Source organism: Ammospiza caudacuta, chromosome 3 (genome assembly GCF_027887145.1).
Source record: "Ammospiza caudacuta isolate bAmmCau1 chromosome 3, bAmmCau1.pri, whole genome shotgun sequence".
In the NCBI taxonomy this organism is placed as follows: domain Eukaryota; kingdom Metazoa; phylum Chordata; class Aves; order Passeriformes; family Passerellidae; genus Ammospiza; species Ammospiza caudacuta.
In genome coordinates this window covers 97,859,181-98,147,538 of record NC_080595.1, presented here as the reverse complement: position 1 = coordinate 98,147,538, position 288,358 = coordinate 97,859,181, and the positions used below count along the sequence as shown (strand labels likewise).

Genomic DNA, 288,358 nt, shown 5'->3' with positions numbered 1-288,358 from the left:
TTTGGCAGCACTTTATAGTTTGGGTACTTAGACATTTGCTCTACATTAATTTTGGCAAATTGATTTTTTCATTTGAGATTGCTTATAACTTTCTACAGTTTGAAGATATGCCTTTCCTCTTCTGCTCTCCTCTGATGAACATTTTATTTTGGAACATCCTGTAATTCTATAATGAAACCTCTTCCTTTGGGAGAAACCAGGCCTCTGTAATAACTATTATGACCTCACTTCCATTTGTCATGCTTGTGTCCACCACTGAGCTTTTTTTCTCTGTTTGCCTTTAGTTAGAAGCACTTAATTTATTTTCCAGTTTTGTCAAAAAAATAATAATGAGTTTCTGAGTTTTTCCTTTGTCTAACTCTGAATATTTTTGTGTAGTCCTATGAAACTGAAATATTAGAAGTGTTTACTCAAAACAAATATATCCATCTCTCTCCATGTTAAAATAGAATTGTTTTCCTCTCTCTTCACCAGAAGGAATGAATTCTTCCTTGATTTGTTAAATTTTCTTTATCATTCTTGGTATCTTGTTATGCTAGAGCCAGGGAGCTGTGGGAGCCCCATGAATCTCAACAAGGCCAAAGCCAAGGTCCTGCAAGTAGGACAGGACAATCCCAAACACACACAAAATCTGGGCAGGGAATAGACCGAGGAGAAGGACTTGAGGCACTTTCTGCCTGAGAAGCTCAGCATGACCCAGCAAGGTGCACAGAAAGCTGAACACGTCCTGGGCTGTGTCCAAAGCAGCGTGGCCAGCAGGGCAAGGGAGGTGATCCTCCCCTCTGCTTCACTCTCATGAGCACCTGGGGTGCTGCCTCCTCCTGCTCTGGGACCCCACGGTAAGAAGAAGGATGTGGACCTCGTGGAGCAAGTCCAGTAGAGTCCACAAAGATGGTTAGGGGGCTGGAGTGCCTCTGCTATGAACACAGGTTGAGAGGCTTGGGGTTGTTGAGATGAGAAGGTTCCAGTGAGACCTCACTGCAGCCTTGCAGTAGGTAAGGGGGCCAAGAAGAGAGCTCTAGAGTGGCTTTTTCAAGGGCATGTAATGATATGACATGAAGTGATGACTTCAAAATAAAAGTGGGTACTTTTAGATTACAGATTAAGAAGAAATTCATTACTGAGAGGGTGGTGAGGCAATGGAACAAGTTGGCCAGAGAGGTTATGGATGCCCCATCCCTGAAAATGTTTAAGGCCAGGTCGGACAGGGATCTGAGCAACCTGGTCTAGTGGGAGGTTTCCTTGCCCATGGTAGAGGGGTTGGAATTAGACACTCTTTAAAGGTCCATTCCAATCTAAAAATTTCTGTGATTCTTTTTTCTCAACAGTTCCATGTTTAAGCAGGCACATTAGGTTGAATATCTTCTGTTTTTCTCAATGATAATATTCTTACTGTTGTTATGGGCAAAATGAAACACATGCTATATAAGAGGCTATGAATTTATTACAAGTATAACTAATTTTACAGTCAGATAATCAAAATTCTTAACTAATACGAAATTCCTTTTAATAAAGTAGTTTAAATTTCTGCGCAAAATTATTCCAGAATCTATCCCTTTCTCATGGTATTATATTCAACCTGCCAGTATGCCTCTGGGTCCTAAGCTTGACAATTTCTTGACAAATTCTTTAAAAAAAGAGAAAAAAAGCTAAAAAGATCTGGTGCTTACATAAGTTAACAGCATCTCAGTCTTTGCCAGAAGGAGCACGATCTTACTATGAGGGTTTCTTTCTCCTCAGGAGGTGCATGATGTCCAGAGCAATCCTTTTTTCCTCCTTTCTCTTGTGGTTCACTTCTGTTTATTTTCTTTATTTTAAGACAGCCTACTCATATGTTCTTTATTTTAGTGGATCCCAATTAGATAGTGCTCGTGTTCTCATTATTTCTACCATCTCTACCTCTTTTCCAACTCCAAATTTTGCACCCCTGTCGATAGATGGACAAGTTTGATTTGTGCTACTAATCTGAGAGATCTGCTACCATCTTGAGACTGTGTACTTCTGCACAGCATTTTATGCTAGTCAGATATAGGTTGTTTCATACAGAATAACTACTTGTAATTAGTATAAACTGAATCTGAACTACAACAACCTTAGACAATGGTTAATTGACTGCTAGACAGGTGCTGCCACAACTGAAACAAGATAACATCATGTCAGCCCAAGAAAAGCCTAGGTAAATTCAGAGACCTGTGTTGACAGACTAGTACAAAAACAGGAGGAAGGACACTGAATTTTGATTTCTAACAAAAAAAGAAAAAAATAATTTTTAAAAAAGAATATTTTATTCAGCAATTGTCTGAAATTCTAAGTAAAAATTAACACAGTGATAGCACATCCTAATAAAAGGCAGCCATAGACAAAAAATTAAATAAATGCTGCCTCTTTGCATCATCATTGTACAGGAACATCTGCTAAGACTGTGTTTCCCCTGAGGAATAAAGCTACATGCACAAAAGAATCTTTGTGATAGAGTGGATTAGAAGGTGGAAAAAACCCCCAGTACTTTCCCCTTATAAAACCAGAATTTAGCCCTTCTAAGATGCCAGGAAAATGGCTCATGAAACAAGAAAACCTTGCAAAGGGTATGAAGGACTTGAATAGCTCCAGTGAGTTTGGTATATTGGCACCAAAATCCTGTTTCCACCACAACTTCTGCCACAGATCACCACGCTTCTTAAGAAATATGGGGCACTTGAAGCCACATTAAAGCAGGTTTGAGTTCCAGTGGAGAACTGTAAGTGACAGAGAACAAATGAAGCAACAATAAGTTATTATCTTATGTGAAATGGCAGGAAGCATGGATGAAGGGAACCACTTTCTTCTCTGCTGTAATAACCACAAATCAATTTCCTGGTACTACTCCATGAAGAATCATAATTACACTCTTCAGTAATGATTGTTCTGGTCCACAACCAATTGCCACACTCATTCCAAGTGAGATTCTTATTCTTTACTGGCTGCTCTTTCTACATTTCACAACAATGAGGCAGGGAGTTCTGGAAGTCCTGCAATATACCAGGACCACCTCTGCAACAGATCTATATATTTCTTTAATGACACAAAGTTACCCAGAAATTGCAAGTAGCCTTAAAATAAAAATGCTGTGCTGAAGGAAATCATCTTCACATTGTCAGAAATCCATTGAGGGAATCCATCTAAGTTTAGCTGCTGAAGCAGTGAATCTCACTAAATCATTCTCACTGTTTCTTTCTCACTCCCTCCAGGGCTATTAGCAGCAAAATGAAGCTCAAATTTCACTGCCACTTTGGCTGCTCTAGCATGCTTGATCTAAAACCTATATGGAGTCTAGAGAAAAACAAAGGCAATCGGAACACTGGGATTAGATTTTATGTTTATATTATTATATAGAAGGAGGTTTGGTTTCAGCTTCAAGAAAACAGGTACCTTATTATGGATGACATTTCCAAAAGTTGGCTGAAATGGGTTTGAGTGTCTGGTATATTAAACCAGCCATTTCCAAGCAGAAAACCACAGAAGATAGGGTGGAAAAATAATTTCTGACTGATATTTCTGTAGTGATACTGCCATTGGACTGCAAAAGTAGTAAGAAAAAGGGGTCAAATACCTCCAGGTTTCATTTGCTACTGATGTCTAGGAAAAAAGGTAAAAGCTCCAAGGTGGGGAAGCGGAGGGGAAACAGGACCAGATGAAAGGAAGATGATGTTCCCTCACTTATTTTGGGTCAGTTTGTCTGGTCATTTTTAATTTGTTTCAGAGACTCTGTAAGCAGGATATATGCAATTGAAAGTGAAAAGGAATTTTTAATTGATGATCACAACAAAAAACATTTAGTAACTTTAACAAGGTGAGCCAAAACTTTAACAAGGTGACCCCTAACCAACCACAAGCAGAGACTCTTGTTTTTTCCACTAGTATTGTATCTTTTCAAGTTGGTATTTCTCCTCTAGTCTTTACCTGAGATCCTAGGCTGGCAAAAGGAAAAGGTTGCAGTAGAACTGATAGAGACACCAAGGAGAGATAAAGGTGTAGAAGCAAAATGTATGTTGGCCCTCAAAAAAGTTTTTTCAGGTCTACATGGATTAGGTGCGAATTTGAAATCATGCTCAAAAGCAAATTAAAACCAAGAAAGTGTAAATAATGAAGCTAACAATCTGATTCTGCCAAGTCACATTAAGTGCTTCATGTTATGCTGAGAGGTTAAGTAGGTTGCAACCAAACTGTACACAATAGGATTTATTTTAGTTGAAGCATTTTGCAAGTATTACAAGCTTACATATTTTGAATATCTTCTTGATTAAAGGTAAGAATTATAAGGTTCATTGCAATAACCTCAGGTAAGCATATATACACTTTAAATACTAATGTTTGGAACAGCAGGCAGGAAGTATTCTTGTTAATTTATTTAGAAAATTGTGACTGTCCTGATTGTGACTTGGGTGTTGCCTGTCAGATAGCAAGCCTGATCATCTACATGTTGAGAGTAGTTTCACCGATATGTCTCTTCTTCTCAGACTCAGGTAGATGGATGTTGAGACATTCATATTCTCTTTGTTTTCTTTTCTATTTCAAAATTATTTGCAAGAAACACCTTAACACATTTAATTTTATTTGTAAGATGTTCATCTGTACATCTATGCTTCCAGGTTGTTACAGAATGGGCATGCCTTAGATTTGGATAGCTTTAGGTAGCTGTTTGTTTCTTATGAAAAGGAAGAAGTGAGAGGATGCTTTATGTTCTGTGAAACTCTTTCTCAAGAGTCAAAATTAGTGTTAAAACTTTTTATTATCTTTCAGATGAGAAAGAAATTATCCTTTATCATGGATATGCATATTCTACACCATAAAACACCCGGACTTACTGGTTGATGGACCATGACATTCTTGAGGCTGCAGCCCTGCTAAGCAGAATTTGTATTTAATTTTATGTAGCCAAATTCCATGAATCCCATGTACCTGTAGGGAAATTCAGTTCCTTTTGCAGAGCCATAAGTAGCTGTTTCTGTGTCTTATTTAGTTGTGCAGTACCTTAAAGCCCTTTGAAACCAATAGCTTCCATTTTGGCATACAGCTGTTCTCACTAGTGTCTATCATCTCATTTACTAAAAAAGGAGAGAGTATCACTTCCCAACAGCATTTTGAAACAGAAAAGGAATAAGTAGTTCACAACAAAATTTTTCTCATTCCAGTAGGATCATACTTAATTTGCCCGAAAAGGCTGTGGTCATTGCAATGATTTTAATTAGAGAAAGATGCTCTCAAAAATACCTTTGAACAGTGCTTCATTCTTTATTTGCTGAACAAAACAAAGTTGTTTCTAACCAAGTCTCAGACCCAAATAATTAAGTCCATATTATTTCTGGTTATAAATCATTACTCATAATGATTTTCAGCCAGTAAACTTCCTGATGTTAAGGGGCAGAAACACGTACACATTAGTCTACTCCAGATACCACTGCTCTCTCTTAGCTCAACAGCTTCTGGCTACTCAATATACTATTTTATTGCAAAATTTGGGGTGCTTTGTATTGAAAAAACTAATCAAGGATCACTAATATTTAATTTTTCTGATTATGTTGAAATTTGTTGCCAGAATTAGTATCTGTTCTTTTCTCATTAGCTTTCCTCTCTTCCCACATTGCAAAATAAAACTATGCTTTTTTAATATTCTTTAAAATTACACAGATGTTGATGGCATGGTTACAAAATTTAAGCTTACACTACTTCCCAGGTAAATCCAAGATTTTTTGATCAGTGATAATTCCAAAATATCACAAATTTATAATTATGCCATAACACTTCCAGGATGTTAATGAACCCATTGTAATTTCTACACAGTTTCTAGCTCAATGTTGCACAATAGTTTGCTTTACTCCTTAAATCATTAAGTTGCTTGCTTTCAGTCTTGCTTGCTGTGAGCTTTATTAATCTCTCTAGGGCATTACTAGGAAAGTTTTGGTCCTGCTAAGTTGATCAAGTTGCTAAAATGACAACCAATTCTCACATCACCTGCTAAAATCCTACTTCCCATCTGCTTTGGTTCCTGCTGCTGCTGTTTCCTCTCTTGTTGGACAAGACAGGGATTCTCAGGGATTCTGAGCAGGCAATGCTGTTTGTTGGGAAGAGGAGATCCCTCCCTTCCAGCTTCTCACCACAGCCCTTACAACTTTTTTCAATTCCACCATTATCACCCACATTTAGTGATAATTGGTACCAGGTAAGAGTGTGTCTGGCTTTCTATTGCTGATTTGCAAAATAAATTAAAGCACATACAAAACTTGCAGGGATCCTTTTGGACTGTGAGCCGTTTGTATTACTGTACTCATTTCATATAGTAAAATTCAAATAATATTAATTAATTTTCATTCTAGAAATCTAAAAAACCACTGTTAAATCTCACTTAGGGAGGACTGTAGACGACTGTTTTGTCACATGGATGGTAGGTAATGGGACTCCTACCCAGAGGCTGTATCCAAGGCAGGGAGTACCACCAAGTGAGGGGAACAGTCTGCGGCCTTGAATGCCTTTGTTCAAATTTATGTGGCCAATATATTTCGGGATGTTTATTTTTATTGTAAGTATGATATTACTTGTCTTTTCGACATCCATTGCAGTCCTTAGATAATCAATTTAGAATCATAGGACAGCTTTGTTTGGAAGGGACCTTAAAGATCATCTCATTCCAACACCCCTGCCAGGGGCTGGGACACCTTCCACTTGGTCAGGCTGTTCCAGGTCCCATCCAACCTGGCCTTAAACACTTTCAGGAATGGGGCATCCACAACTTCTCTGGCCAACCTGTTCCAGTGTCTCACTCCTGGGTTTCTGTGGCTGAAATGAGGTGTTACAAAGTCTTTTTTCTCCCAGCCCCACGGTCGAAGACAAAGTCGGGATTCTTTGGCTCTGCATTTAAGGTTGTTTATTTTCTCTTATCTATGGCATTCTTTCTCTGACCTGTGGAGATCTGTCCAGCAGGTCAGGTTGTGGCACACACTGACTGCCCTTGGTGTGGTGTTAGCTTTTTATACCAAGAACTACATGTACTTTATTTACAATAATTTTCCAATACCTATCACCTGTGTTAGACAGTCTGTCTCTATTCTAAACCAATCCAAAAGTGTCACCGTCACAACAGAAGATGGAGGACAAGAAGAAGAATGACAGGACACACCTAGATTACTCCATCTTGCCTCTTGAACCCCCATTCCAAATCCCTAAAATTCTACTTTTTCACCCTGTGAGAAAGTAACTATTATTCTACTCAAACTCTTGTGGCTTTTAAATCTTCACACAAAGTTGGTAATTTTTTCCATGGGCTTAAATGAAAGGCACAGTTATTTTTGACTCTGTGCCAAGGTCTCTGAGCCCCTTGCCAGGGTCTCTGGTCACCCAGGGCAGCAGGAGGAATGTCCTGGGTTCCAACATCTCAGCACCCTCACAGTAAAGAACTTCTTCCTAATATATAATTTAAACCTACTCTCCTCCAGTTTGAAGCCATTTCTATCACATGTATAATAAGTGTAAAGGTGCTAAGAATAATTTAAGTAGAATTCATTATATGCTATTATATTCTGTTCTAGTACTATGTAGTCACATTTTATTGCTACAATCATTTCTTCATCTCTGATTCCAAGTATGGTAGCTGAAAATGGCATATTTCTCATATAAATCACTTCTGTTACTCATGAGGTCTCTTGAATCTGTGTATTTAAATAGTTCAAATAGGGAAAACAGTGATGTTTTGACATTTTAGTTTTTTGAATATGCTTTGATAATTACTAGTAGCAGAAAGCTTCCTGTGTTAGGCAATAAAACAAAGAAGTTTTTTCCATAAGCAGAATGTCATGTATTATCAAACTGAGTCCTCTCTGTTTCTAATAGTTTTCCCATGTGTTTATTTAAAGGGCCTTACTGAATCACAGCTTGAATATTTTGATCCCAATTTAGTTTGGGCCTTTTATTAGATTTGGATGAACTGTCAATTTGTATAATTGATATTTATTACTATGCTGATCCAATGGTAGGCATGTGGAAGAGAATATTAAATTTTCTAAATTGTTTAGATGAAATTTACTAGAATATTCATCACAATTTAGATAATAAAGACTAGAGATCTTATGATATTTTGTTAATGAAAACATGGAATAAATCTCTCAGAGGCAAAACATTGACATTTATTTTTATTCTTTGTTTATATCCTGTATTTTAACTCTAATTTAATATTCAGATGTCTTCTTCATACATTATGAAATAGTTGTATTAAAATCCACATTCAAGTTACATTTTACAAAAATACAGCTTAAGACATAACATTTAAATGCTTTACCCTTTAGGAAGGGTTTACTTGTTCTCTAAGTAAACAGTGCTATACATAAGGCTCAGGACATATGTCTCAGATCCTGATGTTTTATAATGGTGACATTTTTTTAAATGATATGGGATCTGTGTGTTTTCCAATAAATCCTTAAAAATCTTCAACTCAGGTCAGAAAAGTTTTAAGTTTTTTTTTATACAATTGAGTTCCTCTGTATTAAAGTTCCTAGTCATATTTAATCCTTGTTGACCACTGCAGTATGGTTCCAATTCAATAACGTATTTGGAAGGATTATCTCCTAGTTTGGAAACAGTGTGGACACATGTTGGAGACTGCTCCCTTGACAGCTTATGTATACATTTTGCACATAGTTTTAGTAGAGCCTTGGATAAAAGTGGAGAATACCTTCAGAAAACACATAAACAATTACACATCTGTGTCAAAGCTTGCAGGGGTTCTTGAAAAACTGTTACATCTAAATGTTTTTTCAAACTTAATAATATTAAATTGGAAATGGAAGAGGAATTAAAAGACAAGAAGTTTTACACATATTTAGACAGAACAACATAGGCACTATAATTCTCTGTCCTACTTAAAGGAATTACATGTCCCAGCCGTATCCTGTCTTGTGAATTGTCTTCAAAGGTCACCACTATTCCTCAGTTTATTTGAAATCTTTTTTACTAGGGTGTCTTTCTCCTTTATTTTAGATACAAGTATTCAGTTTGTCAAGAAAAACATGAATTAGTATCAGACAGAATATTCATGAGGCTTAATCTCTTTCCCAGCATCTTTAGGCAAAAAGAGAGTAAAGATGAGACAAAAACACAGACAGACAGATTATCCTTTGGAGAATGATTCAAAAAAGAAGTTTAATTTAGATTTGTATTTAAAAATAGCCATTGTGAATAAGCCTTCTTTATCCGCCCCTACTAGTTCTGAGATAACATTGACAAAATTTAAGGTCCCTTTAGATGAACATTAAAGACTCCTTCCAACCCAAACCATTTGGTGGTTCTATTAAAAAATTAAAACACTAAAAGAAAGGAGCCAAACACTAGCCCAATAGAGGCATATAAAACTATGCACTTAAATAATAATGTAAGCATGGATGTAAGTAGAAAACAAACATGCACAATGAAGTAATTTCTCATAAAATAAGAATTTCATTTTTCCTGTGATTCCCCCTTTAAACAAATCAGGCCTGATCATTCTTTGCAGGATTCTGAAGCTTCAGTCAGATTGATATGCTGTATTAGCCAAAGATACAAAATTGTTTTGTAAACCCCACAGACGCATGGAGCTAAATCCCTACCTCACTCTTTGTTCAGTTTACAGCAGTACTTCTGCTTATTGCTATGTGACATTGACTGTTTTAATAGAGGCAAGAATTAATCCAATATGTTTAGAAAAGAATTTAATTTCTCCATTAACATGAAAAACTAAGAAATATTTTTTCAATCGTTAAGGTTTTATAAAGGGATAAATTCATGAAAATCAATTTAAAAATCCTCAAAAGGAAGAACTCTGGATTAGCCAATAGTTTGTAGTTCAATAATCATGATGAGACCTTTTATTATAGTATCCTTAGCTCATGGGAGGATTATATGTCTTCATTTTCCTTTCTTTGAATTTTCCACCAGCATGAAACAAGGCCAATTTTCCCATTGGCAGTCATGTTACATTGTAAAATTGCTAATTGGTGATTGCGGGATAAAAAAGAGTCTTCTATTACTTAGCTTTCCTTCTCACTGAATTTCAACTACTTTCTTTTCATACAACTCAAACTTGCACTTTATGAAGTTACCTTTCCATACCAGTAATCTAATTAGTAGAAGCATAACTGCTTCTCAGATACTGGACACATACTGCTCATTAGATACTAAAGTTGACTATTCTCCATTCCTTTTGTTGAGTTTTGAGGATTTGTATTTGACCCTTCCCCATGCCTTTAGGATGAGTCCTGTTCAAGCTTGTGACGTTGCCCATTGTTGTACTGGGACAACTAAACAACTGCAAGGAAGCACTTTTGCTCAGCAATTGGAGCTGAGCAAAAGTGGATCCTCCTGAAATATGAAAAATTATTATTGGTAGTGGATTTCTCTTATTGTCTACTTCAGGTTTCCTGTTTTTTCCTTCTGATACACTCAGCACCCCTCACTCCCCTGGGCTTGGACATAACAGTGCAATGGACATTTATTTTAACCTGATCCTCCTGCAGAGAAAATGCAGTCCACATCTCTCATGGCTCAGATCCTGAAGAACTGGGATGAGGTTTCCACAAAGAGGTGTTTCAGGGAGAGAAGCTGGCTTCACAGCAGTGTTTGCTGGAAGCCACGACAGGCAGTAACCAGCTAGCAGAAGGGAACATAAAATTATAAGTAGGAACTAAGTCTTGCAACAGGGTGATGCTGTCACCGTCAATAGAGCTTTATAGAGTTCTTGTGAAACACAACAGGCACAAAGAACCAGGGCACAGACAAAAGACCAAAAAAACCCAAACCAGTGGAGTACTTAAGAGAACAGTTGGCCAAACCCAGCATAGACATATTTCATCAGGGAATAATGTATTTTAAAAATCTTGATATATTTACTTTTTCATGAAGAATTGATAGCCCATTTTGCAAAAGCTATTTTACACAATGTGTCATAGACGTTCTGCTTAGGTCAGCCTTGTTTCTCTTCCATACACTTGTTTGATAATCATCTGCTACAAATGCTTCACAGCATATGGTATTCCCAAAAATGTTATTTCAGCTCCAATAAATAAAGCCACTTGCTGTTCTTGAAATGCCTTTCCAGACAATGAAACTACAACTCAGCAGTTCATAAGGCATCAAAGACTGATTATTTGCAAAAAATCACTAGGAGCTATTTATTTCCTTGCCTATAATAGTTGTGAAAGTTGGAATAGTGTTGTACAAGTTTGCAAAAGGGCTGCACTGAGAGGATTTTTAGGGCTGTGCATCTTCCCTTGCTAGGAATGCCAATGGATCCCAGGACTACTAATGGGACTAGTCACTCTAAAGCTTTCATTCCAGTTCTGATACCTCTGGGATTCTTCAGTAATCAAATACTTTTTTGACTGCAGGGACACTGAGTATCCATTCTAATTTTGTATTTCAAATGTGAGATGTTTGTATTTTTTTCCATGTGCAGGAGATTGCACAGATTCCTGCTGGATTTAGGGAAAGGACTATAACATCTGCTAGTGCTGTGAAAAGGTCCAGCTACCAAAGTGACTACCAAATGCTGAGCTAAGCTCTACAGTTTCCACAAGTCATCTGTTTCCAGTAAGCTTCTTCATCTTTGTGGCACTTATTTTTGCAGGAAAGGCAATCTTCCCACTGGCTTTCTTCAGAAATCTGTGTTTTGACAATGTTAGAGGCAGTTTGAAAGCTTAAACATATTTTTCCTTGTTTGTCTTATATTTAAGTAAACTTGGATTTTAAAACCACAACCCAATTAGATCATTACCCTCCAGTGAGTTGTATTCCCTGGGAAGCAATATGAGTTAGAAATGCAAACTGCTGTTTTTCTTAATGTATCCTATTTTTCAAACAATGTTTCACACTAGAAAATTCCTCCTACTTCACAATCGCAGAAGGGAGGTGTGGATATTCAGAAGCCACCTAGAGCATCAGGATGTCAAGTTTCCATTAATTTTAAAGGAAATTGGCACCCTCTCCCTACAGGTGTGCTTGAACAATTTCTCTTTACAACATACACTGCAGAGAGCTTTTGGGCTACTTTTCTTAAATCACAATAATTTTAGTATTTCTCACTTTACTCATGTCACTTAGAAAGCAAAGAATATATTTGTTTACACTGCAAACATAAAATTGCATGAAGAAGCATATTTATTGGAAATTATTGTGGAAAAAATATGGATGCTTCCTAGACATTCTTTCCTTGCTTTGAAAGTGTCTTTAGTCTTAGAGAAGAAGATGACAGATGCATAAAAGCACTCCAGGCTACCACCACTGTTCTCTCATCCAGATGTCTCCACATGGCCTATGAACACTCTATTATTCACAATGCAAGACTCTGATTTAAAGCAGGATCCACTGCTATCCCAGATCCCAAATTTGTATCTCATTCTTTCTCTTCTCAATATTGGACTTTTTTCACTGATAAAAAAAATTCTTTGAGCAAGCTTAACTGATTGAAGTTAATATTATTGTACTAAAAATTTTTGGTTGTGATGAATTAAGTATTTTTAGAGATACAGAAATGTCACAGCAATTCACGTCACTTTGATGAAGTTTCTTAGAGTGCCCTGCATGGCTCATAAATACAGGAGGAAGTACATTAGAGGCAGTAAAACTTGCTCAGCCCACATAGAAACATAGAGATGCCCATGATAAACATGCATTGCAATGGGCTTGCTCCTTCTTTGGTTCTCTTGCAGAGGGGTATGAGTCCTCTGGATGGAAAATGAGTGTGGAATGGACCTTGTACCAAATAAAATGAACTCATGCCTGGATTTAAGGGCAGCTGTTCTGGTTTTCCTCTGTTTTTGGTAAGTGTACCATGTCTGTCAGATCTTACAAAGGCTGAAGCACAAGCTTGGAAGGCTGCCAATAAAATGAAATTAGCTTTTTTAAGGGTGATGCTGCTGGCCTGACCTACTCAACTCACAGCTCTTCTTTGCCTCTCGGTGTGATTCCAATCACACTGCATATTGCACCTTGATGGACACCAAATGTAGTGTTTCCTGTCACTGCATTCCCATGCTTGGATGAGTATCAGAACTCTGGATTTCATACCATAAATGTCTCTTATTCATTACCAGTGGTTACACAACACATTGCTCTGCTGGGTCAGTGTACATAGGGGAAATGTTTTAACATCTCTTTCAATATGATGCATGCAAGGTGGGAACATTTTCACCTCACAGACTGAAGAGAGGAAAAGACTCCATCGGCCAGAACCCCGTGCAGCAGAACGGCCAGCATTGCACTGCTGGCCACTTGGCTATCAGTCTTCATTCAGTTAAAATCCTTGGCCATACCTAGGACCTTAGAAACAAAGCTGTATGCATTCTTTTGATTCAGTCTTTTGATTGTCTTTTGATGTCTTTTGATTGACATCTTCTATCAAGCATTCAATTACACCATAGCCATGTTCCTTCTTGCTGCCTTAACACGTGATCTCATACAAGCTCAAGGTGATACTCACATGCTTTGGACATGTAAATGTCTAACACTCTTTCTAACCTTTTTTACCAATGTCACTGGCCAATGTGTTAATTCTGCATTGGCCTCTGCAGCTTTCATCAAATACCTTTAGGAAGAGACTGCAACAAACCAGATGATCAATGGCTGGGTGAAGCTGCCTGCACGCTGCTACCAATTTACTGGCTACAACTGAAGCTCAAGTCTAAAGGCTGTTGGGTTGGGCCCAGATTCCAGTTATGAATGGAAATTCAATGGAATGATTCCCCTTGACTTAAAAGTGAATTTTCAATCAAGCCCATTAACCACAAAATAAAATGTTCTTTGTACAGGCACAACAAGTACTTACTGTTGCTTGGCTGGTTTGTTTCCTATGTATCATATTTTTATGTTTACTCTTAAGAAGGTTTTCTAATACCTCAGGCATGAAAACATTTCTTCAAAACATTTCTACTACTGAAAATGTATCTTTCCATAGAAAGATGGCATGGTATGGGGCCGTGTTGCTTGTTTTGAGATATATAAGGCATGCAACCTAAGACTAATGAGTACCTGCGAGAGGCACTGATGTGCAGATCTTCCAGTTGCCATCTTCCTTTGTTCACAGTTATTTTTTCTAAATATAAAAGCCTGAATATTGACTATTCTTATCAAACCATGAGAACTAGACCTGCAAAAAATGGAGAGGAAAACTTGTTTTCCTATATATGCTGATCCACGTCTTTAACCTGCAATTCAGAAGGGAAATAAACTACTCAGTGTTTGTTTTCTCCTTTTTGCTTGCTCAGATGATGCACTCCTTCCACTTGCATGAAAACGATTTCAATCCTTCAAATAGTCTCACTGTCCCTGACCACTTTGTGCCAAAAATAGAGTTATTCATTAAGTGCAATTAAGGAGCACTTTAGAAAAAATATCAATGGCTTTGAGATTAAAAGAAGACCAGCTAACTGCAGAGTTAAAAAGAAATCAAAAATAAAAAAATCACAGTATCTCTAGTCCATGCTCTGGGGTCCTGCAAGGTTCACATGGCATTCTTTACAATGATGATATTGTATTTGATGCCTGTTTATCAGCAAGCCTATGAGAAATGCAGTCAGAGATCAGGATACATTTTTAGTAGAAAGTAAAATACTAAATTGAAACTGATTTCTGGTAGGCTCCAAGGGGATGAAGCAGATGGGTTAAAAGTTGTGGACACAGAAATAAACTGATGAGAAAGTACAAATTAAGATCCTTGCAAATAATCTCCTTGATCAAAATGATAACAAACTTGCTTACAATATGATCTTTCTCTCCTCTCCCCATACTGAAACTTCATTGTTCTTTTTGTTCCCAGAGCATAATTCTCCTGGAGAAATCTAAACTCAGCAAATGGGAATGTTTCCTGACTGCCAGGCGTGGGTGAGCCCTTGAGCAGTGCCCTGCATAGATGCACGTCAGGGAGAAAAGTGGGTGTAGAACATCCACCCTGTACCTGCCAGACCCTGCTAGAAACAAATAGGTTCATAGGAAGGGGCCTGTGATGCACATCTACAAATCTGCCAGGTGGAATAAGAAGGAATTGCAGACCACACTGTACTTTGCTCAGAATAAGAGAATAAGATTAAAATTAAAATAGGAATCCTTATAATGAGTTACTATATTGTCAAAGGTGAGAAATTATGTTGAGTAGTCAATTGGTTGAGTACTATCATTTTGTTGTTTGTCGATGGCTATTTTAGTCTTCTAATGAAAATGCTGAATAAAAGAGCAGCATATTGTGAGAAACCAAAATACAAAGATGCTGTGACCCAGGAACAGTCACTGAATGAGGGGCATATCTGGGTGGTCATTGTTGTCATGACCTCACTGAACTTCACAGAGGTATCAGCATTACATGAAGAGTTCCTCAAACCATTAATTGAATGCGTGACAAAAAAATCTAGTATTTATTGGTAACAAAGTAATCTTATAGAAAAGTGTAAATTCAGTACAATTGTGACTTACTAATAAAGTTAATAAAGGTGAGAATTTTAAAGTGTCTGATTTATTCACATAATGATAACAACTTTTACCCTCTAAGGAAAGTAAGACTTATGAGACAAAATATGCTGAATCAAAATGAACATCTTGAGTAGAAAGGTAATGTTGTCTATCTGCAGCATAAGAAGGCTGAAAGTGAATGTGAAATTGAAAAGGTTGCAAATGTCAGAATGACAGAAGACTGATGCAAAAGCATATGCAAAAGTTAGAAATAGGCACAGAAAAATTTTTATTTATTCCCCATTTTATATTAACACAATGAGAAAAAATATACAATTAAGTGCAGGAGAAATGCATTAAACACCTCATTCCAACTCAATATGCTTTTGCTTGCTTTTACAACTGCCCTCAATACTGTTTCTCAGCCTGTTTTCAATCAGATCTAAGTTATTTTGAATTGGAAATGAAATCTAACAAGATATAGAACTGTTTCTACAAATATTCAGTCTCAGACACAGGGAAATATTGAGTTTATTCTCCAAATTAAAAATTTTATTTTTAAACTATGAAGTACCATCAGCTGCGACACTTTATTTTTTTATTCTGTTCATTTCTCAGGGTTTGGCTTTCTGGAAGTACTTCTGACTATTTCATTTTCCTTGTTCAAGACATTTCTCAGAAGACATGTTACTTCAGTGCAATCCCTGGCTTGCACTCTGTCTTCCCTCTCAAAAGCTAACACAGCAGGCCTTTCCATGTCTGGCCAAGGACTAAAAAGAAAAACATTTTTTCTGAAATGAATGCCTTCTTGATTTACTTAAAGGATTTCCACAATTTTTAAATACATTTTTAAATAAAATGTACTACCTACATCAGTATATCCTAAACCTTTTCTTCTCTTACAAATTAGGACACGCTTCATTTAAAATTGCTGTCTTTCACTGGACAGTAAGGAACTTACAGAGGCACTGCAGTTTCCACTTCTAGTGGCATCTTCCTCTCAAAGGTTAGCATATATATCTAACAACACGACTGGTTTTTTTCTTATCTCAACATTCTGAACTGTATAAAAAAGTTGCTAGGCTTCACTTCAAAGTTAACCCAGCATGACTTACCCAGAGAAGCTGGGGATGTCCTATCCCCGGAAATGTTGAAGGTCAGGTTTGAGATGGGGCTTGGAGCAGCCTGGTCTAGAGGAAGGTCTCCTGCCATGACAGTGGGGTTGGAACTAGATGGTCTGCAAGGTCCCTTCCAACTCAAGCCATTCTGTGGCTCTACAGTAATTCTATGGCTTCAGGGCATACTCCCTTAAGCACTTTCTGGGCTATGCCTCATGTATAGAGTGTGATGCTTTTAATTTTCGAGATTATTATTAAAAGGCATATGAATATTCTTATTGTTCTGGAAATTATGTTCTGGAATAAGTAGGCATACCTTAGGATGTCCATCCTTATAAACAATTCATGTATTTACAAAGAAAGTTACACTTTAAACTTGCAGTCTCATAATTTTTGCTTCTGCAGGCCTGATCTTTGTATAGATTTAGGCACATATTTAACACCAGCAATTAGGAGCCGAAATGCACTAATCTACACCATTTAAAAAAAATAGTAGAAATATTGAAACACCTTCCCAGGCTTTTTCTGTATGCTACATGCTACTTAGAAATAAAGGTATTCAACTTTTGTTGGCTCTGAGGGAAACCACAAATAACAGCTTCAGGTGCCATTGCAGATTGGTGCCTAGAATTCATGAGTACTTGTGCCAATTTTTGGTATTGAAGTTAGGGATTAAGGGAACCTGAGAAATCCTCTTTACCTAATAGATGCAAAAAAAAATAAAATCTCTCAGCTGAGTCTCACAGCTGACAAGGGCTCCTCTGCACAGACTAGGAAACATTGATCAGCTCAGTCACAAATTCCATCTGATGAGCTGTGCAGAACTGACTACTAGAAATTTTGAAAAGTTGGATGAAGTCTATGGAGAAATAATTCCTCTTTCCAAATAAGTTTCTCATATCCATCAGTGGCTTGAATCCATTGAAAATCAATCCAAATGCCAAATCGTTGACATCACTTCTCTGCCAAAACCTCTTAAAGTATTTTTGGCTTGATATAGAGTCATATACACTAAGGAAGACTTTGACCTAGAAAATTATTGCCTTAAAGTGAACTGAAAATACAAAAGTTCTTCAAACCGTCCTCATCTTTCTACATCCTTGCCTAATAAGTGCAACAGAAATCCTAAATAAGAGCCAAGGAAAAAAGTTAGGAAACCTGAAATATAGGAGTATTTCTTCAGCAAAAAATATTACCTTGGTATATCAGTCTAAGATCCAACTTTCAATAAATAAATAGCATACAGAAACACACATGGTGAATATGAATTTGAATTCCTAGCAGAATTTTCCTTAGAATCTATTAGTTCTATCCAAACTGTTCAGCTAAACACATTTGCATTTATACAGCAAAGAGTTGCAAGAATTTCAGGAAGCTTGACACGTTACAAGAAGTTGTAGAAATTATCTTTTTCTCTGAAAAAAATATAAAAATTCACTGCCCCAGTGTGTTCTACAGCACCTTCAGCTTCCAATATGTGTACAAAAAGTTAACAATATGTTGAAGTTCCCAAAGAATTTATGGGATTTTCTGTATGAGAAGGCATAAGAGAATAAGATGAGAAGTAGCGTGCAGAGCTAACTAGTTCCTGATGAGAACTCCAAGAATGTTTTGGAAGCGTATGTGCAGATGGGCTCTAAAAAGGAAATAAATCCCTAAAGATACTCTCAACATAGTACAGTTTGACATACCACTATCTGAAGGAATTAATAACAGGAGTTTAAAATTTAGGGTCTCAATCAGAGACCCTTAATCAACAGGCAAAAGTCAAAGGGTGCCCAACCAGGCAAGGTACTGAGAAGAATCCAAGTCTAAGCTGGAAGCACATTGTAAGAAATACCAGTGGTCAGAGCATGACATTACATTAACACAGATCCTCCAAATTCTCCAGGTCTCTAAATTAAGTCCGGTGTTTCATGGCAATATCAAAATTCTCTTTGTCTCAAGACAATAAGATATTTAAAACATTGCCTTCTGATTTTAACTGGTTTAATGTGTTGATTATGTAATTTAATACATGTAAAATTTATTGTTAATTTTTTCCAGTCTTGAATATTATCATGAGAGTAGTTGCCAACTAAGCCGTAACAGTCAATGTTGTTTGTGAAACCTACTATGTATTTTTATTTTTTCTTTCCCATTTGTGTTTTATATACTGCTAAAATTTGAAACTTTAATTAAAGAGATAAACTTTAAAAGATGACAGAAATGTTCCTAGAAAATCCAGAAGAAACCAGTAAGTTCATTTTTAATAAATTCAGTAAATCCAGCATCAAATATCAAGAGAGCGGTATCTTTTATTGCAGTAGGGCCACAAAGAATTTTTGATCAGTTTAAAAGCAATTGAACAGTTGCTGTCTTCAGCCTTTTATTCTGATTGTAACATGCATTCAATTTTAATCCAGCACAACATTTCAGAGCAATGCACAAACAAATATGCATCCTTTTTCTAACTGAGGATGCCTTTTCATGTTTTTTTTTCCATTGTCATAAGGAGATTCGATGCTGTTTAAAGCATCACATGAATCAAGGTAATGAAAAAGGCTTTATGGTATCTGCCAGCTAGTTATTATTTCATTCCTGTCATAACACAGTGTATGCTTACTTTTGTTTTTCTCTCCCTATTGATGAAACTGTAGAAAAATTAAGAATGAACTGTTGAAATACATATAAAAAACTTTTTGAAACGAAAAGCATTCAGACAAATGTATCACAAGTTCAGGAAATAAACAGGGATATAATTTTTGTGAAGTCACAATGTTAGCAAAGGACATTGTCATGTAGATGCAAAATCAATTTGCAAGCCAAAAGAAAAGTTTCAGCACAAAATTATCAAATGTTCCAGTGAGCAGATTCAAGATTCCTCATGTTCTTGGAATTTAGCTTCCTGGAAATTTCCTCTATTTTTCAGGCATATTGCTGTTCATCCATCTTCACAGAAATCTAAAATTTGCTAAAAAGTAAAGGTTTCTACTAATTCATGTCAACCAGGAAACAGAAACAACTTTCCTGTACTAGACTTGCATATTTTTGGTCCATAGCACAGTGTGTAACATTGTGAATTCTTAGGACCTTTTTGAAATCTGAGATACACTAATGTTATTCAGTGTGCATAAGTGGCATAACAATGATGGACCTAATACTTCTTGCCCACTTGTATGCAAGAATTCTTCCATATTAATGGCAATAGTCCTTTAACCCAGAAGTCTTACCATGCAACAATTTGTCTGTGCCTGGGTTGCCCAGCAGATCTGAGGAACTGATTTAGAAAAGGAAGATATCTATAATTAATACTTGCATATGTAGATATAAGGGAGCCTCTTGCCACTTGTGCCTTTCTTTAGTCAGGTGACATTGACTATAAGAATAGCAAGTGATTTTATGAGCTTCTGGCTACTCCAGGCACTGGGGACACCTTATGAATCTGCAGGGCCTCACAAAATATTCTGAGAACTGTTCATTGGCCCAGAGGGGAAACGAATGAGGAAACTCCGTGACGCAAGGCTGTGAGGACATCCTTTCTCTTGGCCTTGTCTGTGCTTTCTCCCCAGGGAAGGGTGTTGATTGTGTCTCTGATTTAGGGCATAAGGGTTTGGCTCTCCGACAAGTGGCCGAATATAACCAACATTCTTAAAGATGGAACTGTACTGAAAAGACGCCAAATAGTCAGAAGTGCATGTCCAAAAAAGTCAGCTTTATTTGCCATTTGCTTTTGCATTCCAAAAAAGTTTCTTTATAGTATGCTCATCTGTGAACTCAAATCTTCCTGCTTCCCAGACTTTGGAAACATCATACTGCTAGGTCACATTTTAGTGAAGTGTCATCTAAAACGGCACATGCAAGCTGTAACCAAAAATAAGGCAAATTTGATTCAAAAGCACCAGAATAACCACGCTTTTGCTGAGCACCAGGGTGAATTCAAGTGTTAAGTACTCCCATAGCATCAGAGATACAGCTTTGTTGAGGGTGTGAATGGCCACTGATCATGCCAAACACTGCCTTAAGGCAGCAGGATATCTTTATGATTCATTTAATTACACATACCTTTAAGTTTAGTTTTAAGAAAATCTTTCTAAAACTTACCCTGGATGTAAACGTACCTAAACATACCCTAGTACTCTATCAATGACACTTTTTGAAGGGTCTTTAATTTCAGAAAAGGATCTTTAAAGGTCTCTGTACGGGTTCCAGTGCATTCTTACACAAAAAAATTTTCATATTTTCCAAGCAAAATTCTAATTCCAAGAAAAAACAAATGTTTCACAAAATATGCTGGAAATATGTCCCCTTTCTAAACTGACCTTACTTTTAGTAATGTCTTCATAAATGAAGTAAAAAATATTCTTGTGAAAATGTCTTTGTTGTCACACAAAAAGGTTTTGTCTGACATATCCCCATAAATTTTCTATTTTTTTGTTAAATTTTACAAAGGTAATTGTTACGCCTAGAATAGGATTACAGAATAAGAAATAGAATAGGTAAGAACCCTATTTTTTTTTCTCTGCTGAGCAATCTACTCCTTATGAGAAGTTTTTCTCATTGGAAAATACTTCTAATGCTGTCCAAGGTCAAGAAGAGACTGCCATTTGCTGGGTGTTTTGTAGGCTGTGTGAAAGGGATCTGCAAGCTCCGTTTAGTTCCCAGTCAACAAACGTCCAACACAGCTGACATTAATCGGCATTCCTGCTGGCAGCCTCTGCAAAGAGGGCAAAGGCTAATGTACATGGAAGCTGACCTATTTTATGACTTTATTAGTAATTCTTCAGAACAGGCTTCTCAGTGTGAGGAAGTGAACACTGCTTCTTGCTGCCGTTGCTAGGGCTGTAGGCTTCCTTTGGATAAATAAACTCGGTTTCCAAAGCTCCCAATCTGGCATCTTTCATACATGCTAAAAATTACTAATAAAGTAATATTCATGCAAGTTGCACTGCTTGAAACAAAGCATATTAGCACTCATGATGAGGAGGCTATATCTGCTAATTTTTTTTCCAGAAAGCTATTTGTTAATTAACTATTCCTGTTTCTTTTTCCAATAATATTGTCACGCAGATACAGACATCTTCTGCCAGATTTAATTCTCATTCTGTTATTTAGCAGTCTTTAATTTCTAACACTCTTAAACAAGATGATTTTCCAGGCAACAGCTTGATGAACATCAGGCAGCATCTTTGTGGGCCAGCCCATAATAAAGTACTACTTCCTACCTATAAAGCCACATATGTCCATTCATTTTCTGCATTCACATTTCTGTAACAAGTAAAGTTTTCAGTATCGGTGATGAACTTGTTTATAGAAAAAAACATGCTCCTTCAACAAGCAGTTTGCTAACTGTGCCCAAACAGCATAACATTTAGGGGAATGTACAAGAGAGAGAAGAGATGTTAACTTTTAGGGCTGTTTGCAATCATGATATTAATATTCAGAATAATAATTTTCAGTCTTATGAACTGAGCTAGCTTAACATGGAAGAAAGAGGATTATGGAAACTGGGGGAAATTAATTACAACACATGGTGATGTAATTCCTTCCATGCATAGTTGCACTTCAAACTGTGATTCAAACATTTTTCTCCTTATAATATAAATCTTAAACTGATCACAGACATGATTTCTTTACCAAGCAGATATAAATATGGCAGTTTAGAAATAAAATTAATTTAGTGAATATAAACAACAATAGTTGTTTATTGTATTTCTATCTGTTTGGTGAGCCTGAAGGATTCACATTCCTTGATCAGGAAGCATAAAAAGCAATGCAAAAGACAGACATTGTGTAAAAGAATGTTTTATGTTTTTCTAATCCAATTTTCTCACTTTACAAATACTTTTTGAACTTAAAACAATTTGTTTCCATTTCCTTTTACAAATGTTTATACCTAGATTTATAAGCTTTAATTTTATAAGAATCTTTTGCCTTAAATCAGCTTCTGAATTGGACATATCCATTTTCCTTTAGCTCACTAAGGAAAGCAGACAAGTATAAAATGCTCCAAGATTTTATTAAAAGCATTTTTTTCTGTTTATAGCATTGTTATACAGCTTTTAACATTCATGTATGCTTTGGGTCATCAAGACTATTTTTCATTGCTCTAAATGTACTTGTTTATTTACCCTTCAAATAGTTTGACATTTGACGTGTTGAATTTTCTCTACGGAAAAACATTAAAGGGAAATTACTCACGGTACATTTCTCTTGCATATTTTTTCCTCATAAAGCAGATTTTCATACATAGCAGACCTTTTGGCAAGCTGAGCTCCAGTAAGGGCAGCACACAGACCTTTTTAACCATTTTCATACCACAAGGCAATATTCAAGGACAGAGTAACTGACCACTGGTCACCTACGCCAATCTGTCATAAGTCTCCCTTTTAGGACTGCTGTATTTGAATGCCACTCAAGCACATATTTTTGACTTGCAATTAATCACCAGTCAGGACTGGCGATATCAGTCTTATATAATATCAAACATCATATCAAACTAGCTAAAATAAGCTTGATAACCTTTTCCAGATGTAATGAATGAGTGACACATATGCCAAATCACAGCTCTTGTGATGTTTTGTCCTTGGTAAAATCAGAAGTTTTAAAATTATTTTATCAGGTTGCATGAAAGTTGAGCAAACAACCAAAGAAAAAGTGAGCCATTCTTTATTGTATGAATAGTTATGAAACAACAAATTTTCACATGTGAACACTCAACACAAAAGATTTTATGTCTACTATACAATCTTACATGTCACAAATTTGTCATCTTTCCTAAAATGTGTCTATTCAGAAAGGTTCACAAATATATCATTCAGAGTAACTGAGAATTTGCATACATGATCTCGGTCTTCCTGTCTCTATGCCTCACATTTTCCTTCAAAGTTTAGAGGTTATGATGACCTCCATGACAACGTCAAGTTGCCATAATTATAGACAAATGTTTCACAGGAGACAGTGAGACAATTAGACAGGAAAGGGATGGCACCAACATTTTCAAAGAAAAAATTCCATGAACCACATCTGTCACTTACTGTTAATATTGGATTTGCTTGAGGGTTTTTTTTATATTTTTCTCAAGCTTTCTGGTTGCTTTAATTTCCCTGGTTGCAGCTTCAGCAGCATGTTTTCACCACATCCATACTTCTGTTCCAAATACGGTGTTCAAGGAAGAATAAAGGCTCTAACCTGTCCTCTCAAGGTAGTCTTTTCCAGGGATGATCAGTGCAAAATCTCTTCCCATTGCAGAGGTGTAGAGCAGGACCATCTTCCTTTCTATTGTTTATATACTACGGAAATATTCTTATTGCATTCAAAGCGTGTCATTTTTTTTTGATGGCCAGAATTTTCCAGTATTTTAAGTGAATAATCACTTCTTAAAAATTTAACCTATACTTGAAGCTACCAGAGGTCTTGTCTACGCAATAGGTTGCACAGCCTAATCTGCAGTATTATTTGAAATAGTTTCTTATATCCATGTACTTGCAAGAAAGACTCATATTCCTGCTGCCTATCTTTCCAATTTTTGCATATGCTGAATCACTCCCTGGTGATCCTGATTTCTCCCCAGTGCTTGAAGATGACAATTAATATTTATCTATTTAGATATTTCTATTAACTCAAAAAAGCAAGACAGGATGACCTCAAATGTCTTATTAGTTTTAGACCAGATTATTTTCATTGAACTTACATCAGCTTCTAAAATTAATTTTGGACTCCTTACCAAGGGGTTTGTACCTAATTTAGAAAAACATTATTAAAAAATAATGTGCATTGCTGTAGCTTTACAGACCAAAAAAGCCAACCTGAAAATATTTCTTATCACATTTAAGAGAAAAAAATAATAGGGAATAAGGACTAAGTTATTTCTGTCATTCTGTCACAACAAATTGATTGCACTCTAGAAATTTGAATACTATAGTAGAAAACCCAGTCTTTTTCTAAGGTGTTGAAAGATGTCCTCACCAAAACCACAGTACATGATTTGACGAAATGGATATCTGCCTATTTGCAACATTGTTCTCATTTAAAACCAAAGCTGCCCCAGTCTTTTTAAAGAACGTTTTTTAATGTTCAGGTTACAGAGGAAATATCCAAGTCTCTCACTGATATTATCAGAGCTGATGAAATGACTGATGGTACTACCATGTGATTTTGAGATCTAGAGTTCTTTGTGAGTCACCAGCAGTGGAGTTATTCTACCTGCATGGCTCAGTGGACCAGCTAAGCCAAGCTGCATTTTATGAATTTTATAAATTTTATGAAAAGGAATTCATAGGATTCTTCACTCCATGAGAATTCAGACAGCAATTCAACATCTTATTACAAATAAGTAATTACTTAGCATCATAACACTGAAGACTGACGGTGATCCAACCCATTCAAAATCCCAGTGGGAGGCAGAACGTGGCATCATGATCTGAATGCACTTTGGTGAGGGCAAACAAAAAAGTTCTTGTTTCAGATTTAGGAGCAAAACATCCACATGACTTACTGGAAACCCTGTGAAATATATAACATAGTGGAATAAGTGAAAATTGGACATATTAATTTCCTGACATTTATAGTAGTAGCTTGCAGATATGCCACTCAAACAGTGTTTCTGTCAGATCTTATAAATTCAGAAGGGTTGGATCTGGCTAGCAACAGAATCAGAAATCTCAAAGGAATATCATGCATACAGCTTGAAGCAATGCTGACAAGTCAGACAATTATTCCTTTCCCTTTGACTCTACAATGACACAAGCTGTCTCAGTGTGAAATGTGCCATCATGCTGAGTTGGTAACATCTGAAGGGTAGAGATTCAAATAAGTAATTTTTGTTTTCTTGGCTCAGTTTCAACTGGATATAACATTTTTCTTCACGTGCTGCTCTCCAAAGAACTGTTAAGTGCTGGACTGTAGTGGTTCTGAAGTGGTTGCAGTGCTGCATCCCAGAGGTGACCTGAACATCTGCAGGCACTCTGCATTTGGAAGATTATGTATATTTTTACAAAAATGAACCAGATAAAGCTGCAGTTTTACTGATACAATTTTACACTGAGTCTAGATCTGAAATTTTGCGATGAAATTAGTTACCGACACAGTGTTCCTTCAAAAACTGCATTGCTCAGATTAAATTTTTTCTCTACTGATAGCTTAGCAAAATTTGTTTGGTATACATACTATCTATTTCGTACTATAGCCTATCTATTGGTCACAAAATTCCTTTAAAAATATGGCTGTGCTTTGAAGGACAGGACCTCCTTTTCTGTAGGCTAATGTAAATCATAAGGTTTTTGGTGGGCAGGCCATAAACTCAAAACATGACATCATGTTTCACATTTCCATATCAACAAATGTGAACCACATCCTACAGAGCTGTAACAGGATATTTTCTAAAAAATTACCTTTTTTTTATTCAATGAGAATGAAACAGAGACATGAGAAAGGTAAGGGAAAGTACACGAAGAGCCAAAACTCATGCATAATATCTTTTCGTGCTTCACAAAAATTGCTACATTGGAATTGTTGCTTCAGGTCTCAGTGGTATTTCAGCAGAATGGCTACCTTGTGTCCACATCTGGCACAGGTATTTGTCCGGTTGGAATATTATGGAGAGTTGGATATCTACCTCTTTGTGTTTTTACTCCTATAGACAGCTAAATTGCTCACTTACTCCCTCTTCAATGGGAGTAGAGAATGGGGTGGAGAAGACAATAGAACGGTAAATAAAAACATGAAAAACTGTGGTTTGAGATAAAGACAGTTTAATAAAGCAAACGTAGCACATGAAGGCAAAGCAAAATAAGGATGTAATTCATTGCTTCCCACAGGCAGGCAGGTGTTTGTCGCAGACATTTTTTCATAGAAATCCTTTCTTTGGGATTTGTTCATCTTCTGGGAAGCTGAGGCCCCAGAAGAAGAATGTAAACAATTGTTATCGGCTGGTGTGGAATGCAACAGGTGCAGCGGTGATTGGTCTTCTGTGAGTGTTTGGATTTGCTGACCACTCACAGGAGAGCTTGCTTGCTTTCTGCTGGACACAGAACTTTGTTATTCATTCTTTTCTATTCTATTCTTAGCTTAGCAGCCTCTGCAACTTCTCTCTTTATTCTTTTTAGTATAGTAATAATGTATTATATGTCATATATCAATAAATCCAGCCTTCTGATCATCAACCAAGATTCTCGTCCACTTCTCTCACCCTGAAGACCTTATCAGGTTGCTGTAATAGGTGTTCGTCTCCTGGAGAGCAGAGCCCCACCACTTGTGACAGCTACTTGGGAAGACAAACACCAGAACTCCAAATATTCCCTTTACTGCAGGCCCTCTTCCTGAGTTTTAATTGTTGAACACGACACCTTATGGTATGGAATATCCCAGTTGTGGCCCCTCCCAACTTTGTTCACCCCGGCCCACTCACTAGTGGGGTGTGTGAGAGGCAGAAAAGTCCTCAACTCTGTGTGAGCCCTGCTCACCAATAATGAAAACATCTCTATAGTATCAAAATTTCTTTCCTCACAAATCTGCAGCCTAGCCCAGTACCAGCTACTACGTAGAAAATTATACAGCCCAAATCAGTTCACACATTTATGGAAAGATATTGATATGAATAAGTATTCAGGGAAAAGCTAGAAGACAGCCTGGATGATTGAAAACATTATTTTACAATTAAAAATTTGAAGAGACCAATATAAATATATCAAGAGAAAGCTAGCATCCCTGCTGCAGCCATAATATAATTGACATGGAATGACATTTTTTATTACAGTTATTTGTCAGAGAAATCTGTAGCACCAGAACAGTCCTTAGATGGTAAAACTGGAAAAATTCAGCTTAGGAAAGAATTGAACGCTCGTTTGATGAACATTTTTCCTTTGATGCTAATTTATCAGAGTAATATTTTTCTAACAATTATAGGAACCCTTGTGAAGAAGCTATATCTCTGAAAGCTTTGAACTTCTAGTTCAAAGTAGAGATGGCCTATGGCTTAAGTGATGTTGGAGGTCAAGTTAAATTATAAAAAGGATCCCTTCTGGCATTCTGGAAGTGGCATCTTAGATTCAATCTTTCTACAACTGATGTTTCATAGGTGTCTAATATAAAATTAAGGAGAAAATATGAAAATGTAAGCTGTATTTCTCTGTAACCTTACAGTCCAGAGCCAAAGAACACCTCTGTGACTTCTCTGTGCTTTGTTCATGAGCCAGAGGCAGATGTGAGCACCAGCACAACACATAGTTTTAGGAGTTTATTTATTTATTAGTGTGTCATAATCTAAAAACGCCTTCATGTAGACACTATTACCTACCAGGAAATCAACAGTATTTCTACTTATTTTAAAAGGAATTCAAAATAGAAACCACAAGTTACAATGCCAAACCAGATCTTTTTGAGAAAGCCTATTTCCAGCCTATTTTTGCAGACAGATTTGTCTATCATTTCCTTTATGCCGGTAACCCAAGATGGAAAAAAAACAGAAAGGAAATAACATGTTCTAAATGTAATAACAAAAGTCATGTTCCACTTTTCTGATTTGCTTAGTTTGCATGGTAAAACCAAAAGGAATATGAAGCTTCCAAAGATGTTACATTCTGAATTGGAGGTTTATATCTAAAAACATGCAGGTTTTTATAGCAGAAGTGAAACCAGTAAAAATGCATAATTATTAATATTTTAAGTGCCTTTAGATCTTCTACATGCAGGTGTCTACACATGTGTTAGAGGTGTTCCAGGACTCTAGAAATTCCCAAGATTTTGAGTTTACTGACTTTTATCTGTCTGCTCCACATCTCTCATAGATTTGCATCTGGCATTGTGGATATATCAGATATGCATAGATCACATGGGTTCTAGCTGGCAGGCTGGATGGACTGATTGTATTACGGATCCTCTGGATTATCTCACAATATCAGATGGACACAAACAGAGCAGGGCTTTGGGTTTTGTGTAGCTGAACCAGACACAAGTTTCTTTTAATCTGATCTTAATCAGCTGAAGCTTGAATCCCAACTAATACAAAATTTCTATCTTCTTACAGCACCTGAACCCCAAAAGAATGGAAGAAATTCCAGAATTCTGTGCTCCCTGCAGAATTTCCAAGTTCAGGACACAACAATTCACAAAGTTTATATTATTTCCATAAAATTCTGACTAGAATCAGATCAAACAGATTTAATTCTTCTTGATTTTCTGTCATCAGGCTCTACTTCAAGGATCCATCATGCACTCTCACAGCACAAGGTGAAGAGCCTCTCCTTTTCACAAGAGTGCTCATATCTTCTGCTTTCATGAAAAAAATAAATTGAAACCAAGCTTAAATTGATGGAACACCCTTCAGGGAAAGCAATTACCTTTCTCCATGCAGTTTTCCTCACCACCCTGTAGAAATGTGTCACAGTAACAGATAGAGTGTGTGTCAATTCTGCTATTTACTGTCCATCTTTGGTTACAGTCATAAAAGAAATTATAGACAAATCTGTCTGCAAAAGTAGGCTGGAAATAGGGTTTCTCAAGGGATTTCTAACATCTTTGGCTTCCCTTCAGGCTGGAAATACCACACAAGCAAGTTTTTCATGGTGTTTGTATTTCAGCACATCTGTTTTATGGCCCGCTGAAATCAGGAAGTTTAGAGCACATACAAATGAAAAATCACCTCAAGTAAGCTAAGCAAAGAGTCAGAGGTCCAATTCAAGTTTTAAGAAATACTAAATTCCATTGTTATTTTAGCTTATGTGCTCACCTACCCCTAACTGTTAAAACATTTGTTTTGTACCTCTGATAACCAAGTATGTAAAGGCATAGTACAGAAGTGAAGGTGTCAAAATAATTCTCATATTCTATTTTTCACTAATATTTGATAGGAAGCCATCAGCTTCTATCTATCTTCCACAGATGGAAGAAGTTATCAGAAATAATGAATGGCACTCCTAAATCAGTGACAGGAGCAACAGCACTGATGGTATTAAAACCCAGATTTTTTTTTTCTAAACAATATCCATTGCCCTACTAATCCTTAACTATATTCTTTCTGCTATCAGCCATTATTCAGCTTCTCTTCTGTCATATTCTCTTGCCCCTTTGTTTTCTACTCACATTTTTCAGAAGGAAAAAGTTTCCTGAGGGTTGTAATGTAAAAAAAAATGTACAATGGAGCAAAAGTCCTTTAAGAAAATCTTAACACTCTTATAAGATGCCTGGTGTAAGAAAAAGTTCATTTTACAAATAACTCCAAGTATTTAATAGAGCTTGTCATTGGCACAGATATGTAGAAAATTTAACCATATATATGTGTCTATTGTATTTTAATTGAGATAATTGCTTTGAAAATTCTGCATTTTTTTAATTTTCTGTTGCTTTTAGAAATCTCTAAGAAGTATAACATACAGTAATTTGTATTAGTAGATGTAGAAAAGAGACTCAGAAGAGAAAACTTGAAAGAAGAAAAGTTTCTCTGGTAAATTTGTGCCATTTGTAACCATACTTAGGTTTTCTTACTAAAGAATTTTGATGCATTTTTCAGCCACATATGGCCACCTTTGGAATAAGATTTTTCAGAGCAGAGGACCCCAAAAGCTTTTTATAACTTCTTTTTAGGTCTATTGTCTAGAAGTTTTAAGGCATGCTCAAACGTCCTTTAGGACTAAATGAGTTCTTCCACCATGGCCAGTAAGCCAAAAGATATAAGCCAGGTTGACTCTTTCCCCTGGATAACAGAGAATGCACAAAATCGCTGATACTATTTTTAAAAAAGTAAGTATTCTAAAATGCCAGCAGTGATTTCTGTCTACTTTGTTCTAGCTATGCCAGATGCTATAAGGAAATTTTTTCTTCCATTTTGAAGAACAATGTCATCTGCAGTCTTTTACATTTGATTAAGCATAATCACAAAATAATCCAACTTTGTCAGTGAAGGAATATTTAAATATAAACTTTTGTGTTAGTTTAATGGATATTTTTACTACTTATTTTCAGATTAAATTTCTGCATCACTGTCACAGGTATTTTTGCATGGAAACACATTCAAACACCTAAGCTTGGGTTTTTGCCTGTACATCGCATAAAATACGACTGACTGGCACTCATATTCTGTGAAGTAGAGTAGAGTATTCATAGAGTATTCATCTATGCTAAAACCATAAATTGTGAAATTTTCTAGCACCAGAACAAAATATGCCTCCTTGGCATGCAGACAAATTCTACCATCTTATCCTGACTTCTTCCACCCAACAGGCATCTTGCAAGGCACTGAAATATTAACTTGATGTATGTGAATCAAAACATGACTCCTCCATTGCCATGCCAATCTGCAGTTGCTGTACTGTGAGGCTGAAGCTGTACTTTTGCAGGCAGGATCTAATCCTCTTCAGGCATTGCAAGCTCTCTCTGTCACTGAAGAAATGTGACAGATATTCGAGCTTCTGTGGGACAGTTCTTGGTAGTGTTTATGCAGTACATATGCACTTTATTCTGTTTGAGGGATCAGAAAGCCCAAAAGCCTCAGAAATGTTCAAGGTCAGTGAAGGTGGACAGAGGACAGAAAAAAGCTGGCAGAGGAGAAGGGTGTGTGCTACAGTTGAGCTGGGAGTATTCTCCATTCCTCCCCCTGGAACTCAGGGACAAACTGCTCCTCATTTTAAGACAGCTGGTGGCAGTATGTGGAGTTACAGTTCAGGAAGTGGCTCATAAATACTGGCTGAGGGATAACATTGTCAAATTGCATAAGTATCTGAGAAGCCACAGACGTCTGAATTCATTAACAGTTCATTTTCAAGAGTGAAAAATTTGAGGTTTGTTTTCAATGTTGTTTTGAAAAATGATAAACTTTCTGTTAGGAGAAAGACTTTAAAATGCAAATGCTTTTATTTGCAGAGCATTAAATTTTGTACAGCACTAAATATCTAAGCCTTTATTTGTATCTTGCCTTCTTTCTCCAGCTTTGTCTTGCTCCCTTCCTTTCTTTCCATCCTTCTTCTCCCCCATAATTAGAAAGGTAAAGGGTAGAAAAACTTAAAAAAAGAATGTTCGTGGAATGATTCTTTTTCCATTGAGGACACAAGGGTACTATATTCATGCACTCAGAATTAGCAAAATTTCAGCAAGTGTTTGAAGAGATTTACATAAATGGTCACTTAATGTTGTTTCAATGAAATATTATAGATGAAAATTTAACAGAATTTCTACTGTTTCAGGAGGAAAATGAGTGATAGCTTCCCACAGAAGAAGAGTTGTAGTAGTAGGATAACATAAAAAGTAAGCACTATTTAATCTCTCACATAAAAAAAAGGAAAATATAATCTGTTTACACAGATGTCATCCTCAGCTCTGTCTCCTTCCTGCCAAAAGTCCTGAAGAGGATGGTTGTGAAGCAACCCTGAGGTTCCTCACCAGATATTGCCATTTTCTGATTTGGACTTAGATTTAAGGTCAAAATTGCCTTATTAAAAACGTTCATTGTTACCATCTTGATTAACAGTACTGTTTTATGTTTGCTGTTCAGAAACATATGCATTTAGAGGTAAACTTGCAGGTACCAAATGAGGTTAAAGTAGCTGTCTTAAAAAGTCCTGACTATCTTCCCAAATATTTTGGAGTTTAATACTTAGAAATGGTTGATCTGTGTAACCAGAGCAAGATTTTCTGCTCTCTTTGTTGTAAGTTCAGAAAGACAGGTTGGATATGCCTTCACTGGGTTGTATCCCTACCTCCTCACTGATGGTAGAAAATTTATTTTTAGATAGAGAACAAGCTTCATGAAGTTTGGTTTTACATCACTGTTTCTAAGAGAGAATGTGCTTAAATATTAAAATTTTAGGATTGAAGTCAGTGTAGGTGAGAGCACTAAGGGATTATTATACTGGTGTGGGGGAGACACAGTGAAGGAAGCTGTACTTCTTCCCAAGAACACCCCACATTGTTTTCACCCGAATGCTCAACAATAATATTTTTCTAGTTTTAATGGACATGCAGGAGCTAAGAGGTCATAATTTTAAATAATAATGCTGTTGGATGGATGTTCTTTATGAGATGTTCTCTACGAATTTTCTGAAGGAAATAGAAAAGGAGAATTGAAAAAAATCAGTTTTCATGTGAATTGCAGTGGGAAGATAAATTACCTCTAAAAGTCCCCAGCTCTGTCCCACCCTTTCTTGGAAAGATGAGGGCAGAGTAGGCCTAAGGAGCAGAAAAGTTGGCAATTTGAATAAACAGTACTAAACTGTCATAAGAAAGCCTTGCAATTTGCATGTTGTTACATGCCAAGTAGCAAGGCAAGTCTCTGCTTTTTAGTCTCTTCTCATGAGAATGAAGCAGTCATAAAGAAATTTTCTTTCACACATGAAATTCATTGCAAATTTGCAACTTTAATTTACGAGTTCTGCAGACAACTTACAAGGTCTGTTCATTCAGTCTCCATCCAAGAAGTGGAATTTGCTTTCTTTTCATATTTTGATGCTTCTATTCTTCCTCTTAAGCCAATTTTAAAAATGATACTTTAATGGAAAATGTTAAACTGAAAATGCAAAATATTTCTTTTGATTTTTTTAAAGCTAGCTGCTGCTTTTCATTTTAAATATTCTCTTCCCTGTCTGTTTCTGAACATTGGAAGGAATAGCCAAAGAGAAATTTGCAAAGGTCAAAATATTAAAGAAAACGAATTGCATTTTTGAGAGTCAGTGATTCATTCCAACTCAGTCAGCAGAACTGTAATGCAAGTCCATTAACACAAAAGAATTAGAATTTCCCTATAGCCTTTCCCAAGTACATGAAGAGGGAAAACATGGATTATTGGTGATATTAATATGCAAAATAAAATACTATTAGTAGCATAATGTAAAGGAGAACAGAATATTAAATGGACCAGTTCTCTTTGGTTCACCTCCAATATAAGTGAGATTGCTTCAAGCAGAGTCAGGAAAATGTATAAAGCTCACATTAAGGCTTGAACAGCTGAATTGTATATTGCCTGAGGGTGAAAGCAGGCAAGAATGGAAAACCTATCCCAAATCTTGAAGTAATGAGATAGAATGGACTCCAACTCTTTGTTACTTTTCCAGCTATAGGTAAGAGTAATGTCTCAGAGGTGAGCAAAAAGCTGAAAGTTGGAGATACAATTTTGTAGGTTTTTTTATATACTTAGCACAACTAGTCTTGGCATCCAGTGCCAATTCCACATAGGCATAATACTTCTGTGGAACTTGTAATGACTGTCTGCTCAATGACATTCATCTTTTATATCAGTAACAAAAAGCAGTTTTGTGCAATGACATATCCGTCACCAAGAACCATACTTCTGGGTGAAACCAGGTCATGGCAGTAGATTGGTTTTGCACAGAACTGTGTGCTTTTCTGCTGATTGAGCAATCATCTGAGCCTGGTTTAATACTTCAGGTTTTAGCAAGTATTTTGGTTCCTCCTGAGCTGTCTGTAAAGAGCTTAAGAGGAAATGCCTTGAGCAAGTTCAAACAGCCAAAAATATAACCTCACATCTGCTGGTGATTCAACACAGCAAAGCACAAACAGCCCAGGAGGTTTCTGGAAAGCATTGGTGACAATGTCCTGCACGGGTAGTGTAGGATACTCCAAGGAATTGTGCGCTGTTACTGCACTAACAGGGAAGGCCCCGTTGGAGATGTGAACGTCAAGCACAGCCTTGGCTGCAGTGGCAGTGAGATTGTGGAGCTCAGTATCAGGCCAGGAGGGAGAAGCAACAAGATGACAACCATGGACTTCAGAGAGATCACTTCAGCCTCTTCAGGGATCTCCTTGGAAGAATCCCATGCAGGAAAGAGTGGTCCAAGAGAGATGGTTGATATTCACACATCACTTCCTCCAGACTCAAGAAAGATGCATCCAGATAAGCAAGTAATTGAGCAAAGGGAGCAAGAGACCTGCAAGGATGAACAAAGATCTCCTGTCATTACTGAAGTGTAAGCAGGAAATACACAGGAGATGGAAGCAGGGTCAGGCCATTTGCAATGAATAGAGAGAGGTTGTCAGAGTAAGGAGAAATGAGGCAAGGAAGGCCAAGGCCCATCTGGAATTAAAACTGGTCAAAGATGTCAAGGACAACAAGAAGAGCTTTTTCAAATACCTCAAAACCAAAAGGAAAACTAAGAATAAACTGGGCCTGTTACTTTGTGGAGGGGGGGTCCTGGCAACAAAAGATGCAGAGATGCAGAGTTATTGAATGCCCTCTTTGCACTGGTCTGCACTGACAAGATCAGCCCTTGGGAAAATCTGACCCAGGAGACCAGAGTAAAGGAGTGTTGGAAGACTTCCTCTGGGTCAAGCAGAATTAGTTTAGAGGATATTTAGGCAAACTTGAGATCTACAACTCCATGGGCCCCTGATGAGAGGCCACTCACAGCCATCTTTGAAAGGTCATGGAGATCAGGAGGAGTGCCTGATGGTTGGAAGATGGCAAATGCCACCTGGTCTTCAAAAGGACAAGAAGGAAGACCCAGAGAACTACCAGCTGGTCGGTCTTACCTTTACTGGCTCCGTGAGTTAACTAATCTATCTGGGACAGCATGTTAAGGAATTATGTTACCCCTGGTACCCAACCAGCCTTTGATCCCCAAAGTGGTGCATCAGGACATGTGCCTCTCTGCTGGAACCTGGCTCATTACAACCTGCACTGGTGGGTGCCATCCCTGTGCATGGCACTGGGTGGGGGGCTAGAACGAGATGATCCTTAAGATCTATTCCAATCCAAGGCATCCCTCTGACTGTTCCAACTGCAGAGGTCAAAATAAATGTCAATATTTAGCCTGTTGGTTCATTTTCTCAGCAGAAGGCCTACTGCACTGCAATAAATACTTAGGGATGGGGTTCAGTGATAGACTTGGTTGAACTCGATGGTCTTAAGGGTTTTTTCCAATGTAAATGATTCTATAATTCTCTTCTATAATTCTCTACATCCCCAAGGTCATGGTGCAAAACCATTTTTTTTCCAAGATTACTAGAATGGAGCAATTTGAGATATATAACCTTCTTTCCTCGACAACAGAATAAAAATGGAAATGCATAGCGCTGATAATTAAGAAATTTATTCTGAAATATAAGTAGCAGGCATATTTTAAATGTGAAATTATAGTCCAATTTGTCAAAAACTGTGGATGCTTGATTGCTGTCAACAGAATTTCAGTGCATTGTGTAAGACAAAAATCTCAACCATCATTCACAATAAAAAGAAAAACAACTTAGGCAGTCAAAATTTTACATATTATTTCATTTATTTAATTTGTTACTATAGTTGCCTTGGATTCAGAAGATGCCAGCTCAAAAGATGGAAAGAACATCATTTGTCAAATTTTAATCAAAATATCAATATATATTTGAAACATTTTTGGTTTTATTTTAGGAATTTGTTGATACTTTGTTTTGTCAGAAAGAGATATTTTTACAAATTAGTTTTTTTCAGACACCAAAGCTTCTTGAAAATGCCTCAGCTGACTGAGTGGTTTATGAAGGTATAAAACCAGTCCTTTTACAGCCTTGAGATAAAACTTTTCCATGCTGTGAGTACAGGCAAATTCGAGCTTTCTCCTACTCTTCCTTTTATAAACAGTGACTTCAATTAGATATTCAATACTTTCTGGTTTTCTCTCTCACATAATGAGAAAAGAGAAAGCTGTTAGCTGTTTTCTATTACTGGCTTCCATATGACATGCATGGCAAAGTAGTCATGTTTTTTATTTCCTCTCCGGATTGTCCACCATTTTCCAGTTCCCTAAGTCCTATTTACATCACATACAACACAGTTGCATTTTCATTATTTGAATAAAGTAGTTGGTTTTCTTCTGTCCTGAAATGACATACATTATAAACAAATGATCTTACAAGCCCAGCTGCATAGCTCTGTCTCATTTTCTATAAATAAATGTGTTTAGGCTTTTATATGCTTTATCTGAAACATTGGTAAGTGTTTTGAATAAATCCCTACAGTTTAGTATGCTAACAGAGATTTTTTTTTCTGATGCCATGCTCATTTATTAATGATAACAAGTAGCTGCCTTTTCATGTAATATGTTCTCTTAATTACCAAAAAGTCTAGATGTTAAAAAAATAATGGCTAATCACAGACAGGCTGCTGCAGAAAAATATACAAAAATTTTAAAAAGGAAGTGAATAAACCCTTCTTTTGTACTGTTCCTTTTCTGCAGACATAACATAAAGCAGACAGATTTGCTAATTTAAAATGTAATAAAATCCAAACCTTCCTACAATTCTGTAGAGGAACTGTATTCTTCTCAGGAAAATCAATAATTACAAAAAATGTGTTTGCAGTTATGAAAGCACACAAGGATTTCTAATAGAGAAAAGCTACAGTAGTTATTTATATTGACATTTAACATTATGAATAAAATGGGCTTTGTCTGACTTCCAGATTCCAGATTCCAGCCCAGTGAATCCAACTGGTGCATTGTGGATAAATTAGTCAAAAGAAAAATAGCACTTTGTTTTATTCCTTGCTGATATATATTTACATCCTTTTCCCCCTTGCTGTGCTTTCAGTTTTTGTGCTGAAGACCCCCTTTTAACCCTATCAGAGACCTGAGCTCCCCACAAGGCCTTTCCACAGAGGTTCTGGGAGGTCCATGGACTGGGGTGAAACTCATCACGATGAATCTAGTTGAGAAGTTTTCCGATTCACCTCACTGCCTATTCTCACACACACCCAAACGTGGCACTCATGGGCTCCTCAGCACAGGAGAAACATGGAGCTCCGGGAACAGGCCCAGTGGAGGGGGAAAAATGTGATTATGGGAATGGAGCATCTCTCTTTCAAGGAGAGGCTGAAGGAGCTGAGCCTGTTCAGTCTAGAGAAGAGACGACTGAGAGGGGAACTCATCAATATCCATCAGTATCTGAAAGGAGGAAGTCAAGAGGATGTTTCTGAGCTCTTCTCAGCAGTGACAAGCAGTAGGACAAGAGGCAATGGGCAGAAACTGATGCACAGAAAGCTCCACCTGAACATGAGGAAGAACTTCTTTACTGTACATGTGACTGAGCACTGAAACAGACTGCCCAGAGAGGTTTTGTAGTCTCCCTCACTGGATATATTCAAGAGCTGTCTGGACCCATTCCTGTGCCAGGTGGCCTAGGATCACCCTGATCAGGGAGACTGGACCAGATTACCCACTGTGGATCCTTCCAGTCATACCCATTCTGTGATTCTGTGATTATTGGTGCAGAAGACAATATTAGGATTCTATGAAGCTTATTATAGCATGTTTATAGGAAGAACAAAAGATGGAGAAAGGGAAGGATCCAGGTAGTTTTTGTAGGAACAAACAGGGATGGGAAAGTAAATATGAGGCTTAAGGGGGACTGTCACATGTAAACAGCACCTGGTCAGGACACTTGTCTGACCATATGTTTGAACAGATGGGGCTGATCAGTGCAGCCTACCCTGTTTTATCAAACTCTGTTTGTTTACCTGGGCAGAAGGACTCTGTATCCTGCATGAAGGCATGAGATCTGGGAGACAGCTACTGGAGCAGCCATATGTCTGTGCTGGATACTGGAGAGACCAGAGGACCTGAGAGTTGGCTACTGCAGGGAACTAGAGATCCAAGCCAAGGACTGATAAAATGGTGTTTGATATGAAATGTTTGGCTGAGACCCATCCATTTGCTAGAGTTTGTCTGTGTGAGGCAGGTGGGCCATGAGGTGCCAAGGGCCAGAACCTGGGTAAACTGAATCTGAGGCTAGTTATGCTCAAGGCTGCTGCTATGTTTTACTACATGGATTCTGTGCAATAGCAAATTTCCTTCCATTTGCCATTGCATTTTTGCAGTGTGTGAAAGATATTCCACCCACACTGTGACCACTGCCATTAACACAAATACTGCTAAAGCTGTGACATGGGAAACTTGCTTTCTCTGTTTTGTTTTATATTCTTATATCCTAATGCCAGTTTCTACTTTTATGAAAAATTCTAAATTTATTAAAATTGTGGCCACATTTCTTTCCTTTTCCTTAATCTGTATTAGAGTTGAATTCAATTTTGCTCTCACAGCATGTATTTCTCAGTTGCAGTGTACTTTTCTCCTCTGTACTTATTCTCCCTTCTCCCAGGCACTTTACTTTTGTAATGGCTGCAAATCTGGAGTTGCTACATACCTCCATTTAAAAGCTCTGTAAGGCTGTTCTTTTGCTGCTGCATTCAATCCTCCAAACAACCCAATTCTTGATCACAGCTCTTTGTTTTATCATCTGCCCAGTGCAGCTTTCATCTGCTCTTCAGCTGTCACACACACCCTACCAAACAGTTTTCCTAAAGTCAAACTGCCCATAGTTGGTCATTTTTCCTGTAGCTATTTTGAGCTTAATCATATAGAGAGCCATATCCTCAGCTTGCCAACCCCATCAATGGATGCAGTGTTCTCTTACAAACTGCTCTTAGAGGTAAGCTGTTCCTCAGAAGTTTCATCTAAGTGTGTCTTTCTGTGGAGTTATTTTTTCCACATCCTGACATCAAAAGTGTCAAGTAACCTGTCTAGAATTTGTTTTCTATGGGTTTCTTCAAACATTTCTTCTTTGGTACTTGACTTTGCAACTGTTTCAGGATCTGCAAGGAGCAGTTTTTTAAAGTTTATTCACCAGCCTCATTCTTAGCACTGTTTCCAGTATTTAATTCCATAGACTGACCATTTCTGGTGTCAGTCTGAATGTCAGACATGCCACAATTGCCTGTCTTGTACTAGACTGATGGCAGGAATGGGGACCCACAGAGGAAAAAGTAAACTAAAGAGAATGTGATTAAGAGCCTTTTAAAGCGTGTGTTAATCTCAGAAGTTCAGCTAAGCAAGGAAATATCTCAGATTTAACTCCTTCATTGTTTTTTAAAGGCATAGATCATTACTTACCTCATCCTTCATGACACTATACAGATAGTACATAACTGACAGTTTGGACACATTTACCAGATAATTATAATCTAAATATTCATTCTCAAGTCATACTCATTTTCCAATACTGTTTAGAATGTCATTCATTTTGATCTCGTTATGTGATGCAGTTAAAGGAAATTTCCACCTCTTACATCTCAATGTATATGTTCCAATTATATTGTTTCATTTACATGAAATTTAAACTTCGTAAACTGTGCAGACTTTCATGTTCTAGAAAGATACTTGGGAAATTGAATTTTATATGGTTAGAAGTTTTGTGTGATTAACAGTCCATAACTATCTCCTTTCAAGAATATTCCAGTGAAAATTCAAAACCCAATATATCTGTACACTTCAAGACGTTAATTTTTTTTTCTTTTTGATTTCTTGGTTGTTTGAATTTTAATTGCACATGCTGCCATTTAAATCAAAACTACACTGATATCTCTGTGAGGAAAAAGTAGTTTTACATTTATTTAATAAAAAATGTAACTCAGACATTTTTATAAGCCACATAACTGCTGTCGGTTCACTACTAAATGAAGTCAAATGTTTCATCTGTTCATTTCTTACCCTGTTATTACCTCAGAATTCTCTCAAACAACATTTTTATACATGTGTCAGGTAGATTCTATTAATGGAATCCAATTCTGTACCATGAACTCTAGTCAGCTGGTGAAAATTAAAGATTAGATTTCTTTCTTTGCCCCCAGCTGAAATATAAAATTCCCTAATTCATACCAATTCTTTTTGAATAAAATTGCACATTTAATCTTGCCAAAACTCTACTGGAAAGGGGAAAATAAAAAGGGACATGAAAATTTTGGACATGATAACAAACATGAAGCTGACATTTGCAGACATGAGCAAACATAAGGAGGATTACACTTTTTTGCCAGTTTAGATAAAGATTTTCACTGGAGAAATTACACAAGAAATTTAAAGACCTTTAGCAGGTCTGAGAAGGCATGAGTACAATGACAGAATTGCAAATCACACTTATTAGTTCACTTCAGTTAATTTTATCTCAATAAGGATATTGCTTCCCACCCTTTGGCCCTGTTCAAGCAATCCTTTTTGTTCCACTCTCCAGCTTCCACCTGGCAAATTAATGAATAATTAATGAATAATTATTCCTTTTGTCATTCTGTGACTGTGCTGAATCCAGTCTTCCTTATATTTTACCTTTATTCAGTGTCTCCCCTTGCTGCCCTCACTCCCTCACCTTCCCCTTTCTGTGCTGTGTCTCCTGCTTCTGTTCTAGTCTCATCAACCTGTTATCTTCATGGGTCTTTGCTAGGGACATAAATAGAAGACAAAATTTCTTTTTATGAGTCTGACAGAATATCCAATAATTTTGTAATGGAGTTGAGGCAGAAAAGTATATACAAAAGAGATTTCAAGAAAAATTTCTAAAGAAAATCTTCTTTCAAAAAGCTGAGATCCATGTCCTCTAAATTAACATGGTTAATTTAGTGTTAATGGTGTGGTCTGGTACTTCTTAAGCAACAGTGATTCTGGTTGTAAATAGGAATAGCCAGCCTTCTTACAGATATCAGTTACTGCATTGATAACATCAAATCAGGGTGTTACTTCCCAGATGGTCTGAGAGTAATGCTGAACTGAAAAACAAGTAGGACAGAACACTGCAAAACTTTCAAACTTGTCTGGTTTTCATTCACTGATAATATGGTTTGTCTAGTAAAGGAGGAGGGGAAACACAAACTACCATTAATTTTTCCTTTTAAGAATGTTTTCCAAGTTAATTCCAAATATTTGTGGTTTGAAATCAGTAAAAACTAGGAAGTCATGTTACCGTTTCATAAATCTTTTTTTCAGTCAAGCCAGTCAAAATTGACTTGAAACTGAAAATTGAATTATTCGTTCTCACATAATTTTTAAAACATTTTGAAAGTCTGTGTTAGGTTTATTTTGAAGGAAAACTGAACACCTTTGGTTTTACTGCTTTTCCATCCCATGATGGAAAGGCTAGTCCAGGTCACAAAATGAACAAGCTTTATGATCTGATTTATTAATTTTTCCTTGTGATGATCCTAAAAACCTGCCACACTATTCGTAATATTCAATGAGAACTGCATGTCTGAATGAACTGGATATTGTTTATCAGATTACTTTGATAAATCACCCTGCACTTTACCTTATCATCAGGAGCTGACAATCACATCTACAAGGAAAAATTAAAACCATAATTTTCAAGTTATTCATCAAAAATACACTATATATTTGCCAGAACAGTTGTTTATGTTTGGCTTAATCAGCTCCATTTGTCTGTCTAGTTTACATACACCCATAAGTCAAAGACACTTTTTACTGCCTTAAAGGAAAGCTGTACATGGCCTAAAGAATACTTTTAATTATATTCAGAAAAGAAATCATCTGCACCACTGAGCAGAGCCTGTAGCAGGTATGGTATGTGGCGTTTCAAAAGAGAACTACCAACAGATCCCATTTATGCAATGACATCCAGCTTCTCATACAAGCTAGCCTGAAACAAATGCCTGGATTCTGCTTCTTGCATATGCCTCCCTGGTACACACAACACACATTCATGTCCAAGAATGTGTGAAAAGTGTCACGTCGGATCTCAGCCACAAAAGGCCCTCCACATTTGTGTTGGAACACCTCACTTAACATGGGATTTCCTTTCTAACACTCATTCTGCCCAGATAGTCCTGCTGTTATATTTCAAGCCTGGTTTATATCAATACCGTCATAATTAAAATTATTGCTTAAATCTGAGAGTTTAAAGCATTTGTTAAATATAGCTGTTGATGAATGACTGCATGAAAACTGAATTCTTCATGTTTTATTTCAGGTAGAGAATCTGAAAACCTATTTCAGTAAAAGTCCTAATGCCAATACACACATAATAAAATCTTTCTACTTACTGCTAACAGCAGTGGTTTTAGACAGCAATCTTTCTCTCACTAAATTATGGAATAAAAATATTGTTGGCTTCAGTGATCATGGTGATTCCAGATCCTAAATAAAAATGTCCTTCTCTGGACTTAAATAGGACAGAGAGAGTGAAAACAGTTTCTGAATTCCCATCCCCTAATGTGCTGCTGGGAAGGTAAATTTCTCTGAGAATAGACAAGACCCTGTGGGAACTGGTGAAGAGGAGGTCAACCCTAGAAATACAATCGCACTTAAAATCTTAACAATCAATCCTTGGCAAACAACCACAAACTCAAACTATGAGAAAAAGTTATTTTTTTTCCCAGAATCCTTCATAAAAGTAAGTGGCAAGTACCTCTTGGTGTATAAATAACCGTTTGCATGTTTAGAAACCTTTACGAGCATGTAAAAAGACTTGTAGCCAAGTCAAGGAGCTTACAGAAGAGAACAGTGTACTGAGCAGCTGATGGGTCCAAGGACTTGCCTAAATCCTTGTTTCCTGCCTAAAGTGCAGCCTTCTGTTTGCACTTCTGGTTGCCTGGTGTTGCTGTTCAGTGGATGGACACAGTCATCTTCACACGGCAGCGTGTCCTGTTGTGAGACTGAAGCCGAGACTGCACGCGCTGTGCTATCCTGGGCCAGGCTTGTCTCTGCATTCGCAGCAGGCAGAGCCTAGGCAGCCAGCTAGGAGTGCCTGCCTTAGCTTCCAGATGGCTCAAGTTTAATGAGATGTATCTCAACCCTATTCACAAGTTCGCAAGACTCCAAAAGTACAAAATCTTGCTGAGTTATTTATCTAAAGTCTAATTTGAACCCTTTACTTTCAATATCTTGTTCCATACCTGGCTTTCAAAGGGTAAAGCTTCACCATACATGTCAATCAGACAAGAATATGACTTTAAGACCACTGCAGCTGATGTTAATCAGATATTTTATGATTGTATGTTGGATATTTGACTAGTACAGGGAATAAAATATGTGGTATGGCACAAAAGAGAAACTGTAATACTCAGCTTAAAGGTTTGTTGAAAGTTTGAAATTCTTCTCAGGTTCATAAAATTTTTCAAGCAAACATGAACAAGAGATGTCTCAGGTTTAACAAACACTCAGCCAGGACTGTAAGCAGAAACAAAATGCTGCACAACATGAAAGACAATATGGTATGCACCACTCCTTTTGAATAAGAATTCTATTTAGCTTCAAGTTTGAAGAGTTTATTATTGTTAATATCAATGTCTGACAACAAAGAGAAAAAGAAAACTCCCAAACAAAAATTTCCCATCCCTATCTCCTCTAAGAAAATTCAGAGAAGCAAAAATTAAAACATAAATCTAGAATTATTTGGGCTTTATTTTCACAGAAATGTTAAGAAAAAATTCTTTTTATATTATCTCAAAGACAATTAAATTTTTTTTGTCATACCCATGAAACTAAGTTTGTTTTAAGCTGAAGTAGCAGCTTTAAAGTGACAAAAAAACCCTATAAAGGTAAGATTTACTTATATCTGTCATAAGAACACTGTAAAGAGGAAAAACTGTTACAATAATTTTGTAGTGATCACAAATAAAACTAAAGATCAAAGGAAAATATGTGAATTATTTTTCCTCTTTGCACTTAGTTTCATTTTACCCAGAACACAGCCGACAACAAGTTATCTATCTGTTCTGGCACATTAGAGTGTTTTGTGCAGCCATCCATTTGGTCTCTGAGGAAAAAGAGGTTAAGTTAATTTTCCATACTTGGATAAATCTATTTTTGATAACCTAGTTGAGAATGGAAGCTGCCTAGCACTATTTCTACTCCTCTGAGAAATTACATCCAGTTCTAGATTTCTTATTGAAGAAATAGAAAAATCATTTAGTGTTTTTCTGTATCACTCAGATCCAAACTGTACCACAGACCTGAGTCAACCTCACACCCAGAAAGCATGGAATGAATATTATTGGAGTACAAGATGGACAACTCCATGCTCTAACCTAATTCTAATCTATTTCAACATCACTCATTGTCATTTACTCAATGGTAAATAATTACACTTTTTATTAACATAGTTACACATGAAAAGTTCATTCAAAAACTTCCAGATGTTAACTGTGTGTTCTGCATAAGGGACAAGGTTTACAGAAGAACAATAAAGTTCAAAGTTACATGTACTGTTTTTCACATTATTTGTGTTTTCAAAAAGATGTCTCATAGTCTATTTTGTTATGCTTTCTTGCATACAGTCCTAATTTTTATATGTAACACAATTTAAAATCACTCACCAACCCATTTAATGGGGTAATGAGATTTAATATTTCCAAACTTTGTGTTTTATTCTTTACCCAACTTTTTCAGATAAAAACTGTTTTATACCATTTTCACTGCATGCATAATTAGCCTTTTGCCCAATTCTACATGAAGTTTGCTTATAGGAAGTCTTCTGTAAGCAAACTCTGAAGAAGGAATTGGTGGAAACTAAAGATGAGGTACAAATTTTTTGTGTTCACCAAAGAAAGGAATTAGTCATTATATTAACATCAATGTCTTCTTTATGGTGTTTAAAGAATGCAATGTTAGAGAGATTCCCTATCTCACTTCTTGTAGGCAGTTGGGCCACCTAATCCCTTTCAAAGGCTGATGAAGTTGTAGCCTAAGGCCAAGATTCTGCTCCTGCTTTCTCAGCTTTTATTCCAACTGCAGCAGGCACAGGCATACAGTGAATGCATAACAAGAGGAATAAAATAAGCACCACTTATTTCAACTGCCCTTAAATAAAGAGCATAATCTGGAGTTCCTAGGGCTTAGGAGATGCCTTTAGTTCTGTAAACTGCAGTCTCATATAAAAATTTACATTAAAATTTGACTTTGCATTAAGTTTTTGCTCTGTAAGATGGCTATTTTGCTCTGATTTGCTGCATCCCACTTGCCTTCCAGCACAAACATGGACACCACAAGTAAAAATATTTTTTCCAGTTGCTAGGATGGCAAAGACTAAAGGAACTGAAAGCTCAGGCTATTGCAGACATACTGTGACTAGCATGATGAAGAGACTCATTTTATTTCCTTTTTCCAAAATTTTTTACCTCCTGCTTAAGAGTTCAGTTGTGGTCACTGAACACCAGACCTTAAAGGTTTGAAAAGGTTGTTATGATAAAACCTGCATCAAGACATACATTAATGAAGAACATATAAAAGGACAAAGTATCAGTACAAAATAAGTACAAGTGGTCATGTAAAGAATAGGAAGAGTTGTCTCTGACAAAAACCCATTCTGTCCTTTCTAAACAAGCAGCAGCCAGCCCTCTCAAATTAGCAAGATCTCATGTAATCCTTCAGGAATGCAAGAAGCTCTCTTCTTTAGCTTACATCCTTCTACAGAGGGAGAATCTCATGGAAACACCAGTAATTTTTACATTCAGATTATTGTTTTTCATTAAAGATAGCATTTATTTAAGACTCATCCATTGATATAATAATTTATAGCTGAGGTTAAACCACAAGACACAATAAAGTTTATTCTAAGACAGAATTCCTGATCTTTTATGGGTTTTGAAAGTTTCTGGCCCAAATATCAGTCTGCATCTTCTGGTATCACCTGGATGAGAGGAAGCATTTGAGGAAACAGACTTTGTCCTGTTTACAGCCCAGTGTTGGGGGAATTCAGGCTAGTTTTTGAGGAATTCAACAATGTACCAATAAAAAAATACATGGCTATAAGCATTTAGGAGGAAAAAATAACATTATTTCTGTCACACATAATATTTACCACACTTCCTTGTCTAAGCACAATTTTGTCTCCTCAAAATCACTGTAGACTTCTGACATATCTATGTAGCTTCTTTTCAATGAATTGTTTTTAATTAATCACTACAGAAGTTATTAATATGGAACGATAGTGAAGTGGGGATAGTGCCTTCACAAGATCTGTTGTACAGATTTTGTTAATAGTGTTTTTACCCCTACACGCTCTCACCAAAAATCTGCTTGTACTGCATTAAAGATCCTGCTGAGAGTGACCAGACAGAGCTATTTCTACAGTTTTGTCTCTGATGTTTCCCATACCTTAGTCCACATGAGATTTTTCTTGTCTTTATGGCAAATATAGCCCTTCAAGTAAAAAAAAAAAATTGCTTCCATGGACTTAACCTGCACTTCTTTATGGCTTATATTAATCAAATATCTGCGAAGTTATTGTCCTCTTGAATTTCCCAGTGTTTCTCTTTGAGGCAGTTGTGTTCTGATATCAGGCTTTCCATTATCTTGCTGCTTACTCTGAGCAAATTTCTTCATTTTTCTAGCAGAGCTTGCTTGTCTGCTTGTCCTTCTCCTTTTAAATTTTTGCCAGTATTATTTACGTTTATTGGATTTGTACTCAAATGAAATTTTTAAATACCTCAGATTAGCTCAGATGAAATAGCCAAAAACATTAAAAAGGGATGGGTAAGTATATCCAGACTCAAGGAAATATGATTTTTATTACACTCTTGCCTTTTCATTGTGTGTCCTATCTCATTCTTATTACATATCCTGTCACATTAAATAATGACTCTGAGCAGTCACTCCTACTATCTCCAAAACAAATTTGTTCCTTATTTCTATTTCATTAATCCAGAGCAAAGATCCATCAGAATGTATTATGTCAGTAGGCTTAATGTACCAGCTATTATTTTCAAATTCTGTCTTTTCTCAGGATTTTGTGACACTTGGTTCCAAATGTGACCCTTTGGGAGTTTAGTAGGTTTTTTTATGCAGTAAACATTTTAAAGGAACCCATTAAAATTTCCAAATACTTATATGAGCAAGTATTAAACATTGAGTTTTGTCATTCAGGAAAAAAAAAAAAAATCAAGGTAAACATCTAATACTGTCATTTTAAAATAAAGCAGGCATTCTGTGGAAGGCTTTCATTTTCGTAATATATTATGGTGATACTTTGTGTGATTCATAATGTAAATGTTTGTGTTTCACATCAGCAACATTGGTGTGAAACATGTACTGCAAAGCAAATACTTAGTTCCTCAAAGTCCTTCACTTGACAGCTTTTTTAAGCAAAAATATAATTTTTTCTTATATGTACAACACCAGTGACTATCCCCATATGAAAATTATTTGTGTCATTCTTAACAGAATAAACTTTGAGTTTAATTTTATTTTTTGACCTTCAAAATTATATAAACCATATATATCTCTAATCTCTTTCAGAGGCTAATAAATCTCTGAAATTCCTTCTCACATTTGTTTCTTCCTCTCTTTCTTCTGGTATATTGGTGATCAGTACTTCTCAGCATGAGATTTGTAACAGGAATTGAAGAAGGAGCACCTCAATTCGCCAACAGCAAATGTTTCTTGTCCTCAGAACCATAAAATTTCAATTGGAAAAATGTGGTGACAAAAACATGTCCTATTCATTCTGACAGCAGTATTTCTAATATTTCACAAGTTGCAAAATAAAAAAAAAAAAAAATCTCAGCACTGGATAAAGCATCAGCAAATATGGCATGTGCTCCCAAGAGATGTTCTTTCTTAATTGTGTTGTATCTTAAAAGAAAATACAGAAATCATATGGGATTGAAAAGATTTTCCTGGAAACAGTCATATCAGCAGAGCAGAGCAGTTGTGGAGACATATTATCAGGAGTAGACAGTGGAGCATCACACCACTTTCAACCACACTTTTCAATAAGACCCATAGACTGATGGGGGATAACTGGTCCACTTCCTAAAATGTCTTTTTTTCTGCATTAACAGGGTCTTCCTGTTAAGGCTGGTGTTAAGAAACAACATGGTTTTCATAATCAATAAAAATGGGGCAAAAGGGAAGTTTGTATTTTTCTTCCAGATGCAGACAGTACCACCACAAAAATACCCAATGTCAGCTAGATATGTCTACCTAAATAAACACCTTCCTGCTCCATGTTAAACCAGACAAGACTGAAGACATTTTTTACTTTGCATAAAAAGCACAAGAAGGTTGCCAAGAAACCTCTTTTTTCATCTTAAATCATCAATAGATTATTGCCAATGCAGAGAATGGTATTGCTTTGAATTGAATACCATAAAAAGCCCACAGATCTATTTCATAAGATCATTTTAGAAGAGATTAGTTTTTTCTGTTCAAGCAGAATACAAAATGAAACTTGAAATTTCAATAGCACTGACCATGAAATATATCCTATTTAATAAGTACCTACTCATCTTCAGAAAGATTCAAGATTTAATCAATCTTATGTGAAGGGTAAATTCATCTATATGTTCTTTCTTAGACTCATTTAAAAAAGAAGTAAAAACTAATTCATTTTACTGAAGACAAATTGACTTCAAATAATAGAACAAACTTTTAGGAATGACCTGAGAAAATTACATGGTGATGCGAAAATATTTGTTTAACCTCCTTTGAATCTGTTTTCTCTTAACCTCTAAACCACACCAGCAGACTGTGCATGGCATTCCCATCAGAAAATCAACATGTTTTCTTTAAGATACAAAAGAATGTGACACAAATATGCAAATAACAGAAGGCAAAACATGGCTTGGTATATTATTTTAATAACAAGACATTCCAGTGATGAGAAGAAAGAAACAATGACTAATTGATAGTGCTGTTTCCATTTGCTGTGCTTAACAAAGGAGTTGAGATGTGGACAAGAAGCAATAGTCAAAGCACAGAAGAAAATAGGAAATTTCACCAAGTAAATAAGCAAGTGAGGTGGCTCTGGAATTCAGATCTTCTAGGAGAAGGGTTTAGGCACATGCAAGGAGGACATCTGTTCTTTAAAAGTACCACAGATCCATCAGTTATAATTTTTATTATGCACTGTTAATTGACATTTTTTTCCTCTGGTTTATGTCTTGGAAACCAGTACTAGTGGACAAATCAGAATATTTAAAATAGAAGTACTCCAATAACACTGATGACAAACTCAGGAAGGGGAATGCAGTTTGTAGAAAGGGAACATTAGATCTGTCTGCAACAGAATTTTAATCTTCACTAACACTGAAGACATAGTTCTGCAATTTCATTTTTTTAATAAATGAAAGTCAAAGCCAGTGCTTCTTTGATGTAGGCACTACATGCTCAGCTATGCCACAGAAAGGAATCCTGATGTCTATTTTACAGCACTTGCCTCTCAGACCAGCTAATATTTTTTATCATGGTCAGACAATTTCCTCCTGGTTAAACCACTTGTCTTGCTCATATTCAGGAAAGCTTTGTTTTATGGAATAGATGAGTGGGTGTCTCTGCAGTCTTAAGTCTAGGTATCTCTCTAAGACAGCTCTAGGAAGCCTGAAAAGTTAGTTCTGATCACAACCAACACTTACTTTCTGCTTTATTTTAAGCTAAATAAAGCACTTCAAATAAGACATATTAGCTTCTTCTAAACCTGAGAACTTCAATAATTTTCCACCAGCTAATGTAGAAACATTCTTCTCTGCTCATGTTAAGGCAGAGCAAACACACAGTCAGACTCACACTCACTGACGCACAGTCAGACACACTCAAACGCACACACGTGCCATGGTGACAAAGATCCTCGGTTTAACAGAGAGATCAGTGTGCTGCACAGCACTCTCTTTGTCTCCAAATAATGTTTAGGAGGATGTTTAGTGTTCTGAAATGAAAGTAATTGTGCAAATAGTTAAAGACTATTAGTTCAATGGGGGCTTGTTCAATGTTTTACAACTTGGGCTCCCAGCGTCTACAGTGAAGTAAGATTTCTTCATTGTATTATCTCTAAAAAATTGCATTTTAAATTATGTTCCACAGAATCTATACACCTTTCACACTGAGGTGATAACAAATCAGCACCTCCTGGTGCAGAACAACTAACATGGAAGTATGGTGTAATGGAGCTTCAGAAAAGGGAGAAGGGATTGGTGAATCAAGATGCTGGTGAAGTAACTATGAAAGGGAAGAAAATCAACAATGAGGTAAATAGGTGAGCAGGAGATGGGAAAGAAAAAAAAGACAAAAGCTCAGCAAATCTGCTGCAGCCACCATAGACAAAAAGTAACTGTCAAATGAAATAAGGTTAAGCTAGTTGAATTGTGTGCAACTTACAGCCTGATGCAATAACAAGCATGTTGTGAAGTAGTTTATCAAACACAGTTTTAGGAAATGATTTTAAAATGTCCAGGATTAATGCCAAGGAGATTATTTTCTACTAGGTGTCTAAAATCCAGACAGGAAGTCAAAATACCTTCCAGAAGACTTCCAGGCTGAAAGGCAAAGTGCCAGCATGAAAATCAGGTCAATATTGGTGCTTCACAAAGCTCCTCATCAGTCCCACTCCTACTCCTCCCTCTGATGTGCTCATCTCTTTCCAGAAAGGAATACAATTTCAAAATCCAGTGTAAAACTGCAAGTAAACAAGTACCTGTTTTTGTACTGAACACTAACTAGATCACATACCATTGGTATGGCAGGAGTTGGCTTTAGAGTCCCACAGTTAAAATACTCCATTCAGATAATCAAGATAAGCACAAACAAGCAGAGTAACTCAAGAACATGTTAAAAAAGGAGATAATGTTTGTATGCAGTTTGAAAAAATTACTATTTAGAATTCCATATGAGATTTTCCAGTTAAGTTTGGTAGAAACAGTAGAGAATTTAGTTCCAGAAAACTGCTAGAATGTCTCAGGTCTTTCCTGAGGCAACACATGCTTCCACAATGCTTTTCCCCATCCTTCTCACACCCCTACCCTAGCGAGGTCATGGACTTTCTGCCACGCAGAGCAATCAAGGACCAGTCAGCTCCAATTCAGCCCCCTGTTTGAAGGGAAAATTTGTGTGGAAGGGAAGAAAATCAACAATGAGGTGAGTAGGTGAGCAGTGGGGAAGGAAAAAAAGTGAAGTTTGTGTGAAGGGTGTACTGATGGGGGAATTAAGGTCAATTGTCCAAGATCACTGGTGCTCAGAGGGTAGCAGGCACTCACAGGAGGGGTTTTATCCTCTGACACCTGACTTTATCCTTGTGGGTTACACCTGTGGGACTGGTGACATTTACACTGGCACAAATGGAAAGACAGTAACACTGAGCAGCATCAAAATGGAATTCTGTCTTTTTGCCTGTGATGAAGTCTGGCAAGGCTGCTGGCTGCAGCAGCCACAACTGCCAGTAGGCAGACCTGGAGTGTATAAGCAGTCTTGGAATAGCAACAGCATCTGTCTCCCTTCACACTTGACTGTCTTCTACCCTTCTTCACCATCCACTAAGCTGGAGGGTCTCAGCCCAAACATGATGGCAGAATTTAAATTTTGCTTCCAGTGCTGAGGAGGTTGGAGCTGCTCTGAGCTGCTCTGCTGGCAGGACAGATTTCTGTGGGACTGCCTGGTGACTACAGGCCAAATGATGCCATTGTTTTTATTGCACTGCCAAACACAAAGTCAAAACTAAGAAAATTCTTTTTTAAGGGGATTTACTGCAATTATAACACCACAATGACTTTGGTTGAGAAATGACATTTAATACTGCAGAAGGGCTTTAAATTCTCTAAAACGATGGCAATAATGGAAACAATGAAAGCTTTGAGCAGTGTAGTCTAGTGGAAGGTGTTCCTGCCCCTGGCAGGTTGGAACTAGATGATCCTTAAAGTCCTTTCCAACCCAAACCATTCTGATTCCATGAATATTTCCATTCTCTTTGGAACTGAAACTTCCAAACAGTCTCAGAGTTCAGCCATAGTGACCTTGACTTGGATAGGTCATTCCAAGCAGAACTCTTGTAAAGTGTGTGACTTCTAGGTGTCTGTTTCAAATTTATTTTTATTTTCTGAGTAGTCCGAGACAGTGTCTTTTCATATTAAAATAGCGGCTAAAGCAGGTTTTACCTATATTTAGACTTATATTTCTAACAGCTTAATCCCCTGCAGTTCTGGAGGTATTTTGAACTGGCTTACTTTGGAGGATGGAGAAAAAGTAACCTATCTGAAATCAGGAAATGATCATCAGAAATTTCTACAAGAAGCATACTTATAAAACTATTTCCTCTTAATTGACAAAAAAAAAAAACAAAAAAGAAAAACAAAACAGTACAATCTAAATATTAATTACTTTTTCCTCTAAAAATTGATCCAAATACACAAATTTCCATTGTCTCTTCCTGTAACTTTGTGTCTCATCGTGCAATTATTCGAAGGCAGTTCTTTTTAATTTTATCTTTGCATAAAACCACACATTATTTCATACAGCATGAAAAACACTCTTCAAAAGATAGTGTTATATTAGTGAATTTGAACATTGCAATTTTTTAAATGCTGAAGCCAATTTTACTCAATCATCCTTAATTTATTCCTGTCATATATGTATGCAGTGTCTTCTGTCTAGTCCCCATGACCAACAACTTGCCTAAAGTCTCCTAAAAGCTTTGCAGCAGGAAGTTGTGAGAGGATCAAGAAGCCATTGTGAAGATGGAAGCGATGGAAGCAATGGAAGGAGTCCTTTCCCTGGTCTTCTGGAGGTCAGCACATGGACAACATTGCCCTGAAAAAAGTTGTGGTTGGGGCAAAAAGTTTTTTCTGATTCATAGTGTCCCTTTCAGATCTCATTAGACCCTGAACATTCGCGATGCCCATTATAAACTAAGAGCTGTTTCCTTAAAGAAGGGTGGAAACAACATGGACCCTTTTACAAGGCGAGCACATCTTATATTGTCAATAGCTTATCTTTGTATTTATGTGTGGCTGTGAATGCAAACTGATTAGAAACAGTCCTTTGGTCTGTTTGCTGGGACACACACTGCCCTAGACACACAGCCTTCAAGTGAGACTGGAATTTGGAATTATGATCCTTTACATAGCACATCTCCTTCCTGAATCTGCTTGCTTGCTTGAAGAAAATCTATATCAGCATTCTGAAGCGTTCTAAATAAATATTTAGACATAATTTTAATTGCCAAAACCTCAAAGTGAGAAGATCTATTAAATCCCAGGATGTTCCAGAATATGTTTCCATTTTCCTAGTGAGCAGAGCAGAAAGAGTGCTTCCAAGAATTAGGCCCCATGCTGTTCCACATATTAATGAAGTGCTCCAGAATTAAACTAATGGTTTTTTTCAGAAGACATCTTTTACCAACCCAAATTTACTTTTATCCTTAGGCTACAGCTTTTACAATCTTTGTATAACAACTGTTTCAAACTTAACCAGTTAGTGTCCAGCAATTTTCCCCAGTAACCATATGCACATTGTTTATTTTTCCAAACAATTGTCCACAATATTTAAATTGTGTTCAGACTTTCAGTCTGTTTTCAGAGCTAGGATATTGGTTTTTTCCTAGATGAACTAAGAAACACCAAGTTGTGGTGGTCTGACCCGGAAGAAGTGGGAATTCTGGGATGTTCTGGTCAAACCAATGGGTGCTTGGATTTTGATATTGGCACCTGGTGTAGCCGGTGGGTTTTTGGACACACCTCTGAGAACATACAGGGGTTAAAAACCAGAGCTTCAGCCCTGGGAGGCTCTCTTGGGACTTCGAGGGATGGAGGTCGGATCTCCCTTCCCCCGTCCAGCCGCTGCTGCTGGGCGGGTGAGGGGCAGCCAAGTGGTAGGCCTGGGCCTGGACAGACATGGGAGTGAGGATGCCTTGGAGGATGGAAGGGTGGAGGAGCCCCAAGAGACATCAGGCAGTCATCCCCCCCCCCCCCCCCCCCTTGGAGACAGACAGAGAGAGAGAGTGCAGCCTGTGTTTGTGGCCATTACCTTGAGATGGCAGTAAACATGTGCTGGCAGCAGGCAGCCCGGCTGAGGAGATGGGGGGGGTGCAGCCAGGAGTCCAGCCGCCTGGAGGAGTTTTTAACCCTTTTTGGACAATGAAAACCTTACAGAACATTAATCCTTCCTAGATGAGAGATAAGGGTGGAGGAGGACAAAGGAAATGAGCGAGTGATGGAGGTCTGGACCAAAGAGAGAGTGAGAGATGTTAGAAGAATGGAGAAGATGGAGTGGCATTTTATGCTGGACTCTTTCGTGTAGCCATGGACAGAGCCATGTTTCCGTGTGATACAGAGACTGAGTCCAGGGGGAGAAATGTCCCAGAGCCAAAGAAGATTCAGTGTGGGTACCCCTCGGCCCCAGGGTGTATATAAAATATGGGGGGGGACAGATGTTCCAAAGGTGAGATACTGTGCTTTTCTGGAACTGGACAAAGCATCCTTAAAAAGACAACCCTGGAAGCAGCCCTGATCCCTGTTGGGTGGTGAGAGCACCGGAACAAGGACGGAAAAGGCCACCACGACACACGGAAGGACTCCCTCTCCTCTTGAGGAACTGAAAGTTGAGCATTCTAAAGGGGTGGTGCTGGACCCAGAATTGGTGATTTTGGAAGACATATTGTATTGGGAATTTAGGGGGGAGGAGGAGGAGAGTGTTTTTGTGAGGTTTTCATTTTCCTTGTGTTTTCTTTTTTCTTTTGTGTGTAGTTTAGTAATTGTTTGTGTAGTTTAGTTAATAAACTTTTCTTTATGTTTAAGCTGGAGCCTGCTTTGCTTATTCCTGGTCACATCTCACAGCAGACACCAGGGAGAAGGTATACTCATGGGGGCTCTGGCTTTGCCAGGCCCAAACCATGACACAAGTACACCTTTTTTTCTTCTTCTCTCAATTTCTCTGCTCCTGGCTGGAAATGGAAGCACAGACCAGGTCTTTCTCAGAGCACTGCCTGAAGATTCAGAAGGTGACAGGCCATGCAGCTCAGCTTCTATGGCTTAACAGGTGAAGTGTCCTTTTCTTGATCATTGATGGTGAAAGCCATAAAGAAATAGTAAGAAATAAAGAGTTTCTGAACAGGTTGTTTAGTCCCTGAAAATAACTCCAGCATTAGCTGGCTTGTGAGCTGTGTTTACTAGGAACTTCTAATGTACACATTTTCTTCACTGGGCTTAGGAAGACCCTGGCATTTTAAATGTTGGCACACAGCTTGCCACAATCACCAGCATGCCAGAAAAAATTACAAGATCCCTTAACACAAGGAAAAGAAAAAACCCTGAATATTGCAGGTTTTGACCATGTCAGTAACCCCATCTATTCTTTTCTTTGTGCTAGAGCGGTTTTTTCCATTCTTTCCTTACCTGTTTCTAACACAGACCACAATCCAGATTTTTCCTAAGGACCATCCAGTCTGGCCTTTTTCTATAAAATCTGGCTGTAATTTATTTATTCCTCTCCTAAGTCCTCATTTCCTCCCTTTTCCCACTACTGCATTGTGCAAAAGATGATGTAACATGTCTATTCTTAACCTCAGCTATGTCTGTGACACAGTTCTTTTTTCATGCTAGGGGACTAAGCTATGTATGTTAGCTTTTTCCAGACATAAGTCTATTTCCTTTCCTTCTTCTGCCCCTCCGTATTTTCTCAGAAACTAGGAATGTGACCTAAATGTCTTTTTTTTTTTCTTGTCCTTACTGAACTGTTGCCACATTAAACTATTTGGTATTATAGGTCATACAGTAAGCCACAGGAGCTCACTGAGAAATTGCTTTGCTCAGTACAAATGCAGCTCTTTCTCCACGAGGCTTTAACTGCTGAATAGACAAGAGACAGGGGGCAAGAAAAAGGACAGAACATGCAGAAGCCTGACCTCAGTGATGGTGTCCAAAAGACTGTTACCTCCTTTTTTTTGATAAATCAAGATGTGTCTTCATTAGAAGGGAAATCGGTTACAAGAAAGACAAGACAAGGCAAAGATGAGGCAAGGCAAGGCATGGAAGATATCTGCAGGTGAAAGTGTATGTTGGGGATTTTATTCCAAGGAATTTGATGGGATTATACAGATACTGATTCTGGGAATGGGTACAACAGTCCCTTTCAAGGCTAAAAATAACTTCTGAGCTGTAGTTTGCAGTTTCAGACATGTATGTTGCTTATGCTGCTTCCATGCTGATGTAATAGTGGTAATCTTTTCTCAAGGAGGATTTGATCCATGAGGGGTGCAGAGTTCAGCTGAATTTTACATTAGAAACTTTGCATGCTTATAAATTGCAGTCTGCCTTCTAGCAGCAGTGCTGGTGTCCTGTACGGGGTGCTAACACAAGTGTTTTAGGAGATGATAATGGCTCAAAGGGGTTGTGAAGTAGCCATGACAGCACTGTTTGCCAGTAAATCAAGCATGCTGGTCTCACACCCTCACTGAAGTTTCTACAGGTAGTTTCTATGCACTGCTATAAATCTTCACCAAACAAAATCATCAATGGACTTTACAAAAGTGCATAACAAATTGCTGTTGAAACGTTCATGACTGACTGTGAATCAGCATTACCTGTTTCCTTTCTTCTCCAAGGTTCCCTCCAAATGCCTGACCACTCCTGGCATGTAGACATCTCAGAGCACCTAAATGAGGAGGAAAGCACAGATTCCCTCCCAAGCCAAGGACAGCCCTCCCTTCGTGGTTACAGCCTCGAGGGAAGTGCAGAAGTGCATGCTTCTTAAAATGATATAAGCAGTCCCATGAAAAACAGTGCTACTTATGGCTAGTCATAGTTTCAGGTTTTTTGTTGAACCAAGTGCTAAGCCAAGGATTTGTCAGTGTTAATATCTAAGCAGATCTCCAATGCCACAATGTCTCAGGAAATAAGAAATGACTTCTCAGCAAAGACAGTGATTGAACATGCAAAATCAAATTTTAAGTGTAGTCAAGAGAGTGCAAGAAGGCAACCCACAGAAGAAAGTGACGTGGTATTGATGAAGTTAAAACAAGCTTTGAAGTCATATATGAACAAAAACATAATTTCATTTTTTCTAAAGCTCTACTTTGATACTCTATTTGAAATATGAAATTCACTGATCTTTTATAAAAATTGCTATAACTTTTAGAGTGAAATGTTCTTTTTGCTAATTTGTAAATTTGTGTGCCAAAACCAAACTATATAATACATGAAATAGAAGTCCTCTGCAACAGCAAATAAACAAAAATAAGTAAAAATAATTAATCAAATAAATAAAAGCAACAAAGACAATTAAATGAGCAATCTGAAGCCATTCCAATTATTAATCATACTAACATTTTACCAAATACAAATGTTTAAAGAGTAGACCCATTTTATAAAGGGACCCAATGCCAAAGCTGACGACAGAAATGAAACAAAGTTGGAATGGAATAGTGTGCATTTAATCTTTCCAAGAGAAAAATCATCTAATGTACAGTTGGCATTTCCCCAGCCATGAAGTATCTATGCTGTCCTCAAGCCAGTAATTTTCCCAACAATAAATGCAGTATCTAAGTAAATGTGTTCTTACAAACAGAACCTTCAACTTCAGTATTTCATTATCAGGAAAGTTCAAGATGACTATGATTAATATGGAATGATTTAACTCAGCCAGTACAACAAGACTGGGGTCTGCTGTTGGGAATACGTGGAGAGAAGATGAGGCAAAAGTTGAATCATCCACAACAGTTCTGTGAGGTTCACCCTGTAGACAACCGTTCTGTGAGGTTTATCCTGTAGACAACCATTCTGTGATTTTATCCTGTAGACAAATACTCCAACATAACACATCTATCTGCTTGCCACAAGCCAGATAATGAAAACATAAACAGTGCATGGAACTAAAGAAGGAATAGGGAATATACTTTTAAATTTATGTATGGATCTGAAAATAAAGTTCCTCAAGGTTAAACCGTCTTTTCTGTTGGGATTTCAATGCCTCGACATAGCTTCCTGGAGGACTTTCTCCACAACTTTTTACAGGGTTAAGCTGACTGGTCTACAGTCCCTGATTTCTCCTTCTTTGAGGACGATTCACCTGTGTTGGAAGGTGGGTGCAGTGCTTTCCTTGCTGCTGTTTTGTGGAAATGGAGTCCATCTTTGTAAGCGCCTCAGCCAGTTCACCATGCTGCACTCCATGTGGTCCCACACTTGTGGACTTACACGTGTTCAGTTTATCCAAGCTGTGCCAGCACTAATCACCTTTACCATGGGTAGTGTTTCTCTCCCCCCAGTTTGCTGCCAGGCACAGAGTCTGGCAGGTCCAAGATTAGTTCCAGTGTCTATCATTTAGTCCTGTAGCTGTGTTGCCTTTATATATGCTGACAAAGCTTGCCCTCAGTGGCAGGGCAAGCTTTGTCAGCATATATAAATAACATGTCTTCCTGTCTAAAGGTCAGAAATGCTCTCTTCCTTTTGTCTCCTATATATCTTCTCTCTCTCTCCTATTGTGTCTTTAGATTATGGGAACTATTCTGCCAAAAGATCTAGTTTGTGTTAGATGTGATAGATGCGTATCACCTTCAGTGTCAGTAACTGGAAATCTACTCAGTAAATACCTCACAGTGGGGATGTCTCATGCATGGTTGCTAGACAGTCATTTATTTTAAATGTTATATTTGGACCAATTTAAATTAATATTCAGCTGTTAAAGTAGCATCTTGTATTCATTCTCTTAGTAGTACTTTGCCTATTCATTTTTAGGAAGTTAATTTTCAGTTCTTTTGAGAATAAAATTTGTAGTTCAATATAAAAAGCCAAGGGGAAAAATCTATAATTATTTCATGCAGAAATTAAATAAAATGTTTTCTTTTCAATAATCATTAATAATTTTCTGGTGCTGATAACACAGCAGAAAACTATCTGTAACTAGGGATGTCTGTGTTTATGTCAAACTGCCCATTCTGAAAAAGTGAAGACATACTCATACTCATTATGTGAGTCTCAGGATATTTTTGAAATAACTTATTTTTGAAAATTGAATTTACAAAAAAAATTAATTCCCCATTGCACTCCAAATCAAATTTTGTTTCAGTTGGAAGAAACAAAAAAAAAGGAAAGAAAATAAAAGCAAACAAAAAGAGTTTGCATTTCTACTAACTATATTATGTGTGATTACATACCTGAATGTAAATTTAGTTCATGTTCTTCAAAATCTTCATGTGTACACTCTTAAAGTGAACTCCTGGCAGTAAAGAGACAAATTTTTACCATAACTTTCTTCATATTTGTCGTGCAATGAGAAGCTATTATTGCTTACAATGAGTTTAAAGAGTCAGGAGTTAGAAAAAGCAGGTATTTTTGCCTACACATCCATTGAACCTGCTGACATGCAGCAGTCCCTCCTTCATATTGGGCATTGTCCTGGAATGAACTAACAGACTTACACAAGTTCCATAATTAAAACAGTTTTGTTGCTTTAGAGTATCTTTACTTACTTACACAGGCAAAGTGAGATTGTAGAAGCGCGACATTTTAGAAGTTACCTCTGGTAAGTTCTTAGAATCGTAAATTCAACATCTTACCAGAGTCATCATCCAAATTTGAAAATGACCTGTGTTAACACCTGGATGAGAAACTGGGCAGGAATCTGAGGAAAAAAAAGACAATACCTTCTACAAGTGAAAACATGTTTCATGTGAGTGGAGAGACAAAGTTATAACTTGGGTAGGGTGGTATCATTTGCCATAAGGGGACCCTGTATGAATGAGGTGTTTGTTTTCTTTGCAGCAAAGATTAGCCAGAAAGGTTTTACAGCTATCTAAATACAGAGGAATAGCATTGTCCTTATGGGACATGCACGCTAAGATATGTACACAAAATTTGTGACCTCATAATAGCCTAAACACAGAAGGGAGATGTGATTCTTTAATGTCCATATAACAGCACTGGGAGTCTGGGCTGTGTCCATGGTGAGTGGCACAGAGATACTCTTGTGTGAGAAGAACTACAGAGCAGGTAATGCTGCAAAGGGGCAAGGTGAATCTTACTGCATGAATATTGCAACAAATCCTGCAATTTGCCTTTAGAAAAATAGAACAATTAAGAGAGGATGAGGGAGAGGAAGAATTAATTCACATAATAAACACTGCAGCCACAAAAGGATCCAAATATTGTACTATGAAAATTTATCGTCAGAAGTTTTGGTTAACAAAACAAAGGAGAGTACCTTCCTGTTGCATTCTTAAACTTTCATGCTCAGTGAAAACTGCTTCTTAACCATAGCTGAGATACAATAGCAGGAAAGCCAGTGTTGTCAAAGGTGACATCAAGTCAAGGGATCTTTGCTGGCCATGTCCAGTAGCCAAGAGCAGATAGCACGAGATAACTCAATACCTGGGCACTGTTACTCCCGGATGAAGTGCAGCAATGACTCACTAAAAAAGATGGCAGTGTTCTTAATTTAGTTAGATTTCAGTTATGAGAACAGAACATAGCATTAACCCATTATCATCATACTTGAACCCTAAAGTGGTCACTTTTAGCAATTGTGAAGCAACTGTTGATAACTGACAAAGCACATGTGTTTAATGAGGAATAGTTTCAAAAAAGGCAGGAATGGTTCATGCATGTCCCATGGGGTAACCCATAAACCACAGTTCAAAAGACAGGAGAAAAGGTTATTCTGGGTAGGAAGCCAGTGTAGTTAAAAGGAGATTTTGAAAGCCTGTTGAAAGAGAATGAAAGATAATATTGAGAGGACTGGAGTACAGCTACATGTCCATCTAGATATCTCTGGCAAAAAGAAAATTTAAAAAGGAGAGAGAGAAAAAAGCCAAAACAGAGTGCAAAAATGTCTAACAGATATTTGACACTGTATGTGGAAAGAGGCATGAGGTTGTATGTATCCCAGATGGTGCTGCTGCTGTAACATGAAATTTGCCATACATAGCAAGAAAAGATGTAAAGGAACATCTGTTGAAATTATACATTTGCAAATCAACAGGCCTAGATAACTGATACCCAAGAGCCCCAAGAAAACCAGCTGGGAGCTTTCAGAGCCCTGTGTGGGAAACTGAAGAAATTCCAAGTGATTGGTTAACTCCAGATATAATTCCAAGATTTAAACAGAATAAAATGGATAATTCTGTGAATTGTAAATCAGTTAGCTGAACTTGTAGAAGTGCTAAAATAAAGAAAATTAAATAGATTCATAGGTACATGCAAATAAAGATAAATCCTGGAGTTTAAATAAGCCAACTTTGTCCTAAGACAAAGGTACTGTCAGAAATAAAATTGTGGTTTTTATCAACAGCAATACAAAACTGGTTTCCAAAAGAACTGACGTAGTATATTTGGAAGACAGTACATTCCAATGGTTTTCAGTCAGTACTTATTACTTTATGACAATTTCAATATTGCATTATACACTAACAGCAGGATAAAAATTAAATTACTTGAAAACTGTCTTGTTGACAGAGCTCAACATACAATTTTAAAAGTTAATATGTAAAAGAAAAAGGATTAATAGTATCAAAAGTTCTTGGACCAGTGCTAGCAAGTATTTTTAGCTTATAAAATCTTTCTGGTAAAAATAAAAACTTATAAAAAAAATTCATGACAGTAACTAATGAGAACAAGGTACTGAGATAAAGCATCCTAGATAATTTTCTGAAATTGTTAGAATGCAACCAGATGGGTTCAATAAAACTAAACAGAAAGTATTGCCTCTGGGAACATACCACGTGAGCTATGGAGCGGGGTGCATTGATTTCAGAGCAGCAAACAATGATGCAAAGTCAGATGTATGGGACCACTGCATGGGAAGTGCTCAGTTCACCTCCTACCAATAAATCAGGATGGAGCAGTTTGCTGTTTTGCTAATCATTTGTAAATAACCAGGCACCAGTGAACTACATTCACCAGTGAACTGTATTCACCAGTGACCTATATTTCAGTGTCAGTTGTGCAGCACAAGCCTCATGTGGAGGTGTCCCTGTCCCAGCTGTGCCAGATCCCTTGCTGCTGCCAGCACCCGCGGAGGCGGCTCTGTGCCCATACACACCCCAAGGAAGGGGTCCCCCATGCCACCCCCGTGTCACCTCCCCTGTGCTGGGAGTCCTTGGCTGGGTGAAGGCTGTCTCTGCCCCACAGGCCACAGGCAGGACTGAGGATGCTGTGGGACAATGCTTGGCTATGCTCCCAGATGTGGAGGAGCATCCCTGCTTCTCCTCCCACTCCAAAGCCTCTGCCAACACCCCCTTCCAGGCTTCAGTGTTCCTGTTGGGTTCATGATGCCTTCATTTCTTTTCAAAGTCACTAGAATTCATGGAATACTCCCTCATTGGCTTGCTTTCATTCTGCTCTTTAACATAATCAGTTTAGTGTGTTCCTGTCACTCTGGGTGCCCTGCTCCCTCTCAGCCTGGGTATCCCATCACAGACACTGTTACCTCCCCATACTAGTCATTGCTATCAGGGCATTTTGACACAGATTTTGTCAGAAATTCCAAGAGTAGTGCAAAATGGCGTAGAAGAACTTTCATGAAAAGATATTTGATCAGTTCTGCTTAAGGCAGCTGGATGGCAAATGTGGATAAACATTGAAAGAGTTGTCCAAAGGTCTTAGCAAATGTACATTTAGTTGGAATTTTTGAGGGAAAATAAGCACAGTGCTTCAAAATAAATACTTTGTTTTCTGTCTGCATCAGGGAGGGCAGGGTTGGGATAGCTGGCTAGGACAACCTAGCTCTATGATATAACATTCATGACTTTAGAGCCCAAAATGTATTCATAAATTAAGCTCAGAGAACTAGTAGCAATTGCATAAGATGGCATATAAATGAGGAAAATTTTGATTAAAAAATTTATCTCACTATACATCATCAGACATTAATCACAAAGCTGGGGACTGCAGAATCTTGAGAACCATTGATCATTGGATCAATGTCCAGCTGTGCATACAGAAGTCTCCCAAGTGCTTGACTGAAGCATGCTGCACAAAATTTATATTGATCACTGCTTCTCTTTTTTTTTTTTGAGAGAACATCTTTCCTTAGCAACTTTTCCCTTCTTCTGCAGCCTAATTTACCTTTCACTGATCATCTGAAATCTCATATGACTCACTGATATAATATTGTATTGTCTCATCTTTTTTGTCACTATTAATGAAATATTTGTCTCTTCTAGTTTTTGTTAATTTCTACTCAAACTTTGCCAAAGAGTGCTATTTTTGTCTCAGATTAGCTGGTCTTTTATATAGAAGTAAAATTTAAGACGCCTTGGAGATTTTCTTGATATTAATTTTTGCAAAAATTTCTACAAAAGCAGTAAAAAGCCTTAAAATCAGAAAATTTTAAAAAATCCTTATGAAAAAATAGGCTTTACTTCTGATGTCACCAAAAAAAAAAAAAAGATATTAGAGGGCCTGGAATCTAAATCAGAAAAAGAAACTGACTTCATTTAAATAATGACTGATGGTCATAGTGAGCACTGTTTTGTAAGAAAAGCTTTGCCAAAGCAATAGTGATAAATACTGTTTACACTATGATAGTGGGTGGCTTTTTATTAATTCTGTGAGACCATATCCTTGTTTGAGAAATTACCAACAGACCATTAAAAATAAGAAAACTTGCATCAGTCTCAAAATCATTTGACATAAATAGCAATATTCATTATTAACTCTGTAACATTATTCTGCATTAGAGTAACAAGGCTTGAACTGGGAAATGTCAATAAGAAACCAGAGATCTCATGAGCTGTATGAATATAGTGAACTGCAACAGGGAGGGCAATTGCAGCATGTCAGAACTCAGTACATCCCTCCAGGTATCCAGAGCTGCCGAGGACCTTGCCGGGGGCCTCAGAGACCCTGGCATGCTGCCCAGAACACCTGGGGATTTGATTTTGACCCCTGGAGCAAGTTGCCAACTTTGTATGAGGACGTGAGAGTCACACAGGTTTGAATGGTGTAAGAACAAACTGATGACAGAGTGAAAATATAGATTTTAGGATTTTTGGGATGGGGGTTATGGGGACAAGATGGAGGAACTTGGGCGTGTCCAGCCTTTCTCCTTCTTCTTGTTCCCCATTTTCTGCAGTGATGTTGGCACTTTGGGATTGGTTTAGAGTAGCAGTGCACTGTCTAACATAGGTGACAGGTATTGGGAATTAAGTGTAAATATGATATACGTAGTGTGTAGTATAAAAGGACAACACCACCTCAGGGGTGGTCAGAGTGCCTGTGGCTGCCCTGTAGGACAGATGTCCGCTGGGCAGAAAGAAAATTTTATAGATAAGAATTAATAAACAACCTCGAGACTGAAAAGAGTCCAGACTCGTTCTTCAGTTGCGCGGGCCGAAGCAGAGAGATCCTGCACATCTTGGGGCAACAATTATCAACAGCAACCCGAGAGCAGCAGATAGTAGACAGCAAAGAACGAGATAACTAAACAGCAGAGTAAACAATGTATTTGAAAGCAGAAGGAAAAAAAATCAGCTCTTACAAGTCAACAAGCAATGCTGGAGTGAATTTGTACAAATTCCTGACTTTTGGTCTTACACTTTTAGTCAAGTTTAGATAGTTTATACCTTAAAATATTTCTTTTAAAATTTTTTCTGGACAAAAAAAATGGCATGAGGAGCAATTCTGTATTAGTTAATACTTTCTGTGAAATTATATGATCAGTCTACAGGAGCCTAGTGATTTGAAAACTTTTGACCTTAGCAAACAGAGCTTCAGAGCCATCATCAGAATTATCATCTATTGAATTCCATTTACTTTATTCTAAATTTATGTTTAAGATTCACTTTACTATCTTTTGCTCAATTAATCATCTCTATGTCATCACGTTCCTCATTAATTACCCTATAAATTCACCTTTAATTAAAGTTCTTTGATATCTCTTTTCTCATTCTTCAGATGTTCCTTTTTTGCATTCCCCTGTCTTTTTTTAGAAGGATGGCTTCTCACCCAAAGTAAATTTTTACAGTTCTGGTTTTTTGATATTTTTTAGGATAAAACTGAAAATTCTTCAGGTTTCAAAGTTTTTTACTTTTCCAATTTTAAGAACTCAGGTTTTTGCGCAGTATGCTGTGCTACAATCTATAAGTATCCCATGCAGAGTTCCCTGAAAAATTTACTGTTCAGAGATGTTGACAGATTTTTAGTTCGCTTCTCTACAATGCACACAAGAGGAAAACCAAGTCCACTTCTGCTCTGCTGTGGAGTCCCAACACTGGATCGTATTAGCTGACATTAACAATCAGGAATCTGAGAGATATTGGTGGTAGGAAGGCTGCATCCATTCAATCTCTCCAGAAGACCTCAAAGCCACTTAATAATTATTCCAGATGGTTTTCCTCCTCTGCAATGCTCTTTATTTCAATTTAGGTGACAATATAACTACAATTCAAATTCAACAAATTCAGCAGCAACTCTGATCTCCCATACTATGTGATCTGAAGAGACAAGCTGTGGGTGTCTCACATGGAGAGCATGAACAGCCTTGGACTTTGTGTCTCTGTGGTGGTTTAAGAAAATGGCTGAGAATTAAATTCCAAATAAGCTGCTCCTCCTTTCCCCCTGCCCCCCTTCAGAGAGGCAGACACTATAGGTTGAGAAAATAATTTATTGAAAAAAACCAGCAATGAAATCAGAAACAGACAGCAACAGCAACAATATTAATCACAAAATTATACAAAAGAGAAGGTGCTTTACACAAAGAAGTTATTCACCACCTCAGTTTTGTCTGGCTACTAAGACAAAGACAAAATGGTCTCCCCGGTTTCTCTGCCCTTGAGCCTGAGACGAAGAAGAGTGATGAACACCCAAAAAACTGTAAATGTCTGAGTTGCATTGCCTGCTCTCCAGACCCTCTGGGCTCGGCACTGGTTGGCAGGATTTGGCTTGGCTCACCTCCACCACTCCACTCTCTGCAGTTTCTTCCCACCACAGCGCTGCAGAACACACACAGCCCACTGGGCTCAACTGTGTTTGCCACAGGAGTTGAGTTATTCCCGAGGAGACGAAGGGATGGGCAGTGGTGGGAGAGGTCCACAACATTGCTACCAGCAAGGTGCCTACGAGAGAAATGGAACAAAATGGCACCTCTTCCAGGGAGCATTCACCTTTCCTTCACCCCAAAGCCATGCCACCAGGAATGATTTCAGTGGTATAGAGTAGCAGCCTATAACCACTACCACACGGATACAGGCTCTGCCCATTACTTGGAACTCACCAGCAAAATCAGGGCACTCATCTCCCAGGTCACCTCTACCAAAGGGAAGCAGTCAATCAAGCCAGTTTTTGAAGAAAGGGGCTCAGGTTGCACAAGGGCACATTTAGATTGGATGTCAGGAAAAAAATTCTCCACTGTAAGGTCTGCCAAGCACTGAAACAGGCTGTCCAGGGAAGTGTCGGAATCACCATCACAGGAAATGTTTAAAAAGTGTGCAGATGCAGTGCTTAGGGACATGGTCCAGTCATGGACCTGGCAATGTTGGGTTAATTGTTGGACTCTATTACAGGTCTTTTCCAACCTTAATGATTCTAAGATTCTATAAATACACTAAGAAAAGACAAGGATATCTAAACAGCAACATTTCACCTTCCCACCCAGATAGTGGTTGCAATTTTGTGTCAGAGAGAGAGAAGTATTCCAGGCAGGATTACATCATCCTGTGGAAATTAGATGACCAGGAATGGGTCCAAAACATCTGTCTATCCTCAACAGTATCCCCAAGGTCATAAAAGAGTTCAGTAACTGTAGCAGGGCAATAGGCAGGATATGCGTTGTCTGGCACACAGCACATATTGCTGCTTGACTCGCAGGGACACTCAGTCATACTCAAAGTCTCTGTTAAACATCAAAAGAGTTTCTCACACAGCAATAGGCTGGGCTGGCTGAGTAGCTGATACCAGTTTCAGGAACCTAGGTGGCTTCAGTACCACCAATGCAACTTTGTTTCATTGTGAACATCTTTATATCTGCGGACATTTCATTTTAAAGTGCTTAGTTAAAATATTCCTGGCAGATACCTGTTTAAGCAATCTTTAAAAGCCTGTAACAATGTAGACAAGAATTACGCAACCTTTTTAGGCAATCTGTCTTGGTATTTCACTATTCTTAGAAAGTTTTTCCAAATGTCTAGCCTAAGTCTCTTTTGCTGTATTGTAAGGCAATTATTTCTAACACAATAATGGTGTTCCACTGCTAATATATTCCCTTTCCCCCTTCAATGTGCAATAGCTTTTTCACTATTCAAACTCTGTTATCCCCTCCCAGATCAATCTTTCCTTCTCTAAACCAATCAACAGCAATATTCACATCTTTCCTCATCCACTATATTTTCCAGTCTCCAACAATGCTCACTGATCTTCTCTTTAAGACCAGTATAAACCTATATTAAAGTACAGTCCCTAAGACCAATATACACCTGTCTGAAAATACAGTCCTTCAACTGGAGACAGTGCTGCAGCTAAAGTGGCACTAATGAGCAGAAGAATTTCTTCAGATGTCTTACAAAAGATGTGAATTATTATATAGTCTGGCAGGATTAAGTTTGTCTTTCTTCCTATATGCAGTGATGTTGCTGTGTCATGTCCAGCTATGATCCACTACAACCTTGGGATCCTTCTCCGCAGAATCACAGAAACCAGTTGTTTCATATCTTGCATTTATGTAGTGGATATTCCTGGCTAAATATAGAGCTCTTTGCTTATTCTTACTGAATCACATCTTATTTTTCTTGTATCTCCTCTCCAATATGTCAGGGTCCTGGCTAAATACTGATCTTGTCCTCTCTTGCATTTTTCCAGCGTGGTATTGCCTGCAAATGTAATAAGGATATTCTTTCTTCCATAGTTCATGTCATCAATGAAAATGCTAACTTATGCCAGAAATACTGCATAATCCTGGACACAGGACTAGAAATTCCTTCTTTATTTTAATGGCTTGACAGTCAGCTTCTTCTGCCTTCTGTCTAGGATAAATCACCAGAATAAAATATGCAAAATATTGCATATATTGACTATATTATTAGCAGTTAAACCATAAAAAATCTCCTAGGCAGAATTTTTATTTTACACTTGCCCAGCACTATATCTCAGCACTGAGGGCCCTGAATTAAAATCTTTACCTTTCTTAAACCCATTATCAAGATTTGCATACCACACTGGCTGGACATCTTTTCCATTCCTGAGATCTGAATGCCTGTGTGGCTGTTTTGGATATCTGGACCAAACACTGAGTTTTGTCTGCCTGTGTTTCAAGGAAATATTTTAATTATTTCCTTTTCTACAGAGGCATACTCTACATGTCTAAACTCTAAATAGTGGTGGATTTTTATATATCAGCTTTTTTACAGCTATGATAATTTTGCCCCTCAAGTTCACAGGTTTCTTCAAATTGTGACCCAACAGATCAAACTACCTTTCAAAATTAATCAAAGCAGACAAAGCTGCTTTGCATTTGGTCTGCTTTTCTTCTCTAAAATAAAACACCATCTATTCAGATATTACAACCCATTATATAATTACAGAAGTATTTTGTATTTTCTATTTAAAGAATCCAGGGCCAAAGGAATTCCAGAAGGACTTTCAGGAAAGAGTGAATTCCAGTTTTCTAAGAATAGATCTCAGAAAGCCCAGGTAAAAATATTTGACATAGACCATCTCACCAGATATATAATCTGCTTTCTCTACTGCATAGATTTCCAATCTTTGTATTTTTTCCTAGTAATTTGAAGTGAATATATGTGTATGTATAAATGCATAACCAAAGGCTTCTGTCTTTTGTTCAAATAATGCCCACCAAGTTTATTGCCACTGTGGGTCTTGTGTGTGCTTCTCTCTGGCATCTAGATCAATATAAGCTTTCCACCTTGAATTAGTTGAAATTTCATAACATTATTTTTCATTTACATATTTCACAACAGCCTAAAACTTTCCTCCTAATCTTAGTCCTTCCTCACCACTTCTTCTCCACTCTGTCAATGAGTCATAATTTGACCCAAGCAGTAAATATCTTTTCTCCCAATATTACCATGAATTTGTTATTTTTCATTTGCTATTCCCAGCCTGTTCAGCTGATAGTAGCAGAGACAATTCCAGTGTTGTGAGATGCTGGCATTCATGTGAGGATTTATGCAGCTCTGAAAAACACTTGCAGATGCAAAAAGTACATTTAGGGAATGACGACTGGTAAAAACTCAAAATGAGCCAGCAGTGTTAGCTCAGAGCCCAGAAAGACAACCAAATCCGGGGCTGCATCAAAAGGAACATGGCCCAGGATTTGGAGGAGGTGATTATGCCCCTTTACTCTGCTCTGGTGAGACCCCACCCAGAGTGCTGAGTCCAGTTCTGGTACTCACAACAAAAGAAGGAATGGAGCTGTTGGAGCAAGTCCAGAGGAGAGCCATGAAATTGACAAAAAGGCTGGAACTCTTCCCTACAAAGTCAGGCTGGGAAAGTTTGGGCTGCATCTGAAGGGGGCTGTCCAAGAAACCCAAGAGGGACTCTTGGTCAGGAACCAGGGTGATAGGACAGTGGTTAACAGGTAGACATTGAAAGAGGGGAAGTTTAGGCTAGATATTAGAAAGAAATTCTTAACTGTGAGGGTGGTGAGACACTGGAACAGATTTCCCAGGGAAGTTCTGAATGCCCCAGCCCTGAAAGTGTTCAAGGTCAGGGAATAAGGCCTTGAGAAACCTGGTGTGGTGGGAGGCGTCCCTGCACATAGAAGGGAAGGTTGGGGCTGGATGATCTTTAAGGTCACTTCCAATCCTTAACATTTTATGATTCTGTGATTCTCTATCAAACTACCAGAGGATCATCCCAAACCATAATCAGCAGCTCAGACTACAGCAAGAGCCTGCTTCATGATGAAACAGAATATTAAAATTTCCACCTGAAATTTTATGGGCCAGGAGACCAAATGTCCAAGATGTTCATTCTATTTAAAAAAGGTCTTCACCAACATCTGATAAGCAAATAATATAAATGACTAGACATTCACAACCTTGCTGAGGACCAAATAATGATAAGAATATTGAAGAGACATATAATATTCAGCATACCATAAAAGTGTAACCACTGTTTTTCCCAGCACATGGGTCAGGTGCTGAAAGATTCAGAAAATAAAGGAAATTTTAAAACAACTAATGACTCCTTCCACTGCTCACAACTTAACATGATAAGGAATTCATAATGAGATGAGCCACACAGGAGTGCAAAGAAACCTGGAACTGGCTGAAGATTTATTTTATTGGCCTCGAGCAGCATGAGCAAAAGCGAGGAAATGTCAGACAAGTGAGAATTGTTTCAGAAGAAAGTCTAAAAGTGAGATGGCTGCCAAGCAATTTCCACAAGAGAGAGCAAAAGTGGAATTACTGGAGAGGGTTCATACAGGTGGGATAATCCCACAGGTGATAGCTAGCACACAAAAAGGAAAAACCTTCCCTTGATTCAACTTTACAGACCAGACGGAGAATTCTGAAACTCAGCCTGCTTTACTTTTACAAGGAAAAAAGGATAGCACCTTCTGAAATGATACTTCCGTTACTTTCTGTGCAAATTCTCCAGTTCCTAGCACAAGGTCCAAGTTAGCTGTGACAGGCACACAGGCTGGATACCAGAAAAGACAGGCTGATTTATATAAAGTACTTGGGGAGCTCTGCACCTTAAATGAAATGGAGTGCACAGTTTGAATTTAAATTCAAGTGAGCGTTAGCTGCCAGAGCCTACATTTCAGACTGAGAAATTCTCCAGTGGCTGAAACACAAGAACCAGGAATTGTGAGTCTTAAGCACCCCTCATAGAATCACAGAATCATTAAGGTTGGAAAAGACCTCCAAGATCATTGAGTCCAGCCTTTGCATTTATTTCTAAGAAAAGGCACAGTTCATCAGAAAATTCTGTAGAACGGCTAGAGGAGACTCTCCATCTCCCTTGCAGAAACTGTGTAGCTCTGCAGAAATAAATAAGAAGCAGGGGTGCAAAGTGGAAATAAAGGAGTACTCTATGATGAGAGTACTCTCTAGGAATTCTAAATTTTTTATGGCATGATCTTTGCATCAGAGTCAGTAAATAAAAAAAAACAGAAGAGTATCACTTTGCAAAGTTTTACTGTACTTAAGACATATACTAAACTCTTTTGCTTTAGTATACAGCAGAGCAGAAGCATTAATTGACACAGCTGCTCCTCTTTCTTATATCTTTGACTTGTCAACATCCAGAAAATTCAAAGGGAAACTCTAGGTTGGTTTCTTACAAATTTTTTGCTTTGGGATAAATTACATTTTGCTGCTAGCAGAAAATATCTGTGCCAAGTGGAACAGGGTTGTGAAATAGCAGGAAGTCAACAGAAAGACAATTAAGCTATTGTGATTATATGGAAGTGTTCTATATAAATAAAATATGGCCTACATATAGGCAGGTTTTTGTGAAATACATGTTGCATTTTACAGTACTATGACTGATTTCAAATAATGTTGACAATATGAAGACAATTTATTCAGGCTTATATAGAGTGCCAACTTTTGTGCTGGCTGCCAACTTCTCTTCTTTTTCTTCTTAAAAAAGAATTTACGTTGAAGTACACTCCCTAGTACTTTCCTTTGGAGACCTACAAAAACAAAAAGACATACTGATTTTTTTTAAGACTATTGCAACAGATACCTTTAAACAGGTATTTTTCCTAGTGAGTTCCTGCCATACTGGTGGTTTTTTGACTTTGGCTAGTATCTTTTCCAGGCTTAAATACATTTTGACTAACTGCAGTAAGAGATTGCTAAGTAAAAAATTCAGGGTTGACTTTGCAAAGCTCACAGGTTGGAGTTGCTATCTATACAAATTTGATCTATTCCAGGTCAAATGCACTCCATAGATATTAGTTTAAATGGAAAAATCTAAAACCAGCAACAAAAGAAACTAACAAAAGACCAAAACAACAAAAAAAAAACAAACCCAAATCTGGAGGGTTTATGTTATACTAGTGTATTTCCATCCACTACTTTTACATGAATTCAGGTTTACCCAGGTGCACTAAATTTCACCAAAAAAGTTTGATTTTCATCATATTGGTAACGATACCCAGAACATCATCACTAATGAGAATATCAGCAGAAATCAATCCCTGATCTAACTGCTTAAGAACTCCACTGAGATTTCTGTCCTGCCTAACTTTTCCCCAGACAACATACCTCCCTGAGGATTCTCCTGAAGATACTAATTTTCAAACTCTGGCTCAGTGCCCATATTCATCTTTGTGGGACTGTATTATGTGTGTTAATGAAGTACAGAGAGTTTATATTAATAGCTGGAAGGGAGTGTCTGGAATGTTTGTTATCATGTCAAAGATGCTTTTGGATTAGCTCCACATAAATCCATGGGGCTTTGAAGCCTTCATCCTTTCTCTCAAAATATATTCTATTACTCAAAATGCAGTTTCTTCTTAACTATTGATATTTTAATTAATTTCTTTCCTAAACCATTTACTAAAGTATGTATTAAGCCCAGATGCATATATTTCTCATATTTGACACAATCTTAAGAAACTGGTGATAGCATTGATACTTCTCATGAGTAAATTCTTACTGTAAAGACAAAGATTGTAGGGAATTATTCTACCGTAGAAAAGTGGTTTCATTTAACTCCTGCAAAAAGTAATAGGAACCACGAGAGTTGCAGAAGATTTCATTAGGTTTGAAACAATATATTTGAGATCATGCGAGCTAAAGAAAAGCTCTCAACAGAACTTCATAAGACATGTAATAAAATCACAAGAGTTGGCAACAATCTTGGTCTATCTCATAAACTCTAAATAAATATGAACAGATTTCAATAGTGTAATTCATTTTCTGTAAGTTAATTTCTCAGTGAATAATTCTGAGAATTAGAATTAGACATGTGCCCCTTGAAATCTAAATAATTTTTGAAACAACTCAAAAATACTTTAAAGGATTTTCCCCTCTGAAGTTTTTCAATTATGCTTTCATGTTCAGTAATACTTTGTTTTTTTAATATTGACACCTTATGAAAATATGAAATATTCACTTTATCAATAATAAAGGAGAGCAGCTCTTCTAAAGAGCAAACTGTGAAGCTGAGTGTAAACAGACTCCTATTTAATATACAGTGGAAAATTTCCTAAAAATAAGGGAAATAAAATTCTGCCTTAAACAGAGCAATTTTAAGTGTAACACAGAGATGTGGTTAAAAATACAGAACGTTTTAAAAAAGAGAATGTAAAGATATAATAAAGAATTAAAATAGAAGAGAATCAGAAGAAATCAGGAACACATTACAGAAGCCACTGGAGAAATTTTCTGAAGCTTGTTGTGTTATTGAGATTTTCCTCACTGGGATCTAGAGGGCATTCATTTTTAGGAACAGGCAATAATCCAAAGACAAGCTATTGTAGCATTATGTAATGTCAAAAGTTGGGAATATTCGTTGATTTAGTTTTAGATTGAACAGCAGTTCAATCGTCCTAAGTACAACGTTATAAAATTAAAAAATGTTTTCACTGTTTTCCATATGCTCACCTGTTTCGTATGTCTTTAATAGATTTTTTCCCATCATGTTACTTCTACAAAAGCAAGGAGCTACACAACTAGAAATAATCATAATTTCAAATTTCATGAAAATATGAATTTAAAATATGTAGCTGAAGGTCAGTTTCTTATGGGGATAAAAGGCTTATCTTGGGTCAGTAAAGAAAATCAAAGAGTGGAAAAACCAAGTAAGATTTAATTTCTTCCAATATTTCTCTGATAGATCAGACTAACATGGGATCTGTCCTCAGTTAGGCTGAATTTTATCAGACAAATGACTAACAAATAAAAAAAAAGAACACGCCCATCCACTGGGGCACCTCTGAAACTTAATAAAACCATTCACAGCAACTACATAAAATAACTCTTTACTGCAAAGTTTCAATCAGCATCAAATGAAACTAATGAAATTTAGGGAAGGCTGTCTATTCAGTAGACCATTTATGTACCTGAGGTGTCCTTAATACCTATAGTTTCTAGCCTTATCCAGCTTTCATGTATTATCACCTTCTGCAATGATTTAAACTCCCTGTCCAACATGAATTTGCAGAACAGAAAATCATTAATGCAATTGTGTCTCTTGTGCTGTCCCATATGTGAGGTGTGTTCACAGCACATTTCTCTGAGATCCGCCGAAAAACCCATGAAACATTTCCATCTTTCAGGCAGCATGGAGAGCCGATCTTCTTACAAGACTTATATTTTGGATCTGTGATCTATTTTGTGTGAACTGCTGGAAAACACTCCTTTCCATACCTCTTGTTGGTGCTGGAGCCATGGACAGGAACCACAGTGGCGATGGATGCTTGACTCAATGTTGTAATGACTCAGGAGCTTTGCTGGAAAGGTGCAGAATTGCAGTTCCAGTCATTGTTCTCTTCAGTGCTTCTGGGTTTTATCCGGAGATGATCTGAAGGAAAGTGCACAAACGGTCCTGGGCACGCGGCCCAGGAATTGAGCTTTTCCAAAAACAGAATTCTCTAAGCTCTATGACACAGAGCCAGTCTGTTTTCCTTAATACTCCTGTCTGAAGCATAGCCCAGCATCACCCTGAGTGAGGATAGCTTGCAACACAAAACGTTGGGTGATCAATGCATTTCCGGGCCTGGATGACAGCTCTCCTGCTTTCTGGACATGTACTTTGCCAGACCAGTATCTAAGAAATCTTAATTAGGTACTGCAATCTGATCACCTAAATTCTGTAAGTAGTCTCACACTGTGAAGTACAGTTTTCTAGGCTGTCAAAGTTCATACAAAAGGTGAGTTTTGGGTACACCTATTTAGAGATTTGGGGGGGTTGCTGACATTACATACTAAAACACAAGAGGCTAATTTCTTCATGTGTAGGAATTATGCCCCTCATTCATGGCAGGCAGTAGAAGAAAAAATACCACACCTACGAGCCCTACTTGCTTCAGGAATTTCTGCATATCACTGTAACGACCCAGTTATAAGTTTCATGCCATAACAACATCACCTTGCAAAACCACATGTTCCATTTTAACCAGCTTTCCATCAAAAAAAGATTTGTTCAGAGATAGAACAATAAAAACATACTCAAGAAAGTAGAATAACCACTGGAAAAAATGAAAACTAAAGTTTTTGGGAATCAATTTCAGCTATAGAAGGTGTTATATAGGTAGGTTTTACCATATTTCAAATGCAAATTCATGTGTCATGGTGAACAAAGTAACTGCACAGGTTTATCTCTCCCATGAACTGTCACCATTCATTACTGTACATCTCTCATGACAAAAAAATTTTTAATAGTTATGTTACTTGATAGTGTCAGCCAGACTTTTCCTTTTCAACCATCTCTCTCATACTCCATTTTCCACTTGCACAGAGCAAATCTCTGACCCGAGGGGAATCCTTTGTGTCTCTGGTTATGTGGATGCCACACCTAAGTGAAAGAAACATACAAAAAAAATTCCTGGATCCACAACAACAATTCTCTTATGAGAATGCCTGGAAATGGTAATTAGGAATAGGCCAGAAAAGAATCTTTCATCGTAACAAGTTTGAATTTCACCATTTCAAATAAAAAAGCCTGCTGGAGATTACAATCACAGCCTTCCAGTAACACTAAAAAAAAAAGAATGATTAAATGCTCCTTGTTGAGATAATAAAGAAGGATATAATGAAAGCATAGCCCAAACTAAACTGAAGGAAAACATGGGGTCCAGGAGTTAATTAGTGAAGCTATTTGTATTCATTTGTCAGAAGGGGTTGACAAGCAGCCAGTGGACAAGAAGAAACTGAGGAAGCTTTGAAACAATCAATGATTATGTGAACTTGAATGAAAATAAGAGCAGGACAAGGAGTTTCCTTGGTAAAGCACTGGATAGAAAGTTAAGCTGAGAAAACAAACCAAAGGAATTCTCCTAGGTATCTTAGTCTTACTGTGTTCTAGACAACAGAATTTTGTGTATGGATTTGGCAAGGTATCAGATGAAAGAAACAATTCTAATGTAAATTTATGCCACATATTGCCCGGTTTCTTGAGCCAAGTAAATGACATGGTAATGTAGTTCTTCTGAGGATTTATATTGCATTCCCTCTCCTGATCCCTTACCCCAGTGTGACTGTCCAGTCTCCGAATAATTTTCTGACAAGAGTGCAGCTCATGCATGGGTCCTTCTGTTGCTGTTCCACAGCTGAAGAAAAAAGTGGAGCCACAACATCCTTCTCATCTCCTCTGCTTCAGCTGGGTAGTCCTTTAAAGATTGTTGTGTCTTTAATTACCTAATTATATCTATAAAATAGCTTGTCCAAAATGATAATTGATGAAACAGAAACACTGTAAATTATGTAACAAATGTTACAGAGGAGGATTTGGAAAAGAGGATGAGAGTTATTGTGGCAAGAATAGAACTCTCTGCATTCCAGTCGTTACCACCATTAAAAGACTTATTACTTGACTCTTTGATACTGTACTTGTTTCCATACTTGATTGTATGACTTTTTTCTATAATAAAACTAAAAAATAGATGCTGCAAAAGCATAAGCCCTTGCATGCAAAAAGCAGAATAAATTTTTAAAAATATAAGTTAATTTCAGGATAGGTGTAAAATTCAACTCTAGTGTTGGCTCTAGTGAGTTGTAGCTCATCATGCCATTTCTATTTCTTAATGTTATTACTGTCAAAATGATTAAATTGAGGAATTTAGTCTGTGGGCCTGTACAAGTAGGGATACTGTAGTGCACTACAGTGATGGAAAATAGGAAGAAAACAAACACTTCCGCTGGTATTTTGACTGGTAGTGATGTGCCCATGGTATGACAATCACATTTATTGTTTCACTGGCAATTAGAAATTCCTGATCAAAGATAAGTCCACACCACAAAAAATAGGATTGTTTACATCTCATCTTATATGATAGACAGTTGGTTTTATTAAACTGTTTGCGCTTTTCATCCAACAACAAATTAAACAGAATTTTGTTTTAATAATTATAGGTTCCTGCAGATCACTCATCTTGGTATGCTGCAAGAATTATTCTTTGAAGGTAAGATAATTAAATTCACTGCTCAGCAAGCATTCTGGCAATATTTTCTTCCAACTTGTTTTTACTTGTGGTCAGGAGGAAACTCATCAAAATTCAATTTGAAGATTTATGTGCTGATTACACTTTCAGCCAAAATTGTGGATTTATAAATCCTCTTTCTCCATACAAAACTTTGATCCATTCAAACTAAAGTACTTGTGATCAAATCTCAATTGATACAAATTCTTTTTACCATGAACTTTTTACCATACCATGAACTTCCCCTAAGTTTTGGGCACAAGTAAGAGTTTTTGTTGTTCAGATGAATTTGCTGCTGAAGTCAGTTTATTCTATTATTTAATTAGATACAGCTCAACAAATATTTTATGGTGGTTTTTTGTTTGGTTGGTTGGTGGGTTTTTTTAATCTCTGCCTATCTGATGAAATTCTAAATCATGGTACCAGCCAAAACTGAAAACCACCTTCCCTGGGGTACCACTGCTTTTCTTCAGACACCCCCACACATAACTAAGTCATTACCTCTAAGATAAATATGAGCAGTGAATTTGTTCTTTTCCTTATTGTTTATGGTCTAATTCCCCATCAGGTGGACATGTATGTCATTGAAAAATTGAGTATCTCTAGCTGGAACTTTAATCCTCCATGACAGACTATTCAAGCAGGATCCAGCTGTGCCATATGAGCACTGAAGGCCATTTTAGACCTCCAGAATTGTCATATCTGGCAACCAGCTCCACAAGCCTCTCCTCTACCCCTCTGTTGTCAATTCCAGCTCCATCTCCCTTACAGCAGCAAGGTGGCAAGAAAGTTGACTACAATATACAGAGGTATAACAGGGCATCCAGCCTGCCTTACCTGAGAATCTAATTTATGTTTCAATCTAGACTGTAAATACCTATATTTCCTGTTTAAGCAGTGGAGGTAGATAGATAGGTCTCTTGAGGGAGGGTGCTACTGCTGTATATCCCACCATAAGCACCTAAGTTACAGGGTTTGCGCTCTAAACTTAGTTAATAAAATAAGACTATTGTTTCACTTCAGGAAACTGAGAAGTAGAGGGAGGCAGCAATATGTTTTGGTTAAAAATGTCAGAAATTCAAAACATTTATGTGAAAACCAGAAGTTGTTGGCTTTATCCCACTTGGGGAAATATGTCCTCCAGTAGTGACCTCAGACTGTTAAAGGTGTTAAAGGTGTTATAAAGGACAAAATGAATCAAAGGTGAGCTGCTGCTACAGGCGTTTGAGGGATAAATTGCCCCCAAAAAATTCACAAAGCATGAGGGAGAAGAGCATATCCAATATTTATTTAATTCTCATTCTAGCCACATGAGTGCCAAATGAAGTATTTAAACAACACAGAGAAGTAAAATGTGTTTACGTGTATACATATAATACAGAATTTTACTTCAATATTGTGGTTGCATGTGACCTATAATTTTTTCCACTTATTCAGCAATTCAACGATGGCACTGAGTGACATGAAAGCATATCACAAAATTCCTACACCCTAATTTTATAATTCAATAACAATACTTTTTAATCTGTGCTATTTCCACAAACTGAGAGAGTAAGCACCCAACAAAAAATAGCCTCATCCGATTAAGGTGTATTATTTCTACTAGCAAGTACTCAAAAATCAGTCTTAAATTGAAATAACAGTCACAAAAATTTTTAAATAACCTTCCAAAAAATCCATGCTGCATGAAATTTGAATATACTAGAACCTAAATACATGGCTCTGAACCCAGACATCCAGATTTAGAAAAGTACTTGTTTCTCTTTTCTGGCCAAAACTCTAATGCCTCTTTAGTGCAAACAATTTTTAAAATGTATTCTACATTTTTAAGTGGAAAAGCATAATGCTTCTTCCCCCTGTTGCCAAGCTATCCCATATCCAAAGAACAGTTCATTTTTCTTAAAACATTGCTTAAAATTCAAAAAAGTATAAATCCTAATTTTATGGTGAAAAAACCCAAGCCTTTTATGTCAAAATAATCTTCCTGTAAACAGCTCTAACATCATTGCTACTGACTAAATGGTCATGATTTTTTTGCAGTTTGATACATTTTTCCTAGAAAAGATCAGTGACCAAAAAGTATTAGATTTTCCCATACATACTGACATTCTGAGACTCACTGTCAAAAGCTTGGTATTTGTTCCAAGCTTATGACACATAATATAGAAAACATCTTTATTCAGAGATACTTATGCATTGTACAGAGCCTATTTGGCATTATATCACACTGTGCCTCAGATTTTTATCTGATAAAACCCAAAGGTGCCATCATTATCATTTAAGCAGTGGGTAACTGAGACAAACAAAATTTCAGTGTGGTTTACCCAGGGTGCCAAAAACAGCCCTTGGGCACAGCACAGCTCTGAATCGTACTCCAACAATGATATCTCAGGGACATTGCTGCTCTGTCCTCTGCCTGAAGAAAAGGAAATGATCTTGTCATTTTCAACTGGTAGAAATTTACACATAAAGACATATTTTTGGACTTATTTTGTGAGGATGTGCTTTGCTGCTTGGATTATTTCTCAGTGATCAGGGAGTCCCTTTACAGAGAGCAGATTCTGTATTTCACTTGCTGCTCCCAGCACTAAGTTTTGAAGAAGTTTGATGAACCCATGCATTAAATTTCAAATATAAAATGCTACTATAAGAAACAAATAGGTTACAAAAAAAAGGAAAAATTTTAAAAAATCCAAAAATGCTGAGCTTATGCAGAGCTGGGTTATACTCAAAAATCCTCTGTTCCCAGGGGTTGAGATTTTATTCCATCAATGATTGCAATTGCATCTTTAATTTCTTATATCCTTGAAAGGGTAATGGAAAGAAAGCTCTTAAATATAGTAGCTTTTCTGATAAAAAATATCTAAAAATATGTTCTAACTATAGAGCTGTCAGGGAAAATATTTAGGAAACAGTAGAACTCCCTTTAAACCAATTAACTGCTGCCACACAACCAGTTTTGTGGTCTCACCCTCAAATTAAGTCTAATGAATAAGAATTTTTTTATAGCTTTTTATTGAAGATGTGTCCATTTCTTTCTCTTTTTTTTAATTACTGAAAATAGGTTTCTTTTGCATTTGGAAAAAGAGCTCTTATGTGTTCAAAATTCACTTTTGACAACATACTTTATGACAATCAGAAAAAAATACGGTGCTATCTTGTTCTCTCTTCAAAAGATACTTTATTTTTGTGGTTGCAATTATTCTACTCCTTATTTAGCTTAGTTTCTCCAATGATGGATTCTTGGCAATACTATTTTCATTGTAGTACTCAATTTTTTGTGGTGGCTGTAATTGGTACAGACACTTGACATCTTTTCAGATCAGTGTAGTTAGAGAAGCAGCCCTAAGAATGATGCATCCAGAAAAGTTAAAAATAATAATTAATTTTCCAGGTAATAAAAAACCTATGTGTGAAAAGGGAAAAAATCCCCAAAACCACCAAGTCCAAGTTACAGAACAGAAGAGGATGCCTTGTTGGATAAGTTCTCTTCATCTCCTAGACCCACAGAGCTCTCAGTGCCTGTATCAGACTGCTCTGGGTGCTCCAAAACTGCTGTCATCATCCAATTAATCCATTTCCTGTGCTCCATCTGAGCTGCAGAGATCCCTCCAGGGCAGGTGGGACCCTGCATGCCCAGGTGTGTGAAGCCAGGCAGGCTTTTTGAGGTGTGCACTAGATACCTGCAAGGCAGTCATGAGTCAGAAGACAGAGATTGATTGATATGAGAAATCCCAAGGTGTCTTACTCTGGCACAGACATTGACAAAGGTTCTAAGAACACTTCCATATCTAAATGCTGTCTACACATTTCCTGGGATTTTAAAAAGCATTTTGGTATGACTCTCAACTGGCCAACTCTGAGTTCTTCAATTTGAAGACAGACCAGTATAGAAGGTATCAAAAGAGTGAACTCTATAAATTATTCCCTGCCCAATTCCTGGTGGAGTGTAAGAAATGAGAGCTGAAATACAGAGTCAAGACAGGAAACTGTCAATCTAGGAAATTACCAAATTGGTAGCCCAAGAGAAAGATACAGGAAATTCCTAACAGAGCAATAATTCAATTTTATTTTTCATATATGTGAGAATCTTCAAAAGTGGGGATAACAACTGCTCTGAATAGACTAGCTTCTGCAGGGAACCAAAATACACTAGTCATTAGAAAGAATGAAACCATGACATTTTTGTTTTCTGGTGAAGAAGCAAAGATGGGTCAGTACTGATGTAATTGATGTTGATATTTGAGTGCAGTAAATGAATTGCAGCTGGAAGTCTCATTGTTAATATTTACTAGTCTGTGCCAGGAAAATAAAATAGCATTTATTTCTAAATATCCCTGTACATTTTCAGTGCAAATGGTACAGGGCTTCCACCTTGGAGTCCCCTCAGCCACTCTCTGCACATCATGCCACCACCATTGAAAGGTGAGGCAGGATCCTGGTTGGAAGTGGGATGGAGTGTGGTCCCTTAGGTGCCCCAGCCTGGCAGATTTGGGAATTGCTTTGAGTGTAGCTTCCCATGCCAGCAATCCTCAGCTGTGGGCAGGCACAATCATGGATTTTAGGGTGCCAGCCCCTTCCAGGGCATCTCAGTCACTCTGTTTCATTGACATTCCCTGTTTGGTTTGGCACAGCTCATCCACAGAATATCTGGCCAAGGCTTCTGAATGGCTCACTATGACCTGGTGCTGCTATTCATAATCTCCTAATCCTCTAAATGCCTGTGCCCAGAAATAAAAACAATGATGACTACTATGTAGTTCTTTGGGGGTTTTTCCAGCTTCTCCTTTCTTGAAGAAATGCATCACAAGATCTTTTCTGCAGTCTTGTGTAACTTCAGCCTCTTTTCACAATTTATCAAAGAAAATAATTAATACCTCCACAGCCATGGGTCTCACCTGGTGAAGGAATGCAAATATGGAAACTCCTAAGATGATAAGAAACATTCAGCATGTATTTATCATTAAAAATGTCATTATAAATAATTTCTCAGAGCAAGCACACCATCTGTTTTTCTGTGCCCCGCCAACTTTCATAGCTCTGATGGGAGAGGCTGCCAAGACAAATCTTGGCAGGTCTCACTGATACCTGGTAGCGTGCTAGCCAACAGAGTTTGTCAGCTCAATCACATTTCTTCCTTTGACAGCAGAAGTGGCTTATAGGCAGGATGGGGTACATATGATGTGTCTGGCTTTAATAAGCTTGTGATAGTGCTGCACATGACACCCTCATACACAAACAATGGAAATTCAGTCTGGAGTGTTTGTTCATGAGCACACTGAGGGTCATGACTGTCACTAGACTACAAGCTCAAGCTAAAAATGCAGTTGTTTATGCAAGCATTTGGGTTGCACAAAATTATTGTTCTGTAATTAGTCTCTCACAAACAGAATGACTTTGCATATCACTAGACAAAACAATGCCAGTATAGAATAGGTAAATAAGTTATTGAAATCTACATTGAAAGAGTAGTTACCAAGGGCTCAATATCAAACCAAGAACAATAAGCAAGAGTGGTTCAAAACAGGTTTTACTTATCTAAGTAAAATCTTGTCATTATACAAAATATTATCATTTGTTATATGAATACTATTAAAATTTTATGTGTATTATTACTCATTATATTATGTATCATATTGTGTATTGTTATAAATAATATGCAGTATATACCTTATTGACTTAAATGACAAGATAATTCATTTATGATCAATATAGTTGCAAATTAAGTACATAAGGATCATTACCAAGTGCCATACATAAGATAGATGAGGCAATTATACATCTCTAGGCTTTGAATCTTTGCAGTCAAAATTTTCATCCAATTATTTATTGCATGCATTATAGTAATCTTCCAAAAAGTGGCAAACACTACACTGGCTGGAATAAGCAGCCCCTTAGCCAAATTTATTTATACCTTAAAATCCAAATAAAGTTATAATAAGATAAGGAAAGGCAATTTTTTTTTAAAAAAGGGGGGGAAATAGAGGAGAGTGTGAATTTGCTTAACATTTTCTCTCATTGTTTTCTTTTGAGGAGAAGAAAATGGCATGTTGACAAACAGCCACTGTGTAGAATATCTCTAAATTGTAGTGTGCATATTTATTCCTTTTTGATGTGTATATTCAACTAAATGACCTTCATGCTTTTGACTTTCTCAATACAGGAATTAGGTACTCAAGCAACGAGACAGATGGAGATTAGCTTTAATTATTAAAAAAAAACAGCTTTATTTTCCTAGAGATTACCAGTCTTTTCCATGGAATTCATAACTCAACTGAGGCATTGTTCACCTGGCGGATGTTTCTTACTTCCTCAGGTCCCTTCTTTCAGTAGTCTTTGGATACTTGCCACAAATGCTCTTTCATGGGAGCATGATCTGCCACGGCTTTCTCATCTTCGTATCCATTCTCTTCAAGCAGAGGCGCTTGCCCAAGTCCCATTAATGCCATCATTCCACCTGTGAGCCATCAGCAAACAATGAGACAATTCAGAAAAAGAGCAGGATCTGGACCCCTGACTGTGTTAAACATTACCTAGCAAGCAAGTCACAACAATTCATTGATGAACACACAGCTTGGGTTTCATTCAGTGATAAATGATGGTAAAATTATATTCTTGCATTTCTTATATCACAATTTCTTATACCACAAGTAACATAAGATGAACGAGACACCAAAAAAATGAACAAGATAGTGGCAGAATTTAGGCCCAGGTTTTGAGTGATCTGTAGAACAAATACTCCATTTTCCTAATCTGTGATGTCCTTTTAATTGTTCCAGAAAAATTTTTGCTCAAAAACACAGCTTGTCAGGAAAAACTTACCACAAAAGGATTTTTTCATCAAATACCTACCAGAAAAATCAATTTACTGGAAAATATTAAAAAATAGATAGTGTGCTACATTGTACTTTCTGCTTTCAATCAGACATTTTTTCACTATACTGTTTGACAGTCTGTTTGTATTACAAGACAAGGCCACAAATTATCCCAAATATCTCATAAAGACCTGTTATTTTCTTAAAATAAAACACCCTCCACACATCAAGTCCAATTTAAGTAAATTTGTTAATGATAAGGAACAAATATGAGTATGCCTTGTATGAGTGCAGGCATCCCTCTTTGAAAAGTATATCCAGGAAAGCAAATTTTAAAGCTCCTCTATTTATGGATGTAGCTTTATAAACCATTGAAATGGTTGGCATGCCAGGAAAAGGTCAAAAGCTGCATGGCTAAGCACAAAAACTAACAAGAGAGCTACAGAGTTCATTAAAAGTCAATCCTGCCCTTGTACATGGGATCAAATATTTGCTTTCTTTCTGTTTTATTGAATGAGAAAATGCATTTCATATAAACATAACAATTATTTTTAACATGATTTAAAGTACCAAGCACTTCCACATATGAGTTGATGCTAAATAAAGATGAGGCACAAAATAAAGCTGTTTCTGTTTTTCCTCCATATGTTTCCTGTCTCCCCAGGCCTGCCCCTCCTGCTTTAGCAGTGCTGATGTTGCCAACCCCCAGGCAGAGGGAAGCAATCCTGGGCAGCAATCCAAACAGTATCTAGATGAAATTCTTCCCTTGATTTCATATTCTGGGGCTGACAACTAAAGAGTCTGGACTAGCTTTTTGTGGACAAACAAGGTCTCTCAGGACCCTCTTTAGCCTATGTTCTAGTGCTAACGAGGCAACCATCTCTCAGGAAACAATGCAGGCAGGTCACAGCATTCATTCTGCCCTTTTTGTTTGGCTGTGGTACAAGTGACAAAAGGGCATGAAAAAGTCAATTGAAGCAAAACTGCTGCTATACACTGAGTGTGAGCTCTGACAAATAATATAGCCAACACGCTGTTAAAGACAGCTTCTGGGGGAAGAAAACAAAAAGGTAGCAAAATCACCAAAGTCAACAAATCTAAGTTCTGAAAATAGAGAGCATAAAGCAAACATATTTAAATACTTAGCATAGTAGGAACACACCCTTGATGAAGAAGGACCCAGATGCAGAAGATAAAAGAATAGGTAGAATATTTCTCTGATAGCTTTGTTGTTTCTGTTTGTTTGGTTGGTTTTTTATAGATAAATTATCAGGAACCTTATCTATGGAAAAGAACACATCTTTACACTATTCTAAATATTTTCCCAGGAATATTTCCACCATTTGGACTGATGATCATTCAACACATGTACACAGATAACTTGGCATATACCATCCACATGCCTGGGAATTGATGTCTGGTTTAGGCAGAGCTACCTGAGTTTGAATGAATTGCAGAGTAAGCTTAAGGGTATGTTAACAATTATGCTTCTCCTGTTTCTTCTTGTCTATACAAAATTTTAGACTGCTCTGAAAGCTCTGGAACACCTCCTACATGTTGCCCAACACAGCTGTTATTTACTGGGTGTCTGTATCCAGACAGGCTTTCTAAAAATCCCACAGCTAGTGACTGAAAGTGTCTCTACTAATTGTGGTGAGGTAGATGAAATGAATTTTACAGGTCCATTCCAACCCAAACTATTCTATGATTCTATGTCTCGCCAAGTTTACACCCAAGAGAAGCAGCATTTTCACAAGAGAAGATGACCAGAAGGGAAAATTCCAGTCCACAGAGTGACAGCTTCCAGAGCAACCAAGCATCTTTTAAGAAAAAACATTTTGAACATTGATTATCTTGCTCTTCCTGCCTTCTCAACATCAAAGTATTATTTACCTGAATAAGAGAGAGAGGAGAGAGAGAGAGAGCAAGACCTTAAGCATATTTTTTTATATTTGTGGACATGCACATACCTTTCCTTTTAGTGAGAGAATTCCTTGTACTATCATGTAGTCATAGAATGGCCTGGGCTGGAAGGGACCTTAAAGATCATCAAGTTCCAACCCCTTTACCATGGGCAGGGACACATTTCATTAAACCAGGTTGCTCAGGGCCCCATCCAACCTGGCCCTGAGCGCTTCCAGAACTGGGCCATATACAGCTTCCCTGGGAAATCTTCCCTGTCCCAGTGCCTCAACAACTCATAATAAAGGGCTTTTTCCTAACATCTCATCTAAACCTGCTCTCTTTCATTTTGAAGGCATTCCCTCTTTGTCCCACCACTTTTTTTTCTTCAGGTACTATAAGACCACAATTAGGTTATCCTGAAGTGGTTTTTTTTCCAGGCTGAACAAATCCACTCCTTCCTGGTTCTCCTCATAGGATGTGCTCCATCCCTCTAATTTACTCAGTAGCTCTCCTTCAGACCTGCTCCAACAGGTCCTTCCTGTGCTGGGGACCCCAGAGCTGGAGGCAGCAGTGCAGGTGGGGTCTCAGCAGAGGAGAGGAGAGGGGCAGGATCCCCTCCTTGGCCCTGCTGGCCTCGCTGCTTTGGATGCAGCCCAGGACACAACTGGCTTTCTGGGTCAGGTCTAGCCTCTCCTCCAGCAGCACTCTCAAGTCCTTCTCAGCAGATCTGCCCTAGGTCTGTTCCTTCCCCAGACTGGATTGGTACCAGGGATTGCCCTGGCCCAGGTGCAGCACCTTGCACTTGGTCTTGTTGAACCCCATGAGATTCCTGCAGGACCAATTCTCGAGCTTGTCCAGGTCCCTCTGGATGCCATCCTGTCCTTCAGGTGTGTCAGCCACACCATTCAGCTTGGTGTCATCTGCAGATGTGCTGAGGGTGCACTCTATCCCTTTGTTTCTGTCATTAATGAAGACATTAGGTAACACTGGTCCCAGTACAGACACCTGATGGACAGGACTTGTCACCAATGTCCATTGGGATTCAGAGCCATTGACCACAAGCCTCTGGATGTGACCATCCAACCAGTTCCTCATCCACCTAACATCTCCCCATTGAATCCTGTCCCCAATTTAGAGAGGAGGATGTGGTGGGGACCCACATCAAAGGCTTTACAGAAGCCCAGATAAACGACATCGGCAGCCCTTCCCTTGTCCACCGATGCAGTCCCTCCATCATGGAAGGCCACTGGGTTGGTCAGGCAGGACTTGTCCTTGGTGAAGCTCTGGTGGCTGTCCCAAATCCCCTCCCTGTCCTTCCTGTGCCTTAGCACAGCTTCTAGGAGAAACTGCTCCGCAGCCTTTCCAGGCACAGAGGGGAGGCTGACAGCTCAGCAGGTAAGAGTCTTTCTTTTTACACCTTTTAAAGATGGGTAAAAGGATGGGTTTAAAGATGGGTGCAATGTTTCCCTTTTTCTGGTTGCCTGATTGCCAAGACTTTTCAAAGATCATAAACAGGAGCTTGGCAACTACGCCAGACAATTCTATCAGGATCCTGGGATGCTTCTAATCAGGTGCTATAGACATTCAGCTTCCTCAGGTGGTCACAAATCTGAATTTTACTTACAGTGGGAAGAACTTCACTCTCCCACTCTGCTGTCCATCCACTCAAGAGGCGTGAGGACAGAAATCAGCCATTAAATGGTCCTTGTTTGGTTGGGATTGCTTTGCTGACAAGAAGGAAAAAGGAACTGGACACCTGTTTAAAAAAGAGATAAGCTCAGCATGTAACATGGAGATCAGGGAACAGAAAAAAAAGGTTAATGATTGAAAGTAATTATTTGTTATTTGCTGCTTGCAATAAGATAAAATATTATCTTCCAAATGCATTTCCAGAAAAGTAAGAATGAGTTGTACAGATGACTCATATACAAAGGAATTGGATACAATTTCCTGCTTTTTGCTCTAAATGTATCCCCCTCCAAGTTTTCAAAGAGCAGTGTGAGGGGATCTACAAATTCCATAAGCTGGTACTGCCAGTCCCAGCCCCCTCAGTGGCCATGCTCATGAAACTAACCTGCTTAGAGAGTGGGTACAAAATGTTCTTTCAGAAAAAGCTGTGCACAGCCAAATGCAAAAAAAAGAAAATTACATGGAAAAAAGTCAAATGAAAACAAGACGTTAAATAAAGATATAAATGTATAAATAAAAGTATAGCTCTTAAGCAGAAGAGTGTGCTTGAGACTGGAAACAATGAAATACAAAAGGCCTGTGTTGTACAAAAAGGATTGGAAAGTTTTCAGACATGTATATTCACCAAATATTTCCTGCACACAGTACAAATATTAACATTCTTCTCTTTTTTTTTTTTCTTTCTGGTGGGTATTTAGCAGGTTTTTGACCTATCAAGCTACAGAAGCAAAGATCGTGAATGACTCATTCAAGACATTTCTATCCTATTAGTCAGATATTTGTTACTGGAATAAGTATTGATTCTGTGCCTACCTAAATAAAAGATGTGTCTGATGGCTCATGAGGGAAGGTATGTGACATTCAGGGATCATGGTTTTCTCCAGTAAATATATGGGTCTTTCCAGACAGTGGTTCCCAGACTTTGCTGTATGTACTTCTAGTGGTGTTGGAATGGTTTCCGAACAGTTCTGCACATAATGATTGCCAAGGTAGGAATCTTGCTTTAGATGGAATCACTACAGTTTGCTGGTGGTAGCCAGGGGAGCAGGTCTATCTCTGTCTGAACTGAGACTTTCTGCCTATGGGAACATGTTAACACAAGAATTTAACCATTAATTTTATTGGGTTTGCATGGTCAAGCTTTGGTAGCAGGTGGCTACAGAGGTGGCTTCTGTGAGAAGCTGCTGGAAGTTTCCTGCATGTCCAGCAGAGCCAATCCCTGGCAGTTCCAAAGGTGGATGTGCCACTGGTCAAGGCTGGGCCAATTAGAAATTGTGGTAACACCTCTGTGATAACAGATTTAAGAAGAAAGGAAAAAAAATTATTTCACATTTGTAATTGCAGACAAAGAGAGGAGTGGGAACGTGTGAGAGGAGCAACTCTGCAGACCCCAAGGTCAGTGGAGAAGGAGGGGCAGAAGGTGCACCAGGTGCCAGAGCTGGGATTCCCCTGCAGGCCCTGGTGCAGCCCAGGGTGAGGCAGAGGCAGCTGGGCCCCTGCAGCCCAGGGAGGGCCATGGGGATGCAGAGATCCCCCTGCAGCCCAGGGAGGGCCATGGGGATGCAGAGATCCCCCTGCAGCCCAGGGAGGGCCATGGGGATGCAGAGATCCCCCTGCAGCCCAGGGAGGAGCCCCACACCAGAGCAGGTGGATGCCTGAGAGGAGGCTGTGACCCCATGGGATGCACATGGAGAGAGAAGCACCCATGGGAGCAGCCTGTCCTGGAAGGACCACAGCCTGTGGAAGAGTGACCCACATTGCAGCAGTTTGGGGAGGACTGCTGCTCATGGGATGGACTCATGCTGAAGATGTTAATGCAGAGCTGTCTCCCATGGGAGGAACCCCAAGGTGGAGCAGGGGAAAGACTCCTCTCTCTGAACAATGAGAAAAACAATCTGTGATGAACAGGCCATAACCTCCAGTCTTTGTCTCCCTGTATTCCTGGGGGAGGAGGTAGAGCTGGAAAGGAAGGAGGGGAGGAAGGTGTTTTTTAAGGTCTTATTTTACTTCTCATCATTGTGCTTCAATCTTGTTAGCAATAAATTTGATTAATATCTCTAATTTTAGCCTGCTTTGCCAATTAAGGTATTTGGTGAGTGATCTTTCCCAGTCCTTATCTCAATTCATTAACCTGTTGTTCCCCTGTCCAGCTGTGGATGGGAGTGAGAGAGGGGCTTTGGCACCCAGCAAGCATAAACCCAGCATAGGCTTCCTGGTGGAAATTCTGGGGAAACATGAGGATTTTAAGATGAGAATAGTAATTGGAGAGGTAATGGGCAAAACAAGTACTAAGCAATATCAGAGAGTAGAATGATAACAGGGAACTTTTGTTGTAGTTGTGGTGAAGGGACAAGGGGTGGATTTTGAGTAAATTGTCCATTTCTGTGCTGTGTTGTGATAATATTATTTTGGTTTTCCTGTGGGGAAATTTTGTTTTGTTTGGTTTGGCTGGTTTAGCGGTTCCAAGTGAAGGTCGTGTGATGAATGTGGATTTTAACAATAATTATGATAATGATATGATTCACACAGGTAAGGGGTGGAAACTCCAGAGGGTTGGCCTTGGTTGGATGCCAGGCACCTGCCAAGCCACTCTATCTCTCCCCTTCCCAGTGTGACAGGGGAGAGAAAAATAAGATGGGAAACAAATAGTAGGTTGAGATAAGACAGTTTACTAAAGAAAAAAAAATTCAAAAGTTTGAGGCCACATAAGCAAAGGGAAAAAAAATAATCTCTACTTCCCATCAGTGAGCAACGTTCCATCAGGAACTTCCAGGATGCAGGATTCAGCACACAAAGAGGTTGCTCTGGAAGGCAAACATTGTAGCTTTTATATCTGAGCTGATGTCATACGGTATGGAATATCTCTTTGGTTCATTTGGGTCAACTGTCCTAGCTGTGTCTCCTCCCAGGATCTTGCCCAATCCCAGCCCCTTGGGAAGGGTGGAATGGTGAGGGGAGGAGTGCCAAAGTGCTGATGCTGTGCCAAGCACTGCTCAGCAGCAGGCAAAACCCTGGTGGGTTATCAACACGTTTCCAGCTACCAGTGCCCAGCAAAGCACTTTGTGGGCTGCTGTGGGAAAATGGGCTTCAACCAGCCACAACACACTGATCATCAGAAATTTCCTGTGTGGAGACAGGTGTAAGGCTCACTGAGCAATTGGCTCTCCAGGCCACTGGATGGGTGGCATTTGCTTGTGTGGTGATGCTCATATGATAATTCAGGGAAGAGGTGAGAGGAGATGGGGACAGTCCTGGTTTAGAAAAGGGGAATGTGAGACAGAGCAGCAAAGATAGGCATGCTAAGGGACAGGAGGGGAAGATCCCAAAAGAATGAAAGGGGCTGAAATCGCCCCACTGGTGAGTGCACATCACCTGGCAGAGAGCCATGAGCTGTCTCTGTGTAGAAGGCAATAAATGAATAAATGGACAATCCCTATTTTGAGTCTCTGTCCCCAGTTAGCTCTTCCATTTGCTTCAAAGGGACCAGGCACATGTTCAGAATTATGCTGAATTTTTTTCCTGCATCAGAACACAAAGTGCTAATTGGTTAATTGGTGTTCATATTTTACCGCAATGCGTTATTTAATTATTGGCTTACATACTGACTCTGACTGCAGAGTTATGTATATTTTGTCCTATGTCCTATTAACCTCCCTTTGCAACTTAGATTTGTTCTTTCCACAGCTGTCACTGGACTTCAGATTTGTTATAAGGTTGCAATGTCTCCTTAACTATTTGCAATTGAAGATCTTGCTGGAGTGATCTAGTCATCTTTTAGGAGTTACAGAGAAGTTCCCTACTGGTAGGTAGAGAATATTTTCAATGCAAAGGTTCCCTACTGGTATTACAGCGCCCTGCATGGGGTCGCTGCTGGTGAGAGAGAGACGGTGAATCTTGTTTCTAGATCAGAAGGCTGGATTTATTGATCTATGATATATAATACATTATGACTATACTAAATAGAATAAAAAGAGAAGTTGCAGAGCTGCTGCTGAGCTAAGAATAGAAAGAAAGAATCTATAACAAAGTTGTGTCCAGGGACTCTGTCCCTAGCTTGCACCCGTGATTGGCCTCCAATTATAAACATGGGAACATGAGCCAATCAAGGTGCCCCTGTTGCATTCCACAGCAGCTGATAATAATTGTTTACATTCTCTTCTGAGGCCTCTGCCCTCCAGAAGACGCAGAAATCTGAAAGAAAGGATTTCTGTGAAGAAATGTCTGCGACACTACTGGTATGTAGGGAATGTTTGCCATGAGAAGACAAAGTGTTTGAGCTGTTATTCTTTTTCATTCTCCTATATTTTTGTCCTTGTTTCAATGTTCTTTATAAAATTAATTCAAATTAATTGCATTCACAATGTCACTTTAACAAAATTGGAATCTAATACCAGAAGAATGTGAATCAGGTCAACTAGATACCCGAGTTTGGTAAATCTGTATTCTTTCTTTGGACAAAATAAATTCCTCTACTTGCAGCTATATTAAGAACAAAATCTATGCTTGCTAAGGAAGAAAATCAGCAGAAATATCTATGCACGTTTACACAATGACCATCTGTGTCTGGTTCCTTTAAATACTTGAGAAAAATGCCTGATGCAGGTAATAATACTGGAAAGGTAAAGATGAGGCCATATTAAAGCTTTAAAAGAAAGTATTTCCTTCACTAAGTTGAAGTTTTTCTTGTTTCTTTCATCATTTGTCTCCCTCAAGTACCTTTAATGTGCCAATGTTTCTTGCTCCATCTGCTTATAGGATCCTCTGCACATATACTAAGAAAATCATGATCTAATGTGTCAGGCAACTTTTGTTGCAGGGAACATGAACATTTGAATCCCATTAGTCTCAAGAGGCAGAACACTATTTAGCACAAACAAGACATTCATGATGGTTTGAAAGCCATCTCTGAGCACATTTTGCACAGCAAGCAAGGCCAGGTTTTGCATCCCCCAGCGAGTTCACATGCTTAAATTATCTCATGGACAGCAGTTGTTCATGCTGCTAAACAAAGTGAGAAAGCAGTCTGCAGCTGACCCAGGGGATGAAATCTTGCACTCTTCTTTCCTTGGAAGAGAAAGAAGAGCAGACACACTCCCAGGGAGGAAAAAAGGCCTAGAAGACATTACATGAATCATCGAGTCCATTCCCTGTCCACAACCAGGTAACATATTGCTGGATCAAAGAACTCTACTCTTTCCCACACTGCAAAGCCCTCAGAGTATTTTGCAACATCTTATAATAATTCCCAGACCTTTACTACAAAAAGAGCTGTGGAAAATATTCTTGGCATCTTCCCAAAACACAAATTTTGTATTTGCAATAAAAATGCAAAGATCCTTCCTAGCTAGAGCTGTGGAAGAATTCTTTCCTGAACCCATCATGATGATCAGTCCAACCCTGGTTACAAGAAAAAGAGAGAGAAGACAGGCATGAGAGAAATGTCTTCAGCCCCAGTTGCCCCAGATCAGTGTCAGGGAACAAAAGGCAAGGGAGAGGAAAAAAAAAATTGTCAGTGCTTTACAGCACCAATGAGAAAATCAATGTACCAGATATTTCATCTACAGAGCCATCAGTGCCAGGTCTGGTTTGCTGACTTCAGAGCTGCTTCAGGAGCCCAAAAATTGGTTAAAAGCCGTCCCAGACCCACTAGATGGCACTGTGGGTGGCGATCCCAGCTCTTGCGAACCCAGGCAGAGTTCAGCTGAGCCTGGCAGCTTCAGTCTCGGCTGTGTCGCTTTGATTTCCAGCACAAGTCCCTCTGCCTGGAACTTCACTCGGCAGTTCTGCCCATTCAGCAGCTTTTCGACACCCTCAGTCGCTCCAAATTTAGGCTCTTTCAAATAACTATCAGTATTTTTTTTCCTCAAGAAGCTCCACGATTATATTTTTCCATTTCCTGGATCTTCCACAAAACATTCCAGAGGTTCAAGAAATATTTAGAAAGTTGGTAAGTCTGAGTGTCCTGTCTGGCTGGTTTTCATGTGTATGTCAATGGAAGGGTACAAATTTTACCCAAGCTTTCCAAAAAAAGCTGCAGATTACAGGAATTTTGATGTAACCCTAACTTTCCATCTTGGTTGCACCAGTTTTGCTCTACGGGGTCAGTCCGGATCCCAATAAAATCAGTTGGGAAGGAGAATTTCCACTGGGATGGTGGAAAGTTGGATAGGGGCCTCTGTCAGCTTTCCAAACACTTGAAATGAGTGTGCTGACATTTGGTAAATCTTTCCCCCTTTTCTGATCAAGGTTTCTACCCTTGCTGTGAGCAGTGTTTGATGGTTTATGCTCACAATGAAAACTGGAAAAAAAAAATTTCCCATTGGAAAAAAACAGTGGGACTGCCATTTCCAGTTTTGGGGGCAACACCTTTGTCAAGTACATTTTTCTAACTGAAATGGGAGTTAAAATCCCCTTCTTACATTTTTCTAACTGAAATGGGAGTTAAAATCCCCTTCATTCTGTCTCTGCTTCTGAATATTATTTCACTAGAACCTCCTGTCCCTGGCCTTTAAAAGTTTTGCTTTTGTTGCAACTTTATCATCATCCTGAGTAGGGCTCTGAGCGTTTCTTTTCAGTCTTTGCAACCATCTATTGTGTTCCCCTAAGTAAAAGCACTATTTGAAGCCACTCCTCTCCATACTCTCACATTGCTATTTACTCTAATAAAGTGCATTAGGCATTTTCTAGTTGTATCATTTGGGATTCAACCACAAACTAATCTATAAACCACACACCAATCATGCAAGTTGAATGAACACCAACAATTCCTTGGTCTTGTGCATTTATCATGAATCACTGAATAGTTTGGGTTGGAGGGGACCCTGAATGGCCACCCAGTCCAAACCCTCTGCAATAATCAGGGACAGGTTCAAATAGATCAGATTGATTTTTTCCAGGGATGGAGCATCTGTCACCTCTATGGGCAATCTGTCCCAGTGTTTCTCCATCCTCATAATAAAAACCTTCTTCCTTACACAAAATCTAAATGTTCCTCCTTTCATTTTAAAACCTGTAGCAGGGCAACAGACCCTGCTAAAAAATCTGTCCCCGTATTTCTTATAAGTCCTCTTTAGGTCCCGAAAAGCCACCATAAGTTGTCCCTGGAATCTCCTCCAGGCCAAACCCCAACTCTCTCAGCATTTGAAGCAGTATCTTAGAGAAAGCCTCCTTGACTAGGCAGTGCAGGTCAGCAAAACCCTGTAAGGAAGGACAAATATGCTCATCGAGCCCTAAGCTATTATTTAATGACCCTCATCTGAAGGCTACATCTTCCAGACATGGCAGGCTCAGTAAATGACTGTGTGAGGATTCTTAGATCTCTCTCATAAGAATGCCAGGGCTTGCAGGAGCAGGAGATAAGCCAGATATCCCTCCTCCCTATTTATCAAGTACTTGTCTGGAAATATCCCTACTGATAAACCATGGATATAGGGTGCAAGTTGCAGAGCAAGAAGTGAGAAACAACTATGTGAGACTGGGAACAGAGTTCTGTGCCCATTTCAAAGGGTGACTATGGGTAAAACCCCTAAAAAGGAAAAAAAAAGCCTCAAAAGATTCTGAAGCACCTCTTCTATTATTTTTTCTGTTCTTTCTTTGTTCTATGCCAACAACACCCAGTCTTGCCTGGAGACTGCACAAATTTCAAATGACATGAGAAACTCCAGGATCTCAGGGGTGTAGTTGGACATAAACGTTAGTGTTATGACAAATTCAATACAATATTATGCCACAGATTATTAAAACTGGCATTTATATTTACTGGATAAAATAAATAAATTTTTTTAAAACTTAAAAATCATGATTAAAAAAAAAAATTAAAAACCCCAAAACCAAACAACCAAACAAGCACCAAAGCCTGGTATCTAGTCAAGTTTCCAAATGAAAATAGTTTATTGTAGATGGTTTTCTCAAGTAGACCTCAGACTTGGGCATGATGAGGTTTTGTACTGTACTCACTCACCACCCTCAATGAGGTTTTGAGCAGTGTTCACTGTAGGAATCTGAGAAACAATCCTCAAGACAGTTTGATATCCAAATATACTTTAAAGTAGTTTTAACTTGCACAAACTTGTAATTAAGTTGAGAGAACATTAGACAGTAGCACGTTCTGGGTTTACCTATCTCCTAGGACAGGATTTACTGTAGTGGTGCAGAAGGCAAAACTTGATCTCCATATCTACCACTGCATCCATGTAATTTTTTCTCAATTTTAAACCTATTCACTTCAAAGATGATGGGCACATCTTATGTCTGTATTTTTCTCTACACCAGAAGTAAATAATTTTCATGGCAACTTGTTTATTGGCCTTTGCAGCTGACAGATAATTCCTGGTATCTCTTACCATAATTTTTGAAAACTGGTCAGAAAAATGGCTCAAGGGCTTGCCTCAGCATTCCTTTAGATCATGAACTTATTTCTTCCTGCAGCATTGTATACTGTGGTTCATAAACTTGTTTTGTAAGTTTGTTTGCTTCTTATAAGAAAAAGGGGAAAATAGGAACCAAAAATAAAAAAAATTCTCATAATAGTCACTAGATCTTTAAAGGAAACAGCTCCACAGCTGTTGACAGGTGTGTGCAAATAGTCTGTCCTGAAAGACAGAAAAGTGAAACAAATATTATGAAAATAGAAGCTGTGAAACATCAGAGATGTTTTCTGTAAGACAGCTAATTGCATGCCTGAGCATTTACATTTTGTTCTGTGTCTTTTGCCACTATCAATGACTCATATTTAAACAGCATGAGAATAATATGTATTCACTTCTCTTGTACGTTCATGTTTGGTCCTCTAATTAGGTAATTAAAATGAGCATGTGATATTATCAGGCACGTTGGCAAATACAAGTCAAACAGATTTTTGATGGTGAGCCTGCAGGAGTCCTCCCTGAGCTCTTGACGTGTGCATGGAGGTTTTATAAGCAATTAAACTCTATCCCTGAAAATCCTACCTTCAAAGCTTTTGGATCACTTTGAGAGTTTTATTGTTGGCTTCAGATAAAGAGAGCATAGAAGCTTGTAGGAAAAGCTCAAACAAGGAAGAGAAGCATGAAACAAGTTCAAATACATTTAACCTCTTCCCTTCAAGAGTGTTAGTTCTCATCCTGCATTGATGGTGCTTTAAACAGATGCGGCACTGGAAACTTCCTGGTAGGATTATGATACAGCACGGAAGGTGCTTTGTCAGCTCCCATACTGCAGCAGAAGAGCAAAACTTTTAGAAATATGGTAAGAAGCATAAACAAAAATATTTCCATGAGATGGAACGTCTGGAATTTTTTTTTAACACTGCAATATTTAGGCAGTGCCTTTAAGTAGTGCAAGATAGCAGTCATGCCTCTGTGTGTACTTCAACCTAACCATCACTGTCCTCATCCAGCTTTGGCTCACAGCAGTACAGACATCCCCAAACTCTCTGCTCTTTCCTGTGTGACTCTTCAGCAGAAGACTTTTGCCCTCCATGCTCTTTCCCCTAGAAAGGGTCAGTGACTTTACTTGCTGGCAGTAAGAGAACAAATGACTCCTGTTACCATTTCCTGATAGAGTCCATGTTTTGTGAAGTAGGACAGGGAGTGTCTGTTCCACACTAACATCATGGCTGTCTCCAGTCCTGATGGTCTGAACTGAGAGAGGCAGAACACTGGTAAGCTGCCCTTTTTTCATTGTCTGCCTGGACACGAGGTCAGAGACAGTGCACATGGAAGGGCCAGTGTGCAGGGAAGGAGTGTTTTGCATCCTCCTTTGCCCCTGTGCAGGCACAGAGCCCCAGGCATGGGCTGACCTGTTGCCTTTAAATACAGGCTGCCCTCAGTTAAACCTGTCAAGACACTACAGGTCTTTCCTTTACAGCAGCATAATACTGCTAATTCAACAGATCAAGTGAGAAAAATCAGATCCAGGCTGTCTACACTATTAGTCCGTGGCTATAAACCACATGTGGCTGCAGGTTGCATCTGTCAGCATGTGACATTTATGCCTTCAGCTGGTGTTCAGGGCAGTGTGGCTTGCTTAAAGAGTTACATGTATCATAATTACCATTGAACATTCACCACCACGAAGATGCTGATGGTGACACAGACTCAACAGCTACAATTATGTTCCTCGCCTCTGGAGAAACCAGGCTTCTTATTCTCTTCTGACCTGCTGGCTGCAGTTTTTCTTCAGATGGACCAGGAGAAGGTGCTGCAGAGGAAATTTTTTGAGCCATGCTTTGTACTTCCTTTGCTGACCACAAGCAAAGCAAGCACATGTTTTTCATAGCACCGCTATCCTGTTACACCCTTCATTCCTGTGGAGCACAGCGCTCTGAGAGCACTGAAAGTGACTACTGCTTAACCAGTAGGAGACTACATCACTGCTGAGCCAGCTGCCTGGAAATGTTAATGCTGCTCTGTGGTTTCTTCAGGACTCTGGGCCAGCATTTTCCTCATCAGATGTCTTTCCTTTGCTGCCCTCTCCCAGCCTGTGCTTCATTCTCAGTGCAATCTATTTTCCATGAGTGACAAGCCTGGGGGTTCCCAAAGGTACTTGAAGGAAATCAGGATGTAAAATGAAATATGAAGAGCATAGGGGAAGAAAGGAGTAGAAAAACCAAAAAATACACCCACTGCTGACATGAGAAATTCTGGCCAGGCAGAGGGTCTGGGAGAGAAGCACAGCAGAGCTTAGGAGGAGGCATGAGGAGGGGGGTCGAAGAGGTGCAGATTGCAATTCCAGATGAAGCTGATGAGACTGCAGAGGAACGGAAGCTGAATAAATTTACAGAATTTACAGAGGCAAAAATTGAGTCCTGTAGCCTTTTTTTTTTTTCCACACAGACACACTATCATCATCACAGTTTCACAAGTGAAAAAACAAAAAATTTAAGTTATTTACTTTTGGCAGGTTCAGAGCCCAGGTTCCTCACCCTCAGGCATGGATGTAACTAAGGGATTTATGTTATGTGTATTACTTACAGGTGACTTGGAGAAAACTGATTAAAGTGGCTTTAACTGGGCAAGATTTAACATTCAGATACCAGACTGGGGTGTGGGGGAGATCAAACTTTGGCTCTGACTTCAACCTTTCTTTTTTACTTAAAAAACCAAACAAGCAGTGTTAAAAATGTGTAAAAGGAAGCAGAAGAGTCCTAGCTGTTTCCCTTTGCATATGTAGCTTTCAGTGTTATTAGGCCCATCCTGTGAATCAGTTGAAGGGTCAATAAATCTGGACCTCACTGCGATTACACACATATTACCTCCACTCTGTGGTTTCTGGTTGATGCATCCACTAGTTACCAGTTAAGTCTGTCAGCGTGCACTTTGCCTTCAGCAAGGAAAAACACTCGGGCTGCCTCTCAGCCTGTCAGACTGATTCTCCTGTTTGGTCAGATGGCCTGCAATGCTTGCCCATGACAGCTTGCCCCTGTGTGGGGCACAGCCCACTTCCTGTTAACTTGTGACAAAACACATGTTGATAATAAACTTCCCATTTATAATCCAACACAACCAGTTGATGTGGGTAATCAGCTGACTTAAACTTTTCAATTTCTGATTTTCCAGAGCCTGTGGTAGGCATTGCACAGGCTCCTGTCTCCCTTTCTCCCTTTCTCTCACAAACAGCAGAGAACAATCTGATGTAAACAGACAGGTGGTGTCAGGAATGGGACAAAGAAGAAAAGAGACACGTTGCAGACAGTCTGAAGCCAGCACCATCTCTCTGCCTTCCAGTACACCCTCATGCTTTTGTGCCACTGTAATGGCGCCTTGAAAATGAACCTTAATTTCATAATGATACATGGCAGTAGTCCTTTCCTGACAAGCAACCATGGCTGTGGTTGGTAAGCATATATTTGAAAATGGAAAAGATAGATAGTCCTTACAGAAATTAAGTCTCACAGGGTACTTCAACTCCAAAAGAGAACCACGTTCAAAACACGTCTTAAATATTTCAACTGTGTCTTTCTCAGAAAGGGCTGCGGACTCAGAATTTGGGGATATCAATTACATCCTTTTTTAGCTTTCAGCAGAAGGTTTCCAAGGAGGTAGCTAACTAGAATGGAATAGACAACCACATTTATGCTGAATAGCTAGAAAGCAAAGGAAACACATTATATGGTTTTTAAAAAGTTTTGTGAATTGTGGAAAAGATATGTAATGTTTCCGCTGAAAAATGCCATTATAATTATCTATATATTTTCTATTTCGCTCCAAGGATTTTCAACAATGAATTATTTTCTTGGTGCCTTCATAAGTAACTGAATAACTGGCGGCCTCACTGCCATGAAATGCATTATAAATGACCTTACTGCTACACAGTTGTCTGAACACTGCACATATTACATATAAATAGTTAATTTTCCACCTCTGACAGGTTGGTTCATAAAAAAAGATTAAAATAAGAAATGTTGATTTGAGGGGTTTTTGGGTTTTGTTTTTTTTCTATGGAGACAATCATACTAAACTGTTCCGTAAGCACATTTGGGCTTGCACAACATACAGCACCATATGTGTGCACACTTCAGAATCACTTCCAGACACAGAAAGGAACAGATCTGGAGTGAACACTGCCTTGGGAGCTTGATCTGCAGCAGAGGCACTTCACTTTCCACTGATCATTCATCAGTTCCCTTCACATCTTCTCTTTCTTACACTTGCCTACTCATGTCAGAACTGATTCTCATTGTCAATTACACTCTTCTTCAGATTCCCTTCAAGATCACAAAAACATTTGCTTTACTTTCACCTTTCAGTTCACTGCCTGCTTTGGATAAAGCTGAGTACAGAAGTATTAACATACCAGGAGAAAGCCTGCTGTCACAATAGGTTTGATCCAAAGCCCTTTGAAGCCATTAATGAACACTGGTTCCCAGTTACTGCCTTTGGTCTTTGGATCTGCCCATGCCTTTCTACTTCAACAAGAAGTAAAAGTATTAAAAAGTTTTCAAAAGGTTTATCTGATGGGATTACCAGTTTGATTTTCTGAATAATGTTCTCTGAAGATTCAGATAAACATGTCAGCACTTCAAAGCTCTCTGTAACACCTCAGGCTGAGATTTAAGGTCCTCTTCAGTCATGGCGCTCAAAGTTTCACAATCAGGGGATAATTACAACTGGATACTCTTTGGTCTCACAGCTGAGAAATGATACAATTTCTTGCTTCTAGCACCAGAATCACCTGCTGCTGTTGAAAACTTAGTCTTCACTCTTGGAATGGTTTGAATTCCGATCCAATAATACTGGAACAGTCTTGGCATTGTTTTGTCTTGCAAAGAGGGTTCTTGTACAATTGCTTGCTTGTTATTGCTGTGACTCTTTCTAAATCACTGTGTTTCTTCCCAGTAGCCAGATAGGTTATATTTGGAAGGTATCATATTAAGGGATGTCTAAATTTTGTATCCACAGTCATGGATAGCACTGACAGTTCATGTCATAGAAAGATCACCTTTAGCAAGCAGACACACACCATATATAGCATGCAATTTTTTACACAGTCACTTTCTTCTCCCATAAAGTTTAGGCTCCCTAAGATATTTGGCTCTAAAAAACTGGCTCTTGGACTGCTGTTTAGAGGACTAGAGGTTTACATAGATAAGCCTATAATATTTGATTTTGGTTCTGAATCTGAAATGCTACCACCATCTGAAGAATGTTTTGTGATTTTTGGTAAAAATTTTCACGTTTTTACTAATGCCTCAGTCTGCTGAATTCAGGTACAGTGCCTCACAGGGATGCATTCCTTATAAGATTCCCTTTTAAAACTACACCCTAGGAAATACTGCACTGAGTTTGCAGGACATACAGGAGTACATTACAATGAACAGAGTATAATTAATTATTAATGGCATGGAAATTTCAAACTTTAACCCAAGTGCTTTGCTGAGCTGAGGCAATCAAGGTGCAAGTATTGATCTCTTCACTCTCATGCCCAGTGACAGGACTCAAGGAAATGGCCTCAGATTGAGTCAGGTGAGGTTTAGGTTGGATATTAGAAAAATGGTTTTCATCCAGAGGGTGTTTGGACACTGGAACAGGCTCCCCAGGGAAGTGGTCACAGCACCAGCCTGACAGAGTTCAAGAAGCATTTGGACAATGCTGTCATGTGTATCGTGAGATTCTGGGGCTGTCCTGTGCAGGGGCAGGAGCTGAAGTCCATGATCCTCATAAGTACATTCCAACTCAGGATATTCTATGATAAGGAGCTTCTTTTCCAGCTCTAGCTGAACGCTTTGTGGGTTTATCTTTGTTCTTTGCAAAGTAATTTTCTCTGAGAGTAAACAGAGTAACCAGAGCCATTGATGGGGCAGAGCCAGACAGAAGGAACCCAGGGTAGTCTTTTGATATACCAATGTATATGTACTGTAGATTCCCCAAGCAGATTCCCAAGCCATCACCTGAGACTTTGAATGTCAGAATGCAAAATAAAACTAGATTGATTGAAAAGACTACTTAGATCTTCTGTATTTCCTAATTTGATCTGGAGAGAAATGGGACAAATATCCTAAAGAAATGTGACAGCCTGAGAAAGAATTCTAGTTCTGCTTTTGCACTTGGAACATTGACCTTAAGGCATGATAATATACATGGAGTGGAGCACTGGTCTCTGCACATGTGTAAACAGCCACAGGCACACCAGGGCTATTCAGTTCTCCAAGATCTTCTCTTCAAACAGCTGCTCCTGTTCACTCCAAAAGAAAGGTGGAAAATAGACAGGAGCACCCAATAGATTAGAACTAACCAAGGGCTACCAGGTGGAATAGTGTCTAGTGGTCATCATCTCATCTTTAAAATTTTGCTTTACTATCAGTGCTTAAAAATTATACCCATGAACATCATATGATACGCTGAAACAGGTAGCTGTTTGATGTTATTAAGACATCATAGATTCACACAAAAAAAAAGTAATTTTTTTATGCTACCAGGAGATTCATTGACTTATAAAAATGAGCATGAAAGAGTTTTCAAAATATTATAAATAGTAGGAGCTTTGATTAGTCTACTGTTTTGATTAACAGTTGAAAATTTCCATAAAAGAAGTAATCATCTCTAAACCAGTTGCACTGCAGTCTTGCCCTTTAATAAGGCAAGAAAAAATTAACACTACAAAATTAACACTACTTCACACAATTAGCAACTTTATCTTAGAAATTAATAGCTATAAATGAACAATAAGTTGAATTTTGCTGGAGGTACTTTTGCCACCTTCCTGTAAACATTCATTATCCCCATCAGTGAACTCAATGAGAAAAGGATGTATTTTTATGTCTCCAAGCAATCAAGGCTCCCTTGGTAAGGCACAGGTTAAGTTTAGCATCACAGACACTGCATTAATTTTTCCTATGATAGAAACTTTGTTTTTTGGTGAAATACTATTCCTAGCATTTATTTCTTTCTTTGGGCACAGTAAAAGACACTGCAGCAGCACTAATCAAGACACTGTATAAGCAAGTAGGACTTCTTCCCTTCAGTAGCACTGCAAATTTTCTTGAGTTATTCCTTTCCTTAAAACTACTGTATAAAATCTTTATTTGTCCTTCTTACCAATAGCACAGAAAATATATGTCATCCAACGCCATCAGTTGCCTCAATGGAATAGAGCAAACAAATTGTTGTTAGCTAATAACACTGGAGAGTGATACATCAAAGGAACAGAATTTACACCCATGCCTTGTCTTGATTAGAGTGTTCAAATTTAATTCAGCATGTCACTATTTCCTGCTGTCTGTTCCTCTTCATCACCACTTAGAAGTTGTTGATACTGAACACACGGACCCAATTAAATCTGTCATGACATTTACTTATTTGAAGTTTCAGCACTGATGTGGTCTCCAATTCATTCACCAAATAGCTTCCATTTACAGAAGGATTTTTTTACTTGCAGTGGAACTCTGAAGTGCAGAACTGAGTGATCATAAAGTGGACAAATTAGGAACTGAACTTGCCTTTGATAGAGCGCCCCATTTAGCATTTCAGGCACTTAAACAAGCTATGATCATACTAGCTTTTGAAACTGGGGCCTATTCTGGTCAGTCTTGGATATTTGTTAAATACTATTATATCTATAATATTTTATATTAAATATGCACCTACAGAGAGTATGTGTAACACATATTATATTGACTGAAGGTACACCAACAAAAGCACCTCAGAAGATGAAGTAACAAAATAGAAAGTAACTAAAAAATCTGGTCACATTATTCTTCTGCGGTTCAAGGTCATGATAAAGAAACAAATGTGATCTGTTCACACTTCATGTTGTGCCAGAAAATGTTTAATACTACCACCACCACATTTCATTTTGGTTATCCTTTTACCTTTGAGGCAGATTGTAGTTCCAGCATAGTTGGCTGAGATACAGTTAATTTTTTTCATAGTGGATTTTGTGGAGCTGATTTGGCTTTGTGATGAAGACAGGGCTGATAACACAGGGATGCTTTAGTTATTGCTGAGCAAGGGCTTGCAGAGTCAAGGCCTTTCTGCCCATCACACCAGTGAGTAATCTGGTGGTGCATGAGAAGTTGGGAGTTTACACAGCCAGGACAACTGACCCCAGCTGATCAAAGGGATATTCCTTATCATGTGGCATCATGCTCAGCAATAAAAGCTGGAGGGAAAGTTTGCCAGGGCTGGAATTATGAGGTTTTGCATCACTTGTTCCATTTTGGGTTTTTTAGGGGCAGGAGGTTTTTTTCCCTTGTTTTTACTTATTAAACTACCTTTTTCTCAACCCTTCACTTTTCTTACGTTTGTTCTTCCAATTCTGCCCTCCATTCCATGGTGTGGTGCTGAGCTATCAGATGGGGTTACACCACAGCCAGCGCTTACACTGAAAATAACTAGGTTTTGTTACTGCGGTTGTCGTAGCATCTTGTCATGAACCAAACTTTATAAAAACATTCATAAACACCAAAACACACAAGAATCCAGCATTCAGGTTGCTCTTTCAGGAGAGGAGCAATAGTGGAAATAGATGGATGAAGGATCACGTGGAGATAAAACCAGCTGATGTTAATTTTATTGAAAGTGGTGCTGGCAAATACACCACTTTCAATAAAAGTGCTTGTGCAGGGAGGCACTGCCCTGAGGCAGCAGAAGCTCTGCAGTTAGAAAGTGCACAGCTGGTGCAGATGGCAGTAGTCTTCCTGACACATCTTGGACTCAGCAGCCCACAGAGTGCTCACATGAGGGTGTATTCTCCAAGCCCACTTACAGATTGCTAACACCCTATTCCCTCTCAGGAATCATCAGGGAAAAAAAAAAACCAAGAAAAAAAATCAAGATCAAAGCACACAAAGAACAGTTAGGAAAACAAAAAAAGAATTGTTGAGGGACTGATTAAATTTCGTATCCAAATAATGACAGGAGATAGGTGGCACATACATATTTTTCAACAGTTTAACTTCAGATTTCAGGAGAAAAGATATCTAGATGCTAGCATTTATCCTCAAGGATAAAGAGGAAAGGACATAATGGATTATGGGAAAAGCCATGAATATTACTTTTTAAGGAAGTCTTTACCAAAATGAAATCTGAAAGGGAGGAAGTCACATTACAGGGACAATTAATGATAACAATGTCTATCAGGCTACAGAGACCCTTCTTTCCTCTTGAAAGGGTTGTGAAAGGTCTCCTGCTCTATCAGCTTCTGGTAGCTGTGACACCTACACAAAAAGGGCAGCAAAATGAGCTGCATCAGAACACAGCTTGTGAGGAGGGGTCACAAATCCAAGTTCCAGTAGCAAGCTCCAGCAGGACACTTCATTTCTAGTAATGCCTTGCCATTAATTGCAAAAAGTTGATCCCACTGCTGTTTTGGGATGCAGCTGAAATAAAACTGGCCTGAATGTGCACATCATTGAAAAGGGAAAGCTCTACTGCAGTTTATGATTATTTTCATGCAAGAGGGTACACTCTAGATGGTGATAATTACTCATAACCTTGAGGATATACAAGAGCTTTAAAAGGTTTGATTTAGAAAGCAGCTGCTTAATGAATGAGCAGCTGAGGGCTGAAAGATAATTTGATTATTTCTTACCCTTTAGAAGTTTGATGCTGCTATTAGAGTACAAGAGCTTTTACAGCTCAATCTGCCTGGAGACCAAGTTACTATCTTTAACTTGCAGCCAAAACCAAGAGAGTCTACCAACTAAAAAATTAATTGAGCAATAGTAAATACCCCACAATATTATACTAAGAAAAATTTTACTAGAACATCTAATGAAATGACCCTTACATTTGGATTTTTTATTCTATTCCTTCACATATCTGTGTATTTTTGTCTCTCAGCTCCTGAGAACAAACTCTTTCCTTCCTGGGCTTCGGTGTTTTGATCCAGCTGATGGTAAGTAAATACAGATAAGAAAAGTGCCTTCCAATTCAGGTTGGAAGCTGCTATGACAACTGCTGTATTTAATTAATTTTAAACTGTTTATGTAGCCTCTCAGCCTCTGAAGAGCATCCTTTACCAAGGATGCCTTTACAAAGCCTTTACAAAGTGTAAATTAGTTGCAAGTTGTTTTTCCTACTCCTTTGTTTTCCCGAATAGGGTGTTGCATTCTGCGTCCAGAGAGGCTTTTTTCCAGCTATTTTTACTCTGGGTGGAAAAAATATCTCTTTGTTTTCTAGCTTTTATGACTGCTATTTTATATGTCTGTACTGAATGCTTCTGCTGGTGATTCTGGGTTGCAGTCCTTAGGGCATCTGTGATGGAGAGTCCTCACTGCCCTGTGCCCTTCCGTCAAGTGCATCACACAAGAGAAAGAGAAAACTGGAAATCCTGGGGGTCTCCAGCAAAGGAATTACTGTCTTTGCTGTGGGAAGCCTGTCAACCCATGTTTGTTTGTATTTTTATACTTCCTCTCTTCTTTTTTTTCCCCCTTTTTTTCCATATTCCCCTAAAAAAGGAAGCTGCAACAGCCATCCAACCCAAACATTCTCCCTGGTCAAGGCTCTCAGTTTTCATATCTCCTACCCCTGGCACCAAAGACAGGATTTCAGCAGCTCCTACTGGCCTCACAGATGCCTTAGAGAGTCCTTGCTATGTGACATACCCCAGAACCACAGCAGGAAGCATCTGTCTTCACCTCCTGTGTTGTATGTGCCAGCCCATGCAGATGTGCCTGAGACACTGAAGAGTAATTAAAATGATTCTGCTTAAGAACCTAAATCTCTTTCCAAAAATAAAACTTTCTAATATGACAGTAGAGCGGTGGGGAAAGAGGGGTGGGGGGGAAGGGGGGGATGAGTGGTGGGAAAGTGGAAAAGAGAGAACGAAAGAAGAGCATGGAAAGAAGGCTGTGTGAGTGTTGAAACCCAAAGTAAATTGAGCTGGTTCATCTGCCTTGGAATTACAGGGCATCCTTAAGGTTTTGAACCAAACTTACTTCATGTACTTTCTATGAAATCCTGCTATGAGGTCCTAGAGAATTCTTTCCAATGCAAAAATAGGTGTCCTGCCTTCACAGGCACTATTTGGGGATCTCTGAGAAGTAGAAGGCATTTAATGAAGTTTATTTTGCAAAGAGGCATCCCCATGCAATTTTTTTCAGCCAAGGAAAGAGAGAGAGCCAAGGGGCTGGAGTGTGCAGCACCTCAAAGTGATGGCACCCTGCCAGCTTCTCTTTGCAGGCATATCCATGCCAGAAGTGCTTAAGTGCAAATGGCATGTAAACCAGAAACACCTGTCATTATTGTGCTGGGGGTGTATGCGGATAATTATGTGAAACTCTGTGAAGAAACAGTGCTTTCCTGCCTAGAGAATGTAATGAAAAGTTTTAGTGTGTTGAGCAGCGTGGCTGGAGCAGTTTTGCTCATTTTATCAACAGCTGGCCTTAGAGCATGCAGCAGGGCTCTGCTCAGCCCTCCCTGGAAGCACCAGCACACCTGGACCTCCCTGCCTCCTCCAGATGCCTTTTCACACCCACCTCACCCTGCTCACCCCATGCATCAGTCACAGTAGATGGCTATGCTGTGGTAGGCTCACCTGAGACTTTTTCATTTGATTTCAGCAGTAGTAAATCTGTCATTTAGATTGTAAATACGGATTTTTCACAGCATTACCTTGCCACCTTATCTTCTGTCAGAGCAGTAAAGCTCTGACAAGACCCCGAGAGCAGTTTTACAAAGGGCACTCAGGGTCTGATTTTGTGCCAGCACAGCATGAAACCAACCCACAAGCAAGCTCCACATGCAAGCAACAACTCAGGTTCTACAGCTCTTTGATCCATGTTTTATTACAGGACCTCAGTGCATATGTCAAGGAACTGCACTTATAATTTGGGGGTACATACCTCTGGATGAAGCAGTCTTTGAGTTCAGTATAGCAAGAGAACATTTTCTTATGGATCCTCTCATGGCTGTAAGTACGGAGTGAACCACCATGGCACAGGAGAAACCCTCATTTCCCCTGCCCTCCCCTCCAGTCAGGTGTAATGGCACAGTGCTGTTTTCTTGCTAGTTGGTACAGGAACAGTGTCTGGGATCAGCTGCTGAGATAACTAGGATAAACTTCTATTCCATAATCCCGAATGTAGCTGGTACTCAGGACTGAAAGACCCCATCTACAGAATTTTGAAGTAAAAGTTCTACTGGTAGTACTTAAAACACAGAGAACAGAGTATGTCAGAAGGCAAATGAAAGCAATGTAGAAGAAGGGGAAGAAACACTTCTATACTAGAGAAAAGCTGTTTAGCTGTAGGATCTCTCAAGTCAGACCTAGTTGCTCATAGCAAAGGAGGATCATGATTCGTAAGTGCATGAACTGAACAGGAAAGGTATTTTATAGCACAAATAGTGCTAGTTTGGTACCTAAGAATACCTTACAGTGATGGATAAGACTGAGAGAAGTTTATGTTTCATCTAGATCAGTTACTGAAGGACAGCCAGACTTCCCTTGCTCTCCTGCAAATTTGACCTATGGAAGTTGTATAGTCTACTTGTTATGTCTCTGCAGAAGAAACCAGTGAGGTGAGGCTTCCATCTGGCTGGGATTCAGGATGTGTGTGCACCAGAGCTACAAAAAATATGTCAGGATTTTAGGTGTTTCATCATCCATCAGAGGAGCCTAGAAAAGTTCTGCATACCACAGGTGTCCCTTGGAGAGCTTAGCTCATGGCAAAGCCTCCTGGACGGGATTGAGAGATTCTCTTTGTGCCAGACTGCCAAGCAGTGAGTGGAGCTGCACTAGCTGGGGCTACCCTCCCTGTTTGCCTCATTCCATACAGGGAGCAAAGCACAGACACGTGCCTGGGCTGAAACCCCCCACACCCCATTGGGTCCACGTTGGCCAGGCTGTACTTGGGTCCTGAAAAGTGATTGCAGGGCTGTGCTTACCCAAACAAACAGATCTCTCTAAACTACTTCAGATTCCCCAAGTCTAGTGCCTACTACTCAGTTGTGGGGTACAGTTTGGGTTGTAGCTCGGGCTCTTGGCAACCTGGAACCAATCTGTTGAACTTTCCATATTTGAAAAGTCACCTAGGAGTTCAGATGAAAAAGCAGTGACCAGGGACTACCACTTGGAGTCAACTGTTGGGAAATAACAGAATTATTGCCAGGGATTGGTCTCTGGTAAATTTTGAAATTTAAATAGTTTCACATGCTGAGCTAAATTTTCATTAATAAGGATGTTTACTGCAATCTTCCCATATTTTTTTAGAGTGAACCAAAATATACTGCAGCAGGGGTTAATTTGTTGCACTGATTTATTTTAAAGTTGGTTCAAGTAAAACACCCACATTTTAGAGCCAACTTTTCATGTCCCTGCAGTAAAAGTTGTTCTTGCCTGCAATAAATTTAAGAAAAATAGTAGGATTTTTTTTTAAAGTCTTGAAAACATTTTCTTAATCTTAAAATTCTGCCTGGCTTTCTAGTTCCCAGATTAAATAAATGTGGCCTGATGTACTTCATGCCAGCCCATAAAGTGTTCTTGAGTCCCAGCCCACAACAAATGGCAATAAAAGGAGCTGCTAACCCTCTACAAAGGCCCCATGCACACATCTCATTCACAGACTTGTTCTTAGCTCCCTGAATTAAGATAGCTGTACAGGAGTATATGCACTTTTATATACATTTTATATTTATATATATTTTATATTACAATCTCTGGGTTTTTTCCCCAGAATTTCAAAGTTATCCAGAGAGTGAACTAATTTGAGATGCTAACATTTCTGCTTTCATTCCTGTTGCTGCAGAATGCTGTTACAAGTGATAAGAAATTGAATCACACTTTAGAAATACCTTAAAACTTATTTAATCATACATAATAGCTTCTTAGTTTTGATCAGAGTCCCAGGCAGAAGTATCTCATCCTGAAACATCTTAAGGCTGCATCTCAGTCTTCACTCGGAGACCAGGGGCCATGTACTGATCTAGCTGCTCATACACAGGTGAGTTCTGCAGGTTTTACTTAAAGTCAATTTTCTCCAAGTTAAACAAACCAAACCCCTCAGCCTCTCCTCATTCCTTGTGTGTACCAGCCCCCCAGATATCTTGGTAGCTCAGCACTGGGAATCATCCCTTGCTAATCTTTCTCTGAGGATGGAATACTGCGGAGATGAAAGCTGGACACTGCAGATATGGACTCACAAGGGCTGAGTGGGTTGGACAAATTATGGTTCTGGACCAGCTAGCTACTACATTCCAGGATGTGATGAGCCCTTTTCTCTGCAAGAGAATCCTCTGGACTCCTGTTCAGCTCCACCTGTACCAGGACCACCAGACATTTTACAGATTTTTCTCCCTGCCAGCCAGTTCCCAGCCTGAGTTCATTCCCTCCAAGATGCAGACCTTTGCATTTCTCTTTGCTAAATTTCTTGAGATACTTGTCAGCCTGCATATCAAGGTCACTGAAGGCAATCCTACCCTTTTGTCAGTCAATAACTTCAGATAAGAATTCACTGATATTACTCTATGAAATTCACCTTAACAATTACCACTCATTCCTAAAAATAACTCACAGAATTAATTATTTTTATTCTGTAAAATAAGTCAGTATTTTGTGATGTGTATGTCTCCAGGATTAAAGATATTCCCAATTTCTTCTTGTTACCATATCAATAACTTTCTTCTGCTCCAGCCTGTTAGCTGAGAATGACAATAGGGTCAAGTGAAGCCATCCCACTAACTAGGTTTCCATTGTCAGATATTTGCCAATGGTTCAGCCACAGTTTCTTGGCTTGTGTTTATAGCACTGAAAACTGCTAGGTGGTCTCTCTATGCAGCTACCCACCAGGCTGGTATTAGCTGCTGTGATGAGTTGGAGGCATCACACTTTAGTCTGGCAGAGCCAAAGGCAAAATGTGCTAATATAAAGCATTCTATTTCAACAGTTTGCTAAGCAATTTGTGTTTCCCAACTTCCTTTTTTGGACTGCCAAATAATTTTTAGAATAGGAAATGTATTAAAACTTGGGTTTGGTTTGGTGAAAATCCTCAAAGTTTTATCTCCACCAGACACTGAATTGGTGGTCTTCATAGGAACATTCTACTTATACTTAAAAAAAAAAAAAAGCCCACAAAACAACAGAACAAGAATAAAAAGTGGTTGAAATTTCTACCATATCGATACTTTCATGGTTAGTAGCATTCTGTATCTTCTTTTTCTTTCTGTACCCCTTACAGGAGACTGTTCTAAATTTCTTTCAAAATGTAGCATGAGGAGAGAGACAAGAGGCAGAAAATTCAACCAGGTGAGTTTGTGGAGGAGAAGATATGGGAGAGAAGGATTAGGAAAAGATTCACGGTATAAATCTCTCCTCATGTGCGTATGAGCCACAAGAGAGACAAGAAATGTCATCATCCCTGCTAATATTTACCATCTGCACAATGGCAGGATCCAAATTAGAAAATTTGGAAGCTCTGACCTAGACAAAACACCAGACAGCATGTTTAAGCCACAGTGTGGTCATAATAACTGACATAAAGGTTGATCAGAGAGCAGGACCTGGAGTGTAAATAAAGTACGCAACATTACCATTACATGAGAAACATTCCTCAGACCAGAACCTCTTACTTCTCAGGCAACTGTAGCAAATTGAAAAGTATACCCTAAACCAGGGATATTTTATACTAAGCAAATTCAAAGAAATATTGTTCTTTCACAAAGGACTGTGACAAACCGCTTGCATTGTGTAGAGTCTTACCAGTCTTCTAAGAAATTAGCAGCATTGAAATTCTTAATTTTAATTAATTTTGCCAGTAGAATTTCAGGAACCTGTAGGGGTCTGTAGTAAGGAGACTCCACCCTGAAATCCTGCTGATGCACTTACAGCTGCCAGCAGTTAAATATGTTAGGATGGACTTTTCCAAAGTTGCTGCTGGCTCTTAAGAACAAATCACTGCATGTCCAAGATTCTTCTGTGTGCTGGTGTTACAAACCCTGTGGGCAAGGGACTGGGACTGCTTTCCATTACCTATTTTACTTAAGAAAAATTCAACAAGGGATTATTACTTCTATTTATCACTCACATAGAGGAAGATCAGCTTAATCTTATTTCCTTGATTTGGCTGCTAGAAGACACAAAAAAGTCACAGTTTTTATTCACATTTGAATTGAGATTTTTTTTAAAAAGCATGAAGTCTTAGCAAAAAACTAGGAGACCAGGCTTTATAACACAGCAGGAACCTGGTATATTTAACCATGTGACAATAAGAAGAATAAAGTAAATTCTGTTGCAGAAATAAATTTGTTTCTTTTTCTCACTGGCTTCAAAACATTCTTCAAATACATGGAAAACACTTCTCAAAATCTCTAGTGACCATACTCTGTCTGCCTAAAAAGAAACTTCTCATTGGCTGAGAAAACATTATCAACTTGCAAAATAGAACAAAAGAGAACTTTCATAACTGCACTGGTTCTGCTTATCCCATAAAGTAACCAAGAGCTTACTTTCTGGGCACCACCAATTGGAGACTGTGCAGATCTTGGGCTAAAAATTGCAACCAGAGCCTCAGTGTATTTATCACACTTCCTTAATTGTGACAGAGGTCAGACTATGCTCTGCACCATTTGTCTTTGTTAGAAGTTCTGCAGAAGTCAGGTCAAAAGGCAGTTCTGGATTGTTTTCTGCATACCTTGGATGTTGTAGACAGCCAATTATATTTATGCAGGTACTTATGCTATAAAAGAACCATTATGGCTCTGTTCCCAGTCTGAACTCTCTCAGCAGCTTCTGCCTTTCTTAGCCTTTAGGTATGAGAAATTTTTTCCAAGAGACTTACAAGTGCCTGTATTTGACTTCACCCCAATCCTTGAAACAGGGCTACTTTCTGAACTAGATTTCCTTGAGAAACATCTCAGGGTTTTCCCATGGCAGGACTCTAACATAAGAAAGATGAAAGAAAGCAAATATACTGCTCAGGCCTTGATCTCCCACTTAAATGAATAATTAATTTCACATGCAAAAATATTTCCATTGATTTAGGACTCTTCATTAGTGGAGTATGCAGTTCATATGTATTTGTAGGACTGGGGCTCATACACTGTACACAACTGAACCTTTGGTATTATTATTGGGGAAATATTGAAGTAAAAGCCTGGAGATTTAAATATTAAAAGAAAAATAATTTTTTATGATTATAGTGTGGAAGCCTTTTCTAGGCTCAAGAAGAATCACAATGTAATGGTTTTCTGGCTATTGGCACACAGGCTTTATGCTTTGCCAGGTCACCTCTTCAACAATATTGGCTAATCCAAAACATTTTGAAATTTCCCATTCTCTAAATGACTCCAATCTAAACAGATCCGTGATTAACTTTATATCTGCATTCCAAATGGCATAGTCCTCCAGCTCTTTAGCTAAGCTTTGTCTTTGCAAAGAAATTCTTATTTGCTTTTATTGCAGTGTTACATTGTTTTTGGTCTAGATGTGAAGGCTGTTTAAGCATTTTAAAACTAACCTGCTGTTTGGAACAACAGAAGTAAAAGTTTTGGAAACCCTCAATTCCTTTGTCTGACTCCAATAAACATCATAGACCAGAATATTTTAAAAAAAATTCCAAGTACTTGATCAGCTTGGAGCAGCTTATTGCTATGCTGGCAAAAACTTCACTTAAATATATGCACTTTATAAAACCTTCATAATGAGAACAATTAAAATTCTATTATATCAGAGTTCTGAGCAGGCAGTCATGCCTTATTTCTACCTCTGTAGGAATAAAACAATTCATAACTGCAATGCCCACTTCTCACTGCAGGGAATAAGCTCTTTAATGCTGTCAACAACACCAGGCTCCCCTCCAGCATCTGCATTATTGGCCAACCAATATAAACAAAGTAGCTCAGGTCATGCTTCCTGCTCATTCAAAACAAGGAACACCAGGCATGAACTCTTTTACCCTACTTGTACTGAGCTCCATAACTTAAAACAAAAAGAATCCTTTATCCCAATATTTCTTGCAATTCTTACGCCAAGAGAACACATTCATATATAATTGTGACACATAAAGCAGTACTCTCTTATCAAGTAATACTGGAGGTGAAAAAGGATGAAGCTACTGAACACAGGCTAACACTATAAGAATACTAAAAACATTACTAAGCTAGTGCAAATTAAGATATGGTCTTCTTTCTCTAGTGATACTTCCATCTGTACTAGCAGCATTTTGAGGAATAAATTAACAATTTTTTTTTGCATTCTTTTCAAAATGTCTGGATTCTTCACAGAGTTTTGTCTAAATCGCTAGTCAGGTTCATTGGGAAATTCAGGCACCACACTGATAGCCCTTACTACCAGCTTCTTAATATTCACCAGAATTTCCAAACAAATTCACCCTCCTAACCATATTTCATTTTAGAACACTAATCTCTGTGAAAGAAGTAAAGAAAAAGTAACAAAAGGTTTTTCAACTTTCTTTAACAAGAATAGTCACTAATCCTCTATTATTTTTAGCTACTGTAAGGTAAATGCCTTCGTTTCTAGCTAAAGAGAACTACAGAGATTAAACAGGAAGGTCAAAATCCACATGTGAATCACTACAGAAAAGTTCAAATTAAAATAAAATAATTCCATTCTTCTCATCACTTGACAGTGGAAAGCTGGTAAGCTGTGCCACCTTGAATGTTATAAAGTATCTGTGATTTCTGGTGAGCAGCACAGTCTATTCATATGAGGTTTTTCTGCCTAACAGCATCAGAACACAGAAACAGAAACAAACCTCTGCAAGTCTCAAAATCCCACTCAGAGACAAACAATTGCAAGTATTAGATCAGGCCTGGCATAGCTTTGGCTACCCAAGGCTTGAAAACCTCCAGGAATGGAAATTCTATCAGCTCTCTGGCTGACCTAGGCCTGTTTCTCCAACCCCTCAAACTGAATTCTGTGCTGTTGTCTTGTATCATCTGCCACTACTGTAAAGACATTAGATCCACACATTCACAACTGACATTCAAGTATTTGCAGGCTGCTGCCAGACCATCCCTTCACTCCCCTTTTCCAAAATGAATATGCCAGCTCTCCCAAGCCCTCTGCAAAGGCCCTCTGCTCAAAATCCCTGTCCAGAAGGAAGGCCTCCTTCAAACTCTTGCCATTTCTCAACACCCACTTGAAAGCGGTACCTACAACAGGTTGCTGCATTCCAGATGCAGTCTTACCAGGGCCATGCAGAGGGTTACAATAAATTCCTCCAATTGTTTGACCACATCTTCCTAATGTGTGCCACAGTTCATTATCCACTTCTCCTTGTTCATAAAGGCAATGCACTTTTGTCTCTTATTCCAGTAGTTCTTCAGAAAATTCTCGGTGTCCCTGTGGAAAAGTCAGTAGTGTGCGCACGCAGAGAAGAAAGACATCCAGTTTTGGGCAGTATTTAAAGAGTTTAGCCAACAGTCAAGGGAAGTGACTATTCCCTCTTTCCAGCTCTGTGAGGCCACATGTTTTGTATCCTGTTTTGGGTTCACTCCAGCTTTGTAATCACTCCAGCAGGAGAGTGACCAAGGTAGTCAGTAGGCTGAAGCACAGGATGTTCAAAGAGGAGCTGAGGGAGTTGGGTTTGGTCAATATGGAGAAAGAGGCTGTGGGAGACACTATTGCTGCCTACAGTGTACTGGGAGAGTGTAGAGAGAATAGGGCCACTCTTCTCTGAGGTGCAGGAAGCACAGCACAGAAAATTCCAGCTCAATATAAGTGACAATTCCTAACATGAGAGTAGATAAACACTACATCAAGTTGAGGTGTGGAGATATTCAAAATACACTAAGACAAGTCCCTAAGCAACCTGATCTTAAAATTCCAGAGACTTTTTCAACCTATGTAACTATTTGTCCTTCACTGTATTCCCAAGGTCTCCTGCAGCAAGGCTGCTACTCAGCCAGCCTGTTCCTAGTCTTCCACATGCCGGTATTTGTTCTTGTTGTTGAAATTCATGCTGGCCCAATCCTCAAGTTTCTCTAGGTCAGTCTGAATATAAACTCTGTCCTTTGCTGTACCAGCAGCTCCTTCTTATCTTAATGATGACTGTAAATTTGCTGAACCGTGCTTTCTGTTTTATTATACAGGTTGTGGACAAAAATACTGAGGAACATCAGTGCTATTATCAGCCTTGGAATACATTGCTTTTTACTGACCACTACCTGAGCACAGAGCCATTTCAACTCATCCAATGGTCTGATCACACATCCCATTCTTTCTTGGCTTCCAGATGAGAGGTCTGGGGTCAGAAACCCTACAAAGGCATATCCACGCCTTTCCCTTCATTCTGATAACCAGTCATTTCACTACAGAAAGTAACCAGGATGTCTTTTTCTGATTACCTCCTTGTCCTGTCTGAGTTTAGAAGTGGGTTCCAAGAGACGATCGTGCACCACAATCTTTGCAGGGACTGAGGTAAGCCAGCAGCTGATAGCATTCCAGATCCTATTCTTTGCCATTCTTGAACATGACTGTATTGTTTGCTTTTTCCATTAATCATGATTTTTCACAGACAATACACAGCAGCCTTGGAATCACAGCAGCCAGGAAGGCAACTACAGCAGCCAACTTTTCCAGCACCTTTAGGTCAGTCCCAGGAATATGAATATGTCCAGATGAAGCACTTTCTAGCTTGTTCACACAGCACTGGCTCCTTCCTGAACTGTTCTGATACTTGCAGAGATCAGGGAGAAGGTTCTATCAGTGATAAGAAAGGTGAAAAAGACCCTGTGTACTTCAGCTTTTTCCACAAAACCCACATTGTGTTGTCCCTTATACAGCAGAATCCCCAAATCTCCTTTACAATTTGTCCTTCTTGCTCAATATAATATGAAGCTCTTTTTAGCTTTAGGGTTTTGACTTTCCTGATTTTGTCCCTAAGCACCTTAGTGATCCTTTCATATTCTTCCTCTGTTGCCTCTTTTTGTTTCCATTTCAAACACCTCCACTGTTAGTATCTCAGTTCATCAAGAAGCACCCTTTCAGGCAAGCTGGTCTTGTTTGAAACTTGTTGTTTTCCCACATAAAAGGTTTCCCACATAAAAGGATGTCTTGTTCACAATCCATCATGAAGGACTTGAAGGAGTCATACAGCTCTGTTGGATACCCTGCTGCTGCATGGCCGCTTCACAGAGGACTTTGCTTAGCAATTCCTTGAATAAACAGGTCTTTTCTCTGCAAGTCTAGAGCCCTAGCTCTGCAATTTTATTTCCAGACTTCCTCCAAATCCCAAGCTTCATTACCTTAGGCTCCCTGCAGCTTAACATGCCACCAGTGACACTAAGTGCTACAGAGCAACACCCCCAGACAGCCTCTCTAACATTTGCTTTGGAAATGTGTCACCCACGCACTGCAGCCTTGGGCTGTCTGCATGAGGCCACAGTGGCCTCATAGCAGTTGTCTGGACAGCTGAGACCACCCATAAGTACAGGTGCCTGCAGGTGGGAGGCTTCCACTGCTTGTTTGGAGAAGGCTTCTTCCCCTGTTTCCTATCAATCAGGTCTGTGGCAGACTTCCAAGATGTCCTCAGTTTTACTTTCCTCTCCGAAGATGATGCAGAAGCTTTCAGTTGAGCATGCCTCTAGTTTTCCCCTATAGAGCCCTGTGAATATAAAAGATAATTTGCTCTTGATTTTCCTTGGCTATCACTCCTCAGTGGCCTGTTTGCTCCATGGATTATCTTCCTTATATTCCCTGTCTGATGCCAACAGACCCTGATTGAGACTGGCCCCGGCTTTTGTCCCCACAAACCTTGATCTCCCGCTTCAGCAAGAGGCGTCACTAAAGGCACCAAGGGCAGTGAAAACATTCTAGATATTTAAATGAAGGCATATAAAAGTAGGAATAAGAGACTTGCTTATGCACAATTACTCTCACGAGCAAATGGGATTTTAAAATTTTACTAAAACACTTAATATTTGCATATAATTGCATATTGACATAAATTGCAGAAGTAAATAAAAAGCATTCAGTTTGGAATCTTAAGCTCAACTTTGTGCTCTTCATCATTGGATCCATAATCTGACTCCAGGGCTTGTGTTCTTTTTGCTAAGTTTTTAGATTCATGTAAGAAAGAGCTGAAGTTTCATACCAAAATCTTAAACCTTTTTTTCCACTGAATTCTACTGCTTCAGGCTGGAGAAAGACCAACTTTATTTACCTTAATTTACCTGTTGTAGCTCTTTTAACTGCCAGATTCTCTGCATTTGCATTGAACATTATTCACAATAATACTAAGCATTTGTATGAGCATCCATGTATGAATTCTTAAAGTTGGTGAGTAGCTTTATTTGCAGCAATTAGCATAATTTGACTTTCAGTTTGTTTTGAAATATTTCTCTTTTCCTCTAGCATTTATATTGTGCACTACAACAAACTCTACAGTAAAAAATTGGAAGTCATATTAAAATGCTCTGGCTTCCTAAATGTAATGTAAAATATTTGGGCTTTATTTTCTTCCAGACATATTAAGTTTTTATGGCTTCTCTTTGAAAGATTGTGCTGTGCTCCATTATTCATATTTGTTTCTGCTCTGGCACATTATCCATTTACCAATAAATTTATTGTAAGATGGATTTTGGAATTCTTGTATTTTGGTTTTTTTTAAAAAATTCTTTTCTGGGTTCATCTAGAAATTCAAATTAATACCTCAGACAAAACTCAGCAGTTATCTGGAAGTCAATCAAAACATAAATGCTCAAGTATAAGCAGAGTGCAGTATTTCACTCTTCTATGGTGTTCAAAAAGAGTATATAACAGTCAAGTTGTATTGATATGTCCGTTTTTCTATTATTTCATTCCATGTTTGAAAAATTAAATTATTACTTCCATAAAAAAATTAATATTTTCTTCAGGCATTTTTTTAGTAACAAAAATTAGGCACCATCCAATCCTATAGAAAATATTTTTAGATTTACGTTGTCACTATTTTAGGGAAAAAAAATACTTGTGGAAAACTAAATTAGAGTTTCCATCACATGAAAAAACCCCACCTTTCAGTTTCTCATAAAGCCTACGATTTTTAAGAGGTGGCTGAAGGCAGCTTCTATTAGGAGCATTGGCACTTGCCATCACTATGAACCTCATCACACATGTGTAACACTGAGTTTGCTTTGAAACCCTTGACCACATGTGGTTTACAGTCAGCCTCCAGCCTCTGGAGTTAAGGTTGTTGTTAGAAATAATAGTGTTGGAAAGCTTTGTTCTTCAAGGCCAAAAATGGTTTCTGGTGATCTGCTTCTATACAGAATTCTGCACCTGCCTCTGCCACCAGCACTCCCTGTGACTGTATTTTCTGGAAAATGAGCCTCTTTTTTCTGCCTGTTTGCAGTGCATCCTCTTTATGATAGCAATCATAAATTCTATGGTGTAAGAATGCACCTGGTGCATGAAACCGAGCTCACTGGTCCCACTCAGGCAGGAGTCTGACAGGATAAATACAACTCTCCTTTCTTTCAGACCCATGTTGAATACAAGGCCCAAATTGTAAAACTTCAGAAAACCGTATCAATGGATAAATTTAAGCCATATCAAATTAGATATTTTCCAGCTCCTGACCCTGAACCTTTTGTTAAAACTTGAACTCTGCAAACCAAATTATTTTTAGCTTCAAAACTCTTGGCTAATTTATTTTCATTTTACATGTCTTTGTGCTTCCAGTTTCTGGCAACTTCTACAAGTAAGAATGCCAAAGTCCTCCATTCAAATTGTATCCTCAGCCAAGTGAAAAGGGGAAAACACTCAAAATCATGCAAGACAGCCTTTTCTCATGAGTTTTCTGTTCTCATGAACTTTTTAGGTCAATTTTGGATGTACAAAATTTCATAACGTAAGAGACATCAGATAAGGAACCAAACTTCTGAAATCCATCCATTTGCCACTAATTCAAAAAAGCAAGCAAGACTTCTAAAGGGAAGGAAAAACATAATGAAGGGAGGACAGTCCAGAAATTAAAACTTAAGAGAAGATCTGTGAACAGACTGGAAAGAAAGTCTTGAAGAAATAAAAATGACAATAGGATGGGCAGAGCTGCTTTCAGGAGGTAAAGTCTGGAAAGATGGGATAAGATGGACACCTAATTGGATAGAGATATGTCCTTTGTCTTAGAAGCTGAAACAACTACCATAACCTGAACACCTCAGTTCAGACAGCCAAAGCTGAGGTGAATTATACATAATTATTTGCTTTCTTACCACTTTCTTTATTCTTTTTTGTACATCAGTAACTCTTTAGTTCTACAATATTGGTAGTATTTTAGGATCCTTATTTTTATACACAGGTGTTCTGGTTTTGATACTTTTCTTCACAGTGGCTGGCATGGGGTCTGCATTGGATTTGTGCTGAACACAGAGTTGATAACAGAGAGATGTTTTTGTTATTGCTGAGCAGGGCTCGCACAGAGCCAAGGCTTTCCTGCTTTTGGTACAGTCACATTGGTGAGGAGGCTGGGGGTGTTTGGGAGGCTGGGAGGGGCTGGCACAGGTGATCCCAACCGACCAAAGGGATATTCCAGACCACGTGACATCATCCTCAGTACATAAAATGGGGCAAAGAAGGAAAAAAAGGGAACATTTGTACTGATGGCATTTGTCTTCCTAAGTCACTATTACACACAATGGGGCTCTCCTGGTGATGGCTGAACTCCTGCCTGCCCATGTGAAGCACTGAATTAATTCCTTGTGCTGCATTGCTTGTGTGCAGTTTTTGCTTTTCCTATTAAACTGTGCCTTTACCTTAAGCCATGAGTTTTCTCACTTTCACCGTTCCAATTTCCTCCCTGATCCCACTGCTAGGATAGAGCTGCTATGCAAGGATTGGCTGCTGGCTGGGGTGAAACCAGGGCAGCAGGTCACTGATGGACTATTTATAATAGGTCTTTATAATTGTAATAGATGCATCAAAATTCTTGATCATAATAGAAGCCTCTATCTCAACTTTGTGGATAAAACCTGCATATTTGAGTACTGTACTACAATGTATGGGAACATAATGCAGGGGCAAAAAAAGAAATGTGTGTGGAAATGGACAAAAACGCATTCATGTTGTCTTACTTCACTTACATTCACATTCCTGTAGATCCATCTACCCAAGCAGTGCAGTGTTCTCTGAACTCACACCATGCCCACTGCAGTCCTCTAGCTATTTACAGTCTCTTGACATAAAGAGCCTTAAAAAATGCCATTATCTTGGAACTTGGAATTATAGACACTTGAATTATGTGGTTCTTATATCATCTGACCAAATGTTCCTAATCTGAATTTTTGCAGCATTGCATGACTGTTAACCCCATGATTTTCACCATTTGTCAGGAGGCTAAAGGCTCACATAACTTTGAAAATGTACATGTTTAAAAGGTTCTTGCTGTTATTATGCATGCATGTTTGCTGGGATCCCCTGCAGTGCTTTCATGGTCTAGAGGCTGGTTTTGACTGTTGTGAATTATGTTCTACTTTACCAGACACTAACCTTTCTTTGCTGAGGTCACAGGTCTGCAAAATCTATGGTTTTTTCATTAAAAAAACCCTATTTTTTGTGACTAAACTGATAGTATATTGGTTAATGTTTAGCAGAAATCAATTTCATTTTCATTTTTCAGTTTTAAAAACAACAGAGCAATCATGACTAATGGAAAAAACCTCTTAACGGCAATCCAATATATACACTAAATATGCAAGTGTCATTGAGAAATTTATAGAGATTGACTATGTGGAGACATACTTGCAAATGCTGTATATGGAATAAGTAGGTTAGCAGAGGTTAGAGTCTTTCTCTTTTTAAGAAATAGGTTGGTTTTTTTTCTTAAAAACCCTCTCTTCCAAAAGATAAGACAAGCTGCAGTCTGCTATTGCACAGTGGCCACCCTGTAGCTCTTAACGTTGGCTAGCAAATTCTCCTATTAGTCAAAGCAAGCATTTTTCCAAGAGACACAGTTATGGGTTTCTCTGATACCAGTCTATTTTCTTTCCTTTAGGCAGTATATAGGAAACTTAGCTTCCCAAAAGGGCTGGGAGGAACCCCGACACTTAGAGCTCCATACTTCATATCTTTACTCATTTTCCTCAACAAGAACTTTCAAACAAAGGAAGAGGAGACACTACAATCAGTAAGAATCTGAAATGTTTCTCCTTGATTGTAAAAAGCTTTGCATCTGCTGTAAAAGAGAACACTGCATTGTTTGCTGGCATTAATAGAAATGTCCTTTATTAGAGATTCCTGATCTATATTGCAGAAATACAGAATGCCGGATGAGAGCCAGTGTCCTGGATCCAGCATTCCTAACAGTGCGTTTATCTAGTTGCACCAATGTAATTGCAAATGAGAATAAAAAAACCTCATCACCAAGCACCTTCTTTTACAGCCTGACACAACCTTGTACAGTTTCAGGAAGGCATTAGACAGTGTGCCTGCTAATGCATTCCCAGGGACGAAGTTTCCACTGAAACATACATTTCTTCAGTGAAATGCAGTTAGAAGTTACTCCTTCCCTTAATCATTTCAGCTTTGTGCTCAATGCTTAGTGGGACACATCCAGGCCTTGCTGACTCTGAAAGGCTTGCAACCCAGCCACTACTTTGAGGTGCATCTGTCTGCACTTACAGGAAGGGTGCCAAAAATAGCAAAGGTTTAGATCTCTGCAGCCAAGATTTCTGAAAACACAGCCCAAAGAGCAGTAATGTTGACATCAAAAGGAGTCAAATCCAACAGATGAAAGATTACAAGACAAGGTTAGAAATCAGAGCTGCCCTTTGGCACGCAGATAATTTTCACCAGCCTTTCCTCAGGCCAGCAGCTTTCTCCTGATGCTCTACGTTGCAACAAACACTGGGCAGTCTGCAGGGGATCCACTGGGAAAGTCTTCTTGCCACCACCTGTAAGGCAACTGTTTGTTCCCTAAATCTCTCAGAGAACTTTCAACATCTAAACACTACAGAGTCCCTCCAGCTGCCTCCCTCATGCTCCATACTGACCATTCCATCTTCTGCTCCAGATGCTTACATAGTCCAAGAGAAATCTCCCGGGAGCTACAGCCGTCCCAGAGAGCAGCATCCAGGACAAGTCAACCAGGGGCCTTCTGCTGCCCAGCCAGTAGTAAGGTAGGCACATCAAATCAATGTTCCTGTGTATCGTCCATCAGTCTATCTTCAGAGATTACAACTCTGTTGACTGGAAAAAAAAAAAAAAAAAAAGACAAAGCCAAACAAAAAACCCAACCAAACAAAAATCCAAAAGAAACCTCAAAGAAAAAAACCAAAACCTCCCAAAACTCTCCTCTCTCCCCTGACTTTAACTGGTGAAGGCTTTCTCTTTACTTGCCCTTGTGATGTATGTTCACAAATACTCCTCTGATTTTTCTAAACTCAGTTGAGAAGCTCAAAGTCCTTCTTAACAGTCATACATTTCTTCTATGACTTGTCACTTATATGTAAGACCTTTGTTTCATCATATATTGACATACATACATCCTAACATTGATCAAAATTTTAGTCTTTGCTCTTTCTGATGACCAACCCTTTTCCTTACGGTTATCTTTTTCAATTTACTCTACATTTCTAATGCTGTCTCTAGTCGTAAATCTAAAGTCAGCGTGGGCTTATAAAATGGACTTGTTCATGTCTGGGGATTCAGAAGGTTGTTTCTTTAAAATTTCATGACAAATTCAAAATGCTGCTTATAAACATGCATACAGAACTGGCCAACCTTCCCTTGCAATGGTGCTCCTTTTCTGCCTATTTGCCACTAACTGCTTAAAAAGCTAATCTGGCAGGTAACATATAATCAGGTAAACTTCCAGTGTCTCTGACTTGTCTGTCTCAGGTAGCATCCTTCCTCTTCTGTGGCTCAGCTCTATGGACAGGAGCTGTGTAGGCCATGGTACTATGCAGTAACAAGCTCTTGAGAGGTTTTTTTATAATTCACTATAAGGTCTGGGCTGAAGAACAGCTTATTACCACAACAAAACTGTATTTGGACTTGACTGATTGCACAGTCTGCTCTGAACCCCTTTAAGTCCCCAGGAATGATGATCTTCCTTGCCATTAAAAGTTTTATAAGTAATATATCAGTGGAAGTTAAGGACACTTCAATTCATACTGTGATAGTCTCATTCATCCTTAATGTCCCAGGGGGCATTTATCTTTTGCATAGAAGCTCAATGTTACATCTCCATGAGACCTTGAGCATGTCTCTTGCTTTTTTGGCAAAGGATTTGTAAACTTAGGACACAATTCATGTAAAATGTGTCTATAATTAAATTAATGGTCCATGTTGCCCAGTCTGGCAACTCCTAAATCTAGAAATGTCTAAAGTACTTTTGGTGCCCTTCTGGTTATCCTGAATGTTCTGTAAGCAGATGGAGTACATACTTGAGAAAGGCTGGATTCAGCAGCAGCTCTTCTGGAAGGAGCTGGAATTATGGGTGGTTCCTAAACTGAAATGATCATCTATGCTCCATTGTTGAAGAAAACAGGGAATTCCCATTGTGACAAAGAAATGGGGTTCTGCAAAGTACATGAAGAAAAAAAATCCTTTTCATATGGTCCAGATGAGAGGAATTTAGCTGCAGTATTTTGTCCAGTTAAAGGGGCTGCAGTTTGATAAAACTGTGCATCAATTAGGGAGAGTCCAAATGAGAGCAAAGAGAAAGTCTAGAAAATGATACCTGGGGGGGACAAAAGATATCAGAAAAATTATTAAAATGCAAAACAGAAATAAGGCTCTTTTGAAGATGAGCAGATGATTTCTGTTCATCTGCTCTGTCTTACCACTAAAATGGTCACAGTGTGCAGACAACATCTTTTAAAGCATTTCCACCATTGACTGAGCTGCTAAATATTTTAGAACAAATGATAGGATTTAGGAATTTAGCTTCCTTCCTTACTTTGTGCTATCCTTAGTAATGGATATAGTAATAGCTAGTAATATCACTAACAGCTGACTTCAAAAAGGACACTACTCTTCAGATTCTGCTCTGGATTCAAGGATGACCTCAACAATTAATCTTCCACTGCTGTTCTCCTCTTGTAAATAAAATTCCACCAGCTGCTGCATTTATGCTCCTTGAAAAGTGAATATGTCACTCTTCAAATATTTTAGTGGTAATTGCTTTTTTTTTTATGGCTAACTAGCCTGCAATTATGTGAGGTTTTTCCAGATATGGTGTTTGTATCAACCCAGTAAGAAATAGCTGTGGTGCCAGGATGTTGAGCTTACATAAACAGAAATAATGTAATTTTAACCCATGGACTCTTATTTATGGAGTGTTCTGGACACTTCTCCAAGGTCAGTAGATCTGGGTCAATGAACATCACTGATATCCAGAGGGCAGAAAGAGTCATTTTTAAACATGCTGTTTTCCAAAAATGCTTTTGAGCTAGTAGGTCATCCACAACTTCCAGACTCTTACAAACAGGGAAGTTTGTAGTTTAGACTTTAAATACATTCTATTACCTTGACCCCACACAATATAGGGGCAATAAACAGAGAGATTTCAAATCAGGGGAATTAATGAAGTACCTTAACCACTTCTCATATATTCTGCTCCAACACTGTGCCCATGTTGACCCATCACACATTCATTCTCCCATTCCCTAAGTTTCAATCCTACCTGCGTAAGAGCATGAGCTATGGATATGATCTGTGTAAAGGGTTTCTGTTATGGCCATAATAATTATGAAAAAAAATCCTTCCCTGAGATCAGTGACTACTCAGAACATACAGCAAATTTGAGTTTAGGCCTAAAAATCTGTTAAGGTCAATTTTTCAACTGAAATGTCAATGACATTTTAGGGCCTATGAAATGAAGGGAAAGTTCAATGCTGCACAATATCACAAGCTGACCACAATTAAATATAAAAAACACTATATCTTCCTTCTAGGATATTTCACTTCTAATGTAAGCCAATGACAGTGTCTAAAGACAATGTCTTTTAACAACTTAATTCCTAGGAAAAGTACAGTATCTTATATGTCCATAAGTCAAAAACTTCAGAGTAGGGTTTACTCTAAGCAGTGCTAATGTAACTCTGTCTTTGTGTAAATTTTGTTTATCTGTAGGAAGTAATACTGTAGTGGATAGTAGTAATGTTGGCAGTGTAAACAGCCATTAGGGAAATGATAAAAATTATTGCAAAAGCTAAGCATTTTTAGAAATGCTTCAGTTGCCCTGATATTTCACTATTTTTTCCCTCCTGATGTTTTTATTCAGCTCTTTCAGTCTTTTCCAATCACACAGCAGTCTTCCTTGTTTTACACTCCCCAAGGACACCCCAAAAATCTCATGCTAAGGCCATGAAAAATGTTTTTTTTTAAATGCTTATCCTCTGCCTTTGTGTTCAGGCACAGATGTGCATGTAATGGGGCTGTGTCAAGAAAAACCAGATGTATATTATAACCTTGACCAGCACTGAGCATTGCTGCTAATGTCAGGAGCTTGATTCATCATTCCACACATAAACATCTGATGCCATTTCAGGAGTACTCTACACATCCTCCAGCTGCAGGTCTCGGCTCATATCAGTACCATATCTCCTGGCCCACTGACAGTGTCTCACATTCATAAACATAAATATCTAGGATAATTTTAGGCAGTCAAAAGTAATTGAAACACTGCCAACAGAATGTTTACATTAGGGTGAAGCTGTTCTCTGGGCTCAGAGCAATGAAAAGAGCTTCAAGTAGCTTGGCACATCTGAGACATCCAAAAACTTCAAGAGAAAAATAAACAGCATAAGCAGTAATGAAAAGATCTAGGCTATTATATAGTGAACAAAAGGTGAAAAGCAAGGCCTGAAAGTATTTCTACTCCAGTGATGGCTACCCAGAAATTTGGACAGAAGAAGCACTGGGCAGACAATGAATAGTCACCCCAACAGAGCAGCACATCAGAGGCCTCCTGAAAGGAGCAATGCACTGTTTGCAGGTTACCAGCTTTAGAGGGGCAGGATGGATAGGTGAGGGAGTAGTGCTGCACCTGAAATGCCACAGTTCCAGCATCAAAAAAAAAAAAAAAAAAAAAAAAAATCAACACCCTAAAGTTTCTAAGGGGAGAAATCCCTTGTTCTAAAAAGAAAAGCATAATATTAGAGCTGTTCTACTAAGCTCATTTTGGAATTAAAGTAATGATCAGGAAAAGCCGAACAGGAATAGAGAAGCTGCAAATATTGAAGATTTCATTATGATGAGAGATTTCAGCTTTACAGTAAAAAACTACTTCCTCAACCATCCAGCTGAGAGACTTATCAGTTATGACACTATTCCAAATTTGGCCATGAGTGTTCCCAGGGCTTAGTTCAAAACATATTAATGGGAAGACTCTTCTGCAGTAATTTTCACAATACAATTGGTTACAAAGCTGTAATAACAACCAGTAAAATAATTCAATGCATCACAAGGAATTTCATGGAAGAGGACTCTCTTAAGTCAGAAAATTAGTGGAGGGATGGAAAAACAAACACCAACAAAATAAAAAAAAAAAACACAAAGCACCAACATAAAGAAATCACACACCAAATTCACAAAAAAAATGCAATCACAAATGCAAATCCCTTCAAGCAGACTAAAGACGCTTCAAAAAACACCAGCATACTCCAATAACTTAAGAGTACTGAAAAGTAGTCAGGGTGCCACTCACTCAACTCTGAAGTAACTCTGACATGAAACTGCAGAACTGCTGGCTGAGGCATACAACCTGTCATGCAAGTAGCCATGATGCCAGACAACTAAAGATACAACTCCTTCCACAGAAGAGACTCTGCAGGAAAACCTGGGCACCATAGACTAAAGAGACAGATTTTCAGCCCTGGTGAGATGGCAGGGTCTATAATTACAATATAGACCAAAGAACACCTAGATAAATCAAGTGGGTCAAAAAAGAATCTGTGTGACTCCTACAAAGGGAAAATCCTGCCTCACTAACCTGGTGCCCGCACATGTAACATATTCAGATTTTTAAAAAGCTTTTATAAAGCTCCAAACTAAATTTATTATTGTCAGAAAGCAGCAGGAGAAGGGCTGCTCCCTGAGGGGATAAGCACTTACAAGTGTAAGTACAGCCCAAGCAGAGCCCTCACCCTTGGGCTCTGAAGCAGAGCACTCCAAGGCCAGGTGGGTGACCATGAGGGGTGACACCCATCACTCTGTGAGGACCAGGCAGGGTGGTCAGCTGCTGAATCGGGCCCAGGGCTGGTTCAGGATGTCCTGCCAGGAGGAACAGGAGAGAAGGAAGGAGACCACAGCATAGACCCAACCATGAGACAGGTCTAGGGACAAGGTTAAGCCAGCAGTACAGTAAAAGCTCACCCAGAAAGCTAGGGCAGGAGGACAAAAGGCCAACAAAGATTTACCTGCTGCATGACTCAGGGCTAGAGCTGAGCTGAAACCCCTGGGTGCTCAGTATAGGTATGGATGTGGCCCCAGGTGAAGAGGGTCAGGGCAATTAAGGCTTATTGCTGCCCTCAGACCCCAAAAATAGGATAAATTCAGTTACCACAGAACTGTATTAAATGTCCTAAAAGTGCAGAGGAAGGCTCTTAAAATGACAAGGAAGATGAAGTAGCTGCCATACAGTAGGAAACCCTGGGACATTTAAATTTGGAAAGTAGGAGGTTGAAGGATATATTCATGAGGTTTACAGAGTGGTTAGAAAGAACACAAAACTTTTTTGAGCATAATCCACAAGACCATACCAGCAGGTACTGGCTGAATTAGCAGGAGGTTATTATGAAACAGCTCTAAAATGAAGCACATTTTTAATACATAGTAGTGAACTTCTGGAACTTTTTGTCACAGGAGTTTGTGGAGACAGGAAATATCAGCAGGCTTAAAAGGGTATTAAACAAATTTAAGGGCAGCAGATCTACAAACAGATACTTTGGGACTACAAATTGTTCTCAGTAGGAAGTGGGTCATTCCTTACTGCTCAGTATGACATTCTGATTGTTTATCCTTGAGGCATTGTTGTTGGACAGGCTTTTATGACTGGCAGTATAACAGTTATCTGCAGTTTATCTACATTTACTCAAACTACTCTCTTTGTTAAAGCCAGCATGAGCAGGGAGCAGAAATCCCAACCAGCTTTACAAAGCAGTGGAGGGTTGAGGGTTTGGAGCCAAGCAGGCAATCTAGAAGAGCACAAAGACCACCAAGCAGATTATTTAGGCTTCCACCTCCAACAATCTCTGAACAGCTGGATACACATAGTATGTACCTGGCTCTGTTGCCCAACTTACTTCATGACAGGCTCTTCAAATTAGTATGGTTCAGTATGATATTGGTCTCAGGAAATTCCTTGGGCTGAAATAGTTGGAGGTGAGAAGAGTATTCGGGAGAAATACCTCCCATGGTTGCACTCTAGGATTCTCCTTGCTCTTGTAAAAGGATATTGGTCTGGGTCAGCATGGCTGTTTCCTACTCTGACCTGTGCTCCTGCCATATATTGACTACATTAATAGAACGTGCTAATATTAAATTTGAAATTAAATCTACTTATCCATTGAAAACTATATAATTAATATACACTCTCTATAAATACATTAGTTCACTTTAGTCTTACATAAAGCTCCACTATTTCAGAAACCATGTCTTGACAAAGTTTAAGAAAGAAGTGCTAACTCAACATGCTGATGGAAAGCCAAAGCCTGGAGATACTACGTGACTTCCTTGCAGTTACCCAGGGAGCAGCAGAGGGGCTAAATTAGTGCTGGATCTCTTGGGTCCTGAATCACAACCACAACACTGCACTCCCTCTTCTCACTTCTGCTACTCAAACCACAGCTTCGTATACTGACCTTCGTCAACTACATTCCTAGGGAAGCCCAAGGGAATCTATCTTTTTGGACCTTCCTTCTGTGGGTAAGTGCGCAGGCAGAGGAGGGGCCAGTCACAGATGCCAAACATCTGACTGGGTGAGGCTAAGCAGTAGCCAGCGAGCAAGGCTGCCAAGCTGGTCCCTGCAGACAAGGATCAGAGCCTGCCTGTAGCCAGCAAATGCCCAAATGAGGATATTAACAGAGACACAGCTCTAGCAAGAGTCAGTTTTGGCTCCTCCTCCACCTTATGCCACCACAATGACCCATCATGGTAAACCAAACTTGGAACAAGACAAAAACTCTGGACACATATAAAAATGCAGTTTATCCAAAACGGTATTTTCCAGGCTTCCTCTGGGGTCAATGCAATATTTGCTTGCTCTAAGCAATACTGCTCCCAGCAATACAGATCCAAACTGAACAATTGCTCTTAATAGTGCAAGCCCTTAAACTCATCAGCCAGAGAAGTTAGCAGAAATAATGAAACTGGAAAACTCTGCCATCTTGGAGTATTTGCTCAGAAGTGAAAGGAAGTACCAAAATAAGCAATGTCGCAGACATTTCTCCACAGAAATCCTTTTCTTTCATATTTCTGTGTCTTCGGGAGCCAGAGGCCCCCAAAGAGAAGGTAAACAATTATTATCAGCTGCTGTGGAATGCAATAGGATTCACCTAGATTGGCTCATTTTCTATGTTTATAATTAAGGGCCAATCATCAGTGCAAGCCAGGGGACTGAGTCCCTGGACACAACTTTGTTGTGGATTTCTTTTCTATCTATTCTTAGCTTAGCTAGCAGCTCTGCAAACCTCTCTCTATATTCTTTTTAGTATAATTATAATGTATTATATCATATATTAATAAATTCAGCCTTCTGATCAAGATACAAGATTCACCGTCTCTCTCTCACCAGCAGCGACCCACTCAGGCCGCTGTAATAAAGCATTCCCAAGAGCTAAATTTCATCCAGCACCCCAGAACTGTCCTGTTCAGGAGAGAAGGGCCTGAAAGCAGTAAGCTGAAACACAACTTATAGGTTGCTGGAGAAGAACATTTCCCTTCTTTACTTGTAAAGATGGCCATTTGGGGAAAGCAGCTTCCCATATGTAACTCAGTCCTTTGGACAGGATCACAAGGCTTCTGGCCTTTGTGAAGGATTTACCCAAGCTTCAGAGGGACTCCGGAGACCTTGTGAGCCATCTCTCTCTGACACAGGGACTTGAACTTTTTTCCCACTCACCTGGTTTTCTCAAATCCATTATCCTTCCATGTCAGGGCACATCCTGCGAGATACATTAGATATTAACAAACTAATATTAACATATTCTTCTTTGTATTCAATCTTTAGATCATAGGTGACTTCAAGTCCAGATAATGTGTCATTAGGAACAAAGCCAATACTCATAGCAGCTGTTTTGCCAAGAAGCCTGGAAAATCTGAGCCAGGATTGAGAAAACCATTTCACTTTTCTTCTCTCGTGACTGTCTCTGTTCTGCTTATGGATTTTCACTGATTTATTCCCACAACCAGATCATATGTTTCCAAAGTGTGCACCGCTTTTAAGTAAAGATTTAAATTGAGAGAAATTACATTTCCTTAGTTACAACATTTTAATAGTTACCTTCACAGTCAATAGTGTCACCTGGTTTACTTGGGTTTGATTTCCAGCTGCTGGACCTTTTGTTTTCTATTTTAAGCTGCTTTATTTTTTCAGCAAATTAAATTGATAGTCCATGGAGAAGTGAGAGGAAACTATTTTAATAAATGATGGAACACAAACATTATGTTAGTTACTGGGTAATGTGCTTTAGCTTGTAGCTTTTACATACATAATTATTCAAAACAGTAGTACTACATAGTAATGACATGGCACTTTGTGCAGTTTTGCATTGCTTTTGAGGTGAAAGATCAGAAAATCAGGGAGACAAGATTTCTTTTTAAAAGCAGAATGCAAAGTACCATGAATATGGTGAACCATAACTCAGTATAATCAAAGCTTATCCCTCACTGCTTTTTGAAAACCACTTCCTCTGATAATTTTGTGTTTGAACAATAATAGTGTTTTTATAAACATTCCTTAGCTCAGGAAATCCAATTTTTTGTTAATTGTCTGTTGTCAGTCATAAAATAGAAGGACATTTTAGTGAGCATGCATATGCTCATACAGATTTGCATGAAAAATACAGTGTGTGTCTGTGTAATTTCTATCTCACCTTTTCCAAAGAACTTGTGCCCTATCTGACACAGCTTGATTAAATGTATGTTAATTACAGATGTTAAATTCCTCTCCCTTTCCTGCACATAAGATAATTTTCCATTTCTCCCCTGAATGGAGCCTCATCCCCTGACAAATGGAGGAGTGTCTTGTGACTATTATTACTGCTACTTTTCACTGATTATTTGCTTTAGTAATCCCTCTGTGTGCCAGTCACATTCAGAACCCTGTGCACTACACAGAAAATTTGTATAAGGACAAGACAATAGTTAGATCTACATAGATGGATAGTTGTGATGGTGTTCACAGGGGTCCCAGGATGAGAGAAGAGACAAGGATCTCACTCCATGTTTCAGAAGGCTTGATTTATTATTTTATGATATATATATTATGTTAAACTACACTAAAAGAATAGAAGATTTTATCAGAAGGCTAGCTAAGAAAAGAAAAAGAATTATAACAAAGGCTTGTGGCTGACCAAGACAGTCTGACATAGCTGGACTGTCATTGGCTATTAATTAGAAACAACTACATGAGACCAATCACAGATCCACCTGTTGCATTCCACAGCAGCAGACAATTATTATTTATATTTTGTTTCTGAGGCCTTTCAGCTTCTCAAGAGAAGAAATCCTAAGGAAAGGTTTTTTCATAAAACATGTCTGTGACAGATAGTACTCAGCCTGATAGGCAACTCTCTCAGCAATTCACCAATTAATTCAGAGCCTCTCAGGTACTATAGAAAATGCAGATGCTAAAACATCTCTGGAGTTACTGAATTGATTAATATACATGAAGAGGTTTCTATCTCATCAGAAGAGCAACTTGGGAAAATGCATGAAGATGCTTCTCAAATATGTGACAGGAGGATGGTACTGTATTGCTTAGAGCTGGCACTGGCAATAAATAGATGATAAAGCAGCTTCTCAGTGCAGCTGGAAAGGACAAGGAAAATAACACTTGCAGAACCATTCCTAATTAGGAGCCATATTTGACATGCCATTTTTGGGTCTGGTGCTAAAATACTATGCTAGTATGAGGCCAAACTAAAATCACAAAGGAGGAAATCTAACCTTTTTATTTATGCCATTAGATAGGCTGAATAATGGTTCTATATGGCCTCAATTTGTGTTAAGAAAAAGGTTTAGTCAACAGATCCTCTATTCCAACTTAGATGGTTTCCCAGCTACATCCACCCCTCTAGGAGCTGACAGGCTCTTCTGGTGGGCAGACATCTGCAGTTAACCATTACTTGGAAAAAAATAAAAAAAACAAGCACAGAGCAGAGGAGAATTTCAAATATGCCAAACTGATTCAGGGCCCTTGCCTATTTGTTGTGGTTTATATCAAAAATGAGGAGTAAAAAGCCCAGAACTGCTGTCATTACATTGCAAGGGTTCCATACTGCTAGAGTTTTGTACCTCCTTGATGTTTCTCATAGGCAGCTCCTCCAGGCACTGACCTGTCCCTGTCCCCACAGCAGCCAGCTAACTCCAGTTCCCCTCAACAACCAATCCCCTCTTTTATAACACTCTTCTCATTGGCAACAGCTGCGGCCTGTTAAAGTCAGGCCTGCTCCTAAGCCTTAATAATTGGCTCAGCTGCAACTCTTTAGGGGGTAAGATTACTTTCTATACTACCTTTATTTTCTTATATTGTATCCCCCTACATGGAACCTTTTACAATTCTTTGTCTTGAGTCTTACAAACTAGAAGTAACTGTAGGGTTGTGTTGGACATGATCCAGATTTGCCAAGAATAGAAAACCTATTAAATTCTTTGGCTTTAGATAGCTAGAAAATAAGGGGCAAGGAGCTATCAAATAGTAAACACCTGCTCTGTATTTATTAGTGTTCACATGTTCAAAACAACTCCAAAACCTTGATGCGAAAACGGAGATGTCCTAACCCTAGACTGGCTGGGTTTGGTACACACATCCTAAGGCTCTTTATGACTGTGTGGTCCTGCTCATTCTTCCAGCTCCTGGTGGGAGAAAAGGGCAGTGGAAATCCTTAAATTTCCTACAGGACAGATCAGACAGCCTGGTCTCACAGTCTCGCTAAGGAACTTGCTTGCAGACAAGGCTGAGCAGGAAAGCAGGACTTTGCTTGCAGGAAAGCAGGACTTTGCATCATATCATCATTAATATTTACAGTGGTATAGACAAAAGCCAGACATCCAAAGATTGCCTACATTTCCTTCAGGCAATCCACTCCAGATGCTGTCAAGTGACTTCTAGCAGTGACCTGCTTGAAAAGAGGGATTAGCTGAATGATCCATACAAGGACACTAACTCATTCCAACATAAAAAATGTCAGAAGGACAATATATCATAATTATTTATATTTCTAAGACTTCTTACACTACACAGTTTCAGAAATTGAAAAATATAGTTGGGAAAACCCCAGCAGTGATGACGTAATTTGTTCAGAACACTAATATGTTATAAATCAGGAAGGAATTACTGAAAATGCTACCATGCAAGCATAACTTTGGTCCTACTGACTAACAGCCTCTTTCTTCTTTCTCTGTTGGTATATCTCCAGAGAACTTTCAAAAATAAATTCAACTGGTTTTTAAACTATACATTTCAGATAATACTACTGTAACTAAGAGATCGTGGAAGTGATATGTCTCGAACAGGAAATGAAAAATCTGACCATTAAAAGGAGGGATTTTGCAAGGAACTTGTAAGGAACAATAGTCCCAATTGACTTAAATGTAAATTTAGAAGCTGAGTAAAAAAATTTTAAGTGTCATTGGGATTTTTGGCAATTCCAGCTACAAAAAGATGTAAAATTGCATGCCTGGTCACAGTAAGAGAAAAACCTTCCCAAGGTTAGGGATTTGCCAAAGATAATGCTCTTTGCCTTCCTCCTGTATTGATTTTCCACAGTTAGTTCCTCAGGGTCATGAATGGGTATCATGAAGGGTATTAAACTTAGGATAATGCTGCATATAATAGGATTCTTTACCCCCTGAAATGGACATCTATTTGTCTGCTGCTTGTGTTCATGAAGTGGAAGTGCAGGTAATATGGCAAGAGGAGGTGCTGGTACTCACAGGGAACCCAAAGAGAAGGACATAACTTCTGGAAGAATTTAATCAGTGTATGTCTTTTCTCTGTCCTGTAGCCAGTGTTCCATGCTCTATCTGTACTGTTCTGTTCCATTGCATCACCACATTCAACTCTTCCTTCACAACAGCCAGACAACAGGATGGATCAGATAAATTAGAAATTTCCTCAGGTCCCTAAAGCTGCAGACAAATTCAGATTGGATCAACATAGAAAAAAAGAAATTTGCAGGGGGTTGGCCAGGCAGAAGAGAGGAGAAATAGCCCCAAGAATATCTGTGGTGGGAATAGAATCAAGTCTGTGAGCATAACCTGACCATGAGTGACAGCCTTTCTGATTAAGGGAAGACGGCAGTTGTCCTGCTTCTAGTCTTCCAGGATTTATGTTGTCTTTTCCTAAACAGACTCTGAAAAGGACACAAGCTCCTGTTTCCTGCTCTTTTTGCAAATTAAGAAGAATCTAGAGTGCAGTGCAGGTGGGCTTGGTTTGGACTATGGCTTTATGGCTCTTTAAGATGGATGTGGTTAGGGTTTGTATGTGGGAAAAAAGCTGTTCCTCACCCCCATATTCACTCTCTGCTCACATGTACTCAAAATCATCCATAAAAGGTCTGAAACATAATCACTAAACTGGTCAAATATGAAAGGCAGCCTTTGAAAATTTTACTTACTCATACTGCCTGTGTGAGTCACCTTTCATTTCCAGCACTAAGTAAAGCATTTTTTGGCTCTTGTTGTCACCACTGATGAAAATAGGGATGAATAGATTTTCTGTAACTGTAAGGCAAATTCTTCTTCTGTGCTACTTTTCTCATGGCATTTTTGCAAGTTTGAATGCAAAGCTATACATTTGTATCCGAATACAAATTTTGATCTATTTTTATTGCTCTTTCTCAAAATCTATATGCTTCCTAGACATGAAGAGCACCCAGCATATGCAGAACCTCATATTTTGATTTATCTGCAATTTTACTTTTCAGGATTTAATCAAATGACAATGATAGCCAGCTAACTTATGGAGAATTTTCCATGACTTCCTAGAGCAGTGAATAATTGTCTAACTAGATGTTGCCCTCTGTTGTGTGTTCAGCTGTTGATGTCTAGCACTCCTGCCAATGGACACACTGGTAATGACCCTGTCTTAAACATATTCTGCCATATTTGTGAAGGTGCCACAAAGTTGAAGATTTTTTCTTTATTCCTGATTGATAAACCAAGCCAGATTATAGGACTTCTTCTGAAGAAAGCAATTGTTAATCAGTTATGGGGCACTTGTAAGCAAGGAGGAGCAGCTTTCCAATTTTCTCACTCCTGTTTTTTATACACACTAGACCTCTTGGGAGTATCTGAAGCATTGCCAGAGGTAATTTTTATTTTCTTAGCTAACATGAGTAAAAGGTTGCATATGCTGAATGCAGTTTACATTCTACTTAACTGTGCCACTGATTATGCTCACCTGGAGATGCAAACATGGCCTTCTCAGGCATACTTATGGGAAACTAGCTGCAAGTACAGCAAACAGCTGTCTTTTAGACCACCATTCCTCAAGAAAAGATCAAGAAATTCTTAATTATTTTGGTTGTTGTTTATGCAATTATTCATGCAGTGTTTTCCATCTGTGCACGTAAGTTCCCTGAAAATGACTTACCAATAGTCTAATTTGTTCCAGTGAATAGGATTCTTCAGGTCATTGGTTTCTGGTATTTTTTTGATGTGATGATGGGAAGTTCAAGTTCAAACACTCACCATCTCTTAAATGTTGTAGTTAAAATCAGAATGAGAAATAACTTTTAAATTGAGGCCCATGACTGTTCTCCAGTACAGTATGATGTTATGTTATACCCAAAGACATTATTTGAGTACCTTGATAGAGCATATACAGAAATTTCCCCTGTGTGTTTTTGCAGCTCCCTTGGTAGCTGTATGCCTTGCAGTCTTCAGTGTATTTACCATAGCATATATTCACTGGGCCTCGTCCCCACAATGGCAGACACTGTACCAGGTAATCCCTTCCTAAGACACTCTCTGGGTACCAACTTTGCCAGAATCAGATTGCTCCCATAACATCTCACTCCTTAGACTTACCAGTCCTCATCTCAAAACTCAGTGCATTTGTATGTTGAGCTTTTATCAGAGGTCTGTTTTCAAAAGTCACTGTGTTCCTACTTTCCAGGCCATTTTCAGACTTACACTCCACCTTTCCTGAGATTTACTAGTTCCTGCCCAATATGCATCTAGCTAGGAAAGTTTTTGTTATTTTTTTAATAGCTGAAGACTTGAGTCACAAGAAAATTCAGCGCCCTGGAGGACTGGAACAGGCTGGATAAAAGCATCTTTCTTTTTGTAAGTGTGACTTGGATTTGAAAAAGCTGAATCTTTGAACTCTGGCCTACTGCCTGCATTTCCTGGTAACTATAACAGACATGGACCATTTGTGAACAGCTCAGATATTTGGACACCACTTAGATACACAAGACTTGATCCAAAACCCACTACAGTCAATGGAAAGACTTTTGGTTGACTTCCATTTTCTCTGGACCAGGAATATTTCATAGGGCTAGAACATACATGCTGTCTTTTGCTGCTTTTTCTCCACGTAGTAGCACATCCATATTGCCTTTTCAAATATTTTCCAAATAATGGTCCAAAACAAAGACCCAAGTGCCTCAGCACAAAGTTCCCTTCTTCACAGAAAAATTCCAAAGGGCATAAACAGCAACTGTGAGTCACCAAAACAACAAATCAGTGAGTAGCAAATGCTCAGTAAAGATAATACATCATCTATAATGTGCAGAAAACAGACAGAAAAGCTTTGAAACAAGATTACCACTATGAAGGCATGAGTCTGTACAAAAGCTGATCCATTTATGAAACACTGCAGCAATCAGAATTGCCAGGGAAATTAACAAAAGAATAATGTGGGATTGTACCCTAGAAGCCACAGGCACATTATTTTTTGTATATCAAAAATAAAATATTTCTGCCAATTTCTAGTGGAAGTCGTTGATTGTTTTCACTGACAAAAAATATTGTTAGATTGCCAAAATTGTAAAATAATCATAAGATGTTTCATCAAGCGTGACATTTGCTGAGCTCCTGGAAGAACAGGAAAACTTGGCACACTGAAAACTTTGGGCTCTTTGCACAGCCTGTGAGCAAAAGGAGATTTTCCCCGCAAACTGTTATGAAAGGATCTTATTGTGTCTGAGAGAGGGAGCACAGGAACTCCTCTGCTTGGGGCTGCTGGACTTGGATTTTTCGGAGAGGGGAAATCCTAGAGCTTCTGGGACACTGATGGGCTAATTGCACAAGTGCAGCTGGTGCTGTGAAAAGCAGCAGTGGCCGTGCTGGGTCTGCAGCCCATGGAATCACAGCAGTCTCTCTGAGGTGGCACAAGTGTCAGCGTGTACATCCAGAGTCACCACAGCGGCACAAGCCAAAATTAGGGGTTAATAGTAATAGAAGAGCTAGCCCAGATTCAGTCTCCAAGGAGCACCCCAGGGCACCAGGTTCAGAGCAGGTGGACCTGCTGCCCTGCCTAGACATGTGGGCACTTGGAGGCCCTGGGGTCCAGGCCCTGCACACGCAGCCCCTTGAACTACCTGCCCTGTTGCTGCTCCCCACTGAGGAACACCCAGCTCTCACAGCCATGAGACCCTCAGAATGGTCTAAGTCCTTCTTGAGCCCAAGGCACTGCCATGAAAACAGTCTGTTTATTGTGTCCTCGCTCATGTGAGGCTGCTCATGGGTTTGAAGGTGGGGTAAAGTGCTTCAATTCATGAATTTCCAAATGTTCTGGAGTAGCGTTGTGGTTTTAAATCACCCAAATTTGATTATAAGGTTGAAGTAATTGAAATTATCATCATAAATCTGAATATACCAAACCAAAGTTTCTCTTTGGGGATGCAAAAATAAGAACAGGAAAATATAGAAATCCACCTGGTTTCCCAGTTGCAGGTAAACACTGAACAATCAAGGCCATTGACCAACCCAATCAATACTGGATTAGTGCCAAGGAGGACTAGAAAAACAATCAGAAAAATTAAAATTACAAATAAAAGATCAAAAGAGAAGATGTCTATAGATATAAAACATAATATTTGTTTTTCTTTCCAAACCATGTGTGACAACACAACATTCTTCAAGAACAGACTGTACTGGCACAGGCAGACAAAAAGCAATGGGAAAGACCAGTAAATCCCCCTTCAACCACATAAACAGACTTGTCTCTAGGCATGACATCACAACCCATAAAAGCCTCCTGTGCTAGGGTTTCATTCTGCTTCAAGTGTCATAAGCATTAATTTTAGACTTGAGTTGTTGAATAACCCCAGAGGGGAAAGGAAAACAAGCCATCAAGACTTTCCTTTATTCATCAAGTTCTGAAGGCAGTTTCCCACCAGCTGACACTATGTATTTCAGCCTTTTTCTTGAAGAGCAGCATAGCTAGAAAGAGCTATGGGGCATGGATTTTCCTCCCCAGCAGGGATGTGAACTGCTGGTTTATATACTAAAGAGTCAGATGCTTTTGTTTGTTCACAGTATCTTGACAGTAATAGAACCAAGAGGGTCTATGTTGACATACATAAACATATAATTCATCCCTTCCTGAAAATATTTGTGTTTGTGATAATACTGGTCAATAAAACAAGCTTTCACTGAAAAGCCTGAATCTGCATCTCCAGAAAGAATAATTTAGTGATAATATCAAAATAATATGTTATATCCAAAAAATAATGGGCCACAAAGTGACAAACCACTGAGAGACAGATGTCAGTGATCTGAAAAATCAACCAACTCCTTCAATGAACAAGAAGTTTCCCCCTTGGGCAAGTCACTGGTGTTCCAGTAAGTGCTGGAGTCCATGCTCCAGATTTTTCTCTGAGTAGCAGCTAATGGTTAATTTGAAAGCAGAGCATCTGAGGGAAGGGAAAGACTCTTTCTCTTCCATTGCTTTCAGAGCCTTATGAGGAAAGAGAACCAAATCGGACAAAAAAGAGCTGAATTTATTGTTGCTTAACCTTTTAAGTCTAAAAATAAAAATTGTTCTTGTAAAAATCTCATTTCCCATGCTGTCTACAATTATTTATTTTGCAAGGTGCTAGGGGAAGGTTAAGAGCAGGAATTGGGTGAGTACAGTCAGAAAATCAGCTATTTTATGACCTACCAACTCCATTTCCCTTCATTTGTCCTAAGATGGCTCTTTCCCTAAAAGCTTTTCCATGGAATAAATCACCTCAATTTTGAATTCTACACAAAGCAGCTCAGAACTGCAGTTTTTCAAACCATGGTAGAAACTGGTGTTTGAGACAGAGCACACAGTTCCTTGTGTGTGGGATCAGAGCTTTGACATGCTGGATAAACTGGGTGGGAAATTGTGCAGTCCCTGGAACGGGGTCCGTGGAGGACCCAGCAGAAATGCTTATAAGCCACCTCTGCACACATCCTCCACCAAAACTGCAGCCACTATTTAGTATTTTGTCATCTGTTTACATAAAAAATTTGTCCTCTCTAAGGGTTCATTTCTGAAAAGAAGCCTCTGTTTTAAATGCCTTGACAGTGACTGCATAAATTTACATGGTGCATTTCACAATCCTTGGAAAATTGCTTTGCTTATGATGGATACTCAACATTTCTTTGAGATAAGTTTGCAGTGGGCGTTGCGGGGGAAGGCTACACTGGCAAGACATCAAAATCTGAGGAAATCATAGAACACTGCTAATAACATCTTTGTGCTTTACCTCAACAATTATTTTTACAGCATAAGGAATTGTGCCAGAAATTCAAATTACATTCATTTTATTGCATTTGCCCAAGTGTTTTGTATGCAGGTATAATCCACTTTGCATCACAAGAATTAAGTAGGGGTGAATTGTAATAAAACATATTACTGAATCATAGAATTAGAGAACTGTTGAGCTTGGAAGGAGCCTCTGCAGGTCCAGTCCAACTAGAGCCAGTGGCCCAAGACTGTGTCCAGAGAGTTTTTGGATGGAGGGATCCACATTTGCATGGAGACTCCACATAGTCTGAGGACAACCTGTGACACTGCTCACCCACTCAGTGAGTGAAAAAGCTTTGCCCGATTCTCAGATGGAGCCTCCTGTGTTTCAGATTGTGCCCATTGCCTCTGGTCCTGTCACTGGATACCACTGGAAAGAGCCTGGCTCTGTCTTCTTTTCTCCCCCCTTCAGGTGTTTATACACATTGATGAGATCCACCCTGAGCCTTCTCTTGCCCAGAATGAACAGTCCAGCCAGGTTCTTCCCCCACTGCCATGAGTGTAAATGTCCAGCTGGCAAATCTGACCTGTTGCTTCTTTACCCTCTGCCCAGTGCCCTTTGGAATGTGTTTAGAATATTACAACATGGGCATTTACTACATCAACTTTTTCCCCAGTTAAGAATAGAAGCACTAAAATTGACCTAATTTTTTAATACACATGAAGTCCCAATTGGATAAGAAACAATCTCTGAAAATATTGTAAATGTTAAGGCAGAGAGATAAGTTGTTGTTGGTTTTGGGGTTTTTTAAAATGTTCTTGTTCAACTACCTACATTTTATTTAAATCTATATGATGACAGAGAGACTCGTAAGAATTATAAAACTGATTCCAGTTTTATTTATCTTTTGCTAAAATAATGAGGCTTTTGTATAAAGCTAGCTCATATGCTTCTGTTCAGTGGGAGATATTCTGAGCAGATGTGCAGCTTGTGTCTTGCTTCTAAGGAAAGATGGATGGATTTTTTTAATATGAAAGACACAATTATTTTATCTATTGTATTTCTCCTTGGGGTATTTTCTTGTTTCTACACTAATGATTGCCCATGGAAAAATTATTCTGCATTATGCTTTTGTACAATGTATGTAACACATTTAGCTAAGAGATCCAAATTCACCCACTAAAAAAAAAGATATTTTTCCAGTCTTGGGCTTGAGAAAGTTCAACAGGAACTGAGATTTTGTATCCCAAAGCATCAACTAGGCATGAGATCCCCACCAAAGAGCACTTGCTATGCAGTTTCTGTATAAATGTCCTGGTTGGCTAATCAGGGAGGAAAAGATTTTAGCAAAAGGCTTCATATTTTACTCTTGGCTCTCCACCTTTCTGCAAGAAGGCATCTCCTCCTTCCTCATGGAAAGCACTGGGTGACTGCAAAGCTCAATTTTATGATGTAAAGGAAGTGAGTTTACTGTAGCTATGGATGGCAAGTAAACTAGCCAGTGCTCTATATGCACATTCATGGAAGCCTCACAATGAGTTCTTACATGGAAGGAATTCTTGAAAACATGACCACTTCACTTAAATTAAGGCTGCAGAGAGGCACATGCTAACCCAACCTGCATCTGAAGATGGGGAGTTACAAGTCACCTCCTGCTCCGAGGTTACTGAGATGTACTAATGTGGTGCTCGATCTCAGCAAATGCTGATATCCTACTCTGCCATCATCAGATCCCACTAGCTGGGGCTCAGCACCATGGCAGCACAGCTGAACAGGCCTCTTTAGAAAGCCAGCTCATGTCTGAAAACAGAGTATAACCAGTTCCAGTGCCAAACAGAAGCTGAATTTTCCGGGATTAAAAAAAAAATAACTTAGGGTACTGAGACCTAATGAAAATCTGGCCAGAATTCATGAAATTCCATGCTGATTCATTTCCAATGAGTTTATTAAAGGCAAAACTCAATTGGTTTGGAAGGAACTTGTTCTTTCTCCAGTGGCATTTCCACCACACTGAGATGTGGCTTTTCCCACAGTACAATGCACAATGCAATTAATGTTACAGGATAACCATAGTCCAAGGTAATGTGCCAAAAAACTGCATTCTAAGCGAGAAATATTGGTTGTAAAATTTGGCTGCTAGAGCTGAATTGATTCATTCAGCTGTAGAAATTTGTATCCTTTTGCAGCAATGTGTGTAGGTATGCAACGTGGGGAAAGACTATCAAGAATAAGATCCAGTACAGCTTATAAAGGAAGGTGAATTTTAAACTGGGACAAAATGCCATCCAATATTGGTACAAAAGGAAGATCTTCCCAGCTGCTGTAGCTGGAGACATTCTTAAAACTATCAAAGCAAAATAAGTTGTATATGAGAAATATGTATATAAGACATATATATGTATATATACTACTTATTAATCACTAATTTTCATAATTTGTCATAATGACCATAATTTATCATTCCATTCACTCTGTTTACAAAGAATGCAAAACAAGGCGAAAGCAAAGCCATTCACATGTGAAATATAAACTATTTGGATCTTGGGGTTGTAAAAGCACAGTTGACTACACTTTCTTAATTTGCCATGTAGTGGAATGTCTAGGTGTCATAGTAGTACTCTTCCAAAATGAAAAATATTTTAATGAAAGTTATGGTGTTGTAAGTTACCACAAAACCAATGTGTTATATTCTGACCTCCATACATCTTTGAAGCCTTGCAATACATGCACGAAGTCTGACAAAGACAGTTGACAGGTAAGAAAAATAAGGGAGATCTGCCTTTTCTATCACTTCTAGGTAAGACCTATACCTTGATCTCAAATGCAACTGTTCTTGCATATGTACTTACAGAGCATTTTTTACCTCTTCAGCATTTCTAAGTTCAGTTTGAACACCACCATCTTGTGAGACTATCTTAGAAGTACTTTTAAGAAGTAATGAATAATATATTTTGGTTTTGAGATCTCAAGAACTCTTCATCTACTCCATCGTGCGAGATGGATCTATTGAAGTTCATTATATTACTATGCATAAAATAGTAAAAACTCTTCTTGTGATACCTAATCATATGTGTATATATACACACAAACACACAGACACACACACACACACACACACATATAGCTGTAATATTACCCATTCACCTCTGAATTAGAGACATAGAATGATTCAGAACTAAGAAATTTTTTTTTTTCATGTTAAAGAGAAATTTAAAATTATAAGTTGCAGGTCTGAGTAATGCATTTAGACTGAGTTGGAGACATCAAAAATGGACTGAGTCAGTCACAGAGCTAAATGAGTAAGGTTGTTAAAGAAAATCTTTATTTCAGGAAATCGGTAACATTGCTCCTGACACAGTCAGTGCTTGGCTGAAAGATTATAGTTTATGTCTCCTTTTAATGTCTTTCCATTTAGAGCTAATTTCAATGAGAATTGTCTACAATATCTATTTATAAAAACTGCTTGTGACTCTCATCCATTCTATATTTCTAGGACTATATATACTGGTACAAAAGGCAGTATATAGCTATCATTCACATTTCTAACCTATTCCCTTTTGAAAAAATATCAATCACATTCTGGTCCCAATAACTGTGTTTTTAGAATATGCAGAAATTGTGCCTGTGTATCATCTGCCAAAAAGGGATGCTGAGTGCATTTATTTTAAAGTGTAGACCTCTTACTTCTATTTTTATATTTCTGTAGATCATCAGCTACAATCTTCACCATGTTTCCCAGTAAATCTCAATTAATCACAGCACAAAGCAATTTCTTAATTATTAACAAGAGGATTTGTGAGCAATACTGTGGGTTTTCTTAAATTTTACTTCTACTTCAGCGTCTGTAATTCAAGTATTTTATGTGCAATATCTCAGTTCTTAATTTATTCCACTTCTCTGTCTCCAGCAGAGGCCTTATTTTTTTCTTTATGTAGTGACCAAACTCACTCTCTTCCATCCCTCCAGCAAGACTCTGCTGTGTCAACAGCCCTCCTAGGACACCTTCATTCAGCCTTGGTAGGAGCAGCCCATACAGACCTGTCCCAAGGGAGAGGTTTTGTACAATTTCACCATCCAACACAGTGAAGGAATACTCCCGAAGACAACCATTTAAGGATTTCCCAAACTAAATGTTGTTAAAACACGGCATGAGCAGAAAATAGTATTTTCAGAGATAAATGCTGAGCCTGACTCTACTTTCCAAACAAACAAGGGGACCTCCCCACCCTCCTGTGCCCCAGGATGCCATTTCAGCCCCGCCTGGGGCAATCAGCCCCTGTCCCAGCACAGTTATGAATCATGACAACACTTTAATTTCATATCCCTGTCTAAGGAAAGTTTTGGATCTTTACTGTACATTTAAACATCTTTCTCTTCAATTTTCTGGAAGCTTTCTATTTCACTAGGCAATTTCTTGCCTCATTTGTAGGGAAGCAAGTGCCATGAAAGGAAGACACATCTTTCAGACTGGACAGAAACTAGACAGATATAGGAAATGTTTGGTGCTGTTTTGACTTTTTTTGCTACTGAAAAGAGATCAGTTCAGGAGGCAGAAATATAACTGCAGGATACTACCTTAGAGGACAGTCTGCAGGCATTTTCTGTCAAATATACTGTATACAAAGGCACTGCCAAATAACAACAGAGAGTATTCATGGTATTCTGAGGAGCTGCCAAAGAAAACAAGCCTGCAGATTATCCTTTATTTGATGTTATGCTGACATTTTTCACATGAACAGGGTTTCTGGAACTGAAAATTAAAGGATGAACATCTAAGAATGGATTCTGGGCCAGGATTCCTGCTTTCTATTCAAACCTTGGTTATGGTTTTATATCTTTGCTTATTTACCCATAATGCAAAATAATGTTGAGATTAACGGCCATTGCAATTAAAAGACTCTTCCACTGTTTTCCAGTGCACCAAAAAAGTATTTATGTTCCTTGGAATTGCAAACAAGTAATAGATTTGGGTTAAAATCATGATTTGAACCATCTCACTTCACAGTTGACAACTGTGTAAAGCTACTTATATGAAGAAAATAATACAATCTACCCAGAAGACTTCTCACTTGCTAATCTATCACAACAGTAGTATAAAAGCTGGAAGAGGTTTAACAGTTCAAAAAGATACAGGGGGACTTGGAAAGGCCAATACTTATAAAAGTGTCAGCTATAAGAAACCCTAAAACTCTGTGTCCAAGCCCCTGCTTTGGAGTTCTGGATGCAAGATGGAAAATAGCAAAATGCAAGTCACACAGAGTACATAATTCAGGAACCCTCGAGACTTTCTTAATCTTTTGTCCGTATACTGCCAGAAAAATAACAAGTGCTTGGAATAGCAGGAAGGCAACGGGAGGGGAAGAGAGCAGAAAGATTCCTTCTTGTCAGACTTTGCTTTGCCAGGCTAAACAAGCCCAGCTCATGAGCAGGTTCTCCAGGCCCTGGACCCCTTGGTGCTGCTCAGATGAACTAGCTGTAACGTGCCCTTATCCTTCATGTTTCCCAAGCTAAACAGGCAGGAGGCCTTAGAGTGGGGAAGGGCACATGAGCCTCAGGAAGGAAAGAGGGCATGGAAGAAGGGAAGGAACACCGTGCCAGGCATGACATGTTGGCATAACATGAGGCACAAAAATGCTCCCATACTATGTACAGTAATTTTAATTGCTTTGCTCTGTTCATTGTCATGAACGGAACCCAAAGCTGCAAACATTGAATAAAGTGTTGCAATTTTCCAGTAGAGGTTGCTATGAGGCATAAACATCTGGGCACTAAAACTGATAAACTTTTTTTTTCAGTTTGGCAGCTGCAAAACCGGTATGACTCAAGGTATTTATCAGTTTTAAATACTTCTGCTTTTCCAGACAAGAATACTTTTTTTGCTGGAGCTCTGTTTCTTTCTCAGAGACCAATAGTTCTGGTGAAGTTCATGACAGTAGGCCCTGGATATGTTCCCTCTCTAATGGAAAAAGAGACAGCTTTTGTTTTCTTCTTTCTGGTATTTCCTGTGCATCTGAAGACTTTCTACTTTCATTACAGATGAAGGAAGAAAATACATCTCCTTCATATTTTTAGCTTCAGAACTTTACAGGGACAACACACTCTGAAAATGAGAAATAGAAAGTATTTTATTTCTTCTATGTCCCATTTTCATTGATTTGTTCAATATTTAATATTATAGAAATCATCTTTGTTGTGACTTGGAAGGTAACTCAAGGCTGGTTAAAGAGGCCAAGTTACGAGGGCCATATTGCTTTCTGAAACTCAGAGATCAATGGATGTCTCAAAGTAAGCGCCCAGAAATGTCATGTTCTTAAAACTTTAGGAACTCTTGAAAATCCAGTGAGTAGCTTGCATCAGCCCAGGAAGTAATAAATATGAGCTTCACAAAGAAAATGTGCAGTGGTAATGAATGAAAACCTCAAGACGTCCTGGACTGCCTATAGAGGAATGACAGACGGGGGAGTCAAACTGTGCGCAAAACTATTCTTTGTAAACAGTTCAGGAAGAAACAGGAGTGTTCAAGGATGAAGAAATTCATAACCACAAAGCTGACACATAAATGAAACTGAGACCAGTGCTTGTGTGGCAGCTCAATACAGTCTTGCTCCATTTCCTCGTCAAAAAGCAAATCTCTGATTACTAAGGGCTTTCTAAGTCTCCAAGCTTAGGGAACAGACTTGTTCACTCAAAGCAGGAGTAAAAATGCAACCTCACTAAATTTGGTGGAAAAAACATAGTTGATCATACAAGAGAATTTCACAATCACTCTCAGAGGTGTAGCAATCACAATTAGCTCAATGATTGCACAAAATAACAAAAACAAAAAGGTGGAAACATATTAAGCATAAATCAATGAAAACGCAAGTGTAGGAGTGTATCAGCACTAAAACCACTGTTGTATTCTATTTAGCAGAGTGTCATCTAAGAAATATTCAGATCTGGAGAAGTATTCAAGAGAATTTATTTTAATCCTCAAGTCCTTTTCCAGAATGTGAAAGTGATCAGTAAGCATTCTTTAACTAGTTGGTCAAGGCAAAACTGTGAGGAATTCTGCAGGATATTGAAGGTAATAAACCCTTTATTAGAAGCTGTGTTTTCTTGAGGGCTATAAGTTATATAAGGTATGATCTTTCCTACTTTGAAGACCAGAAATACAACTACCTTCATATCAGTAGGTTCAATGGTACATCAAAAATAAAATTATAGACAAGGTGTTCATTCTTATCTAAAAACTGACATGAAAACAATTTCTATTCTCACAATGCAATATCTTCCCATAATTTTTTCCCATCCATAGCTGTGATCTGGGCTGCAGTAAAAAAATGCCAACACATTATTTCCTTTCTTAACATCAAGGGACAACCTCTGGGATTATGTGCCTTCTTTAATGCGTTTTCCAGAAAGGATATATTTTTGAAACTTGCTAATAAGAATTATTAAGATCTTTAAGATCTGCACAGGTTGATCAATGTATCACTAATATATGTATTTTATTTTTTTTTAGTACAAAGAGGGGTCTTCATGGGAACAAAGATCAGCTGCTTGTGTTGTTTTTTAAACCCTTTTTGTCTGGCCAAATCATTTTTTTTCCCTGTATCTTCTTCTTTTAGAAGTCTCTCTGTGCAGTCAGCACTAGGGAATTGTACAGATTACTGCAAAACCACAGCAAAAGTAAAAATGAAGGGCAGCACTATTACATCCTTTCCTTTGCTCTATTTTTGCCCACTATTGCACAAAGAATTCAGCAGAGATGCATTACTGCAATATTTAGCCTCCACAAATCAGGAATATTGTGTATTTTTTTCAGTTTGGCTATCCATGCTATCAGAAATGCAAAGCAGTTGCTCTCTGAGCAGGGGGATTGTGGAACAAAGACCGTCTTCATTATGCTCCTCTCTGCAAACACGGAATCACAAAAATCAGAGGCACAGAATGGGCAAGTTTCAAAGGGATCACAGTGGGTCATGTGGTCCAACCTCCCTGCTCAAACAGGCTCTTCCTAGAGTGTATGGCACACGATTGTGTCCAGATGTTTCTTGAATGTGTCCAGTGAGGGAGACTCCACACCCTCTCTGGGAAATCTGTTCCAGTGCTCAGTCATTCACAAGAAGTTCTTCCTCATATTCAGGTGGAACTTCCTGTACAGCAGTTTGTGCACACTGCCTCTTGTCCTGTTGCTTGGCACCACTGAGCAGAGCCTGGAAACCTTGTCTTGGCACCTTCCCTTCAGGTACTGACAGAGTTTGATGAGGTCCCCTCCCAGTCCTCTCTCCCCGAGGCTGAACAGGCTCAGCTCCCTCAGCCTGTCAGGGCTCCACGCTGATCCCAGGCAAGCAGCAGCCCCTTCCCACCTGCTTGTTTGTATCCTCAGCTTTTGCCAAAATGAAAGGAAATGTGTATGCAATTTAATTCTGCTTTCAAACAATTTCTTTCTTTCGAACTGCCAGACTATGTAAACTGCTCAGTTGTATATGAAATATTCAGGAACTGAAATTTGTTTGTATTTACATTGAATCTGTATTTTTCCAGAATTTCTTTGGCTTGCCTTTGCAACAGCTTTCCTAGAAGTGTCACCAGTAGCCCCTACCACCTCCTTGGAGCCATTTCCCTGAGAATTCCTGGAAATAAGTTTTCTTCTTTGTTGGCCTCCAAGAGTAAACACTGGTAATAAGCTGCCCAAACATCTAAAGTATTTTCTTCATATTCTGCATGGGCCATTAGAAGTTCTTTTTGCTTCAAAATGTAGTCAAAAATCTGACACATGTCAAACAGGTGAAAGAAGTGTTGACCAGCTTTGGGGATTATGGGGATTTTTAAATGAAACATAAATGCTTATCAGCACTAATCTGAAGTACACAGATGGTCACAACTCATACTTTGCAATTCTGCAGGGAGCACACAATCTAGAGCTTACCCTACAGATCTGTGAGCAGAATTTTGTCATTAAAAATGCATTGACTACAAATAAGCTCAGGTTTCATTGAATGTTTAAATATTTTAGGCCACCAGATAATCAAATAGTGGCATGTCTATAAGGATTGATATAAAATAAAGAACGCCAAAAAATCAAGGCATCCTTGGCAGACATTTGGTGTATTTTGTGAAGAAATAAAAAATTATTTAAAATATATGTTTTAAAAAAAGGTAATTTTTTTGCTTAAAGGACAGAAAAGAATCTTATAAATGAAGACATGTGCATCTAGTCAAATTTGTCATAGAGACAAATTTGTCATAGAAACAGACAGATGCGAGATCAATGCAAGATGTCATTATTTTTAAATACAATTCAGATAAACCTTTTAATCACTTCTCCAAATTTCTACTTCTGCCTGACACATGCCTTTCTTTATTGAACATGAAACTGCAAAACATGTTTTGATACTCAACTCTGAACACTTAGAAAAAAAGCATAAAGAATTAATAGCTTTGATTCTCCTTCCTCAGTTCAACCCAGAATTATTCTCTTGCAGACTAAAAGACATGTGGATGCAATCAGAACCGCTCTTTGAAATGCCATTTGTTTGTATTTCATTTCACTGATAACGAGCCAGGCAGTCTAAGGAGCTGTGTAATTTCCATTTGTGGGCGCTACAATTTGCCATGCAGCTTCCAATGCAGATTCAGTGATCAGGAAGCCAGCCTACACTTCTAGCTTCACTTCTGTGACAGATGTCTTGCATGATGAGAAACACAGTTCCAGCTTTCCCCATTATGTCAAAAGGCTTTGCTCCAGGTCCTATGGCAAAAGCCATTTCTGCTTATCAGGACAGTTGAGATACCGTGGAAAAGAAGGATCACCACAGTCCACTCTTTCCTCCTCAGTTAGTAAGTAACTCTCCAGGCCCACTGCTGTTCTCTCCCAAATCACTCTTATGACCCTCTGCAGGTAAAGCTCCACCGCTGTGGTCAGAGCTCTGTGAACACAGATGAGCTCCCCAGGAGGGAGGAGCCCTCTCCTGCAGTCCCAGAAGGATGGAACTCGGCAGATGCCACACCCGCTTCCTCAGGCGAGCTGTGTGCTCATGTCAGCGGTGCCACAGCGCTCACAGCACACCAGCACTCAGAGCCTGGGCAGCTCTAGGCACTCTCTGCAGTTTGAGCAGCTCCTCAGGTGGAAAGTCTCTCTCCCTGCAGCAGCCATCCACCAGAAATCCCCCAAAAGACAGCAATCAATCCTCACATTTGATCTCATTTTCCTCACCAAAAGCCTTGCGGACTGAATTTCCTAAAAGTTATTCATAACTCAGACAGAGGAGGCATCTCCTGCTTTCATCCCCCCACTTCTAGCCACCACAGCCCAAATACCTATTAAACTATTCTCATTCTAACTGATTTTTGATATCTGGCATTTCCAGATTATTGAGTAAAGGACACTAATACAATACAAATATGTTAGTCCCAAAATGCCTTTCAAAAATGAATAGACACATACATTTTCAGTAGTTTTATTGAAAAATGCCTCTTTCATTTCAGAAATAAATAATATAAGGCAGTGAAATTCACAATTTGCAGTTAAAATATAAAAGCAGCAATTCTATATCCATAGTCTTGCAAACAATTTCCAACTGCTTTTGGTAACTAAGAAACATTGTATTCTGAAAAAAAAATCCATACTAAATATACAACAAAAACATGCAATTCCATCTCTGCAGGATTGACTGCAATTTGGCATAAATGTAACTGTGTCTACAAACAAGGAGATTTCAGGCATTATTAAACTGTATCCAGTTGATAGAATGATTTCAGCTACTTAATGTTTGTGATGTTTAGAGATGTATAAGAGCAGTATATGCTCCACAGATTGTAATTCAGAATAGAAGAAAATTACAATGATACGGGAAGGAGAGGGAAATTTTTGGTTCTTTTTAACTAGATTGCAGACCTGTGATCTGACTGAACTGAAAACATGCATTGGAAAAAGAAGAAAAATGTAGAGCTAAAGCAGACAGTCCTTAGAAAATTTGCAACAGCTCTGTGGTTATTTTTGTTTTGGTTTTTTGGTTTTCTTTTTTTTTAATGTGTTTATTTTTACATTATTTTAATGAAAAGGCAGCACTGGGATAACTGAATGCACACCTTAATCTGTATGCAACCACTATAAGCAACAGTATTTTACAAGCATTTCCAGGGCAACATGAAGTGTTTGGGTACACACATTGCTATCCCCACATAAGCGAGATACAAAACAGGGGTGCGTCTGATATGAAAAGGCCAGAAAGTCATATTGCAAAAGGAATGATGCACTCTCCCTGTGTGTATCTGCAAATGCAAGCACAGCAAAAGAACAAACAAAAAAAACCCACCAACCAAAAAAACCCAAATCAAGACACACAGATCTTTTACGGTTTTGTTTTAGCATTTCTCGACAGTGATCTTTTCCAGCGCATGTGCTCAGGGTACTCTGGTGAATGCATTTCAACTCCATAGTCCTCATACTCGTCCTCTCTCCTTTCTGACTCCATAGGTACTATAAAGGGTTCACCTTCAGGCTGATAGGGTCCACTTTCAGGCACGTATGGTTCTGGTTGAAAATAGTTGTCCGATTGAACATAATAGTTACCGCATGTCTTTGAATCCACATATGCAATGAACGTTAGTCTGGCTACATAATGTTAGTTCAACCTTATTTTCATATAATAAATATATAAATAATTAGTTCACTGGGGGTATTTCTCAGTTTTGCTTATGAATGCTTTTTTGGCAGTAAAATAATAAAATGCTTTAAATTCATCTTGAAAGGCTTTGTATTTATAATACACAAAACAGTGCAGAAAGAGTCATAAATTAGGCAAGGGACAAATCATGGTAAAGTTATTTTAAAAAACCAAACAAAACCAAGAAAATCAAATAAAATTACTATTTTACAGCTACTTCAGTAAATCTAAGCATTGGGCTTTATTTTAAACTGCATAATTAATAGAAGACATGGAGCAGGTAAAGTGAAGAGATGGGTTTGGTGTATGCTAATTTTCTGTGAGAATGGGAAAGTAAGTGTAGACATAACTATCACCAGCGGCAATATACAGTACATGTCATTTTGTCGTGCTGTTCCTCGTAACAAACCGAGTTACAGCTGGTGCTTCAGGAACACCAAAAACTACAGCAAAACAGAAAAAAAATTATTATAAAACTTTGGTATTTATAACTGCAGTTACAGATCCAACAAGATTACACATAAAAAAAGGTATATGCCCCAATTCAGACATGTTGGTAACAAGCAACAGACAGGTAGGTTTCATAAGTTGTCAAAGATGTTATTCTGGCATACAGCAAGCAGCAGCAGGCTTTTATGCAAAAGTATCACATAGAGTTGTTAACAGATTTTAGTGGATACAGTCCCATACAAATCATCTACAAGCCACAATTAGTTTACTATTTACATAAGTTATTTCTCATTTTCCAGGTTAAATCTGTCTCTCTTCTAATGGCATTACCTTCGCTGGTTAGTAGTTTTACAAGCCTCCTTCACCACTGAGGTTTTTGGTGGTCGAGGTCTTTTTTAAAAAAGAAAGACTGTCTATTTTATTATTGAAATGCAATGGGCTTAATGAATTGATGTAACTGTCCTTTATCTCATTCATGAGTTGTGTTAGTAAAAGTATCTCCCCGTTCTATGAGGTCAGCATGGTTCAAGAACCATATCCGTGGTGAAATATCCATACGGACTCATTTTCTAATAAGCACGTGCGCAAACATCTCAGAAACAGGATTTTCATGTATTCAAACTGTAAGCAGCACTGGCGACTTAGAAAATGTGTTAGCCGAAACCTGAAACAGGTCAAAGATGATGTTAGTCTTTTAAAAAGTCCATCTGATGTGCAAAAACATACTTTCATCCAACTAAATACATAACAGTTAAGTCTTAGGCATATATTTATATATGTATACAAAGCTGCTTGCTAGAAAGAACACTGCTAAATCACACGCACAATTTTCTTTATTTTTCACTTAAATAAGAATTTTTTTGTGGGATCTGCACAACAACCTGGCTCTATAACCAGTATCACTGAGTCTGCAAGTGTGTACATATATATATATATTTTCTTTTCTTCTTCTTTTCATGGATACATGCACAATTACACTAACAGCAAACCACATCCAATAGTAGTATCACATACACTAATTTTGAGATCTGGCAAGGCATACATATTAATTTGTTAACAATACTGTGGTCCTGCAGGATCCCCATGTTAAAATATATTAGAATCTTTCCAGTCAAAACTTGGTGGTCACTGTGACCCCTCATTTTGGTTCCAGAAGCAGCCTACTGCTTTGAGCAAAGTCACAAAGTGGAAAGCTTATATGACTCAGGGCTAATCAGAGACTCCATGGCATTTAACTTGGTAGGTATTATAGGACAGTGGTGCTTTTCAGTTGTCTGCACTGTTATTAGCAAATGGATTTCCTTTGTGGAAATTTTTTATTTCAGGTATCAGTTTTCTATAAATCCTGACATGGCTCAAAAAGAGACACATGGAAACTGCCAACCACAGCATTCCTTTTATTTTTCAAGAGAAACATGGAGAATTCAACCTTGTTCTGAAGACGATTGAAAGGGGTGGTGATAGAGGGGGAAAAAAGAAGAGAAGAAATTGGTCACTTAAATCCTATGAGCAACACCACCAGCTAGTAACCATCTAAATTAAATAAAATAAAAAAACAAGACTACAATATTTACTCAGTACTTCCTATTTAGAACAAATCATGCATAACATCAAGCAATCCTAGAGCAAAGTGTAAATGGCTGCTCATATACTGGAACATTACAATGAGGCAGGCCTGCTCACTGACCCATCTCCTCCTGACTCACTATGTTCAGATTAGCAGGACTGTCTCATGTAAAGCAGCTCAATATGAACAGCCACACCTGTGAAGGCTATTTAGGGCAAGGTTAAGGTTAAGTTGTTCATAACCTACCTGGGAATCCTTGGCCATTGTAAGGGATGCTAGCACACTGGGATGAATCACAATATCCTGGTGGCCCTGGGGGACCCCGAATGCCCGCATTTCCAGGACGGCCTGGGGGCCCTGGTGGTCCTCGTGATCCTGTGGAGCCTGGTGGACCAGTTCTAGATTCTCCTTGTGGACCTAATTTTAGAATTGAGAGGTTGGGAGGTTGTTTTTTTTTACGAGACATCTTGATAAAATAGCTAACAATACCTCTGTTTAGACTACACAGCCCAGGCTGTCTTTGGTGAGAAAGCACTCGCACTCTGTTGCAGTATGGGGGTCAACAGAAAGAAATACAAAAGAAATCTAGAAATGTGACTCATCATACGTTGCCTCCCTGTGTGTGGCTTATTTAAGTATTTATTCTTAGAAGCTAATTTAGTAAGGTTTGAGCCAAGTAAGAAATGTCAACATATTCTCTGGTTAATTTCCCCTTCGTGTAAGATATGATCATCTCAAGGGAAACTACTAGATTAGACAAGCACACTGGATTTCTATTAAAATATAGGAGTACATCAATTATACTGCCCAGTAGCCCCAGGATAGATGAGGTAATGTTGTTTTTGGAAGAAATCTTATTATGGTTAGCAGAAAAGTAAAGCTTCAAATAACTGGGGCTACAATTTGCTGCAAGCCTATTATGATTCCTGTAATGAAAAGCCATTTTAGCCTAGTAAACTACAAGCAGAAACAAATGATGCAGCTGATTTATGCTAAGTCATAAACCAAATTCCATAACATGAAAACCAAAACTAATAATCAAATAATACGTCTCTATTGTCCAGTAACTCTGCATTTGGGAGTATTTTGTAGTCCAGCAAGTGAAAGAAAAAAACCTACATACTACAAAAAAATCGTCTGATAAGACTTATGAAAAATATCTGTCAAATATTTGGACAATGCATTTTCATGAAACACATTTTCGCATTAACAAGCATGCCAGATGACTAAATTAAAAGATGAAGATAAACACCTATTAGCCATGTCCAAAAATCTTTCTAAATTGCTATTTTTGTGGTGATTTCCTACAAATTTATTAGAGTAAACGCTAATATACGTCAAAAACTCGAAGTGGGCAAAGGGTGTTCATTCACTATATCAAGTCTAGGTCTCTATGAAGAAATATTTGCTTTTCTCCTACTTTTCTGTAATCTGATAAAACAAAAAAAATTTACCAGGTGGTCCTGGCAAACCTCGTGGTCCTTGGGATCCAGTCCCTCTTTCACCTTTCTCTCCAGGGATTCCTACAGAATAACACAAATGCAATGAAAATCAAAGAAAGGAAGCCACATCAACAGATATTTCTTCACACACTCTCACTGACATTAATATTTACTTTCCATGATTTAATAAAACAAGAGTGGTTAAAATGGATGTTCTGCAGATGTTCAAATGTGAATTTGGAAAAATAATTTGGATATAAATATAGTAACCCAAGAATAAAATAGGATGTAGATGTAACATGGCATGAATAAACTCTCTCAAACATAGAAAAGTTTTGAGATACTGAAGCACCACAGAATCTTCTTATTTTAAACTAGAATCAGAAAGACCTTTTCAGTCTTGCATACTTCTGCTATAAAGGATGGTTTACACTCTCTTAGAAACAGTTATAATCAAAAACATTTAAGAAATTCTTCTGAATTCCTTGATTTATTCCTAGCCTTTTTAAAAGAGTGTATAAAATATATCCTAGAAAACATAGCACGGAGTCTATGCTATAGTAGAGTAGTGGAAATAAGCAAAGGCCACAAAAGAGTAGACTACAGACACCCCATGTGATTGCAGTGATCCAAGATAGATGTAAAGTAGGTTTACCCATATGTTTACTTTCAGTTCAATTGCTTCCCTCCCTCAGAATATTGTAAAGAGCTAAGGGTGTTGATCTAATTCTTTCAAGTCCTGCATTTATATTTGTTAATAACTCATTTTCTCTCTTAATCAGTGTTCTACTTTGCAAAGAGTTGTCTTACTCCAAACAGCCTTTCAAGATGTAGCTTTATAGTGCCAAAACAGATCTGAGAACACTTGCTCTCCTGAAATTTTATGTGGAAGTCTCAGACAGCAGCCAAAATGTTATACCAATTTGTATTTCATGAAACCTGAGCAAGAGAGAGACAGGAAAGCATTGATCTAGTTAACCTTGTCCTTCAGTACCCCAGTGTTCCTCAGGCAATCCAACTGGCCTAGCAGAGCTTCCTAGTCTGACATGGTAAAAGGAGCAGACTGCTCCTCTGGCAACCTCTGCACAATGTCCACAGCACAGCTGCCTTGGAATTTATTCACCTCTTTCACCAGGTGGTCCTTGAACCCCAGGAGGTCCTGGGAATCCTGGTCTTCCTCCAGGTCCAGGTTCTCCTCTTGTCCCAGCAGCTCCTGGGGGACCAGGTGGGCCTGGTGGCCCTGGCTGGTTTCGGTTTGAATAATAATCATTGGGGATTTGATTCAGCATTTGATTGAACCGGCTCATTTGACCTTCAAAAGAAAATATAAATGTGAAATGAGTGAAAATCTTTTATCAGAGTAGGAAGGAATAAAATATTATCTCTCTTAATTAAATCCTATTCTTGTTTCTATTCAATAAATTAGTACAGATTAATTAGAAAGCCTTAAGATGAATGTCCGATAAGAAAGCTGAACATAAATGGAGGAGGGAGGGGGTCAGGGAGGAAAGGTAAGGGAGCTTATGGAAGCCAATGGCATTAAAACAATTATCACAGAACTATTAAAATCAAGAAAGAGGCAATTTTTTACAATACTCTTGCCCTTGGAGTTCTATTTAGAGGTTGTTTTTATTCTGAAGAACAGAAAGGATTTGTTCCACTTCTAAAGCTGTAGTATCACATTTCTCTGTACTTTCAGACCTCTGCAGCTACCACAAGCAATATAAATTATTCATGTGTAGAGTTAGCAGCACAATCCATGAAGTAAGTTTCTTAAGCCTGCAGGATGCACAGGCTTGCACTTATACACCTTCTGCATATGGTCAAATTTCATTTCCAAAAAAGGGGTTTGTGAACAAAAGCAACACCATTTTGAAGCCATGCAGGAAGGAAGCATAATGGAAAGATACATCTGATTAGTATAATGTGTCAGTCCTAGCATAACACTGAAGAAAGAGATCAGCTGAACACAAGAAAAATAAGGCAGGGATGCACTAAGAAATGTTAAAAGATCTTGGACATGACATCCTTATTCATAAACCTAACACATTCACACATGTACTTTACTTCTTCTGTGATGGCTAACTATTAGAAATGTTTTTATAAGCAGCCATCACAGACATTTCAAAGGACATACTGTCCTCCTTCCTGTACACAAGCACTCTTAATGATCCAAAAGGGATATCTGTTTTCCTCAGTCAGCACTTAACATTGTAATAGATACAATATTAAAAACCAGTTTGCCTTTGTCTTTCTTGGCAGGTCTACTGATAGCAAAAGCACTGATTCAAGATCAGAGAGAAAGCCTCTGTAGAGAGCAACTTCATGGGCTGCAGAGCTGCACTATGTGGCAGTAGAGGACTGAAATTAAATTTGAAGTCATTTTCCAAATAAATACTGTTTCTATTTGCATAGCACCACTGATTCTGTGCACAGTGTTTAACCAGCACTCATCTGTCTTTCCCAGCTGGCAAAGTACCTGCAGTAAACATCCTTTTTCCCACTGAAGATCCTTTTTCTTCTCTTGAAGATAAGGCATGTTTAATGAGAAAATATATGCTGATTTTATTGCAAAGATGAAGTAATTTTGGAACAAAATTACAAAGGAAACCTCAGAATGTTTAAATTGCTTGTGTATTTCCAAAGGTAACAGATTAGTCCCAACTCAGTTTATTCTGTTATTCTGTGATTATCAAGCTAGCCTATGGATCTGGCAAAAAATTGCTGCTACATTTTTTCCACCAAATCATTTGCATTGGACGGCTATCAGATTGTCAAGCTCCTGCTGTGCTCTGTGGCCAATATTTGTCACTTCAAATTTAAACCATTGTCTTATTTTTTAAGAAAGTAGTTAATTACTTGTATGGATACAAAGCAAGCAACATTGTTTACCATTTATTAGTTGTTCACAAACTTGTCTTGCAACTGCTCGCATCATGTTCTGGGAAGCAATATCACCCTAAATAATCAAATCCAAAACAAGTGTTTCATTAACACTTTGTACTTTTAAATACATAGCGTTTAATTTTAAAATTATGAGAAGAATTGACTTTTTAGCAGACTTACTCTGTCACCTTTTTCTCCCTTCATTCCAGGTGCACCCTAAAATAAATAAGTAAAAATTAAACAACTGATTATGTTATTTTGCCCCAACTATAAGTTTGAGATGTTTAATTCTAGAAAAAGTTTTGACTCCTTCAAGAAGAAATATCTGGTTCTCATTGAACTTCTCATTTCAGAGATGCTAAAACAGGTGCCAGAAAAGAGTGGAGAAATGATGATATTTTGTCTGTCATCAAGCACACTAATAGATGCAGAAGAAATTTATCTGAAGGAAAAATTCAAACTAGGACCAAAAATGGATGTATTCTGACACTTGGATCACACTGTCAATTTCAAAGTTGAATTTCTAGCATCATATTTGTGTAAATGATCAATGGTCTTATATGAGTCATATATGACTGTTTAATTTTAAGACAATTTATTACAGAAATGCCTTCTGGTTAGGAAGAATAACATATGTCATGAAAAGGTAGCTGTCTTCTTGAATCCATATAAAAAGTATTCTATATTAAGTAAAATATAGTTATGACAAGATGACACATAACATGGAGAGAGTGCTTATTCTATTTATACTGACAGCTTCCCTCTTCATTCTCAACCATTTCTAGTCTTTAAAATGTCTCATAGGAGTCTTAGTTTGAACTCCTTTATAATTAATTACATTTGTCAGTCTAGCAGCACTTCCCATTTGCCTTTGAATAGTTTAGTGGTTGTGGTGTTTTCAGTTTTCAAGAGTGCTATGAAAGAAGCAAACCAGGAGGACTGATTCTAATTTTTATGTATGTGTGTGTGTGTGAAAAACACTGGGAATAATGATAGGGCTTGCATGAGTTCACATGGATTTTGATTTCTCGCCTAAATTGCTACTTGAACTTAAGGCATATTTGAAAGGTAAAAGATCAGTTTGGTCATCTGCTGCTCTGCATAGTAACACACATCCTGAGTATTACTGCTTTTTGTAGTGTAGTATTTCTTTAAGGAATCTATTTCTCACCATTAACAAAGCAAAGGCCAAGTGTGGGCTGCAGCTGTTTCTCATAACATTCCTACAGTACCCACAATTAATTTCAACAACACAGAGCACCAAATCATTCCACTGAGGTCACAGCAGACACCTCTCGAATGTGGTGACACTGTTTCACACACTTCTGTCGAGGCCCTTGGGGTATGTCAGGGTGTGAGCTTAGTGTGGTCTCTGAGCTTCTCTGCTGCAGAGTTGCACACACGTACCCCATGACACGCCACAGAAAATATGAGACAGCTCATCCATCACTGAGTTAAGTAGTTGTCGTACAGTACATTTGCATCATGAATAACAGATCGTTCTTGCAAAATTAATTGTACAGACTCAAATGAAAGATTTAGAATGGTGACACCATAAATGTGCCATTGGAATAAGTTATGACACCAATGAGGCAGCTGCTAATATGGATAAAATATACCCATGAAGCTGATGAATATCCTTTCCCTTCTGTCCTTTGCTTTTCTGCTATATTTTGCTTACTCTGTGAAGTCCATGGGGAAATGTTTGTCTTTTAGTTTTAGCTTATTACAGCCATATGCTGAAACAGACTACGGACTTGTAAATGCCATACCATAAATAAATGGTAACAAGTAAAGCCATCAGGAAAGTATGACATTTCTGTCTGTCATTCTCCAATAATTAACATTGTGGTAAATTATGATGTACCGAAATTCTAAAAAAACCTTAATTTGTTTCCCAAATAAATAAACATTAATATCTCACTCATAAACTATTGCATGTACCTGAAATATTCATTGAACAGAACTGTAGGTTTTTAATTGTACTAGTCTATTACAGAAAAATAAGGGGGGGGGGGGTAGATGTAAAGAAACTATTAATGCTTCTCTTTCTATTTGAAACTTTCCAATTTTTCTATTTCCTACAAGTATACTCACTTGAAATTATCTGCTGTGTATGTATTTATAATACATTCTTGTTTTATTCTCATTCTTTCTATGGCTTTCATAGTAAGGCCTTCTACCAAAGCAAATCATACAGTGCATCTTTTGTGTATTCACTAGGTAAGGGGAGAGGGATGAGGAGAGGCAAGAAAGGCAACAAGGTCCCCCAACAAGGAAAATGCTAATGCCATGTATGGTCAATTTTAAAATTCATTGAAATAAAATGAGCCTCATTCCTCAATTTGTGACGTTGCAAGCACACACTGATTCAGCCTTGTGGCTGGAAGTCTAGAGCGTATTTGGAACTACCTTTAAAATTGGAAGATTAGAGGCTGACTGGCCATGTTAACAATAAAGTACATTTTCCACCTGGATATTTTAGAATCAAATTTTCAAAAAAATAATTACAACTTCAGTTACTGTGTTACTATTTGCATCTTCCTCCCTCTTGGTTATATGCCTCTTAAATTTCTTTTAATAGACAAAAAAGTGCAGTTTAGCCTGCTGCTTGACAGCATTTTGAGAAACAGCAGCTGCTGCTGGCATTCTGTTTTTTTGCTGTCCTGCAGTGAGGGAGTCACTTGGGGTCAGTGCAAGGAGAAGCTGGTTTATGCTGCATGTGGGATTTTTTCTGAGCTGTGGGATGAAGGCTGGGGCCGCAGCATAGTTCTACTGCTGAAGAGGACAAAACAAAGGAAGTTTTGCTATTTTTATTTTTAAAGATAATGTGCTCAATTGTTTTTCCCAAAAGAATATTCACTTCCCTCAAGAGCCACCAGCTCATTGCTCCCAAAGCAGTGCCTTTTTGAGACTTCATCTAGGACATCTGCATAGATGGATGCAAGAGCAGGGAACACATGGCAGCAGAGAATGCAAAATTCTCAAAACCTGCATCTAACTCACAACAGACTTGGGCTACTCTCTAAAGCTTTTCACAGTTTATCTGGTCCTGGAGGCATCAGTTCAATAGCACCTTACTTATTAAATTTAAATGTCTTGCATTTTTTCTCAGGAACTGTCTAAATCAACAAAATCAGACCCTGTTGTCAGAAGGTCTGTTTTATAAACAGGACAGCTCTACCTTAACACAAATTAGTCTGTCTACCCATTGTTACTGTTTCCATTCTCGCACCTATAAAACAAGAACTGGAACTTTTCCTCTCTAATACTCCAGCATCTTTTATTTCCCATTATATTTATTCACAGAAAACATATCCATTATTTCTTGAACCAATATCATCTTCTAGTTTAGTGAGTCTTTCTTACTGTTGATGGTTGTTACCTTATGATATGTGTATGAACCACTATGGAATTCTCACTTTCTGACCAGACAGACAGCAGATATTTTAGTCTCCTCTAGGATAGTCTGCATACAGTTTTCAATAAATTACCAACTTGTTTGTGTTCTTATGGTTCCTTTTTCTGTCATTTTGTTGCTACACTGGAAAAAACAACTAAGTTTCTCTTGGAGGCACTTGTAAGCAGACAGAAAGCCAAACTTCATACTTCCATGAAAATTCAGTTAACACTTCTAGGATTTACTTATTCTAGTATAAGTACACAGTGAGGTAGAGAAATGTTTACAGTGTGGTCTGCCTCAGCTTAGCACATTAGTGGTATTGAATACATCAGGAAGGAGCTCCAGCTGACCACATTCACAGGGAGTAACTTCAGAACACCAAGGCTGCTCATAATTTGCAGGTAACTGTATACCTTTTACCTGGAATGCAATATAACCCTTGGCTTGCAGGGGTCTTTCTCCTCACTTTCATTTAATAGTACTAGCAATACAGATTGATCAGGGAGAAGAAAATCTGGCAGGATCTGGTGAAAAATTATTTATTCCTTGTATTTACTAGAGGCAAAGTGAAGCCTCATTATCTTTCTCTTCAGGCAGAATTATGATTCATGACAGTGCAAGTTGCATTTGGCTGTCAGGCTGCACCTTTGGCAGCTGTAATACTGCAAACAAAGGAAGGCCTTGAAATTCTGTCCACCAGGAATCTGATAAAACATCTGTACAAGGTACAAGCCAGAATTCCTGCTGGGATCTGTTCTAGAAACATTAGAAATTGTAAATATGATGCACAGTGTCCCATTACAAGAAAGTGCAATAACTGCAGGGGAAAACATTTATTTTTAATTGAAAGTAACTCTTAAGAATTAGAGTGCAGGAGAATTTAGACATGGTGCCTGGACAGGAACTGGCTGCCTTGCTTTGCAAAAGTCTTTAAACTGGGCTTGTATCCAGATTTCCTTCTAAACACATTATTTACCTTCAGAAGATCTTTACTTCTGTACTGGGTACTTACCAGCTATCCATTGTCCCAGGTGAAGGAAAATCAGATACACCTGACAATTTAAAGCTCCCTTGTGAGCAAAGCACAGCACTTTGTGCTCCAGCCATGTCTATTCAACATGTGACTGAGCACAAATATCCCACTAAAATGTATATCTAAAGGCAGGAAAGCTTCAAGACTTTCATAAGACACTCTGTGTCCTCTACTCCAAGGAGAAATAGAATTTATAGTCTGGCAAACACAGACTGAATTCAACATGTGTATGAGAAAATGACCCAGCTTCCAGGTATTCCTGGAGTTTCTGCTTCATGGCCATCAAGTTTCCCAGCCTACTACACATTCTTTCAAATTATCCAGCTTTTTTATGTACAACTACACTGAGGCAGGATAGAAATTCTAGATTCTGCTATATGTTATCCACAAGTAATGAATGACTTCTCATTTCACTTGATGTCCTACTCAAGTATTTCTCTGAGATACCATGAATGACTCAAATTTCCCCTGAAACTGTTGGTAGGAGGCAGCACCTCCTGATCTTTCTCCCTGTTCAGGAAACACTTTAAAAGTTTGAATAGAACCCACAGAAACCACTCCTAAATAACTGTGAAATAACATTGTAAAAATAAAGAAACATTTGCAAAACAGAAGTGATTATGTAATATTATCAAAGATTATGCACCTTCAGCAGTTTATCACTTTTTTACTACACACACATGCACTAGTGTAAAGACTTTACAATCATTTTGCTGACCTAGTTTTCCATGCTTATGCAGTGCAGAAATTAATATATGTCTTGGCACATAATAGCCTACAATCTTTTTAGTGGAAACCAGAGACCACAATTTCCAGCTCCAACTATTAAACTCAGCAAAATGGCATACTGTAAAAATAAAATTATTTTTAAAAAAAGACTTGTGGGTTTAGGTCAGCTCCACTGTATTAACCACCATCATAAGTGCAAGACAACAATTTCAAGCAGCAGAAGTCTCATGTTCACCAACAGACTGTAATTTTAAATTTGATACTCTAAGTGTATCATTATCTTACTGGTGTCCCACGATCTCCTGGTTTCCCTGGCTTTCCACTTGGGCCAGCAACTCCTGGAACTCCGGGAGCACCCTGCAACAGAAGAGAAGTACAATGAATTGTGGAAATACACAATTCCCTAAGCCCTAATAAGAAACATGTTATTGTATTGAGTACAAAGCAATATTGAAAGTAGTTCCTATCAGGTTTTTTTCTGTTAGGTACATATAAGGCTTGAAAAATTTTTTATGGAATAAACAGTTTGTTTGTCTTGGAAATCTGTTCTTTTATGTAACACCACAGTTTAACAGGCATTGTGGCACTGAAAGATGCAGAGGGTGAGTATATGTTTCTTGGTATGATTCTTAATGACCGATTCCTAAAACAGTACAAAATAGTTGGGCCTTCTAAGTTCACCTAGCAGATCTGTGGTCCATGTTAAAATCCACAACAAGCAGACCAAAAGCCATTCTAGTGATACTGGATAAATACAAAAAAATTAAAATAACAGTATCAGATTATGTGACAAAAGCTCATCTGCACATTCACAAAGGAACATGAGGAAGACAGTTGTGGGGACGTAGGGCCAGCCCAAATAATACCCTGCCTTAGAGACTGTTCTCTATATATGTAATGCAAATATGTGTTCTGTGTGCATCTGCCTTTTGGAAATGCAGCTTCCAACTTGCTATAGGTTAGACCTGGTACATGGGGCAGCAGCAAATTGCCTATACTGGGCTGTATGATCCACCATAGGCTTTTCTCTAACAGCCAGCCTCGTTTCTAGCATGGTCCCACAAAACACAGTGAAGCAGCTCTGTAAGAAAAAGCTAATCTTCAAATGCTCTTGTCAAGAAAAACTTGTATTAACAGTGTTTGTTTTCCCCAGTGTACAAGTAATAAGCCAACTGGTTTCAGGAGACCTAGCTATGCATTTAAAGATCATGGCTAAAGAACCAGATAAACTGGTTCCCTTATTTACCCTGGCAGAAATCAGTTTCAAAACCACTGTTATGAACGTTTGTGAATATATGCTTTGCCCAGCTCTCTGCTCACCTTCTACCAAGAGCTTTTCAGACCCATTTAGGAGATTGAGCAAAGGATCCATTACATATTTGACAGAAATTGAAAATGTCAATGTGGCTCTCTCTTGGCTCAGGTCTCTTAATTCAGAGTATATCAAAGACAAAATTATATTTACCGCTGGTCCTGGTGGGCCTCTGGGACCTGTGGGACCATCTTTTCCTGTGAAACCCTATTCAAAAACAAAAGTAAGATTAGAGAAAAGTGGTCTTTACAATTATATAATTGTATATGTATGATTACTACTGTAATTTCTTTTAAAACCTATCCACAGTACAAGTTAGAAAACAGCTATCACAAATCATGCTGGAGAAGGCAATGGAACACTGAGCTTCAGACACTTTAGATGTTCAGCTGCTGTTGATTAACTAAAAATGAAATCAATGTTTCTTAACATTTTTAAGAAAATTAATCATTATTCTATCTCAAGGAGCAAAATCTCTCTTTTTACTGTTCTCTCATTCAGAGTTTAGCTGGATCATCAGAGGTTTATACTTAACTGGAGAGCCCCCTCCCTCTCAGATATTTCCCCTGCAAGAATGAAGGCTGAGCAGAAATTTACTGAAGGTTCCCATTTCAGTAATCCAATATTCAGTAATGCAGAAGTCAGTGTTGATGGTCCATGACCCACCAATCCAACAGTATCCTCTTTGGCAATCACACAGCCATCTATTTTCATTTCCAGCTTGAATTCCCACTAAAGGACAGCTATAAATGCGTACATCAGCTATGAATTTTGCCTGTAAGGTCAAATAATTGCTTCAGTCATCTTAAAGGTGATATTCCACTGTGACAACAAAAGAGATTTACCTGACTGCAATTAGAAGAAAGGAATTGCAGCTACTCCACAATGAAATACCTGCATACATGCCCTTCATTAGGAAGATATTTCAGAGTTCTCCATCCAAAGAAGCTCCTGACAGCCAAAGGTTTAGGGGCAAGCCTGAGCTTCATAATAAGTTTGGCACAGACAGACTCCTAACCAATATGGCATCTCCCAGATGTTGAGATAAGCAGAGTTTCAAAGGGATCCCCTGTAGCAGCAACAATGCGGGGAAGGCAGCAGGGCTGAGTCCCTCAGCAGAGCCCTGCCTGGGGGACATACTGCCTGCCCTAAGGGTGAAGGCAGCTGAGAACCTCGTCAGGGGAGGGAGCAGGGCAATTTTTACAGAACCTGTCTGGCTACCAATAGCTGTCTGGGGAGGTTTTCACCCCTGATGTGTTTCCAACCCTGCTACTTTCATCTCTCCAGAAGGGGTGCTGATAAAAGGACTCCTCTTGAAAAAACATTTGAAAATTGAAAGACATATAAAGAACGGGAAAAATCCGACAAAACACAAAAATTAAATTATTTGATCTTTTCAGAACATAAACTGAGGAAGCCTTACCCTTTCTCCTGGAGGTCCCACTGGTCCAGGTGGACCAGGTAAACCTGGCGTTCCCTGGAGGGAGAAAGAGTGAGAAATTGTATCCATGACAGAACAAACATCACTGTTATGTCATTCCATATATCTCAAGTATATATGTTCTTCCCTCCTTTCTGTCTAATCTCATTGTACACTAACATGTGGCATTGCTTCCTACAGGACATTACTACTCCCTAAAAGTATACTACTCAGAGTTATAAGGACTAATGAAACAGATAAAGAATACAAGGCCCTTGGCCCATGACTGACCTTATCTGATATATGAAACTAAGTCCACAACAACACTTAAGCACTCCTCATGTAGTCTTTTTATCATCACTAAATTAAGGACAATATAGTAACCCAGGAATATTCATCATGCCAGGACATGTGCAGATCACTGACCTTAGATTATTTATAAATTTGGTCAATTAAAAAAGATCCTAATTTTTTCTCCTCCTTGTATCATTTACAATACAGAAACCTGTAAGTAACTGAACTTAAATATTTGTCTTCTTCTTTCAGGAAGCATACATATAATGTCCCAAGGCCATTTGAATTTCAAAAGTAAGAAGAAAGTAATTAGTAATTGCTAAAGAGGAGCTCAGCAAAGTTCTGCAATCTTTATTTTAGGAGGACATTCAACTGCAAGTGGTCAGAAGATGAGAGACCTTCCTGGGGAATTGAGTACTCTTCCTAATAGAATGGTCTGTTACTGTGCATTCACAACAGGGATGGGGATTCACAGTCAGGATGGGCATTTGGCTTGACCAAGCACAGTTGTTTTTTTCACATTTGCTGTTTTGAATGGTTTATTATTACCTATATTTCAAATTTCTAAGAGTAAGATAACTGTGTTTCCAAAACTGTGGCCCAGGGAGGTATGAGAAGAGCCCATGACTCCTAGTGATGTCAAAGACAGCTGTCCAGCAGCCAGGTTTCTTCAGGAACAGTGCAAAATGACATCACCTTGTCTAAGTGTGAACTCACCGATCGCCCTGGGAGTCCAGGCTGGCCAGCATCCCCTTTCATTCCTTGACGACCCTATAATTTTCACAAATGATTACAGAGTGCATCATACTTCCAGGACACAAGGTGTAGGAGGATATAAAGAAGCAATCTGCTGCCTTTCACAGCTAGCTTGCCTTCCATATATGCTACAACACTGTAGTATAAATGCACAGTCCAAACCCACATGAGCTAAACTAGACAAAACAATATTCATTTTTTACAGTGGCTTGCATGAAAATTCAGCATTAACGAATGGTACTAATCAAAAAATTTGTAAACATAGACTGAGAACATGATTCTTAATTGATAGGAAAAACAAAAGTACATGACTCAAAAGTGTTCTAAATTTGTGTTAGCTAATGAGAAGTTCCACAAATGTTGGTGTTTTCATTCTTCAGACTTTTTCAAGTGGATGTGACAAATAAATGGCTTATTTGCATTATGCATGTAAGAGCAATGTTTTTCCTTTCTTGCTATTTGATACCTCTATGTCTTCTTTAATAAATTTTTTAATTTATTAAATTTAAATTAGTGTGTAACGAAAAAAAATCATGAAAAGAATCTACATAGGGTAACAAAATCATTCTACTTTGTCCTTACAAAACAGGTGTTCCTAATGTCTACCTTAAAGCACATTTTGTTTTCCATTTTCCAAATTCCATTACAGATGGAGCAGGTACCCAATTTTCAAATGAAAAATGACACAGCATGCAATTAGACATCACTTCTTCTTTCCATAGACTTTATATTTTGATCAAAGACTTCATAAAAAAATCTCCTGAATATATTAAAATTCAAGTTAATCCTAAATAGGGAACATCAGAATTATATTGTTGCTTTCAGGGTGATTATTTATTGAAATAAGGCAAAAGCAGCCTTAATACATCCACGAAGAGTTATGCATGCAATCTTCTATAAAAACCAGAACATAGTGAAACTTCAGTGTTGATAAGACTTGCTTTGGCTTTGAAGGCATGCACATGAAATCAGAAATAGCATCTTGCTAAAATATGGATGCTGTTGCCAAGAAAACCCCTAGCTACTGATTTTAGCCAGACAACAGAAGTTGAACACGTAAGTCTGTGAAAAAGTCTTCAAAGTATTACTGCATCCTTAATTTTCCTGTAACACAATTTGATATTTTTAAGTCCTTAAACTGGAATGCCTAGCAACTCTACAGAATGCCATTAAGACTGATAAGAGAGTAGCACAATTTACATTACTGCATTCAGACCTTGTCCCTTCATTAGAATCCTATAAGCACATGTAACATTCAGGACAGAAAATGCTATTTTATTAAGAGCCTTGTTTCAGAAAGAGATGTATTTCACAATGCTACTGCATTGCAGGGACAAATGAATGCTCTGGCAAAGCTGCCACCCTCTTCCCAAGACCACCATCCCATGGGCAGCCCTGGCTTCACACACACTGCCTGCTGATGGCACTCAAAAGGGACACTCAGAAGGAGCACTCACCGGTTCACCTGGGATTGACAGCCCGTTGGGACCCTGTGGACCTGGGGGACCTTGAGGGCCTGGAGGACCTGTCTCACCACGAGGACCAGGAGGCCCCTTAAAACAGAAAATTAAAACAAAATTGTAAATGACAATCCTGTCTGAAATCCATAACTAAAATCCTTTGGATTAGACACTTAAGGTAAGTCAGAAGCCTAGGGACACATTTAATACTTCGGAAGAACAGTGGAAATAGCTGTTCAAGAGGCATACTCTTTCATAAGCTATTCTCTGATTCATGTTGGCACTCTCAGGCCAATACATGCCCTCTGGCAATGCCAATTAGAAGTATTGCCATGTCCTGTGTACAGATGAGAGAACAATAATGCTGCAGAGTGTGTATTAACACTCTGATGCACATAATCCCAGTATCCTGATGTGTGATCAATGTAGCTACATAGACTGTGATATACAGTCTCAAATAGATAGGCTGCACATAAGTAACATAAAGGCATATTTTCAACTAAATTTTAATCAACATTCTTAGACTAAAACTAAGCATAAAAATTTTCATACAGGTAATTCTGTAGTAACATCATTATAGATGCATTTTGGGAAACATACTTACAGATGATCCAGTCAAACCCCTTTCACCTCTGGGACCTTTAGCGCCAGGGCCACCCTAAATTGAGTATTTGGAAAGAAAATGTATTTCATACACAGAAAGCAAAGGTGCGTAATACTTATGTGCATTATGAATTCTCTTTAACAAACTCTTAAATGAAGCCCCCAAGTTTTGAAGTGTACAGATCATACTGCTAAAAAGAGTAGTAGAATGAAATATGCATCAGGAACTCAGGGAAACCACATCAGCTTCAGCCTCGCCAATTCAGCCCATGAAAAATTATTATTTTGGTTTTTGTCTCTGCAGACTGAACTTCAATTTATATTCATCAAAAACTCTGAAGACCTCTCTAGTAGGCTACCAGGCAACTTAACTGGGCTTTAGATTCTTCATGCAGCACTTTTGATAGTTTCGAAATATGACTACTGGGCTGGCTATAACTCCCTAATATTCAAAGCAATTGATAGGACTATGTCCATTCCATAAATTAATTAATTAATTAATTAATATCTCTCCTCATAAAAAAATAATTTATTTCCCTGACAGAGTAAAGAATCTTTCCTTGGAGTGAAATCTTGACTCTGTATTTAGGAAAAATATTTTTTCAGTTAATTAAAAATGTCTTGTACATGATGTGCAAGATACACCTGACAATTTAAAGCTCCCTTGTGAACAAAGCACAGCACTTTGTGCTGGGCCAGAGTCTTTCAGCCTTTCAAGCAATGAGGAGCTAATCTCAATGATCACACTGGAAACAGAGGAAAAGATCATACAAACAAGTAGATATGGTAGGATCTCATAAAAAGGGATGGATTACCATGTTGTTAGGGAGCTATTGACAGGAACTATGTCTCTGACTGACATTTGTTTCACAAAACCACAGACCAACACAAAACTACTTCCATAAATTTTAAAATCAGAACATTTTCTACTGTGCATAGTTACAGCTGGTAACTTACAGCTGGTCCAGGAGGTCCTGGAGGTCCCACACTGTCTTGAGTACAGGTACAAGCATTTGGAAGAGCTGGGCACTTTGCTTCATCTCTCTGAAAATTCAATCACAACTTATTACTGTCCTTTTAAAGAAATGTACTCAGTGGAAGCACGCTTTTCTGAAACAATAGCAGGAAGATTCACTAATACCCTGTTTCCAAGTAAAACTCATAGCTAAACTGTGGTTTTCAAATATTTCTACAGGATCTTTTATATATTTAGCAAATTTTCTCTGTGAGCTATGCAAGGCATTTACAATAGAGGCATGACTAAAATGTTGTCCTAGTATTTATATACATTTGACAATCAGCTTGTGCTGACAAAGAATAGTTACTTTTTGAATGCAACTCCAAGAACAGATTAAATAAATAAATAAATAAATAAATTCCCCATTTAGAATACCTAGAATTCAAAAGACCACTGGAATACAAATACACCAGACATTTTTTGCAAAATTTCTAAAGGGCTCAATTCTAGCATTACAGCTTTACTGTCTCAGACACAAAACTTTGAAATATGGTGCAGTTGACTGGCTGCTCTGACAGCTGTGATTTAGATGTGTTGTCAGTACAAGGTCTAATGACATCCTAACAGTAATATTGTTAAATTTACTGTCAATAACATTTTTCTGGATAGCCTCTGGTTCATTCATACTTACCATAGAAGGGAGATCACAGCATCTGTCTCTGCTAGTCCAAACAGGACTGCATACAATGTCAAAATTCTGGATTTCTAACTGTAAAAGAAAGAAATACTCTTGAAAGATACATTAAGTTTGGTGTGTTGTTATGTATGAAATCTATCAACATTATCATTAAAAAATCACTCCTCCATTTATTTCTAATGATAGAGTATCCACAGAATATGCACTCAATCACTATCAGCTCTCCCTATTAAAAGAAAAAAATTCCTGCCCTTGTTTGAATTTACCTGATTGCGCCTTCCAGCTACTACATTTTTGTTCTTGCAGTTCTGCTAGAACAAGAAGCTGTAAAGATGAGACTCTCAAGTCTACTGACTTGACAGTACACATGCTTGGAAGCTTTGGATGATCCAACAGTGGTTTCCCAACAATCCCTGATCTCTACCCTCAGAAAATGTCAAGGTCTTGCAAAAATTCATATTTCTTGCTTACTGTTGCTGATCTTCGGTCGCCTTTTAGAAGTTTCCCAAGTATTTCATAGCCATCAGTTGTGATATTGCTGGCTTCCTTAATTGGTTTTTCCATTATTTCACTGCAGTCAATGTAAATCTTAACATTTGATGAAGTAACAACAATATGGACCTGAAAAAAGTTTAATGAAATATTTAGACATGGCACATGGGCACAGTTACATTAACACCTTAATAATATTTCACTGATTGAATAGTACTGTTTTAAATTTCACTCCTAGTAATCCTGATTTACTTCCAACTGGTGGAAAAATTCAAACTCAGGGAAAGTCTATGACATTTATAATCTCTTCAGAATGTGTTGAAGGTCAACAAGATGAACACACAAGCACAGTTAAGAAATACTATTTAATATAATAGTTGAACTATTATTAACTATTTTAAAAGCTTGCCTTATTTTTTTTTTTTTTAAGATGGCAGAAAAGTAAAAAAAATAAAAACTTTTCAGAGGGAGTGAATATAAGCATTTCTTGTTCTCTTCTGATGGCTGGGACCACACAAGATGTTTATAGGGCTGGGACTGCCCACTGGCTAACAGACTCTGTAGTTCAGAGAGAAGATTGTTTCAGACCCAAAGATGCAGAGTTCAGTTTCCACAGATGACTCAATCAGAGGCATTAACTACATTGAGATCCAGGAAGTGATCAGAGAAGTCTGCCCAGAGCAAGACAAAATAATGGAAGATGCAAGAGAAAATTTCCTCAAAAGAAATATGGTTACACAAATATATGCCAAAACAAGGGGAAACAGGGAAGATGAAGAGATTAATTAATTTCCAGTAATTAATTAATTACTGGAAATAGAAGACACTTAGGAGGGAGAAAGGAAAGATTGTAATAAAGAGAGAGTATGTTTACCAGGAGACAAGAATTAAGAGCTTGGGGGAAACATAGTAAAGCTTAAACACAGGAACATATAAAACCTAAGCAAAGATTATCTTTCCAAACATTTATAGTATGTATGGCAAATGTTACAAAAGTTAAGTTTCAACATTTCTCTGAAAGAACAAAAAATATTTAGGGGTCTCTGAGAAATAAACAAGGGCCACTTTAGCATGTGTAATATGCAGTTCCTGATCTTCAGGCAAAAGAAAGTTTTCAGGGGCTTTATATACCTTACCGACAGCACATATTTCATATATGTCATTATAACATCTATGTACTTGTTAAAATCTCAACACAATAAGATCAGGAGTAAAGAATCCCTGAAATATATATATTTGTTTTAATTTTCTCTTATCACAGTACATAACATACAGAAACATATTGCTATTTGATGACTGCTTAAAAATTGGCACAAAGTTGAGAGATTCCCCTAAATGTCCTGGGTCACTAAGTGCCTCAACAATCTCCTGGGAATTTTTTCCTTTTTTTCCCTTTTGAATATTTTCCCATGCAGACTTGTCTCCAAGGCATCGGCACAGCTTATCTAAAACTCTTTTAAAATTATGTTCTTACACTTTATATCTCAGTGCTGTGTACACAAATGGAGATTTTAATTAAAATTCCCAACCGTATTCGTTGAACAAATAATAATAATAATAATAATAAATTATTACTGCATCATCCAGTTTAAACACATCACAGATGTAATTTACTAGCTCTGAAAGGTACCTAATATGCAAGTCCTTCTACTGGAATGTTAAGTATTTGTCATAATTTAAATAAAACACATTGCAGAGCAAATATCAATTATTATATTTTCATTAGTACAAAAAAAATTAGTAAAGATAAATCTACATCAGAATGTTGAATGAGATCAGCTTGAAAAGGTTCAAACAGAAATTACTGCTGAGCATCACCTATCCTTCCAAAGAAGAAGCAATCCCAACAATCAAAAATAAGGAGAGCTCTCCCAAGTCATTGACTCAGTCACTTAAACACTTAAATCACTGCCAGAACTGCATTCCAGCCTGAATCTCATGGCCTAGGCAATAAATCTAATTAAAGGAGGCATCTGGTGTTTACAGTAAATAACACATCTCTGCATTCAACTCCAACACATTCTGTTTTCAACAGTTTCTAAGACACCAACATAAAGAATCTGTTCTGATTAGTTCTACTTATTTAATTTATGATATTTTAGGAAAGAAAACATACTTTAATTTTTCTCTGCAGATGCCTTATAAGATAAAGTTTGATGGTGTTCTGATCCTGTGCTAAGTGAATTACATCAATAAGCCTAGCAAACTATTTCCCATTTGTCTATCAGCAGAAAGATACGCACTCATTATCAAATTTCCTCTTGCTAACTACTGCAAAATGGCAAGCTAAAAGGAAGTCTAGTGTGGTAAGAATAAGAAAGTAGAAGCTGTCTGTCTCTCCAAAACATCAGTTAGAAATTTAATGACTGTCTCAGGCAGTCAGAATTTTTCCTATGGAACTTGCCAGATTCAACAGCTTTCACCACGGCTCTGCTACACAGAGTGTTCAAGTACGCCAAAGTAAATTTCCCCACAGTTAGGTGTAGTTAACTGCATTTCAGTGAATAAGCCAGTAAGTCACCAAATGAAAGCCACAAAAATGTTTAATATTTTGGAAAACCTCTTCTTGAATTGTAAGGATTTGTCATTTCTTTGAAACTGGACAGTAGGAGAAATTGCAAACATACCTTTAGAAATGTGTTAATCTTACTTTCCTTCCTTCATCCATCTGAAACTACTGCTATCCATTATTAGGAGCTAATCAGCACAGCTGATGCATAGGGCTTTCCTAGCAGGTGGGCTGCGAAGCCCATTATGCCATCATTAACAACCTGACTGAGATAGCAATTTTAGTAATCATCTGGAGAGAAGCCAGAAAAGTCATCTTAGTTTCATGGTGAAAAATCCCAAATATCGCTCTAAACCAAGACTCTTCCAGCTACTTTAAATATCAAAATCTGAACTTTTGATTCCTTTCTGGGAAAAAAAGACAGGGAATTACATTGCATTAAGTAACTGAGAATTTTTTTCTTAAGAAATAGTCTCTGCAGCAAGAATTCGTAATTGTAAAGCTTTAAGGTAATTTACAAATCACTGCTACTCCTCTTCATTTTTTGGCTTCTTAGGATCACTTTCTCTCCATATGTATTCATGTATTTCACTATTAAAATGATACAAAATTTTTGATTTTTATTTGCCCTGTAATTTTTTTTTGTACTATCAAGTGTAATAGACCATTTTACATAACTTCTAATTTTTGGCAGCTAGCAAGGGCCACAGATTTTTCCCCATTTGCTCTGATAAATGAGCAGAGCATCACTGTAAGGCCTGTCAGATAAGTTTGCTCAGTTTTATCACATTTAGAGAAACTATAACAGAAAACATTATTCTAAACATCAACTAAATTAGCAACAGACATTTAAAACAGACTGCTGGCAGTAGAGCATGTGGAGAGCTCCACACCACTGACCCAAAGAAGTGTCAGCTCTCACAGTGAGATCTAAAATGAGGCACACTACATACTGCTTTGCACCTATACAGTACTTGGGAATAACTCACCCTTCATACCAAAACAAGATACATCCTAGCCTTTACTGAGAGTTTTTCTCACTCCAGTAGATTCTTATATTTCCTTAAAATTGTGTTGTCCTACCAAGCTATTAAAAAAAAGGCAAATGTCAAAGATAAAATAAAGGCTGCTTAATGTAGGTAGGATCCAAAGCTACTCATAACTATCAGTTACAAAATCAATGACATAAACATTTCTTCATATAGTCAAAAATAATCAGGCCTAAATTCTAAACTAACCAGGCATAAATTCTAAAACAAGAATAACTGGATATACTATAAGACTAGTTTGGGAAGTTAGTCCAAATTCTGAGGAAACCAATAGCTTTTATAGTGTTACTGTGTTATTTTTTCATAATCACCTGTATAACATAACTTTTACTGTGTTATTTTCACAATCACCTGTTTTTTAAACAGATGAAGTCACAAAACATTATAATGCTGGCACCAGTTATCTTTCCCGGCTTTCAGTCTAGCCAAGCTCGGTTGACAATTTGGCCTCCAGTATCAAGAAGTTGACAGAGACAACCCCTTATCAGTATCCTCAAAGGAATGCTGATAGTGACAAGTCATGCAGAAGATGGTATCATAAAGAAAACAAATGCTATACTCAAGCCATATTTAGTCATCAGATGAAAACTTAACTAAACAGAAGGGAGATAAATGAAAACATGAAAATATGCATTTCAGCTAACCAAAAATGTTGCAATTTCAGCTCACTTTCTTGCCCTAAACATATATACTTAACACAGCAAGAAAATGTTTTTAAAATGTTTTTAGGTGTACATGTAGCCTGAGTCAAGCAATTCCTGATGACTAGAGGTAAGGGAGCTTGGGAACACCAAATTTTCATAACTTGGTGCACAAAATTAGAAAAGCAAGCACAGATCTATGACAAGTGAAGACCCATGCAGCAACATGTAAAGATTTCACTAGCCATTTTGTCAATTCATAAACTGCAAGCTTCATTCTAAATGATAAAGTGACCCTTTATGGGCTCTCTCTTTGTTGCTTCCTCAGTTAACATGACATTGGAATATTTTAAGCCCAGTGTTTTTAAGCAAAAAAAAAAAATCACACTTATGAAATATACACACATGTATTATGTTTGTTAAACATACAAATCTTATCCAATGTGTTATTTACCTCCCAAAATTGGTTCCCTGCCTACTTACTTTCTCTGGCTGTATCTTCCTCTGCTCTGAATGATTTCAAATCATTACACTCCCATGCAATCTTTTCTCACCACAACTTCCTTTCCTTTCTTTCTTCCACTTTAACTTTTATTCTTCCTCTTTCATGTGGCAGGAACCAGGCTACAATTTCTTTTTCAGATATATCCCTCTACTTTCACAATCTTAACAAATTAACAAATTCTTGACAAATCTTTTACATTGATTCAAAGAAGACCTATAACTTCAGAGATCATGTTTTGCATAATCTGCAGGTCCCTATGTACTTAAAATACTATCCAAAAACCAGGTACAGTCACCTGATAGTGACTTGTGCTTGGCTTTCTTTTATTTAAAGGAATGGTACTTCAGAAAGCAACATCATAATTTCAATCCTTTACCTTATGGAAGCTTCCATAAAAGATTTTCTTTACGACATCATTATCAAAAGTTACGGTTTGAACCTCTCCTCTTACATCCTTGTTAAAGAATGACAGCACTTTGCTGGCAGCTGCAATAAGTAAAAATAACACATTTCATTTCATACATACTACTGAAATCACCGTACTTAAAAAGATAAAATCTAGTTTACCCCTTATTTGGGTAAACACAAATCATAGATGATCTTAATGACCTGTAAGTATATAGATGTATTTTCCTTTGATTTTAGAGTTTATACTAAAATTGAAATGCTTTTTAGATTAATTATTCTTAATTGAACTATAGATCTACAAAGTTTAAAAAAATTTCTTAATGTATAATCCTTTTATCATGTAGAAATGCTTTGGGTTTGGAAATATTTGGTAAGAACATATGCAAAGTAACATATAACTTCTCTATGCAATAAGTATAAACATCCTTACGATCAAGCACAACTCCAACTTGTGGTTTGTAATCTCTGTCTGTAATCTGCCAGATTGCAAAAGGCTCATTGGGGGATTCAGGCAGAAGGCGGAACAAGAGAATGATCGTGTACGCCTGCGGCAGCCCCTCCGGGTGAATCTCCCTGGCAAGACAACATAAAGGCATTTTTTCACAGAAACACATGACGAAAATTAGATCATCATCATTTGCTCTTTTTCAAAGAAAAGATACAAGACTAACAGGGAGACCACAGTGTTTAGTGGAACAGAGCATTTTAACTGCTCTCTCAAACAGAAAAAAACATTGTGATATAAAAACACTGTGATTTGTTAAGATGAACTCACAACTGTCTTCAGCTGGTCCCAGAACCACAATTAGAAAGGTTGCTTGAGTATGACCAAGAACTCTTGGGTATGTATTCTTGAGGCAAAATTCTGTATAAATTACACATGTTTTAAATTCCTTGTTGGTAAGTACAGAGAAAAAAGACCACAGCTTTATTTATTTTTTCATCTGGCCTGCTTCAGTCAGGCAACAGCATTTAACTATTGCTGCCCTTCAGGCACAGATGCAGAGATGGAATACTTAATGTCTTCTTTGCAATTGGGCTCCAGCTCATTCTTTAGTGGCTCAGGTTTAAATTTGTGATATTTGGACTGTTACACATTAAATAAGCAGAGAACCAAAAGTACATAAAAAAACCATGCATGAAACAGCCTCCAGAATTTTTCTGTAGGGGAAAGGAGGGAATGCAGGAAGAGAACAGCAAGAAAAGAGGTGATCACTGCTTCTCCTTAACCATTTTTATGGAGCTCAGAAGGAGATTCAGTCACATGAACATAAACATAAAAATCTTAAATTAAAAGAAAGAGGAGCTGCTTTGTATGTTTGACAAAGCTTACGAACACATACAATTAGGAACACTGCAATAAAAACCACATCACTAAGTCAACAACATCACACAGCACAGTGCAAGAATTCAAATATTAAAGTAGATATAGCAACACAATTTGTAATTTGGATAACAAATTATTTCAGATATGGAAACAACTATGCCACTAGGATCAGTATGAGTTTATTGCTTTGCTGACTCAGTCTAGAGTTGTATTTTCTGGGTTCTCATGAAAAATAAGTGCCCAGAATACTCTGGCAAGTCTACTCCACCTCTTTAGCAGACATTAGACTACATACCACAACATTTCTAAAAAATCAAATAAATATGAAGCCTATATTTTTATTGTATTTTCATCAACTTATCCTAAATGCAATATCTATCAATGCAAGAGAGTTGCAAAACTGGAATTATCTGTATTTCCCTAGACTTCAAAAATCCATGCTGTCAGAGACTATCATCCCTGCAGGTATTAATGTCATGCCAATGAACTTAAAAATCCTCAAGTCCTCACTTTTGAAGCTGTGATCTCAGAAGGCTAGCAAAAATAAATTATTTTTTCATAAACCTCAGCTTCTGTGCTTGTGATCTTTACCCAATCTGGCAGGATTGCAGACGATTTCAAAGGCTTCCATGAGAAGAAAACTAAATTTTCCTAAATTTAATGGAAACAATAGGCTATTTTTAGGCATCTCCTCTGAACCAGAATAACCTTTTTTGAAAGGAGAAAGGTATTTCCAGTAAAACTAACTGAGAACTAAGTCCTTTTTCTCTTTGAGAAAAAATGTTGGCAATATCCATAATATTACCATAACCAAGTTCTAAGACCACAGGCCCTTGAAAATTCTGCTCCATTTGCCAAATAAGGCAAGTCAAGTAGAGGAGAAACTATCCTAAGTCAATGGCATCAATATGCTGCCTATTGCAGTAAGACCAATGCTTCTGGAAAAAGTGATGCTAATCCCTCCATATTGAAACCATTTCTGTCCAGCAACATGGAATTCATTGTACTAAGGAAGTTGTTGTTCAACTGTCTAGGTATAAACTGTGGATTATATGCAACTTGAATGGTTAAGAAACATAATCTCAAAGAAAACTAAGCAACTAGATAAATAGTGATAAATAGGATTTCAGAGGGAGAAATAGATTAACATTTAATGAAAACAATGATAGATGCTCTTCAGAGCGTATTTCTTGAAGCTTAGTAAAAAGAACATTACATTAATGCATCTTCCATAACACACATATGCTATCTATAAACTGTGTTAATCCTTCATCACCTGGTCACCCTAAATATAAGTCTTGAGATTTACTTACCGTATTGGCTGGCTAACAAAGGCATTTTTGTGGAGTTTATATGCTACATAGCTTGGGAAAGACCCTGATTCCAGTGAAACTCCTTGTACAGAAGCAAAATGCTTCTCTGTTAGATTGTATGATTCCAGCATCTTGAAACCTTTAAGTCCAGAAAGAAAATAAAAAATAAGAAACACCATAGAGTTGTAAGAGACACAAAAGAACCTATGCCAAAATATTAGACAATTACTTACCAGGTGAAGTGTATCCGTCCAAGTAAATAAGGGGACAAGCTGAAAGATATGAAACAATATATAATTCAAAACTACTAAGCCTAACAGGATATGAATATATGTGTACTTCAAGAAGTTTTATTACCAAGAAGTCTATGCTATTATTAATTCTGAGACAATCTTTGTTACATTTGTCATACTGTGTCCTGTGGTAGTTCTAATGTCAAAATCTCTACCCATCACTTTTAGTAGGGTATTTCTACTCTGAAAAAAATTGGAATGACAATATGGAATGACAAATGAACCCCAAATATTTTAAAATTATAATTTATAAGAAGAAAGGAGGACAATGACACAGTCTTTCCATTAATATTTAAGGCATGAGTCAAGCTGCATAATAGCTGTCAGATTCTCAAGAAACAACTGCAAATTTATGTGGCTCCTCAGGAGCCAGCAGATGAGGCAGTTAGGGAACATGCAGTTGCACATGACAGGCCTGAGAATTTCTTATTTTTGCCATAGAAGGATTTAACTTGAATAAACAACTGAGCTTTACTTAGATAAGTTTAAACAGTGTCACACAGTATAGCTATACATCTTTAACACTTATTCCAGGGGTAAATAAGAGAATTTTGTGCCCTGCAGTTAGGGCACATTAGGCATCATTATACTTTTAAAAGTTTTCAGTGACTGTTACTCTTGCCTTCTTCTAGTAGTACTTTTGAAATGCAAAATTAGATTACATAAAACACAATACTCATTTCAATATTTTAAAAAGTAACTTACTCCCTTGAGCTATATCCAGCTATTCTGAAATCTAACTTTGTAATATGAACATATCTTCTGATGTACCTTAAATAAGATGGCAAATTGTATTTGGTTTGCATGGCAAGGCTTTGGTAATGGGGGAGCTACAAGGGTGATTTCTGTGGGAAGTTGCCAGACACTTCCCCTGTGTCCAACAGAGTCAGATCCATCTGGCTCCAAGACAGACCTGCCACTGGCCAAGGCTGGGCCCATCAGCAGAGGTGGCAGTGACTGGGGGATTACACATTGAACAAGGGGCAGTGGCTGGGGTTGGGGGTTGTGTGTGTTGGAATGGCACAACAGCCTGCAGCTGCAGAGAGGAACGAGAATGTGTGAGAGACAAAACTCTGTCAGGCACCAGAGCAGAGATTCCAGTGCATTCCTGGTCTTCCCTGTGGTGAGGCAGGATGTCCCTCTGCAGACTGTGGAAGTCCACAGAGGAGCAGATATCTGCCTGCAACCCCTGGAGGACCCTAGGGCAGAGCAGGTCTGAAGGAGACTGACACTGTGGGAAGCCCATACTGGAGCAGGTTCCTGGCAAGACCTGTGGCACCCCAGAGGGAGAAGCCCATGCCAGAATGGGTTTGCTGGCAGGACTTGCTGACCTCATAAGAGGCCCACAATGGAGCAGGCTGTGCCTGAAAGACTGCACCATGTTGAAGGGACCTAATGAGGTTCAACGAGGGCAAGTGTAGCATCCTGCACATGGAGGGGAATTACTCCAAATTCACATTGGGGGCTGACCTACTAGACAGCAGTTCTGCTGAAAAGGACATGGGAGCTTTGGTGGATAACAGACTGACCATGAGCTGGCAGTGCCCTTGCAGCCAGAGAGGCCAGTAGTATCTATTCCATCAGTATTCCATCAGGAAGAGTGGCCAGCAGGTCAAGGGGAGTGATCCTGCCCGTCTGCTCAGCCCTAGTGAGGCCACATCTGGAGTGCCATGTCCTCAGTACAAGAAAGACTGGGAGCTACTGGAAAGGTTCCAGCAGCAGAGCATGAAGATGAGAGGTCTGGAGCAGCTCTCTTGTGAGGAGAGACTGAGACAAGTGAGCCTGCTTAGTCTAGAGAGCACTGAGACTAAAATATGTATCTCATTAATACATATAAATATCTCAGAGGTTGGTGTCAAGGGGATGGTGTCAGACTTTACAGGAGTGTTCAGCAACAGAAAAAGGAGCAAAGGCCACAAACTAAAACACAAGAAGCTTCACCTCAATATGAGGAAGAACTTTCTTATGTTGAGAGTGGCAGAGCACTGGAACAGGCTGCCCAGGAAGGCTGTAGAGTCTCTCTCTCTGGAGAAATTCAATATCCACCTGGATGTGTTTCTGTGTAACCTGCTCTGGGTGATCAGAGGTGTTGGACTGGATGATCTTCAGAGCTCTGTTCCAATCCTAACAAGGTGATTCTGATTCTATGACCCACACTGGGACAGTTCATGAAGAACTGCCACCCATGGGAAAAATCATATTGAGAAGTTCGTGGAGGACTGTCTCCCATGGTAGGGACCCTCACTGGAGCAGGGGAAGAGTTTGAAAACAACTTCCCCTGGGGAGGAAGGAGCAGCAGAGACAATATGTGATGAACTGATCACTGCCCTCATTCTCTGTACTCCTGTGGTGCCCAGGGTGAGGAGATAAAGAAAATTGTGAGTAAAGCTAACTCCAGGAAGAAGGGTGGGGTGGTGAGAAGGTTTTTAATACCTGGTTTTATTTCTCTTTATCCTACTCTGATTTAATTGATAATAAATTAATTTTTCCCCACATTGAGTACAGCCCATGACAGTAACCGCTCAGTTATTTCTCCCTGCCCTTGTCTCAATCCAGGAGCCTTTCACTGTATTTTCTCTTCCCTGTCCAGCTGAGAAGGGGAGCAATAGAGCAGCTTTGGTGGGCACCCAGCATCCAGCCAACGTCAGCCCACCACTCACTTTAAGCAGTATATAAGCAAACATATTAATTTGGGAAAAGGGAAACCAATGTCTTCTACTTACTTGAGGTAGCTGTCTCACACACAAAGGTGACAAGGTTATCTTGAATCTTCTCAAAGGCATCAAAGTCATCAACAATAAATACATGGCGTTCACTGGGCTTGCTGGCAATCTTGGCCAGTTCATTGTAATCCACATCAGCCACACCAACCACAAAGACACTGAAGCCTGTAAAAATAACACTTGTTACTTGAAATGCAGCAAACATACATCAACATTTTTAATGTTAATATTGCACAAACCATTGACTTGTGGTGAGGTACCTATGAGCACACATTCCAGACCTCTTTTCACCTTGTCAAAGCTCTGAAAGATGTTTTGCATCTTTCTTTCAAAACTTTCTCCTCTCTCATTGTTTTTTGGGGCATTATCCAATCTCATGTGGCCTTGGCTGCATAGTCTCCTCACTCTTCAATACAAAACATACAATTCTCTCAACTCTACAGTATCTCAAATCTGTTCTGTGGCCAAAACCTTACAGACCATTAGTTACCCAGGTGTCTATCTGTTTCCATCTCTTGCATTTCATGCTTCTCGGTTTCTCTTTCTTAGAGTGGTATTCACATCACCAACTTCTACTTTCCAAGTTAAGTTGTCTAGTTTTTCTCTATAATCACCAGATCAACATGGTCAGATTCAGAAAGCAATTCATCCTAGCACCCTTACATGCTGAATTCAGGATAGGAAAAGTCATTGTTTGTAGATGCCTTCTGTTGCTCTCTTCATCAGTCATAAAAGGACCCTACACAATGACCTTAGACTAGACATTTAGTTGTCAGATATCTTAAGTTAAATGAGAAGAACCAGACCACAGAAGTCAATCATATCGCCAGGTGTAAATTTCATTGAAGAGAAACTGCACAGACATTGGAAAAGCCAGTTGTATTGGAAAAGCCAGTTGGAGGCTGAAATTGGGATTCACATTTATTTCAAATTATAAAAGTAGCTTTCTTTTTTTTTTTTTAAGAAGCTAATTATTCCCCTGTAGCCAATTCTGGTGAAACTTTGGCTGAAATACTCTGTCCAGCTTTGAGCATGCTTTGATATGCAAAGCAAGAAGAGAGGAAATTAAAAATGATAAGGGGTCTCAAAAACATGATCAACATGACATTGAAGGAAAAATAGGTTTGTTTGGTCTACAAAAGAGAAGACAGAAAGAGGAGATGACAGCAAGTTTCAAATACCAAGGCCCATTACAGTGGACAACAATCAGTTTCTTTCCTGATTAACTAGGCAAATGAAGACAGCAATCTCACTAGCATGGAGAAAGACTTAGGTGAAATAGAAGACAAAGTTCTCCTACCAGTAGGGTAGTTAAGCACTGAAGCATATTTTCCAGGGAGACTGAGAAACCATCTAGACAGAGTTAATTCTTCCACATTAAAGAGACAGAGATGATAGTTTGTGCTTTATATGCATGTGATTCCCATAAGAATGTACAACATCTCCCTGCTCAGAGATCAGGACTGGGAGGTTCAAGCACTGAAACGCAAAATGCCAAGTGCTGGGACAAGAACAGATTACTACACTCACATAAGCCACAATCAAATCTGATGAGAAAGTGCTTCTTAGCTCAAAAGGCAACAGAGGAGTCCATTCAGACCCAGCTACTTCAAAAACAGTTACTTAAACTGGAGATCCATGGGTTTATACCAGATAAAACATAAACCTCAGAAAACCCATTAAAACACAAGCACTAGTATGGAGTACACTTCCCAGTGATTTCTGGGATCAAAACATCAAAAAGAGGAAGCAGTAACCAGAAGCTACATCTTTGAAATTATATGCATATAAAATCTTTGGGAGGCCACATCCTTCCCCAGAGGGCTTAAGAAAGAAAATGTAAGTCTAGGTCCAGAGAGCACAAATTCTTTGAATAGTTCTGAGGTTTTCCCAAATACTCAGAATACATTTCTGAGTCCATAAAGGATGATTAAATGATTCCCAGATAATTGAAGCAATACAGAAAGAAAGAGCCAGGTAGGTGCTGTGGACTGCTTACCAGAGTGCTGTATGACTGTCGCTGCTTTCCTCACCTCATCCTGAGACCGACCATCAGTGACAACAACAAGTACCTTGGGAACACCTCGCCTCATGCCACTCTCCCAAGTCAAAACCTTTTCTTTGATAAATGTTAGGGCTTTGCCTGTAAAGTGTGCAATAAACAAGGAATCATCCATATTATCCACAAGATAAGAATTCTTTTACTTCTTAAGGGCAACAGCACAGAACTAAAACACCACAGAAAAACCCACTTCTTCAGCCATTCAATATTTGGATAATTAAACATTTTCTGAAAACATTTTATCTTAAATAAATATAATTACAGGCCAGAATTACCTGTCCTAGTGTTTCCTCCTCTGTACTGAATGTTTTGAAGAGCACCCAGGGCCTGGGCTTTGTCATCAAATGTATTCAGTTTAAATTCAGATTTTGCCTCGTCACTATACTGCACAAATGAAACCTGAAATGGAATATAACAGTGTTCAGTCTTATATCTCCAGATTCAGGCCAACTCTCTCAATTGAAATATGTAAGTTTTTTAATTAATAATTTTTAAATAATCAAAAATTATTTTTAAAATATGTCTGATTATGCACACACATACGTATTTATATATATAGACATCACACCAATGTGCACACAATTATCTTTTCTTTCCCTTCCTTCCTTCCTTCCTTCCTTCCTTCCTTCCTTCCTTCCTTCCTTCCTTCCTTCCTTCCGACACTTCCTTCCTTCCGACACTTCCTTCCTTCCTTCCTTCCTTCCTTCCTTCCTTCCTTCCTTCCTTCCTTCCGACACTTCCTTCCGACACTTCCTTCCGACACTTCCTTCCGACACTTCCTTCCGACACTTCCTTCCTTCCGACACTTCCTTCCGACACTTCCTTCCTTCCGACACTTCCTTCCGACACTTCCTTCCGACACTTCCTTCCTTCCGACACTTCCTTCCTTCCGACACTTCCTTCCTTCCTTCCTTCCTTCCTTCCTTCCTTCCTTCCTTCCTTCCTTCCTTCCTTCCTTCCTTCCTTCCTTCCTTCCTTCCTTCCTTCCTTCCTTCCTTCCTTTTTTTTCTTTCTTTCTTTCTTTCTTTCTTTCTTTCTTTCTTTCTTTCTTTCTTTCTTTCTTTCTTTCTTTCTTTCTTTCTTTCTTTCTTTCTTTCTTTCTTTCTTTCTTTCTCTCTTTCTCTCTTTCTCTTTCTCTCTTTCTCTCTTTCTTTCTTTCTTTCTTTCTTTCTTTCTTTCTTTCTTTCTTTCTTTCTCTCTTTCTTTCTCTCTTTCTTTCTCTCTTTCTTTCTCTCTTTCTCTCTTCTGTGTATAAAATGTAATATGACCTTAAATGCATATGATCAAATTCTACCTTTATTTATGGTGAGGTATATATGCCCATTTTCTAATTCTGAGCAGAGGTACAGTATCTACTAAACTTTCAGCTTTTTTTTTTTAGGAATAAAAATGAATTTGTCAATAGAATGTCAATAAAGTTGAATACACACACGAGTACATACTCACTTGCCTTAAGCACTGAAATACAATCACTAAAAATTTATTGCTACATAATCTTTACTTTTTTTTTATTTTGTTCCTTTTAATATTCTGTAAAATTGCAATATCATAGCGTTCTATTTTAATGCTGAATAGAAATATTTCTGTTATGTATATATTCATATTTGTAGTAGTAAATTCCCCTTTTAAAAGTATTAATTTCCAATTAAAAACCTCAGGTTGTTGCATCTCAAGTGGTATGTGAATTCAATACTTTATTAAACATTAGTGTTTATATGTGTCTGTCACCTTTATTGTCTTCCCTACTTCTTTATATATTAGCAAGAAAAATATATGAAGCAAAAACCAAATGAACAGGAAAACTGCCCAGTATAGACTAGAGCTAAGAATGATAAAGATTGTCTCACACGTAATGACTTTAAGTAGTATCTTTTCCTTTAAAAGTCTAGAGAGTTAAAGATAGGGAATCAAATTACTAAAAATATGCCTAGAAGAGGGAATCAAATTACTAAAAATATGCCTAGAAGATGAAAAGCAGAGCTTTAACAATGTAAATATCCTGTCAGCCTTCTAACCAAAGAAAATGCATTGCACCTGCAGCTCTTTGCAACCAGAAATACCATGTAAGAAACTCCTTTGGACCTCATGTCATTCATTCCATCTAGTGAAAGAGAAGTGGTTATGGGAACCTAGACATTGATTTCATCCAGCCTCCTACAAGTAGAAGAAAACTGATAATGGTGCAATGCTTATGATAAGAAGCCAGACAGGAAGTTAGTTTGACATAACTATGAGCAGCTCAGAACTCCTGAAAGTCTATCCCTCATTAGCTATTTCTGTTTACTCTCTCAAAATTAATTGAGAAGACTTTTTCATACTTTTACCACGCCCACTGTAGAGCTGATTCATGTTAGCACATCATGAAAAGGCTTTTGCAAGTGCCTTTTTCAAAGGCATTCTGCTATTTAGTGCAGTGGGACTCTAAGGAGCTCAGCAATGGCAAGCCAGCTGGACCCTGCAGGCACAGGACTCATCTTTTACACTGAGAATTTAAAATGTGGCTCTCAATCAGAAGTCAGAATCTCACTAAAACAGACTTCTGATATGACAGACACAAAACCCAGGATACAAAAACTAAGCAGTGTGCCAGTTGTTGATGCCGTATACAAAGAAACAAAAAATATAAAATTGACCGTACATCGTCCCAGTTTCTCTACCTGGAGGATTCCCACAAACTGTAACTTGTATTTCAGAATATTAACATCTCAAAATAGAATGGATTTTCCTTGTATTTATAAAATGCCAAATATATTTCATAAATAATAGGCATGCACACCCAGATACGTGTCTTTTTTAGCAATATAATACAAAAAATGACAGCATTCTGAAAGGAAGTAACAATTCAGGTAATCTTCAATTTCCCTCCAAAATGTACCCAATGGGAATAACAAACCTACCTGGATTCCAGCAGGATTGATTAAATCAAAGGCTCCTACTGTACTAAAAACAAATTTCACTACTTTGTTGAAATTATCATCACCAATACTCCAGGAAGCATCAGTCAAGAATACTATGTCTGCTTTGGCACCTCTGCATACTGAAAGTCCAAGAAAAGGAACCCTTAAAATACATCAACCATACCACCATGAAATAAATATTGCTTCAAAATTTGAAAATTCAAGCATAACAAATATTCAGCAAATGTCTACTACCACACATTCAACCTGGCACATGAGTAATGCTCTACACAAAAACATTTTTTAAAATATATCAAAGAAAGCTTCAAGAAATGTCAAAGAATTCAAGATTAAAACGTAAAAATTGTAAATTACTTTTTTTCCTTGATCAGCTACCATAAAACATGAATTGTCTGTTGAGAGCAGACAAAATCATAGACTTTCTGCAGAGCTATAGAATATCAATAATCTTTTCCCCAATAATCTTTTCCCCAAAGGTGTGCATCTTGCTGTTCTAAACCAGGAAATGCTGAAGTCTAGCAAAGCTCTAGAGCAAAGGGATGGCATTAGGAAAGGTCCCAATATTCATTTCCCTAAAAGGGTGTGCTAGTTTTAAATCCACTTAAATTTATGAAAAATTGAGGTAAACTATGAAGTAGTACAGCAACTACACACAAATATTGAATAATTCTAGAAACAAACATACCATCCCGAGCTGGAGGGATTGTGGGAGGTGGAGGAGGTGTAGGTGGTGGAGTCGGTGCCTCTGTAGGTTTGAGGACTGAAAAGAAATAATAATTTTATTCTACAGCTGAAACAAGACAAATTCTATACCTAAAACTTAAAGTTCACAATATCTGTTACCTACCTGTATGCTCCCTCATAGAGACTGGAGGTCCCTCAAGGTTAGGGGTCTGAACAAAGACAGTAGCATTGTATTCTGTGTCTGGTGAGAGGCCAGTAAAACAGTGGCTTGTTTCTGACCCACGAATTGTGATTTCCTGTCCTCTGGAACCTGTCAAAAAAAGCCCAATGGAAAAAAGTTAGAACCTATTACTTCCCTTCTAATGTATATATACATAAGTGTGGTAATGAAGAAACTTCTTGAGGGGAGGTTTGGACAGCACTCTTATTCTTGTCCCATAACAAACTTTCTAGACCAAAATTGTGTGGTGATTGTGAACCCTGGAGCACACTAGAAAGTACAATTGCAACTGGTAGGTCCACTTGACAATTAACAGTACTCCCTCTTTGCAGCCTTTTCACCACTCAAGAAAAACAGGTTATACTCAGAGCTTTAAAACTCAATCAGATGTATCATTATGGCTGGTGCTTGCCACCAATCCAAATAAGTGGTGCTCTCACTGACATAAGACAATTATGTTTCTAGAAAATGCAAAAAAATAGAACACACTTACCATCAGTTGGGTTTAGCTTCAGTCTGTAGGAAGTTGCCGACCGATGAGGTGACCACCGGATACAGAGAGTATCCCAACCCACTTTGTAAGTTGTTAGGTCAGTGACATTCAAATATACTGTGAAAACCAGCACACCAAAATGAAAACCATATTAGCAGTGCTGGTTTGGAACTTGATTTTTAAAAACACTTGCAGAAAGAAAGAGCTTTTCTAGTCAAATCTCCCTATTTTACACCCTACAGATCCCCACCTAGCTATTTGCAAAGGCCCCAGATCTCCTAATGGGTTACAGCCCATTTTATGAGTTTTCACACAATTTCTTCACAAAATAAGAAATCTCCAAAAATAAATATCTGACTTATATATGTAGCAGCATGAAAAGAATGTACTTGATTCATCATAATTGAAGAAATTTTTTGAAGTGCCTTAGCTGAGGCCATCATCAAAATCACTGGACATTGCTATGAGGTAAAAGCAGAGTATCAAAAAGCCTAGACCTGCTTAGTAACATGGTTAGATTCTGCAGTACCCTGGAGATGGGTAAAGATTGACTCCAAGTATAGCTTAACAAAATTTTAGGAAATAGACTAGAAAATTTTATTTCATCAAGTCATTACTTTAAAATATATTTTCATACTCCTTCCATGATCAGTGTTTATAAGATCCACCTCATGGACAGATGACAAGTATTCTCCATGAGAGGATGCTCATGCTTCCTAGCAACCAGCCATCAAAATCTTCTCTTAATCAACATTATCTCTTACCAGCATATGTATCTAGCATGACTACAACAAAATTGTTCTGACTTACATGTAGTGCCTTGATCTGTCAAAGGTATACTCATTCCAGAATCATACTGGGCATAAACATTCACATCATAAGTAGTACTGGGAGACAGGTTATGCAAAGTGTAGGAAGTCACTTCTCCCACAAAAAACTCCCTGGGCTCATTTGAACCTTGAATCAAGGAAGCATTAAGAACAGAGAAAGAAAGAATCATGATTACATGAACTACAAAACTATTCCGTCTCTTACACATCAGTAAATGTTAACCTCATTTTTCCTAAAACAAAGCATATTGATTTCTTAAATTTTAGCATATTACAATGTTGCAAACAGAACATACACATAATTTTACAAACTATTGTGCAATTTTTGTTTTCAGCTTCTAGAAATATATGTATATTGTTTGAAGACCACATAAAACAAAAGTTCTGCAGGACATTAATACCCAAATACCTGTCCAATATCCTCTCATATACACCAGTTCATAGCCTTAGAAGGACAAGAGGCATTAAAGAGGCTAAAAACAAATCAGGTCACTGTATAAAGTTTTAACTATGCAATTCAATCCCTGTAATTAAATGTCTGATACTACAATTGACAGTTTGTGTTTATTATAGAATACTGATCATAAGACTAAAGTTTCCATGAAAATTGGTAAACAGAGGAAATAAATAGATCCTTTAACACAAAATGATACTTATGATTTCTGCTCTGGTCTGCCATTAGCTACTCACTGTTCTAAGAGTGGTATACTCAGAATGAACAAGTTTTCTTACCCACAGGCTTGTATACAATTTTATAGCCAAGAACAGGGGATGGTGAAGGATCCCAGGAAACTCTGAAGCGTGTATACCATTCGTCAGTTATATACATATTTTGAGGAGGAAGCAGGCCAACTAAAAAGAAAGAAAAAAAACCATTCTAATTAAGCTACTAATTGTTTTTCAATTTTTAGAAATGCAGATTGTTACTCTGCAAGTAACAATCACATCAAGGACATAATTAACTTAATAAAATCTTTACAATGTTGAAGTGTTCAAGGAATATGTCTTAAATTTTAAAAAGTATAATCAATATGAAAACTATAATTACCAGTTTTGCCATTTCCAGTCAGTTGACCACCATCTCCATCTTCATACACAGCAACAACAGTAATTTTATATGGCGTATCTGATTGTAGTGGTTGTAGTATCACATTATTCCTTATGCCAGGAACTGTTGTCTAGAACACAAAAGAAACAGAGGTAAACACATTCACAGTCTTGCAACTAATCAGTAGTGACAGTAGCTAGAAACAAAAATTTGTTCTGACATTTAGCACACTATGTTTTATGTCCATCATAGAAAAAGTCATTCAGGATACCTTAAGGGTTATAGCCTATAAACAATTATCAGTATTTTTTATTTTGAATGACAAAACAATGTGGCCAACACAAAAACATAAATCAAATTGATTCTTCAGTCCCAACACACATCAGACTGAGATGCTGCAGTTCTCCACCAAAATTTCAGTACTCTTCTTTCACAGAAATATAGAAGTCATAATGATGTGGGTTTTTTCTTGGCAGATACAAGTTATTCTGAGAAGGAATCTCTAAATACATTGACATATAAAAGTACTCCCATTTATGCATCCCTCAATCTCAACGTCCTTATGCATCCATGCACTATTGCTCCCTTCTAATTGAAAATGTAGGTATAAATCCAAAAGTGATCCTGCTCCTTAAGGAAGACATAAAGCACTGAAACTAAGGGAAGTAATTTGAGGTATCTCTCTCAAAAGTGCATGCCAGTCAGTACTCGCTATGAATACTTGATTAAAATTTTCAGTTGTTTGAGACTTGCTGTTTTTATGGATTGTCCAATCTTTTCTGCAAAGATATGTGTGTTGACAATATGTGTGTCCTGAATAATGAGTCCAGTAGGGAATTTTCAAACAGTGAATTTTCAGCATGTGCTATACAGTAATATAAAAGCAATCAAAATGTCATTTTGGCTGGTGGCAGTTGGCAGGAATTCTGCCATTGTCCTCTACAGAATCTGAGCTTTGCTTTGCTATAAATACTCTGTGAATTTTATAAGCTTCAGAATAACTTGTGCTATCATTAAGGTGCAGGAAATGAAACACACTTACAATTCATACTGAAACTTAGAACAGCAAGTTAGATGCTGAATCAAAGTTAACATTGCTGTTTTATTAGACTCTGTCAATTCTCTTCAATTTAGGAAATACAGATTTATGTTTATTCTGTATCCTAGAACACTGACTTTGTAATGAATACAGTATGAAGTAATAGATGGTTATTCAATCCATCACACTTCAATGAAATGCCAGGAAGCAGATTCTGTTCAGAATTTTCTGATTAGTGTGTGACTCATATATTTAACATTATTTCACATACATATTTGTTCAAGAAACCATATATTTTCTGTAGCTTCATGGAAAAAAAATCCCTGTTTTATACAAACCATGGCTTCCTAACATTTACAGCAATGATCAGAAAGCCCACAGAGCCTGCACAGTGTACTGCATGTAGAACACGTCTTGATTTTTGTGTAGCCTAAAGAATTGACTGAAAACATCTCAGTGCTTACCAAGGAATTACAGAACTTACGTATTCATCAATAGGGTCTCCCACAGTGGGTGAATAAATGATTCTGTACTGCTGGACTGGCCCATCAGCATGGTCCCATTGTACAGAAAGGCTGTTTGTGGTCTCATCAAATACTCTCACATTCCTTGGACCACTGCGAGGCACTGAAGAATGAAAATACAGAAGGTTTTACAGGGCATGATACCTCTAGATCAGTGTCACCCTCATCAATTCAAATGTTACCCTGAAGCCAAAGCCAAGGGCCTTTCCTGAAACCCTGAATAAATATATATACTTGGGGAGATTAAGTCAATGATCATGCCTGAAGGTCTTAAATAGAGACAGACAAACTGAAACAGCACGGAAGGAAGAGAACATACAGATGTGCAAAGTGAGCATCCACACACATTCTGCTTCTCAAACTCCTGCAGACAAGTATAACTATAGCCTGCCACATCTTCAAGGTTTAGATTAATTTAGGGATTTTACAGGGAAAACATAGAAGAGGCAAAATTATTGTTGTGGACAGGTTCTGTTCATGTTACTTCTAGTGTGAATTTTAAAGAATCTAAGCATAACACAACCGAGATCCTGTGAGACAAGGAGATTTTGGTGTTTAAGTGTCTGCCGCAAAAAACAAACAGCTGGGGAGGCCAACACATACAATTACTATGTCAGACAGCAACCATGAAGCCCTTTTTTTCTATTGGCCACTAATTCTACCCATCTTAACAGGCTATTTTTTTTATAAAAGTTATATTGTTATTCATTGGTAATTTGATTTTGAAAAGAGCATTTTAACTCTTACACATGCAAATTAAGCTTATTTCCCAATTGAAAATTACATTGCTAATAATTCAAGTACTCCAACTGACAGACCACATAGCAAAAATTCCCTGCCACAGAGGCCTATAATTGCTGCAGGCATAATTCAGATGCATAAATTCAGAATTGCACTAAATAGCTTATAATATTATTTGTAATTGTAACTAATTTTATACGTTCTTCACACACCAGTTTTGAATTATATTTCACAACACAAGTACTGACTGTCTCTTACATGTTCTTCCCTGTGCTTGGCTTGGATTTCCCTCTCCATCTGCATACAGAGCTATAACATTTATTGAGTAAGCAGTGTCAGGAGTCAAGCGCTCCAGAATCACATCACGAGTGTTGCCTGGCACCACAATCTAAAACAGAAACAACAAGCACCTATATAAATAAAGTTTCCGCTTATACCATCTTTTTTTAGAAAATAATTTGAATTAAATATAGAAAAATTGGAAACAGGACCATGCTGCACACTGTCCAAGAAAAATAACATAAATTTAAAATAAAAATGTAATATTGAAAAAAATTCAATACCAGTGAAAAAAAGAACAAACAGTATCAGGAGCTCTCATTCTGCCAACACAGTTGTTACTTTTTACATTTTACATTAAAATCATTCAGAAAAAATGGGAGAAACATTCATAAACAGAAACTAAAAAAGTAATTTCTGTCACAATTTACTATGTATAAAGGACAAAAAAAGTCCTTACAATTCCTCACATAAAAACATGTACATCTAAATGTACAATATGGGTGTTCATTTTATGTTAGTACATTCATAGTCAAAACTTTAAAACTGCACTTATTTCTATAGAAATACAGGAGTTCTTACTTCACACCTGGAGGGTACTTTTTTACCCATATCCAGATTTCACTGCTCACCAACCCCCACATAAGAGTAATGATTTAGGGTAAGCAGATGGCATTTGGTTTCCTAATTACATAATTTCTAATAAATATTTGTTGTCTCTGACTCTCTTGAAAAAAAAAATTATTTAACTCATATTTATCTGCAATATGATAAAGGATACTCAATCATCAATACAGAGTTTTAAATGGGAGAGTATTATTTCTTATTTCTTTAATTTTACCAAATTAAGCCTCTATTAACAATGGACTAGACTCCTATAAACACTGTGCTTTCTGCAGAGACTCTCCTGGGCAGACAGCTGGCCTGAGTTTACTGTTATTTTTTACACTCATCAAAGGAAGCAATAGTCTCTACACACATTTGACTAATAGTATAAAAGCTAAATTACTTACAGATTCTGATGGCCTTGGGCCAGAGAGTGGAGCATAGTTAATTCTATATTGCTGAACTGGACCTGGAGCAGGTTCCCAACGGACATTCATGCTGTTTGGTGTGGGATTGTAAACGTGAATGTTTCTTGGTGTTCCTCTCTCCACTAGATCAAGGATAATTTAAATGAAGTTTTACAAAGTTGCTTGTGTAAGTTCTATTTCTAAATGAATTTACAACAGTGCTCAAAAGAAGCTGAAAAGCACCTCAGCCCAAGATAAACACATTACTTTTGTTAGCCTAAATTTAAAAAGCTAAGAATCTCCATGTTCAGTCTTCCCAAACTTCTGTACCAAGCAGCAAAGTACGTTTGTACTGCAAATTGAAAATATGATCATAACACTCTGTTTTCCTACTGTTGATCAGATATGCATGGAAAATAACCACAAAGTACACATTTTAGGTCTAGCTGACATTAGTAGCCCAAATTTCCTAGAAAATTTTAAGTACACGCATGGACATTAGCATGGATTAACAACAATATTCACTCTTTGTTCACAAATATTTCTACTAGCACTACAATTAAAATGTTTTGTGAAGTAAACACTAAGTGTGCTGCACAACTTTTGGAGCTAAGCTTGCCTCAATTAAGTGGACTGAAAGCCTCCACACAAATAAGCAAAGGAAACACAATAAGTTACAAAGCTGCAAAAATAACTTTTAATGTAAAATCAATTTCTAATGATCTGAGGCCATTCATAAAAAAATCCTAACATTTTCTTGAAAAGGGCCATTTTACTTACAGGTGCGTCCAGTGTCAGAGGTACGTCCACCATCCCCCTCTGGGAAAACTGGAACCACAGTTACAGTGTAAGGTGTGTTGGGCTCAAGAGTCCTCAGGATGACATAGTTTGTATTTCCTGGTACTGTGGTCTATAAATTTAAAAAGAAAGGGTCAAGAAACTGACAAAAACATGCCAAAAAATAGTTTAAGCTTTTTTATTTATCACATACTCCCCTACCATATCTAATTTCCAGACTGGATGTGATAAAAACTTTACAAAAGGTGAAGCTTAAAATAACATGGTTTTTGGTATCTTCTAGAACTGCTTTTCAAGAAGATTCTCTCGCAGACCTAATACAAATGAGTTCTATGCACTCCTATTTAGCTCTCTTACAGCTCTCTCCACTTTTGGGTCCAGATCCTGCTGTACTAATGAAAGTAGTAGAATCTGATGTGAACTCTTTAATGTCTACTCATTAGCAGCTCAGAGGCACTAAAATATCACTTTCTAAGTTTAAAAAAAAAACATTACATAGCACTACAACATGCTGATGACACGAAGTATAATGAGCAGCTCATGTTAGGAAATAAAACTCCACAGCACCTAAGAATATTTGTCAACAGTAGCACCTTAGTTGCTATTGAAACAATGGCATTCATATACAATTCATTTCATGTGCACATTGAATTGCACTGATGTAGAAAAAGAAACACAACTAGGAAACAATTTTTCCCAGTCTGCAGCAAGGGTTTTGTATTTTCAGGATTCTTTTAGCTCTTTAGCAATTAAATAATTTCGGGAGATTAGAATATGGATTTTTCTGATTCCACCAATACCATTGAAGCCTACAGTCACATGACTTCTCAGCAGTAAAGATGGAAGAAATTAAGTTTGCCAACTTTTTAAGCTTTTGTACACCCTGAAGTCAGCTTTTCATTCACACACAGTGCCCTAGGGATAAAGAAACAAAAACTTGTCTGTGGTACTAAATCCCATGCTAAGAACTAATCACTGATGGCCTATTATTTGAAATCAAACATCTGTAATACATATGGGAGGAACTTTCATGAAGCTGCTGCGAATTTTTTCCAGGGGGGCTATGAACAGAAAAAAAACCAGTGCATAGGCAAACAAGACCTACTTCACCCAGCAGCATTTCTCTCACCACCCCCATGAGGTGTAATTTATCTGAGATGGTTAGTGAGATCCACATGAAGAATTTACCATTTCCTCTGCACCTCCAGCTGTAGGTCCATAAAACACTTTGTACTGGCGAGGACTTCCTTCTGCATGATCCCATCGAACATTCAGAGTACTGGTGGTTGGGTCATAAACTAGCAAGTTCTTCACAGTGGTGAGAGGTTCTGAAACAGATCAATAAGATGTCAGAAATGTGGAACCCTGTTGTCTCCTTTTTGCTGTCAGATCACCTCTGTAATGTATCCTTAGAAAATTTTTAAGATAGGTTTAATAGCTCATGTTAAATCTTATTTATCTTCATCACTCAGAATACATCAGCTCTATCCAACACCACAATGCTAAATTAGAAAAAATTATTTCTGGACACTATTTTAGAATTATGCAATGAGTTAATTAGAATTTTTTCTTCATTCCTCACCAAACCCATTGCTGTGTCTGACTTCCCATTACAAGCTCATAATTAAAATAAATGCAACTGAATGAATAATTTTGTAGTTATATAATTATTTAAGTAAATACATTGAAATGGGTTTTATAACTGAAGTGTCTCTGGTAGCAAATCTGTGATTTCTATAGCAGGATCAAAAGAATGCATCAATATAAAATGGGAGAGTCCTAAAGTGCACACTATGAAGATCAGCATCTCAACTGAAGATCCTTAAAAGCACTTGTATATGAGAGTAACATGCCCTCAGACGCCTTAAGGTGTTTACTAAATTTTGGCATAAAACAATTAAACAAATTAAAATGAGGAAGAAGTTCCATAGTTAGATTAGGGTTTCTCTCAGCTGTAAAAACTGGGCATCCAGTCAAAGGCAGTGGTCCAGGGCTTCTCTAGAGCCAGTAGACTGACAGGGGCTGTTACTTCAGAAAATTGAAAGCCACCAAAGGAAAAATGACAAATACAGATGGGATGAATTTCACCACAAGAAACTTTTCTCAGCTCTTCTGAAAGCAATATATTGATGATGCCTAAGAAGACCTGAAGTTACTTACTGGTTCTGCCTCGTCCTGTCATTCTCCCCCCCTCACTGTCTGCATACATTGATGACACAGTAATAGCATATGGTGTGTCAGGCTGCAGCTTCTGTATCACCACACTGTTCTGTCGTCCCCCAACAGAAGTCTGCAGCAAAATAAAAGGAAAATGTTAAAATCCCTTTTATACTCTATTTTGTGCTTATTGCTATAGTAAAGAACACAAGCATTTGATGCAGAGTGGAAAACACTGTGATGTGTTTTCCACACACAATGCTGCAATTTTCTTCTGACTAACACTGGCAGTAGACATTGAACAGTAGTAATATTTAGTACATATTGGTTTTAGCAAGTTTAGACACAAAGCCACTATTGTTTAAAATCTCCAAACTTGAATACCACTACAATTATATATAAACTCCCAGTTCTGTACCAGCACAAATTATATTGTAACTGCTATCATTCTTTGTACTTTTAAGACTATCTGCACATTTTCAAAGCCTGTTCAGCTAAGATGTTTGGCATAACACTTCCAGTCATCTGCTGATGAACTGACAATGAGCAAGCATTTACACATCTTTACATTTCATAGCAGTAGATTATTTTAATTTACAAGCAGACTATTTTAACTTACAATCAAAGGGGTTTTTTGTACTCAAGTGTACACAGCTCCTTTCAAAGCACAAATGCTTTTATCATCCCATCATGGCTGCCTCTACATTTTAGTATCTGATTGCCTTTCAAAACCTGACCGTAAATGATCATGATGGTCTCAGCAGTTCTGCGTGCAGTTTTTGCAGACCTCTTTTTTTCTGTCTTCAGATCACCTGTGATTCCTCTTGGTGCTGAGGCCATTAAAAGTCAGACAGGACAATAAAAACTCCCCAGAAATTATATTTTAAATATTTTGGTGTGGACTATTCTACTGCCTACCCAGCACCTAGAGTTTAATAAAATATCAGAGTGGCAAAAGAAGACAAGGAATTATGATCATATGACTGCAAGTCATTTGCAAAGAGACATTAAATGCTGTGATCAGAGTAGGAGACTTCTGTGTGCTCTCCTCAAATAGAGGTGTTTTCTCCAACTGCCACTGCTTGACTCTATTCTAGCTGTAAGCAATTAAGTCTATTAACCATATTCTTTGCACAAATTTCCAGAGAATGATCATACTTCCCTCTTTACTCCACTGCCAGCAATTAATTACAGATGTTAATTAAACGTATTGCTGTTCCTTATTTCTCTAGTGATTTCTCACTAAAATAGTGTTTGACTGCTCAATATAAATTTCAATTACCTCAACCCAAATGCATGTTGTTCAGAAGAGAGTTAAAATGGGTATGTAAATATCCAACTGATTCTAAAGTAAATATTCCTAGATATACTTCTGAACATGAGTGATCTCCAATTACAGAGGCGAGCTGAATTAATGTGGTTCTCATCTGAGACTGTTTCTCTGACTCATTTGACAGTAACCACAACAGCCTCTCACTAAAGAATAGGGCATTTTTAAGTAGCACACATTTCTGATAAACAGCCTGACTGAATTACCACTCCCAGGCTGTGTTGCATAGACTGCCAGTAGCCAAAACCATTTGTGCTGACAACACAGGGAAAGCTGGCTGATCTTAAAGTACTATCTCTCCATAGCATTACAGCTTCTCATCATAGTAAAAGAATCTAAAATGCCTTAAATACTTCATTAGCACATGTTTTCCATGTATTTCTCTTTACAACTGCTACCTCTGTGTGTTTATTCTGACCCTAGAGTGGTGAGAGAGAGTCTCAACTGTTCACGGCATGTTCCATGGCAAAGTCTTCTGGTAACATGGGAACTACACTATGAAAATGATGGAAAACTCTGGACTATGAAAGTAGTCATGGTAGTTCATATTATTGATTGTCCTGACACCTCTATCTGTGACTTGTAGCCTTAGATGCTGATTGACTTATTCCTCAACGCACTTTATTTTAGTTTTATCCATAGATAAACTGTTGGAGTTTATGAACTCAAAGATCTTTTCCAACCTGAATGAGTCTATGATTATATGATTTTTTGAGATAACAGGATGCATCCAAAATTATTGCTGCTCAATTAAGAGTGTACTAACTTGGATTTGAAAGGGGAGAAAAAAAACAGTGGGAATATATACTTATTCACTACAAATATAAATTTTCAAGTAAAAGATAATTAATATGTACAGTGTTGTGTTTTGAAAAGAAATTATTCCAATGGATAACTTTACAGAAGGTTGCATTTAAGGCTGAATAACTTAAGCACTTCAAAATTAGTTACCGACTGTTCAGGGCCATCCCCACTGATAGGCTGGTAAATGATCCTGTATCTCTGCACTCGACCACTGGCAGGATCCCATTTGACAGTCAAGCTGTGTGAAGTTGCATTGTACACCTGAAGGTTTCGTGGGCCACTCTTTGGGGCTGAGAAGCATAATAAAGAAAGGAATAAATATGTAGCTCACCCAAGAGCAGAGACAAACAATTCATTCTTATTTTTAAGGCTGCATGAATGCCTGATCAAGAGCTGAATGTATTAAGGGGAACATAAACTGTAATGTTTGTAAAATAATAAACATGTGGTAATCTAGTGTTTAGTATTCTTCCAAATACAAAATAATATTTATCAAATGATCTCAGCTTTTTAATGTCAACATTCATCACAGTTTAGAAAAAGGGAGCTATGAGTTTCCTTCAATAAAATGGTACCTGGAAATTCAGATTCTTACCTTGTGTAGTGATAGGTACCAAGGGTACTAGGAAAAAAGTAGAAAGAATTTTCAGAATTCTTGTATGTGTACACTTTCTGTTTCAATAACTATGAATAACAACATGCAGAATCCCTTTATTTACTTACATGTTCTTTCACTGCCAATGAGCTCATCACTTTCTGATTCATCAGGATAGATGGCAGTAACTGAGACATCATATAATGTGTCTGCATTCAAATTTTCAAAGACCAAACTATTCTCTTCCCCATTTAAGATAGTCTTGTGAAGAAATTAAAAAAAAAAAAGGAAAATATAAATAAACAAAACCAAAACATGCACATGAAACAGGCAAACAGAGTGGGATACAACTGAGTTTTTACTCAGTAACATCACTGAACATGCAGTAAGTATGTGTTCTACACCTTCTCACTGAATTTCCAAGTTACAGACCATTTATCAATTGCATTTCTAGTTTAAAAATACACCCTCTGAGAAACTGCCCACAAATACATAAGGTGGCTGTCTATTCTTACCTCCTGTTTTTCTCCTCTTCCATAGGGCCCCCATGTTATTCTATATAGAGAGACATCTGGAGCTCCATGATCCCAAGTACCTCTGAAACTATTTGTGGTTATATCTGTGATTCTGAGATTGACTGGTGCTGGCACAGGCTCTATTATGAGAAAAGGAAAAATGTTCCACAAAATGTAACTACAAAATAAATACAGTTAAACAAAATAATTACTCAGACAAATAATTTAGAAGATTAAGTAGAAGATTCATCTCTCAGCTGCGATGCTTCTAATGACAACAGTCAAACACTGTAGTATTACCCAGTACATTTACACTAAGCAAATTATCCCTCATAAGGTCACATCATTAGGTCATTGTCTGATAAAACAGACCTCAGCAGAGGCCACAACTCATATGCCTACTCAAAACAACTGAAGCCCTGGCTGTTAAATTTTGGAGTTATATGGAGTGAATGTGAGCTCCCATAGAGACAGGTCAAGTTCCCTGCAGGATTTTCTCACCAATCTTAAAATTCTTTATATAAGCCAAATAAGTCGCCTCTTATTTAGAAAGAATTCACAGAGGTTAACTGAAGGTTAAAGAGGGAAAATATTATAGCCACTGGGAAGAAATATGTAAATAGGTAGAACCAGAGAATTAAACCTGAAATAATTTCTTTGGCAGACCTTTCCTCTTCTTTCCTTACAAACACATTCACACAAAACCACAGGTACAGAGCAAAGACTAGCACAACAGCAAGCAGGAAATCTCACAAGCACTTTTATATGCATCAAACTACCAAAAGAAAAATTCAGAAATAAAAATGAGAATATTAATGGGTTTTTTCTTCTTTTTCATACCAGATGGAGGGGCAGTGAAAAGGTAAAATTACTCTTTTCTATTGTAGAAAAGAGTAATTAAATTCTTAAATCGTAAGCTTTGATCAGGATGAGAACTTCCTTGATAGCTGCTTTCTCCTTTCAGTCTGGCACATCTCTTGTACAGAGATCAGCTCTTACAGCTTGTGCAGCCCCATTTCCTTGCCTTTATTTGCTGAGGTTATTCAAATCCCACCTTTATGATTCTCTAAAAGTAAAGGCTGCTTTAGCATCCCATGATGCAAAAACTCTCTTGGATCAGAGGCAGGATCATGTCTCTCTAATCTTCCAGTATATGGCTCAGCTTCTTACTGACTTGCCTAGATTTCTGCAAAGACCTGCTAAACCTTTCCTCTGTTCTCATATTTTCTTATGGATTCTACAACTAGACTTCTCCTTCAGTCTTTAAATAGAAATAGTTTTGCTTCAGTGGCTCTTCACCTCTCTGCAGACTGCCATGCCAGTGTTCACTGCAGCAAGACACAAGTCATCTAAGATTTCTGTGGTTTATGATATTGCAAATAATGCTACAAGTGCAAATAAAGTATTTCTCAGATTAAATTAGAGCTTCACCTAAACCCAATAACATATTGCAACACACACCATTTAAATCAAACATAAGACAAAAACAACCACAAGAATGATTATTAGGAAAACTTACGAGTGACAGCTTCTGCAGTTGTTGGTATGGATTCCCCTTCATCATATACAGCAACAACTTTTACATTGTACAGTGATTGGGAGGAAAGGTCAGAGAGAGTAATGCTCGTTTTGAGTCTGTCAAGTTCCACCTAAGAATAAAAACAGTGACTTAAAGGATTGTAAATTGCTCTATTTCTTACTCTGCATTTGCTCTAATGGCAGAAATTCCTGCACTGAAAAACAAAGTATTCTGCACTACATTTTACCATTTGCCCTTAAATTTACACTTAAACATTGAGAGTTCTCTACAAATTCCTTTGCAAAACATATTATATCAGATACACATAGTCCTTGTGGATCATTCACTGCTTTATTCCTCTGGAAATAAGGATGCAGGCTGAAACTTTGGAAATTTCTGGTTCCTTTAAAAAATAAATTTAATTCTCCAAGAGCTGGTTTATGCCTAGCAGCACAATTAAGGTAAACTTGTACATAACTAGAAGACATCTCTAACAATGCTCACTCATGTTCTGTCAGGCAAAGAGGCTAACATACTTTTATTCCACTATCCTGTCCTCTTAATTGTAAGCTATTCTTAGACCTTGGTAGTATGACATTTAAGGAGAGCATAGAAATGGCTCTTTACCAAAACATATGAAAATTCTCCAGTCAGTTTAAGGATTTTTTCCTCCCTGGAGGAAGAGGAGGAGGAAGAAGGGAGTACCCAAGAAATCTATCTTGTGCTCATTCAGTTTCGAAGAAATCCATACGCTTTCTTGACTGCAATCACTATGAACCGATGTACTTTACTCTCACTGGTGAGTTATAATACTACCTTTACTGTTATTTTAGTAATCTAGTTTCTCAAAATAAAACTTTCCTAGTTCTTTAAAAAATTTACCTCCTTTACATCAGCATCATCAGCTATTTTATATCTTAGGATGTATTTTCGAACTTTTCCTGGGGCAGGATCCCAAACGACATTCATGGTGCTGTGAGTAACATCCTGAATTTTTAAACCTCTGGGTCCAGGCAAAGGTACTGTAAAAAAAATGGCAATAGTCAGTGAATGCTATTCATAGCAGAGGTACAGATCTCTCTTTTAGATGGAAGTGAATTCTCTTTATGTCTTTCAGTTAAAGTCTTTTCAGTGAATGGAAGCAACCACTTTCTGACAAGTTGATTGTCCTGGGCACTAGATAAGAGAGTTCAAAATCTTATTTTCCCCGCAATGAGCAAAATAGCTATAAACTATGGTAGTTTCACCTTTGTAACTTATGAGTGCAATACTTCCAGAGGTATCAGGGATTAAGACCATAACATTTGGTGACAATAGCCAATTTTCATCTACAGTCAATGGTTTAAAAATTTTGAGAACATAAAAGTAGCCATGCTGCATGCATCTGGACCAGAAGCATGCCTTTGTCTACAGGAAATGTTTAAGGAAATGTATAAAGAAGGAAACCATTTTTAGATCTATTTTTTTCTTGATGTAGCATGCTTCTTTAGTATTCTCTATGCTTAAGAGGATGTCTGAATTCGGGAACAAGGTTTCTAAATTAATACAAGCAAAATTGAAACCTTTTAAAAACACTGTGATCTCAAGGTTTCCTTCATTATTCAAGTTAAAAATTATATTGTTCCCCTTTTAGTAGCTGGACCCTTCTCAATGAAATTGCCTTTGATGCCTTCAGGAAATATGCAAGTGTTAGAAAATACATAAAACATGGTTAACATGGTCTTCTAAATTAAACAGATTATATAAAAACTGTTGCATGAAATTAAAATTAGGTGTTGCTGAAGCAATAAAAAAACAAAAATAAGGATGTCCATACATGTCACTTCCTGTGTGGTGAGTGGGTCACTCTGCATATCACCAAACAATACGTAAGCTGTTAAAGTGTACTCGGTGTTGGGGATGAGATCTACCAGCTGCACCTCGTTCACTGACGGTCCCACACGCATCTGCGCATGAAAAATAACACACCATGTTTAAAAACTGAAGAAAGCAATGGCAGAAAAGCAAACAATGATTTAACTTCAAGGGAATTTTGTTTGTGAGATTCACAGTATATTTACAGTTTCCTGACTGATGTCATTGTATATAATATCCCAGTAAGTTCACTGCACTTCAAGATGTACATGCCAGTCTTTTGACCATTATGATACTCTAACATTTTTTCTTAATTTATTTTTGGTAGAGAACAGGTAGCAAAGACAAATTCTCTTACCTCTTTCTCTGTGGCTGGGACTGTAGCATTCACAGGTTCATATGTTAACAAATAGCCAGTAGCCCCATTGAGAGGTTCCCATCTCACTCGCATGTAAGTTGATCCAATGTCATAAACATTCAAGTTTCTAACTGAAGAGATTGGCACTGTCAAATAAAAAATACATATTAGTTTATTTCATTCTGCTTCTTAATATTTTATATCACAATTCATACCACTGAGAATATTGCACATGGGTATTAGGGCATGTTATGGGTAGTAGAGAGGCGATCTGCAAACGGAGGTATTTAAATCCTTAGTTTAAGAATGAGGTAATGGTAATACTGTTTTGAATGTGGCCACAGATTTTTTACTTACACAGCTAAAACTCTTACAAGTCAGCACTGGAACATTTTAATCTTGTAAAAAGCACATTAACTCCTTTTATTCAACATTTAACATTGAAAATTCTAATATGAAACAACATTACTGGCTTGGGATCTGTATAAAGAGGATTTTTGTCCTCTCTTTTTGTTTTCTATATTTCTCAAATTACTAAATAAATGAAAAGTTTCCATGAAACCAGACTTCATAAAAATTATATACATTTTAAGGATTTTTTTGACAAGCCTAATACAAAATTAAGAAGTGAAATGAACAGCAGACATTCAATATTATTAAAGAGGCAGAAGAGTCATTCTATGGTGCGTACAGCATAAATGTACCTGAAATCCATGCAGACAGCTCATAGGAAAAACATAGCTGAGTTATAACTCATAGAAGTGGCATAATTGTGTTGAATTAGCTTTTGTTAATTAGAAATAATTCTGTCTGGCAGTAGCAGGAATTAATTATGTAGCATAAACAATTTGTTTTTTATCAGATTTCAGGAATTCATAAACTCAGTCTTGTAATTCATGTCTGTTGTTCTAGTTTTGTACAGCCATGCTTTATGAGCCTAGAAAGAAGCTGGGACTAATATTTTCTACCACATTGTAGCTTCACTTTGCTGAAGTCTTCGAGACAACAAGGTCTGGACAACCAGAGTAACACAATACAGTTTGGTAATTCAAATTAAATATTTTACTTCTGCTAAGAAGAAAATCCGTAGTGCTGAAAGTTCTACTGGACAGCTCCCCAGGTGCCAAACTGGTTGTTAACATGTTTTTCAAGACCCATTTCTAACTTACAAGTTGTTTCCCTGCCGATTAGAGGTTCACTGCTTTCGTCTTCTACCACAGAAAACACGTTAACCACATATTCTGTTTCAGGTTGCAGATCTTTCAGAACTGTTGTTCTTTCCATCCTACTTACATAAAACTGTAAGAGAAGCAATGTTAATCACTGTAAGAAAAATATTTTTGTAATTTTATCTCTAAGAAAAGCAATCATTCCTTGTGAAACTGCAGGAATCAATGACAAGGAGATAAGTCTGGTCCTAATTTTGTATACATTTTGTCTGACAATATAGCATCATTTTTGCAAAGCAAGCTGTAGGGAATCTCAGACAGACACTTGATTCAAATTGCATTGGATCTGCTTAGCATCACTTCGAGTGCATTCTGATTTCACACATGGTTTACACTTCCACATCACTAAAGAACATAAAGAGAGGACCAGGAAAAAGGGGCCAGTTTGGGAAAAAATTCAAAATCTGGAACAATCTAGGATAATCTAGATGGTTACAGCACAAGGCACTGGAAACACCTTGTAGAATGGAAATACCTGACAGAAATCAAATTGTAAAGTCAGTTTGCAGTGGAACAACAGCTCAAACTTTAATCAAAGGTCAAATCTTGAACTCTCCATGAGCCATATATAAGATTTAAAGCCACAATCAGAGATGGGACATTCAGAGCTAGGTACACAGCGGCACCTAACTACATTCTTCTAAACACTTCATATTCCTAGATACTATTCTGTTTGGTCAAAGACAGTAATGAGCATTTCAGATTTCCCAGGACCAAGAGTTGCCAACCACTGGCTTTCTGTGTAGAGAAGCAGTAACAACAAGATAAGTTTCATCCTGTGCAGTAAACAGTTTAGAATCATATAGTGTTAATCTGAGCACTTCTTACAACCTGTACCCCTCACTATCTTGTTCTCTACAAAGAAGGAAATGCATTAAAAGAACAGGGGGCCTACCCACGAGTATGGTCAGAAAATTTCTGGTGCAGACATATTTGAACTAATATATGACAGTGGAATATGAAAATAAAGGAGTGACTAGAAATAGAAGACAACTCTTTATAAGAAATATATTTTATGACTGGATTCATGACATTAAAACAATCACAATAATATATATGCTCCAGTTTTTTGTAATTTTGCGTAACATTTACCAAGGCATGATATTCTTGACCTTAGGAGCATTTTTAAGTTGCTTTTGCACCCTACTCAGCACAAATTCAGAATGATATTACCGTGATGTGGAAGTCCAAAGTTATACTGGACATTGTAAAAGATGAACATACAATACTAACCTGTTTAGGGCTACCTCCAGAGGTAGGATAATATTCAACTCTGTATCTATCAACACTCTCAGGAGGTGGGCTCCATCTCAGTCTGAAAGAACGAGGTGTCACTTCTGAAATAACTAAATTTGAAGGAGGTGGCAAATCACCTGCAAGAGGGAAGCAAATTAAAAAGATATTCATTTATCTTGTCAGAAAGGGAAAAAACCACTTTGCGTACTTGCTTATATTTATTTTTCCTCAGGAATTCTTAAAACAACTGCATGAAGAGATAGCTCATATTAACCCACTCAAGATTAAACAAGTTCCCTGTAATTCCTGTTTACCACTTCAACACCAGTGTTTCACTGAAGAACCATCAGCTAACATGCTTGTTTTTTCATGCTCAGCTTTGGTTTTGGGCTGTCAGACATTAATATTTGAAAAGAGCAGGGCTGCTAAAATTTTCCTTATTGAATGAGTATCATCAAAAAACTTGCCACAATGAATAAAAAGCTGACACACTAAGATACTTCATGATTCTGGGGAGAAAAAGAAGGCACATCCAGCAATGTCATGCTGTGTTAGTTACAACACAGTCACTGTTGGAAGGAAAGGAAGGAGCCCTGCAGGGTAGTCCAGGTGGTCTGCACAACTTCCGCACACCAGCAGCTGAAAAAACAGCCCACGGCTAGCACAGTGTTCCCAATAAGTGGTAAAAAGGAACTAGCAGTGCAAGCACATAAATGGATAAAGAATGAAATAGACTGAAAATGTGATGTACCTGGACCTTTCACACTGTTACACAGATTCGTGGTTACATTATCAACAATGGTAGCCAGGAAGGAGAAGTCTGCAACATTGTAGGCATGGATGTCATCTGGATCTGTTGCAATTTGCTTCAATTCATTTTCATCTGCATTTTTAATACCTTACAAGAGAAGAAGAAAGCAAAACCTGTTAGAAATTACGGCCAGGAAGCACAATAACATGCAATTAAGTCCCTAAACACATTCTTCAAATAACCTTTCATGTACTCATGTATATAGCCACTTCTCTGCGGGTTTAGCAGATGAGCATGGGGGGTTGCTGCAGGCCTTGCCTTCATGGAGTACTTACCAATTGCATACAGTTCCACTCCCTCATCTCTGAGTTTTCTTGAAGGGGCAACTACATCATCTTGTGATTTGCCATCAGTGATGAGAACACCAATTTTGCGAGCTCTGGGCCTTAAGCCAGCAACTGGCTTGAAGTTGTTTTTTAGGATGAAATCCAAGGCCATTCCTAGCATGACACAAAGAAAGTACCCATCACTGTAAACTGTTTGCATATAATAGTCATAGTAAAAGAAATTAGTGCATCCTAGTGACTTCATTCTGACAACATAGTTCCACTGTTTATTTCCTTATAGAAGCACTTTGAATCTAATTGCAGCCCATCATCTAGATCTGAGCAACTGATACTATTCAGGTGCTCTCTTACCTGGTGTTGATCACCCTCCTGACTTCCACTACCCCTCTTTCTGGTTCCTGGTTGTCTTCATCCCAACCCTGAAATGGAACTGACCTTTCTTCTTTTCATAGGCTCCACAGCAACACAAGCTCTTCATCACCCAAAACCTCTTCTAACACATTTCCCCTGAGTTTATAAGCCTATGCTGTACCTCTTCTTTTCCAACCATACTGAGCTGAACTGTTAAGTCCTTTTCATCACAGACACATTTGAGTTCACGGAACAAAATCAGGGTCAGCTACTAGAATAATTTTCATTGGAGCTAAAGTAAAATCCTGGCACTGTGACATACCTGTTAGAGTATTGCCTCCTTTATATGGCAAGTTGGCTACAGCCTCTAACAAAGACTGTTTGGTTCGGTAAGCATTGAGATTCCATTCTGTCCTGGGATCACCACTATACTGTGCAAGACCTGGGAAAAAAGCCACCATTTACTCAGTCATTATGTGTCTCTGTAGCAGTTATGCTCCATTTTCCATCCAACATATGAGAACTTACCAATCTGCACTTTGTCAGGACCAATATCAAAAACTTCAACAATACGGGCAATGAAGTTCCTGATGGTTTTAAAATTTGGCCTCCCGATACTCCATGAGCCATCCACCAGCAGCACAATATCAGCTTCTGCTCTGGTTCTACATTCTAAACCTGCCGTGTCAACCAGAAAAATATAGCCTTAGCATGATGGCTTTCTTTCCCCATCCTTTTAGATGACATATGTCATGACTTAGCTTCCAAAATAGCTCCAGTTTTATTCACTGGCACTCCGTCAAGTATGACCTATTTGAGAGCATTATTCACACTAGTCAGTGGTTCCATGGCAAAAGCTGTCTAAACTCCTTCATGTATGTTTCCTTTTAAAAATAAGCCTTTGCAAATGTCAAGGCCAGTGTTCTCTATTGTCATGTCATTGTCTGTTTTGGCCCTTAAATATGGCTGATGACTTGATTTCAGAAGTTTTGTACAAGACTACTAAACGAACCACTGATATGGCAGTTAGCACTATTAGATTATACAATTTTATGGTATCTTAGTCTGTCACATATAGCTAAATTACTGATTAATTTTCAACCATGTAATAGTGGGATTAACGGTATGTATTACAATCACTTTCACATAAATAGCATTCCTCAATTTTCAGGGGAAAAAGACATAATAATACGTGTAGTAGAGAAGTTTGCATGTACAGAAAAGAAAGAGCACAATCCAGAGAAGACACACAAACATAAACACAGGTCAAGAGATACAGAGGGAACAAGAACAAACATTCATATAAAGCTGCAATAATCTCTAAAGGTAGGAAGTTATTTCAGATATCTTCAGTTTACAAATTACAAAATAAAATATGCATCATATTGTTTTCATCACAAGGAAAATCACAAAATATTTATACAAAACAGAAAGAGACATAATAATTTTATCCACAGCCATTTGCAGGAAAAAAAAAAAAGGCCAAAATCCCTTCTCTCTTTTTTCCTGTAGATTCTGTTACCAGCTGCAATTTTTCTGGCTTCCTGCCATCAGAGCTTCTGGTCTTTATATGGAAGAAATCCCATTGAGAAAAATCATCCACACTCATCACAGTTGAAAGATATTGTGATTTCATATATGTTCCACAGAATTGATCCAACACTGTAGACTCATGAATATAACTATTCCATGTACCTGGGGGTTAAAAGCATGATCCTCTTCTGCACAGAAAATATAGATCTAGTCTTTAGTCAGGACAATAAAATCAGTTGGGAGTAGGGTTTAAGTCAAACCATGTTAGTTCAAAAAATTGCATGCATAACTTTTATATGAAAGTTAAAGTTAACTTTATGTACAATTAAAAAGTTAATCTATTTTGACTTTTATGTTTCTTTCAACATATTATAGTCCCCCACATGGAAAATTCTAGTAAATGTGCAAGATCTAGGGTGATTTTCCCCCCATTAATATATAATTTACTGTTACATTTGCTGTCCAAGATATAAATTCATTTTTCACATTAACCATTTCTCAAATCCATGCATTAATAAAACTAATTAGCTTAAAGAGTACAACACTGAAAACAGAAATGAGAGCTACTATAATGAAAAATAACAAACCACTCTTTGTGCAATTTTTTGTTGCCAGCCTTATGAAAGTTTTAGTCTAATGCCACTCCTGGCCTGTTTTAGGGTTTTTTTTCAGTTTACCCTCTATTATTAGACAGAGTAGGACAATTATTTAGGAATTTTCTAAAAATGTTTCAATAAAGTCACATAAAATATGAGTATTTTTTACACAGCCCAATGTGAGCTAAGCAAAAACAGTATAGTCAGCTGTCAGAAACCTCTTTTTCTTTATTTAAGTCTGAAAGGGCTTTGCAGTTAGGTTCTTTCTCCTCACCAAATTCTCTCTGATGTTTATCCAAGCATTGAAATGGCAGAGGAGAAAAGGCTTTACTTATTCATGTATACTTGTCTATTGAGAAGCAGACCTGCTTTTTTATGCTTTCCATGAAGGACTGAGCCCTGAAACCTTCTTCAGCTGGTAGAATTGAGAGCATGGTGAACACAAATATTAACAGAGGCCTATTAAGCACACCAAAGGGAGGTAAATATCATAAAAGTCAAAGAAGTTTTGAAAGAAAGGTTTTTTAGCTACAGGTTTACTAGTGAGAAGCTCCCAGAGATACTGGTGAGCACTCTGCAATTGCCTCTGTGAAAAAGTCTCCTCCTGTTATAGAAAAAGAACCAAAAGACTAAACAATGACTATGTTGAATATAAACTTAAATAATATACATTAACACTAGGACTATCAGATGTTTGTTCATTATATCATCTTAGTCTTAAAAGTGACCATATAAGGACAAGAAAAAGGCCAACAATCTGCTTAAAATTCCTTGTTCTACTCCTGTGAAGACCCCTGTAGATGAGCCATGATCTCTGTTCAAAAATTTGACCTTATGTGATCTAACACAGATGTGGACAGCTTGAAAATGCAATGCAGATGGCTTTGAATAATCAGCAAAACACAGGTTGCCTGCGTTATCATCTTTGTAAGATCATCTGGAGGGTGCAGAGGACTAGAACTGTGAACTGAGTCATGCTTTGTGGTCATTTCAGAACAGGGTTTATGTCATCAGGGAGGGGAATATAATGAATCCTGTAAACAAGTATGTGCATTAGAAAAACAAAAAGGAAATGTAGTAAACTTCTTATCTTTTTTTTTTTTTTATCCAAAATACAAGACTGCCATTTCTTCAATTCAGTCATGTTTACCTCTAGATAAAAATGGCTCCGTAGTAGTATCTGAAAGGGTGGTCATCTCTTGTCCAACCAGAGGGTTGCTCTCTCCTCCTTCAAACATTCCAAAAACATTTACCTTATAGGTAGTTCCTGCCCTGAAATAGTCAAAGAGGTGTACTTTAACTAAAGTCATTTGGCTAGTAAAATGCTAAACAATTCATCTATTAAATTCTTACAAAAAAAAAGAAAATACCTAATGGAAAAGAAGGTGCTAAAACATGAAGCCCAAATACTGGCTCTTCCACAAGACGTTGATGTTTCAATAATTTAAAAGCTGATTTTGCACTCTATACTTAAATTTATAGCCTTCTTCATTCAAGTTATTTAATTCTGTGAAGACAAATTTTCCAGGCAGCCAGAGATCAGGTTAAGAAAGCTAAAGCCCTGATAGAATTAAATAAGGCCAGGGACACCAAGGGCAACAAGAAAAGTTTCTATGGTACATTGAAGATAAAAGGAAGAGCAGGGAGAAAATGGGCCTCCTCCAGAAGAAAACAGGAGACCTGGTTACCCGGGATATAGAGAAGGCTGAGGTGCTGAATTATATTTTTGCCTCAGTTTTCACTGAAAAGTGCTCCAGCCACACTGCTGGAAGGTCACAAAGGGCAAATTAAGAGACTGGGAGTGATGCCTGGGCTGCATCCCAAGAAGCAACCAGCAGGTCAACAGAGTTGATTCTCACCCTCTATTTGGCTCATGTGAAACCCCTGAAGTACAGTGTCCAGCTCTGTAGCCACCAATATAAGAAGAGCTTGGACCTCTCGAATGAGTCCAGAAAAAGATTGAAAAATGATCAGAGGATGGAGTACTTATCCTGTGAAGACAGGTTGAGAGTTGGGGTTGTTCAGCATAGACAAGAGAAGGGTCTGGGGAGATCTTATGGTAGGATTCCAGCACCTAAAGGGAGCCTAAGGAAAGCTGGAGAGGTACTTCTGACAGGGGCATGTAGGGACAGAGAGTAATGGCTTTAAACTGAGACTAGATTTAGATTAGATATTAGGAAGATGCTCTTTACTGTGAGGGTGGTGTGACACTTGAACAGGTGGCCCCGAGAAGTTGTGGGTGTCCCATCCCAGGGCATGAAGGCCAGGTTGGATGGCAACCAGATCTACTGGAAGGTGCCCACAGCAATGAGGTTGGAACTAGATGATCTCTAAGGTTACTTTCAACCCAAATCCTTCTATGACTGTATGATTCTTTGACTTAATGATCCCATTTTAATTATATTTAGTATACTTGCCTAACAGATTTTGACTTGGTGGGAAGACTGCTTTAAAAATCTAAGCCTCTGAGAAAATGAATCAAGAGCTAAACTAAGCATCTTTTGAGAAACATGAGACAAGAAACTTTTTAAAGTAAACTTTAGAAATCTCAATTATCCTTCATTATTCCATTATCTTTCTCATATGTGAAATACAGCTCCAGCCTATATATCTTTGCCTCCTTCAGTTCCTGTGAGAACACCACAAGTGATGTAAATGGATAATCTTGGAAAGAAACAGGCCAAGTACCTTTCAGAGATGGCATAACAGGATTTTCATAGCTAATTGACAAAATTACTTGCTTAACTTACAGCAGATTTTACAAGACATTTCAATACCAGATCGCAATTAAACGAAATCCTAGGCTAAAGTTATTTAAAGGAAACTGAACAAAACAAAACAAAAACCAATATGAGGGAGTATGCATACCTAAGCTCCTCCAATACCACTGTGCTGTCATAGGGCCCCACTATTAATTCTCCAAGGCTCCCATCATCTTCAGTGGGGTGGAAAGTTACTTTGTACCCCTTCACTCTCCCTGGGGCTGGCTCCCAGGTTACTCTGAAACTTGACATAGTTGAATCTGAAGTTCTCAGATTTCGAGGTGGCTTAAAGGGAGAGGCTGAAAGGGTGGGAAACAAAAGAGTTTAGATCAGGTCTACACATGGCAAAAAATCAACAAGTATGCTTTTAAGTATATATATATATATATATATATATATATATATATATATATGCAAATCTAGTATTAGTGAGAGTCCTAAACTCCTTGTTCCTTTCTTTAGCAAAGACAAGTATTAAGAGATGAAAGATGAGATTCCTAACTTTTACTTTTACCTATTTAACCAATAAGTACATGGGCTAAGTCTATTTTTGAGGCTCCCTCTGCAGTCAATGGACTGAGGGATAAATTGTCTGGCAGCTAAAGCAACTTCACCAACCACAGGCGTGGCAGTGTGTCAAAAACCAATTCTTCTGAGGAGTGCCAGCCAAACAGCTGGTCAAAGCTTTTAGGTCAAGAGCAACTTCCTCAGAAGATTAACAGCTGCCCACTGCAGGGCAGCACTCACAGACAATGGCTACAAGCTGTTGCTAGCTTCTGCATTTTGTGCAACTTTTGCTTGTGTGCAACTCTAAAGTGTAGTCATGGAAAATAATGCATCAGTGTAAGCTCAAATGGGAATTAGAGTAAACAAAAAACTACCACTATTGCTTTGGCCTGAAAGACAGAGAAAAAAACATTTGCCTTGTCCCTGTGCCTATGCAATTGTCTAGCTATAGCCAAAAGATCATAAATGTCCTCAAAATGTGAGTTCTGCTGAGAAACAGTAGATATACCCCTAACTCACAAGTACAGATTCTCTGTCTCATCTCTCATCATACTCCCTGAATTATCATGATAGCTTCCACTAAAAAGATGACTCAGGCCTCACTTGCTTCCAAAGAGTGTTTACCACCACAGTTATTTAGACTGAAAGCAGAGACATATCTGTATCAAGATGAAAAGTTCAAAAATCAAAAGCAGCTGGATTATCTAAAATTTATCTCAGTATAATTTTCAGCATTAAACAACTACCTATTGGTTAAGACCTGCTCAAGTTTTTGTGACTCCTTTATATCAAGCACATTTTAGGTTAAGAAGAAACCTTTCTTCAGTAACTGAGGTGCTGATATCTCCACTGTTAGGATACCTTTATCTTACTTCCTGTCATTCAATATAAGGTATATTCAGAAAACAGAATGGCATGAACTATCTACAGAGAACCTCTGCAAATGGCACTAGTGTCAGACAGGCAGAAACATCTTGAAAAAATTCTCTTTAGTTAATAGCTTTCCATCTATGGAAGCAGAAAACTGACAATAAATCTGATTGATCTGAACATCTAGAGAACATTTCCTTACAAAATATAAGACCAGCATCACATTCCTACTAAAGATAGAGTAGAAAATGAGTTTTGCTTTTTCCACAAAAATAACTTCACTGAGACTTAATAAACGTCTTAAAGTTTCAGTTTCTGAGGGAGAAGACAGCCTGTCCAAAAGACCATGAAGTCAGACTTCCACAGATGAATCTTCAAAATCATCTACTCCCCCTTTTTAGTAGCTTGGGTTTTCCACAGAAAATATGGTGACCAGAGAAGACAAACCTAAATAACAGGATGATGGGTAGCTATTTAATCAATACCCAAAAGCAAAAGGCAAAATATGCAACAGCAGACAACATTTGATTAAGTAGCCTGTCTTCCTCACAAAACACCTTGTTTGAACTTCTGATGACAGCATTTCAAAACAATTATAGTATTTTCAAACAAATTTTACACTGTACTTACACCTCTTAATATCAACAGCAAAAAGCTGTGCTCAGGCTATGCCACAGTGAAATTTCAAATCAAATTCTCTTCTCAACTTATAACATTTTCTTCAATTTTCCTGTCAATTCATGATCTTGGCAGACTCTGCCATGCTTTTCTATGTTTCCTGCTTATTAATTTTAAGCACAAAACTTGCATTATGAAATCCTGTACAACCTTGTGGTACATACCTGTTGTTCCTTCTCCTTTTCTTGATTTCCCGTGTCCAAAATCATAAATTGGAACAACAGTTATGTCGTACGTGGTGCGGGGCTTAAGTCGTTTGAGCACGATGCTGGTGGCAGGGGCATTTACTCTCCCAGACATTTGCCTGCCTCCGCTGCGTGCTCTGTAGTTCACACGGTAAGACAAGACTTTCCCAGGCGCAGGCTGCCACTTAACTCTCATTGTATTTTCTGTCTCATTGTCTACTGTCAGAGTCCTGGCATTTGGTGACACTTTTCAATGTAAAAATATGGATAAATTTTTACTTTTTCATGTACAGATATATTCAAATGCATGACTACAAAATTAGTGCTGCTGTACTAAAAAATAAAATTGGCCTTTTTAAAATTCCAGTATTTGATTGTGGGGAGGACACAGGGGAATCTCACACGCCATTGTTAATTATTTTTTAATTGTGATGGACTAAACAACCAGATGTTTGGTTTTCACTACTGAGACAAAAAAGGGGGAAGTATAAATCACATGATGACGCTGCATAATTGGGAGTTTTACTTAGTCATGTTTTCCTTAATCCATTAAATAATGGATTCAGCACTCTCAAATTGATAAATTATAAAGTAATTGATTTTCATGAACTCAATGTCCTATAGATTTTCTAAGTTTTGACTTCACAGGTCTGATAAGGTACCGGTGAATACCTAAACAGCTGGTTGTTGAACCCCATGCAAACTGTCCTTCAAATAGATGTGAGTGACTTTCCAAATGCTTGGAAAATCACTCATCACAACATAGCATATGTGCTGAAATAGACCTTTGAACTAATAAAGCATTTTTTCGACAAATTGCAGCATTCAGCTTCTAAGAGATATTTTCCAGACTGTACAAATGGTATAAATAATCCCAAGTGAACTGACAGGTATGCAATGCTGGCTGTCAGCCAAAATAAGCCATCTAGGTTTTGGCAAAGCTGAACCCTCTTGGCATGGTGGAATCGGTCAGTATTTCAACACACAGTAAGGTAGGCGTTGTAGCTCCTAGGAACTGACAATTTCTAATTGTGTGTATGCCAGAAAGATACAATAGTTTCAGGCTATTAGCCCCAGGTGTGGGGCTATTGGTAGGCCTAACAGCAAGTTCCCTCAGTCAGCACACAGAGAGTCAGTATAAATGATGAGGCTAGCTACCCACCTAACCTGGAAAAGCTAGAACAGCTGGTGTTGCTGTGCTTGAACCAAGAAGGAAGCCGTGGCACAGCAGTCTGCTAGTCTGCTTTGACTCTGGGGAGTCAGCTCTTACTAACAGCAACAACCACTACTCTTGCAAAACCTTGAGAACAACTGCTCTGGGTCAAGGACAAAGGTTAACGTAATTCAGCAGCCTGTCTCCAGCAGTAGTCAAAACAGATACTTAGGACAGAGCACAAGAACATGTAAACACACATGATGCTTCCTCCCTCAGGCTCTGTCTTTGCATGGTCCCTTTAGGCAAACAACAGGAATGTCAAGCCTTATCCAGGACATCCCTTCATTCATTCTGACTCCTTCACTTGCAGTTCCTGCTACAAAGAAACAAGCCATCCCTGGGCTCTGTGTTTTTTCACTTTGCCTACACTGCAGGAGAGGCTTGAGCATCCTTTGACCAAATACAATATAATGCTTTAAAATAAGAAAAAGAAGAGCCCCAGAAAGGTAACTAACAAACACCAAAATCACCCAGTGAGCCTCAGTTTGAGGACTGTGAAGATTGGAAGGGCAATAACTTGGAAACTCATTGATTCTGTGGGAATGCACCCCATCTTTCCTCCTTGCTCTATCCATATTTCCTTCACCTGATTTTTAGCAATCACACCAAACCTATAAAAGGTTGAATTCAGAGTAATATGCAGACCAAATCATATCTTAATTTGGAAGCAATTCTTGCTGAATCCAAACCTATATGAAATAGAAAAGATTTTTTTTTTTTGGTTTTTTAATAGTCCAACAAAATGTCAAAATTGGCTGAGCTGAGGTGGCATTTTGGTTTGGGGAAACTTTCCATAAAAAAATAAAAAAGAAAGGGGAAAAATAAGGTCCATTTTATTTTAAAATTATAATTTCATCAAAAACAGAATGTTAAAAATGGTGGTAATGTATTACACTTACCATCAGTAAAAGCCTCTCCTTCTACCGGGTCTCCTTCTCCACTGCTGTAGGCTGCATATACCGAAATCCTGTATTTAGTCTCTGGCTCCAAGCCTTCTATCACAGCATCCACTGTATTTCCTGGGACTCTCTTCTCACCCACAGTATCATCATAATGTGATTTCCATACTATCCTGTAATGGTTAACTGTTCCTGGGGCTGGTGTCCATGATAACCCAACTGTAGTGTCAGTTATGTCTGTGGTAACTAAATTACGTGGTGAACCACGTTCTGCAAGAAAGAAAACAGCAAATTCTCTCTTAAACACAAATAGCACAAGTTAGCAAAGTACAAATGTAAAAGCCAAATGATCTTAAAAGCTAAACCAAACCTTTCCCATTAATATTATTTTCAATAACATACGAGGGTAGTCCCAAGAGAAAATAGATGAAGGTTTCAAAAAAATGCTTAAAGCTAACTTTAGACTATGAATTATCTTATCCCAACCATGTAAGATACTCAGCAGTCATGCTTTAGAATATGCAAAATAACAATGGCAGTATTCAAAGACCTGGAATGAAGCCAGTGCTTAAATGTGGTACAGCTCACTTAGGTAAATTTTAACTCTCAAAAAAATGATTTTATTTCATTCATTCATCGTCATTGTTATGTGTGTACCTTTTTTCCAAGGGTTAAATAATGGAGACTTTTCACAGAATCACAGAATCAAAGAATCTGTTGAGTTGGAAGGGACCCAGAAGGATCACCAACTACGAGGCCTGCACAGCACCATCCCCAGGAGTCACATCATGTTCCTGAGAGAATTGTCCACACACTTCTCAAACTCTGTCAGGCTGGTGCTGTGACCACTGCCCTGGGAAGCCTGTTCCAGGGCCCAACCACCCTCTAGATGAAGAACCTTTTACTAATATCCAACCTAAAAGTCCCCTAACACAGCTTCAGGCCATTCTTTTGGTCCTGTCACTGGTCACCACAGAAAAGAGATCAGTGTCTGCTCCTGTCTTCCCTCTCATATTCAACTTTCCATCAAAAAGGACTCCCAGGTCCCTTTCCCTGGCACTGCTTTCCAGCATCTCATTCCCTGCTCTGTCTGTACATCCAGGGTTGCCCATCCCAGGTGCAGAATCCAGCACTTGCCCTTATTGAACTCCATACGCTTGATGATTGCCCAGGCCTCTAATAAGAGTACTTTCTCTGACAACTTTATTTGGTGATTTATTAGTACTAGTATATTCCAGAGTCCCACTTACCAGATCAGCTATTTCATTTTATGTTCACAACTAATTTGCATGTGTTTACATAATCCCACACTTACTGTAGAAAACATTCTCCATCTTTCCATTCATAAGACCTTTACCTCTTTCCTCCCTGTAGTTTGTTTCAGCCAAAGGGAACAAAGGAAGCAGCTTATTAGTCTGTGAAATCCAGTGTCAGATGGATATGTGAGTCTCACCTAACACACCAGAGTAGTTCCTCTGCTTAAAAATTCAGCTCATTGGTCTAAAGTGGTGCAGTGAAAGGAGTGCCTCTGCTTAATCTTCAAAGTACATTTATAACATATGTTCAATTTTTCTTGTTGCAATGACTTGCTTTTGATAGCTAGAAAGGAGCATTGACTGGTGGATTTAGTGCAACAGCCTCATCATAGAAAAATCTGCAAAAGGGCTCTATGAAACCAGATCCACATAGACAGAGAAGTACTCAGTTCTTTGGTGTGTATTCTCTGTGGGATTTCTCACTGTACAGGACATTCCTGAGTGGCTCCTGCTTAGCAAGAGGACTTAAACACTTGGGGTGGCCTCATGGCATCACAGTTAAGTTTTACCCTCACTGATAAAAGTATGTCCTTATACTAATCCATAGCAGCCACAGGAGCAGAATCAAAATTCTTTGAACACAGAGGAATTCAATACTTATCCACTTTCCACTACTTAGACTCATTGCAAGAAAAGACCTCACTACATTCAGAAGTCTGAAGCAGTTTCAGGCTGAGCAGCAAATTGCTCAAAGTCATAGTCTGAGTTTTCACTTTTCATATTCATTTGTCTTTTACTTCCACCACAATCTGCAACATTTCCAAACACAATCCCAGTGGAGCAGAAAATATTATCTGTAGAAAGTTTGGTTTTGGAAACATCTCCTTGCTGGTGCAGCTTCATTAAAAGTGAGATAACTAATCCCACTTGACTTAATGATGAATAGAAATTAATGTCAACCTATCAGAGATTCACCAGCTACACAGAATGCAGAATCAGAGAGTACCACAGCAATCACAAAGATGACTCTCAAGTACACCTAACAGAACACGCGTTGTCGGGGGGTTTCTGATTTTAATTCAGTCTTAGGGACATTCCATCATGTTTTTCTGGAGACAGTTCTTTTTCTGTCCTAACTCTGCATCAGTTCTTAAAATTGTACCCTTCAAACTGATTTTTCTAGCCGTGTAATATAAATTACCACAATTTATGGCATCTTCTCTTCAAAGAAAGGTTAAGATACAGAGGGTTTGGTAAAGTTCAGTTAACATTTCCCAACAGCGATTGCATATACTGAAAAAGTTATAGTGAAAAGGGCCAATTCAGCTCATGCTTCATGAAGTCTCACCAAATTCAGTGACTGCATTAAATGAAAGCCAGGGCAGAATCTTAGCTCCAAATAACAATTTTCCTGGAAGCCTGAAAAAAAGATTTGCCTTCAAAAGTAAATTACAGCAATTTTTCTGTCTGCTCTTAAGCTCCTACTCTCAAATCTTGGCTTTTTCATACAATAAAAAAAAATATTAAGGCAATCCAAATAGAAAAAATATGGAAAACTTAACTTGATAGAATGCACAGATGTCTCACAATAAAAACCTTTCTTTCCATATTTTAATGTAATATAAATATACAAGTCACTTTATTTTGGCTACTTTAAAACATGGCTCTGCCACAACATGATTTCAGTATTCAAGTATCTGCTACCACAGCACAATTTTTTGCAAGTCTACTCTTGGATACTACAGCTAATGATATATGTTGGAAATACTGCAAAAATAACTTCTTATTTAAAACCCTTATTGATTAAGTCATTATTGAGGTCATTAAATAACAGAGGAAAATAATTTGTTTGGAATGGATTATAATGAACAGCAGTTACTGTAATATGTTGGTTCTGAAATAAATATTCTTTGGAACTAAATGTCTTTTTTATAAGTCAAGGTAAAAGAGGGAAAAGGAACTGGGATTTCTACCAAACCACTAGAACTAAATGGAAAATTTTTACTTCAAATAGTTGGAAACTGCTGACAAGACAACTTACCTACTAAGGGAAATTGGACATTTTATATGTTACACTGCAACTGAGAACATTTCTTCAACATAACACGCTAACTTGATTTGCACCTCACGTGTGAGGTGGAAGTTCACTCACAGCTTTTTTTCTGCTTCACTTGATCTCCCACGGTGGTTTATTTTTAATTTATTATTAGGAGAACACCTATGTTTAAGATGAACTCAAACTGTAAGTCTTAAACTGTTTGGATTCCATGAAATATTATCAAAGCTGCTACACTCAGAGTCAAGAAACACGTTTATCCTCCACAGTAACAATGGTATCATGTGGCCACTAACAAACATACAATAAGACCTATGAAATATTCTTCTCTTGTATTAAAACTAAATACCTGGGTAGCTTGCTTATATGTCAGGTACATGACACACACAGAAGCTACAACTGTAACACCTGAATACTTATTTTTATTCTTTGATCAATGTGTTTAGAAATGTTTGTTGAATATCCACTTGAATATCTTGCCTGCTTGTTTAAACAGGATGATTAAGGAGCATGGAGAGACAATGCACATCATAAGAAAGAAAAGTGCTGGCTGGCTAGCAAAGGATTCCTACTTTTTCTTGATTGGAAATGGAGGCTAATGTATGTTCATCACTTCATACAGCCCCCAAGACATCAGCAAACAAGGATTTTTTTATCTCAGAGCACTTTACCTACAGTCCCCTGTACAACTTTACCATCACTTAGAGCAGACACACTTTGAAAAATTCACTTGGTAACCTTCAGTCAGGTGCTTTTATACTCTGTTCTGTACTTCTGAAATGTCCACTTTCCATATTAAGTTTTTCCACTGTAGTGTGCCAGAGACACAATAAAGCAGTTTCCCTCTGTCCACTTGGCTCACTTCCCATGGCTCTCCAGCAATCACTGTTGTTATTGAACACAAGACTGAATCAGCTAAAATTAAAATGTTGACATTCATAAAAATCAAATGTCCTTATTCAAATGGCCTTTCCCCTCAGAGACATTTACACAACTCCAGCTGATCTCAGTGGGATTTTTACATGCAATTTGGGCCCAAATTTTAAACAGCTTTCTGTGTGTGTTTTTTTAAAACCGGGTTTCAAAATCAATCTGCAGTGGTGAATTTTGTGCAGAGCTATGTTTCATTTCAGTTAAACATAGGATTTCTGTAAGCTAGCATCCTAAAATGTCAGAATCAACTAAATAAGCCTTCGCTTGTAGAGGCATAGACCAAAATGTTCTGGCCTGAGTCCTGCCTTGTTTACAATGGGCAAAAGTCAGGAGTATCCCATTGTGTCAGCAGGCTAGATTGCCACAGCCAAGGATCCAAGTGCATGCATCAGATAAGATGACAGCAGATAATCCTCTAGATAGTAGATAGCAGATGATACTCCAATGGTCAAACTCTCCTCAGCACTGGGGGAGGCTACCACTTGGGTGGGCTGATATCCCTCTCTCCAAGACATAAAGTGGTTAGCAACCAGCCTTCAGGCAAGTAGAGGGGATGTGGCCATGGTGCAGGGGAAAGCCAAAGACTTACTACACACTCACATAACCCCATTAAAGCAGATTTCTTCTCTTCTGCAGAAAGGCAAAAAGGCCAACCAGGAGAGTTCTAACCGAAAACAATGGTTAGAGGACCTTCAGCCAGGGCACTCCCAAGTCCCTGATGTAGGATAATGCCAACAGGTGTTCACATTCAGTCTCTTTAATATTCTATCTGTCTTTTCCAAAAGTTATTCAGTTAACACTGTGAAGAAATATCTTCTTATTATTCACTCAATCTTCCCCCACTGGGTTTTTTTTCTGATACATACTTTGTTTCCTAGAAAAAACTAAGATAATTTTCCTCAGATTGTCAAGTCTGTTTCAAAGGTCACTCAAAAATCTTGGAATGTATAATTTTAAAAATGCATGATACAGCATTAAACCTCCTGAAGACACTGGGTCCTTGTTTCTGTCAGGGCGGAAGCAGCACTACGCTGTCTGACCATTACGTAAAGTGCCTGTGATAGGCTAAAAATCTCATTGTAAGAAAATGTCACTTGAATTTGTACTATGCTGTCTGTAGGAGGCCATTCATTTCTAAAGCATTCTTATGTTACTACAGAAACAGCAAAATAGAATCATTTATGTAGCAAAGAACTGCTACTCATTTTCTGACCAAAAATGAGCCTTCCTCCAAAATCCCAAAACCTAAACTATAAGAAATATATACAACAGAAAATCACTTCAAACTGAAAATGATCTAGTTATGACAACTTTTTTTCATATCTTGTTTTGGTACGGCCTAATTCTCACAACACAAATAGCTACTCCTCAAACAGTATGGAAGATTTGGGCCCTGCATCACTGAAACAAAGATTCTCTTTCCAAAGCAGAAGACACAATGACATAATTATCTCTCAAATTTATTTATACTGTCCTGAATATAATACAATATGCCTGGTTTTGCTTATTCCAAAAAGGACAAAGATAAGAAAGAAAACAGGCTGACACCTCTGCTAATGCAGACCAGCAACCTCACATATGCCAAAGAACTTTCTTCTTTTTTACCAACAGCATGTCTAGCCTAGGATCTGCACTGATATAAGTGGAAATACTTGGAAATTTCTCAGTGCAAGAAAGCTGGAAACCTGATTACCGAGTATTTTTCTGGAGGAAAAAAATGAACCAGCCTTTTTTCTAAATTTCTCTGAAATTTGTATTTAAAAGTGTAATGACTTCCCTGATTACAGTCAGTGGCTCAAATATTATTAAAACTTTTTTGCAAACCATATAGCTGCCAGCAAAAGGACATATAAAACAGATCTTCAGCTTTCAAGCTTTTCAGACATTTATTAGGATTAAGCATTTCTGTATTGATTGCTTAATCTAGCAATGAATTTTTTAGTCTTTAAAACAACGGCAATTTATGAAAGTTAATCTGCTTAGCAGCTAATGTACAGTATGTTCTTTTCATCTGACAGCATGCATTTGGGCAGAAAATCAAATTCTTGCCAGACCTAAAACCACTTCTCTTATTAAAAAACAGATTAGAAAAACAGTAGCTCTCACAAACTGCCTGCTGTCTGCTGCATTTAGACTCACTGCCTTCACCATGTTTCTCATTGTGTTTTATTTCTGGCGTATGAGGACTTGGGTAAAGATCATACGATCCCAAGCAATATTGAAAGCCAAATGGTTTATTTGGAGTGTTTGGAGATAAGAGAATGACTTTTCCCTAAGACGTTCCATGACTGTTTCTTGCTTGTACTTCAATCTATATTACATAACATCAATATAACCATCAGTTGCAAATTTGTTTAGTTCCCCCAGCTGTCACAAGCCCTGTTCCATCCCAAGGCCAATGTCAGCCTTCACTGATTTAACTTACTTTAGCAGTTTCAACAACTTTGTGTGAGCTGAGGGGAATCATATCCAAAAAAGTACATCTGAGGAAAATTTTTCCATGGCACCTTTATAGAACTGCTCCAACCAAAGCTGCCCAGTGATGGATTGCCATGCACTTTTGGAAGTGAGAGAATAAAAGTGGAGAGTTTTCTACAGCACATATTTTGCACATGCAGTTATGTTTAAAGCAGTATGAAATATAAAGCTCCAGAATTTTCACCTCTGAATGGTACTTCATAACTGTAGACAAAATCAGCCAATGACTGAAAGAAGTCATACAAAAGATGAGAACACTATAAGTTTCCTAAAATCTGGATTTCTGAAGAAGGAAAGTATACTCCTTCAACAAAGGAGCAAATACATTGTTTCCCTTTTCCTGCTCCAAAAACACACACACACAAAAAAAGAAATAAATCCATTCTCTCTGAATAACAATTACCTAGTAATGGAACAGCACTCAGAAATGAGTAATTTTCTGATTACTCATTTGCTAAGCTCTCCACACAGTGTTGTCTGTGAACAGTTCATAAAATGCTGATCCTCTGGCATGTATTTATCTTTGGGCTGGACCGGAGAGCTATGCAAACCGTTTATAAAAGAGATTATCTACAGTAACTTGGGGGAATATTTGCCCTCTCTGTTTTATGCAGAGAAGCAATAAGGGCAAGCATATGCTTAGCAAAAGGAAAAACACAAGGAGAAACTGAGATTACCCACATGGTAAATTATATCAAGCACACAGAATGGTTTCTAGGTTTCTGTGGATTGATTTTCCCATGAATCCTGAAACAAACAAGCGACTTCAAAACACTGCAAAACTACTATGCAGAGCAAAGCAGAGGAATAGGGGGCAAATTGTAACTGCTCCAAAATATTTTGGAGATAACAAACATAACTGAAGGGCCTTCAATGAATTCCTGGGCAGACATGTCCATGCAGATCAGGTTAGAGCAGCCTAAAAATTTCTGGTTTTTTCCTCTCTGCTGAAGGATACTCTTGTCTGAGAGTAACTGCCCATGTGGGTTCTACTACTAGATGCAGAACAAAATAAATCATTACTGAAAGCAGGAAGAATGCTTGCCTACATCCTTAATCACAGGAGACCATTTAGTGATTCAGTAAAATTCCATAAACATCTGAGAGTTTGGATTTTTCATTTCCTGCCTCTTGATTATAAGAGAGTTGGAGAAGGTACTGTATCCAACTCTTCTCACTTTTCTATTAGTGCTGAAATGTTCTCTACACTCAAACTCACTCCTCTTAGGCTACATATCAATTCCATGAGCTAGCAACCATCCCAGTTTGAAAAGCAATCTCAAGCCTAGCTCCTGATACGATGAGCAACTATGGCACCACTGACTGAATAGGTTTGGTGAGAATTCATATGGTGAAGACATCAAGTAAGCCCCATAGGGATTCCTGATACAGAAAAATACTTAAGTGCTCAGTCTTTCTGGGTTGTTGGCAATGAAAAACACACACCACACTATTTTGTTTCTCAGACACCATGGCTCATGGAAAAACTAACTAAAATACTAAACACTTTTTTATGCTTCCTTTCACAGCTTTTTTGTCATTACTGTTGATAAGTTTATTTCTCCAGAAGTTAAGACCTGTCCTATTTCCAGCCTCAGTCAGACAAGTTATTTCAGCTACTCATTAGTGAAGTATTCACTTCACTGACCTATGTAACTTTTCATCCTGGTCCAACCATATTTACTTTAGCTTCCCAGCCAGCATAACATCTCTTTTCATGTAAACTTCTATAATATTTGAAATTTCAATGTTGCCTTTCAGTTCCAAAATTGCAATTCTTTATTCATAATTGTCTGGGTTTCTTTAAAGGTTTTGTTATTTTATCCTTCACTGTGGTAAGACAGGGCCATATAGTGAAATACTGTCTTATATGCTGCAAAAAATATTCTGAAAACCTTTCATACTGTTAGTCACAGTCTTTTAAAATATCTACAACTGTGTTCAAAGAGTTCTGGCCTAATTCAAGTACTTTTATTGCCCCATGAAACTGCAGATATGCTGATTACTGAAATACATGGTAGATATTTCATGAGGAAATATAATGAATTAGGTCTTTGCTTCATGCAAAAAGAAATTTGTATTCTGTTGTTTCCCTTTGATCACCCAGTAAGGATTGGCATCTACACAGTGCTTTTACTGATGTTTTATCTAACCAAGAAAATTTAAGAGACGGTTTTCATATGAAGAGTAATGTTTTCTGAAGAGCACCCTGATAGGATTTTCAAATCCTTCTGAATCTTCAAAGAATTTATACTTGAGTTATAGAGCTATACATGTCAAAGTGGTAAATAATTTTTAATTTGGTGTCCTCCCAGTTGAAGAACTGGATAAGAAGTCATTCAGTTGAGTGATAGGATGTTCTTTGCTCGTATTTATCCCAAAAAAAAAATTGTCACTGAATTTTTAATGTAATGTTTCAATTCAGTTGCTTAGAGCAAAATTTCGTACAGAAATGCTTCTGTGACCTTTCAAGTCCAACACCCATTTTAAACTTCATCTGGTTTCATACAAGCCTATTCCTAAGATAGAGGCAAATATTCTTTTAAATTATTTGTCTCTTTAACCAATGTTGAGAATGTTTTTCTTCTTATTAACAATTTAGCAAAGCAGAAAGTCCAAATAAGAATCAGAGCCCTCGAGGAAGACACAAAGCAGGGAGCACTGAAAGGACAAGAAAGTCTCTGTACCTGAGACTGAATTCTGTTTTTCTGATGATTTTGGCTTTTGGATTCTACTGTATTTCATTCACTGCTCTCTCTAGGATGTGTTTTAACTGAAGCTCTAGGCAGTGCCCTAAAAGATTTTTCTTTTGCTCAAGTTTTATGACAGGATAAAATGCTAAGCTTACTTTATGAATTTGAAACACACTTGATGTCTCCACAACTCCATGTTAATAAAAGAGCTCTCCTAAGTTTACTGCAAACATACTCAATGAAAATGTTTCCACCAAATGTAAACAGCTAACTTGGTCAAACCTTTACTAAAATTTGAGGTATGTTCCTAAGAAGTGAACCACTCAGTCTGTTTAACAGTGAGACAGAGGCTTCTCCTGATTTGCAAAGGAAGACTGAGGCTACACACTGATAGCACAGAGGAGAAAGCAGGGCTATCAGCTTCCTCTGTCTACTTGGGACTCTGTTTTTGTTCTGAGGGTAAAATTTGTATTCCTGGGTGGCTCATGTTCAGTAGAAAGAATAAAGGAGACTCTTACCTAATAAATTCTGCAGTATTGTGAACCTGCTGGGGTGTGGAGGTAAATTCAAACTCTCCCACACAGCACAAAAGCTACATTTTCACCCTCCCTCTTCCCTTCTAAAAATGTTAGACGAGGAAGTGGCAGCACCACTACCAACAGGGAAGTTCATTATGTCCTGATCATCTGTAGCTTTTCTGGAGGCTATGGGCAGAATATTGATACCTGATCTCATTTACTTGGATCTCAGCAATGTTCTGGGCAGGAGACAGGCTCTTTTCTCCTACAAAAGGACTTTTTTGGACCCTGCATTTGTAGTGAAAGCAAGGGAGTTAGGAAACTTTCAGCATGAACAGCAAGGTGCTTGATTCTCTGACAGCTGCATCCACCAGAGTAAGTGGGTCTCAGGCAGTGGGACAGGCAGGCAGTTGGTGTCTAGATCTGCCACTTACTCCTTGTATAGTCAGTGGACAGAGAAATGCTCTTTGAAGGAAAAATGAGATCTCAGATGGACTATCTGCCTACTGGAAGTATTTGCCTTTCTTCATCAATCACAGAAGAATCCTAGGGAGCCCATTCTGTAAACAGCAGTGCTCAAGTGCCTACATTTTATTAGGAAGAATTCAGCACATTGGTGAATCATTGAAACTGATTTTTAAAATTGTTTTATTTTACATTTTCCTATTTAAAGTACATTTCCTGCATTTTTTTGTAATCTATGTCATGAATAAAAAGTTGAACTGGTAGAGAAACTGAGAATCGAGTATATTCCTACTGTAACTTGACTAGCATCAAGAGACAAGCCTTAATTCCACATAATTCGTCCATAAGATGTTTTCAAGTGTAGTGCCTACACAGCTCCAGTGCCAGATTTCAGCAGAGCATCCCTGGCCAGCACAGAGCAGAGTCACACTTCCTTTCAAGGCCTACAAGGAAGCTTTCCCTATCCTCTGACAATCTACAGATCACATTGAGAATGCTCACACAGAATTAGTCTGGGAAATTATCTGCTCAATGTCAGAGAAAGAACAGCCTTTCCTCCTTATAAGAAAGCCTTTGGGTCTGACTTATGACTTTGCCAGCATTCTGTTTATGGTTAGCTTCAGGTTCTTTGTTAAAAGCAGGATTTGACTCTGTATGCCTAAAACTATGTGTTGTTTCTCTGATGCAAAAATGGTCCCTGAACATGTTTCAAACTCAGTACTGTAGAAATGTTGCAAATTTTCATATGGATGAGATATTTTAACCCCATTAATTAATCCCGTTACATTAAGAAGAATATGCCACTAAAACAGCTCGGAAGATAGGTTATAAGACAAAATATTTAATGAAGACTGGTGTGGAAGCACAGTCAGTTGTGGTTGGTGCTTCTTGCAATAGCTTTTTCAAGAGACACAGAGTCTCCTCCACAACTAGTGATTTAACCCACTTTTTTCTTCTAGAGACAGAAGATTTGAAAGTCCATGTAAAGTAAGAGAATGTCTATGTCTATTTTTCATTTAGATATTTACTTCTACAAAAAACTTGGGAAGACACTTTAAGACACCATAAACATTGGTCTGATCATGAATAAATAATAACAGAAACAATAAATAATTACCTTCAAGTGTTTCTCCCTCTCCAGAAAGGGCATCTCCGGCTCCAGAGGCATACAAGGCAGACACAGTCAGTGCATACCTAGTGGCTTGGTCCAAGCCTTTCAGCACCTTAGAGGTGGTGTCACCTTTCACAGTCACTTCCTTAGTTTCACCTCCTGCCACTGGAGTGTATGTTATAAAGTACTGCTGCACTTTGCCAGGAGCAGCACCCCAAGACAGCTTCATTGTTGATGTTGTAGCATCAGAAACTCTCAAATTCCTTGGATTTCCTCGGACTGCACATGTTAAAAGATGTTGACAAAAAGTTGAAGCAAGCTTAATTTCTTGGTTTATCTTTAGTTTAACACTACATAGGATTTTATGCTAAAAAAATATTCTCTAATAGGCTGGACCAACCCTGCTACGGTGTACCTTTACTGTAATCAGGACTGTACATTCCCATCCCCACCCTCCTGAGGCAAAAATGCACAACAAGGTCCATTTTTTTTTTTCCTGTTAAAGCAGGCTCAATCCTGGAGCACTTATACATACTAGCACCTCTAGATACGCTCAGATTCAACAAAGATCCATGTTGAAGTCACTGTATTCAGAATCAAGTCGAAGATGACAAATGAAATATGAAATTAACACATTTTGCTTTCCTAAAGAGGTCTTTTTGATGATGACTTTCATGGATCAGTGAAACTTCAACAATGATCAGGACAGTCATACTTTTGGTATTCTCTAGATTTTGTTTAATAAGGCATGATACGTGTTAAAGGATCATGCATTTACACATTCATTAAATCTACAGTGATAACTTGAGAAAATTAAATGTTCCATTAATTTCTTGCTAAACACTCAGCACAAAGTGCAAACAGAGTCTGAATTTATATCAGGTATATAATTTATATCATTGACAATATAAAGAATCATGGGGACAACTAATTAAACATACAAGTAGATTCTTCACCCAAGTTACCTTGCCATATCAGGTTCAAGATACTATATTTTAAAGTGAAATACTACAATTTTGATAAATTCTATTGTCTTACGTTACCTCTCAGCTAGGCTTGAGCAATGTTATAACTCTCTGTTTATCTAGGATAATATATATGGACTATATGGTTTATTCTCCTTTCAGTATGAATATGTCAACATGCAGCGAGTTTTTCTCATGCTTACTATCTTCACACCATTGATCATGTACCTTCATCAGTTTTTGCATATCCATTCAATGAATTCCCAGGCCCAGACTGATACTCAGGAACAACAGACACTTCATATCTTGTATCTTGGATCAAATTCTGCAGAGTAGTTGACCTATCATTTGCTGATACAGTCACTTGCCTCCTTTCTCCTCCAGTAAGTGGTCTATAAACAAGCCTGTACCTCAGAACATTTCCTGGAGCTGGAGTCCAGCCAACTACAAAGCTATCAGTAGTTTCATCTGTAATCCTTAAGTTTCGAGGAGCACCTTTAACTGCAAAAAATATACACATGTAAGTTGTAAATATTTGCCTTTAATGAAGAAGTATCTGAAGCAAAAACCACGTCAATCATTCTGTTAGCTCATCCAGGTTACCAAAACTGCTTCTATTGCCTACCCATTGCTTTAGGTACACACACCTTTTGTGATTTCTGAAAATTTAGGATCATAGTTACATTCAGCAGTGGAACAAAGTTGTCTCCAAAAGTACATTCATCCCAGTTTATACAACTGCTTCTGAAGCTTAAGATAGTCTGACTGTGTTTAGTGGTAAGAGTAGAACTGAACTGTGTCAGGGACATTTGGTCATAGTGAGGAAACTTCTTAACACAACAAATTATAAAAGTTTCCTTGCTGCATCCATTTGCTTCTGCACCCATTTCATTGGCAGTTGTCAGATACACCTGACTACACACCCAGCTATCCTGTTTGCAAGAACAAACAAGGAACAAAGAGCAAAAAAACCCCACCAAACCAATTCTATTTCTCTGAATTTCAAACAAAAAAATATATTCATTGAAGTACAAGTTGCATCTAATGTTTAAAAAAGGTTTCTTCATTTAGTCTCTAATTCAAAGAAATGGCTTGTTATCTTAGAAAGTAACGGAAAAAAAAAACTGTGGTGAATCCTTTAACCTAGCCTGCTCCTTGACAAAAGACACAGCAGTTCATATGAGCTCAGTGGGCACAGCAAAAAAGACTTGACTCTTCCAACAGAAATTAAGATCCACTGTACTGCACGCTGCCTAGCAGAACATAACATTGTCACTTAGGGAAAAAAAGTCCTGGATTTTTGTTGTTTGCTATCTATACTCCATAAGTATTGTTCTTCAAAGGTAAGAGCAGAGTAATTAATAATCCAAGTTTTAAAAAAGAAACTTGTTTTCTATTAATCCGAAACACAATACTCAACCTCAAATCCTTTAAAAGCCTGAAACCAAAGTTAATTGCCAAGAAAGCCATCTGGCTCAACCTGTTAGCTAGATCTGCATGGAGAGCTGCTGATGTTTACGTGGCTGTAGAAGAACTCTGTCTTCTGAGATGTGCTGGGACATCACCAGATCCCAATGTTAATAATATTTAAGGTAGTATCAGTTACAAATGGGAAGGCAGATTATTTTTATTAAATCTTTTCCTTCTCCTGTTCCTTATGCACACAAGATACACGTTCTATCAGCCAAGAGTTGTCTGTTTTCCTAAGGGAAAATTATGTGTGGCCAAAATACTCTGACTGGTACAGTCATGGAAATGTGCACGCTGACAGTGAAACCTGTATCTTCCAAACTTAACATCCAAACTAAGCAATTTTATATGTGTTTATTTCTATCAGTCTGAAGAGGAAAGAGCAATTCACAAATCTTCAAGCTGTTTCTTTTGCTCCCTTGGAACCATTTATGTCACCAAAGGTCACAAACGACAGCATGGAATAATGAAAAAGAGCAGATCAATATTTTTAAAAGCATGATTTAGAGTAGACTGCGTGTTCAACTACTGGAATAGCAAATCACATCTACTGTTATGCTGCTCTTTTCAATCAGGAGAAATGCATCATGGCAACTCTAACAAGGAAAAGTAAAGCTACCATGCTTAAATTTACAGCCACAGATCACATTAAACACATACTGACATCAATGGAAGTTTTGAATCAGTTATTGGATCAGACCAATGAATTTCTGATAAAAAAAGTTAACCAAAACTTAAGGCTAGTGTATATAAAAAAAGATTTCTATTAGCGTTATATTAGATGTAGACATAGCAAATTGCGTAGACACACGTTTGTCTTTAAATGTATTGAAGTCAACATGAATTCCTGCATCAGTCTCTTAATTATTGAATAGGGTAGAATAGAACTGAATAGTTCCATTGGAAAGGATCTACAATGTTCATCTAGTCCAACTTGAGTCTATATTGACAATTATTCGTGCCATGGAATTTATTATTGAGAGCATACTACTTCATTTGAAAGCAGGCCACTGCAGAGGAACACATCCAACCTCAGAAAAATTAAATTGTAATCTTAGCAACTTAATGCTTCCTTATTATTAGAATTTTAAATCTTTACTAAATGCACTGAGATACAATAATGTTTATTCTCATCCTGCATGGCAGTACAGCTTCTCAGCCTTACCTGGCTCTTCCTCATTTCCTTGTTCTCCAGCTAAGCAAATTATTATTTGAACATGTGAATCCCTTGTGTCTGAGAATAATGGGAATCTTACCTTCTAAGGTGGTCTCCTCTCCATCCAAGGGAGGGCCATCACCATCTTCATATTCAGAAATCACACTGACTGCATAGGTAGTTTCAGGTAGTAAGTTGGTGAGAACTGAGCTGGTACTTGAAGCTGGTACAGAAACAATGAATTCATCTCCACCGACTGCTACTTTATATTTAATGAGATAGGACAAAACCTCAGGTCCAGCTGGAGACCAGCTCACTTTGAAACTCTCTGATGTTATGTCAGAAAAGACCATGTTCTTTGCAGGTACGTAAGCTGTATGGAGATAAGAACGTGCATATGAGGCACACTTGCCAGAATATGTTAAACACAAAATTTATAAAATAAATCATTAAAAGTTCTTCAATAATTTTATTTATTCTAATTTAACAGATTTTTTTTTGCATGTGCACAAGATTTGTTTTCTAGACTTGCTTATATCTATCAAATTTCAAGAAGATCATACCTAGGCTGCCTAAAATCATTCACAGTAAGTAGAAGCACCAACTCAGTGATTTCTAGATAAATGAAAACAGCCCATCTAAAAAAATACATATATTTATGAAAACTTAATTTAGAATCTGATTATCAAGTTGGGTTCCCTACTTCATATGTCCAATGAACAGCAACAACATTATGTCCTCAATGGAAACTAAAAATTATAGGGTTTTTTTTCAGGTCTAGATTAAAAATAAGACAAAATAAAAACCAGTATTTTTTCGGGAATGAAGTCAAAGGGAGAACAAGGAATTTGACACAAGGAACAAACACAAATCTGACATCCTGGGCTTGTTTTGCTTGGCCTAGTCAGCCTGTCAGTGGGGATCTTAAAACTGTTCAAGCCCTCTAAAACAAAGGCTGCTTTGCTGGTTTGTTCCTTAAAGCTATCCTGAAACAAAAGGTTTAATTTTAAAGAGAATTGGGCTTTCAACAGTGGGGACTTTTCAATGTTAGTGTCCTACTAAGCATAGATAGGGGCACTGTGGGTGCAACTAATCACAAGTACCTTTATCTGACCGAAGATGGCAATTTAGAAAACTTTTGAATGTTAAACATTATCCATGCTGGCCTAATTTGGATGCATGTGAAGACTTTCATGTGCTCTTCACTTCAGTCTTTACAGTTAGATTGCAATCACTATCACCTAGCATCTGCTGTCTCAAGTTGTCTTGTCTAAGCCCATTTCAGAGGGCCATTAATTTTACCAAAAAACTTAATCAAATTGCCCTCTAGAGTCGTTGGCCTTACTTCATTGCCTTTGAACATCTAAAAGCCCAGCTTGGACTTGCCACCTCATTTTGTAGAGCTAAAAAAAGAATGCTCTGGTAAGTGTTTTACTCAAGACATTGAGTGCAAAAGCAGAGCATATCCACTAAGGTCATTCCAATAGACACACATTTTATTAGCTTTTCAGATATCTAACAGGGGTGGGGGAAAAATTTTCTCAAAAATTTTTTTTTTCATTTCCATTTATCCAATTATTTCATCTGTTGCTTTTAATATATTTGAAAATGAGAAGCAAATCTCCAGTTATTAAAATTATCATTTGTATATGGACAATTTCATCAAAATAAATTCTTTAGGTGACTATAAGCACAAAACATTGGTTCAGATCCTCTTTTCATTGCATTTTCTACATTCCTGTAAGTAAGTAATAGTAGTTACTTACATTTTCTCCTTATAGCAGCCAGCTCCTGCTCAATTCGTAGGCAGACAGACTGTGTAAGCTCAAATGATATTCTTTGAAAAGCATCAAAATCTTCCACTGTGTAAACATGGGTGTCCGCAGGAGGCGATGCGATAGCTTCCAACTCCGTACGCACTGCATCCTTCACACCAACTGCAAATATTTCTACATCTGCATCCCTCAGCTTAATTGCAGGTTCTTTAAAAGCATCTGATGATTTCCCATCAGTGATAAGAATCATTACTCTCGGCACATTTGGTCTTGATCCTTTGCTGGTAACAAATACTTTCTCCCTCACGTATGTCATTGCTTTGCCTGTGTTGGTAGATCCACCTCTGTAGGGGAAGGTGTTAATAGCCTGAATTATGTCTTCCACTCTGTTGTATCTGTTCAAAGAAAACTCCATATGGGGATCTCTGCTGTACTGGACAAGACTTATCTGTACTTTTCGAGGTGATATCTCAAAGCTTTTAACCAACACTTCCAAAAAGGCTCTTACTTTGACAAAATTGGCGATACCAATGCTGTAGGAACCATCCACTAAAAACACAACATCAGCTTTTACGTCCACACCACGTGAGCATTCTGCAAAGGAAAAGAATAATCACTGTAAATGGATTTTCAACAGCCACACAGCATTACAATCGCATCTGTAGTTCGTTTATCACACACAACTGCTTATAAACAAAGTAAACCATGCAAAGCAAAGCTGTGTCTCAAAAATAATAAAGGTATAATATTAGAACAAGCATCAGAGATTTCATCAATGAAGAGATACAATTTGAAAATTAGGTGGTTCCAAACTTACCCACTTGAACTTTTATTTGCTGTGTTTTTTCCATTATCGTTATTGGCTCACTGGGGGTCAGTCCTTTCATTGCATAAACATTAATTTGATACTCTGTGTCTGGAGAGAGATCTTTAACATTCAGAGCAGTTGTCTGAGGACCCACACTTAGTACTTGCTGTTTTCCCCCAGCTATCATTGGAATGAACTGCAGACGATAGCCAGTTATTTGGCTTGTGGATGGATCCCAAGTGATTCTAACAGACTTTGAGGAGACCTGAGTTGCCACCAGATTTGAAGGAGGCTCCACCACTGAAAGAAATCAAAAACAAATCCAAATATTAGGTACAATTTATAAATGTATTTGCTTAACAGTTTTTATTTCTGGAATAAGCGTAGTTGTCTTTGCTTGATCTTTACTAATAATCACTTTTGGGGTTTTTTAGCATAAATAGACAGAAATTAATTACAGGAAAGTCCAAATGAGACATCAGTGAGAGGGCAAAAATATGAGCAATGCATTTGTGGTCCCCCAAGTATAGCATAAGTTCCAGGAGAAGTGCTGCCCAGCTCTAAAACTGCTTCAATCAAAAGTGAAGGAACCACTTACAGGAACATGGTAGAAAATGTGAACAAATGCAGACTTGAGCAGAATACTACAACAGCAGAGTCATCTCTACTGCCATTTTTGTCAAAGAATAACTAGTTATTAAAACCTTACAGAGAGAGGAAGCTGCAATGATACAGCTTCATCTCTTTGTTTTCTCAGTTTTCTCCAGCTTTCATGCTTTGGTTCTCAATGGTTCTCAATCCATTACATATTTTGACCCTTCACCAAGCAATTTTTTTCCCTTTAATACATTTTTCCACAGAAGTGATGCCTGTGTCCAAACTGCACATCACTGTGTTGCTTTTGAAACTATGGAATAATGGAGCTATTCCAAATCTGCTACATCACATGTTCTGTTATCCTGCATTTAAAGACACAAAACTGAAACCAGTTTTCCACACTTGCTAAGTGAGGCAACAGATGAAACTCTATAAATAAAGCAAAGGGAGTAAGAATAGTCTCTTCAATAGACATTGGGATAAACTGAAGATACAAATACATTTTTATAAAGTGTCTCACCTTCTTCCCCACTAACCAGTTCACCTAGTTGTTCATCAACACCGGAGCACACTTGCAAGATAATTTCATTCTGTATATCCACAATTCCATCAAAATTGGCCACATTGAACACATGCTTCAGTGACGGCTGAGATGCAATTAGTTTGAGTTCCTTTGCATCTGCTGCTTTGATACCTAGAAGTTGTAATAGACAGGGCTATGGTTAAGTAGCCATAAAATACAGACACCTTCAACGTACTTGTGAATTATTAAAACATCTTGGGGTAAGGCTGAGTTTAAATTAGTTCTGCCTTCTGTCATGATCAATAATCAAACTACAAAATAATGATTAATGAAATGAGGTGGCAGACTCAATTTTCAACCAGGGAAAATAATGTGGTGTAAGTGAGAATAAGGCCAAGGTTCAAACTATGCTAGTCAGTCATATTAATCTCCATATAAAATAATGTGGTGTAAGTGAGAATAAGGCCAAGGTTCAAACTATGCTAGTCAGTCATATTAATCTCCATGTAGGAGCTACATAATTACCATCAAATTAACACAAGCGGTGTGTTCCACTTGAAGGCCACAAATGACCCCATTCAAGGCATACACATGAAAAGAGGGGCATAATGAAATTTTTCAACCCCACTGCCTGCAAAACTTATAAATTAACTCTTTTATCTCTCAATCATTAGAAAAACTCAACATACCTAAGGAAAAAACTTCAACTCCTATGTTGCGAAGCTCTCTTGCAGGAATTTCCACATCATCTTGCGCTTTTCCATCAGTAATGACAATGGCTACTTTGGGAAAGCCTTTTCTTGCTCCAGCAGACTCAGTGAAGGTGTTTTGAACAAGGTAATCAATAGCCTCACCTAAAACCAACATCACAAGTTGTGTCTTTTTAGACTTGTATAACTAGGATATGAAGCAAATTTGAACTATGAAATGAAATGCTTGAATAAGCATGTATGTGGGAAATCTGTACCTGTCATTGTGTTGCCACCTTTGTAAGGTATCCTTTTAATTGCATCAATAAGATCACTTCTTCTGAAATACTGATTTAAATTGAACTCTGTTCTTGTATCTGAACTATACTGAACAACTCCAACTCTCGTCTTTTCTTCCCCAATGTCAAAAGCTGATACAAGGGCAACCATGAAGTCCAGAATATATCCGAAGTTATTTCTTCCTACACTCCATGAACCATCTACCAGGAAAACTAAATCTGTCATTGCACTTATGGAGCATCCTGGAACACAACAGGGAAAAAAGGAAAACCAACTCTATTAGCAAATTAGCAATTGCATTCTTACAAATCGTGAGAAATGTCTAATGGAAACTTAGTAGGTAAATGCCAAAGCAAACACATATTTAAAAGATTGATCTTATCTGGGATACTTTGCTTGGGGAAACATTACTCACATAAGTGAACACCCATATGAGTTTTCTTACAGCCATTATCAAAAGAGAACTGCTTTGAGACACCTTTCACACTAATCCACAAGATCTGTTATGCCACAACAGATGAAAACACCCATACAAAACCTTTTGCAATGATTTGATGTTACAGAAAAATTTTATTTTGTTATCATTTGTGCCTCACATCTTTGTTTCCCCATTGTAGCTGCACAGGTTCTTCTGCAAAGCCTTTTATCCGCAGCACAACATCTTTTGTTGATAGGACCATGACACTCATGGACTTGCTCAGGTTAGTTGCATTAAATCCCTAGTTTCAGTACCAGCTTTGCACCTTAATCTTTCAATGTAGCTTATCTTTCTATCACAAGTCCCCACAAGTTTTCTTAATTCTACACAACTTTACAAGTTAACTTCTTGGTAGGTAGCACAGAAGCACAGTTTAACTTTGTGAGCTAGACTTCAGATAAGATAAATGTCAGATAAGTTGAAAAGCAAAGCACCTTACTTTGTAATTGAGCCTCAGCCTTCTTTTCCTCCGGTATCCCTGGGCCGCCTGTCTGAACTACACAAAGCACAACATAGACAAAATGAATGGGGGAAACAGGGTTAAATTTTTAAACATCAAAGAAAAGCACACAAGGAATTACAGACATGCATCTAACAAGCCTCAGAACACAAAAACATAAATGCAGGTTCTGAAAATATGACCTGTATTTACAGATTTGACAAGATAGTATTCAGCAGGACACAAAATACAGAAAATGTAAATATCTAAGAATCTTCTGTATTTGTACATCTTGAAGAGTCTTTTCCTAACAATTAACAGCAACATGCCTGGAAGAAATACCAGTATTACCCTTCTCTATCACATAAAGGAATTGATAATTTTCCCATGGTTCTTTGTGAAGCTGAGACATGATACAAAATGTGTCATAGAAAAGAGTCTGCTGTGCATTTTTATTTAATGAAATTTATTTTATGCTTTTTAAATTATTAATATAAATTATTAAAGCTTAAATTCCATATTTTAGTATGCATTTAGGTCTATTGTGTCACATTTTATTATTATTTGATGAATATAGTTTGCTTTCTCACACAGGATGCCAGTTCAATTCATTTGTTACAGAGGTCAATTATTGTCTTCCCCTTGAATTCAGCAAATGCAATTTATTGGAAGGAGGTACAGCTCAAAAAACGTAATGGCCTCCTGCCAAGAATTCTATAGAGGTTGGCAAACACTCTATCCCTGTTAGTATCCTTTGATCTCTTGCAAATTTTCTCTGCTTCCACTAGGACTAATAGAAAAAGGCTGCTCAGACAGCTCCATCGAAGGAGGGTTTAGGTATGTGGCAATTTTGTTGGAGAACTGGATCAAAGCCAAGTTTTGTGAATGACCACTCAGTTATCTTGATTGGCTTTCTGATTGTACTGCAGCTACTTACTTGTCAGCTGGCCAAAAACAGGCAGACTCTCCTCTCTGTCATCATATGAAGCTATTGATACAATATACTCTACATCAGGTGTAAGATCTGATATGACAGTTTGGGTAGTGCTAGGTGAAAGAGTAAATTCTTTAGTAGGTCCATCTGCAATAAATATATAAAACACTCAATGCAGCCTTAAAATACAATATTGGTAAGCTGATTGTAAAACAAAATGCAACAGGCAATAACCTATCTCAAACCAAATAATTTTAGAATTATACACTTTCTGTTTTCATGAAGTATATTGAAACATGAAATTTTAGGCTAATGTGATTTTTTTAATAGTGAAAAAAATCCTAAAGTGTTTGATAAATTCCAGGAAATTTGAAACTTGATATGCACATACAAAATATGCTATCATCTGATAAATCATGTCCTGTTCTCATTCATTCTTTTACACTGATTATTTCTTAAAGTGAAATAGAATAATGGCTGTCTTACACAGCACAATACAATTCTTGAACTTTAGGGTGAAAGCACAGAAGAGGAGCAGAATGATGGTTCTACATCCTTTTTGCTCCCTACAAAGCAAAGGCATCCAAAACTTGCAGTCCCAAAATGGTAAACACTAAGGCAAGAATAGCTCTAACTTGGAAGAAAAACTGTTTTTTCTCTATGCCCTTTGCTGCTACCCAGGCTTGATCACGAGCTTACAAAAGATGTTAATGGCTACTCTCATACCTAAGTTAGATACAGGCAAAAATTAACTCAACATTTCAAAACATGTAATCACATTTAAAAAGTTGTCAGAACTCACCATTTGTTGGAACCACAGTTATTCTGTAACCCACTATTGCATCTGGTGGCCTTTTCCATGACATTTGAACATTATGTTCATCTATAATTGTAAAATTCAAGTCTGATGGTGGATTAACTGCAAAAGATTTATACCAGGTAGATGTTTAAAATCTTGACCAAGTTTTGGCAAATGAATAAATAAAACAAGGTTGAGCAAAGCTTACTAAAATTGTCTTTGCATAAATTTGTTTCCAACAAATATAAAGATATATTGTTGGAAAAAGAGTAAAATAAAAGCTGACAAAATATGACAAAACATCAAAGAGTATATGCATTACAGAGGACAGCACAGAACATATGTTTCTTGAGTTGCCAAGACATTCAAGAATGGCCAGCAAAATCAAGCACAATAGAAAACACATTTGGATACATGTACAATGAGTTCACAGATAATCACCACATATGCAAACATTTCACATAACAATTAAAGGAAATTTTTTTTACATGCTGGGTGCAATCCATACAAGCATGCCAAATCACAACCTGCTTACAATATCATGAGATCATTTAGAATGTGGAGAACACAGTACTCTTCTTAATTAGACATCAAAGAATTGATCAGCTTTTAAAATATAGTCTCTGCATATGATATTTCTTATCAATTCCACTGAATCTAGAAACTTGGCAGAGAAAATTAACTATTTAAAGAATACAGGAAAAGACTGGGCATTTAATGTTCAGTAAAACAATTTCTGTCAGGGTCTAGATAGGAATATACATGCAAAATGTATATGAGCAATAATGATACACTGATGTATCATTATATTCCAAAATGTGGAGAACTCCACCCCTTTGTTCCTAGAAGCCACTAAAGTGACATACTTTGCATATAGCAACAAAGGATTTAGGAACTAAGGGAGTAATAAATGGCATTAGTAGTGGTTGCAATTTGCCAAAATATTCAAGCTGATGCAAAGTTCTCAAAAATAAAATTCTACCTGTTTACACCAGATTTCTGTACAATTTCAAAGGTGTAAACTATTGTTTTCATGTTCCCTTTGCAGCAGGTGTACCCATACTAATAGTGGCATTTTAACATAAAATGCCAGTATGGTTCCAAACAACACAATGGTTAATTATGAAAAGACAACATCAAAATATATTTAAGGACATTTATTTTACAGAATTTATAGAAAATGGCAAAGAAGGCACCAGTGAACCGAACAAATGACTGCAAATAAAATTTGTAGGAGCTGATGACAGAAGTAACTGAACAGTACAGAAAGAAATAGTTTATATATGCTAATTTGCAGCATCATGCATACATAAATGAAATGTTGATTATTGGTTTTTTAGCTTCCCACAATGGACAAAGCCTCCATGTACAAGGTTCATTACACAAAGACATTTAATAAATATTTTATAATGATATTCTCTTTTTAAAATTGTCATGCTTATTCATGCAGTATTTTACTGACTCACTGTCAGTGCATGGTAGGTGTATTATATATTATTGTTTAAATAGGTATACAAAGTATGATTAGATCCAGCCATACTTTCCTTAACTACTAGTGAGAGAGTTTTGCAGGCATTTTTAAAAGATAGATCTTCTGTTTCATAGAAGACCTCCATCATGTGTCAGATTTCATATCAGATTTGAATATAATTTTAAAAGCAGATAAAGTAGTAAATGCTAGAATGTTTAATTATGAAAAGGCACTGTCCAATTACAAAAAGTAAAACTGAGCTAAAAATATATGACATTTTTTTCCTTTTAATTTTCTGTAATTTCCGACCAGAGGATAATATGGCTTTATAATACTGATACAATAGATAACACTAGTACTGAAGTAAATGTTATTTTTCCTGTTGTCCATACACAGGCAGTGAGATTAGACCATTAACCTGCATGCACAGTTTATTCATCATTCAGTTTATGAGCATCACAATGCTAGAGATGGCAGGGTAGTTACTTAGTATCAAAATCATGCAACATGTGTTAATAGTAAAATACATTTAGATGATAAGAATATCATTATAAAATATTGTTTCAGTAGCAATGGCTCAGGACAAATTTAATGCAAAGGCAGAGACAACTGACCTGAGCATGCTTTTAAAAAAATTCAGTACATGGAAAAAGTAGCACCACCAACCTTGCAAGTAAATTGGCATGTTGCAGCAGAGACTTTAGGCTTTAACTGCTGAAGGACAGCAGCAGCCCAGCTTGTTGATATCCAAATGACCGGATTCCAGATAAACTGAAAAAGCTGACTGTGAGGAAAAGTCTTGAGCATTTTAAAGAATGTTTTTCCTTTTTATGAAAATTCAGATGTGGGTCTTGGCAGGTAACAAGAATAGTACATTGACACATGAGTGATGCATCCATTTATCCAGGTGATCATAAACAATGGTATTGCAGGGGAACTTGAAGGTCCCCTTGTCCATCCCACGGTCAAGACAAGATTGGCCACCCTGTGTCATTCCTGACATGTTTTCCTCAGATCATTCTTAAAGACCTCCACTATTGTCAAGACTGACAGCTTCCCACAGAAATTGCTCCAAAACCTCACTGCCTTTATCATCATAGTTATTTCTGACACCTAATCCCCGCCTTCATTGCTGTACTTAAACCCATTCATTCTCGGCCTATGGCTGGCTTATCAAACTCAAGCACGGAATACTTCTCCCACAGAAATCCAAAAAGGAATCTTTCTTGAGTGAAAAAAAAAAAACGCTCCTTGGATCCAATGTCATCAAAATGTCTTCCAGATGGCCTGTGAGCTTTTGATACTCAGAACAGAATCTCCAAAACATCCATGGACCTTCACAGGGGTCAGATTTCACCCAAATGAAACCAGCTGTGGGGTGAAGACCAAACCATGGTCATATGACTGAGAGTAGTAAGCTGATCTGAAGTACAGAAAAATGTTTAGATGATAAAAACCGTATTGTGATAATAAAACAGGGCAACTGTTACTCCATCTCATTAAAATTCTTCTTCTAGAAGGGAATTCACCAGTGGAAAAATAATACATTTGCAATACTGAATCAAACCAGAGTCTAGGAAAGAAATGCCCCTTGTTGTAGTAGGAGTTTGCCCCTTTACAGGGACAAACCTTAAAATTTCACTCAACAAAATCTTATGTGTGAGTGCAGCTTAACTCCAGCAAGCAGTCTTGATGTCAGGCTACTTGCAGCAGTGAAGTTGCACCTATTCTTAGTGTAGTGACACTGCTGATCCTGTGTCCATCAAAATGCATGCCAAACCTCCCAATGACTTGTCAAGGTACAGGATCATGATCATAATGTGTGATGGTGTTTTAGTATTGCCTTCATACTGTGATCCAACCATGAATGCACAGAAATGCCCCTATAGGTTTCCAGAGTAGCAAAAACATATCCTGCTGTACAACAATCATGCTTCCACAGCATTAATTTTGACCACTCTTGGAACTGTGTTATGATCACTTCCTTGACTGGATCTTCTATATTATGCACCACAAAAGAAAAACAAAAGAAAAAAAATCAGACAGAATGTACTTAAAACATTGCCAGTTTTTGTGTTATATACACATGTAATAAGGTTATAATTTCAGAAACAAAAAAAAAAAGAGGGCAAAGCATCTTTCTCATGCTATGCAGGTCTTGCATGTCTTATATTAGCTTGTATTACTTCACAGGAAATATAAAAAATTTACAGCTTTTTTCAGATAACACAATGTGACTGCTAGAGGATCCCAGTGAACACCTTAACATGATAGAAATAAAATGTAACTGCAATATCAGGTAATTTATATCTAGAACCAGATTTAGAAGTGATATAAGTTGGAAGTAGCTGCCATCCACAATCCCTATATGAAAAATATTTTGTGATTCCATCACTAGAAAAGACACACTATAATTAGCATGTAAAGTAATGTGCCAGCCCATGTTAAAATATCATACAATCTACAGAAGCTGAAGAGTAAGCTCAGCCTTACCATCCCAGTGATAAGGCCTCCTCAGGCTGGAAGGTGCCAGAACTCTTCATTTATTATTTTTTTCAGAAGTGGCATGAATTTGGTACAACTAACTAGATCATGACTCCAGTTAAGCTCCTCTGAAGCCTGCTTTGTCAATGTGACTGGAATGACCTACAGCCTAGAAATGTAGTAAAGGGCAACTTCTAAAAAGAGCAGTTCTCAGACTTGTTAGGTATTCATTGCCAATCACAACACAGAAATTTTGCCATCTGTGTCTTTGCATTTTTTAATTTTATATATGTTTATGAAACTTCTTCAAATTTGAAGATGCAAAGCTCATAAATGTACTTTAAAAATTTCCTTTAAAACTATATACCTATACAAATAAAGACATACATATCTCAACCTAACCTATATATATATACACACATTGTATATATGAATATTTACCAAATTTTACACCTGTGTGTATATATATATATATGCATGTGTATATACACTTACACATGCATGCATATTTTGCTTCTAATTAGCAGCAGGAAAAAGTAGAGTCACCCTCACCTATATAGAAATTTCAATTTCACATGTCAATCTACATGGCTCTCTATTTAGGAACTTGGAAATCAGCAGCTTCTTTCTCAAAAGATATTGCCATCAAAAGATAATAAAATAATGGTTCTACCAATGAGTTTCAAAACTTCAAAAGTTTCAGCTATCTCAGATCACCTCTGAATTATTCAGTCAATGAAAATTAATGTACTCAATGCAGATTCATTACAAGCCAAAAATTCTAATCCTTTGTAACTGCTATGCTGCAATTATTTGTCACTTACTACACTGGTGTCCTGGTAACAGATTTTTCACCAGACAAACCTTTTTACGCACAACACAAAGGTTCCACACCTAGATTAGTGATGCCCTCCTTCCCTACCTCCAGCCTAGAAAACAGACTTTTCTAGGTCTGAACCAATTCCTGAAAAACTGAAAAGTCAGCCCCTTCAGAAGCTCAGTTCGGCTACACAAAACCAATGATTTCCTCATTTCTTTCCTGTGCCTTTGAAAATCCCTCTGTATTAAGAAACATGATATGCTACAGAAGCCATGAAAACATCACAGCAGTAACTGGAGGTTATAATTAATAGATTCTTCACATGCCAATGTACTTAACTATGACTAGAATAAGAGCCTTTGGCTCTTGGTGATCACAGATGAAAAAAATACTGTAACAGAAAAAAAAATCTGACATGTGGACAGACATGGAATGCACTGGAGTATTGCTGTGCTGGACTAAAAAGGCACAAAACAACTTTAAGCATAAACAACTTTATGTTTAAATATAAAATATAGAATCACACACAGGAGTTTAAGCTGGGAGAGAGATATCAGAAGGATTGCAAAATAAAACAAGAAGAATTTTACTGTAAAAGAAAAGCAAAAATGCTGAGCATGAAAACAGATTTGCTTCCTTGACCACCGCAAACAAACAACTTCCCCAGTGAAAGGGCATGAGTGCATTTAGACTATATGTGGGCTTTCCCCCCTCTACTCCTACAGTGACTGCCCAACTAGAAACTCCTGTTCTGCTGTACCTCTGTAGAAAAGCTCTAAAGCCATTATTGCAGCTCACTGCTCATTGCCAAGAGCAGCAGAGCACAGCTCTCACAAAGGACTTCAGAGCAGCTGTGATACTGATGAAGAACTAGTTTCATGCTGGAAAGTTCAGGAATCTATGGACAGCAGCATCAGATAAACACCAGATCTCCTCCCAGGGGAGACTGAAAAATGAAAGCTGAAGGAGGGCAGAAAATAAAACTAAGCTTTTTCTTCCCTCTGCTCTCACCCCATCTTTCCACATCATATCAAGAATCTTCATCACATTAAATGGCTCTCTCTCTTATTCTCCTCTCACCTTTTCATCCTATGAAGTGTCTACCCACACCTTTGGGAAAGAAATTTTAAAATGCATGTCCTGTGAATGGTACATGGAGAGTCAAAAAGAACCAAGAAAAGAGACATAGGACTGACTGGTGGGGGAGGATAGCTTTGCCACAAAGTGATCTGAAATTTGGAAAAATAAGACCAAGGGACAAATGTTCACAGGAGAAAGTCAGTTCAGCAAACAGGATCTAAGATGCAATTACACCAAAGTAACGTAAATACATAAGTAAGGAAATAACTTGCTAAAGTAAATAAGATGCAATTTACAAAATTATGCAAACTTGCAGCACAAAATTAAAACAGTGCAGAAGAATGATGAGTATAGTGCAAACAAAACTCCACTGTAAAAATCTCTACAAAAGCAATTCCCACCACAGCAAGTTCTAAGGCAGTCCTAGTTTTGAACTTTCATTTTCAGCACCACTATTTCTCACTCCGTTTTCAGCACCACAATTTTTCACCCCACACTTCCCTGCTCTTACTTCAAAACTCTGGAGCTAGGAGAATTTTCTCATAGAAAGAAGATCACTGTAAATTAGGTATTTTATTTATCAAACATTTTTGAGTGCAAAGTAATGTAAGTTCTATCCAAGAGCCCTCTACAACTCTCAAGATCAGGTTTTATCCACTCTTTTCCTTGGCAATAGTGCATCCTCCAACATCTAATCAAGGTCATCCAGCTATGTGTCACGATTTGCTGTTATAACTCTGCTGCTCCAAATACATTTTTGTAGCTTGCTTTAACAGTGCTGAAGCTATGGCTGGTTTAGTCTACACTATAGCTAAATAAAACACCTTCGCTTACGTTCCAAAATAACATACTCCACACATGTAAATCGTAGTGCAGGACAACAGTAATATTAGTCCAGCTCTAAGTGAGATCCCTTCTAAGATGGGGAAGAAGGCACAAACACATCCACTCCCTTCCTCCATCAAAAATGTACACTTTCTCTGCTTTCTTTGGCACAGCAGTCCTGCGTTTCAAATGCAGCTCTGAAATGACTTCAAATGACCTTTTTCGGTTCCTTTGCCAACAGCAACACAGCACGAGAGGAAGGCAGTGGACTGATTCTCTCCTAGGGTGACCAGATGTTGCACTACTGGCAAAAATGCCATCTTTTTGCAGAAAGCCAGTGTACTTTACATCTGCAAGCCCCAGGCAAGCACTATTACTACTGCCTAGGGGCCAAACACCGCAGAGGCATCTCGGACACCCCATGCTTTTAGAAGAGATCAGCCAAGGTGACCAGGTCCAGACAAGGGAGCTTGTGGCAGGCCATGATCAGGGAATTTGTTTCAGTTCGAGGCAGAAAGAGAAGGAATGCAAAAAAAAAAAAAAAAAAGAATTATCAGTTGCTGGCTTCTGTTTTTTTCCAGTAAATCCAGGAGAGTTCACACCTATGATGGAATCAGGTCCCAGAGATCAGATCAAGTCATTTCAGTGCAGGACATTCAGCCTTTATATTTCCCCTGGAAGCCACAGCTGGCAGAAATGCCATGACTATGACCAAAAAGCCAAGCAGCTCACACTGAGGGCACAGGACACTGTTGCTGTTAATCCACTGGGGAGCCAAGGCCAGGCCAGGCCATGTTGAGCCACGCTGTGCCAAGTGTGACAGTGAAGATGGGTCTCCCCAGGTCTTCAGCTGGAGGCAGGATGCTGCCAGGGCTCCCAGGGGCCTCAGCCTCCAGAGAGACTGCGCTGAGGGCTGAGGAGGAGAAGGAAAAGGAAAGCCTTTTTGGAGGTGACGATACCACCTGCATGCCGGAGCCTTGGAACCCCGGCTGCCACAGCAAGGCCTGGCCCAGCCTTCCCTTCAGCGGTGCCCATGACGCATGTCACAGTGCTGGCAGCACCTCCCAGGCGTGTTCCCCGGGTCAGATCCAGCACAGAAGCTGAGGTGTCAGGTGTCCCTGAGGGAGGGTCCGGCCTCCCCGAGGCTCAGCCGGGGGTCGCCCCGCCGAGCAGGGGAGGCCGATGCACCGGCAGAGAGGCCGGTGGGGCGGGGGAGAGGCGGCCGGCCGGACACAACACACAGGCGCAGAGAGCCAGACTCTGTTGGAGCATTTTATTTCAAAGTTGCAGGTTGTTGAGTAGTAGGTTTTCTGTTTCCTCGCTCAACATTACTAAAAGAAGCCAGAGACCAGCCCTTCTTGGTCCATCCTGGGGGCAGAGCCGTGTCCCCGGCCACGCCGGGCTGCCCACCAGCGGCAAAGGGCTCCTCGGGCCCTGTGCCCGGGTGGCCACAGCGGCTGGCCCAGGTCCTGCCTGTGGGGTGGTGCGGACAGCACACCAGAGGGACAGAGAGAGGGAGCTACGCTCCGGCCCACTAGCCGGGAGAAACAGAACACAGAAGGAGCTGGGCAAGGAAGGAGAGGCATTTCTCTGAAGGAGAGAAAGAAATAAGGTGAAGTATTCACACTCAAAAACAGAGAGGGAGAGAGCCAGTAGCTCAAGGCTGATTGTGAGGTTTGCTGGTCAGTGGGGCACCAGGGCAAGAGGGCAGGGAGGAGAAGGTTACCTTCAGCCTCGATGGAGGAGAGGAGGGTGGCTGCACACAGAGCAGCGACTGCCGAGCACAGCGCTGTCTTCATTTCTGCCCTTTCAGATCACAACAACATGAATGAATCTGCAATGATGGGGAAGGGAGGAAGGGGGAGAAACGAGAAGGAAATGATACATGTGGATTAAAGGATTGCGTGGGTGTATTCATGAAACATAAAAAAGACAAACCGTGGATTTCGCTTTGTTCCCTTATCCCCAGCCCCCACCCACGGGACCAGGTTGAAACCTCCAGACTTGAAAGCTGTCCAAGACGACGAACGATCTGTGTGACTAACTGGGGAGTCTCGTCTCGCTGTAATGTGCCTTTTGTTGCTGAACCCTTTCCAATCACAGTAAGCACACAAAGCTTTAACCCAGTTAGGGTTAATTTGATCAGGGAAGCGCAGTGAAGATCTGTGCCTCCACACAGGCAGCAGCCAGAAGGGAGCTCCATGACTTCATCGCTGAATGTGATGATAGCTAATTCAGAGGTCATTCCTGCTTTGGATCAACTAAATGTCTCTTTCAGCTGGGGATTTTAATCGGCTCCTTTTTCATAACTGTTGAACCACTTAGTTAGCTTTGTTTTACTGGTCTCAAGGCAGTTTGGAAACTGTAATAAAACTTTTTTGAGGGGTTCTGCCTACAATTGCGCTATTCTTCATTTCTTGAAAGTCTGAAATAGGTTATACAGAAGTGTGTGTAACACACATCTGAAATTTGACACGTCTGTCTAGCCATGATGTTTCAACATCTGATAATTCATTTACATGTCCTGAGAGAAAATATATTTAAAATACACTATATAAAGCTGATAGGCATAAGAGTCTCACACCAACTGCCAGTTGTCTAGCACAAGAAGTGGGATTAGGCCAAGTTAGTGGCTCCTAATTGCAAACAGCCATCCCTTCATAACTATATGCTCTAATTCCTGTAAAATTACTGCCAATTACTCTAGCAAAACTTTCCAAATTATTTCCTTGTCTAAGTAAAGTCTAATATGAACCTATGCATGTAAGTGTTTCTATAGTTTCAGATTTTCTATCTCAAGAAGTAGGAGAGTGGCAATTTGTATGAATAAAGTCATACATGCATCATATATCATAATTAGGCTGGGGGAAAAAGAATTCCAAAAGCAATTAGGCAACAAATTTAATCAGGAATGTTCCAAGAGCAAAACAAAAGAAGAAAACATAAATCATTAGTCCGCAGAAACAACTGAAAGGGAAAACAATATTCTTCTACCATCTAAAGAACTACCCAGCAAGGCACATTTGGTGGGAAGATGCTATGGAGATCCAGGAACTTCCCAGTTACTGATCTGAGCTTAATAGGCTTCATTTGAGCAGCTGTATATACTTGCCTTAGCCAAACGCCTTGACTGCACACGAAAATACCAAAATCTCAACAAAAATCTAAGTAAAGGTTTCAGTCTAATGGCAGTTCCAGTGGCTAAACAGAAGAGCAAGAGCAATATTGACCATAATGACACTAACACAAGAAAGGCCAAGGTTAGTATTAAAATGCTCTGAAAGCTCAAAAATCGTATCACTGCTCTGCGTGGGAAACGGCTGCCCCTGGGCAGATCTACAACATCCTGCAGTGAGTTGAAAGATCGCCTAAATTCAACGCTAAAGGACATTTTGTCCTGATAAGCTCGTGCGAGCTTTGACTGCCATCTTTTGATCGTTCTGAAAAGCAACAGAAATTAATCATCCCACAAAGGCATCTAGGAATTCTCCACTGCTACAGGTCTTCCATTCCTGATACACGTTTTTATTTCATGAAATACACCACCTCAGCCAAAGCATTAATTTGCTAACCTAAAAACACTGTTTCCTTCTCACAAATTTAAGTGTGTGAAAGAAACCCTGGAGGTGACAGAGGACACCTCCTGGCTCAGCAGGGATACAGCAGACTTTGTGTCAGAACTAAAGGTTTTCTCATTGATCTTTAGAGACCACTTAGAAAAAGTCAAACCCGGGCTTTCACATTGCCAATCCTATCTCAGGCTAATTCAACCTACAAAAGCTTAGCCAAAGCATTTCTAAACCACACAATGCATGACATTTAACACTTTCAAGAAGAAAAAAACTAACGTAAACAGAAAAAGAAAAAAAAAAGCACAGGAAAAGCCTATCAAAGATATAAAAAACTGGAAGCAGGACACAGCATCACCGGCAGCTGCACACACAAGGGAGGGAAGCAAGAGCTGCTGCCAAAGCCGCAGCGGTAGCATGCCTGCAGGCGCCCTGGGCGCTGACAGCAGGCTCCGCCTGGAGCCTCCGGCCACCCTGAGCCTCGGTCTCCGGGTCACCACCGCCCCTGCCCGCCTTTCTGCCCAGGCACCCGTCCGCGGCCAGCGCTGGGAGCCGCCATCCCGCCGGGCTTCCCCGCGCCTTTCCCGGGCTGGCAGCCAGCAGCCCCGGGGCGCCCTGCCCTGAGCCTCTCGGCCCGCCCGGCCGCAGCTGCAGCCGGCTCCGGCATGCCCAACGCGCACACGCTCCGTCCTCATCCCGCGGCAGCTCCAGGGGCTGCGTGCGCGGTGCGTGCGGACAGAGCGGGACGCGGGGCTCGGCGGGCAGGGACCCCGCTCCTGCGCGGGCACACACACACAGACCTTCCGAGGTGGCCGCAGGGCGCCGGGGTCCGTGACGGGACAGCTCCTCCGGCGATGGCTGCGGTGGTGCCCGCAGCGGCGGGAGCCGCAGCCGTCGGACCTGGATAAAGGGAGGAGGATAAAGGATGAAGCTCCGGGGGCACCTTGTGGAGGGAGCAGCAAGTAGCAGCAGCGGCGAATAAGGAGCAGCAGCAGCGGCAACAGTGAGCGCAGAGGAGGCGTCTCGATTACTGTAGCTCCCGATGTGAGGGGTCTGTCTGGGAAGACTTGCCTTCTCCAAGTGGGTAGAGCCTCTTCTCAATCTGCTACTTAATAGAGGGCTGTTCCCAACTCTCAATTTACCCTCGTAAGCGGTTACGAAACTTCAGGGAAGGTGGACTGCTGCCACCGGGTGATATATGCGCTGCTGTGCTCCAGCAAGGAAGGGGATCCACTTCTGGAAACTGGCGCATACCTCCGCGCATTCCTGCGGCATGAGACGGGAGCCGCGGCGGCAGCGCGCCCGGAGGCAGGGGCCCGGCCCGCCGCCCCCTCCCTCTCTCCCCTAGGCTTCCCAAACGGGGAGGACGCGGGAGGGCAGTGGAAAAATTGAGTCTCCGGGCAGGCTTCGACGGACGGCGGCGCGGAGGGTGTCCCCGGGCGGGGGGTTCCACGACGCCCCCGCGGAGGACCCGAGGCTGGGCTGATCCCTGGCACAATCTTCTTGCAAGGGAGTGCGGGCACTCCCAGGAGCCTTGAGGGCAAAGGTGATAATAATCATGGTGTCACGGTTCAGGTGTGTCTAGCCTCAACCGTATGCAGCCATACATACATTAACCCTGCATTAAATGCACACTCCCCCTGACAGCCCTCGTCTGCGGCGGGGCGGCTGCGGTTCCCCGGGCTGAGGGACGGGTCGCACGCCCGCACCGACCGTCCCTCGGACCCCGTAGCCCACGTCTGAAATTCGGTGCCTTCAGGAACTTCACCTTCCAAAAGCGGATAATCCTCTGCGGAACAGGCTCCGCGAGGGTCTCCCATCACTCGCTCTCGGGAACCTCCCCGGGCCCCCCGACGTGTTCCAGCCTCTGCAGCACGCCGTGCCAGAGAGTGACACGGCAAACTAGCCGGGCCCTTCTCTGCCCGAGGGCCCAGACAGAGCATCCCGGGGGGCTCCGCGCCAGCAGCGGGGCTGCTCCCACACCCGTGGGGAACGGCATCCCCGGTAACGCTCGCGGTCCTCCGGGACCTCTTCGGGCCAAAATACGAGATGTCACCGTCCCCTCGGAGCGGGTGCGCAAACTCGGGACGCGGAACAGAGATGAGCGAGGAGCAGGGGTGATCAGGGACGGGGGAAAGCTGGGGGTTTCTCCCGGCCGCAGCCCCGCTCGTCCCGCAGCCCTAGCGCCGGGCCCCGCCGCACCGCCGCCATCCGTGGTGCCGGAGCGCCCCCCGGTGGCGGCGCCGGGCAGCAGCGGCGACCGACGGACCGACCGTCCGTCTGTCCGCCTGCCGAGGCTGCCGCTGGGCCCCGGGGCCACCGCTGTGGGGACCGGATGGAAAACAGGGCCGGGAAGGGCGGAGAGAGGGAGAGATGGGGCCATGCCTCAGCGCAGAGCTTGGGAGCCCCGCTCGGAGCGGCCGGGGGCGTTCCGGGGCCGCACTGGGTCCCTTTCGGCTCCGAGCACGACGTGACTGCGGAGTCATCGCGGGGGCTCCCGCCGGCGTGGAAGGGACCGATAGCGGAGGTTTATATTTTATCAGAGGTCCGCTCCTGGGCACTTTTCCGCACGACTGGGACATCGAGGACCTGTCGGCAGGAGGACCTGTGTCTCCTGAGCTTCATTTCTGCAACAGACCTACACCAGAAGCGAAATGATGAAAAGAAAGCGATAACCAGAAGACATGCGCTGACATTTCCAGACACTTTGGAAGCGAGTCAGCTGTCTTTGGGACAAGGCACAGCTTCAGTTGTCTGGTATTGATAGAATGCACTTTCCAAAAGCAACATCTCCTGCGCCGATAAAACTCTTGACCTATTAAACCCCCTTGCCCAGCTGTTGAGTTGGATTTTCTCGTTTGGCATCATTTTGGCATGGGGAACTGGATTTCTTCCTATCCAGGTCTGATATGGAAAAGCAATATTTCTACATAATAACACATTTTAAAATTTTTAGTTCCCTGAATGAACACACCAAGAACATGAGTACAAATGGGGTGTGGAAAATAGTTTCTTAAGAATGGACATCAGGGATTACAAAGAAATATCCTTCCACAGGAAGTGAATTAATGCAAATGAGGTATTTTTATCACTTGTGCACTACAACGATATTTTTTTACAATATACGGTGGATTTTTTCATCATAGGATAACCAAGATATTATGTTAATAGTGAAGAGCAATTAATGCAAAAAATGAAGCTGGAAGAAAATATGCATTGTTCTATGTAAAAGTTAAATCACCCAGAAATATTGTTTAAATAGTTTGGTGTATTGCTACAATTGGATTTACACTAGTGGAGGCTTTGAAAGCAAGGGGTCTCTCAGGTCTGCAAGGATCTCATACACTCCCCCTCACAGACCTAGATGCTGCTGAGGGGAGTATCTCCCCTTCCTCTCAGCTGACCAGAGTTGCTTAATTTCTTCATAGAAAATAAGATTCAGAGCTGTCAAGAGCAAACAATTAATTGACTCCAAGAGCAGCAGGATTTTGTTCTTATCCTTAACTCCTTATTCTAACTCTTCTAACCATGATTCTCCTAAGATCATTTATGTGCAAAATACACCATCAAATTGCATTTAGAGCGTGTCCTTCCATATATCACAGTAATTAAATGGGTTGTTTTCAATCAGCATGTTGCTATGTACATTCATAGTCTGAGTACATAGTATGTGATGCAGAAGGCATTTCTGAAATGCATAAACATTTACTAACATTCTCCTGTCTGCTTGTTTCTTAGACAAGTGTTAAACACATTAAGACCATTGCACTCCAACTCCACAATTTTCTTTGCTATCTAATCTGAACACACTGAAACAGTGGCAGATTTAAATACAAAAATCAACATTTAAATTTATATTTATACTTTTAATAAAATTTTCCATTTCTGGTGTGGGTGCGTAATAGTAATGTTGCAGGTAACCAGGAATTTCTTAGAAATTTTGAAATGGTTTTGGATCTAGAGTAATTCAGGAAACTTTGTCTTTCTGACACCTCTTTTTTTTTTTTTTTTCTCTCAAACTGCATTGCCAGGGCAAAATAAAACAGTATATTCTGCATTTCAGCACTGTAAGCCTTAAATATCATTTCCATGTGGCTATCACACTAGATTTCGCCTCTGTATTGTCTTGACAGTTAGTTGCATCTGCTTTACATATGAATGTGGTAAATGTGTTCTTCATATGTATATATGCATTTGAGTGTATGTCTTGCACAGAGGAAGAATAAAAAAAAAGTGTCAGCACTTTGAACATCAAACAATATATACATTAAGCATTAAGTATAGTTGTACAAGCAGAATTGTGCTGCTGCCAGTGACTTGCAGCTAGTACAGTACATCTGCCCAGGAAGAACTTTGCTGGTCAGGCTGTCACTGCATCTATCACTACAGTGCATCTAAATTAAACACTTTCTTAGTACAGTCATTTAAGAGGCCCATTTATTCCTGACTGCACAATGGACAGCCTTTCCAGTATATTTTCTATTCTCTATTAAATCAGTCATAAGACTAATATTGCACAGGATTATATTTGCACTCATAAAATGCAGAAGGACAAAACATATTTAATAGTTTCCACAAGGCTTTTCCTTATATGAGAGATTTCCAGTCAATGGCAGGAGAAAAACTCAGTCTGGTGTTTGTTTATTTGGATAAGTTCATTTCAGAGCTGGAATTCAGAGAGCAGAACTAGTCTGACCTCTCATAATGAGGACTGGCTTCTTACATTAGCAGTGTTCAGAGAGGATTTGTTCTATCTGAAATCTGCTCATTCAGTGGAACAACTACAGAAGCAGCATCCCTGGAAAGTGTGACAGCCATGTAATAATTATCTGCCTTACCAGGTATGTTTTCCTTAGCAACTATTTATTTCTCTAATTTGTGTAACTGTTTTTTCCCATCATGTAATGTTGTGAAAGTTAATTATTGTGGCTCCAGATAAGTAGAACTGGAAAAGCAAATAAATCTTTCAAAAGCAGAGTTATAAATAGAAAGAAGCTGGTATTTTGTGGAGTTTGTGAGTCTGAGAAAGTCCAGTTAATTTGTAGGCAGTCATTTAAAAAAAAAAAAAAGTGCTTTAATACTAAAATTGGAAAAAATAGATGCAACGATCTTATAGTCCCTTGTATATTCATAAACACACTTTATATTGTAACACTTCTAAATAAAGTTGCTTTCTTTCAAAGAAGCTGGTTCATTATTTCATGACAGAGTCCTAATCTATTCAGAAAGCATTCCTCTATGAAACCAGTACAAATCTTGCTTGATTAAAGAGGACAGGAAAATAAATTGAGGACGGCGACTCTATATATTTTTCAGGTATCACTGTATGTTTTAATGTAATTGTTCCTGTCACAGCTATGGACTGGCCACAAAGAATTGTAAATGTAGATTTAAGCATTCATCTTCTTGTAGCTGAGGGTTTCTTGGTGAAACAATGATGATTGATGATCACTGAGAAAACCCATAATTTTGAAAAATTAAAATATTTTTAGAAATCACTAGCCACTAGCTGCTGCTTGCAGAACATTGTAGTACAGTGCTCACTGAGTACCTAATTGAATTCAACATCTGCTGAAGGGTTAATAGCCATGGGTTTCCCTATATTTGGTAGGATTTCAACTATTGCAAAGTAATTTCTTCCTATGAAGAAGCTCTTGATATTAATTGGCAACAAATGCTGAAATGGCACAGTGCCAAGCTCTGAATCTATTGGGACAGCAGGGTCTGTGGCAGGTAGTCTTACAGAGAAGATAAGCTTGTGTCTGAATGTAAAGTATTCAAAGCTGCTGAAAGTTCAGGCTGCATTAGCTAATGAGTGACCTGATCCTTTTGTTGCAGACAGTGGAATAATGATGGGAGGGAATTTTAAGACTCAATACCTTGTCATCAGGCTGACTGCTGATGCTGGCCTTCTCTCCCCCACAGACACAAATGGCAATGAGGATGTGGTGATTCCTCTGACTGAAGAGCAGGTGGGAGGAAAGCTGTCAAGGGGGAATAATCAGCTGCTGCTGCACTCTATTCCAATACATATCTTTCCAAAAAGGTTTAGAGGATGTAAAGGTCAACCCCAAATCCTCAGTTCAGCAGGACTAACATTCAAAACTTTAAGCATTCTGACAAGTGAATCTGATGTGAATGCACAGAACCATAGTAAATGAGGCTGGAAAAGATCCCTAGAAGCCATTTAGTTTATGATCTGTTATTTCAAGTACCCCAGGACTTCAAAGAGAAATTCTCCATACCGTGCTTAGTACTAACAGCATACTTTGGGGAGCTGTTTTGTACCAGCTGACAATAGATAAAAACTTGTTTTAGGTGAGTTGCAAGTTGTCCAGAATCATGACTATGAGCACAGCCATCAGAAATAAAAATACAACTTCACCAGAGAAGCCAGTATCTTTGGATCAGAGAATCATAAAATGGTATGGGTTGGAAAGGACCATAAGTACCATCAAGTTCCAATCCACAAAAATAGCCTTGGTTTATTGTGAAAAATTGCTTGCTTGCAATTGCTTGCTGGCTGGTCTGCAAACTCTCAGGGAGCAAGGAAGCCAGACTGGGAAAATCCTTCTTGTATGTGACTGTCAGAGGTACAGATCCCACCAGTCTTGCTAAAACCCCTTTTACTGTTACAGTATGTCTGCATATGATAGTCACGTAATTTTTTTGACCATTTCTAAACTTTGTGGGAGGTGGACTCCATGGTCACCATCATCTCTGCTCCCCACTCCCCCCAGCTTCTCAGTCTGAGTGCCTTCATATTCAAACTGGCAGACTGTGGCATCAATCGCAGTTTTTTCCTCTGCAAAAGAAAGAGCACCAGAAGCAAAACTTGGGCTAGGACACATCTAGGGAATGCACCAGGCCCAAGGAGCTGGATAGCCTAAATTATCCATACTTTCCTGGGACATACCATCTGGGGATCTCATCTGAATGTCACCTATCACAGATACTGATGGACATTTGGACACTTTGAGAGTTTGTGGAAAAAAGAGTCAGGCAAGAGTTTAGCTCAAATGCATTGAAAACACAGCCTAGGTATCACCTGTCACAACATTTATGAACTCCACATGAGCCAGCTTTGAAAAAGAAACCTGTTTCTTTTGCAAAAGTCTTAATTGGCAAGTGACTAAGGAGGAAAATACATGGACCAAAACAATGCAGAACTAAATCAGTATTTCTTAATGCAGCCTTGGGGCTGCTCCTTCCCAATATGTTGAATATGGACAGTTCCAAATACCAGAACACAAGATTTATTTGGATTATAAATAGATATTGCCATGTGCTTCAGTATCAGAAGCACTCTATTGTGTAAACAGAAAACTACTGGCTTTTGTTTCTACTTTTAAAGGTTACTTGAAAGCTTCCATGTACTCTTTGCTGACAGCCTTTTTCACCTGTTGGAGTTGAGTCTCTCACTTGGGTATCAACACCTCTACAGCCTGCTGAGAAGCTTCACTTGAAGCTGTTAAAATGTCTTCTCTCATATGCCCTTTCCTCTGATCTCTTGGACGCTCTCCAGCTGGCCTCACTACTCTGTTAGCTTTTAGTCAGCCTAGTTTAGTGCACATGTCTTGGGTTTGGCATTGTTTTGATTTCTGCATGTATTTTTCTATCCAGAGAAATGTGTTTGCTACTAGCTCCAATATCTCTTATTTGTTTAACAAAACTAATAAATAAATAAATAAATAAATAAATAAATAAATTTTATCTGCTTAGGATTTTTAAACAAATAGGCTTTTGGCAAATCTGACTTGTTGCTCCTTTACCCTCTGCCCAGTGCCCTTTAAAATGTATTTAGGGGATTTCCTGTTTAAGGCACATCATAATATGGGGCTTTACCACATCATTATCTTCTAAGAACAGCTGCTGCAAGATGATATCCCTTTATGCCAGGAGTAGCTGTTGGGACTTTATTTTCTAATAAAAACTCTGGAGTCTGCTTCTCTAACTTCCACAGTGGCTGAGGAGGCAGGCAGAGAACGTGTACTCCTTGACATTGGCCCCACCATCGCAGCTTTGCCCTTTAGGAACATTGGCTGTGCCCACTGCTCTGTCCTGCATGGCCACCTCAGGTGGCATTTGGCTCTGGCTTAGGGTACTTTATGTGCCTGCACATGAGCCCAGCATCCAAACTTCTGCAGTGGCTGATGAAGCCCTGAGTTACTGAACTCAGCAGTGCCTGAGCAGTTTGGCCAGCCACCATCCATGGGCTTGGATCAGCTGTTGTCACAGTGGGCTCTGGAGCCATCTGAGGGTTCTGCAGCGTCAGAGATCTCTTGTGGAGCTGCCAGCTACAGACAAGGACCCACATATGCTGACACATCTCAGACTGTTCTGGACCACCAGGAGGCAGAGACAAGCTCCCAGTGATGTTTTGAGTGTTAGAGGCCTCCTGATAGAGGCCCCCCTTTGCTGTAATGCAAGAGTATGATATGAGCCTCCTGCAGATCCTCTGTTGTATTTGCCAGCCCCAAGCATACAGCCCACACTTGCCTCAGGTATAACTTGAAATGGTGTTGGGCACTCCATTTGAGGCATTGAATCAAAAACCTTTTTCATGTCTGGTACTTTAGCCAGTGAAGTCTTCTGCCGATACAAAGCTTTGTAGTCTACTCATGTAAATATCTATTTACCAGGAACCAGAATAAGATCAGTAAATGGGCCTGGAACTGATCAAAATATGTGATTTTCAGGTCCTATTCATCCGTTTTTCTGCTTTTGGATCTCAGGCCAGAGAGGTACCGATTGAGACAGCCCAACTCTGTAAATGCCTAACTCTGTAAAATGCCATAGTGTTGAGGTCTATCCTGCACCACAACTGTTTTGTGACTTTCTTCCAGAAACTGCATTTACACCCCATAGTTAATTAGGATGGGAAACCAAAAGTTATAGTTCTCCTCTTCTTTCCCCAGAAATCTGCTCATACATGTGAACACTATTTCCAGAAATAATAACATCTTTCCTTGTTGTTATAAGACATTTTTCTATTTCATTATTTTAATAGAAGAAAATTTCTTGGTATTGCTTTTCTGAAAAATCAGGCTATTTATGTAAATGTCAGAGTATGGCTTTAGCAGTCTAAGTTTAACTTCTTTCTGAAAATCTCAGCCAAAGGGAGGTGGGCTAACACCCCATGCACTGCACTACAGCTCTGTGGCACAGTGATCCCAGTGCAATGCTCCACATGGAGCACTTATTAGCACACCACACTATATTTAGCAAAATGTGCCCACTGCTCCTAAGAGATGACTGAATAAACCTTGATAACACAGTTGGCCTGACTCCTGTGGGACTTGTAACTGCCCACGGAGCAATAGAGATCATTATAATGTTTTAATTATATAATTCCCTTTTGCATAGTGCTATGATAGATACGACTGAGTGTGTGTCAGCCTTTCCATTATAAACTTCGGACCCAGAGCATTAGTCATCCAGAGTAAGTGCTGATGTTGAGATGAAACAATGTAGAACCATTTTTATATTACATATACATATATTACTCAATTATTATTAAGAACGCGTTAGTTACTTAAAGGTCCTAACAGAATCGCAAGCTTCTCCTTGGAACCCTGTAGGAACAGAAGCTTCTCACAGTTTTTCAGAGCAAACTGTCTCAATACCTGCAATAAAGTGTAACAGCACTGAATCTCCCTCTCTCTCTCTTTTATTCCCAAAAGCATTTCCAAATATCTACTAAGCATGTTACAGTTGCATTGATGAGGATGGTACCATAAGATTTACAGAGAAACTCTTAGAAGAATCTTAATCTACAAAAATGATCATTTTGGACAGATCATGTACTTTGAGTCCTGCACAGCCCAGATTTCTTGGCTAAAAGGGAAATCTTCCATAGAAAAATAAGACAGCTATCTAAAAGTATTTAGGTTTTTTTCTTCTGTTTCAGATATTGTTGAAACTGGACTATGTCTCTTTGCGCTTGAGAAGTCCTCTACAAGATGTTTAACTCAATTACTACATTTTAAGTATCTCCATTGAACATCCTATTGTTCCTTTCAAGGAAAACATTCTTCAGCTGCTCTTGGTGAAATCACAAGGAACTGTATCTCTAGGTGAACTTTACAGGCAGCCTCAAGAGAGCTATTCCACAACATATCTCTAAGGTGAAGGATAAAATTTTATTAGATTGACATATCACAAGACACTCTACTTCTCTCTTATTTTACAACTCTGTTCGCAGTCAAAAGTAGTTCACAGAGGAGAGTGCTTATGCTGAAATATGCTTTTAAAGCAATACTGTGACCTTGTTCATTTCATACTTAGCTTGCAACAATTCTTTTTAGGAAACTTAACTTAGGTAACTTTAAAACTCCAAGCCTCCTGTGGTCTTTTTTATTGCAACTCCTTCCATGTTCTTGCCTACATAAAGCTTAAATATTAGTAAATCTTACCTCATCATCACTTTCCAACTTAGTTCCATGCCCATCAGACAGCATCTTGCCTTTTCTTGCAGAGAGCAGAGACCCAACAAGGCAAAGGACAGACATTTTCATGAATGAAAACACTAAAGCAAGTTAATATAATAATAAAAGACTGAAATACTGTGGAGGCAGAAAGAAGATTGCACATGATAAACCAGACTGAAGAGGCAAAAGATCCTTATATTTCAGAAAGTTCACTCTTATGGATTGGGAACTCAAAGAAACCCCGAAGCAAAGGACAAATTCATCTCTCTGGCAGTTTTCTCTGGGGGTCAGCAGCCTATAAGCAATGGGAGTGAATATTTTGAGACCTTAGTGAGCTGCATACAGACACTGGTTTTCTTTGAGGATCTAAACTCAGAACTGCCTGATTGGGGACTCAGTGGGATAACCCCTTCCCACAAGTACCTCCCCAGCTCCCTGAGAATGAATTTGGCTCGTCACAACATTTCTAAACAGGAATCCCAGCCAATGACCACTTTTGACAAGGATGCATATTTTTGAGGAAATAGGTACAAGTGTGCTTTTAGCTCTAGATGTGTTTTGGGGGAGGCTGTGATCAGTTAGTCTAATGGAAAAACTGTGAATAATAACAACTCTTCAAAAATACTGGGGCAAGACCAAAACATGTATCAGACTGTATGTGTTACTCTCTGAGTTTGAAGACTTGGATATAGGCTGGACTTGATGATCTCAAAAGTCTTTTCCAGCCTAGTTAATTCTGTGATTCTGTGAATACTTACATTCAGAAAAACTACAGTCCGGCCAAGAGATTCTCCTCAGATGGTGTTTCTGGACAAGCCATTATTTTTACAGCAGAATTGACTGAGTACTGAAAAAATAAGTGGAAAGACTCAGGCAAGTTAGATTAGAGAAGGTGATGTTATTGCTAAAAGGAACTTCTTTAAAAAAATAATCGCACAAGCATGCACATGAAAAGATACATTAGTTCTGACTTACTCATCCCCTAAATACCTTATTTAGGGTCAAGTCAGGTTGATCAGATTGATTTTGACTCTGAAAGTCTGATTCACCCTAGCAACTGTGAAGGTTAATCTCCAGCTCTGATAGTGAAAAGAATTGAAAAAGAATGGGAGAGTAAGGAGTGACAGCATAGTATGAACACAGAAAAAAAATTCATCATGGTTTCTCATAGTTCAGAGCAGTGATGGCTAAGGTGAGCAACTCTATAGAAGTGATATTTTTACTCTGGGACCTGGAAAAAGAAAAAAAAAGAAGTACAATGAAGATCATACACTGAAAGATCTCCCTGGGGTTTTCTTTTTACTTCAGAGAGTTTCTAAACTTTTTCACGGTGTCTTTCAGGAAGTCAGTGCTGTATTATTGTGGTATTGTTAGTACTCAGACTTTTACTGGGGAAATTTTTGTATGTGTCAGGCTAATTGGATGTATACATGTATTCAGCAGCCAAGAAAACGTAGCCCAGGGCACCATTCTAAGAGTTGATATTCTGAGCTACCTTCCAAATGGAGAAAGTAAAACATGGTCTGTACATTTGGAATCTCAGAAAGGATTGTGGAACTTGCAACTGCAGTACTGAGGATTTCATTTTCTGTTTCATCCGATTATTACTTGAATATTAATTTCTATTAACAGTGGCATGAATAATTTTTTCTTTTATTTTGACAAAGTTGGCACACTTCTAAGCTGAGTATATTAATGTCTAGAAGCCCATGCCTTCATATCAGTGACCATTTGATTCCTTTATAGTTGCAACTTTTTCACATTAGCAAGGAGTGATGGATGTTGCCTATTTTATTTTCTGCTACTCATATAATACCCATAGGGAGATTGAAGTTAAGATCTTCAGATATTTTAGCAATAGGGAAGATACGTGGCTCTATTTTTGTATTCTCCTAGAGAGAGACAATATATAGTCAATACAGGCACCCAGTTTACCTCTCACAATTGGTGATGTGGTTGCGCCTGCAATGAGATACATGTATAGACTGCACAGCAGATGGGAATTTCCCGGCTAGTGTTGCAATGCAGTCCCATAAAATGGTGCTGAGCAGCTGACCGTGGGTTTGGTTTGGTTTGCTCCTCCCGCTGCCCCCGCAGCAGCAGAGCTCTCTCTCGGAGCGCGGATCGCGGACGCCTCCCTGCGAGCGCCCGGCACAGCGCGCCGGGACAGCGCCGCCCGCTCCCGCTCCTGCTCCAGGGACAGATCCCGGGGATGCTGCACCCAGCTCTGCCAGAACAAGCCTTTGCCATTTGATACTCATTTAAATAACATTTCAAGGCTCTGACTTGTAATAATAGTGATTGCTCTGTAGGATGAAACTTTTTCCTAGCTTGCCTTTTACTCCCCCATGCTCCGCCACCAGGGCTGCTGCCGGCCCACCTCACAGCCTGCTCTGGATCCCGGGGACATGGACTGAGACACAGCTCAGTGCAAAAACAAGAAAGCTGCATGTTCTGCTTTGGTTGCACACTCAAACATGTACACACAAATTTACTGCCTAGCTCATCACAGGATTTTATAGTTGGGACTATTTGAACAATTACTCCTTTCAAAATTCTGCATAATCCCTGTAGGCAGGATAAAATGTGAGCATTTTAAACACAGTGATCTTTCCTTACATTGCCTTCCAGGTGCCCACCACTTGGTCCACACTTGAGGGTAACACTGGCATGTGATGGCAGCAGAAGCCTTACCAGCACTGCACAGAGCAGACTGTTTTGTGTTTCACATTCTTCACATTCTGTGTAGTATAGTTTACTGTGCCATGGGGTTTCGCTTCTTTGTAGGAATCAATGTTAATCTCCACTTCCCAAACCTTTTTCCCACAAATCCATCCAGGTATTTATTCTTTTAGTCATGCAGTTGGCCAAAGCCATCTGTGCAGAGAAGCTACCATTGAGGGGTATTCCCCCATTCACCTTTTTTTAAGATTTTTGGTTCTACTAGAAAGAATCCTGAGTACACTCTTCTCTTCCAGTTTGCCTCAAGTTTAACAAGTATACTGTGGTTCTCCAGGACAGCAACAAAAAATTGGAAACAAATCTTAATCCACAAGAGGCTTAAAATAGCACTGTAGTGGGAGGCTAGATGTTTGAGCTTGTTTTCACATTTTGAAAATTCCACTGTTTCCTTGAGAAGAGAAACAAAACGATTACTTTGATGAAATTGTTTGGGGTTTTTTTAGAAGCCCCAGAGTTACAGAGTCAATACCAGACTTTGGGCACAATAACCCACAAGTAGCAACTTAACAGGAAAGTTAAAAAGGCACAAATTCTGTTAGGAACATAAAACTGAACTAGGGATGCAGAACAATGTGTTTCCATTATGACTTTCCCCAATAATTGCAATAATCAAGCTAGTGAGAGCCATCACAGTACCTTACAAGTGATGCTTATGCCCTGCTCTGCTGTCCCTCCAAGACAGACTGAAGTCTCCCATGAGACCCAGGGCTGGTGACTATGAGGCTGCTGCTGTCTGTCTATAGCTTCATCTACTCAGTCCTCCTGGTTGGGTAGCCAGCAACAGACCCCCACCACAATGTCACCTGTCCCTGTGCTCCCTTTAATCCTCACCCACAAGCTCCCCATCAACTCCTCACCCATCCCCAGTGGAGTTGATGCAGCCTGGCTGGTCACTGACACTGAGGGTAGCACCTGCTATTCCCTGCCAGTCCTTCCATCCCATTGCTCCTCTCTGATGCCGCTGAGAGCACAGCCTTGCACATCTGAGCACGTCTCTAACTCCTCCTGTTCATTCCCTATGATGCCTGCATTCCCACAGAGGCACTCTTGTGTCCCTGATGAGACAGACTTCCTGGCTGGAATGTCTGTGAGTCCTTTGTGCTGCTCTGCAAGTGCTCCTGCTGTCCCGTAATCCCTTTCCTGGCTCTGGGCATCTATGGCTGGCACTGGCATCAAACTGAGATGAGGAGTGGGAAGGGCTGAGGCTCTCCTCTGCCAGCAAGCTTAGTTTAGAGCCCTCTTCACCAGCCTGGCGACCCTAGGACCACAAATGCTCACACACATAAACAGAAGATACAGTCCGGACACCCACTCCACCACGTAAAAACTGCTTTATTGATTGCAGTTTATATGTTACAATTAACGTATGATTCCAATCATTAAGTCAGCTGCTTATAATAAGCTGCCACCACAGTCACATGGGAACTGGACAAAGAGATGTTGGTTGCTGAGGCATCCTCAAATGGAATCAGTTCGGCTTCTTGGGCATTGAAGAGACAAGAAGGTAATAAACAGCATACATTGTTCCTGAGTTAAGAGACAGAAAAGATATTTTCAGATTAGCACACAGAATTCCTCTGAAGTCAGCTTTCCAGTTTGTTCCAGAAGAAATACTGACAAAAAGCAGCTGCAATTCAGACAAAATACATTTCCACAGCCACGTCTCAATTTTTTTTGGTAATTCATATTTTAGAGAAAAAAAATTTAAATAAATACATTTCCACAGGCTGCAAAAAAAAAGAGATGGGGAAAAAAAGTGGGGAGAGGCATATCTGTGGAACCTCCACAATCATGAAGTTACTAATTACTAAAGTAGCTGAACTGAAAATCCATTTGATCAACACGTTTAAGAGACTATTGCAAAATTAGGTAACAAGCAACATAAAGATTACATATATATGTAGTATTATGAATCTTGGTTATAATTCTGCTAGTTTTCACAGCACATGAAAACTCAGTACACTGAGTATCACCTATCACTAAGAAAAGTCAGGCTAGTGTGAAAACTGGTTCATGTACATGCTATAATTACATTTTACTCCTTTGCAGAATACATGAAGTAGTTCTGTTTTTCCCTAACACCATATGTAAAACCTGAAGGAGTATTCAGACCATGGTGCTTAGTCTGGGAAAAAGTCATATGAAAATCTAAACCTGGAAAAAGCACAAATGAATACACAGTATGTCCAAATGTTGTTTTTGTTTCTCTATATAAACTTTGCACGTTATAAAGAAGAGACTGAAGGCATTGCATAATTATTTTACAGAGAAAACACCATTCATGTTGGAGATTGTACCAAAGCAAAAATATTTTAATATTAGTGCACTGGAAATTGTACCAAAGCATAAATATTTCAGTATTAGCCTTACCAAACAGCGTCAGACCCGCAGTGGTTCTATACAACATAGAATCTTTTGCCCCACCTTTAAGATGCACTGGGAGGCCATTATCCTCCTAATGGAAACAAGTGACAAAAATTAACTATTTATACGCAGCATTTACAATATTGTGTTAATATAACTACAGTTACCCAGCAGAAGAATTACTACCCCACAATATCTTTCTGACTCCCAAAAGACACTGAACCTTATTTAGATCCTGCTCTGTCTTGAAAGCTTTCATTCTGTTATCAGGTGATGACTCACTAGGGGAATATAAAAAACCATGAGCACAGCTTGTATCCAAAGCAGTGACTGGCAGAGGCATGAACACTTCTGACACCAGCCAGAGCCCTCAGGTGCACGGGATGTGATTACCACCCCTAGAAACCTCCCGTCCATCTCCAGCACAGTCAGTCCCTTATACAGGGAGCAACAGGGGGAGGAGTCTCAATTGTCACTTGGTGGCACACAGGAAATTGTTTTGCTCCACCCAAAGCAGAACTCCTAAGCACCAGACCCACGTGATCTTTACTCCTGTCAGCAAGATGACGCTGCTCTGGATCTCAGGCCAGCCTGCAGTGCTGGTGACCTGCACCTTACCCCAGCCTAACTTGCTGTCCCACAAGAAAGGAATGGAAGGAGGAAGAGATATGCCTATAGATCTCTGCCAGCAGAAACTGAACCTCTGACCCTGTCCCATCACCAACATCACCCTCCCATTTCCTTCCCCTTGGCTCACAATGAACACCGTGCTCCTTAGTCCAGTGCCTCAACAAGACTGGCTTTCTCTTTCAGAGGAAAGGAAACCAATAAGAAACTAAAACAATTGAAGTGGGGCTTCTAATATATTTGGTCCCTTTCACGGAGCTGAAGACCAGTTTATCCTCAATCTGAAGCTACAGCTCCAGGTTGTGGCTCATAGCTGGGATTACTCTCTGAAATGTTCTCTGCTTTTACTACTTCACCTAGTGGCCCTATCAATCAGGAACAGAGTAATTCAGAAATTATTCTTAAAGATGCAATATTTTTCAAGGAATTAATCCAATCATTTAAGACCTTTACAGTTTTCATGACTGAGAAATAGAGTAATACCACATCCTTATTAAAAATTACGGGGCTTATCTATGAGCTATAGAAAGAGATGTAGGATTTCAGATTTACCTTTTCACTGTTATTTCTGTCTTTTCACTCTTTTTCTCTATTTGTTCACTGGACATACTCCCCCATATCAACTAATTTCAGAGTACTTTATCTTTGTACCATGCCTAATACTTACAAGAAACTCCAGTAAAAATCATTTCATGGGGTAAAAAAAAAAAACTAAAGAGTCAGCAAGTCAAGAATGCATGTAAAAATACTCAACCTCTGCAGAAAACAACTGCTAATTGCAAATGCTCTAGTCATACAACAGATTTTGAGAGCTCTCTTCAGATGTAAAGGGGAGCCTGACCAGTTCTTTTGAAAAAACCATGCAGTTATGATCTACTAAAACCTTGTTAATCTACTAACATTATTCAACTCATTCATTACCTGAAATATCTTCTGATTCTCAGAAACTCTATTTACAAGCCTGCGTGAAGCAGTGCTTATGGTTCTCTGGGAAATCTGGCGAAAAGCCTGAAATAAAGGATAAACAGTGTTTTAGGAACAGTGACATTTCACAGCTCTGTCCACACTGGGTAAAAATTCTTTGAAAAGCAAGACAGAAGTGGGACAGCAAAAATGAAAGGCTTTTAAAAACAAACAAACATACAAAACTTCACCAAAACATGCTAGTTTTGAATTCAGTAAATTTTTCAGCAAACTATGTAAAGGACTGCTTGACTAGCTACCTGGAAAGGAAAACCTCGGAAAAATTACTTTCAGTAAGACACAACGGATTTATGGATCTGCAGCATAACCTTCAGGTTCCCTTTCAGGAGAAATCTCAGCCTCTTCCCCCTTAGACCTCAGTTTTAGGCACCATTTTCTGTATCTAAATAGCGAAAGGGACAATAATATTTTTGACAAAAATATTTGTGTTTCTGAAGACAAGAAACTCCTGTCACTGCTGCAGTTCACCTAGGAGCCACCAGCACAGGGGCAACCTTCAGAGTGCTAAGGAGACACCTTCATCCCACCACACAGCTTAAATCACCTTGCTGTGTCCTGAGCTGGAATCTGTTTCCACACACTGATGATATAGGGTAGCCTACCAAAATCAGTGACCTATATACAATTCTTTAATCTGCCTTTGCTAAAATGTCAAGGCTCAAAGCGCGGCAGCGCTAAGCTGCAGGCGGCCTCGGCCTCCTTCAGGCAACATTGACAACACATCGTTTCCACACAATTACCCTCGCTGGAAACGCAGCCACGGGGCGAGCAAACATACAGTGATGCTGGTTGCAAGGAACGGGACCAGGCATCTCCTCTCCTTACCCACCCCAAACAAACACGCTATAAAATAGATCTCCTTCGAGACGAGCGCAGCGTACCGAGCCCCGCGACTCAGCCTTATCCTCTCAAGTCCCTGAAGCTCAGCACTACGTGGACCTTGCCCCGACCCCCGCAGGTCGCTCCGCAGCGCCGTGCAGGGAGAGCGGCCACCGCAGCCGAGCCCCGCAGCCGGGCGGGCACCCTGAGCGAGCCCCACACGCCGGCGGCGGCAGCGGGCCGCTCTCCCCGGGCCTCACCTGCACGTTCCGCCACATCGCGGCTCTTGGTCCTGTCACCTCCCGCCGGCAACAAGGGCAGCGGAAGGGGAAGCGGCTCCCCCGCCCACGGCGGACGCACCACAGAGGCAGCGGCCCGGAGCGCCGCCGCAGAGCCCACAGCGCCCCCAGCCAGTCCGCCCAGCCCGGCTTGGGTAGCGAGGCGGGGCCGGGAGCCCGGGCTGAGACCCCAGCGCCGGGAAGGACGAGCGGTGACCTCTCAGAACACGCAGGGCCGCCTGCGGCTGAAGCACACCGGGAGCGTTTGATTGCCCACACAGCCTCGGCGGGGAACCTGCTGCCACCGGACTCTGTGGTTGCGGCCGCCTCGGGAAATCCTTGAAATGTCCCCCCGAGGTCCTCCATACAGAATTTTAAATCTCCTTTCGTTGAGGAGTTTAATACCTGCAGAGGGCGGGATGCGTGTCCCGGGAGAGCAGCACGCTGGGCTGCGCCTGTTCGCCTGGACGCGCTGGAATGCCCAGGGGCCGCCACTGCAGGCAAGGACGCCGAGCGAGGCAGAGCCTGGGTCCGACTCAGGAGCGGTTCTGGCCCCCCTGCGTGGATGTGGCGTCCATCCTTTATTGAGCCGCTACACTCAGAAAACCCCAAAGCACCCCAGGCAGTACCTAGCCTCTGCCTCAAGCTCTGTTAGTGGCTGGGACACAGAGTATTCTGCGTGTGGGTTAAACAAAAAACACAACCAAAAACCAACCAACTTCAGCTTCATGTTTCATGACCTATAATTACATAGAGTGAAGAAATGCTGGAATTGTATGAAATACAAACCTACTCGAGTCTCAGGAAAGAATGAATTGCCCTTCAAGAAACTACTCTATGTAGTTGAAGCCTATGCATGTTTTTTCTGCATTGCAGATCTAGCCCCATAATTGCATTTTCCCATGCTTCAAGCTTATGCTGAAATACAATGCTGTCAGGAATGGCTTTGCTGCAGTTGAAGTGCACTTAGTTTTTGGCATTACAATACTTTTACACTGGTGCCAAACCTCATGATGAATAACGTGTGTCAAACACGACAAATTAGTGCTCAATTCAGTATGAAAATAACAAGGATCATATCTCAATCTTACGAACTGTCCCAAAAAGAAACTAAAAATGCAATGATGAAGCATTTATAGATATAGCCTGAGCTGTGCAAAATATTTAAAATAGCATTTAGAAAGCACAGTCATGGACAAATAGGTGCTTTAACAAAGGAGGAAACTGGATGCATTATTTAACAACTGGATTTCAAACATTTGAGCAGTGCTATCACAGAGCAACACTTAAAAATACATTACTACCACTATAAGATAGATTTCCATTCATTCCTCTTGCAATCTTATGAGTGCATACAATATTTTATTCTGATTTTTATAAACTCAGTTGAATACCAGATACTGGTAAAAGAATCATAATTCACAGATAAATTATTAATCCTGATTTCTGCTGTGTGAGCTACGATCTGGTATGTCTGAATCTAAAGTTCAGGGACATTTTCGGTATAAATACCCTTTACAACAGAAAGGCCATACTTAAGGATTGACATGTGGGTTACCTACCTGCTCAAAGCTACATAATAAATGCTCAGAGCAAGCACAGCTGGTCTCTTCAGTGTTGACTAATTCATGAAGAAATGAAAACTTGAGGGAATGAGAAATGGCAACTTGCTGCTTTAGGATGAAGATGTTTCATTAGAAACAAACACACTGCTTCTTCCTAACTGAACAGGGAAATTATTGCATGTATTGCATTGTGTAACAAAATTGTTTATCAAAACTCATTGTTGAACTAAGTTCTGTTTAAGCCAGAAAGAAAGCAGGCTTGTTAACCTAGCTGTTTAGAAGCATTTGTCGTAAAAAAAGTGTTCTACCTCTTCAACCAGTAATACAAGGGTGCATAAATCCTGCTAAAAAGATGACATAAAATTAGGCCTCAGTAGGTGATCCCAAAGACAGTATTTTCCTTTCTTCCAAGAGTATCACAGTCCAATCCTTCCCGTTTTCATAATAGAACTAATGAGGTTATTAATTACATTCTTGCACCTCTAACACTAAGCATCTCACCATTTTATTTTGTAAAATTTGGGCAGAGTCCTCAGGTAAAAATTCTATTCAATTTGCACATAACTCTGGCATTCCATTTGCTCAAATTGTTTATTTTACATAATCTTTATCAAGGGTCTAGTGAGAAAGATCTCAAAATACTTCATTTTAATTTATATTTTTTAAAAAACTTCTTGAACTTCCTTAGTGATTGACTTACACTTTTATTCCTCTTTATTTCATCCCTATGACAAAATGAGAGATAATCTTCCAACTTCAGACCTTGCAGCAGCAGTTGATGTAACTCAGGTGGACAGTATCACGTCACTTGCAAGCACAGGCTAAAGATGTTCACACTGGGAGGCTTATGGGGAGGTAGTTTCTTACTTGAGACTCAGGTCATGTAAGGACCTGCTAATTCTTAGCATGCCGTTTCGTAATGGTCTTCAGTCTTAACTGATACTGTCAAATAAGATTAGATTGGGATCGAACATTCTGTGAGCTAGAAGGGAGAGAATTTTTACATGAAAATACTCCTGGTGCTCTGAGGAAAATATAATACTACTACTAATATTAAATAAAATTTAATACTTCTACTAATCAAACAAAATCCCAAAACTTTTCACAATTGGGCTTTCTGAAAATAAACTTCAGAGTCTATTTTGACACTGCCAGAAGCAGTCTCTTCCATAAACTGGCCACATTGCTAAGAAGCCAGCAAGAATAAAATTGACTTAGATTTTCATCGTTTTGTCTTCTCCTTTGAAAGAGAGCATTTTGGGCAGGTTGTTCAATACAGACAAGCCTTTTATAAGGGGAACATTTTGGGGGTATTGGAGAGGTTTTATGTTGAATTACTGAATTAAAATAAAAAAAAAAAACAACTTATGTAATACCAAGGGTAGATCACATTTTCAGGAAAGATCAGAAACCCTTTGTCTTGTCACAGGAACTTTGAAGATCAGATTACTCTGTGATTATGCAATGTTCTTCGTCTTCTTCAGCAGCTGCATTAAAGTAAGTAACTTAATTTACTGTAGGTACCTGATTTAGACTTAAGTCACCTTTTTCCACTAAGCACTCTCTTCAACTCAGTCTGTTCTTTTCCCACTGCAAGTAGGGCATGTGAGAGAAGGGTGCAGTCAATAACATTTCCTGTGAATCCAATCCAACCAGCCATGCTCACTGCTCTGTTTGCAGATGTTACTTGACTTACACTCTCATGGCCTTTCCTCCCTCAGAGACTTCTATTAAAAAAAGACAAGACTTGCATCCTTCCTCAATATTCATAATTAATCCTTGAAAGAGTCCAAGGATCCTCCAAGGATCTCCATTGTTGTCAACATGACATCCAGACAAATGAACATAAGTGAAGGAAGAGTTTACAAATTTGACCAATATTTGAACTCTTACAAGCATTTTAAGCCCCACAGGCACGCTGTCCCATGCATTTACCGCTAAAGGCTCTCAGAGAACCCACTTAATTGCAATAAAAACCAGACAGCAATTTTCACCCTGGTGCACTTCATTGAGATTGAAGATACATTGGCAGCCATAGTTAGTAAAAAAAAAAAATAAGTAAGGCATTGAAAAATATTACAAGGTGAAGAGAGAAAAATATTTCTTTTTTAATTTTAAGCACAGCCCAAAAAGCAGCCTTTCCCACTTGGAAAAAATAGGAATTATGAATGAAGCAGAATATATTTGCATTTCAAGTGACAAACACAAACTTTAAAAATCAAAATATTTTAATAACCAGTAATTGTGAGACATCCCCTTGCTCATTTACTCTATCTTAGACTAGCAGCTACTCCACAGCCAGTTTAACACATTCTCCAATTTTTTGAGGGTACATACCCTTATTCTGTAACCCTAGCAACATGAATATAACACTGTTAATAAAATCTTACAAGGTACTATTTGAAAGCCCTGTTCTGCCAGGCTGTACTATGCAAATAAATTATTATATGTAGTTACAGAAAGCTAGCACACTGGAAATGCTGCCTCATTCCACAGTTTATCCAGACTTATACATTTAAAATCTTAGGCTACACAAGTAATTAAGTAAAACCAGTCATGTGATTATGTGATAAATAAATAGTTTTGTTTAAAGTTGCCTGTAGATTAAGCTATTGGACCATGCATTTTTGTAATAAATATGCAATCCCAGAAATACAGAAATACAACTCATTTAAAACTGCATTTACACTTAATGATGTCTTTTCATCCAGATAAAAATAAATATATGTTCAAGAACAAAACCAAATCTCTTATTAAATGGTTTGCAGAATTTATTAGGTCTCTTTTAATATATTCCATACTTTACCAAGCTAGTTGCATATAAAGTGATCTCCACCATATACATTAGAGTTTCTGTGCATCATCTAAAAAAAGTCACCAAAAAGTAATATTTTACAGGTTGCAGTTAACTTTTAATTAACCTAAGGTGAATCCTTCTGTAATTTAAGACACTAACCTGCACATTGCGTCTAACTGCAATATTTAAATTATGTTTCACAGCAAGCTAAACCTGCATTTCAGGGAAAAATGTCACTGCCATCTCAACTTCTGAACTTCTATCGTTTACTTCCTAAACACCACAAAAAATTCATGTGGTGTTCACTCCAAATAAGGAAAAAGTATACAATTCCCTTAAAACAAAGCCTGCTCAGAACACATATGCTTTAAAAAAATCAGGAAACTCCTCGAGTAAAAGGAATTCACCCCAGTAAAAGGAATTCACCCCAATGTATGAGTGGAAAAAAACCTTTTAAGTTCTTCTTGATTAATGCTAGGTGCTGCTCATAAAAAGCAAAACCAGCAAAAAGTGAACTAGGATTGGATATGACTTAAAGCAAAGAAAATTAGAATAAGATTATATTTGCAACAAGCATGTCTCAATTCAGAACAATCTTTTAAAGGGTCTCACGCAGATAATTAACAAATAGGTTTTCTGGTATTTTCATAGGATGCTCATTTACTGGCCAGGCACATATATTGTAAATATACAAAGAATCCAGAGTGCTGAAGTTTACAGAGCACTTAAAGGATTTAATATAATAGAGGTGGGTAGGACACAGGAAAAATATTTAACAACTTGTATAAATATATTAAAATCTCAGCAAGAAAGGTAGGAGCCCATGCACACAAGACAGTAAATCGAAGAAAACATTTAAGACTTGACTTCTTCCAACAGCACTGACACCTGAATTCTGGAAAGTCAACAATTTACAGTATCTAAAACCATCTTTCTCCACACAATCTAAATGTACTGAATCATACCGACATTACATAGCACGTGAACAAGCAGCAGATGCATCAAGGGAACAGGAGCTATATGCATCATATGGCCTGCCCAGTTAAAGGCAAACATCAGAAAAACTGTTTCTGACACAGGCAGAGATACAATCAATAGAGCTAATTGTATACCCGTCATTTTCAAGAGTTAATCCACAGTATGGGAAAGGGGAGCTTTAGGTAAAAGTTATGCACCCAGTCTCAGAAATGACAGAAGCAGAGATTTGTCTTTCAAAAACTGGGTCCATTCTGGACTGGCCCTGATGCACATGCAGTACACTTATTTTCAGAATGCAAGATTAATTGGGAATGTCTGCACTGGTGTTTCGATTGCCATATTTGTGATGAATGAATAGCAATACCACTCCTAAGAAGAAGCATATGGACCCAACAGTGATGTAAGCAATTCCCAGGAAGGGATTTTTGCCTCCCATCCATGATATGGTGCTTAGGATCATCCTTTTTCGTCCATCAAAACTGTGTACAGGATAATCTGAAAAAACATTTAGGAAAACAAGAAGCAAGTTTCTAAACCCAGCTTGAAGTGGGCACATGAAAATTTTCGTCATTTCAATCAGGTTCCAAATACTAACTGTTGCCTCTGGAACTGGAATTGCAAATATGGAACATTCAGCTGTTCTTTTTGGATAAAACTAATCTGGGTATTGTCAGCTACTTCAAAACAAAAGCCATGTTAGGAGACACTAACCCTGAAGAAGAGTAAAATGCATGATTTTGTGTGTTTATGAAAGCAGCTTCAATAAAGTGAGGGAAATATAAATTTCAGTCCCTGTGTTTATTTTACTACAAAATTTTTCTTTACATTCTGTTTTACATGCACTCCCCACATTTTTACAGCAGAGGAGAACACTGCAGTAGCTACATAAAAAGTATCATTAAGTGCTTTTGAATTTTAAGAATTCGGTAACTATGACAACCCTCCTTCTCTAGTCTCCTGCGTTTCTACCTAATATTTAGTCTCCTCAACAAAGAATGATGGTCCTTCACCTGATCCACAGCTCTGTCATTTTTGTGACCTTCAGTCAGTCTGCCTTTCATCACATAATGTCATTTCACCTTGAAGTTACAGTTCTTAAATTCCTTTGCTACCAGCTACATCTGTTCTTTCCTCTTTTCCTATGCTTTTCTCAGTTCCTTCCCAGCATCCAACCAATCTGATTTCCCTGTCTCTATGAGGCTATTAATGTCACAAAACTAGCAATTAGAAAAAGTAAAAGATGGTAACAGTCTATCTGGGTCTCAGTGCCAGTTTTCAACCACAGCTCAATACCATCGCTTTTTAGAGATGGTAAGAAGAAAGGCTAGTTCCATCTGATAACTTGCAGATATCTATTTGTATAATCCAGCTAAGGCCTGCTTTCAAAGGATACTGTATGCAATATCCAAAGAGTATTTTCCAGCCTGTAAGGTAGGCTGAAAGTTGTTCTTCCTTTCAATGAGACGATAGAGCTTGCGAAACGTTGGCAGAGCAGCTGTGCGCATCCACACGATGAAGTCCTCGTTGATAAAGCCGTTGTTGTCAGGCTCTGAGTCCAGCATATACACTGGCTTGGGCCAGTTCACAGGTTTTGTTGTGCCTAGGATTATGCGAAAATAATAAAGTATTTAAAATACAAAACTGAGTAACACATTGGCTCATCAAAATCCATTCTAGTGTCAAAAAAAACCACATTAACTTCCAAACAGTATGAACAGACAGGCTGACTCACTACTGTTGCAACACACTGGGCTGTTTAAGAACTTTTCATTTTGCAGGTTTAACAGTTTGAATTCTATAAATAAATAAATAACAGCACTGTCCATTGTTTAAACAATTCATGCAGGTGGGAAGTCATGTCTCAAAGCACTGCTTGGTGGGTAATTCTCCATTATGATGATAGGCCCTCTGCTCACTTGGTAAAATTTGAGAACCAGGAGCATGCCACATTTTAAACATCATTTCAGATTATGTCCAAATGCTTTTGCTACTGTTACTGGAAATACAATTCCACATTGTATTAAGGTAAAGTATCTGCTTTTCCAAGGGTAGCCATCATACTGACAACATGTAATTTGGCTATGACTAAGCAAGAAACCCACATCAGGTTAAGCCTGAAGTTATTATATACCTTGCATAAACACACAGGCTCTTAGAGCCCTAAGAAGGGGCTTTTTCAGACATAGTAGCCAAAGAAAACTTTTATCTGCCAAATTGCGTATAATCTAAAAAATTAGACACATCAGTCACTTCTAATAACAAAAAAAAAAAAATCAGTTTTTTTAGACAACAGCACAACCTAGACACAGAAACATTTAAACAAAAACTCCGTATGAAGAGTTTCATTTAACAACTGTAGGATTTCTTTGTAAGTTAAATCCAAACACGATAGAACTTTTACCGGTCTTGACTGGAATAAAATTAAATTTCTTTTCAGTAGCTGGTATGGGACAATGTTTTGGATTTGTGCTTGACACATTGATGATAAAGTGATGTTTCTGTTATTGCTAAGCAGTATTTGCCAGCATCAAGGCATCTTCAGCTCCTCAGCTGTGAGGAGATAGGAGAGGTGTCCAGGAGAGACTGGGCAGGGACACAGATGGGATAGCTGATCCCAGCTGACCAGAGATATCCCGTACCATAGAAAAGGGCAAGTAGAGGTAGGCAGGGCCCACTTTAGCTCAGGGACTCAGATGACGGTGAGCAATTATTTTCTTTTGCATTACTTGTTTTTCTTGGGTCTTATTTTCCTCTCTCCTTGCTGTGTTTTTGGTTTGGTTGCTTGTTTTTAATTACTGAACAACTTTATCTCAACCTATGTGCCTTCTCACTTTCAGCCTTCCAATTCTTCCTTCCACTGAGCAAGGGCATGGTTAGTGAGACACTGTGTGATGCTTAGTTGCCAAGTGGGGTTAAACCCCAACAGTGTACATTACACATTTTTTAGTATTCAGGGTACAAGAAAAAAAATCAGAAATTAAAGACTACCAAATTAATGATTACAGTAAAAGTAAAAACCAAACATGTTTATGAGAAACTTGCAGGTTTTCACAAGTTATCCACAACTGTGAGACGTGTGCTGCCATCAAGCAAGCCAAGCGAGTGAAGCCCCTATAGTACAACAAGCAGTAGTCCAAGACTGATAACAGAGTGACCACCCCCAAAAGAGACTTTCTGAATTTGTCATCTTTTTCAAAGTAGTGTCATCCAGTATTGTTCATTTTGTGTGCTGAAGAGTGCTATGCCTGTTAAACAAGTACTTTCCACTTCTCTCAGAAGAGTTCTTTCCGAACCGGTTAAGAAGAAAAGCCGTGTAAGTTTGCTTTCTAGAGGAGCCCCTTTAGAGATTCTCTACCAAATTTGCCCTAAACCAAAACAAATATTTAAAGACAACCTTTCAAATAGCAGAGTAGTCCTTAGCTTGGATTTCTTCAGAGAACATTTATTTAGCACATTCAGTAAAATGTCTGAGGTAAAACTCTGAAATCAAAATGTGCTTGAAATCAAAATGTGTTTGAAGCATTTTGCTGTTCTTAAAATTTCACTTTTTTTCTTTTTTTACCTTGGAAAAGTGCAGTTAAGTTGTTTCCATCTCCTGTAGGATTCCTGAACTTTACATTTTTATCTGTCCACCATGCAATGCCTTTTTTGATCAAAGTAATCGGAGTCCTTGTGTCATTATCGATGCGGTATAACTCCAGTGTATCTAAAGACAAAATCAAATTAGAAGATCAGCTGCAGAAACATTCCTTAGATAGATGATCATGATAAGCACTGAAACAATTACCTCCAGGAGAAAACAAAATAAAGATAAGCAGGCAAGGCATTTACTGTCTGCCTGACATAATAACAACCTCTTCTGTAAGAATCAGTGTATATGAGATAGCAGTTTATTACCCATATATGGTATCTATGTTTCTAAATCACAGCAGTAGCAGATTCTCACAACAGGTATTTCCATCCTTTGTGTGCTATAAGATTAAATTAATTCTCCTAGCAATTTTTAAACAAGTACAAGCAGTACAAGATATTTATTTTATTCTGAACAACGAAAATGTGTTAATTCAAAACAAAAAAAGCCCACATTATCTTTATCCAGAATAATGTGCACACAATAGATAACATACACTACATCACAGACCCATACAAATGATAAGTTAAAATTGTGACCATACCATTAAACATACTGTTGGCAATAGCTCCACAAGGAGCAATGGGTTTGTCCTCGTTTGTGCGGTAAGGCTCACATTCCTTACTTGGATTCTGATAGTTAGAAAGAAAAAAGGCAAATGAGTCTGTCCTAGTTCACACAACTAACTTGCTTTTTACTACACGATCAATACAAATTATAATACTTTACAGTTATTTTCAGTAAACAAAATATCAATTCCTTATGGTTGTCTACTGTTATGCAAAAATTCTAGTACCTCATTATCATGAAACCAAATAATTTATGTGGTGATTTATGCAATAGACAGAAATTAGTTGCTCATTCACATCCAAGCATGAATACCTACAAGTAGTGAACTGTTGTCTCCATTTAGCTGGCTGTCATCCCGAGATTTCACGTAACGACGGTGGTTTTGATAAAAGTTGGAAAGTCCATAATACATGAATACATTGCTCTACAAAAAGCAAGATAGGGAAAGAAGGATATCATTAATACAAACCTGCAATTTTAAGTTCTTAAACTCTTAGGTTTATAGCAATATTCATAAAGAAAGAACCTCAATCCTCAAACTTCATATGAGTACATAGAAGTACTGTCCTAAGAAGGCTGAAGTCAAACAATATAAATGTGCCACCAACTATCAGAATGATATTCACCAGCACCAACCCCAATACCTGTCTTGTCCAAGGTAGAACCCATAAGCCTCATTTGCCTCCAATCTGCCAGAAAGCACTTATTTGGTATTTCCAATTCCTGTTAAACTGAGATTTTTTATATCATGCAGGAATAGCTCATCTACTCTCTAGCTGTGTGACACATAGGGTAACTTTGAATGTGTAAAACACAAGCATTCCACTTAATGTTTTACGTTTCCAGACAAATGGAGGCATTAGGAAATATCTCATCCCTCCTGATGAAAAAGGGAACATAAAAATCAGATCCATGTTCAAAGGAAAACCAAAACTAATCCTCTAAAACAGGAAAAAAATTTCAGTGACAAAACTTTCATTTTCAATATGAAATAAATCATATAAACTGTTCTGACTTCATCCTGCATACAGGGCGGCATACCTCAAATGCATGTTCCAGTGTGAAATTGATGGTGCATGTACAAGGGGGCGTGCTGTCCCAGGACACATTTAAGCATTTGTTGCAGGGACTAGAAGGTTCTGTTCCTGTATAGTCAATCTGTAACAGAAAGTGCAGTCATTAGTTTACAATGGGAGAATAAAGAAAAATTATTAAGCAAGAGAGTTGCTGTGGCATTTATTTTGCAATCATATCTCAACACCAAGAGCACATTCAGGCCTATCTGATAATCTCAAGAAGTCTTTTCCAACCTTAACCATTCTGTAAATGAGTTTTTGATTCTGACTATATGCTTGATTTCAAATGCAAACAAATTAAACACTGAGGTTAAATTACTCCTGGAGCAAAACCAAACAAAACCAACAAGCCCCGCACACAGCCCCAACCCTACCAAAAAACAACACCAAAATGAAACCAGCAGACACTCCACACAATGTGATGTTTCCAAACTCTATGAAAAGCAGATCACAGTTTTTACATGCTTTCCAGAGAGATTAAGCTTTTAAAAGTCTAGCTATTTAATGAAAAAAGATTTGCGTTAGAAAAACTAGATTTGTTGGCCATTTTTAGCCACCTAATTGGAAGAAAAAAATTAAAATCACTTAATGCCCAAAAATTGTCCTAAAACAGGAAAGATTAATGCACCAATATTGTTTTGTCAGGAATAGAAAAATAATCAGTATATGGACAAGAAAGATGATCAGTATTAATCTGGCTTATACAGTATGTTCTGTCTTGAATATTGTAGATCATAAAAAGCCTTTTTTAAAAATCTGTACATTCAGCCTTATCAGCCACAAGCTCACCCTACAGTCCAAGCCAACTCAAGTAACTTGACCACATCAGCTCTCTCTCACATGTAGCTCCAGCAAGAGTGGCAAGAGAAAGCTTATATCTGTCTATAAAAGATGTATTTCTACACTTAACATGAATTACCTATTTCAGAATTTAGAGTCAGACTGGTGAAATATATACTTCACTGCAAAAAAACTGTGCAGCAGCAGCATTTAAACTAGAACATCTATACAGTTATACAAAAGGCTGCTGCAAGTTGTTTGTCCTGATTTATGTTTGTAGTGAAAGGCATAACCAAGAACTAGTGATTTATGACTGGTCCTAATGCCCATATTTAGGTTAGCTAAAATAAACACACACAGTGTACTCAGAAAAAAACTGAAGCCTATTTTCCTCGGCATCTTCTTCAGGGTCTCTCTTCCTGTGATTTCTTCAGTATCTATTAAGCTGCAACCAGCTCCATCAGCAAACACCTTTACTGACTGACATTTTCTCTGCTGCCAGATTTCTGACAGACAAAACCCATGCACTAATGAGCCTAGCTGAAACTAGACAGCTTCAGAAGCTACTACCTGGCAGAGAGAGAGACTGAGAGAGGATCATGATCTTTACAGCTCAGCTGAACACAATATTAAGTTTATGCTGATCTAGAAATAGCACTGCTGCAGCAGCCATGACCAGCTTTGCTCAGCTGCAGCAGACAGACCCCACTGCTGCTCCCAATGAACAATGCATCTCATTTGTTGAAGGCTAACTCAGGGGTGGGTGTGTTCTGCCAAAGTAAGCTGAAGCAACCATTTCCTTTAGAAAGAACTTGCCAGTGTGAGAAGTTGTTTCAGGTCAAGAGCACACGCTAAAGACTAAGATTGCAATAGACCTAAAGATGTCACTTTTAAAAACATAATGCACTAAATTCTGTGGAGCATGAAATTGATGTATATTGAAGCAGTACTATGCTTTGATGCGCTGTTATCAGCTTGCAAGCTATCAAAGAGCTCTCCTGTACAGTAACTGCCAACACAAGTGTATTTTTCTGCATCCACAATTACAGATTACCTTCAAGAGAGCTTATTTAAAAGGATGAAGGCATCCATCTTCACCTCTTGACAAAGTAACACTTTTGACTGTGAGAGCTAAGGACTGACGATGGAGTCCATGGCAAGAAGCTGCCTGACCCCTCTGTTCTGTCCCGTGGGATCACTCAACAGCTGACAACCAGACACAGTGAGCCCTTCCAAAAATCTCCAGATTTAAGGACATTGGGTCACTGGGTATATCCAAGTTATTCTGCACCAAAGGCCTTTCAGGCTGTTGATGTCTGTCAGCTGACATACACCTATAGAAGTAACATAATTACTGCATACACATTTTCTCCAAACTATTTGTGATTTTGCAGACTTCATACTTTGTCCTACTCTGCTTAACCATTTCTTGTGTAAAAGGCAATCCATAAATCTGGTCCTCTTTGTAGGTTTTATTAATTTTTTATCATTCCTGACATGAGGCTACAGGAACTGCACACAAGGCTGAAGATGCAGGCAACAGTAATGTACTTACTTTCAGTTATCCTTTCCTAGCCTTAAGTCAATCTGGCTTTTTATCTACCATTATGCATTTCACAGCAACAGTCACAGCATAAAGATCTCTTTCCCACTTTTAATACTTTGCATATTCCTCACATTTTATCATATATTAATATGCTTTGTCAGTGCTTCTTATTCACTCTGTATATATTTTAAAAAAAACCAACACTCCAAAGAAAAAAAAAAACACCTCCAAGAAATGAACTATTTTAACAACAGACTCAAGATAAATGGCTGATTATGCCTTTTAGAAGCCATGAAAAAATGCTAGAGAAAACACAACAAAAACCTGATAGGTCTAGTACACTTAAACTGTTGGAAATCTTCCACATTTGAATTCAAGACATCTTATAAAGGAAATCAATGGAAGAGGTACATTTTGCTGCTCAGTCCTTGCACCTGTAGAACAGCACAGTCCACAGAGATACTAATGGCTACCATACCTTGTTTCAGGAAAGAGTGACTTGAACCTAAATATGTATTCAGGGTCACAAATTATACATCCTACTCAATTCCAGTACACTAAGTTTACAGGCACATACACACAGATTTGAGAGCTATGCTGTTGCCTAGGAGGCAGGTGTAAATCACCACCTGTGCTTCCTGCCCCGATTACATTTCTAAAAAAGCTTAGTCACTGCATGGAGCTTCTGGACGTCTTGTCTCCTGCAGCCAAACCTTATTCACAGCTGTTTGTGAATAACTTTTGGAGGTTGTAACAAAAGCCAGCATTCTAAGCAGGGATGTATGTAATCTAAGCATGTATGTGACAGCAGTGTCTTAAACTGCACCCCTCAGTGGTGTTTAGAGCTCAGATGTTGGTCCTAATTGGTAAAATGCTTTATCTGTGTTTTGCAGCTGCAACTATAAAGCCTTTTTTGATTTAAAAAATTGTTTTGTTTTCTTAAATTCAGCTGCCTTTAGGATGATAATCTCACTTGCAGAGTGTCACTTCATAAAACAAGTATGAGGATCAGGCAACTGAACACAAACTTGCCCCTTCTGACTCAGCACAGGCTCCAAAGTCCCTCCTGTCCTCACAAAATCCTAACAATCAGATTTTTGAGAATTTCAAAAGGTGAAAGGGTAAATCCATACAGTAAAACAAACAAATGAAACTCTTTTCAGTCTTGACTATCCTGAAATTGGAGAGGATTGAAGGCTTGTGCCAACAGGTCTCCACTACAAATGGTTACTGCTGCTCTCTATACACAACCTGACTGCGTAGGGGAGCATTGGTTGGGCTCCCAGCTCACCTACGACTTTTGTGCCAGATGTTAGGTGGGAACAGCTGGTTTTTGGGTTCTACTGGAACTTACCAGCAGTACCTGACTGAGCTGCTTAAGCAACAACAGTATATAAAAACCCTGTATATGCATACAGCAGCAATATAGGTACAAGAAGTCACATACATTTTTGGACTCATGAAACTGATGCATTTCTTGTTCCCATAGATCAATGCAGATTCAGTCATAATGGAAAAAGGACATATTTGTCCAATTATAATGATCTAAAACTTTGCACTGATTTACTATAGAAATGGCTATTTTAAATGCAGTTGTCAACAAAAATCAGAGTTAGCAAGGATACTTTTATACTTCTCTCCAGGAGTCTTGGAAACATGCAATTGTATTTACCTTAAATATGTTACAACATGACAATTTAAAAACCTTTGTGCCCATGACAAGATGGCTATGTTCTCTGAAGCACCTGTGCCAATTTTCAGACGTTCAGCACAACCCCAACACTTGTTATAAGAAGCAACTATTTTCTAAAAAATATGCTTACATACAAATTATGATGCTGTAAAACACACTTCAGCTTTTGGGTTTTTCCCTTCTGCTTTTCTCCTTAACTGTAACTGTAGATCTTAACATAAAAGTAGATAAAATTGGTTTCATTATAACCTTATTTGCATTTTAAGAGAAATATGGAAACACCATTCATTCCCTATCTCATGATTTCTTTAGCTAACTGGGCTTCAGTGACAACTTGCCACCAGCTAAGCTACTGTCTTAAACTCTATTTATTTGAAAGTGACAGCTTAGTCCAGTAACTGGAGTGATTTGATCCACAAAAATTCATACTTTCCAATAAAAAAACACAATGAACAACCACACACCTTCTTCCCTACAATCAATCTCAGTCATACTAGTTCATCAAAACTAATAGCTGTCAATTGCTTCTCAAGGCTGCCCATCCATAAGCCCTGTGCATTATTTCCTTTCAACACAAACTGGTTCTGTTATCAAATGGATCGATCTGTGATACACAGTTCAGTTTTCAGCTAATGCTCAGCAACTTTTCACAGCAGTAGCATGGCTGGTTATCAGATGTAAATCTGATAAAACTGTAAATCTGATAAACTCAGACTCGAGTTTTCTAAGTGTTAATTAGAAAAAAGCCATACTCTTTGATCGTTGTTTCCAAGCTTACTCTGGACATCCTGGTCTCCCATACAGCACCTGCAATCATCGGTGCAGGTAAGAATAACAGCAATACATTCACCACAGAGCTTTGTCCTGAAAATACAATTACTTTGGAACATTTGGACATAAATAATGGACTGCCACAGGCTATTCCACAGATGATGCGCTGCCTGTACTGCTGAGGAAGAAAAGGAGCACTGGGCTGTGTCGATTAAAGGCAGGCAGTAACTCCCCTGGAAGCTCCCTCGGGAGCACGGACAGAACTCACGGAAGAACTCCAGCCTATCCGCAGACTCCTGTCACTCGCTGTCTGCTCGGGGCAATTAATGGACGCTCTGCTGACGAGCACGGACGTTAGGCCGGATCGGAACCACCGGGTCCGCCCCGCACGGCACCCGCCGGGTCCCGGCCGGCCGGGAGGGGACCGACTTTGCCCGGAGCCGCAGGCGGCCCCCGACCGGCGATCCCCGCTCGCCCTGCCCGGCCCGGCCTCCCCGAGCGGGCCCCGGGCACCCAAAGCCCCGGCCGGGCACACCCGCCCGCGCACCTCGTACTCGCGGATGTTGTTGGAGGTGACGAAGATGCCGATGCCGATGGGGATGAAGATGAGGCCGATGATGAAGAAGGCCGGCAGCACCGTGCCCGCCGTCAGGATGGGCTGCCAAGCCGGCAGGCGCTGCTGCTTGAACGCGGTGTTGTCGGGCTTGCGGGTCTTCACGGCGCCCCCGCCGCCGCCGCCCACCGCGCCGCCGCCCGGCACGCCGACGCCGCCCGAGGGGTGCCCGTCCGCCTCCTCCTTGGCGCTGTAGTTCACCGCCATGGCGCCGCCGCCGCCGCCGCGCGACACGTGACCGGGGGCACCGCGCCTGCGCACTCGGCCGCGGGGCTGCGGGAGGGGGCACGGCGGGCGCGGCCCGCCCAGACCATGGAGTCCTGGAGTAATTGAGGCACGGAATCGTCAGGAGAAGGAGAGACCCGCAAGATCGTCCGGTGTGATTATCCACCCGGCACTACCACTGTGACCCCTAAACTACTAAACTACGTCACCCAGTGCCAGATCCAGTCACCTCTTGAACACGTCCAGGGATGGTGACTACCACCTTCCTCGGCAGCCTGTTCCAATGCCTGACGACCCTAATATTTTTTTCTAATATCTAATTTGAATCTCCTCCGTCTCAGCTAAGGCCATTTCCTGTTGTCCTCACTGCAGGCACGGCAGAACAGACCAGTCCCTGCCTCACTCCAGCCTTTACTCAGGGAGTTGTAGAGAGAATTATGTCCCCTCCCAAAGCCTCCTTTTCTTCAGGCCAAAACCCCCCAGCTTCCTCAGCTGCTCCTCACAGGATGTGTTCTATGTGCTGGCCAGGCAGGCTGTGCTCTGGTGAGGATTAGGATTGCAGACTTAGGGCAGGGCTCCTGCCTCCTCATGCCCAGGGTTCAGGTAAAACCCGGGCCCTCAGCCTTGTCCTCCCCTCTCTGTGCTCCTGAGCACTGCCCCTCATCCTCTCTGCTGGCATGCGCTGACCCAAGGCAGCATCCATTGGGTCAACAGAGAGGTCAGCTTCAGCTTCCTACCCTCATAAATAGGATTAGTACTGCTGTAGAGATGTAACAATGCACAAGAGTTTTGAGAGTTTCTCTTAGCGGAGCCATGTATGCCAACCACCACTTTTGGGAGCTCTTGTGCTCTGTACTCCTGCTCTGCTGTCAGGAGGTGTGAGTGAATCAGTGCAGTGGATACAGAATCACAGAGCAGGTAAGGCTGGAAGGGACCACAGAGGGTCATTGGTCCAACCCCCCCGCTCAGGACTGCATCCAGATGATTTTTTAATATCTCCAGTCAGGGAGACTCTGCAGCCTCTCTGAGAAATCTTTTCTAGTGCTCTGGCACCCACACACTGAAGAAGTTCTTCCTTGTATTCAGGTGGAACTTCCTGTGCATCAGTTTCTGCCTGGTGCCTCTTGTTCTGGTGGTTGGCACCACTGAGAAGAGTCTGGCTCCCTCTGACTCCACATCCCCCTTTAGGTACTTACACATATGGATGCTGTTGTTTCCCCTTAGGAGCTAACCTGACTGCATTAAATAGAATCACAGAATCAATTAGGCTGGGGAAGACCTCTGAGGTCATTGAGTCCAGCCTTTGACTGAACACCACCATGCCAACTACACCATGGCACTTGCTACCACTTACAGTCTGTTCTGTAACACCTCCAGGAACAGGGGCTCTACCACCCCTCCAGAGCTGCCTGTTCCAGTGGTTTAAACCCTTTCCTTGGAGATGCAGTCACCTTGTGGAATCCAGTGTGGGAGTATGTACTTGTATCCCAGAACACCTGCTTTAACAGGCTTTGCTCAAGCTAATGCAACCTTGGAAGTCCATGTTTCTCACTTCATTGGCACTTCTGTTAAAGTCTCACAAAACATTAAAGTCTGTTTTGTGAGGACTCTCTGGTCCTTCCTATGCAGGACCCCAAGAGTACTACCAAATCCACATTCAGAAAATATTAATGTATTTACTTGATTTCAAGGAAAAAAGTAAGTGGAACTATTTAATTAAATAACTTTATAATGTAGTTCAATCTGCAGACTTTTTAGCTGGCTATGGAACAGTTTATGTAAAATAAATGCCTTTAAGCTCTCCGGAGCACCGAGAGCATCAGCCAAGACCACTGGGGGGAGCACCTGACTTGTGCAAATGTATTTTGTTCTGGAGGCACCAAAGGCCTCCTTGACATAGCATAGGAAATCCGGATATATATAAAAACGTCTAAAATATAAGTATTTATTCTGTGCCTAAATAAATATATAGGGTACAAAAGTTAATAATATTCCTTGTGGCATCTGTGCTAAAACTATATTTAATTCCTAATTTATCTTTTCCAGTATCTTGTGGACTCCAACTTTTGCTGTCATTCCCTCTAAATAAGCCCATTGTCTCTAGTACCACCCTTTCCTTTATTGTCTTCTGTTTGCAATTATTACCTTGAGCTGTAGTAATTTTATTCCCACAGCATCACAGAGAATCCAGAGAGATGCAACTTGGGATCCCAAGGGAACAAGACTGCTTGAAAACCTGTGGTGAGAGATGGTAAGAAATTTCCCTGGCAGCAGGATAATCAAGGGGCAATAATGGGAAGCTGGGACCTGATGCTCTCAGGTCTGAGAGGACTGGCAAGAAAGGGCATGATAAATTTGTTTAATTATGTTTCACAACAAGAGAAATCTAAGTATTTGAGATTTTTTCATGGATTGAAACTATATTTTATCACTATAATTATACTTCACAGGTCTTTCAGTCCTCTTTAGACAGTAAGAGATCTCTAAGGGAAAAGTAGATTTTTCGCTGGTTTTCTATTGCTTAGCAGTTTCTGATGTCTATAGCATATATATATATATATATATATATATATATATAGCATCTATATTTCACATTAGCTTAGTGTGAAAGTTCTCCCCAATTACCTCCTTTAAAATTACAGTACTTGTAGAAATTAATCACATTGTTAGTCTATATTAATAGATTTCTTCCTGAGTGTCCCCAAAATATAGACTAATTATGTGGTTAATGCACTTTTTTTATATCTTTATCTTAGATTCATATTTAAGTTAGGTGATGTAAAAAAACTGACTAGGAATATAAATGCAAGATGAAATCACCAGTCTCCTACTCCAAAGTGTTGCAGTTCATAAAAAATATTTTAAAATCCAAATTATTTCAATACACCATGATTGTAGGTATGTTTTAAACAAAGCTTTATTTTAGGAAGCTTAAAAACTTAATCTAAGTGCAAAACCATAAAAATTTATGTATTTGTTTATTAATCATAAACTCACACTCATAATGAATTTGCTTTATATTAAAATTTAGACAAGGAAAAATATTTCCTACTTTGACTGGGACCTTTTAAATCTAGACTCAATTTTGGAATACCATTTTACTTGCGTCCTACTCATATTTAAAAGCTGAAGTTTATTTCAGGCATGTCACCATCACTTTCAAATAGGCAGGAATTTCAGTCCAGCTGAGCTTAGTGTAGATCTTAACATGGGTAGGTTTCAATTCCCAAGTAATGTTTTGAAGATAGAAGATCTGGGTCACTACAATGTTCATTCTGCTGTGCAGTAAACTGAAATGTGGCACACACTAAACTTTATTCATCTCAGCTGTATTGCTCTCTAAAAGCTGGAATTTTTCTCAGCTTGCACTAAAATATGATCTACAAACACAGCTATGTTATTGGCATATATTGTCTGCTGTACAAAGAAAACCCCACTCCTTACAAAACATGGTGTACCAACTAAGTATAAGCTATACCAATGAAATTACTCTTCTGCCAGGATAAGCAGCACTTAATTTTGATTCCTCAGTATGGCTGTAATAGTAAAATCTTCAAAATGGAGACCAGCTCCACAAAAGTTCATACAGGTGCCAGAATATCCTGCTTCTCTAGAGTGTCAGCATTTGCTGCAGAACTCATATGTAAAAGGAAAAACAGCTCCCGTGGCTCCCATGAAG

The 288,358-nt window shown here is 38.6% G+C and overlaps 3 protein-coding genes across 3 annotated transcripts; all 3 read right to left on the bottom strand.

Moving 5' to 3' along the window:
• Window positions 1-151,096: 151,096 nt before the first annotated feature.
• On the bottom strand, window positions 151,097-251,240 carry COL12A1 (collagen type XII alpha 1 chain). The gene is made up of 66 exons (XM_058802795.1): window positions 251,134-251,240; window positions 248,348-248,455; window positions 239,945-240,061; window positions 239,146-239,289; window positions 238,209-238,265; window positions 237,270-237,533; window positions 236,992-237,156; window positions 236,300-236,473; window positions 235,192-235,482; window positions 234,366-234,968; window positions 232,700-232,972; window positions 230,202-230,474; window positions 229,015-229,287; window positions 217,499-217,768; window positions 215,363-215,629; window positions 213,250-213,442; window positions 211,532-211,653; window positions 208,781-208,930; window positions 208,575-208,694; window positions 207,890-208,054; window positions 207,555-207,701; window positions 206,801-206,940; window positions 205,508-205,637; window positions 204,339-204,484; window positions 203,943-204,072; window positions 203,009-203,148; window positions 202,127-202,256; window positions 200,608-200,747; window positions 200,221-200,353; window positions 200,093-200,119; window positions 199,645-199,787; window positions 197,367-197,496; window positions 196,395-196,534; window positions 195,189-195,318; window positions 194,409-194,551; window positions 193,375-193,504; window positions 192,336-192,478; window positions 190,813-190,942; window positions 190,497-190,616; window positions 189,745-189,891; window positions 188,935-189,051; window positions 188,385-188,531; window positions 188,223-188,297; window positions 187,517-187,656; window positions 184,895-185,018; window positions 184,557-184,700; window positions 182,558-182,722; window positions 179,775-179,813; window positions 179,542-179,680; window positions 177,332-177,474; window positions 176,870-176,979; window positions 171,769-171,918; window positions 171,292-171,369; window positions 170,600-170,686; window positions 169,644-169,697; window positions 169,037-169,132; window positions 167,541-167,594; window positions 166,533-166,586; window positions 165,263-165,316; window positions 164,083-164,154; window positions 158,813-158,848; window positions 158,639-158,705; window positions 156,870-157,058; window positions 155,759-155,827; window positions 154,551-154,721; window positions 151,097-152,154 (listed from the first exon to the last, which is right to left on the bottom strand). Exons 2-66 carry the CDS (start codon window positions 248,418-248,420, stop codon window positions 151,973-151,975), a joined length of 9,369 nt encoding a protein of 3,122 aa, XP_058658778.1. The 5' UTR covers window positions 248,421-248,455; window positions 251,134-251,240; the 3' UTR covers window positions 151,097-151,972.
• Window positions 251,241-264,674: 13,434 nt separating this feature from the next.
• On the bottom strand, window positions 264,675-268,503 carry LOC131556095 (cytochrome c oxidase subunit 7A2, mitochondrial). Its single transcript, XM_058802509.1, has 4 exons — window positions 268,417-268,503; window positions 267,275-267,361; window positions 265,733-265,817; window positions 264,675-264,889 (listed from the first exon to the last, which is right to left on the bottom strand). The coding sequence occupies exons 1-4, from the start codon at window positions 268,432-268,434 to the stop codon at window positions 264,831-264,833; spliced, it is 249 nt and encodes an 82-aa protein (XP_058658492.1). The 5' UTR covers window positions 268,435-268,503; the 3' UTR covers window positions 264,675-264,830.
• A 3,537-nt stretch (window positions 268,504-272,040) lies between these two features.
• TMEM30A (transmembrane protein 30A) lies at window positions 272,041-284,662 on the bottom strand. The gene is made up of 7 exons (XM_058800785.1): window positions 284,389-284,662; window positions 279,017-279,133; window positions 278,292-278,399; window positions 277,950-278,037; window positions 277,337-277,480; window positions 275,168-275,374; window positions 272,041-274,269 (listed from the first exon to the last, which is right to left on the bottom strand). Exons 1-7 carry the CDS (start codon window positions 284,659-284,661, stop codon window positions 274,076-274,078), a joined length of 1,131 nt encoding a protein of 376 aa, XP_058656768.1. The 5' UTR covers window position 284,662; the 3' UTR covers window positions 272,041-274,075.
• Window positions 284,663-288,358: the final 3,696 nt, after the last annotated feature.

Coding starts and splice junctions, on each gene's coding strand:
- COL12A1 (XM_058802795.1), bottom strand. CDS start 248,420: ATGAAGACAGCGCTGTGCTCGGCAGTCGCTGCTCTGTGTGCAGCCACC. Junction 182,723..184,556: donor GACAGTCATACAGCACTCTG/GTAAGCAGTCCA, acceptor TTATTTTTACAG/GCTTCAGTGTCTTTGTGGTT. Junction 179,814..182,557: donor GTGTGAGACAGCTACCTCAA/GTAAGTAGAAGA, acceptor CATATCTTTCAG/CTTGTCCCCTTATTTACTTG.
- LOC131556095 (XM_058802509.1), bottom strand. Junction 265,818..267,274: donor AGAATCAGAAGATATTTCAG/GTAATGAATGAG, acceptor TGTTTCCATTAG/GAGGATAATGGCCTCCCAGT. Junction 264,890..265,732: donor TGCGGGTCTGACGCTGTTTG/GTAAGGCTAATA, acceptor CTCTTAACTCAG/GAACAATGTATGCTGTTTAT.
- TMEM30A (XM_058800785.1), bottom strand. CDS start 284,661: ATGGCGGTGAACTACAGCGCCAAGGAGGAGGCGGACGGGCACCCCTCG. Junction 279,134..284,388: donor ACAACATCCGCGAGTACGAG/GTGCGCGGGCGG, acceptor TTTCTGTTACAG/ATTGACTATACAGGAACAGA. Junction 278,038..278,291: donor GAGACAACAGTTCACTACTT/GTAGGTATTCAT, acceptor TCTAACTATCAG/AATCCAAGTAAGGAATGTGA.